Source organism: Anolis sagrei, chromosome 1 (assembly GCF_037176765.1).
Source record: "Anolis sagrei isolate rAnoSag1 chromosome 1, rAnoSag1.mat, whole genome shotgun sequence".
Taxonomy (NCBI): Eukaryota; Metazoa; Chordata; class Lepidosauria; order Squamata; family Dactyloidae; genus Anolis; species Anolis sagrei.
In genome coordinates, this window is record NC_090021.1 from 290,356,036 (window position 1) to 290,617,889 (window position 261,854).

At 39.9% G+C, this 261,854-nt stretch overlaps 3 protein-coding genes across 10 annotated transcripts; 1 reads left to right on the forward strand and 2 right to left on the reverse strand.

Moving 5' to 3' along the window:
* Positions 1 to 7,440: 7,440 nt before the first annotated feature.
* Positions 7,441 to 77,044, forward strand: PLCB2 (phospholipase C beta 2). The gene is made up of 32 exons (XM_060760285.2): positions 7,441 to 7,810; positions 13,048 to 13,125; positions 24,462 to 24,530; positions 26,139 to 26,279; positions 28,944 to 29,023; positions 31,842 to 31,895; positions 31,992 to 32,067; positions 33,148 to 33,248; positions 35,260 to 35,426; positions 35,710 to 35,856; positions 37,802 to 37,959; positions 41,888 to 41,970; positions 43,250 to 43,334; positions 43,502 to 43,673; positions 45,386 to 45,480; positions 46,929 to 47,025; positions 49,013 to 49,097; positions 50,681 to 50,805; positions 53,469 to 53,623; positions 55,240 to 55,404; positions 57,554 to 57,653; positions 59,557 to 59,661; positions 60,995 to 61,080; positions 64,585 to 64,687; positions 64,840 to 64,896; positions 66,265 to 66,478; positions 67,520 to 67,685; positions 70,899 to 70,975; positions 72,528 to 72,623; positions 73,852 to 73,909; positions 75,330 to 75,416; positions 76,766 to 77,044. Exons 1-32 carry the CDS (start codon positions 7,727 to 7,729, stop codon positions 77,042 to 77,044), a joined length of 3,645 nt encoding a protein of 1,214 aa, XP_060616268.2. The 5' UTR covers positions 7,441 to 7,726.
* Positions 77,045 to 88,566: 11,522 nt separating this feature from the next.
* On the reverse strand, positions 88,567 to 165,811 carry PAK6 (p21 (RAC1) activated kinase 6). 8 transcript variants are annotated; one of them, XM_060760221.2, is made up of 11 exons: positions 165,635 to 165,811; positions 161,899 to 162,050; positions 142,051 to 142,114; positions 121,961 to 122,169; positions 113,916 to 114,545; positions 101,699 to 102,184; positions 100,705 to 100,838; positions 98,255 to 98,381; positions 96,955 to 97,080; positions 94,036 to 94,170; positions 88,567 to 90,683 (listed from the first exon to the last, which is right to left on the reverse strand). In XM_060760221.2, exons 4-11 carry the CDS (start codon positions 122,162 to 122,164, stop codon positions 90,516 to 90,518), a joined length of 2,010 nt encoding a protein of 669 aa, XP_060616204.2. In that variant the 5' UTR covers positions 122,165 to 122,169; positions 142,051 to 142,114; positions 161,899 to 162,050; positions 165,635 to 165,811; the 3' UTR covers positions 88,567 to 90,515. The 8 variants fall into 8 exon arrangements, with proteins under 8 accessions (XP_060616204.2, XP_060616196.2, XP_060616249.2 ...); XM_060760213.2 differs by having other exon boundaries at positions 161,899 to 162,053; XM_060760266.2 differs by lacking the exon at positions 142,051 to 142,114 and having other exon boundaries at positions 161,899 to 162,053.
* Positions 165,812 to 185,359: 19,548 nt separating this feature from the next.
* BUB1B (BUB1 mitotic checkpoint serine/threonine kinase B) lies at positions 185,360 to 219,854 on the reverse strand. The gene is made up of 23 exons (XM_060760191.2): positions 219,759 to 219,854; positions 217,374 to 217,589; positions 216,586 to 216,645; positions 216,355 to 216,499; positions 213,480 to 213,676; positions 211,994 to 212,172; positions 211,711 to 211,910; positions 208,149 to 208,243; positions 205,839 to 206,065; positions 203,708 to 203,820; positions 201,519 to 201,661; positions 200,601 to 200,650; positions 200,055 to 200,136; positions 199,278 to 199,377; positions 197,583 to 197,857; positions 196,483 to 196,637; positions 195,435 to 195,569; positions 194,551 to 194,654; positions 193,684 to 193,845; positions 192,660 to 192,802; positions 191,061 to 191,232; positions 190,510 to 190,616; positions 185,360 to 185,925 (listed from the first exon to the last, which is right to left on the reverse strand). The coding sequence occupies exons 2-23, from the start codon at positions 217,511 to 217,513 to the stop codon at positions 185,736 to 185,738; spliced, it is 3,174 nt and encodes a 1,057-aa protein (XP_060616174.2). The 5' UTR covers positions 217,514 to 217,589; positions 219,759 to 219,854; the 3' UTR covers positions 185,360 to 185,735.
* Between the last annotated feature and the right edge of the window lie 42,000 nt (positions 219,855 to 261,854).

A 261,854-nucleotide genomic window follows, 5' to 3' on the forward strand; every position in this document is an offset into this window, starting at 1 on the left:
TCGGCCATCAGAGTGGTGTCATCTGCATATCTGAGGTTGTTAATGTTTCTTCCAGCAATTTTCACCCCAGCTTTGCATTCATCCAGCCCCGCACATTGCATGATGTATTCTGCATACAAGTTGGGTGAGAATATGCAGCCTTGCCGTACGCCTTTCCCAATCTTGAACCAGTCTGTTGTTCCGTGGTCAGTTCTGACTGTTGCTACTTGGTCCTTGTACAGATTCCTCAGGAGAGAGACAAGGTGGCTTGGGATGCCCATCCCACTAAGAACTTGCCACAATTTATTATGATCCACACAGTCAAGGGCTTTAGAATAGTCAACTATTCACAGGCTACTATTGTTATATTCAGATTTCAGAGCAGGGTGTACATTTTCAAAGGTTGGCCACTAGATGGCAATATTTCACACAGTTATGAATTGCAAATCAGAATTGAGAAGGGTCTTTTCAGTTTGCATATTATCCAAGTATCATCAACTAGGTTTAAACAGAAAGAAAGAGATAATTTCAGTATAAGGGTAAAAAATTGCAAAGATATTTTGAGACCCCTTTGCGGTGATAAAGCAGAGTAAAAATATAATAATGCAGTAATAATAATAATAATAATAATTCTCTTCCAAATTACCTCCTCCTCATGGAGCTTGGATACAGATACTTTATATTTTGGTCACCCTCCTTTGAGCATGCTCCAGCTTTTCAGTATCCTTCTTGAATTGTGGTGCCCAGAACTCGACATAGTACTCCAGATGAGATCTGACCAATGCAGAATAGAGTGGGACTATTATATCATCATCATCATCATCATTTATATCACAATTTTTCTCTGTAAAAAGAGACTTAGAATTGCATTGACTTTTTTAGCTGCCACATCACACTGTTGACTCATGTTCAGCTTGAGGTCTACTAAGAGTCCTAGATCCCTTTCACTTATACTGTTCTCATGTAAAGAGAGGGGAATGGAGAGGAGGGGGCATTATAGCCATAATGTGAGAGTGCAAGGAGAAAAAGAGGTAGGCATGATGAGAAACAACGTGCAGAAAGGGAGATGTATTACGAGCTGATAGGAGGGGCAAGGCGGTCCAAAACACAGCCATAGAGTGCAACGAATAAGAGAAGGGGCATAGCAGAAGCATAAGAAGAGTCCAAGGGAGGAGGGAGAAAGGATATGGGGTAAAATGAGGCTGATGGGTTCACTGATGATTTAGAGAGGATTGTGGGATTTCCTGAGGCACAAAGTGAAGAAGATTTAAGTCAAGGAAATTATGATGCTCTCTGGGAGAAACCTGACTTGGAAAATGCAGGGCTTCAAGGTCAGTCGGAGGAGCCAGAAACTGCAACATTAGATAAGGAGTCAGATGAAGAGCTACGGAAGGCCCCCCAGGGAAAACACATGGAGCTATGGAGATTTTTTTTAAAAAAGTCTTGTTTACAGATTAGAGCAGAAAATAGGCAGTGCTAGTCAGAGCAATTACATGGGAAAGCTGAGGAGAAAATTCATGGGAAAAGAAATGACTTAATGAATGCCTATTAAGTATCAAGTTGTTTATGTAAGGGTTGGTTCAGGCAACATAGCATTTGAGTGAGAATCTAGGTCTGAGTTCTCTGGTTTTTGTTTCAATTCAAGCCTTGGTTTAGGATTCAAGCATTCTGGAAGTTTTCTGTGTTCTTATTTTTGTACTCATGCTCAAATTTTACTAAGTATACCTTTTGCTTGTGGGCTTCTGCTGTAATTGTGATTTTTTTTATATATATATTCCTGGATTGTTACCTTGGAATCTGCATGAGACATTCGGATTACTGTTTGGTTATCACCTATTGCTAACCCTTTTTTTGGATGATATATCCTCTTTCTTAATTCCTGATTTTTCATATATTTTACGCGTTTTTACAATAAACTGTTTGCTTATACTCTGGACTCTTGTGTGGTGCTGTGGTCATAGGTGTTTCCAGGCCTGGGGTGCAACGTTAGGAGGCAATGCTACAGCAGCAGACATCATGGAGGAGAAGAAATAGTGCATTTCTAAGCTCCAGTGCTCTCCTTCCTGAGGCAGTGTGATACCACCTTCAGCAAAGAAGAAGCCAAGAAAGTGGAGAGATAGACAGACACTTTTTAAAGTAGACACTTCATGAGGTTATTCAGGGGGTTTTTGTGTGTGTGTGTGTGAAATGGATTCAAACAATAATAAAAAGCAAAGCTTTTTTTCTTTGGTCTAACTTCTCATTTATTTGTTGTGGGATCATGGTGTGGGCATTTGATCTGTTGTCATATATGTTCTGCTAATTGATATGTGCATAAGACAGAAATACATCTCTGTAATGTAAACTTTATCAAGAAAATAAAACATTGACTACAACAAGTGGAAAGGATTTTTGCTGAGGACAAGACCAAGGATAGTGCTAACAAGGAAGCATTTCTGCTATATTGTGTTGGCACTTATTTTTATAGTGTTTTTTTTTCTTATGCCGAAGGATACCTTTACATTTTGAAAGCAATAGCTGTGTTAATCTCTCGCAGTTAAATACAACATGCTCTAACATCTATCTTTGTTGTTGCTGCTGCTTTGTGCCTTCAAATTGTTTCCCTGGCAACTCAACTATCAACCCTATCATGAGATTTTTTTCCCCTGCAAGATTTGTTCCTGATTTGATGAGGATGCCACTAAAATGATGTGTGCATGGCAAACTGGTATTATTATTGTTTCTATCTATTTATTAGCACTGCTCCTGGAATGTAAACACCCACTTTACATTGTTTCCCTCTTTTTGCTAATCCACACTTCATAAAGTAGGTAATTTGAGAGGTTGTAATGTCTCATAGGACTCACCTGCCATATAATGCAGTTTGAAACTGTATTGTAGGGTCAGTGTATACACTCATAACGCAATTCAATGCAGTCAAACTGTATGATACAGCAGTATAGATGGGCCATGGTTTATTCCCTTGGCAAAGCAGAGATTTGAACTTGGCCTCTCCGTTCTGTATCCAACAATTTAAACATTATTTATTTATTTATTTCCCAGATTTATACCCCGCACTTCTCACCCTGATGACTTACAGATTGGCCACTTCAGTGCCACATTGCAATATAAAATATATGAAACACAACACATTAAACAGCAACAAAATAAACATACAAATACATAAATGGCTAAAACCTGTTAAAACCATATAGCTAAAACCATGGTCATCCTTCATGTAAGACCCTTTTCCACTTACAATTCCTGGCATGAGTGAGTGACAGAGAGAGAGAGAGAGAGAGAGAGAGATGCTACTCCAGATGGAAAAGGAGGCCAGGTAGGGGAGCAATGAACTAAGTTTTGCCTTGTTGGCTTCTCTGACACATCCTATTTGCTACTGCATTTTGGTTTCCATAGAAAAGAAAGTTCGTACTTTGTCAACTGATAAAAAAAATCCAAGGCACTCAAAGCATTCCTACCAATAACACACTGATCATCCAAAATCAGCGTAAGATGCAACTGAACATTCATGGTGGAAATTATAGCAGAGAAATGGGGGGTGGGGTGAGGTTGTTAACCATTTTTGTGTATGTGTTAATAAAAAGTAATTCTTTCCAAATGGTCTGCCATGGGTTAACACAGAAAGGGGGTGACATCATGTGATAAGCCTGAATTGAAGATGCTATTCTCATGATGTAAGTGTGATTTACCTCCTTCACCATCCTCCTAAAACTGTGACTGGTTAAAAAACAATCTCCAGGTAGAGAGAGGATGGAAAAAGCGGCATTCAATGGACATATAAAGATTTTGTGAGGTTCTGCTAACCACAGCATGCATATGTTATAGTATCATTTTGTTTACGCAGTACTTTGCTCAAATATATTCAAACTGGTTCAAAATGTTAAAATTATTTTAATGTCAAAAGAAAAACCTCAAGCACTAATCAGTCTGACTGGCCTCTTGCCTGTGTTGCTTTTACTCTATTTGAAGGGAAGCACCATGGCAATAATGTCAAATGTCCCACGTGTCAAGAAAATAAAGTGGATGAACTGGGTTGTTGTAGGTTTTCCGGGCTATATGGCCATGTTCTAGAGGCATTTTCTCCTGACGTTTCACCTGCATCTATGGCAAGCATCCTCAGAGGTAGTGAGGATGCTTGCCATAGATGCAGGCGAAACGTCAGGAGAAAATGCCTCTAGAACATGGCCATATAACCCGGAAAACCTACAACAACCCAGTGATTCCGGCCATGAAAGCCTTCGACAATACAAAGTGGATGAAGTAGGTCAATTCCACACTAAATGCACCTTTTCCCTCTTGCTCTTTTGGAGCATCTGGTGTTATGTTTTTGCAAATCAGAGATTAGAGGTAAAATAATACCTGCTTTTCATAGAGAGGAACTATTACTAAACCCTGGTTTATGTCTATAGAAATATTTTGTATAGCAAATTTGATTTATTCAAAGAAGGCCAATATGTTATTACAAACTGCATGTGAGTTCAGTTCATTCCTCTTATACAAATCATAGAGTTGGAAGGTATCTCAAAGGTCATAAAGCAGAACCCTCTCCTAATGCAGGATATCCATTATTACAGAATCCCTGACAAATCGCAACCCAGCTTCTGCTAAGAGACGTCATCGAAAAGAAAAGATATAATACCACCACTATTCAGTCACTTAAGACCCTTTCCTTGTGACACTGAAAATTTGCCTCCGAGAAAAAGGTAAAGGTTTTCCCCTTACGTTAAGTCCAGTTGTGTCCAACTCTGGGGGTTGGTGCTCATCTCTATTTCTAAGCCGAAGAGCCGGCGTTGTCCGTAGACAATTCCAAGGTCATGTGGCTGGCGACTGCATGGAGTGCCTTTACCTTCCCACTGGAGTGGTACCTATAGATCTACTCACATTTGCATGTTTTCGGACTAATAGGTTGGCAGAAGCTGGGGCTAACAGCAGGACCTGAGAAAGGCTTGCCTTAGTCCACTTCTTTACCCAGGCATTTAATTTGCACATTAATTATGCAAATCTGGCCCTTTAATTCTTTCTTCTTCTTCTTAGAATCATGGAATCAGAGTTGGAAGAGATCATAAAGTCCATCTGGGCTAATCCTCTGATATGCAGGAACACATAATCAAAGCACTGCCAACAAACATCCATCCAACCTGTTTCAAAACCTCCAGAGAAGGAGACTCATCCCTGTTCCACCACCCTTTACTATGTTTTGAATTTAATATCATTTTTAACAATTGCAGCTGACTTGAGAGGGTCATCACATGGATCTCTTGCTCTACCAGACCATGCCACAATACTGTAGCTAAATACCAGATAAATAGATGTTTGTAGCACATACAGCCCTGTCACTTGATTAAAAGCATTTTTGTAATTGGGAAATGATGACCGTTCTAATTGGAGAGCATGTGCACTAGAAGATTCCAAAAGTAAATCAAATTTACTGCAGCTAAGAGAGAAAAACTTATAGCTTTGCTTTGGTAGAAACAGGAAAGGTCTTTGTATTTTGCTTGCAAGACCTTTTACCTAGCAGCACTGCGGGACAGGGAGAATGCTTGTGCAAGAAAGTTAAAGCTATTGATTTGTTCTATCAAAGAACTGAAGTATAGCTATTGGTAACATTATGTTTTTGGTTCAAGGCATTTTAAAGTTAAAGTTGTATGTAATAAGGAACACCCAATCCTAGCTTTTGGATAACCATTGGAGACAAATGGACATATATGGCTTAAGTAACAAATAAGAACATAGGCTCATATTAGAAGCTATATGCCTTCAAGTTAGCATATTTCATGCAAACAAACACAGACACTTCTGTATTTATTCTAAGTGTTTTTAAATTACTTTCTTCTTATGGTAATCTGAATGTCTGGACTGTATCACAGAGAAGATTACTCTGAATCATTGGAACGAGAAAATGGACTCAATGTGGGATTTAAAAAAATGCCTCACTTGGTGACAAATCCCAGTATTTAAGAGACAAAGGGACTGCACTTGGATAGAAACAAAGTGCTGCATTTGGGAAAATGCAATATTTTGGAGAAATATTTTGGGGTTAAACCGTTGAGCTGCTGAACTTGCGGATCAGAAGGTTGGCAGTTTGATGCCGCGGGATGGGGTGAGCGCCCGCTGTCAGCTCTCGCTCCTGCCAACCTAACACTTCAAAAACATGCAAATGTGAGTATTTTATTTATTTATTTATTTTGTACACTTTTACCCTGCCCTTCTCCCCCAAAGAGGGGACTCAGGGTGGCCTCATATAAGCACCGAACAATGCTATCATCATATAAATAATAAACAATTACATTAAAACATTAAAAAATACATTAATCATGCCAGTTAAAACCAAATCCAAGTCTGGGGATTAAATCAATGTCGCAGTATCCGATTCTTCTTTCCAGTTTGCCGCTATCCATTAATCAAACGCCTGGTCCCAAAGCCAAGTCTTCAATTTTCTCCTAAAGGACAGGAGGAAGGTGGCCAACCTGATGTCCCTGGGGAGAGAGTTCCACAGACGGGGAGCCACTGCCGAGAAGGCCCTGTCTCTCATCCCCGCAAGTAGTTCAGTAGGTACCACCTCAGCAAGAAGGTAAAACAGCTTCCCATGAAGTCATGCTGGCTATGTAACCAGGAGGTGTTTATAGCCAATGCAGGCTCCTTGGTTTGAAAATTGAGATTAGCACCACCCCCAGAGCCAGAGATGAGCACCACTTCCAGAGCTGGAGATGAAAAGGGAAGTTTTGCCTTTGTCTGTGAATTTGTGTTTTATTGTGTTTCAAAGGCATTGAACGTTTTCCTGTGTCTTTATATATGCTGGAATCTGCTCTGAGTCCCCTCAGGGAAATAGGGCGGAATACAAATTAAGTGTTGTTGTTAATAAATACCACTTTGAGAAAACATGTTTAGATTCCTTGGTACAATAAATAATATACGCATTTGTTCTTCAAACCAATAAAACAATCTCAGGCTCCTTCTACACTGCCATATAAAATCCAGATTGAACAAAATCCAGATTATCTGCTTTGATAATCTGGATTATATGGCAGTGTAGAAAGGACCTCAGACTGAAAGCCCCAACAGAGCCATGTTTAATTAAACAGTACATTCTGGCTCATGCAGGCCTTTCATTTCACTTACACACATGGATGATTTGGTTACTATTCCTATTGTCGTGTTATTTTAAATTATTTGAAAGTTTTCAACACTATATAGAGATATATATGTTTGTAATGATAGAGGCATTTTCCATTTGTAGACTCATTTTTCTTGGAAAGGTGCCTGTGCATCTGAGTGATGTGTAAATAATATTTTTACTTGAATTGTGAGACAGGAGGTGATACTGAAATGGCAACTTCTGAATTTTGTAATTCCTTTTTCCCTTTTGAAACACTTTATGAATCAGCTGGTTGGAGAAGCAGAAGCACATATGAGGAAGTTGATAACAGGAAGCCTTCAGTTGTGAGTTTCTGCAGTGTTCAGGAGCAGGCTATCACCCAGCTCTTTGTTTGCTCACCCTACAATCTCTCTGGATTGCACGGATAGATTTCACCCGTTTGTTTTGGAAAGCTGATCATTTGCCATGCAGATCAAGGGCCCTGCCTCCGTCTTTTGGAGCCATTCCAGCATTTTCCTTGCTCTATAAAGTGCCATTGGTCCTTGAAGTGGCAGAGAACAGTATGTAAGAGGAAGAGGAAGGTCACAAGGAGGCAGCCAATAACAAGAGAAGCCCCCTCCCCCAATTGAGGGGAAAGACTTGGACGCCAAAATGTCGGTGCTCTCACCTATCCTGACTCGCCCAGAGGTGAAGGAGTACATGACCAAGGGTGAACGCTTCATCAAGTGGGATGATGTGAGTATCTAATTTTTGTTTTGCCTTAGTGTCTGCTCTTGACTTAGAACAGTGTTTCTCAACCTTCCTAATGCCATGACCCCTTAATACAGTTACTCGTGTTGTGGGGACCCCCAACCATAACATCATTTTTGTTGCTACTTCATAAGTGTAATTTTGCTACTGTTATGAATTGTAATGTAAATATCTGATATGCAGGGTGTGTTTTCATTCCCTGGACCAAATTTGGCAAAAATACCCGAAACGCCCACATGTGAATACTGCTGGGGTTAGGGGGAAGGAGAATTGATTTTGTCATTTGGGAGTTGTAGTTGCTGGTATTTATAGTTCACCTACATTCAAAGAACATTCTGAACTCCACAAACAATGGAATTGAACCAGACTTGGCACACGGAACTCCCATGATGAACAGAAAATACTGGAAGGGTTTAGTGGGCATTGATCTTGAGTTTGGGAGTTGTAGTTCACGTACATCCAGAGAGCACTGTGGACTCAAACAATGATGGATCTAGACCAAACTTGGTATGGATACTCAATACACCCAGGTGTGAACACTAGTGAGTTTGGAGGAAATAGACCTTGACATTTGGGAGTTGTAGTTGCTACAGTCAAAGAGCATTCTGAACCCCACCAACAATAGAATTTGGCCAAACTTCCCACACAGAACCCCCATGACCCAACAGAAAATACTGTGTTTTCTGATGGTCTTTGTCAACCCCCAGGGATCCCAACCCCCAGTTGAGAAAGGCTGACTTAAAAGCAGTGGTAATAATCTGACTTGGGTTTTTTGGGGGACGGGGTCTTGCCATAGATGGCTCTGGATATCCCACTGAAATGTGTACATAAAAGGGGGGGGGGGGATATTTGTTTGAGGACAACATGTACATGCTTCTTTGTGGGACCCATGGTGGAAAGCCAAAGGTGGAGACTAGGAGAGAGGAAACGCTACTCACTGATTATATAGTTGTGATTACCAGAGGGAATAGCTATGTTAAGGCATTTCTGCTAAAACAGAAAAGCTTATGGCATTTAAAAAAAGGATATATTTATCCATCTGTTAGTTTTTAAGACACTGAAGAACTTTTCATGCAAAGTTTTTCCTTGTTCATGCAAGGTTGTTTTTTTGTGTGAATATAAATTGTTCTTATTCCTTGAAAGGCATCCCAAGTGCTTTCTTTTTTAGTAAAACATTAGCTTTGCCTTTCCATTCGGTATAGAGATTGAAAAAAATACAGAATAACAGTGGAAAAATGACCTATAAAAACTTTTCTCAAAGTTAGCCATAGTCATGATTCACTGTGTATGATGATGATGGTAATGATAGTATTTCTTACCTGCTTCTCCCAATGCATAAAGGTGGTAAATAACAGATCAAAATACAACAAAATATATACCACCAATTAAAATACATATTCAGCAAAAGGTGCAATGAAAAAGCAATGAAAACACCCAATTCATACTCATCTGGATAAGCCTGCTGGAAGTGATTGGTCTTTAGTGCTGTTTCAAACCCAGCTGTCAAGTTTCTTCCAGTGGTTCATTTTAAAGTGTGTGTGCAGCGGAAGGAAAAAGTCCTCTGGGTGAGCATTGCCAACCTAGTCTTGACTGTCTGGAGTAAATGGCTGATAAACATGGCCTACAGCTATTAGTTTGATGCTTCTATTTATTGGAAGTGTTTGCAATTAAGTATGTTCATCTCATGACACACACTTATAAATTCAGCTGAAGTGCATAAACCTTGTCGAAGGCTTTCACGGCTGGACTCACTGGGTGTTGTGTGGTTTCGTGGCTGCATGGCCATGTTCTAGCAGCATTTTCTCCTGACTTTTTGCCTGCATCTATAGCCTGCATCACTGAAGATTTTAATTGATGTTTTTAATTATTCATGTTTTAACTGTTTGGTCTTAATTGTAATTGTTTATCTGATACATGTATGTATGGCATCAAATTGCTGCCTGTTGCAGGACCTCTTTGAGTCCCCTCTAGGGGGAGAAAGGTGGGATACAAATATTGTAGATAATTTTAAAAATGCCAGTCACAGATCAGGCGAAGCATCAGGAGAAAATGCTGCTTGAACACAGCCATACTCGGGAGGGAGTTCCATAGCTGTAGGGCCACCACCAAGAAGGCCCTGTCCCTAGTCCCCACCAGCTGCACCTGTGAGGCCGGTGGGGCTGAGAGCAGGACCTCCCTGGAAGATCTTAATCTACAAACTGGTTCATAGAGGGAGATATGTTCGGACAGGCAAGTTGGACCGGAGCCGTTTAAGGATTTATAGGCTAAGGCCAGCGCTTTGAATCGTGCTCGGTAGCTATTAGACAGCCAGTGGAGTTACCGCAACAGAGGGGTTGTATGCTCCTGTGCGACACCTCAGTTAATATCATGGCTGCAGCATGTTGGACTATTTGAAGCTTCTGAATAGTCTTCGAAGGCAACCCCAGATACAGCACATTGCAATAGTCTAAATGGGATGTAACAAGAATGTGAACTACCATGGCCAAGTCAGACTTCCCAAGGTATGGGTGTAGTTGGCACACAAGTCTTAGTTGTGCGAATGCCCCCCTGGTCACCGACGACACCTGGGGTTCAAGGTTCAGCGATGTGGTGGTCCAGACAGTGCTATTGCTATGTTGGGAATTGATTAACTGACTGAACCTACAATGGCTTCTCTATGTGCTGGAGAGAAGTGATCAGTGGGGTGTCACAGGGTTCTTTCCTGGGCCTAGTGCTATTCAACATCTTTATTAAAGTTGTGGACAATGAAATAGAAGGTATACTTATCAAATTAGCAGGTGACACCAAATTGAGAGGTATAGCTAATACCCCAGAGGACAATATCAAAATCCAAATTGACATTGTAAGTGCGGTTTGACAGTGGAATATGCCGCTTGGAGTGTGGTGGAATATCTGTCCCTGGAGGATTTTAAACAGAAATTGGATGGCCATCTGTCTGGAATGCTTTGATTATGGCAGCATGTAATTTGACTGGATGTCCCTTGTGCTTGTTAAGATTCTATAATCTTTGCCTTTCAGGTCTAGGCTAGTGTATTATATGGCTACATTGGGCTATACATGCTTTAAAACAAGCCACACTTTAGAACAGCGTTTCTCAACCTTCCTAATACCGTGACCCCTTAATACAGATCCTCATGTTGTAGTGACCCCCAACCATAAAATTATTTTTGTTGCTACTTCATAACTGTAATTTTGCTACTGTTATGAATCGTAATGTAACTGTCGGATATGCAGGATGTTTTTTCCTTCACTGGAGCACATTTGGCACAAATACCCAATACACCCAGATTTGAGTACTGGTGGGGTTGAGGGGGGATTGATTTTGTCATTTGAGAGTTGTAGTTGCTGGGATTTATAGTTCAATCAAAGAGCATTCTGAACTCCACCAATGATGGAACTGAACCAATCTTGACACACAGAACTCCCATGACCAACAGAAAATACTGGAAGGGTTTGGTGGGCATTGACCTTGAGTTACCTACATCCAGAGAACACTGTGGACTCCAACAATGGGATCTGGACCAAATTGGATCTGGACCAAACTTGGAACGAATACTCAATATGCCCAAATGTGAACACTGGCAGAGTTTGGGGAAAATAGACCTTGACATTTGGGAGCTGTATTTGCTGGGATTTATAATTCACTTACAATCAAAGAGCATTCTGAACCCCACCAACAATAGAATTGGACCTAACTTTCCACACAGAACCCAGATGACCAACAGAAAATACTGTGTTTTCTGATGGTCTTTGGTGACCCCTCTGACACCCTCTCGTGACCCCCTCTCCAGGGGTCCTGACCCCCAGGTTGAGAAACACTGCTTTAGAACATAATCCTGAATGGTGCTGGGCAGGTCAGTATTTCTGAATATCTATATTATAAAGTATCTGTTTGCCTATCTGCTGTAGCTAGTGGTAACATGACAAGCTTATCTTTACATCGCTACATTAGAGTTCTGATAACAAAGTTATTTTTCCTTTTACTGTAAATATTATTGGTTGCTTTAAGACTTCATGCAACATCCTTTTGTGCATAACTTCAACCCTTCAACTCTCGGTTGTTGGGCTCTTTTACAAAAGTCTTGAGGCCAAGTGTAGGTGGAGGGAAATACTTATTTGGAACTGAGGCACAGGGTGATTTCCATAACCTCTAACATTTTATCAATGAAAACCTGGATATACCTGTCCAAGCAACAGCAGAATATGAGCAAGATAGCAAAATGGGTGAGGGAAAATATATAAGGTAGGAAAAGATACAGCAGTTCACTTTGTTTATTCACTTAGGCAGTTTTACCAGAGAATTGGCTCAACCCTATCAAAATTCTTGCACTTTAGTTTGGTCTTTCCCCCACTAATCTCAACACCTTATAGCCATAGGTCCTCCTGCTAGACTGGCACACTTGAATTTTGCACTCTCCACGGCTCTATTTAGGAATTTCACTGCACTTACTTGAGCAGTGAATTAGGGCTGGACCCAGCCCTAATTCTGCTTTTCAGCCATGATATTGCTTTTATGTTGTCGTTGTTGTATTGTGTTATGCTTTTGACTAATTTTAATTGCTGTTGCTTTATTTGTGATTTGTTCTTGTCCCCATGTAAGCCGCCTGAGTCCCCTTGGGGAGATGGTGGCGGGGTATAAAAATAAAATAATTATTATATTATTCACTGGAAAGATACTGCCCTTCCAGTTCTCTTTGCCCTGATGTGGCTCAAGAGCAGTGGAAACTCCTTTTGCACTTTGAACTCCCTTTGTATTAGCTGAGGAAAAATGAGGACAAAGGAGAAAGTGGGCAGAAGAGAAAGTACACAGCTGAAGAAGTGGGACAACAAGAGGATGACTGTCTGGATAATTCGGGGATATAGTGATATTGGGATATTTGGGATAAAAAGTTTGTCACCCCAGTATATAAAAAAAGAAAGGACCTTCTGGTGATAACTGAATTAAGGCAGGATAAAGGTGAGAATAGGAATGGTATAAGATTCCCTTCACAAAACTATTACAGGAACGGTTGTATCTGTTTCACTGGAGGGGAAAAGCCTTCTTCCTGGTCTAAAAGTCAATGGACCTTAAAAATAAGATTTTATTGGTTCATAGACTAATACTTTGGAGCAAATGGATTGATGTAGCTCTCACCCACTCCATATCATGGACAGATTTTTTTTTCTTAATAAGAATCACATCAATTAACATTTCTGATCTAGTTACCTTTTCTTGTTCTTAGGATTCTACAAATGCCTCTCCTGTCATTCTCCGTGTAGATCCAAAAGGATTTTATCTTTATTGGACCTTTCAAAGTAAGGTAAGTCCTTTCCCTTGCTGTATTACTGATGACATTGACAACAATGATGCCTGAATTTGAGATGGCTGAACATACCTGTGAAGCTGCCTTATCCCAGATGAGGTTGTGGCTCTGTCCAATCTGGTGCCACTTGCTCTAGCCAGCAATGAGTGTGCAAGATCTTAGGGGAAACTTAACTATTTTACACCAATAAAAAGAAGGGCAAGCAGGAGCCTTTCAGGGGCTTACAAAGAGTTAGACTTTAGCCCCTAAACAGCACACTAAGCTGGCGCACAAGTCACTTTGATCCACTTATTGGTTGAAATTCTGTTGGTGACATTTATTTGTGTAATCTCTTGCAATGTGCTTTTTATTTCTGCGAAAGGAGGTATTTAATGCATCTTTGTGCAATGGCATCCCTGTCAGCACATGCAATCTCAGCTTGAGTTTCTGAGACATATTCTCATGGTCCTATGCACCATTTAGCTTCACTTTTATGACCTTTTCACACAGGCTGCCAGAATTGGCATGCATCATGATGAATCAGGTGACCATTGTCAGGGAACGTGTGGAACCCATCGCCCCACGTCCCGCATTGCCCAGCTTGCCAGAAAGCTGATCCCACAGGGGAAGCATCAACCATGTAGCTTCCCCCACTGCTTTCTGTGCAAAACGAGAAACCTCCAATGTTGCTGCAGTGGCAGCATACGTCAGTTCAGCCCTAGTTGACCCATGTAGCCCTGCCAGAAGTTCATCTGCATTGTGAGATGGGAACTGGTGGGCTCCATGTATCAACTAAAGCTGATGCCATCAAAGTAAGTCCCATCTGATGAGATTGTTAGAGATGGGGGAAAAGGAAAAGCTACCACTCTATTCTCCAGGACCGCCAGCTTCAAAACTGCAGTCAGATGTGCCCAAGATTTTTCTGTCTTTCCTAGCTAGTGTTTGTGCCACACTGAATGAAGATGAAGTTGCATGCAAGTGTGGAAGGGGAAGCCTATCCCAAATATATTCGAGTGGTACTTTATGCTCCACTAGCTCCAAACAGTATCTTGTCCAGAGCAAAATATACTGTATTTTATTTGAATTATAGAAAAGACATTCTATGTAAATAAGTATCTATCCATATAAACTAGCACATGCAAATTTTGTACAGATCCATGACTCTTTTTCTTTTCTGGTGTATATGTATGTGGGTGTGTGATGGAAGCCACTTCTGCAGTGGGACCACATGTTTTTCCAATATGAAATGCGAGCTTCAGACACAGATTATTTTCCTATCCCTGCTACCTGAGATCCTTGGAGTTGGAGGTATCCGTCAGGATTGGAATTTTAATAAAAATAGCATGTAAAATGTTGTCCCTAGCTGACTCCTGCAATCTACAATAACATCATTCACCTTTTGTGAATGAATGATATCTACATCTGAGGGTTTCAGGAGGAAACTAGTGAATCACATAGGAATGGAATTTCCCCTACAGTCTAGAGGTGATCAGCTTTCCAAAAGAGGGAGAGAGAGAGATTTGTTTCATACAGTTAAAATGGACATTCATTTTGTCTGGTGGTGCTGTAGGTTCAGTTGTACATTTTCTGATTGCAAAGTGTTTTGATGAGAGAAGAACTCCAGGAAGGCTGCAGTGCAAAGTTTGGAAGGTCATTAGCAGACCATGGAGTTAAAAATCAGCAGCCATTAAAGCAGAACATCTCCAGGATCAAACAAGTCCAGGGTCAAGCAAAGTCCTAGACTTCAGATCTGCAGAATCCTGAAGCAGTCCAGGGGTGCATCTACACTGTAGAATGAATGCAGTTTAACACCAATTGAACTGCCATGGGTTAGCAATATGGAATCATGGCAGTTTTAGCTTTACAGAGCCTTTAGCCTTCTCAGCCAATGAGTGCTGGTGCCTTACCAAGTTACAAATTCCAGGATTTCATAGCATTAAGCCACAGTAGTTAAAGTGGTCTGAAATTGCATTCATTCTACAGTGTAGGTGCACCCAGGAGTCAAGGAATCCAGTACTTATGTGAGTCAGTGTGTGTGTATGTACTTCAGGTTTCCTATTAATCTATGGTGATTCCATGAATTTCACAGAGTTTGGGGTGAACTGAAGTTTAATTCCACAACTTGGCTGGAGGAAGCTTTCTACTTATAAAGTGTCACTCGGACTTGTGTAACAAGTAACAGTATCTTTACTTCAGTTTAGAAGTCAAACAGGGCAACAATATATACAGCAGTCTCTCTGAGTTCACACAAAGAACAGAGGGAATTAACAGTCCTTTTAAACAGTCTTTAAACTACACTTTATGCCTTAAAAATGATTAGACTTTAGAGAGTTGGCAGCCATTTCCTTCTTGGCTGTTTCCAGTCAGTGCTCTCTTCACTCTCCAAAGTGAAAGTGACAGTTAAAACCGTTTGTCTCAGTAGCAAGCCAGAGACAGCAACCAATCAGAACTCTGGCCCCTGGCATGCTCAGCCAATCAGCTGCCGACACATGTATTTCCAGTTAACCCACCATATCATGACCTCTCTTTTCAAATCCTCACAATAAAGAATGACCTGAAGATTTGGGACACGGAGGCCATGAATGTTATGGGGATGCGGCAAAACAGGAAAAATGTGTTTTGGTGCTGTATTGCCAAAGGCTTTCATGGTCAGAATCACTGGTGTGTCATCATGCCTGGGGCCTATAACTCTTAGTGAAAGAGGCATGGACGTGACATCTTTCCCCAGGGGCTTGCTTCTTGCCCTCCTTTAGGAAAACCGGAGCTCCCAAGGACCCAAACACTGTTGATAACTCAAAATAGGTTTACTTGTTCACAAAGAGTTATCTCTTTAAGGCAATAAGCGGGAAGTTTCAAAGTGGTAAAGGAAAAAAATACATTACAGTCTCTGGTTGTCTTGGATCCAAGGAGTTTTGCAGCTGAGAAGCTTTTCCAGGTGCCTCTTTCTCAATGGCTGTGAATATCGGAATAATCACAACCCCAATTCCAATGGCCTATATTTTGAAGGCACAAAGCCTTCCTCTGGTGCCAAAGAACTGGTTTGAAGGTGTTCTGGCAGGATTTTCCCCCAACGTTTCACCTGCATCTGTGACTGGCATCCTTCAGAGGATCCGGTGAGGTATGCAGAGGTTTCAGCACTGGACAATCAATAATATACAGGAAAAAGAAAGAAAAAAGAATGCATTTTACCCCTTGGTGCCAAGAAAAGAAAAGGAGCCATTGGCATGTTTAGTTCTGCTTTCCAGTTAAGTCAGATTTTGTGGTTCATGGTTGCTTCCTCCTTAGTCTAAATAGTAACAGAAACTTGAGAGTAAGACTACATGGAAGACTACAGCAGTAGCTACAGCTTGTTAATTTTTAAAACTATAACCCTCAGTTTTCCCCACTTCCAAAATAAAATTGGGCCATGTTGTCTTGAGGATTCTGAGAGCTGTAATCCAAAAACTAATGCTTCCAGATGATGGGGAAACCATACATGTTTTAAAAGTGCACTAGCAGGATGTGAGGCAATGGATGCTATTTTTTTTCAACATGCTAGTTACATCAAGAGCTCTATCTACTCCTCAACATGAAATTTCCATCGAGCTGCCATGGTATCTACTTCTTTTTTCTTTTTCTTTTTTGTCGTGTCAGGAGCAACCTGAGAAACTGCAAGCGATGGTATCTACTGACAAATAATCTCAACCAAGATTGTGGGCCCTCTTATGATCCCCTCTTAAGATTCCAACCTTTGAATAAAGATTGAGAAATCTGTCTGTTTCTCCCACACTTGTGTTTTTTAATTCTCAAAAACTTCCAAATGCTGAATATAAAGAAATTTGCAGATTTCTGAAAAATAATAATAATACTAATAATCTTTATTTATACTCCGCCACCATCTTTCCAAAAGGTACTGAGGGTGGCTAACAAGAGGCCAAGCTCAAGAATTACAATCAAGCAAAATAAAATACAAACAAGCAAATAATAAAATCAATGCAAAACAATAACAAAATATACAATAAAACAATGCAAAATAAAATGGTAGAGAAATTAGAGCACGGTTGGCATGCAAATTTATAAAACCCTGGGTGAGATGACTAAACGGAGTAATGTGTCTGAGGGGAAACTCAGAAGGGGCGAACAATGGGGTTGACCCTCACTAAAACAAACAAACACACAAACAAAAAGAATGACATTTGAATACATTTTAATCTTGGAACCATGCTTTCAAATTATGATTGAAAAGACTAACACAGAAAACAGCTTTACAGCAAGTCCATGTTAGGTCTCCTGAGGACACTAAACGTTCATTTTAAGGAATGCCAGAATTTCAAAAGTACAGCACATCATCACACTAGAGAAAGTGTTGCAAACAGAAAATCCCAGTTTGCTAGTATCTCCAGATAATGCTTGGAAACCTCATTTTTTATAAAAACAAACTCAGAGGGGGTTTTTTTAAAGCAAGAGTACTACTTTCAGTTAGTCTAGACTATTCCAATGCTAATACAAATTGGTGTGGATTGTATTTCTATTTGTTTATTTATATTCAAATTAAGACTCTTAAAATCATACAATTTTTCACCACTCTTCCATATTTTTATCAATCACTAAAGTGGTGGATTGGAGAGAATCGTTATCAATTTTTTTGGATGCTACAAAATTGGATGGGGGGACAGATTTTATTTATTTATTTATTTGTCGTGTCAGAGCAACCAGTCCATTATATTACATTTCTAACAGAACAGAGCAAACAAATTGAAAAATACAAAACTTGTGAGTTTGGTAGTTGGTTAAATGTCCTTTGACCAGTATCTGGCCACTTGGAGTGCTTCTGGTGTTGCCGCAAGAAGGTCCTCCATTGTGCATGTAGCAGGGCTCAGGTTGCATTGCAGCAGGTGGTCAGTGGTTTGTTCTTCTCCACACTCGCATGTCGAGGATTCCACTTTGTAGCCCCATTTCTGGAGGTTGGCTCTGCATCTCGTGGTGCCAGAGCGCAGTCTGTTCAGTGCCTTCCAAGTCGCCCAGTCTTCTGTGTGCCCAGGAGGGAGTCTCTCATTTGGTATCAGCCATTGGTTGAGGTGCTGGGTTTGAGTCAGCCATTGGTTGAGGTGCTGGGTTTGAGGGGGGGGGGCAGATTGGAAGACAGATTGGGGACAGATTGGAAGATATGAAAAGACTGCAAAAGAAACTTGATAAACTAGAAAAATCAGCTGAAACTAGTAGAATGAAATTCAGCAAAGACAAATGTAAAATTCTACGTTTAGCCATTAATGTAGCCATTTATTTAGCCATTAATATTTAGAGGTATAGGAAGAAGAATATTTGGCTTGACAGTAACATATGTGAAAAGGACCTTGGGGTGATTGTTAATTATGTTGAATACGAGCCAACAATGTGACACTGCAGCCAAAAAGGTTAATAACTGGGGTGGCATACAGGGAGCACACAACTCCCATGTTGTGTCAGCTCCACTGGTTGCCAGTTTGCTACTGAGCACAATTCAAAGTGCTGGTTTTGGCCTATAAAGCCCTAAACGGCTCCAGCCCAATCTATCTGTCCAAACTCATCTCCCTCTACGAACCACCGTGGAGATTAAGATCTTTCGGGGAGGCCCTGCTCTCTGTCCCGCTATTGTCACAGGCACGATTGGTGGGAAAGAGAAAGGGGGCCTTCTCAGTGATTGCCCCCAGCTATGGAACTCCCTTCCTGGCGAGATCAGCTCCCTCCCTCCTGTCCTTCAGAAAGATTTTGAAAAACTTGTTGTCTCACCCCCATTCTTAACTATGAGTCATTTGTAACTCAGATGTTTGTAAGTCAAGGACTGTATCCCAAGAATGTTTCAGATGTGTTTTTATTAGGACTTACCTAGATTCACAGAACTTGAGATATTTATTAAAAGTTAATATGAAAGAAAGGGAAGCAAGTAGGTTTCATCTAATTTTAGGGACCACATACGACCAAAAAAAAAAAAAAGATAAATTGTGTTAGCACTTTCCTCACATTTACATTTGTTGGGGATGTGAGAGAGGCTCTTCTTGGTGATGGATTGCAAACTTTGGGACTTCCTTCTTGTAGAGGCTAATCTGACTTCTCCAACCACTTTATTCCAACAGACTTTTGGGAACTAATTATCTTACAAGAAGGGAGTGTGGGGGTATGTATGGGTGTTATACAGTGCTATTTTTAACCTTTGCTTATTAATGCATATGTTCTAAATGAGTTTTTATTCCAAAGCCAGTTTGCATATTAAGATAGCATAAATTTCAGTGTGTTTTAATCTCTGTGGGTTTATGCTTGTATTGTATTTTTTTTATCTTATAATCCACCTAAAATCCCAGCTGCAAGGAAACAAAGTGGTGTAAATAAACCAATACAATATAATAGAACAAAAGAGAACCAAAGAAAGGATTTTGCATAAGATTTGTAGATTTTAATGAAATATTTAAGGATACAAATGTGGGTGTCTAAGTACAAATCAAATTGATGACCTCAAGTTAGTGAGTTACAGTGGTGTACAGTGGACATTTACCATTGCAGTGTATCCAGCTATAGGAGAATAGCCTGGATACATCCCTGCTGCTTCAAAGGTGTTTTGGAGGAGTTAACCTCAAGAGATGTAGTTGCAGAGGCATAACTCTGGAAACACATCCTATCCAGGATCTTAGACAATATTGATTTTCTTCACAGTGGAGAAGACTATGCCCTGTATTAGAAATGACCTATGTACTTGCTTAGTCTTTTCTTCATATGCTGTGTGTTGGTGGGCAACTTCAAAGCTCCCTCTTGTCTAGAGCTTTAGTTATTCTTTTTCCATTGGACTTGGGCTGGAAAGCACAGGGAAGCACTATCACCACCATGGTGTTTGTTTTGCTCTCTGTGCCCCTGTTCAGAAGATTTCTCCTCACTTTCTGTCCCTGTGAGAATTGGATTTTGAAAAATTTGGCTTGTGGTGGAAACAAGGATTGGTGATAAAACTTCAGTGGAGACACGTTTTCCCCATTACAACTGTTTTAGATGTTATCATGAGGAAAGGGCAGATTTCTCTCACTTCCTCTCGTTTCATCCCCGTTCTTAACTGAGTCATTTGTAAGATGGATGTTTGTTACTCAGGGACTGCCTGAAAACAATCTGAGAGTAGGATGGTTGTTTTCCTAATTCTACTCTGGGAGATGCACAGGCTCTCATTCACAATAAGACTGTTTGACTTGGGAGGGATATAAACACTTTTGGGAACATTGTGGGAAATTCAGTTGTAAGATCTGTTTCCCATTAATGGCATAGCTTTTTGAAGTGCATTTACAGTTGTGTGCAAATATTTTGTTAGGATTGTTTGCTATGTGGCTCTTCTAGGGAGAACCATCAGAGAAGGATGTTTTTTCAGTCTGTATTATTGTTGGAACTGAATCTGGATTATGGCTGGAATCTTGTGGGTATTGGGACATTGGAAATGTGGGTATTGGGTCATTGTAGAAGTAGTTATTCAGTATGTCCTTATGTAATATTCCATCCCCTCACCCAAAGCAACTTTTCGGTGCTTATGTGCACCCCATGACTAGCTGCAGTTCTAGCTGCAGTCTCTCTGCTCTCCTCTCCCACTGACATCTCTGTCATGTGGTGCCCTGATGTCCTCCCTCCCCAGTCCTGCAAGGAATGTGCTGGCACTGAGAAGCTGCCTTGCGTCACAAGCAAAAGAGCATAATCTGTGAGTGTTATTTATGATTGTGGCCAATTTTTTCCTGGCTGTACCATATCTGTGTCAGAATCAGACACCGGAGTCATTGCTGTGAAACACTTTTGGGAGGGAGCTATTTTGAGTAGAGAAGTGATGGGGAGAGGTGATAATTAATCTATTCTTGTCCCCAGCCATTTCCTTAAATTAAAAATACAGTCATAGGATCATAGAATCATAGAGCTGTAAGAGACCAAATGAGCCATTCAGTCCAACCCCCTGCCATGCAGGAAGAGTACAATCAAAGCACCAGTCAGCCCTCTACATTTGTGGGTTTGACTCTACTGTGATTCTGTGGTCCCTTTCTCCAGAAGGTCACCCTACAGTCATGTGGGAAGACCTAAAGAAAACACCTCCATGTCATCAGTGGTGTGGGGAATCCGGCGCCCCACACTCTGCATCGCCCAGCTCCAGTAAAGGGTGATCCCATGGGGGAAACATTAACCATGTTGCTCCTATGCATCCCATGTTGCTGCAGGAGCAGCATGACCCGGCTCCACCCTACTTCACCCATGGAGTTCCGCCAGAGTCATTTGATGGGGGCCAGCGGGCTCCGTGGGTTACCTGGGCTGAACCAGCATATGCCACTGATTTTAGCTCTTTGTGATGAGGTCATAAGTCCTCCAGTGCAATTCTACAGCCAGTTCCTGTCAGAAATATTAAAAATTAGGTATTTTTAATTACAAAAATGTCAGTCAAGCACTGAAAGGGTTAAATGGATGCAATGACTCAGCAAAAGCTGCAGTTCAATATAAGCAGGTATGCATGTAGCTTAGTAGGCTTCAGTGTTAGTTCCCATTTATGTAAAAGAGGCATCAGTCTGAGGTAGCCCTCTGTGTGAGAGAGACCTTGGTGGAAGAAAGGCCACAGTATCAGAAGGCTTCATGTGTGAAGCTCCAGTGTGAAGGTTAAACCTTATTTGTGTTATGGAAACCTTGTTTTTGTAAATAGGGCAACCATATTATTTTGCTATATAGAAAGGTCTCCTATGGAAGAAATAAGATTGGTCTATGTGTTTTTCTTCTTTTTATCATTTCTGGCTACTGGTGCTGGGTTACGCTGCTACTAATAAGTTACTCTACTAATAAGTTACATTTATGAGGAGGGTTTTTTGTTAATAAGCCCACTCACCCAACAGTTCCCATGGAAGTTTGAGCATGTTGGGGGACCTAGAAATTCCCAGAGACATTTTTTTCTATTTGCATCTATTTAATTTATGGAGACACTATGCTTCTAACCGCAGCAAATGTATACACCCCTTGCTGTTTTGCTGCCCCCTCATAAAGTTTAAAGCACATGTGTGAAATAGAAAGTCATGAATTGAACAGTATTTTGGAGTGGAAAACTAACCAGCTGGGAATAGGTTAGGGATACACCCACAGTTCCTCTCCAGTTGAAGTGGTCAATATCCTACATTAGTTTATGTCCCAATGCCCTCCCCCAAAATGATTGAAACATAATTAATTCAAGCTCCAATTATTGGCAGAATGGACCTCTTTATATACATTTTCATGTCAATGATTGTTTTTTCTCTGAAATAGCTAAAGTCAGCAAGTTGTAGAATTGTGGTATTTTCACAAATATTCTCGTCAGCATTTCACATGGTTTAGGCTTCCCTCTCTTGACGCCCTTACTGTTACCATGGGTCAGAAAAGTGAAACCAAGAAAACAAGTTCATGCTGTTAATGCTGTTTAGGTCCTTGTCCCATGGGGCTAAAATCTATGGCATGTACCAATTTAGTCCCGGTCACACATGGAGCCAGTTGGCTCCCATCAGACAATGACATGCCGGCTCTGTGAGGAAGGAGGATGCTACCACCTGGGCAACACAGGAAGCTTCCCACATTGCTATTGACTTTAATGAGGGCAAGGCCACGCGCTTCACACTCACAGCACACTTCCCCTCATGGGATCAGCTGCCAAAGGAGCCTGGCTATGCAGGGAATGGGGCAACAGTTTCCCCTCATACTCCCAGTGAAGCAGAGTGACATGGGACATTTTCTGCAGCCGTGTAACTAATAATAATAATAATAATAATAATAATAATAATAATAATCTTTATTTATACTCCACGACCATCTCCTCAAGGGGACTCGGGGTGGCTAACATGAGGCCAAGCCCAATGATTACAACAAAACAAAAAGAATACAATATACAATAATACATCAAATAACATATCATAAAATATAACCAAGAAAAATACAAGATAAACACAGGATATGACATAAAATAACAAAAAAATTGAACAGAGTGGCCAGTTGCAAAGGATACAATTTTAAAAACCCTGAATGAGATAAATAGGGATGTTGAGATGGAACAAACAATGGGGTTTAATTTCACTGAGGGTGAGATAAAGTGCATCGAAGGGCATTTTGTGCAGAATTCATCAAGGAATGGGGATTTATTGTTCATTCCTCAAAAGCACACTGGAACAGCCAGGTTTTTAGGATCTTCCTGAAGGCTGCCAAGGTGAGCGCTTGCCTAATCTCTCCTGGAAGTGAGTTCCAGAGTTGAGGAGCCACCATAGAGAAGGCCCTCTCTCTTGTCCCCACAAGTCGTGCTTGCGACGAAGGTGGGAGCGAGAGGAGGGCCTCCTCGGAAGATCAAAGGGATTTGTAGGTTCTTGGAAGGAAATGCGGTCATGAAGGTAGGCGGGTCCCAAACCATTCAGGGCTTTGTAGGTGATAACCTGCACCTTGAATTGGGACTGGAAAATAAACGGCAGCCAGTGGAACTTCTTAAACAGGGGAGTAGACCACTCCTTGTAATTTGCTCCAGTTAGCAGTCTGGCTGCCGATCGTTGGACCAATGGACGTTTCCGGGCCTTCTTCAAGGGCAGCCCCACATAGTGTGCATTGCAATAGTCCACTCTAGAGGTAACTAAGGTGTGGACCAGTGTGGCAAAGCCAAACTTCACAAGGTACAGTCGCAGCTGGCACATTGGCTTTAGTTGTGCGAAAGCCCTCCCAGTCACCACCGACAGTAGTTAGACAGAAAATGGGAGAACTGGCAACTGATTTTCCCTACCAATTTTCAATTTTAATCTCTCAGTAAGGTCTGTTTTATCTGTATCTTTTTTTAAAAAAAATCTTCTACTACAGTATTTTCAGCAATGGAGTTGGGTATTTCTGTGAAAAGCTTGCTAGGGCAATTTGCACTATTCAACATATAACCACCAAAAGAGTTGTTTGAATTGAAGCAGAAATATTACAGAACTGTTTATATTTACCCTAATATTTGCATAATATCCATATGGAAACAGCTGCACTAGTTGAACTGAACAAGAACTCTGATTTCCCCATGTATACTTGGGGTGGTGGTGTACAAAGCAACGTACAAGTCTCCACCTAACATTTCAATGATTTTACAATTTTTATCCTATTCAGAGCTTGGGAAAAATGACTGCAAGATATTGGGAGCTGTAGTCTTTTAAAAAAAATCCAAGTTCTACCCCACTACACAGTATTTGATCCTATTTGTAAAAGGTCTGTTAGGTTTCATCAAATACATTCCCATCAAGCACAACTCTCTTTTTAGCCTTAGATGTGATTACGTTGTTTTATGTAATATGTTCAGTAATTCAGGTCTTCTGCTTTCCTTTCCAGTTACTGCCGTCTGGAATGCTAATTTTTGTTTTATTTCGCAGGAAACTGAATTTTTGGATATAACGAGTATTCGAGACACTAGAGTAGGGAAATTTGCCAAGATTCCTAAGGTAAGTTTGTAGATCAAACCAGTTCATTCATGCAGAGCTCCAACATAGCACCCATTCTGTATAAGTATCAGTGGTTAGTAGGTTCTGTCTCACTCACACATGCTTGAAAAAGTTTTTGGAACTTTTTCATTATCTGAGTAGAGGCCAAAAGAGGGTGCTAAACAGAGAAGAGTAGTCCATTTTATGGGGGGAGGGGGTTGAAGGAGTAAAACTATTTGCCCCTGTCCTCCTGTTATTCCCCCCCCACCCATATCACCATCGTAGAAACAACCCTTGTTTATGACATGGGGGGGGGGGATAACCAGCAAAAAAGGAGGAAATGTTTTTCCTCCTTCAGCTTCCCCCCCCCCCCGCCGTAAAATGTACTATCCTTCCCTGTCTAGCGCCCCCTTTTGGCCTCTGCACAGATAATGGAATGGTATAAATTTAAAATTAAATTACAACTTCCAGATTTTCTATAATTTCCTGTATGGCAGAGGATTCTGATACTATGAGGAAACTGGACTACCTTCCAACAATACAGTTCTTTTACTCTATGTGCTGTACTGATACTGGGAAGAAGGTAATGTTTCCAAGCTCTACAATACAATCTGTGCATGGCCCAAATAGATCATGCAAAGGCTACAAGAATGACGATGCATGGAGGCAGACCTGTGTTCTCTCTAGTATCGGATGCAGAAATGGGATTCATACACAAGAGTGGTTGCACTACAACTCTCAAGTACCCAAGTCAGTATTGTCAGTTGTGAGGAATTTTAGAAGGTGCAGTTCCTTAATGATACAGGAAAATGCTAGCAATACATGTTGGGTAAATAGGCCCTCCATCACACACATTGAAATTTTCTTCGGGGAAGGAAAGGAGGGAGGGATGGAATAATATCTAATGGGTATTATTATTATTATTATTATTATCAGCCCTTTTTCGGTTTTAACTTTTGTTTATTTGATTATTAAGCGAGCAGCCATTGACAATAGAGTCATGCTGGAAATTCCTTTATCTGTTGCCTCAGATAAAAAGTAAAGTAAAGGTAAAGGTTTCCCCTGACATTAAGTCTAGTTGTGTCTGACTGAGGGGTGGTGCTTATCTCCATTTCGAAGCCAAAGAGTGGGCATTGTCCATAGACACCTCCAAGGTCATGTGGCCAGTATGATTGAATGGAGTGCCATTGCCTTCCTGGAGAAACGGTACCTATTGATCTACTCACATTTGCATATTTTCAAACTGATAAGTTGGCAGAAGTTGGGCTGGGAGCTCACCCTACTCCCCAGATTCAAAATGCCAACCTTTTGATCAGCAAGTTCAACAGCTCAGCGGTTTAACCCACTGTGTCACCATGGGCCCCACCAGATAAAAAGTAGCATTTGTTTAATTTATGGTTGTTGTTCTTTTAACTTTCCTGAAGGTGCTTCACTCCTATTCCATGAAAAAGTAAGGTGCTAACTGTCATTATATTTTAAAAATATAATTTAAGATGTTTTATTCTTGAAGAAACAAACTTCCATGTTGAATTTTAAGTAAAATGCCTTGGTTATTGCTTTTTGAAAAGATAGTTTACCCTCACCTCTGCATTTAGTTTAAAGACACTAACATTTGCTTCCTTTTTGCAGAGCCAGAAGCTCCGAGAGGTTTTCAACTTGGATTTTCCAGAAAACAACTTCTTCCTCAAGACATTGACAGTCGTTTCTGGTCCTGATATGGTGGACCTTACCTTTCACAATTTTGTTTCCTATAAAGAAAATGTTGGAAAGGTATGAGATGGAAGTGAGTGGGGCACTGTGAAGATTCTGGGTTCTCTCCAGGAGTGGAAGGAAAGATGGGCATTTTTCTGTTGCTGGTTTATTTTGCTAAGTATGAGCAGCTAGTTTATTTTTGTTCTCTTCCTCAGCAATTCTACATGGGACCACAAGAGTAGATAAATGGAAGCAGTTGTGATATCTTGTTTCAAGTGCTTTATTAGGATATGGCCAACCTGAATTTTAATCTATGGTCTGCCATGATGGTTACTAGAGTTTTTTGAGACATCTCTTTTACTCTAACTTTATTTCACTGAGTGCTTGAAATGACCAAAACCTCATAACAATATAGCTGATTTAAGACATGCTCCTGTGGCGTGCTAATACAACTTGTCTCCGATTGATGCCCAAGCTTCATATGATTTCAGAGATCTTATAAGTGTGGCAGTAGTACATCTTAGCAGGCTTTTTTGCCCTAGTAATATCCAAGCACACCAGCTGTTTCACACAAGATTTTTTAAAAATGATCACTTTGAGAATTAGTTCAGTGGAAATAAGCACTCAGTTACTAATATTCAGGATGAATTTTAATAAGGAATTAATTAGCTCATAAATAACAGACAGCCCTAGGCCTATTAAACATATAAGACATAGGATCAAAAGAATTTGGTATAAATTAATGCACCAAGATTCAAATATAGATATGCTAGCTTCAAAGGCATGCTTGATGTTTAAATTGAGTGCAATTCTATTTGGCAAGGTAGAATTGCTTCACATGAGAATGGTACAGGGCCTGATTGGTTAGGTAATCATACTAAACAGATGGGATCGCTAGTTGCCTCAGATTAATTTGAGCCAATATAATCCCATAGCTGGAATATTCAAGTGGGTCTAAGGAGATTCAGGTTCAATTCCTCACTCAGCCATAAAGTGGGCTCATGAAAGCAAACCTACTTTTATACTCATGTATAGGTCTAGAACTGTTAGTCAAGAATTTATCCAAAAAGCCTAGGTCAACTTATCAATGAGTTAATGTAAGTACTGCACCTTAACCAGTGTCAAAAAAAAAAAAGGAACCATGGCTTTCTCAAAGTAGAGTGACAAACGCATTGTTCATCCCATGAGAATCTAAAAGAAACATGTATAATCTACTGTGATACAGCTTTTTGAATGCCTGGATGGGAAAATGGTGGCAGACAGGGCAGCTGGTCCCAAGATGGTGTGGCTGTTTTTCCACACCATAGAATCACTCTCAACTGAAGGAAAAGAGGTGGAAGAGGAGGAGGATTTTTTTTAACCTGCCTCTCCTCAAAACAGGGCACAACACAGTAAAAAACCCATAATAAGCACATTGTTGTAGCACTGCGGGTAAAACGAGAAAAAAACTTGCTGACCAGAAGGTTAGCAGTTCGAAGCCACAGGTTGGGGTGAGCTGTAAGCCCTAGCTTCTGCCAACCTAGCAGTGCAATAACATGCAATATGAGTAGATTAATAGGTACCACCTCTGCAGGAAGGTAAAAGGTGTCCATGCAGCCATGCCAACAACTCGACCAGAAGGGTCTGCAGACAACAATCTCCTTGGCATGGAAAATGGAACAAGAGCACCTCTCCATGGCCAGAGTTGAGCACTGCCTCCAGACGCCGAAGATGAAAAGGGAAACCTTTGCCTTTGTTTGCATGTTGTATGTCATTGTTGTTCGCTGTATAAAAGACATTGAATGTTTGCCTATATATGTGTATACTGTAATCCACTCTGAGTCCCATCAGGGAGATAGAGTGGAATATAAATAAAGTATATTATTAATAATAATAATTATACAACAGTATATAAAATACATATATTGAAACATATTTTATGAAAAACATATAGTAAAATAAACAGAACAAGGATTAAAATACAGTAAATTCAAGACATGAGTTTAAAATTCATAGTTTAAAATTGACTGGTAGGCCTGCCAGAAGAGATAGCTTTTCATTTGTCTCTTAATTTATCTGTGGGTCATATTGAAATGTATAATTTTTGCCCTTGACTTATACATGATGTTCGGTTATATAGAAGTACAGTATATTCTGGCGTATAAGACTACTTTTTAACCCAAGAAAATCTTCTCAAAAGTCAGGGGTCGTCTTATACGCGGGTGTAGTCTTATGCCTGGGAGTCGTCTTAACTCTATATTTTAACTGGAAAAGTTGGGGGTCGTCTTATACGCCCAGTCGTCTTATATGCCGGAATATACGGTATATATGGCATGTCATAGGGCCTTTATGAAAATAAAATTAAGAGGGGAGAATAATTTATGCTACCTTAGCTTTGTGAGAAAAATTAGCTTATGAATGTATAAATTAATTCAGCTTTATTTAAATAATCTGATTTTGAACACATTTACAGAGAAATAAATATAATTTATTTCAATAGTGGTATAGATAGGATTGTGGTTTTAAAAAAGGATAAGCAGGTCTAGGAATAATCATTGGTTCCACATTGAACTACTGTAGTTGTTCAATGGGGACTGAAAAATTAGACATTAAAAATTGTTTTGAACTCCACTTTCCAGAATCTGCTACTAGCATGACCACCAGTGAATAAGAGAGTATGAGATGAAGTACAAAAATTATTTCCCCAGCCTCCATGAAAAACAGGTTTCCATTCTTTGAATTTGTATTTTTCCCCTTCTTTAGGATTGGGCAGATGATATTATGGCCATTGTTAGGAACCCATTTACATACAATGCTTCCCGCTACACGTTCCTGGAGAAAATGTAAGTTACTAATTGACTAATTGTTTAATGTCCTAGCTCATTCTGGTATTGGATTCTGATTATGACAGAAATGGAGCCAAACAGCTATACGAGGGGAGTCACAGCATTTGCAAAATTGCTAGTTAGCCTTTCATTAATAAGCAGGCAGAAAGACAGCTCACTGAAGATAGGACATCTCAGTATCTATAAATAATCATGAAATGCTGCCAGTTGGCAAAGGAAAACAAGAGTTGCAGCATAAAATGCCCTCTTTGTTCTCTTAGATTTTGTAGCAGGGGATAAGGCTTGTGTGATGTTTCTGATGTTGTTGGACTGCAAATACCATCAGTCTGGCTGGCCAGTATAGTCAACATTGAGGGATATTGTGAACTGAAGTCCAACAACTAAAGGGGTGTGTCGTGTTTTAGTTAGAGACTGAAGATGAGGGGATTGTTCAGTCAGATGTTATGAGGACTGATGGGCTTTCCAGGGTGGGAAATGAGTGGATTATAGATCACGATTCTGTCTGGGAGAATGGGTCTATGTCTGGTGAGAAACAGCTTAAGAGCAGAGTGGAGATGGAGATGCTGTGGCATCAGAAGATAGGGAGAACCTTTCCCCTAGTCGTTCCTTGACAACAGAAGATAAGGAGCTAGAAGGGAGAGATCATTCCCCTGGGAAAACAGCTGAGGTCAGTAGGAGTTGGAGGCTCGATCTCTGGAGGGAGCCGGATTATGGAGGTCACAGAGACTAAGTGAGAAATCTTTGAAACAACAGAGCAGATGTCAAAGATGTGACCTCATGGCTTTGTGGTCCTTAAATTAAAGTGTTGTTTATTAAAAGGGTTAGAGCAGGCAACACTGTGTTACCGTTTACACCTTGGTCTTGTTCCTCTTTCAAGTCTATGTTTAAGTTCCTTGGGAAAGTTTTGTGCTCATGTTCATGGATTCATGTTTTGAAAGAAGTTCCTGTGAACCTGGTTATAGATTTATGCTTATGTTTTGATTCCTGATTTTCCATGTACTTTGTTACTTTTGAACAGAATTCTGATATATGGACTATTGCCTTTTATTTGCCTCTTTTCCTATTGCATTTTTGGAAATTACCTTTTGCCTTTTTATATTTGTTTGCTTCAATAAGCTGTTTAGTTAGTAATACTGGACTCTTGGGTGGTGCAAAGGTGAATCCAGGCCAGAATGCAACAGTATGTTCCAAAGCTTGGGAAAGTTGCTGTTCCAATCTACAGCTTCCCAAATATTCTAAGCAGGCACTTAATATATTCTGGGAGTTGTGGTTTTAAAGGAAAGTTTATGGAACACACCTTGCCCTCCTCTGACAATACAGCAACATATGTGAAGTGTAAAGCTTGAATCTTGAAGATGAGAATTACTATTAGAAAAGTTTTTACGTTGCATCTTTCTGTTGCAGACCAGTGATTTTTTTCTTTAAATCTATTTTATATTGACAATCTAAGGATAATAACAACAGGCAAAACCCTTGGTAATCAAAGGCTTTTAGAAGTGGGTGTGGTTCCCAGTGCCCAGTTCTGTTTAGACTGGGCATTGGGATTCAATTCCCAATCAAAGTTGGCTTATACATTTTCTCAGTCTTAATAAAGAAGGATTATAACAGGTCAAGACATTTCCTTGAGAAAATGATTGACTGATGTAAGATTTTTCCCATTCAGAGGATTTTGGGACCAGAAAACATGAGTTACAAGAGAAAGAGGTACAGGTTTTGCAGCAAGGATTTAGTCTTATAAAAAGTCTTGAAATGTGAACATTCATCAAAATTGGGGGAAACTGTCATAATTACATCAACCGGAGAGAGAAAACCTTTTGAAAATATCAATTCCAGTATGATAGAATGAAATTGGTTAAATTTTATATCCATACTTGGAATTAAAGTGAGCAGAGATGAGCATTATGGCAGTAAACAATTAAATTCAGAATCCTTGTTTATGAGAAAGATGTCTTCTTTGTTATAGTGCTAGCAGAAAAAAAGGCCTAAATGCTCCAAAAGTAACAGATCCTGTCTGGTCTTGGAAGCTAACTCGGGTAATCTGTGGTTAGTATTTGGAAGGGAGACCACCAATGAATACTAGGTGCTTTAAACTATGGCAGTTTCTACACTGCCCTATATCCCAGGAACTGATCCCAAATTGTCTGCTTATCTCAGATTATATGACAGTAATTACTCATATAATCCAATTCAAAGCAAATAATCTGATATCAGATCCTGGGATATGGGGCAGTGTAGATCCAGCCATAATCTTAGAGAAAGGAACTAGACAAACCACCTCTGACTATTCCTTGCCTAAGAAAACCCTATGAAATCAATGGGTCACTATTAGTCAACAGCCAACTCGAAGACACATACCATAAATAAATCCCTTCTCCCTCCCTCATACCTTGCCTGCTGTTGTAAGTACTACAACGAAAAGTACTCATCAGTAGTTTTGATTACTTTAGTAAGAGCAATCAGTAAACTGGCAATATGCTTGACTTTCATAAAGCAATTTCATTTCTGTTCATACACCAATGGTTCCAATTTCCATTCATGGTTTCCAATGATTGCAAATGCCATGACTCTGTGGAATTTGACAATTTCCTCAAGCAGCTTTTGAATTTAAATTCAGCTTGTAGTCTAACAACACTAATAATTCATTGATAGCTTTTCAAAAATAGCTCTCTCTGAGCTCTGAACAGTAACCAATAGATCTCAATAGCAATTTCGTAATTCCCACCTTCTGCCACTTTTCTCTCATTCCCTTCTTTCTTCTTACCTTTGTGAGTTGCAAGGCCAATGAAGGCTTTGTCTGTTCTGATATTTTCTGCAGACTAGTGAAGCTGAAGATGCAGCTGAACACTGAGGGGAAAATTCCTGTCAGAAAGTAAGTCTCACTTTTAATCCATATTTACAACAACAGTCTATTAAGAAGTGTTTCTAATAGTTCTGCCTATTACCAGTTGTCTTCTTTCTTTCCCAGTATTTTTCAAATGTTTCCTGCAGACCGAAAAAGAGTAGAGGAAGCATTAACTGCTTGTCACCTTCCAAAAGGAAAGGTAAGTAGCCTCTCAGCTATATAGTCCAGATTTCATCCTTGAACAAATTATTGTTGAAACTATAACATTTTCTAAACAATACCGGGCTTAGCACAGCAGCCTAAAACATTGTGCTGAAGAAAAAACCTGCCGATCAAAAGATTGGGGTGAGCACCTGCCGATAGCTCCAGCTAACCTGCCTACCTAGTAGGTCAAAAACAGAAATGTGAGTAGATAAAATGGGTACTGCTTTTAGTGGAGAAATAATAAAGATGCCCTTAAAGGATATCGATTGGAGGAAAACTCCTTAGCATGGAAGACTGAGTGACAGCACCCCCTGTGGTTTGAGTCGAGCACAGCCTCCAAAATGCCGGAAATAAGATGGGAAAAGCTACCTTGAGCTCTGTTTGTGTTCTCTGTCCTTGTTAATTATATAATGGGCATTGAATGTTTGCCGTATGTTTGTTCTGTAAACCGCTCTGAATCCCCGTTGGGGTGAGAAGGGTGGGGTATAAATACCGTAAATAAATAAATAAATTGCACGTTGATAAAAGCTGATCAACATTCCAGAGTGTGGCATGGACTATAATTCACAGAATTCACTAGCCAGCATGTGCACTAAGGAAGATAGTCCAAAAAAGTTGCTTTTCCAATTCAGCAATGTTTTTCCATATCACAGAACTCCACAATTACCCCATTACATTACAAGCAATAGCTCTTGAAATCTCCTCTTCCACTATTAAAGGTACACAACAGATAGGAGGCAGAATTTAATTATCCTTCAACAACATAGTACCAACACAGTTGATGGAAATCAAATTGATAGGCCCATAGCTCAACTAATCCCAGGATCCATCTACACTGTAGAATGAAGGCAGTTTGACACCACTTTCAAAACTATCATAACACGATGCAATGGAATCATGAGAGTGTAATTTGGTGAGGCTACTCTTTGGCAGAGAATGCTAAGGACCTTGTAAGACGCAACCACGGTGATTCCAAAATGTTAAGCCAGTGTAGTCAAAGTGGTTTCAAACTGCACTAATTCAAAGTCTATTATCCTTTTTCACATGCTCATCATAAATTGCCCTTTTTTCCCAGAATGAAGGCATCAATCCAGAAGACTTCCCCGAGGCAGTGTACAAAACATTCTTGATGAACTTGTGTCCTCGGCCAGAAATCGATGAAATATTTACTTCCCAGTAAGCTTCCTTTTTTCTTTTGGGAATGAGGGAGTCATTACATAGGCAAAAAGAGACTGTGAGATAAAAGGGGATTCTTGTAAAAAATTTATACCTTATTTTATTCTGGCACACCTTACGCTCACTGATACATTGGTTTCATAACAACTTCTTCGCTTTGGAATTGTGTAGTCACACACTGTAGAAATCCAGCATGAATCTGATTGCCCAGCAATACATATTAAGTGGCAATGTGTGGAAACATTCTCCCCATGCCTTGCCACCCATGCCTTAATTAATTAGCTTTGAACACAATCCAGCACAGAACACAGTGTAATGGTTTAAATGTTGGCCTATGACTGGAGACCTAGGTTTAAATCCCCTCTTGGCCATGAAAACCCACTGGGTGACCTTGGGAAAGTTACATTCTCTCAGCCTCAGATGAAGGCAAAGGCCAAGCCACTCTGAACATATCTTTCAAAGAAAGCCCTGTTAAAGGCTTGCTTTATGGTTACCATAATTTGGAAACAATGTGAACGAAAACAGCAGCAACTTCCCAATCCAGTATTAAGTGTACATGGGTTGAACTAGAACCTAGCTTTTACAATAAATATGGCATCTTCATCTTTACAACGGCAGCTTCAATCTAGAATTCTCCTTTTAGTAAAAGGTCTAGTTATAGAATGCAAAACCTTCGAAGGAAAAGCTCACATTATGTTTCTCATGTCACTATTATTTGACATCTGTCAGCAGTTGGAATCTGTGGGACAGGGTGAGCTTCTGTAGTTAGCCCCAGATTCTGCAAGCATAGCAGTTCAAAAACATGCAAAGGTGATTAGATCAATGGGTACCACTTCTGCAGGAAGATAATGGTGCTCCATGCAGTTATGCTGGTCACCTGACCTTGGAGGCATCTATGAACAACGCCAGCTCTTCAGCTTAGAAATGGAGATGAGCCCCACCCTCCAGAGTCAGACTCAACTAGACCTAATGTCAAGAGGAAACCTTTACCTTTACCTTTTAGCATGAACCTAAATGTGGAAAGTTCTCACATTTTAATTTTGTCCTTCCTTCAAGGAACTCAGGAAATGTATTGTCAGAAGCTTTCATGTCCCGAATCACTGGGGTTTTGGGTGGTTTCCAGGCTGTATTATGGTCGTCCTCTAGCAGAATTTTCTTTTGACATTTCACCTGCATCTGTGGCTGGCATTTTCAGAGGATCTTCAGAAGATGCCAGCTACAGATGGAGGCAAAAGTTAGGAGAAATGCTGCTAGAATATGGCCATACACCCCAGAAACCACAAAAGACCCCAATTCAGGAAGTGCATAATCTCATCTCCACTTTCAAACCCCATTTATGCTTATGGTCGTAATTTACCAATTTGTAAAGTCAATTATTTTTATTTATTTACTTATTTATTTTGCAGTATTTATATACTGCCCTTCTCAACCCCGAAGAGGACTCAGGGTGGTTCACAGTGTTGGCAACAATTCCATGCTATTGATAAAAAAAAACAGTAAAAAAAATTGATAGATGATAGATGATTAGACTGATATGAGATGACTGGCCCAGTGTCTGTACATGCACAGCATGGTTAAATTGAGATCTAATCTCTTAAATCACACATATTGAGGGTGTATCTATAATTAATACAGTTTGACACCACTCTGACTGCCTTGGCACAATGCTATGAAATCTTGGGATTTGTAATTGAGTGGAGCACCAGCTCTCTTTGGTAGAGAAAGCTAAAGCCTTCATAAAACTACAGCATTCATGATCTCATAGCACTATGCCATATCAGGTAAAATGGTGTCAAACTGCATTAATTATACCGTGCTGACCTTGAGCCTCAAAATATGCTTAATTTTCTGTTACAAATAATGACATATTAATTTTATGCTGATTTAACCTAATTTACATAAATAGGAATTTATAGGATATAGCCCTCCACTATCAAAACTTTGGTCATTCAGGAACTTTCCAAGAATTTTCATCTTTTCTATTCCTCCTCCTTCCATTGTATCTCCTCAGCCATTCAAAAGCCAAACCATACATGACGAAGGATCACTTGACCCAATTTATCAACAAAAAGCAACGTGATTCTCACCTAAATGATGTGCTTTTCCCGCCTGCAAAGCCAGAGCAAGTACAGCGTCTCATAGAGAAATATGAGCCCAGTGGGATGAATGTTCAGAGAGGTGAGTCCTTTCCCATCCAAATGAGTCTTTCCCATCATGCAGAGGAACATCACACTTTCCACTTGTTGCCTTGGCCTTCAATAGTGGAAGAATAATGGAAGGCCCAGAGAACAATTCTGCATTTCCTGCAGAACCTAACTACATTTAATTCTGTCTCTTGGATCTTTAAATGTAGCAACATCTGCAACATCTAGTTCCAGGAGTCAATAGCATACTATAAAAGAACATCCAAAGAAATTGTCTTCAGGCTCTTGTCCAGCAATAATATTGTTTTATTTTACAGGACAATTATCTCCTGAGGGAATGGTGTGGTTCCTGTGTGGTCCTGAAAACAGTATTATATCCCAGGATAAACTGTTGCTGTACCAGGATATGAATCAGCCACTCTCTCACTACTTTATCAACTCATCCCACAACACCTATCTGACAGGTGTGTCTCCCTACAAAAATATGCCCATATTTCACTATTGGGCCAATGTTCCTTTCCCATCAATGCTAACTTGAAAGAAAGATCAGTGGGGCTCCTTGTATTGGAACTGAACATGATACAGAAATAAGTATGGGACTGATTCCTTTGGCTGTTTGTTTGTGTTGTTGGTATTATTATATTTTATGATACATTTATATTATGTAATGGTAGGAATGTTAAGTTATCGTTTGAGAAATGTATTTTGACATAGGCCAAGGAAGGGCAAATTTTATTCTTCTGGATACTGCTGGGCACTTCTTAGCATTGTCTCTGCTGGGTCAGGGTGTTGGAGCTGAAATCCAGCCATTTGCCTATATCTGATGTAGGCTGAAGTCCTACTTACTATATGTACAGAAAGGTTGCCCAAGTTGCAGTGAGGAAGAGTTAGATATAAATCTAATAAACAGTTATAAATAGGAAAATAATGGGCAATTATTTCACTGGCAATCCATCTTGGGTTTTTCTGTTTATAACCCTACCAGTACCTGAGTCAGGAGACTTTTTGGTAGTGACCAAAAATGGTCAGGTGTGCTTGTTGTAGTTCAGAAAGCGTCAGAGGATTTTCTGAAGGTTCAGAGGATGAGGGGGATGAAGGGGTTCAAAATGAGGAGACTGTGAGAGATCGGAGAGAATTGCAGGCAGATGAGGCTGATGTTTTGGATTCCTGTGTTCATTTGTGGAAAGTGAAAGTTCCACTTCCCAGGGGAAACGCCTTGGGCAGATGGGGAGGTTTCTAGGGAGACTAGATTAGACATGAGAATGCAAGAAGTGGAAAACAGTCAAACTAGATATTCCCAGCAGATCCGAGATAAGACCCTGTAAGTCCAGATGTATCAGGCATGATCACATAGGTGTCTTAAAAGGCTTAAATTAAGTGTTTTGGTTTCAGGCCCCTCAGAGGAAACAATATTGCTATAGAAGTTTGTTCTTCTTGTCCAAGTATTCTCAAGTTTCCTGTGTTTGCCCGTGTTTCCTTGGAGAGTTTACCTGTTCTCATGTTCATAGATTTATGCTTAGAATACTGCTGTGGATTTTGGTTTCCTTGACTACATGCTCCTTGTCATTTTTGGATTATTGCTATTTTGTATTTTCCATTCTACTTATCCTTTTGGAATAGCCATTTTCCCCTTTTTATCTGCATTCTTTAATAAACATTTTTAGAATTACTGTACTTCGGTGCAGTGCTGGTGGAGTGTTTCAGTGCTAGAGTGCAACAATGCTATAGTAATTACCTCGGTACTCTAGTGAAATCATTTCTGTTATTATTTACTTCTTGCATTTATCTCACACCCTTCACCAAATAAATGAAGTGGATCACTTCTTCCCTAAATTACCCAGAAAACACTCCTGTCAGCGAGTGTTGTAGCTTGGAAGAGACTAGTTTCCAGATCTGTTGAGTCCCAACATTTTAACAACACCAATAATTAAATACTGTAGCATTTTGGGTTATGTTCCAATTGGCAATTGTTTTTGCATATTTTGTAGAGAATTGGGTTGAGATCTGAAACATCAATCTTCCTCTGTATGAAAGTAGTGTTTTCCTGTCTGTATGAAAGCAGTGTTAATAGGATCATGTATGAATGGAAAAGGAGAGAGGCAACCATTTTGTGGCAGAATGTGTACTTAGCATCCCAACAGTCTCTCCTGTTCTGCCCTAGTTAAAAATGCTCAAGTGACAAACTATGAGAAATACATCAGATTCCGAAGAGTCACTGCCAGTCAGAGTAGAAAACAATGGGTTAGTTGTACCAGTTGTCTCACCAGATTTAAAGTGATTTCCTATGTTCTTCTATATTTAAAATATTTTTGTACCCAGATGTCAGTTTCCATTCTCATGCCCAACAGGCATAGAGAAAATATGGATGCAGATACAACAGATTTTCTTTTTATTCTATTTTTGTTTAAGCTGGCCAGTTTTCGGGAATTTCATCTCCTGAAATGTATCGCCAGACTCTCTTGGCAGGTTGCCGCTGTGTGGAACTGGATTGCTGGAAGGGCCGCCCTCCAGACGAGGAGCCCATCATCACCCATGGATTCACCATGACAACTGAAATATTCTTCAAGGTACAGGACTTTCTCGGGAGGTTTTTTATTGTTTGTTAATTTGTTCATTTCCATTTTTGTTTTACTTTCTAATACCTTTTCAAGTGTGTCTTGTGAATTTCAGAACACAAATGGAAAGTCCTGTATCCAAATAGTAAATATGTAATATTACCCTAAAAATGAAGACTCGGTGGGAACAGCGTAAAATGCATAAGAGACATACACTTTTGAATGAAAAAGGCTGGAGGAAATTGAATAGTTTCCATCCAATTCAAATGGACCAGTGGCAAGAGATGGATTGATGGTATCCTTGAAGTGACTGGCTTGACTTTGAAGGAGCTGGGGTGGCTGTGGCCGAGGTCAACAGGGAGCTCTGGAAAGAGCTGGTCCATGATGTCATGAAGAGTCGGAAGCAACTGAACAAATAAACACCAACAATTCAGAAATGTCTCTGACAGAGGGCTCTTCTAAATGGCATCATTTTGATTGATTTGTGCCTCACCATTATCTAATATTGCTTAAATTTTTTCCCCATGCAAGTTCAGCTACATTCTTCTGACCAACTCATTTTGGTTGATTTGGAAGTATCTAATGATGTGGCAGTTAGTCATTTTAAAGTGTTATAATTTATGTAGCGTGAAAGACACCTAAGTTGCAAGAGTCTTCCACACTGGGTTGTTGTGAGTTTTCCGGGCTGTAAAGAAGCATTCTCTCTTGACATTTCCCCCACATGGATAGCAGGCATCCTCAGAGGTTGTGAGGTCTGTTGGAAACTAGGCAAGTGAGATTTATATATCTGTAGAATGTCCAGGGTGAAAGAAAGAACTCTTGTCTGTTTGAGGCATGTGTGAATGTTGCAATTGGCCACCTTGATTAGCATTGAATGGCTTAGCCTTCGCCAATCATTGAATGTCTCCCACACTTTTTAATATCTTTTTTTTTTTAAAAAATGTTCAGTTTCCAATGCCAGAGATGAACGACTGAGCAACTTTACCTATTCCACTTGGAGAGTCTTTGTGGTTTCCCAGAGAGCCCTGGGGCAAAATATTGATCTCCAGACCCACCATAGTTCCTCACAGAGATCTATACATGTGTTATTATCATGTGTAAATTAGTGCCCCCTTTGGCTGCTTTTTGGTTGATGTGATTCTTCATTTTCAGTAAGCTTGCAATCAGCATAATTTCAGCAGTGTGGTATGAATAAGAACAAACTACTCCTCCCACCCCAAGCTTTTCTTCTCTTTCATTATTTTAGTATTTAGCATTGTTTGTCATATTTAAACGTTTCTGGATCATGTGACATCACACCCTTATGCAGCACCATACAATTTGCAGAGCAGATAAAGGCTAGGGTACTGGAGTTCTGATTGCAGGGCAAGATTGCTGTGCACCACAACAGTGAACCTCACAAAAGAACTACGAGCCATTAGCACAGCATGCACTGTTCACTGGAGCTTATATAATGTATGGATCCTCCCCTCCTGCCAAAGGACCAGTGGGTGGAGGAGGAGGCAATTCTTTCCACGGTGGCTCTTTTGAAATGCAGATCAAGCACAGAGACACAGTAGGAGCCTCCTATGGTTATTATCTGCCTGCTCAATTAGAAAGAGATGTGGGAAATAATATGAAGGCCTAAACCATGTTAATCCCTGGTAAAGTTCCACTGGCTTCACCGGAACAGCATATCAAGACTCAGTTTTCGTGAGGAGAGACTTATGTGCTGTTGTACAAAACTAGGCTGCACACTTGCATGGTTCCATAGGATAAATGAAGCAAGAGAAAGAAAAGGATTATAACTGTAGAGAGAGGCAATGTAATCACCCTAGCCTGTCAATTACAAGTGCTGAGGGGAAAAAGAAAGAAAGTTACACGTGGCGGAATAGCAGGCTTGCAAAAGTATTATTTCAAAATAAATCTCTAAAGCAGTGGTTCCCAACCTTTTTTTGGCCAGGGACCACTCTCCCACAGTAGTACCAAAAAGGTTATGAATCAGTTTTTGGTCAACTTTAGATTCGATTTAATTGTTTGGGTTTCTGATTCAGAAAATTGCATTGGATAGACCACATCAGTTCTAGTTTCTGATACAGAACATATATCATCCAGTAGTCGCCATCTGCTTGCCCACAGAAAACCATATTTAATAAGCCTCAGCACTATAAGAGGGTTTGGTAAGACTATGTAGTAACAGTGAGGCCATGGACCATATTTTAGTTCTTACAGACCACAGGTTGGTCACCACTGCTCTAAAGCCACAAGAAAATATATTGTATTTGCTTCGTTAATATTAGAAATGTGATTTGCCTAAGGTCTACCAGTTTCCATGGCTGATATTCAAACCCTGGCCTCCAGAATCATAGTCCAACTTTCAGACCACGACACCATGCTGTCTCTTGCATAACCTGCCAACAGCTGAAAACAGTAATAGCCAAACAACATCAGAGTATGGTCAAGATGCAAACTAGAAGAGACTGCAGCAGATAGCTTTTGGCAGAGTCCAGAGGGAAGGGAAAGATTGTACCCTGCCTTTCCTCTTATGAGTGCTGAGTTGAGTACACTACAAACCATTTCTGCACATTGAACTCCGTTGATAACAGTAGAAGTCGATTAAGTACAAAGAGAGAAAGTGGGAGAAAGAGAAATTGATTGAAACTCAGCTTAAAAAGTGGGAGGAAAGAGGATTAATCTGGACTGTCCCTGCCAAATCAGGACAGTTGACACATGTATGTCCCAAAATGTTGCTCTTGGTATATTTATTTATTTAGAATTTTTATATACCGGTCTTCTCACTTCCAATGAAGGACTCAGGCTGGTTTACAACAAGGGGTTCATACACAATAATTTAAAAACACCACATCAATAATACATTAATATAAACACATTAAAGTACTATCATATAATTATATAAAGTACAGTTGTTAGCATAAAAGTCCCTATTCATCCCCATCCGCCCATGTGGTCAAAAGCCATTGACTCACTCATCAAATGCCAGATTCCAAAGCTAGGTTTTCACCAACCTTCTAAAGGTCAGGAGGGAAGGGGCAGTTCTAATCTCCAATGTTGGTCTTTATGGTTCACACTTGAAGCATTTAAATGTCAATATACCAAACATAAAGTATGAATTAATTGATATATGGTTGGGCTGTGATTGGTCACATTTTTCTGCAGAGCATATATTCAGTATATTGTTGAAGGCTTTCATAGACAGAATAACTGGGTTGCTGTGAGTTTTTCAGGCTGTGTGGCCATGTTCCACAGACTTTCTCGTTTGACATTTCGCCCATATCTATGGCAGACATCCTCAGAGGTGACGTCTGTTGGAAACTAGGGAAGTGGGGTTTATATGTCTGTGGAATGTCCAGGGTGGGAGAAAGAACTCTTGGCTGCTTGAAGCAGGTGTGAATGTTGCAATTGGCCACCTTGAAAGCCAGGCATTGAAGCTGCAAGGCCATTTAATGGTAATCAAGGTGCCCAATTGCAACGTTCACATGTGCCTCGAGTAGACAAGAGTTCTTTCTCCCACCTTGGACATTTCACAGATATATAAATCTCACTTACCTAGTTTCCAGCAAACCTCGCAACCTCTGAGGATGCCTGCTATAGATGTGGGTGAAATGTCAGGAGATAATGCTTCTGGAACATGGGCATACAGTCCAGAAAACTCACAGCAACCCATATATTCAGTGCTTTTAGGAGAATAAAAGATCCCTTCAGGTGTTAACAAAATGTAAATATGGAGAAACAGAAATCCCTCATATTAGTCATACTCAGACTTCTCTGGATAGTTGACACAGAAGATTGGAAGTGGACATGTTACATGTGAAAACCTATATCACAATGGATTTCCCACAGCAATGGGAAATACAGATTTTGAAATTAGTTTAACATCCAATAACAAGATGTTTCTTGGCACTGAATTTACCAAAGTGCTTTCTTTTCTCCCCACTTTCAGGATGCAATTGAGGCTATTGCAGAAAGTGCTTTCAAAACATCTCCCTATCCAGTGATCCTGTCATTTGAGAACCATGTGGATTCGTAAGCATTAAGTATTTTGACAGGGAACAGACTGAGTTTGAGTGTGCATCAGTAGACTTAGAAATGCATTCAGTCAAGATAGGGTCATGCCTTAATGGGGTCCTATTACCAGCCTTCTTGAGGCAGATATTTAAGATTTGCAATGGAGAAAGTGAACCCCAAAATTGAGAGTGACTGCAGTCAGCTTTTCCCATTCACTAGTATGAGAGGGGTACAAGATCTCTGCAATAGTGGAAAAACTGCTAAGAAATTTAACCAGAGAGTTACATTGGAGCACCTGGGAATTCCTAGAAAGAATAAACCACATAAATAATCGAATCAGCAAAAGTTAAACTCACAACTGTGGAAGGCCGGCAGTACTGCATGGATTCTGGCCAGTCTACAATTAATGCTGGCTAAACTATCCCATGGAACCCCCAGTGGCACAGCGGGCTAAAGCACTGAGCTGCTGAAATTGCTGACCAAAAGGTCAGCGGTTCAAATCCAGGGAGCGGGATGAACTCCCATTGTTAACCCCAGCTCCTGCCAGCCTAGCAGTTCAAAAACATGCAAATGTGAGTAGATCAATAGGAACCACTTCGGTAGGAAGGTAATGGCATGCCATGCAGTAATGCAGGCCCCATGACCTTGGAGGCATCTATGAACAATGCCTGCTCTTTGACTTAGAACTTGGGATGAGCATCACCCCTCAGAGTCGGACACAACTAGACTTAATGTCAAGGGGAAACCTTTACCCTTAAAGTATTCCATAGACAGTAAATGTAACCTAGGATTCAATACATATTACTTTGGAACTACAAAAGGTATTGGATCTCTATGCTGCCAATAGTTTCAGGTGTTTCAATAGTTTCTTTATAGTTCTGATGGGAGCTCAAAGCAGATTCTTCACTTTACTGACTGGAACCCACCAGCCATTCCTGCTTATCCCAATTCAATGCATTCCTACCAGTGAAATGAAATTATGCTTGCTGTGAGCCTGGTGAGAATATTTAGTTCAAATTAATGTTTTGAAATTAACTAGAAGAAACAGCACCTTGTTTTAACTCTAATAATTGAATGTATATTGTTAGATTGTTACACAAATGTATGGAGGCAGAATTATACCAACATTTTACCAAATTTTTATACCAAAATTTTAATTTGGATGTATACCAACTCTGTTAAGAAAGGGTTAAGAGACAGACAGGGACTTTGGAGTATGGAATAAAGATGTTGCCTGTCTTTTCTGCTAATATTCACGCTCCCCTTTTCTGCCACTTCTTCCTTTATTTCCCTAAAGGCCTAAACAGCAGGCTAAAATGGCTGAGTACTGCAGAAACATATTTGGAGACATGCTACTGACAGAACCGTTGGAAAAATTTCCTGTAAGTGAACAAGTCCCTTGAATTGCTGCACGGACAAAGTCACTGTGCAAACTAACAGTAGGTTGTAGGTGCTGTTGTCTTGGCGGTCTAAGATGTGTCTGATGTGAGGAGTTACATAAGAGCAGTAAAACTCTCCAACATCCATTTATTTTCTTTTTGGGGGACAGTTAAAACCAGGCATTCCCCTGCCAAGCCCCCAGGATCTAATGGGGAAAATCCTGATCAAGAACAAGAAGAACCAGTTTATACCTGGGGATAATCAGGACACATTGAAGAAAGGGAAGGATCCAGAGGATGAAGTGACAAATCAGCCTGCTCCAATAGAGCAAGATGGCACAGGTACCACATTGTGAAGCAGAAGGAAGGGGAGTTCCTGGCCCTCTACCTGTTATTCCTATCATGCTTCAACTTTGGCTGGGCTTGGTGGGGGTGATGGGAGTTGTAATTCCTTAAGCCCATGGCCTTTGCCTTTGATGAAAATTCCAATTAGCTTGCAATCAATTCTGAGAACTTTCTTTGACAGAAGTAAAAAATGAACTACTGTAGAATCGGGAGGATGTTTTATAGTTCTCGCCTAAGAAATCTATTGCCTATTCATCTTTTCGTTTGGATAATATTGCTGTAAGCATACTCGCCTCATCCATCCTCCTTATCGTGGTCTGATGGGATTCTAACATATTTATCTCTACTGAAACTGTACTGAGGCTGATGCTTATTTTCTGCTTCCTCTTTTATTTGAAAGTGGGGGAAACGAAAAGCAAAAGAGGGCTTTGGGGACTGAGAACCACCTCTAGATGGTGTTGGACTGCAACTTCCAGAAGTCCTTACCAGTCTACGCTGATGAGGAGCTGATGGGTGATGATGATGATGATGATGATGATGTTTATTTACACCCTGCTTTTTCTCTCCACAAGGAGACTCAAAGTGGCATCAACATCAATCCAACATCAAAAGATTCTCATCCCCAGGGAAACAATAATTTGAAGGAGATGGCATAAATAAGACCAAGGTCATCTGTGAATAACTTGCTGTGAGAGGCTTTGATGACGTATTAAGAATGTTCTTATGTCACTTGTGAAAGCAGCTTTTGGTCCTCCAAATTTTGAACATCCCTTACCATTGGTGCTGCTGGTTAGGACTGATGGGACTTGCAGTTTAACAGCATCTAGGGGGTTATGAGTTGCCTGCCTTCCCCTTAAACAATGGCAGAATAGCTACGGGATGCTACTGGCATTTAGAAGTGAGATCAATGCCTCCTAGTGACTAAATTATGTAAAGACACTGTCCACATACATCTTGAGGTGAGCTAAAAGAGCTAAAAAAGCACTCAGCATTCATTTCTATATCTGATGGCAAAAAAGCAAATACTGTATTCATAGCCTGAAAAAAGACTGAAATACATTTGTTTTTAGGTGTATTCACACATGCAAATGATAAATTGAGGCATGCACTTAGTGTTGGTTTGTTGTTTGTTTATATTCTACCTTTTCTGCAATCTTAGGACTCAATGTGTCATACAAAAACTTAGCCCCCTTCTACACTGCCATAGAAAATCTAGGTTATTTGCTTTGAACTAGATTATATGGCAGTGTAGACTCATATAATCCAGCTCAAAGCAGATAATCTGGATTATCTGATTTGATAATTTGTACTATAAGGGAGTGTAGAAGGCACCTAAAATAAAGATGCACTGTAATTAAGCTCTCAACAAAATTAAAAACAATTATATATCGCACACACCACAAGCTATATAGACGATGTAGGACTTTTTGAAACACCTTTCCCCTATGAGCAAATTATTCCCCAAAGGCCTGCAATAACAAGAGAATCTTGACTTGCCTAAGAAAAGATAAAAAGAAAAGTATAAGTGCTCTGGATATAATTCCAGAGCCTGGGAGCAGTCACTGAGAAGGCCCCCTTCAGTGTCCCATTGTAGATGGGAGAAGGTGGAATGTTCCATCCGAAGGAATTTCTGATCTCAAGAAAGTTGTTGCAGTAGATCTTCATAAGACCCTGCACGATCATACTGATTTCTGTTCCGGTTGGTTAAGCCAATTCAGGTGAGGTGACTGAAGAGATTCCTGAAGAAGAGGGAGACATGGAAAAGTTGGATGAAGAAGAAATTAAAAAACTGCAGTCTGATGAGGTATGATTGTTGCTCTTTTAAAATCACTGACCTGTTAGGAAAAAATGAAACCAGAATGTACATATGGGTCTAACTTGGGTGAGATTTGTAAGAGATGCTTCCCAATGAGATGGGAACTGTCCTCAGGTGGCCAAGGTTGATGCGTCATGGTCTCAATCACAAATCACAGCAAATCATTTGTGTCTAGCTATCTGTTAAGGGAAGTCTTCGTAAAGGACCATCTCCACAAATTCTGTGACTCAAAAGAGGGTTGTGTGCCAGAGTTTCCCCAAACATATTCTCCTATTCCTAGACATTGCGAGATTGTAGTAATCTCTTTCACCTATTAGGCATTTTTTAGGTGGTTGTTACTATATGCTTTCAAGTCATTTCCAACTTATCACAACCCTGAGGCAAATTTATCACTGTTTTCGGCAAGATTTGTTCAGAAGAGAGTGCCTTTACCATTCTCTGTGGTTGAGAGTGTGTGTCTTGTCCAAGATCACCTAGTCTTGGTTTCCAAAGTCATATTCCAATGCTCAGTTTCTTAAATCATGCTCGTTCCTCTTTAAGGTTGTACAGCATCAGTGCCAGTTCTTTCAATCTGTCCTATTGACTCTTATTCAGTATGGCAAACCAAACCCACATATTCCAAAGTAGGTGAAATTATTCCATTTCCCTTAGAGTTTGGGTGAAACCAGAGGCTCCTGGACTTCACTTTCTTTGCTCTGAAAGCCTATCTTCCAGTTCCCAAAATTCACCAATTTCATAATACTGAGCATGATTTTGGTGGTATTTTTGCTCCCAACCAAGACAGAGTGTGTGAAGAAAATGTAAAATTGATCTTCCATCTGCATAAGTCCCTCTCAAAATGGTGATAGGAAATGATGCAATGTTCACCCCATACTTCCTCTATTTTCCCCTATAAGTCCCTTTCATAATGGTGATAGGAAATGATGCTTCCTTATTTGTGGAGAGGTCCATGGTGACGTCTAGAAGTAGAAATGAGCTATTGGCCTTGGTCTTGGTTTTCCAGTTATTGCCAAGGAAAAGTCCACAACTCAATTCTGGTCCCAGAAGGCAGCAGCTCCACCAAAGACACAAAAGCAAAGGGAGAAGGAAAGGAGGAGTACAACAACAATCACTACCAATGCAGACAGATAGATAATGACGGAGATCGTGCATCATTCATCTACCAGTGCTATTATATGCCCTCCCTGTCCATCCCTTACACTCCAGCTAGCCATTGGGAGGCAAGGAAATAATGCAGAAAGCTATGCTCAGTAGCCGGCTGAAGGACAACATGACATCTTGAAAGTCTCAGTGGGTGGGGGAGGATATGAAGATATGTCCAGAGGACCCCATGCTATGCAGGGTCCCAGCTACTCTCTGTAAATGCATGTTTTTAACAATTTTTGTGTATCTTTCTCTGAGGTGCCTTTTCATCTGCCTCTCTTGATTTTGCTTAGGGTACTGCAGGACTGGAAGTGACAGCTTATGAAGAAATGTCCAGCTTGGTTAATTATATCCAGCCCATCAAATTTGAGTCTTTTGAAATTTCAACACGTAAGGGGATTTTTAAAATTTAAAAAACCCCATTAAATGAATTGTTTTGAAGTGAATAAAGTAAGCCTTAGAAATGCTGTGCCGCATTTTGAAGCACCGTTATCTTCTTGCTCCCTCTCCTAGGGACTGGATTTTACCGCATATGCTTTTGACAGTGGGTGTGGTGGAAAATGTAGCTTGCAAGCACAAAATAAAGCCAAGAAACATCAGCTGGGGAGTGGAACTAAATAATTTGCTGCATCTGTGATTTAGGGTCAGCCTTGTTATTAGTCAGAATGAGGCCACAAAACCTTGTTCTTCCAAGCTTTGGCCTCAAGTGGATCCACTGCAGACAGAATGTTAGAGGCTTTCATCATTCCACATTATTACTTAATATAATTTAGTCTGATCCAAGTAATACTCATGCAATAGACTGTAGATGGAACACAGCAAATTAGGATAAAAATGAGCCTTTATCAAATAAATTATTCTTCCAAGGATACTTGGCATGTGCAAAACCAGCTGATTCCATTCCACTCTTCTGTGGAAACCAAGTTTAGCACATCCAGAGCCTTCATTTTGTTGGCTTTTGAGGTTTCTGTCCCCTCCTTGAAACTAGTGGGATCAGTTCTACCTTCAGTTCATACCCATAAAGCTCCACCAGTTTCAGAAACAATGCAGATAAATAAATAGGAATATAGTGTCTAGCTCCAGGGAAGTCATGCTATCCCTCTATTCCGCCGTGGTTAGACCACACCTGGAATACTGTGACCAATTCTGGGCACCCCAATTGAAGGGAGATGTTGACAAACTGAAATGTATCCAGAGGAGGGTGACTAAAATGATCAAGGGTCTGGAGAACAAGCCCTATGAGGAGCGGCTTAAAGACCTGGACATGTTTAGCTTGCAGAAGAGAAGACTGAGAGGAGACATGCTAGCCATGTATATATATGTGAGGGGAAGTCATAGGGAGGAGGGAGCAAGCTTGTTTTCTGCTGCCTTGGAGACTAGAACATGAAGCAATGGCTTCAAACTACAGGAAAGGAGATTCCACCTGATCATTAGGAAGAACTTCCTGTGAGAGCTGTTCAGCAGTGGAACTCTCTACCCCAAAATGTGATGGAAGTCCCTTCTATGGAGGCTTTTAAACAGAGGTTGGATGGCCATTTTTGGGGGGTGCTTTGAATGCGATTTTCTTGCTTTTTGGCAGGGGGTTGGACTGGATGGCCCATGAGGTCTCTTCCAATTCTATGATTCTATGACTCTAGAAATCCTCTGGGAGTGGAAATTGGCTGCCACATTATTCCAGGTGTATTGCGCCTGTATGATTAGATCTGAGTACTACAAGCTTTCAAAAGGAGGACAGATAGATGATGAAGTGATAACTGTGTAGGCTCTGAAGAAGAAAGGAACAATGACATGACTGGGGCCAGGGCGTGCACTATGGAACATTTTGCAGACATGGTATGCAGTGTACCATCCACCAGATTCAAGCAATTGCAAATGTCTTGCTTTTATGAGGTTACAAAATATAGTATACTAGTTAACAGTGGTTAGCAATTGATTGATAGTGGTTTTCCCACAACAAAGATGTTTGCTCATTTGATGTTCTGTGAGTACCTCCGTGCTTCCTTATGCAGTGTTTGTGGGCTGACAGGAAAGCACGTGTTTTTGGTGAGTACAGGGTTACAGTGATGTGAATATGCACTTTTTTTTGGCCGGAACTGGGATAAAAGGGGAACATTTTATCCTGTGTTTTTCAGCCATTGCAGTAAATCAGCACGCATTTAGCACTAACACCATGTAGCCACCCCTCCCTTTTTTAAAGGAACTCCTGTGTTTTAGGTACTGTGTAGAGGGGCCCTCATGTTCTTCCCAGTATTTGGGCAGGTTCATATGAAGAAATACAGTTTGCAAGGCAGCCTATATCTGAGCTATATAAGGTTTTATTCATCACAACAAGCAGGTTGAATTGAATTATGAGTACTGAGAATGCTTCATTTTCCAGAGAAGAACAGAAGTTATGTTGTGTCCTCCTTCACGGAGATGAAAGCTTATGAACTGCTGACCAGGTCTCCCATCCAATTTGTGGAGTATCCTTTTTTTACAGTACTTGATAAATGCCTACTAATATGTGTAGAAGTTCACATCAACTATGTATGTACAATTCAAATGTGTACTTTTAGGGGGAAATACTGTGAACCCCTCCCCATTAAGTAAAATCTACATATAATAATAAATAATAATAAACTTTATTTCTATACCGTACTATCTCCCCGAGGGGACTCAGGGCGGTTTACAACAGAAAATTGGCAAACATCCAATGCTGGCATAACATAACAAACAAATCAAATCATAAACAATAAAATAAACAACATCAGGTGTACTTATAGAACAACTCAAAAATAACTTAGATATTTAAATATATAAATCAAACATTTAGAACATGTTTACTACTCAATCTAATGATAGCAAACACTCAAAAAATTAAAAGTAAAAGACATTTACAAGTCAACAGGGCTGAGGTGGTGTCCAAGTCAGAGTGATTAAGGTGCTGGCCGAAGAAAATTATTATATTGCACAATTCCACAAGTTAAAAAGGACCTATAAGGGTCTAGTTACCACCCCCCTCCCACACCCGCCTACACCCACAAAATCTCCTAGAAACCTACACAATACACATAACATTAAAACATTGAAAACTCCCTATTTACTTGCATTAAATACAAACTATTGTAGTCTAATATAACATATATCAAAAATAGAAATTCAAATTTAATAATTAAAAAGGGCAAAAGTATGATAGCTGGGACCCTATGCGGAACGTGGGTCAGAATTAATGGAGGGAAGACATGCGTGAGACAGCTGAGTGAGTGAGAGATGCAGGTGCGACAGAGTCGTGGCAAGATAGTTCACCAGAAAGGGGGGCAAGAAGGGGGGGGGACAAAAAACAGCCAAGCATAGTGCTTAAGGCAAGTGAAGTAATGTTAAAGTTATTTACTGTTAAATTATAAACAACAGTTTATGAAGATGATAAGCAGGATACAAATGTTTCCTCTTCCTCTTTCTAGTGAATAATGTTCCCACGACTCTGACATAGCTACATCTCTCACTTGCTGCAGTGTCTCACGCACATGTTTCCCTCATTAAGTCAGACCTGCATTGCGCAACCAGCATAGGGTCCCAGCTATCATACTTTTGCCTCAAAAAGCGATAGAATTAAAGACAGAAAAAAATAGTTAAAACAGCTGACTTCTAACTTTCTTAGTGATAGTATCTGTGAAATCCCGCATCCTCTAAAGGCATGTGTTTCTTCCCTCTTCTGTCTCTTATTTAAAAGGAAAAAAACTAATAGTTTTCTAAACCTGCAAAAATTTTGTTCAAAAGAAAGAAATGTGTGACCTTAATTGTGCCTTGCATGCCTTAAGAGCAGTTTAAAAATGGAATTTTCTTACGAATGTCTCATATACAGTGCACAAATTTTTGACTACATAACACAAGAGTTAAATAAATGGGAACAATACAGAAATATTGGCCATGTCACCTAATGTATGTAACTATCAGTCTCATCAAATGAAATTTCAGTAGAAACTATTTCCGCCCAAAACTGATCAGCTGCTCCCAGTGCATGTGCCCTATGATGACCCTTGGTTTCCTACTTAAAAAAATAATCCAGCTATAACAAAAGGCAGATGAGTCGGATTTATCCCAAGGGGACCCGGATGGACTCTTCTAACTACATGCCACAGATGTTCTGGAATGTTGGTTGCCAAATGGTGGCTTTAAACTTCCAGACAACAGGTGAGTTCTGAGTCTCATCCTGTATTTGTGCTCACATACGATAATTAATTTTCTGAGACATGCATCTTTTGCATAAATTTCCCAGTGCTGCTTTCCTGTCTGTCGCTGTTTGGCTTTTTCTTTCTCTTTCTTCTTTTATACTCCCCCCCCCCCCCCCACCAATATATATATTGGGTTGTTGTAGGTTTTTCCGGGCTATATGGCCATGTTCTGGAGGCAATTTTTCTCCTGACGTTTCGCCTGCATCTATGGCAAGCATCCTCAGAGGTAGTGAGGTCTGTTGGAAGTAGGAAAAATGGGTTTATATATCAGTGGAATGACCAGGGTGAGACAAAGGACTTTTGTCTGCTGGGGCTAGCTGTGAATGTTTCAGCTGATCACCTTGATTAGCATTCAATGGCTTGGAAGGGCTTTGTCTCACCCTGGTCATTCCACAGATATATAAACCCATTTTTCCTACTTCCAACAGACCTCACTACCTCTGAGGATGCTTGCCATAGATGCAGGCGAAACGTCAGGAGAAAAATTGCCTCCAGAACATGGCCATATAGCCTGGAAAAACCTTCAACAACCCAGTGATTCCGGCCATGAAAGCCTTCGACAATACAATATATATATTATAATGATGTTTCTCTATCAGTTGTTCCTCTATGACAGGTAGCCCATTGTTGCTCCTTGTTACAGTGTTTACTTAGGTTGCATACTACTTTTTTATTCCCTGTTGCTTAAAAAAAGAAGACTACTTAAGATCTATTAAGAGAATATTATGAACCTGAGAATCAGTCCTTCTTATGACTAGAATTACAGGGAAAATAGAAAAGCAGAAGGCAGCAGAATTAGGAATTTCAGAAAACCAATATGTTAAAAAGAATTATGAAGTGGAAAAGGAGAAAGACAAGAGAACTAGCATAAACAGGTTACAGAGTAAAGGGACAGAACATTTAGTACTTTGAGAAATAAATAGGGCCACAGTGTAATTTGGAGATGGTTACGCTCAAATCTCTCCTGTTATGGAATGGAGATTAGGCAGATGCAACAATCCGGGATTTCTATTCATCTGTATTTTTCTTATGGGGGACATGGGACTCTGCAATTATTAGTACTGAGGTGGCAATTCACCGTACCTACAGCAATTTCCTTTATTGTGTTGGTGCCCATGACACTGCCAGATAGTTATTACAATACTAATAAAGCCAAATGGAGCTCTCCCACTTCTGTGTCAGGCTCTATCTACACTGTCAGATAAAATCCAGATTATCTACTTTGCCTTGGATTATATGGCAGTGTAGACTCATATAATCCGGTACAAATTAATGTGGATAATCTGCTTTGATAATCTGAGTTAAACAGCAGTGTAGATGTCATCAATTGGGATCCCCTCCCCTCAACACCAACTGCTAATCTGGGACCAGAGTAAAGAGAAGGGCAAAGAAGAGATTGCATTTATTTTATTTATTGCATTGTATATTACTTGTAAGCCACTCTGAGTCCCCTTAGGGGTGAGAAGGGCGGCATACAAATGTCATAAATAAATAAATAAATAGATGGGGGCCACAGACTGTTGTGAAACTATACAGAAATGTGTATGTATTTTTTGCATTTCCTCCATTCCTCAAGGAATTAGTGTTCATTTGAAATTATTTTAATTTGGAGATTAAAAATGTCTGTGACATTTTCCAAATACAGGCTTAGTTGTGTACATTTCTGAAATGTACGGGTGCTTTTGTATTTGTTGCATCTGAGGCAAGGTGTACTTCAGTCTGCTGCCGGTCTTGAGGGAATGGAATTGATTTTTTCATATAGAAATGGAAGCAGTTTAATGCATAAATAGAATAAAAAAGGATGGAACAAGGAAATTCATAAAAAAAGAAGCATATTTTTAAAACCTGGCCAAAAAAATAGCAGAAGGGCGTAGTTTCCCTGTCATTTTTAGCTTTTCATTATCTTAATGTATGATCTCTATCCAGAAAGTTGTAAACATCTCAGGGATACTTGGCTAATGATGAATATGTTAATATTTCTATTTAGGAAAAGGCAAAATATGCCTTTTTCCTAAATGGTTCTTATCATTGTACAGTCCACACATCTTCTTTCCCTGAAATAGCCCTGCGTGCCATTATCATACACAATGGAACTTATCCTTTTTTCCTTTGCAAAAGTAGCATTTGTATAGGGAAGGCTTCTGGTGTGAGAGAATTGGCAGTCTGCAAAGATGTTGCCCAGGGGACACCTGGGTTTTTGATATATTTTTTTACCATCCTTGTGGGAGGCTTCTCTCATGTCCCCGCATAGGGAGCTGGAGCTCACAGAGGGAGCTCAACCCGCTCTCCCTGGATTTGAACCACTCACCTGTCGGGCAGCAGTCCTGCTGGCACAAGGATTTAACCCAATGTGCCACCCGGGGCTCCAGTACCACAATGATTCAGCTAGATTGAGCCTACATATTTTCCTGGAAGTAAATCCCATTGATTTCAGTGAGTTTTATTTCTAAATTTACTATTAAACAAAGCATTTGGAGCTGATAAAGTGGGATCCAGTGGTTAAATGGTGTGTATTGTTTAGGTGATAAAATGACCAGTTGCTTCCTGAAAGCAGATAGAAAGCAGATATATTTTCACCAACTTTGTGTACTTCTTCTCTTTGTTGGGCTGTTCTCTCCAAAGATGTCCCCATGCAGCAGAATATGGCTCTTTTTGAATACAATGGACAGAGTGGTTATCTCCTCAAACATGACTTCATGCGTCGACCTGATAAGCAATTTGATCCCTTCTCTGTGGACCGCATTGATGTGGTAGTGGCAAGCACTCTGTCAATAACGGTGAGTCACCATCACCAGGTTGCATTGGGACTTCAAGATCTTTCACCAGGACTGTCGTATAAATACAAACACCACCGCGTGTACAATTTATTGAGGCTTGATGTACCCAGGCTCTTCACAGCTGAACAAAACTTCAATGTCCTCTCCAGAGAATGATGAGAAATGTTATTTCTTTCAGTGTCTAAATGTAGTGCGTGAATCACATGAGAAACACAAAAATCAGAAAGCACTTTGCTAAATCAGTTGGTAGCAATAAAAAAAAAGGGGGAGATGGCACAAATATAACCTAAACAAGAAACAGATAGTTGATCTTATATACTTTCAGGCAAACCATCAAAAAGTTGTACAACATAAAAAACTATAAGATATTTGTGTGTACATTTTATGATAAATGTAACATTTTTCAATGAAACTGATACTGTCTGTTCTCTCTTTTTGTCACTTAGAAGATGACGTTCATCATGGAAATAGTGCCACTGTGACAAAGCCAATCAGCTCTGGCTTTGTAATGATGTAATTAAGGATAAGTTAGTTCACTTCAGAGTGTAGGTCTTGCATTGCATTATGTTCAATTGTTGAAGTCCTTTTAAGTCCTTTCCCTCTGCAAATTCAAGTGTGCACATATGTGGTTTTTCAGAGGGGAAAATTATTCATGAAAACTTTCTTTTTCTGACCTAATACTAGATAAATCTACTTGCACATAGTAGTTTAGGACATGAAGGAAAGCTAGAACACGTCTTTCTCACATTACAGCATGTCCCTAGCAGTATAAGCAATCACTCATGTTATTCTGTCAGTCGCATTTTGAAGGATGTGCTTTTTCTGAACTGCATTCCCTAAAGCAGGAATGGGAAATACGTGGCCCTCCAGAAGTAGAGGGGGCAGTGCTCTCATTATTCCTAGTCAACAAAGTTGCTGTGAGAAATGGCGAAAATTGCCATTCAGTACCAGGGAGAGCTCCCTGTTCCCCAGCCATGCCATAAAGTCATACAAAGGTTAAATGAAGCAAATATCCATGAACTAATTGGAAGTGTTTGCAAATAACATGTTGATCTAAAGGGAAGAGATTCAGCACTAAATCATGGGATTTAAACAGGGGCAAAAATCCCGCAACTTCAGAAGAGGTCCACATACAGACCTATTGGTCATGGGATTTCTGTCTCCATTGTTTAAACTTCATGCTTTGTTGTGAGATTTAGAGGCTCCCAAGTTAAGTTCTTTGTCCTGGTCAGAGAAAATGTGCCCTCCGCATGTTTCATGAAGTTTCTGCCTTTTACTCAAGTGTTGTCTTCTTTTTAGGAACTGACCAATCAGGAACAAATATCTAAAACCTGGGAACAAACCCTGATTTAAAAAGTCCCGTGATTTCAGAGTGCAGGGACATACAGACATGAGAAGATCCGCATATTCAGCTCAAAACTGTGATATTTCTCATGTTTTTTGCCTTTTGTAGCAATTGCTTCCTCATTTACAGGGAACGGCATCTGGCCACCTTCCTGTTTGCTGCGGAAGCTCCTGGGATAAAAGTACTGTCTGGACGGGCCCTCAGAGGCTAAATGGATATTACTGAAACAGGGCTTAAATCCTATGCTGTTCTTGTGTTTGTGTATTCTTAGATCATTTCTGGCCAGTTCCTCTCAGAACGTAGTGTGAGGTCATACGTGGAAGTGGAGTTATTTGGATTACCAGGTGACCCAAAACGGAAATACAGAACCAAGCTGACCCCAAATGCCAACTCAATCAACCCTGTATGGAAGGAGGAGGCTTTTGTATTTGAAAAGGTAGCTGCCCCTAACTTAACATCAGTCTGTTCCAGTATCAGCTTTCAGCAGCTGAGATTGGCTTCTTCTACCAACCATCATACATTACAAGTATCTATGCTTTTAAAATATTGTACAATGTATTAATTGAATGAGTGATAAGAATGTAAATGTATTTCATTACACTGTTAGTGCCCTTGCTGTGTGTAAGAATGTAAAAGTATTATCCATGACTAGTGTTTATACAGCAGTATTCATATTAGTAGACTGCCAATCAGATGCTGAAGGCTTTACTTCAAAGGAAGTAACTAGCAAAACCACTTCTGAGCATTGCTTGCCTAAGGAAACCCTAAAAATTCATGGGGTCATCATAAATTGACAGACGAGTTGAATGCACATACATACACACTCATCCATATACTAACCTCAGTTCAAAACAGAATGCATGGGAAGCTGCCTTCTATCAGAGAAGGTACTTGATGGATCTAAATCAATGTTTACAGTGACTGGTAGCATCTCTTCAGGATTAAGCCATTCCCAACTTCTGTCTCAGTTCTATAGTTCTGATTTGTATGTTTTGCTTTCAGCTAACTAACTGAACACTAACAATGTATTTCTGAAGGTTTTTAGATATAAAAATAGATCAAATATGCTAAATATCTACCCTGCTACATTACCAGTTCCCCAGGCTTGGGCAATTTCCAATATGAAAAACATAACCCCTTTCCCAACTCCAATCCGTGGCAGAGAGACACATTTTCTCCTTGTTTTAAGTCCACCCCCTTCCCACAGCACACTTCTAATATTATGGTTATTTTAAAATGTTGGTGATTCTAGAAAGCAACAGCAGCAATTCTACATGAGATTTCCTATGGGGAGGTTTATGGTTGCTGGCCTTTTGTATTAAAATGTCAAAGTTTTGTGGTCTGCTTGCACACCACACTGGGCACTCATTCAAAAACAACCGCCGCCACCCCAGCCCCACCAGTATTAAATGTTGGTCACGTAGGTAGTGTGCCAAGTTTGTTGCTGGTCCATTGTGGTCTGGGGTCAGTGTGCTCTTTGATTTTAGGTTAACTATAAATCCCATCAATTACAACTCCCAAATGTCAAGGTCTATTTTCCCCAGACAGTGATCACATTTGGGCATATTGAGTATTTGCGCCAAGTTTGGTCCAGATCCATCATTGTTTAAGTCCAGTGCTCTCTGGAGGTAGATGAACTGCAACTCCAAAACTCAAGGTCAATGCCCAACAAACCCTTCCAGTATTTTCTGTTGATCAAAGGAGCTCTGTGTTCCAAGTTTGGTTCAATTCCATCATTGATGGAGTTCAGAATGCTCTTTGACTATAGGTGAACTATAAATCCTAGCAACTACAACTCCCAAATGACAAAATCAATCCCCCTCCCAACTCCACCAGTATTCAAATGTGGGCTTATCAGGTATTTGGTCCAGTGAATGAAAATACATCTTGCATATCAGATATTTACATTATGATTCATAACAGTAGCAAAATTATAGTTACGAAGTAGCAACAAAAATGATTTTATGGTTGGGGTCACCACAAGATATGGAACTGTATTAAGGGATCGCAGCATTAGGAAGGTTGAGAACCACTGTTTTATTTGGTCCAAGAGACTTTCACTGCCAGGCAACATTGTAAATGTAAGACTGTATAAATGTAACTAATGGCCCTTTGAAGGAAACCATAAGGCTAATGTGGCCCTCAGTGAAAATGAATTTGACTTCCCTGTTGTAAAGAGACATTTAATTCTAATTTTGGTGACAGAAAAGTATGGGAAACTTCTCAAAGTTGAGATTGTTCTGTATGCTGTGATATGTATTTGGAATTAACCAGGTCCCTTCTACTATGCATATAAATCAGCATTATGGAACAAATGTAAGAACTAGTTTAGCCAGGTATAATCCATAATGCTGTATTAAAAGAAGATATTTATAAAAATAGGATCTGGAGAGCTGGTAAAATATCTGAAATGGAAATAGAGGTATAAATAATACAGGAACCTCAAAGTGAATAAAAGTTCAATGCCTAGAGAATTTGCTGACTCAAGGTAGCTGCTTAAAATGAAATCTGTAGAGTTGAATTTAGATATATTTTATTTAGTATTATCCCCCTTGAACTTTGCTTTATCTGATTGTGCCTTGCAGATTTTGATGCCAGAATTGGCTTCTCTCAGAATTGTAGCCTTGGAGGAGGGAGGAAAATTCATTGGTCACCGCATCATTCCTGTCACTGCTGTACACACTGGTGAGAAGCAGCCTTTTGTATGGCCACTGAAAAAAATGGATGAGGTTACTATATACACTCGAGTATAAGCCTAGTTTTTGAGCTTCTTTTTTTTTTAAGCTGAAAAAGTCCCTCTCAGCTTATACTTGAGTCAAGGTTATATATTATTTTACTACTACTACTACTACTACTACTACTATTATTATTATTATTACACTTATTATTTTACACTTATTATTTTACTCTGATATTATTTTACACTTATTATTTTACTCTGATATTATTATTTTACTCTATTATTGTTGTTGTTATTACATTTATTATTTTACTTTATTATTATTGGAAGGCTATGTAAGCACATTTACATTGAAGAAGGTTAGAATAGTGGTTTAATCAGAGTAGGACAGTCTTAAATTACAGTTTTATGTAAATATTCAAAAACATTTAACCTCCCGATGCCTCAATTAATATAATTTTATTGGTATCTATCTATGATATTTACCAGTAGCTGCTGCATTTCCCACCCTCAGCTTATACTCGGGTCAATATGGTATTTGGTTAAGTAGTATTTTCTTCACATGAATCCTTATGACTTCAATGTGATCATGATGGCTATATGAAAAAAACAATCTATAGTGTATAGAGCTTGAGATCTTACTTTAAGCAAATATGGTTTAGGAAGCATATACAAGATATGAAAAAAATGCCCACGCACAGTCAGCCCTCCACATTTGCAAGTTGGAACTTGATTGTCACATTAGACTGGAGGACCTAGAAATTCCTAGAAACAGCACTCTGTAAAGATTTGTATGTCCTCCGGTATGATTCTAAGGTCAATTTCTGGTGGAAGGTTGTATATTCCTAGAAAGCTGTTCTTTTAGGTAAAACTTAGTGGTTTTTTATTCATATTTTTCTACTTTCACTGAGTTCCTGAGCCCTGAACCTTTGCAAATGTGGAGGGCTGATTACACTCTCTGACACTCTTTGACTTTCAATTTTTGTGGAAGTCTCTTCATAGGTGATTTTCTCCAGTCTTCTGATATTAAAAAAACCCCTTCCAACAAAATCAACAAAAATAGGATACTGATAAACCTGCACTTTACCTGTCTTTCTGTACAAGTAGACAATGTCTCCAATTTTGTGATTAGGAACTAATAATTCTCCATGTAAACACTATAGACTGGCAGTGGAACAGGGAATAACATTTATTCATCTATTAATTTATGTCCCATCTTTTTCTAATATGGACACAAAATGGTTTAAAATAAGTTGAAAGAAAATATAACTAAAATAAAACATAATGCAAACATTTGTAAACTATTAAACAAACAAAATGATTAAACTGTAAAATCCACTGCTCACCTCACTTAAAAAAATAATTCTGCTCCAAACAGTTTAAAGCCTACAAGATGTTTAAATCAGAAGGTCTCTGGCTACTCATGAAAGAGAGCAAAGAGGGAGCCAGTCGAGTTCCTCTTGTGAGTGAATTCCATCATCTAGAAGCAGCCACTAATAAGAAGGCAATGTCTTGTCTTCCCAGTGGATAACCCTATAAGGATGGTTTTTCCCAAAGATAAGACTAAGGCAAACCCATAGAGAGAATTGGACTTTCAGATAGTCTCAGCCTAAGCTATAAAATTACATGGACTAAGGATTCCCAAAATCCTTAGTCCAAAAGCATTACAAAACTTATTAACAGAAGGAATAAACATCTTGCATTGGATATTAATGGTATCAGTAGCTACATGTTGGCCTTAGAGTGGGCCTTTATGGAGCAATGACTTACTACAGCTTGCATCATACTAATACTGCCAGAGCTATTTCTGATTGTCTTCACCATTTTCCAAAACATCTTCTTAAGAGCATTGTTTGCCACTTGTTTGTGTTTAATATTCCTACTGGGATAATGTGTTTTCTGTTCCAGGCTATCATCATGTTTGCCTTCGTAGTGAGAGCAACATGCCTCTTACGATGCCGTCCCTCTTTGTCTATGTGAACATGAAAGACTATGTTCCTGACTCTTGGGCAGGTACTGTTGTCCAGAGGTTTGAAAGAGTGTATTTGTACATATTTGCTGGATTTTCAATAAAGGAGGCGATGTAACTTACAAAGTACCCCTTTTTGTTCTATATGCAAAAAAAAAAAAAGATCAGAAAGACAGAGTTAGATAAAATTGCCATCAACTGCCAAGGAGACTCTTAGGGTTAACTGAACCCTCTCCTAAAATGTACTTTAGTTATTGTTAATTTGCATTGTTTTTGCTCTTTGTGAGAGCATGATTATGGTTTCTGTTTAGCATCTTTGGTGCCTGTTACTTTGAGGGTGCTATTGTGCACATGTGGTGCTTTTTGTCATGGCCTTGGGCCTGTACAATAAACTATTTTGATTGATATAAAGGAGGCAATTTTTTCATTACTGTTGGGGATGTCATCTGATAGATAGAATTAATATATAGAAGCAGCACCATTTTGTGTCATTTTGTGAGCACTATTTCCTTTCTTTGATTAGTCAATAACAATCCTTAACATCATTGATGATATATGGTTAAGCCTAGAAAATTATATTACAGTATAGTCCAAATTCTGTTAGAAGTCCTAATCAATCAAAATTTTAATGATGAGTTGACACATACAATGGGCCCTTGGTATACGTTGGGTTTTGGTTACAGAACCTCCCATAAATATCAAACACCATGGATGCACAAGTCCAATTGTGTAAAAAATGTGTCACTTACATAAAATGACAAAATCTTAGTATGCTTTTTTGTTTTTGAGCCATGGTTTGTTGAATCTGTGGATACAAAATCTGTGGATATGGGGAGCCAAGTATATATAAATCTCACTGATTCAATGAGTCTGTTCTAATTGGGGTTAACTGTATGAGCCAGACCTGTTTGTCTCACAAATGTGAGATATTAGAGATATGGCAATGTTGGGACAGCTGTAATTATAGGTGCTAGTATTGTTTTTGTATTAGTTATTTGCAAAGCTGGCATATGGATATCAGTGACAGTTTAATTTATGGCCCTTTACCTTACTCATACATACATATTAGCAGCACCCATCATTTGGGATATATACCATTCACTATCCAGGCAAGAGTTAATAGTTTTGTTGGTTATTTATTTTTTAAAGGGGCAACCTGCAACCAACAGTAGCAGATCTATCATGGGAGTAACTATGTTGTCAAAAAGGCAGCAGCTCACTCAGGCAATTTCCTGCCCATCTGCATTAATGTGGGCAAAAGAAAATTCAAAATTAATCATATATGAGTTGAACTATATTCCCTACTAATTGAAGCAGCAAGTAATAAGCAGGATGAAGTGCAAATTGTGTTTTTAATATCTTGGCTTATCTCTGTAGACCTTACCATGGCACTCTCCAACCCAATAAAATTTTTCAATGCACACGACAAAAAGTCAGCAAAGAGTCAAGAATCTAATCTTGAGGTGAGTTCTTCAGATGGTTTTACAGACTGAGTATCTCTTATCCAAAAGGCTTGGGATTGCAAGTATTTTGCATTTTGGATTTTTTCAGATCTTGGAATATCTGTATTTGTTTATACATAATGAGAGATCTTGGAGGTGAGATCCAAGGTTAAACACAAAATTCATTTCTGTTTCATATACACATAGCTTGAAGATAATTTTATACAATTAATTTTGTGAATGAAAACGAAGTTTGTCTGCATTGAACCCTCAGAAAGCAAATGTGTCCCTATCCCAGCCACCCTTTTGGAATATTTTGGATTTTTGTTCCAGATAAGGGATGCTCAGCCGGTGTACTTGTGGCTGACCTTTCCCTGCCACTCAGGGGAGCGGTAGAACATAAATAATAGAACAGACATGCACATTTAATTGAATATTTTTGTATATCTAGGTCAAAATGGTTTCAAGGAAAAAAGGGTATTCAGCATAGCTTTTTTTTTTTTTTTGGCTTCTTTGGGAGCGAGATTCAGAGGTAGAGATAACACAGAGAGTTCAAAGAGCAGGAAGGAAGATAAATTCTTGAAAGCAGGCTTCTTGGAGGGTTGAGAATTATCTCTAGCTCCAGAATCATATAGATAGTTCTTTTCCCCCTCATATGAATAAAGCTATAACTCTCAGACCTGATTAATCCTCTATTATTCCATATTTTCAGCTGCTTTTAAAATGCCTTTGTTTATCTGTCCCATTATTATTTTCCTCTTTTGTCCTCGGTTGCTGCAAACAGTTCAAGGTGCAAAAGTAGTTTGCTCTCAAATAACTCAACAGAAGGAGAAGACAGGGTAGAATTTACTATCTATAGTAAGCTTAAGTGATATTTGACTACCTGCAGGGGAATCAGGCAAAAGCAATGTCTTCTAGCTTGCGTTTTCTTCCACATTAATAACAGCGTTGACTGATGAATTTCATAACACAGTGATGAGGAACCTCTAGATTGCAACCTGGATATGGCCCAAATAGGAGAGAAGACCAAGCATCCTGTCAGTTTCTCCAGCTTCTCTTCCCTGAAAAAAATATACTACCAAGCAGGCCCGTAGCCAGGATTTCATTTCAGTGGGGGGGGGGGGGGGCTGAGTTTTGGGGGGGGGCTGAGTCTGAGTGAAAGAGGGTCTAGCCTAGCAAACCTTTTGTATCATTACCCCAATACCCCCATGCATATGGGATATATTGAGTATGGTGATCAGATCATGATATGAATAAACATAACAGTTTAAATAATGCACCAGTAAGTCCTTTTCATGAACCACCATGAGAATTTGGGGGGGGGGGGAGCTGAAGCCCCTCAAGCCCCCCCCCCCCCCCCGGCTACATGCCTGCTACCAAGTCTTCAATTTAGGCCTTTCAGACTTTTATGGCTGAAGGTCTCAATGGTTTTCATATCCCTGCAACTCCTTCCTTGTTGGCTTTTAGGAGACTCTGTTTTTGTGGGAGCTTGGAGAAGATCGGCTTTCAGAATACTGGGAATTTTCATACATACAATCTACAGAATAAAGATGAGCAGTTGACAAAGGGGGGAAAATGTCATATCTACGAATTTCCTGTACAACATTTTCTGTACAGAAAATATGCAGAAATACTGCTGTCTTCACAGACCATGCCATTTCCTGTGTAGAAAATGCTGTTTGCTGTACAAAATAACCACTTGTCCCATTCACATAGAATGAGTCTCAAATTCTGATTAAGTTTTTGGAAACTGATTTTTAAAAAAACAAAAACAAAAACTTCCTTGTAGTGGGGAGAAAAGCACTGAAATTACTCATTGCTTCCTTTGATAAGAAACTTAGTGAAGAATTACATCCCTACTCCAAGTTACAATAATAATACTCTAATTATATGTTAATAGTTATATGTTGTAGGTTTTTACACTGTATAGTTTTTAAGATGTTGGGCACTTTGGGCTTTAATCCAGAGGAAGAAATTGCAGCAGCAGAAGCCTCTTTTATTTCTTTTTCTAAGACAGAATGTGATTAGTTTATTATCTCATCATATAGGTGGAATAGTAAAGGGATTGTGGACTTCAGTAATAGCTTTATTTCTATCCGGTATATCACAATGCAGTCCGAACAATACATTTGATGGGGCTAGTGCAGTGTTTGGTATTGCTTGAATTTACTGAGAAAGAACACAACAGTTGTCAATAGTTTACTCAGGATGTTTAATCATCGTTGATAACAGGAGCAAAAAAACGATGTCATCAGATTGAGAAAAAAGATGAGTGAATTGAAAAGACTACTTCCCCACTAACCAGTGGGGAAGTTAAAGTCAGAAGTGGGAAGTCAGATTTGGCCATGGTGGTCCACACTCTTGTTGCATCCCAAATAGACTACTGCAACACGCTCTACATGGAGTTGCCTTTGAAAACTATTCAGAAGCTTCAAATGGTCCAATGGGCAACAACCAGATTCCTTATTGGAGTGGGGTAAAGGTAGCATACAACTCCCCTGCTACGTCAGCTCCACTGGCTGCCAGTCTGCTACCGAGCAGAATTCAAAGTACTGGCTTTAGCCTATAAAGCCCTAAATGGTTCCGACCCAATTTACCTGCCTGAATACATCTCCCTCTAGGAACCACCTAGGAGATTAAGATCTTCTGGGGAGGCCTTGCTCTCGGTCTCACCTCCTTCACAGGTGCGGTTGGTGGGGAGAAGAGACAGGGCCTTCTCAGTGGTGGCGCCTCGGCTTTGGAACTCCCACCCCAGTGAAATTAGGCCAGCACCCTCCCTCTTCAGAAAGAAAGACATGGCTGTGGACCAAGTCTTTGGTTAGTAAGCAGTTCAAGAAATGAACAGGGACTATGTGTAATTGGCATTTGGAATGTCCTCGAATTACAGTTCTTGAATTATGTGATTTTGATGTTTATATTAATATGTTTTTTAAAAACATAAAAATGTTTTAATGTCTAAATGCTGCTTATATTTTATGGTTTAATATGGTTTAATTCATAGTTATATGTTGCTGTTGATTTTATGCTTGATTTTTCACATGTATATTTGGCATTAAATTTTGCCGTGACCATGTTAGAAACCACTTTGAGTCCACCCAGGGGTGAGAAAAGCAGTATATAAATACAGTAAATAATAAATAATAATATTAGTGAGAAATTAATAAAGATTTTGGCGGGGGGGGGGGGTGTCCCCTACTACTGTATAGGTTTTTAATGCCTTGAACCTGTCTCATTACTATAACTTATGGCTCTTTATTATTTTCTTGTTGCTTCTGTGTGGTAGCCTAAGATGCCAAAATATACATTGGTACTGTTTGCTTTCAAATCACGACCCTAAAGCGAATTTATCATCTTTCTTGGCAAAATTTATTTTCTGAGTTGGGGGGGAGAGAGTTGCCATTATATTTCTCTGAGGCTGAGAGAATGTGACTCACCCAAGGTCATGCTCATCTAGACTAGAAAAGGAGCCAGTTGTTGCCATAAATCCATTTCTGCTGTGACACGGATGCATCATTTGTTTGACAGAGGCCAGATTTGCAAACAGGTCTTTCAACCAGTCAACTCACTACAAATGGCTTATCTAATGCCACAGGAACCTACAGTATTCCTCCTTCAAATGGACCTGCAGGTAATACTGCTGATATATGTAATCGGGTAGATAGTGTGGGGCATAGAAGGATGGGAAAGCAACTAACAACTCTTCATTTCTTTGAACTAACCATTCTGCTGTGGTCAATGACAAAAGCAGAGGAGACACAAAAAATTGTTTTTCTCCTCCAGGAATGCTTCCCTCAGGGAAAGATGAAAACTTGAAAGAAGCCACAAATGTAACTACAGGTAATTCTAATTCAAATTTCCATCCAGATAATAAACTTAGTTATGGAACTGATTGTTATATAAAGTGGGATGAGTCAACACTTTTTTCCACATTACTAAAACATAAGATGGGGAAAGTGCAGATCTATTGCCATCTGTAAGCCCAGGATTTTTCTTGTGGCCTCAGAACTTCCCAGGAGCCCAAATGTTTGCCTCCAAATATGTCCAGGGGATATGGAGGACATTTTTTTTCTACAGGTTTGTTTCTCATAAAGCCATTTTCAGTTCAGGGGAAGCCACTTTTCCATTAGGAAACGGCCTGCACATTGCCTTCCAAATCACTTCCTATGGGGAAAAAATCTCTCCTAGCCCAATATGAGTCAAACAAGACTGAAACATGAAGAAATTGCCATCATTCCTTCTTGTGGGCATGGGGAGCATATCCCCACAAGCTTTGCATTGTAGGATGTTCCCTCCATTGTCTCCTGGGTGGTCAAGGTATCTTGTGTGGCTCTTGAGCAATATCAGAGTCTGGAAGCTTCTCTCTAACTCTTTCTCATTTAGACACACACACATCCCCACCTAGAGCCCCTGGTGGCGAAGTGGGTTAAACCCCTGTGCCGGCAGGACTGAAGACCAACAGGTCGCAGGTTCGAATCCGGGGAGAGGTGGATGAGCTCCCTCTATCAGCTTCAGCTCCTCATGCAAGGACATGAGAGAAGCCTCCCACAAGGATGATAAAAACATCAAATCATCCGGGCATCCCCTTGGCAATGTCCTTGCAGATGGCCAATTCTCTCACACCAGAAGTGACTTGCAGATTCTCAAGTGTCTCCTGACACAACAAAAAAAACAAAAACCTTTGCACATAATTTAAAACATTTGAGATCCTTGTTGGTTATTAAGAACCATAGGCAGGAGTAAAATGTGGGCAAAGAGCTACTTCCATGTTTGTTTATTTATTTATTTACTACATTTGTATACTGCCCTTCTCAGCCCTTAAGTGACTCAGGGCGGTTTACAATGGCAATGATTCGATGCCCCAAAATACCATAAAACATTTTAAAACATTAACACACAATATAAAACCATAACAAGAATACTAAAAGCATACATCATTTGCGTCTCCTAATAAAAATATTGTCCCATCTTGTCATCCAGTCATTCCAATTCCTATGTCTTTATTATATTTTTCCCAGACATCAGATCCTGTTACTTCAGTGCTGGAAAAATATTGCAACCATGCAATAGCAGTAGTCATGTTAACCTTAGCAGAAGAAGTTCACATAATAAACCAGTTGTGTGGAAGTGTTTCCTAAGCAGATAAAGAATGTAAGAATCAATGTAGTATTTTGTTTGAACAAAGTTTATTTTCATACTATATTTTAGAGCCACAGACAGCAACTATTGAGGAGCTACAGCAGATAAAGGCTTTTGGGAAGCTACTAAAGAAGCAAGACAAGGAGCTAAAAGAGCTGGAGCGAAAGATGATCAAGCGCAGAGAAGAGCTGTTGCAGAAATATGCTGTCCTTTTTACAGAATTGGCTGCCCAGCCTGGCAAAAAGAAGGCTCCAGGCCCTCCAAGAAACCCCAAAAAGAAGAGGTAGGAAAAGCTAATCCAAAATCCATATTAGGCTAATAACTTGTTTATGTTCAGGCAAAATAGTAAGCAAGCCAGTTGGCAGACTGATGATGTTTCAGTAATATAAGAATGGCTGATATCATGCAAGGTGTAAGAAGATACCTGAAGGGTTTAAAAGATCACCATTTAAATGATGACTGGCATCCTGTTTAGTATTTATGGTTGTGTAAGCCTCCCTTAAGCCATCACAATTCACTTTTATTTTAGTTGCACATGCAATGACCCAAAGCCTCCCCCCAAAAACCATACATTTTCAGCAAGCAACATGCCCATTTCTGTGTTGCCAGAAAATAGGGGGGGGGGGGGGGTGAGCAGAGATGCATCCAGCTCTCTTCCTGTAGCTTGATATGCTTAGAAAAGTATCTGCTGACATCTCGGCAAGCATCTCTCCAGCTAGCGATTTGGGGATAATTTCCACCAGTATTTCAATTGGAAAGTATTATCCAACTCTGTTTTGCATTTTTAAACTTTTTCGATCTTTTTTTCTGAAATGTTATTTTATTAGGCCTTTGAATTGGCACAGTGAGATATACTAATATGGATTTTGGAGTTTTTCCAAAAAAACTTTCATTTAATTTTGGTGCTTGAAAAAGCAGCAATATGTGAAGCTGGTGTTGACAGATGATTGGAAATGCCTGGTTTACTCCCAGTGGTATGCCTATTTGTTTCTCAGGTGTGCAGTTAAATAGATGAAGAGCACACAAGTAAGAAAACAACAAAAAGCATTATTCATGGAAATAAGTGCATAGTGATTTTAATCGCAAATGCTTAGAAGTCTCAATGTGTTTTTGAGGAAATACCTCAGATCAGGGATGTAAATAAGCAACTATTGAATATATATATATATATATATATATATATATTGAATATATATATATAGGACACTCAGTTGCCTACCCCTGGCATAAAGGAGACATCACATAATAGCAATATAATATATTACTATACTCATACAATATGTTTCCTTGCTATATAGTAAGACTTATCCCTCTGTCTCTGAAGTTGCAGGAGGTTACCTTTGGATGAGAGCAGGGATTCTGTGGAAATAGCAGAAAGCCCTGACAACAGAGTCTTGGAGTTGAAAGATAAGCTGGAGGAAGAACTACTTCAGATGGGGGAAGAGCATTACGACGGGATTCGGAAGAAGAAAGAGCAGCATGCCACAGAGGTACAGCCCATGACTTCAATGCCATGATTATTAATTTTCAGGTTAAAAAAAACCTGGTTTACTCATGAATTTTAACTGGTCGACCAAATCCCCATTCTAAGTCTATGAGAAGCAAAAACTAAACGAGCTTCCAGAACTGCAAGCACTATCTCAAGCAAATTTTGACAATTTATTCACAGTCATTACTTGCAGCAATAGCTGATATAGTGGAAGCAACCAAGTTGGCCCACCCACAACTAGTAGGCAAAGACTAAGGCATGGGTGGGATTTGAGACCACTCATGAAGGAGACGAGAAAATTGATTTAATTAAGTCTATAGAATGAACCATACTATTTAAATTATTTTGTGTTATGGGACTACTATTCATGGTTCACTAAAACAAAATTCAACACCCCCCCCCCCCCCCATTTTTTCTCTCGCTACGGTCCTAATGGAACCGATATTAATTGAACAAGTTGGGGCCTTCAGTGTGTGCATCGCCATTCATGTATTTGCTTACTTGCTTACATTTAGAACAAACATCTTAGGGCAGCTCATAATATGAAAGAAAACAAAGGTTCAGTAATCACAAGGAAAGTATAATACAGAACTAAAGAATGACAAGAAAAGTATATTATAGCATGAAAACACAGACAGGTATCCAATGCTGCAGTTACAAATGTATAAGCTAGAGTTACAGGTCAGTAAATACTCTGTATTTTATTGTAAAACTACATCAGTATCACCCCAGCCCACTGCATTTCCCTGGCACCATATGACTCCAAAGGGCCTTTCACAACCAAGGAACTATTCCCCCAATGCTCCCTCTCCTGTATCTGCCTACTGCACCACTCTCGACAAGGGCACACAGTTAAGAGCTGCCAAAGATCTCAATTTTCTGATAGGCACAGAGAGAAAGCTTCTAATAGCGACTGCATGAGCCCAACTCACATTGTCACATTATAATTGGGTACAGTTTCAAAGAAGCCTAAGTGCTCACATTGTGAGGCAATGCAATTGCTGTACAATAAATAATCATTATTATTGACTGACAGGTTATTCACATGGCACAAGTAAAAACTTAGAAAAATTGGATGTGCAAGTCCCCCCCTCCCCTGCATTTCTGGTATAATATTTTTAAAAAAGACAAATGTACACATGGGAAGATTCAGTTTCTGAAACTGTGTGAGATGCATGTAGCTTGTGTATCTCTCTCTCTCTCTCTCTTGCATATTTTAGCACAAATACAGGAAACACTCAGGAAGAAATTGCATACTTGCTCTTTGCAGCATAGCTACCCTGATAGCTCGGCAAGAGAATAGATAATGGTTCAATTGACTTTAATCTCAGATATTTTGACCTTGGGTAAGTCATGCTCTCTCAGCCCAAGAAGAACAAATCTTACCAAGAAAACTCTGTAAACTCTTCTCAGTTCACCCTAGGGTTGCAATGTAAGAAAAGACTTGAAGGCACATACAAAAAGATGTTAGTGAACTGCAACTCCCTGCAGCCCTAGCCAACAGTGAGGCATGCTGAAAACTACAATTCAACAACACATTGAATGCTGTTAAGTCCTCAGTCCTGATTTAAATGCATTTAAACTAAAACACCGCTGAACAAAAATCTGAACAAAATCTCTGAAGATGCAGGCAAAACATCAGGAGAGAATGCTACTGGAACATGGCCATACAGCCTGAAATACTCACAACACAGTGATTCCAGCTATGAAACCAACATATACACACAACACCTTGCTTTCTAAAATGAGAAAGTATCTAAAGAGAAAGACATTTACACCAGGAGCTTAGTGATTCACTTATTTCTCAGTAGAAATAAATAAATAACCTGTGTTTCAGAAAATAGTTAGATTTGGAGTTGGTCCTGAGTAGCCATGCATAGAGTTAAGCTATGTTTTACATTCTTGATAAGAAAATACTCAAATTAGTAAGAATTACATCTGATTCTACCAACTTTGCTTTTACCCTGGCACAGTCTACTAAAGACACATCACACATCAAGATCTGAATTTGAATTTGGTTCCTAGACTAGAAATCCACATCACTTCAGAAGAAAGCTGACTAGACCATTCCATACATATCTATCATGATCAGTTCTTTTTTCCTAGTAGAGACCTAGTATAATTCATGATGACTTCATTATATATTATATACTTTAGCAATACCTAGACTGGACAGATGGGATCAAAACTCCAAACATCCACCAACATTCCTGTCTTCAGTTGTCCAGGATCCACAGATGGATCAAAGAGCATATGCTATTATTTTTGTCATATGTGAATTTGGCTCCCCCTTGTGATCAATTCCTTATTTTAACACTTTTTTTGTGTGAAAGTTAAATACAGAGGGTTCATGGTACGTATCTGCTGGGGCTTGGTTCTTCATAGAATCATAGAATCAAAGAGTTGGAAGAGACCTCATGGGCCATCCAGTCCAACCCCCTGCCAAGAAGCAGGAATATTGCATTCAAAACTACAATTTGACAGATGGCTATCCAGCCCCTGTTTAAAAGCTTCCAAAGAAGGAGCCTCCACCACACTCCAGGGCAGAGAGTTCCACTGCTGAACGGCTCTCACAGTCAGGAAGTTCTTCCTCATGTTCAGATGGAATCTCCTCTCTTGTAGTTTGAAGCCATTGTTTCGCGTCCTAGTCTCCAAGGAAGCAGAAAACAAGCTTGCTCCCTCCTCCCTGTGACTTCCTCTCACATATTTATACATGGCTATCATATCTCCTCTCAGCCTTCTCTTCTTCAGGCTAAACATGCCCAGCTCCTTAAGCCGCTCCTCATAGGGCTTGTTCTCCAGACCCTTGATCATTTTAGTTGCCCTCCTCTGGACACATTCCAGCTTGTCAATATCTCTCTTGAATTGTGGTGCCCAGAATTGGACACAATATTCCAGGTGTGGTCTAACCAGAGCAGAATAGAGGGGTAGCATGACTTCCTCCCTCCATACCATGCATATCAAAATCCGTGGATTCTCGCATCCTATTATCTATAATGGCATAGTAAAATGGTGTCCTCTATATAAAATGGCAAAATAATGGTTTCCTTTTTGGATTAAAAAAAAATCAAGCAGTAAATAGTTGGATCCATGGATGCAGAGGGCCGATTCCAGATAGTCCATACTGAACTATCTGGATCAAACTCTTAATTTGCAAAGTGACAGAAAACAAAAAGTTTAAACCTGACATTGTATCCTGTGTTTTTTTAAACAGCATATTGCTAAAACAATAGAACTTGCAAGAGATAAACAAACAGCTGAGCTGAAGGCACTAAAAGAATCCTGTGAAAGGTATATAATGAAATCACATGTAGCGGTTTTACAGCATTTAATGAATTAATTTTGAATGGCTTGATTTCCGATTGCTTCCCGCTCATTCCATTTTACCCTTGATGTTTTTTGTACTGCACGATTTCATATCTATATATTCTGTCATTTTTCTTTATTTGTCCTTTGTCACCACATTTAGAATATTTCACCTTTACAAAATATGTTTGGATCACAGCTGCTTGAGATAATATATAGCCTCCTGGGCACAGGGGGGAAATTAATTGATGTGCACAATTTGCTTCACGCAGAAGACCATACAAAATAATATATTAATAGTCTGAATTGATCAATGTTACTGACAGCATACAAGATCTATGTCAGAAACAAGGATCTTTGGATTGCACCTTAGTATTAATTAGATATCGCAGTGACACAGCGGTTTAAACCTGAGCTGAGGAACTTGCTGATCAAAAGGCTGGCAGTTTGAATCCTCCGAGTGGGGTGAGCTCCCATCGTTAGCCCTATCTCCTGCCAACCTTGCAGTTCTAAAACATGCAAATGTGAGTAGATCAACAGGTACCACTCTGGTGGGAAAGGAATGGTACTCAATGCAGTCATGCCGGCCACATGACCCAGAAGGTGTCTACGGACAACACTGTCTCTTCGGCATAGAAATTTTAATGACTGGTGAATAAGTGTACTCCTGTATTTAAGCTGCATTTAGCTGCAGGCACTTGGAAACTGAGTGTAATGCTTCCTCTGAACATCTGGGGACTGCAATGTTTAAAACAACAACACTGATCAACTCTTCAAGGAATCAGAAAGGGCCCCATGCATATAATTCTGGTCACTTCTTGCCTGGTCCTTTGAATCAGGACACAAATCTTAGGGATAGACTACACATTATATTGAAGGAGCAGTATCTAGGACTAAGATATGTTCTTTTTTCCACATATGCAAGCAAGACTGAGTTCAATTTACACCAGTCCCTCTCTGTACTGATAAGGGAAGGGCATATATTTCCTCCCTGGTTTGTTTTTCGAAATCAAATGTGGACACCCTTCACAGAAAATAAGAACTAGGGTAAAAAATGTACTGGCACAGATGCAAACCTTTTTACCTTTTTCTTCCTACCTTTGTTTCTTTTCAGTACATTTCGTTTTTTCATGTGCTGACGTGATCTAGAGCAGGCTCTATGTGATTAGTTATGTTTGGGTTTTTTTTAAAGTTTTTATTACCAGACAGTGCACATTTAATGTAATTTAGTCCTTAATCAGTCAAGTGTGTGGATAATCTATCGGTGTGATCTATCAGTGCCCAAAGGGATCCAAAAATATATAATTGACAGAAGGGATTCACATGATGTAACCTGCAAATAACATGTCCCAGTGGGATCTTTCGCCTCAGGCAAGGAACATTTTCAATCTAGTAAACACAAAGCTTTATGTTGTGCCTTGTTTGCCAATCTGTTTCCAGACCAAATGCTTCAAGACATTATTCCTTGTTTTTTATTTTAAAAAAATGTTATCAATGAGATTAATAAACTTTAACAGACCATATCAATCCTTTGCAGTGAGACTAAAGAAATGAAGAAGAAACTAGAGGCAAAGAGGCTGGATAAAGTCCAGAGCATGGCAAAGAACACCACTGATAAGAGTGCTCAGGAAAGGTAATTTGGGGGAAAGCCTGAACGTTTTGGAGTTTGCCAAAACTGAATGACACTTTTGCAGTGCTAGGTGTTAATTGGTCAAACATAATAGGGTCAATGTTCTTGTTAATGTTAACTATGAGTTAAAGTAGCTTTCCCGAGCCTGATGTCTTCCATGTTTTTAGGCCATGAGTCCTATGTCCCAGACAGCATCAAATGTATTGTTTCTAAGTTGTAACAACAGAAAAAAAAAAACCTATTAGAAGACAACATAAAAGACACTGATAGGTGACATCACAAAACAAAACTTAAGGTTTGTATGATTTCAGAAAGGCTATTTAGAAGTTGACTGTATTTGTTTTGACAGAACTCTCATCTTTGCCAAAGTAACAGCAAATAAAGCATTCTTACATTTTATGTTATTCTGTTTCCCACTGAGATGTCCAGGATTGTGACAGACAGATCTAAACAATATTCTAAATAATATTCTAAATAGTGATGATATCACTAATGCTTTGATGTCTGGTATCTTCCTTGTGAGTGGAATAGTTTTAAAGGAGCTATCCATAATACTGATAATTCTTGGTCTCAGTACCTTTGGTGCTTAACATTCAGATTAACGCAGAGAAGATTCCCCACTGCACTGACATTGAAAGCACTAGGTCGCACTGCAAGTTTAAGTTGGCAAACCAAGTCTTCAGTCAACCTGTCTTCTCACATGCAGTGCTTTTGTCCTAATTGTTTAGTGCCATTGTGATGAATGGAATGCTTTCAGTTGGTCCCAGACTTGTACTATCTAGCCTATAACTACCAGAAACCCTTCCATGTTGGCTGATGTTCTGGGCTCCGAAATCCATCCATGGACCATTATTTGGAAACTACTGACGTCTACATGGAAGAAAAGCTGGCTTTCTTGCAAGCACCAGCTGAATCCTTATTGGGGTTCAGGTGGCTCTTATAAGGCTAAGAGTACTTCACTCCTCCCATTGTTCCTCTCTTTGGGGCAAAAGTGGGAGACACAAAATCTAAAGTGCTACATTATTTCCACCCTTGATTTATGGCATTGTACTAGGCACAATGCCTTTTATAGACAGGTGTATACTTGTGATGTCCTATATGGAAATACTGTTATTTTAATGTATAAGTGGACAGCTATGAGATTAGGACAGCCCACCTTTAAACCCTTCTCCTTTTGATGAGGAATTTCTAAAATTTAATGACTGATATTGTATTGTTGTTTTGTCTAAAGATTGAAGAAAGAGATCAATAATGCCCACATTCAGGAAGTAGTACAAACAGTCAAGCAGGTAAGTGTCTTTCAGGAACCTGTCTGTAGTCTTTTAAACAAGAGCTTCTCTGAGGAAGTTGCGTAGCTAGAGAGCAAAGAATGAAACTCTCACCTAGTAAACATTTAGCAGACTGGAGTCCTTTCTTTCCACTCGTGGATGACCTCTGCAGTATAACATATCCCTCTCAATCGGGCAATGTAAGAATTTAGGATTGCACTCTTAGCTGTAAAGAGGTTCTCAGCAACCTCTCCTGCTATACTAGGAACAAGAGGGTTGGCATCCTGTTCGGGACATATGCACCCATGTTTCCTTGATGTGTTTATATGGCCTTTTGGGAGTGCTGTAGAAGCTGGCTTTCCCTTTCTCTCTCCACAATGCCCAAGCTCTCACCTCAACTTACTGAATAGCCTCTGAAGCCACCACAAAGCAGTTCCCCACTTTGTGAGGAGAGGATAAGATTATAGAAGTTTCTCCCTCTAGCTAGAACTCAAATGATACTTCTTGTCTAGCTATGGCAGTGGTTCCCAACCTCTGGTCTGTGGACCAACAGGGCTCCGTAAGAACTAAAATATGGCATGTAGCCTCACAATTAGTACACTGTTGCAAGGAGAACAACTGGTTTCACAAAACCCTCTTATAGTGCCAAGGCTGTGAGCAGATGGTGACTACTGAATGGCATATCTTCTGTATCAGAAGCCAAAGCTGATGCGATCTATCCATTGCAATTTTCTGAAATACCATCCCAAAGAACCAAACCAAATCCAAAGTTGACCCAAAACTGATTCGTAACCCCTTTGGTACTAATGTTTGAGAGTGGTCCCTGGTCAAAATAAGGTTAGGAATCACTGAGCTATGGAAATGGAGTAAAATACTTGTCCTGCCCACAAAGCAGAGAATGGCTGTGCATGGAGAGGGACGTCAGACTGTTCGGGAAGCCGGGTTATGCTATGCTTAGCCTAGCATAGTTCCACGTGATGCTCTACTACTTCTACAGCAAGACCTAAAAAATTGCAGCCACGCACTGTCTTGTTCCAGCATATAGCAAACCTTGTACGATATGGAACTGCCTGCATTCTCCAAATCTAATGACTTTCACATCCAATCATCTCCATAAAAGCTGTTTGCTGTGTATAATACTGGCAGTCCACTATAGCATCCATTTCTAATATCTCTCTATAGAAATATTGTTGTTTACCTATTGCTATATAACTCAACTTGGCAGAATGATGAAGATTTTACATTGATGTTAAGTTACCAATAGAGCAACAGGTTTGAGAGTGACTGGTGTACCATTGCTTTATGTGTCTGCTATAACAATTCTTAATCATACTGCTTTTAGCAGAGAAGGAAGGCTGGCTAGGTTGTGCAGTAATACTGCTGCATTTATATAGTTGTATTTAAGATTACTTCCAACATAAGTTGTTGCTTTCTCTTCAAGATGAATGAAAAACAGAATAGATATCAGCAAATACTGGAAGCAAAGCAGACAGCCTGTATAGAAAAGATCAAGGAAAAGGAAAATCAGGTATTTCAATACAAATGAATCCTAAATTGACAAGAATCACGACTTTTGAAGATGGGGCAGAAAATAATATGGACAAACAGAAATATTATCAGTTTTGAAAATGCTGCTTTCTGAACAAAAATGCATGCAAATGTTGCACTTAATCAAGCCCACCTATGAGTGGTCTACAAAAGCGGTTTTTGAAAACTTTCTCAGAGGGGAAATTAAATTGAAATCTTAATGGAAACGTAACTCCCACCCCTACCAAGCATCTTTGACACCCACCCACCCTGGTAACCATAAGGTATATGTTCTTGAATTTACTATAGTTAATAGGCAACCCTATTAAACAATTGCCTCTAGAAGATACCATAGAGCAGGCCTGCACAACCTGCAGCTCATCAGGTGTTTCGGACTCCAGCTTCCAACATTCCTGGCCGTTTGTATAGTTGGTTAAAATTTCTGGGATTTGGAGGCCCAAACACCTGGCAGGCCACAGATTGTGCAGGCCTGACATAGGGTCACACTGGAGAACTTAAATTTCCCTGTGCAACTCTATAGCAACTTCTAGAAGCAAACTATAGAATTGCCTGGAGGACTTACATTCCTAAAGATGACATCTTTTATTGGGAGGCGGGTATATGAGACATAGTACCAGTACCATGAATACAGGGACCATATTGTTCAGTGATAAATTTATGTCAATGTGACTGCAAGCTAGACAGCTCAGTTAACTGCAAGTCAAAACTTGGGGAAGCTGTTTTGGGGGAGCGTAGCTCACAAAATCCCAAAGATGATTTGAGGGATTGTGGGAGCCACAGCCCAAGAAAAGGAACTCTGTTGCAAACCACATTTTATTTATTTATTTATTTACAGTTCTTATATTCCACTCAGGGCGGATTACAGTAAACACATATATGGCAAACATTTAATGCCAGTTTGACAAACAACATTTAACAGACAAAGGCTATTTAACTTTTTTTCTGGCCGCCAGGGGAGCTGCTGCTTTTCATCGTCCATCAACGACACCGATGAAGTTCTTCCGCATTCCACATTCCCCGGAGTCTTCTTTCTTTATGGCCTCATAAATTAGTTAAATTTAGCCTCCCACACAAGGTGGTACCTTATTTTCCTACTTGACAGATGCAACTGTCTTTCGGGTTGCAAAGGTCGACAACGGGCTACACAATGGCTGGACACCCACTCCAGCCCGGGCTGGCTTCGAACTCATGACCTTTTGGTCAGAGTGATCTTAATGCAGCTGACACTCAGCCAGCTGCGCCACAATCCCGGTGCACAAACCCTGCCAGCAAGTAGCAGCCCAGTGAGGTTAGTTTTCTCATGTATAACTTCCCATATCTCTTGTTCAGCTGCAGGAGGAAGCCTTCATAGAATATGAAGGGAAAGTGAAAGGCCTCAGTGCAGAAGTGCAAGATTTGGTGAAGACCTGTGTGAAGGTCTGTTTCCCTCTGGAAGCTAATATGGCAAAGGAAGAGGCCCTCTGTGCAGTCCCTGAAGAAGACCAGGGCCCAAAGGAGCAGTTGCAAGGGAAAGATCTGACTGAAACCATAAAAAGTGAAGAGCAGGTGGCTGAGAATACCAAAGAGGAGGAAGAGGATTCCAGTGTAATTCAGGACAGCAGATTGTGAGATTTCACTTATTTTCAGGACTTCTCTGTTTCAGACTTCAGCTCCATGGAGCTCTTAATAACAGATTTTTATAAAATAATAGCTTTTAATAATTTTTCCTTGGTCTCTGTGAATATGTGGAAATTTTGATCTGCAGGGAACCTTCTACTCAAATGAGCTAACAGATACTTGCTGAAAGCAGAATAGACAAATCTCAGAAGACGTTTGAGTCAGAAGCACAATGGTTCAGCTAATCCAGCACCCGATCTCCTGTTGTGGCTAGTCGCTTGTGGCAGGATGTGAAGGCAACAGAGGAGGAAGCATTTTACCCATATGGAAGCAGACTTCCCCCACCCAAGAATATGTGCCCTAGGCTTTGTCACTATTTTAATGAAAGCATTTCTGGATCAGGGTAATTGTATGGTGTATATAAGATCTGAAATGCTTCAGATATCCCATTGATGCTTTAACACTTTGCTTTAACTGATCACGGCCCATCATTAATGCAAATTACTTTTTGGCATACTTTTAAAAAGCACATTTAATGTAAGGACTACTATGAAATAGATTGTCAGAATGAAACTGTTTCTTGTTGAGATTTCAATCAAATCCCCATGCCATTTGTCACCCCTTTTTGGGACCAAGAATGGTAGATATTGGAACCATGTATGTGGACAAGGACTTAAAGCAACATACTTGACTCCTGATCTTGCTCTAGATTCCTGCTCTCTTTTCTTTATTCCAAGGCAGGAGGGGGACCCTAATCCAGTCAATAAAGCACCCATAAACAGACCTAGAGAGTATGGAGGTATTTCCCTGCATGTAGCTCACAATCCTAGTTTGGGAGATAGGCTGCACCTGAAAAAATCCTAATTTTGTTGCAGGTTTGAGATTGGAGAAAGGTTTATCTCAAACCACTTGTGTTCCCAGTCCTCTAGGAAACTGTGGTTAGTCTTGGAAATATGATCAGTTTGAGCAATACTTCTGTCAAGGCAAAATCTCACTTTTTACATAAGCTGAAGACAAGTGCTCTAAGAGTGGATGGTCGTGTGTTTATCACGATATTTAGAAATAACTGCAGATGCCTTGAAACTTGTTTCTCAGGCAGCATTAAATCGCAAACTCCAGTCTGTTGGCAGAAAAACAGCCTATGTGCTGTTATTTATTTTCCCAAATATTAAAATATTACACACAGACACAGACACAGACACACACACACATATATATCCCTCTATCAGCTCCAGCTCCTCATGCGGGGATATGAGAGAAGCCTCCCACAAGGATTATAAAAACATCAAATCATTCGGGCGTCCCCTGGGCAACATCCTTGCAGATGGCCAATTCTCTCATACCAGGAGCAACTTGCAGTCCTGACACGACAAAAAAAAATAGTATTTGAGTTGCTTGTGTTTGAAACTGATTAATAATGTTTCCGAGTGGTTGGATGAAAGGAAATGCCAAAAAGGCCACCAGGCAGTCAGGGCCAACACAGGCTACCTGCCTGACCTCCTCCATTCTTGTTCTGAGGAAGAAGCAGAGAGAATGAAGATAAGGCAACTTTTCCTCCTGCTGCTGCTCTAGAAATTCTGTTTGGAATCCTGCTGGGAGCTTACATCTTTGTAAACAGACTTACATATGCAAGAATTAGAATTGGCTGCTGTTACTACATTGCAGAGTTAACAAAGGGTCCAATGCACACTGATGTCTCATTGGACCAATGTATAACGGGCACTCTTGTTGATATCATTACACAGTTTTGTAATTCAATAAAGGGATTTTCTAGTGCTTCTGCTAAAGCAGAGAAACATAAATAACAAATATAAACTTCTGGTGGATGCTGGCATGGGATGCTTGAAGCTCTGCTTGAAGTCAACGAGATGGTGTGGAGGACTATTTTGGATGCAGGAACAAAGGCATGGTGGGACAGAAGACTAAGAAAATGTGCAGTGTCGTAGGTGGTTTTCCCAGTCCCCCCTCCACACTCACACCGGTGTCTTTCATCCAGGGACATTGAAACCATTGCCATTGTCATCAGCATCTGAGTAGATTTCCTGGACCTGCCACTGCTTTTATCTTACATTCCTCCTCCATCCACACAGGAAGAGCATAGGAATGTGCACGTCTATGCATATTCAGACTGAAGGTAGGCCTTCCTGGGGCAACAAAACTAGAAAAAAAAGTTCCATAGGGGCATTTCTAATTCCTATCCTGCAGCCAGAGCCCCTAATGTCTGCCACAGAAGACCAGGTGGAACACATTGGGTATCTGCCAGTAAAATATAATTTCCACTTCTCTCATTTACATTCAGATCTCGGTACTCTGCACCACAAGGAATACACACTTTACAGTAGTAATAAAGATGCCCAGATGAGATACATTTGAAGATTAGCCCTGTTCCTTATCCTCATCAGCAATACCCTACTACTGGCTTGTATTCCTTCCAGATTGCCTTCTGAGAACAATTACAAAGAGGTTGTAGGGCATTTTAATACCCTTAGCAAGTCACACTAGTGCACCTGATGTGATTGGAAGTTACGTCATTTCAATTCCAGCTTTCTTTTTGAAATAACGGTTGAACAAAAATGGGCTGGGCAAAAATTCCCATCTGCTTATCTCATTGATGACTAAAACATGTTGTTTAGAGACTGCTGCAGCAACCGGCAAAAAGTGTCCTGTTTTCACCTGACGAATACTCAGTGCCTCCTGAGAATATCACCTGCTTTGAAAGGAGAAAGGATTTTAATTAATCGTAATCATCTCTCTCAGGATGGCTGAACCACAAGGAAAGTCAGCACAGGGAAACCAGCTTCACCCAGAGGGAACATGCAATAAGAATCACAACTAGAAGAACAATAATCTTGTGCCAAGGCAGGCAGGACTCAAGAGATTTGCTCCCCTACTGGGCTAACAAAGTGGGATTATATCCTTATAAGACAGTGGTTCCGAACCTTTGGTGCTCCAGTTGTTTTGGACTTCAACTCCCAGAAATCCCAGCCAGCTTATAAACCGTTAGGAATTGTAGGAGCTGAAGCCCAAAACACCTGACAGACCAAAGGTTGGGAACCACTGTAAATATAAGAACACCAGGACAAGTAAGCACCAGTTAATACCAAACGTTTTCCTTTTTTTTTCATATAGTATATAGATTCCTTAGCTGGAATTGTTAGGGATGTCTACATGTGTAAGATGTACCTTTTTCAGTGTCCTTTTTCAGACACTGCAGGGGTTGATATTCTCTCCAGACATGAAATGATAACATCTGTTATCTTCCTTGGCTGTGTCCATTTTGCATCTGGCTTTGGAGATGTAATGGCTTGCATGGATCAAATGGCTTTTCAGTATGTTAGCAGGCTGGTTTATGAATCAGCAGAGCATAGATCTGCACACAGGTATTTATACTATGAAGAAGCAACATAGGGGAGACATATGTGTTAGAAGACTAAGCTAATCTATTTAGGGATGCCATGTACACGCTATGGTTTATACCAGTGTTTCCCAAAGTATGGTCCCCTAAGTGTTTCTGACTTCAGTTCCCAGAAACCCTGCTCATTGGCCAAGACAGGAGTAGTAGTCCAAAAACACCTGGAGGATGAGTTTAAGAATCACTGGTTTGTACCTTTATGCCTGTTTATTTTGGATATTAATAGAGGCAAGGTATTTCTTTCATCCCTCCCCTAAGACTTACCATGCAACCTCTGAAATCCCAACCCACGCACCCTATAACATAAGTATTCTGTGCCTTAGGGAGAATATGAAGGATCAAAATAGCAAAATGTTTATAACAGTGCTGAGATCTCCAGATGATCCCAGCAAATTTTTAGTGCTGCTGAAATCATTTTGCAACTGGCTATAGTGGGCATGGCAAACTCCCCCCCCCCCCCCCCAAGCATTTTGAACTTCCACTTCCCACAATTCCTAACAACCTTCGATCCGGGGAAAGGAAGGGGCCTGAAGCTGTTAAGAATTGTGGGAATTGAAATCCAAAGCACCTGGAGGCTCAAAGTTTGCCCATGCCCAGACTACAGGGACATAGCCAGATGCCTTTCAGATCATTTTTTTTTTACTTTGCTCAAGGCATGGAATAGTCATGGTGGGCTATATGACGAAGTATATGGCTGAAGTTTGCCCATGCCTGGGCTACAGGGACATAGACAGATGCCTTTCAGATCCTTTTGGCTTTGCTCAAGGCACACAATAGTCGTGGTGGGGTATATGGCTAAATATATGGCCAAAGTTTGCCCATGCCTGGGCTACAGGAACATAACCTGATGCCTTGCGGATCCTTCTGGCTTTGCTCAAGGCACAGAATAGTTGTGGTGAGGTATATGGCTAAGTATATGGCTCAATTTTGTATATCCTGCATGTGATTTTGATTCCTTGAGTATTGATCAGGCACGGGAAAACGTGGGCCGTCCAGGTGTTTTGGACTTCCACTCCCACCATTCCTAACAGCCTCAGACCCCTTCCATAAGCGATGAGGGAGAAAAGGAACGGGCCTGAGGCTGTAAGGAATGGTAGGAGTTGAAGTCCAACGATTCCTATATAAATCAGGCATGGGCAAACTTAGGCCTTCTCTCCAGGTGTTTTGGACTTCCACTCCCACCATTCCTAACAGCCCCAGGCCCTTCCTTTCCCCCCTGAGCTGCTTAAGCTGAGGGGGGGAAGGAAAGGGCCTGAGGCTGTAAGGAATGGTGGGAGTCCAAAACACCTGGCGGGAGGGCCCAGGTTTGCCCATGCCTTTTTAAAGGGTCTCGAGCCTTCCCTGCCCTCAGCGCAGTGGGCGCGTGCTCTCGCTCAGCTCCAGCGAGAGAGAGAGCGCGCGCGCGAGCGAGCGCGAGGCCTTGGAGGCGAGGGGGGAAGGGTGCCGTCGCCATGGCAACCGTAGGCCACCGGGATAAAAGGCCCTCCTCGCCGGCGCCGGGGCCTCCTTCTCCTCCGCGGTGCCTTCGTGCTGGCCGGCCATGGCCACGCTCCGCCCGCGGGACCTGGGCCCGGGCGCCTCGACGCGGACCTTCCTGTCGGCCATGGCGTCGGGGCGGCTGCGCCTGGCGCGCTTCGTGCTGGACGCGCTGGAGGGCGCCTTCGTGGACTGCCGGGCGGAGCGGGGCCGGACGCCGCTGATGCTGGCCGTGCTGCTGCCGGAGCCCGGGGCGCGGCTGGCCTTCGCGCGGCTGCTGCTGGAGCGGGGCGCGGCCGCCGACCTGCGCGACGACACCGGGCGCAGCGCCCTCTCGCTGGCCTGCGAGCGCGGGGACTTGGAGGCCGCCCAGCTCCTCGTGCGCCACGGCGCAGACCCCGACGCGCCCGACGCCGAGGGGCGCAGCCCGCTCATGTACGCTGCCGGACGCGGGCACAGCGCCCTCCTCGAGTGGCTCCTGCGCGCCTTCCGACGCCTCGGACAGCTCGGCCTGGACCGCGCCGACCGGCGAGGACGCACCGCCCTCCAGTGGGCCCACGAGGCCGGCCACGCGCGCTGCGTCCGCGCCCTGCGCCAAGCCGGAGCCTCCCCCGCCGCCCAGGAAGACCAGGAGGACGAGAAGGCGCCCGCCACACGAGACGGGCGCCCCCTGGAGGCCGAGGACGTCGCGGCCCCGCGAGCCCGCCCCCTGCGCCGGAGGGCCACCGCCCCCGACGGCCTTGGCCTCACCGGACCCTGAGGGAGCCCCGCACAGCCTCTTCCGCCTTGGCCTGCCTCTGCTGCCGGGCGCCCTGCTCGCCCGCTCTTCCGCCCTCCTTCAAGCCTCGGCTACAAGGCAGTCCCCGAGTTACGAACAACACAGGTTCCGAGTTACGGACACAACCGCCTCTGTCGGCTTGTTCTTAAATTAATTTTGATTGTAAATCAGAACAGGTACTTTTTTCAAGTGTAACTCCAGCTATATATATATATATATATATATATATATATATGATGGTAAACCTTTTCCCTGACATGAAGTCTAGTCATGTCCAACTCTGGGGGGTGGTGCTCATCTCAATTTCTAAGCCGTAGAGCCGGTGTTGTCCGTACACATCTCCTAGGTCATGTCGCTGGCATTTTAAAAAATCGTTTTATTGGTTTTTTTCCCCACCCCCCTCCTTGTACATGCAATTTATACATCAAACTACAGAAGTTATATTTGAAATATCAGTCTCAGTTTTAATTTTAACACTGGTTAAGTCATGTAGCTGGGATGACTGCATGGAGCACCGTTACCTTCCTTCAGAAGCAGTACCTATTGATTTACTCACATTTGCATGTTTTCGAACTGCTAGGTTGGCAGAAGCTGGGGCTACCAGCGGGAGCACAACCTGCTCTCTGGATTCGAACCACCAACCGTTCGATCAGCAAGTTCAGCAGCTCAGCGGTTTAACCCACTATGCCACCAGGGGGTGCATACACACACACATATATATGTGTGTGTGTGTGTGAGAGAGAGAGAGAGGGTGGGTCAAAAAGTTTTGCCTCCTGTTTCATAACAATGTTATGGAAGGACATATGGGCATATAACAGCAAAAGTTGCTACAGATCACATCCTGAACTCTCCCCTACACCAAACTACTGTTCAACAAGATTCAAGTCATTTAATCTTTTACCTGTTTGGACCTCTGAAAGAAAACCTATGTTGTGTTCAGATTCAGTGACTTGAATGACGTTCAGACAGCTTTTAAAATCATGGGTGACAAAGCAAAACCCTGAATTTTTCCAAAATGGTTTTGATGCCTGGGTTAAACAATGTTGCAAATGTGTATAAAGTGATGGCGACTATGTTGAATGGTAGTTTTATGTAGAGGATAGTTCAGGCTATGATCTGTAGCAACTTCTGCTTTTATATGTTCGTTCATAGATCTCCTTGGACAGCATAGGGAAAGGTTAACACCCCTGTGGTGTTTGTTTTGCCATCTGTGCTCCTGTTCAGAAGATTTCACCTCACTTTTGATCCATGTTATAATTGGATTTTGAAAAAATGGCTTGTTGTGGAAACAAGGATTGGGGAGAAAGCTTCAGTGAAGACACTCCCCCCCCCCCCAATTATTAACTCCTCCAGGACTTAATTTCCCTTCCTAGTGGTCGATTTCTCTCACGTCCTGTTGTCTCACCCTTGTTCTTAACTCTTGAGTCATTTGTAAATCGGATGACTGTAACTCTGGGGCTGCCTGTAATCCAGTCTCTGAGTCCAAATGATGTGCTTTGAATTTTATTATATGGCATTATAGATCCACCTCAGTGCAAGAAGGGAGGCCGCACTTTGTTCCATTTTGGACGGCAGACTCTGGGCTGTTGAATTATGAGGAGAAGGAGGTGCTTTTTAGTCATATTCTTTGGATTATTCCTTGAAAAAAGATAAATGTGTGTGTCAAGATCGAAATTCAGATATATTTTCGAACTGTAGCAGAGAACGTTGACTTGCTGATCATATTCCTAGAGATGGGAACCTGATGCAGATCGGTATCACTTGTTCCAAATCCTTGGGATCGGATTTTGAGCGGCTCTCCCCACCAGATTTTTGGAATACTTGTCAACATCATCATAGATGATCACTCGTGGCTGAATAAGGTTGTCTTCCAAAGGTAGAATTTTGGCAGTGGTTCCGTAAGTGACTGTAGAGACCTATTCTGGACCCACATGGGGACATACATTTCCAGGTGGAAGGCGGTCATGAAAAGGGTTTGCTTGATGTGCCTTCCTCTTGGCACATTTCTCCCTTTTGCCCTCCATTTGTGCCTCTTCAAAGTTCATAATTGGGACCGCCAGTGAAAATGCTTGTATTTTCATGTACATACATAATGAGGTATCTTGGAGATGGGATCCAAGTCAGGACATTGCATATTTTTATACCATGCTTTCAAAACATTGTGTTGGAACAAGTTTGTGTACATTGAACCATCTGTACGCAAAAGTGTCACTCTCTAAACTACTACCCTCAGCTGCTCAATGTGGACAATTTTAGCGATTTTGGAATTCCAGATAAGGGATGCTCAGCCTGTATACTTGTTGCTGACCTTCCCTTGTACAGCTCACGGGAGAAGTGGCAACATAAATAATAGAACCCATACAGTACAATTGATTGAAACTTTTGCCATTTGTGTGAACAGGCTGAGCATCCCTTATCGTGACATCTGAACTATTCCAGACTTGTCCACATGGGAGGTTGAGATAGTGGCTGCTTTGCTTTCTGACGGTTAAGTGTACACTAACTTTGTTTTGTGTACAAAATTGTTAATAATATTATATTAAATTACTTTCAGGTTATGTGTCTAAGAGGTGTAGATTAACTTAAATGAATTTCATGTTTAGACTTGGGCCCTATCGCCAAGATATCTCATGTATGTAAATACAAATCCAAGTATTCTCAAATTCAAAAAAATCCCAAACCCTCCTGGACCCAGGCATTTTGGATAAGAGATATTCAACCTGTAAAATTACTGTTCACTATCCCACCAAATAATGTTATTTCAGGTTTCAGTCAGATGCAAATCATGGTCTTCCTTTGAAATCAGAGGATCTTCCAATGCATAGTTACTTGAATAATGCTCAGTGCAGTTTCCATCCTTGGGCAAATATTGCAGACTATGGAGATGAAAAGACATTATGATATTTTTGTCACTGTTGGTCTTGTATGTGCCTTTAAGTTGATGCTCACTCATGGCAACCCTATCCTAAAGTTTTCTTGCAAAGGTTTATTCAGAGGAGGCTTGCCATTGCTTTTGAGGCTGAAAGAGTGCAACTAGTTCAAGGTTTTCATAACTGGGAGAAGATTTGAACTCTGTCCTTCCAGAGTTCTGTTTAAACACACAATCCACTACATCACACTGGCTCTTTAGATAAATAGGGAAGGAGGTGATGCCAGAAAGGTCTTGTAAAATTAATCTCTTCTGATTATCATACCTTTTGCTGGCAAAATGCATTAGGAATTTGTAGTCATCTGGGTGAACAAAGAAGAACTGAAATAGAAGTTTTTTTTTTAAAGATCACAGACAGCTATGGCTGCTTGTCCAGATGGTGATGTGCTACTGCCAGGATCTTATGGGTCTCAGTTCCAATTGCTGGGGAACATGAGCAGGACACTGCTAAAGCCTTTATGTTCTACTTGTGTGGTTCCCATAAGGTACAAGGATGGCAATTGTGCACTCAGAATGCTAAAGCAAGCGCCCGCTCATATTGTATAATTATAGCACTGTACTTCCACTTTAGCAGCTAGTGCTGCATCCTACAGAATCCTGGGGATTTGTTGTTAACTGGGGCACTAGAGCTCCCTGGCTGAGACTCTAAATACCCCTCCTTAAACTGCAAATCCTAAGAATCGTGGTAATGTGTACTGTGAATGAGCCTTATATAACCCCATCAATCTTATCTAACATAGCCTCCTTCCCGTGTTTGTATGTGAATTCTGCACTTTATAACAAGTGACATCCCAGAAAAATTGGTTGGAGGCAAATAGCAGAATAATTTTTGGTGGTTTCTTAATGTAACTTTTATAATGAATGGAATAATAATAGTCCTGTATTTGACTGCATTTGTACCTGGTCGATTGAATTTGATGGAGCTTACTTTTGAGTAGGCATGTATATATTTCCCTATAATTAGCTATTAATTATATGTATATATTTCCCTATAATTAGCTATTAATTATTCCGGCAAAAGGCAAAAGAACTGTTTATTTATCTATCTATTTGTTTATTTTATGGCCTTTTTTTCTACAGGTGTGTGATCAAATGGCTAGATGGATATATTTTTATAATGCTAGTGACAGATTTACCCTGTTGCTTTTTGAAATGATTTTTTTTATTTTTTTTAAATTAATTTATATATAATAGGCCAAGGCAGGGTGCAATAAAACAGTGGAACTTCTCCTGAAATCCTCCAGAGAAATATAGAAGAAATACAAAATAGAAGTAATGCAGTAAAATTTGACAGCAGCAGCATTACAACTGAAGACTGATTAGATTCTGAGAAGATACTTCACTTTTCATTTTTACTTGTGCAGGGTTATTGACTGGGACAGACTTGTGTAATAAACAAGTATAAAAAGACATAAAGGGAGCCCCGCAGCACCCTTTTGGACTAACTGGGAAGAAGACATTTCTAGCATAAGCTTTCTGGACTTGGTCTGCCTCATCAGATGCCAGATAAATGAATGTCTTTGAATTAGAGATCCAAATCAATTTCATGAATGTACATGTAATATTCATATGCACTCAATTGACTTATTTACCTGACATTATTTCAGTGGACTGTTCTTTTTTTCCTGAGTAAATGTAGTAAATGCTACAGCATTTGTTTCTTTATTGAAGATTCTAAATATCTGACAATCAGGTTGCCAGTTAGACTCTTGGTGCACTGCATGTACCTACTGATGTCTTTGGATGTTTGTATTATTTCACTTGATATGGTATTTTCCACCTATATATCACTTTTTGTTTATTTATCAAATTATGTCAGGCATGAAATCAAAAACTGCCATACAATGTGTGAAGTGTCAGGTGCACAATAAAATTGTCCAAAAACTTTGTCTTTGATTAAAATCATTTGTGTGTGTGTGTGATGGGGGGGGGGGGGGGGGGAGAGAATATTTGGAGTTGGGCTACGATTCCTTGTCACCCTGCCTAACTTAAACCAGCCCTTTGAACCAAATATTTAGCATTAGCAAGGAAAAGAGTGGGACTAGAATATTAGGAGCTTATCTGGTCCCCATTTTATTAGGTAAATGGCAAATTCAAGGAAACTTTTTAATCCAGGGAAATGGCAAAGGGACATTTTATCCGCTGCTTCCTGATCTAAACGTGTCTCCCACCAAAGTGCTTTTAACAAAAGAAAAGAAAAAAGACATGGGGAATGGCTGTCTAATCAGAGGTCCCAAATTATACAAACCTACCTTATGAAACTATCTTGGCAAAATTGTATTTTGGGGGGCAGAGAACACAACTGCCTAAATCTAAGTTGTCTGGGAAATTAGAAATGGTAGCATTGATCATGATAGTGGTATTTATATCTTTTTTGTTAGCCTAGGAATCAAGATCCCTTTCTTGTTGGGTGCCTCTGAGAATAATTTCCAACTCTGAGATATCATAAGGGATTTCCTGGGGATGAGTTTGTAACTCACCCATATACAAAAATTTAAATCAAAATTATTCTAATCCTTCCCCACCCCAATTCCTTTTTCAAGCTTTCTTCAGATTTTCTGACCCTCTGTGTCTTCCCATGGCCAGCACAGAAACACATGTATTGCACCTCAGTCTAGGGCTCTATATACACTTAATACCCTTTAAGTTATGTGTTCTGTATTTCATTTTATCAAAATGAATGAGTTCTTGTGTGGGTGTCACTGCATCTGTGCTTTTTTGCTCCCACATCCATAAGTATTTCATTCTCAATACTATCTTTTTGGTCATTCCCAGTTGAAGAAATTCTGTTGAACCACCAGACTTCTTTCTTCATCTGTTCCTAGGTCTGAAATTGCCCGGAGGCAAGATGTGAACTCTGTAGTTAGCAGCTTCTTTCTGTATTGTCAGAAAATGACCATGAATGCAATTTTTTAAAAATCTGATCGTTGCAGTGTATATATGAATAATCAAAATTTCATTTTAATTTAAAACAGCAAACAATTCACAAAAAGAGGAAACATTTGTTTTAAGATAATTAGACTTAAAAAAACTTTTTTGCACAAAACCCAGAAACATACAGAAATATTTTACAACAAACATTTCCCCAACATTTTGACCTGTTGGTTTTTATACTTTTACTATCACCATTTCTCTGCAACTGGGTAGATAGGTAACTTAAGAGTAGAATCTGGTGTGTAAAAGTAACTGTTTTGGATTACAATTCTCTGAATCCTCTAGCTACCATGCTATTGGGAGTATTGTATGAGTTATGGTCCAAAACATTAACTTTTGTAAGTTCTGTTTATGAGGCAGTAAGAACTGAAGTTGATCCCTTTTAACCCTCCCTCCCTCCCTCCCTTTCTATAACCTTTGTAGTCCACAAATGCAAAACGTCTGTTTCACAAGACTGAACTCCAGATATGCCACAATTACGCCCCGTACAGTAATGCACATAATACAACCTAAGCTAAGCATTAAATTACCTTGACCTGATAACCTTGACACCAATAAGATCTGCCATACAAAATGTCTGCATCAACTTTAGAAAAGAATATTAAAAGTAGTCCACCTTCATCCAGGAATTTTTTGGACTCTTATTCCATGCACTCCCTCTGCTCTTAAAAAAAAAACATGGGAGACAGGGACTAAATATTCTTACCAGCAAAACGAATTTCTCAGTGGAATAAACAAAAGCACTCCAATGCTTTATTAACCTTGCTACATAATCCAAAGCTGGTATAAACAACACCCATCCAATTTAGCTGCCTCAGAGAAATGTCTGTTGGCACATTCAATGCTATTTTGAGGGGGTCGGGTATTGGCAAAGTTGAGAAGTCAGATTTAGACGACACCTGTGATGCCTTCTCATAAAGTCACTGCTTGGGAAGGCACAGGTTGTGGAGTCTCAAGCATAAGGTTAAGCTGTCTCTGAAGAAATGTATGCAGTGGAGAGCTCCTCTCCAGATGATGTTCAGTTGTGAAATGACTGACCACTCTTCGCTTTTCAAAAGTCGTTCTTGCAGAAAGACATGAAAGTTCTGGAAGGAAATAAGGTATCCAATCCTTTTACAATGCAGGTTAAATTCCTCTTAAGAAAGAAGTGATACAATTTAGGATTATAGGGTGAGAATGCCTACCTTGTAGTCAACATTACAGAACAAAGATGATTCTGCTAAAGGGGTATCTCTGTAATTCAGTCACTTGTTTATGTCTCTGGAGTTGTGCAGAAAAACATTCTAAGATGTAAGAGTAATCTTTCCAATGCTGTACATAAATAACATCCTTGTGAAACATGAACAATCTGGGCGCTTCACAATATATTACAGTTAGGATTTGCAGGAATCCAACTTTTGATTGTCTTCAGCGGAGGGGGAAAGGAGAGTAAACAGTAGAAAGAAGCCAAAGATGGTGAAAATTCCCTCTTATGTTCACATCTTGTGGGGGGGAGGGGAACACTGAAAAATTAGAAACAAATACCGGCAAATTCAAAACTGAGGGCTAAGATATCTGAAAGACTTTTTTCATCTGTATGAGCCTGCCCATAATTTGAGAATTTCATCAGAAGTCCTGACTGTTCCACCATTGTCAGCAGATAAATAAAGTGGATATTACTCTGTAGCAGAACTTTTGTTGTAGAACTCTTCCAAGGGAAGTCTGGAACTGACTTTTCAACCAGGAATAAAAATTCTTTTCATAGGCTTTTGAATGTATTTTGGCCTATTTTTAAAAGAGAATGTTTTGTTTTGAAATAAAAGTTTTGACTTTAATTGAGCATCATTTTGCGGGCTCTGACAAGCAGAAAAGTATATATAAATATTTGTAATCATAACCAGAGTAATCCAGTGAATGTTTCCAGGAGAACGTTTGCACCGCAATACTATGATGCTAGGGGTCCATGAGTTCAGGGTCAGCAGGTGGAGGTGCGTTTCCTGTAGCGTTGGATAAGGGGCACCAGGCACTCTGGGAGTCCAGTCTGAAGCAAGAAGGGATGATCCAAGAGTTCTTGTGCTGTTGCTCGCTCCAAGGGGTCTCGTGTTAACATCCGTTCCAAGAAGTCTCTTAAAACTGGTGATGTCTATCAAAAAAAAGAAAAAAAGAATCAAGTTAACGTATTTTTAGGATGAGGGATTAAATACTACTAGGCTTTTAGAAGTACATATTCTGAAAATAACTGCAGCAAGAGATTATTCTTCATACAGGAATCCAGACGAGAGCAACCAAAATGATTAGAGATATGGAAGCCAAATCCATAAGGAATGACTTAGGGAGCTGGGTATCACTAGCTTGGAGAAGAGCAGGTTCTGAGGGGACATGATAGCCTAGTATAACTATTTCAAAGGATGTCATACTAAGCAAGGGTCAAACTTGTTTTCTGCTGCTTTAGAAACTAGACAATTGAGGAATGGATTCAAAAGAGATTCCTGACAGTAAAATGTTAGGCAATGGAATATGCTAGCTTAGAGTGTGGTGAAGTTTCCCAACAGACGGTCATTCGGTCTTAGCTTAAAAGCCAAAAGAGAAAGAGTTCTTCCTAATGATTAGGTGGCATCTCTTTTCTTCCTAATGTTTAGGTGGAAACTCTAGAATGGTGCAGTGCATATTGAAATGAAAGGGAATGGAAATATGACTTGAAATCTCTCTTTGGTCACAAAGTTCACTGGAAAGCTTTTAGTTTGTCATTTCCTCAGAGGGTAATTTGTCTGATGGGTTATTATGAAATATAAATGAAATAAAGATGCATGCTTCCCCCTCAATCCTTGCTATAGGACACATTGCAGTATTTCATGATAAGAAATCATTCACACTCTACAGCTATACAAAATTAACAATACTATAATCAAGTTTTGCTGTAACATATAAAATGCAGATGCATCATTAAATGAGGGTTTCTTGCTTATGTGGAAATATTGCCTGATACTTTCTTTTTTCAAAACTAGTCTACTCTCCTACCATCAGTGCTGAAGTAATTTTCACACACTCTATGTAGGGCTGTGCTTGAAGATGGCCTGGAAACTTCAGTTAGTGCAAATATCGGCAGCCAGGTTGTTAACAAGGGCAAATTACTGGGAGCGGTGAACCCACCTATTCAAACAGCTCCACTGAGTGTTGATAAGTTTCCTGTCTCAATTCAAGGGGCAGGTTATCACCTACAAAGCCCTAAACGGTTCAGGTCTTGCCTATTTTCACGACCACATCTTCCCCTACAAACCTGTGCAATCTCTAAGATCTTCTGGGGAGGATCTCCTCTCCCACCTCCGTCACAGGTGTAGTTGGTAGGGACGAGAGCAAGGGCCTTCTTGGTGGTGGCCCCCTAGCTCTGGAACTCTCTCCCCAGGGAGATTAGACTTTTTGTAAAGACCTAAAACATGGATGTTCCACTGTGCTTTTGATTAAACAATACCCCAGATAATTTTGGTCCCCCAGCTATGACACAAGATCTAGCCCTTGCACTTTTCTACCATTCCCTGCCTACTCCTAGTCTGTCATCTGGCTTTTGCACTTTATCCATCAGCTTAGTCCTTGTAACCAATTTGTACCAGCCCGCCGCCTGAGCTCAGAAATTGTTTACTATGTCAGGCTATTGGTTGTTGTGTGATGGTTGTTTTATACTGTTTTGTAATATTGTTTTATGAATTTTATTGTGCTATATTTTAAACTATGTTGATTGGGCTTGTCCCCATGTAAGCTGCCCCGGGTCCCTTCATGGAGATGGTGGTGGAATACAAAAATAAATTTATTATTATTATTATTAGTAGTAGTAGTAGTAGTAGTAGTAGTAGTAGTATTGCCAGTCCATGAAACAATAGTGGCACCCTTAACCTTTGGTAGGTAGACAGATAGAAAATGACTTTAAGTAAAGAAGCAAATGAAATATTTGTCCACAGCTGCATGTCTACCGTATACCATGCAGCTGTGGACAAGTCTACATAGGGACCACGAAACGCAGCGCCCAAACAAGAATCCAGGAACATGAAAGGCACTGCAGACTACTCCAACCAGAGAAATCAGCCATAGCAGAGCACCTGATGAACCAACCTGGACACAGCATTTTATTTGAGAACACAAAAATGCTGGACCACTCTCACAACCACCATGTCAGACTACACAGAGAAGCCATTGAAATCCACAAACATGTGGACAATTTCAACCGAAAGGAAGAAACCATGAAAATGAACAAAATCTGGTTACCAGTATTAAAAAATTCTAAAATTGCAACAGCAAAAACAGCAGAGAGAAAATCAGGCAGGGACATGTAATCACCTTGCAAGAAGAGTTTGCTCCAGGCACAGTCAGCCCATTGTATGCTAATCAAGGTGGTCAGTTGAAAGATTCACACCTAGCCCAACTTACAAAATCCCTTTGTCTCACCCTGGTCATTCCACAGATATATAAACCCCTTTTTTCCCAGTTCCAGCAGACCTCACCTCTGAGAATGCTTGCCATAGATGCAGGCGAAACGTCAGGAGAGATGCCTCTAGAATATGGCCATATAGCCCAAAAAAACCCACACTGAGTATTTTAGCACATGTTTGTAAATTCTGCTACTGGAATAAGTGATTCCTTGCACTTGCCACTAGATGCCAGCAATCGCCTGCATAACCGACAAGTAAAACTGCCAACTTTAAATCATGAACAGCTAGGTAATTAACAAGGGGAATGAATAGCTAGCTGTAAAGGAAGCAGTTTTCATATCACATCTAGACATATTCAGGTCCTAGAGCCCAATTTCAGATTAACAGGAGGTCTTAATTGGCTCCCCGATATCCTCAAATATTACAAAAATCCAAAAGCAGAAATCAGTTGTGTTGAATTTTTAAAAAATATAAACCATGTGTGTGCACGTGTTTCTTCAAATCACCAGTCATTTATGGTGACCCAATTAAGGTTTTTTAGATAAGGAATACTCAGACATGTTTTGCCAATTCTTTTCAGAAACACAGCCTAAAGCACCTGACTTTGCATATATATTATTGTATATGGCAATGACCAGTGTGTTTGTTTCATTGGGTGGATGTGCAGTGTGCACACAATGGGAATTTGTCACCAGGAAGTATTTCTTAGTTGGATACACATACACTATAATTAATCATTCTGATTTCATTAGAAGTGACTGCCTATGGATGCTTTTCAACCTTTCGGATATATTTGTAACATTGTTCAGTGATGACACAATACAGTTGGCCCTTCGTATCCACACATTATGCATCCATGTATTCAACCTTCCACAGCTTGAAAAGGTTCCCAACAAATTCCACACACACCCCCAAACTTTGATTTGGGGATTAAATATAAGGGATAGCATATTACTATGCCATTGTACAGAATGGGACTTGCGCACCCATGGATTTTGGTAACCATTGAGGGTCAGGGAACCAAACCTTAGTAAGTACGAAGAACATGTGTGGGATTTTTGCACATATACTGACCTTATGACAATTCTTTATTTTGGGTGGAGGGCTGTCACGAAGCCGCTTCATTGCTTGTACTGGAGAATCACTGAAATAAGGAGGTTCTCCATCTACCATCTCTATCACCATGATGCCCAAAGACCAGATGTCTACCTGTAAAAGTAAAATAACTCCATCAGAGCACGTGATTCTCTCAAGCAAACAAAACTTTCCAAATGAGAAATAGGAACAAAGAGGTACTGTTTTATTGCTATTGTATGCCTCCAATTCATTTTTACCTTACAATGAGCCTAAGGTGAAATTATCACAGGATTTTCTTGGCAAAGTTTGTTCAAAGGAAATTTGCCATTACTTCCCTCTTAGAGTGACAGAGATAGCTCATAGTTATGCAGTGGAACTCCATGTCCAAGCAGTAATTTGAATCCTGGACCCTTGGATCCTAGTCCAGTCTTCAAACCAACACACTGCCTCTAAGTAGTATTGAATGAGATTATTTTCAGCAAAGAAGTTGAAAGGTCAATTGTGCAGACCTGCATACTAGAGAAAGGGAATCTTTGACCTCTGGCCATACTCCATCTGGCCTTCTTTTTAATCGCTAATTAGAGATGAGAGAGGGAAAGGTACTTTAAAAGCATTCACATTTTTAAGGCCATGATTCCAGTAGATCCAACGGTGCAATTAAGTAGCAATAAGAAAAAGTTGCTGCCCCGAACATCAAGGAAAAAACAAACAAACCACCAGCGGTGACAGAAGGAAAAGTTGACTGACAGATTCTGCTCCTTGAATATAGGATATGCGAGGTGGGGTTTCCATAGTGCGAAATCATTATAGTGACCTGGACAATTGTTTGTGCTGCTTAACAAGCAATTGCCGAGGATGCCCCTCCATATTGCTATGGTTAGCAGAAGGAAGCCAAGCACTCAGGCAATAGGCAGCACAGAGCCACCTCCTTCCATTGCTGTGCTGCCACCTGGATGGCCATCTGTCAGGGGTGCCTTGAATGCAATATTCCTGCTTCTTGGCAGGGGGTTGGACTGGATGGCCCATGAGGTCTCTTCCAACTCTTTGATTCTATGATTCTCCTTCTCTCTGTATACAAATCCCCATGGATCCATCATATGAGCAATTCACAAACAGCACCCTATGCAATATACCCCTATAGGATCCCAGCTTAATCCCCCCCCCCCCCGACTAAATTGGGCTCTGCAAGTATGAAGTGACATTAACCTGGGACACACTTTCAGGCATAAGTTTTATGCTGAAGTTTACTCCTGAGGAGTCAAGATTTCAGATGCATTTACACTGTTAATCGGTTTGATACCATGTTAACGAACATGGCTCAATACTATGGAATCTTAGGATTTGTAGTTTTGTGAGGCTTTGAAAAACTATTACTTCCAGGAATCTACAGCATTGATTTATGGCAGTTAAAGTAGTTTCAAACTGCATTAATCCTACCGTTTTGATGCATCCTGAGGTTTGCATGCAACGCGGGAATCATCTATTGATGATTACTTTTGACTGCTGTAGATTTATAAGATTGCTAGAATATGTATAAAGAAGGCATAGCCCAGTATCATGCATTCTGCAGCCTGAACTGTTAACTTGTGGCCCTCCAGCAGTTGTTGAAGCATCAATTCCATTTGTCCTGTCCACAGTGGTGTATGATGAAGGTTAATGAGAGATGCAATCCCAAAGCACCTGGAGGATCATAGTTACACCTTCCTTGGGTAATGTAAAGCATTCCTTCTGGCAAGGAAACTAGTCCAATGTGGGCTAGGCAAAACTACAGTGAGGTGGATCTGTAATTGGTTAAGTGGACGAACACAGAGAGTGCTCACTAATGCTTCCTCCTCATCTTGGAAAGAAGTGACAAGTGGAGTGCCGCAGGGTTCCGTCCTGGGCCCGGTCCTGTTCAACATCTTTATTAATGACTTAGATGAAGGGCTAGAAGGCATGATCATCAAGTTTGCAGACGACACCAAATTGGGAGGGATAGCCAATAGTCCAGAGGACAGGAGCAGAATTCAAAACGATCTTGACAGATTAGAGAGATGGGCCAAAACTAACAAAATGAAGTTCAACAGTGACAAATGCAAGATACTCCACTTTGGCAGAAAAAATGAAATGCAAAGATACAGAATGGGGGACACCTGGCTCGAGAGCAGTACATGTGAAAAAGATCTTGGAGTCCTCGTGGACAACAAGTTAAACATGAGCCAACAATGTGATGTGGCGGCAAAAAAAGCCAATGGGATTTTGGCCTGCATCAATAGGAGCATAGTGTCTAGATCTAAGGAAGTAATGCTACCCCTCTATTCTGCTTTAGTTAGACCACATCTGGAATATTGTGTCCAATTCTGGGCACCACAGTTCAAGAGAGATATTGACAAGCTGGAATGTGTCCAGAGGAGGGCAACTAAAATGATCAAGGGTCTGGAGAACAAGCCCTATGAGGAGCGGCTTGGGGAACTGGGCATGTTTAGCCTGAAGAAGAGAAGGCTGAGAGGAGATATGATAGCCATGTATAAATATGTGAGAGGAAGCCACAGGGAGGAGGGAGCAAGCTTGTTTTCTGCTTCCTTGGAGACTAGGACGCGGAACAATGGCTTCAAACTACAAGAGAGGAGATTCCATCTGAACATTAGGAAGAACTTCCTGACTGTGAGAGCCGTTCAGCAGTGGAACTCTCTGCCCCGGAGTGTGGTGGAGGCTCCTTCTTTGGAAGCTTTTAAACAGAGGCTGGATGGCCATCTGTCAGGGGTGATTTGAATGCAATATTCCTGCTTCTTGGCAGGGGGTTGGACTGGATGGCCCATGAGGTCTCTTCCAACTCTTTGATTCTATGATTCTATGATTCTATGATCTCAAACAGGACTTGAACAGACACATTCTATTAATTTGATGTCATTTCTGCAATCAATGAACTATAATCACCTCAGTGGTATACGGGGATCTTGAAATAACCTCTGGGGCCATCCAATAAGGTGTTCCTACTAATGACTTCCTTTTTGGCACATCTTTACTGATTTGAGCACAAAAGCCAAAATCAGAGAGTTTCACCTATTCAAAAGAGAAAAACAATAATCATTGCACATCCAGAGCAAAGGAGGAGGACTAGGACAAAGGGGTATATAGTGGGGAACAAAGAATTAAAGTCACCTTTCCCTACATCAAAACCCCAGCCTGGATCACCACCCCCACCACCTTATGAAACAATTTATTTTTTAATAAAAAATATTCAAAATTACTAATTACACGGATTTCCAAAAAGAATTTGAAATCCTAGTTATAACTTTTAATGTCCTTGGTGGCTCGCGTGATCCAGACTATTTGAAAGATCATATATCCATCAGGCATGTAGCTAGGGGGAGGGGGGCTTGGGGGGCTTCAGCCCCCCCCCCCTCCCCCAAAATTCTCATGGTGGTTCGCGAAAAGGCCTTACTGGTGTATTATTTAAACTGTTATGTTTATTCATATCATGATTTGATCACCATACTCAATGTATCCCATATGCATGGGGGTATGGGGGTAACGATACAAAAGGTTTGCTAGGGTAGACCCTCTTTCACTCAGACTCAGCTCCCCCCCCCCCAAACAAACTCAGCCCTCCCCTCCCCCCCCCCCAAATCGAAATCCTGGCTACGGGTCTGATATCCATATATGACCCTGGCAGACTTTTAGGTTTTTAGGAGAGGTCTTCCTATTGGTCACACTATCATCCAGACATCTTTGCTGAGGACATGAGAGAGAACCATCTTGAAGACTGCTCCCAAGTCATAGACATCCCTTCCATTGGTCCAGTCAGCCCCTTTCTTGCTGTCTTTCTGCACACAGGCAAAGACCTTTTCATACAGGCAGGTATTTGGTTGTTGATTTGTTACAACAGATAAAGTTTTTAATGAGGGGTGGGCTTTTTTGTATTTTTATTACATTCCAAGGATTTTTTAAAACTATTTTTAACTTTCAAGTTTTAAACAGAACAGTGTTTTAATTGTCTTTTAACTTCTGTATTCATGTCCTTTTAAATTGCAATTTTCATAATGATGATGAGCTGTCTTGAATCCCATGCAGATAGAAGAATAAAATACATACTGATTTGCTCTTTACCTAATTTAAATTTTACACTGGTCATTACAGGGATTGAACCTGGGACTCTTGCATGCAGCATGACATAGAAGGAAGTTCAGAAAGAATTACAAGAAGTGGGAAAGAAAGAAGTAATGAATAGACTTACCCTTCCATCAAGAGTAAGAAGAATAGAATCACTCTTAATATCTCTGTGAATCACACCTTGAGAATGCAGGTAGGCAAGTGCCTGCAAGACTGACTCACACACTGTCGCAATTTGCTCTTCATTCAGCCTGAAATACAGCAGCCAAAACAATGTGCCGTAGCAATTTTGTTTCATAAGCACAAATGCTTAAACATTCACTTAACATTGAAGCATGACATTTAAAGCAAGTTCCTGTTCCATTCAGAGAAATAGGAGTGACACCAGGCATTATTATAAATAGCTTTCGAAAGGGGTTGGACAAATTCATCCAAGATCAAGGATATAGGAATCAATCAATCAATGACCAGAATAGCTTAATGAAACTGTCTTATACAAGAGTATCATGTAGGTACAAAATAACCTTGCCCTCGTTGCTTAAATCAAAGCCAAATTAAATTTGTTAGCAAATTTGACACTGACCCAACTGGTCTCAACAAATCCTAGAAGTGGCTTGCTCACTCTAGAAAGTACCGTATATACTTGAGTATAAGCCGACCCGAATATAAGCCGAGGCACCTAATTTTACCACAAAAAAACCTGGGAAAATGTATTGACTCGAGTATAAGCCGAGGGTGAGAAATGCAGCAGCTACTGGTAAGTTTCAAAATAGAAATATATACCAATATAATTACATTAATTGGGGCATCAGTAGAGTAAATATTCAAAAATATTTAAATAAAATTGTAATTTAAGATAAAGCTGTCCAACTCTGATTAAACCATTATTCTAACCTTGTTTAATGTAAATGTGCTTACATATCCTTCCAATAATAATAAAGGGAGTAAAATAATAAATGTAATAAAAAGAATAATAGATTAAAATAATGGAAATGTAATAACAGTAATAAGAGAATAAAATAATAAATGTAATAATAATAATAAGTAGAGTGAAATAATAAATGTAATAACAATAAAGAGTAAAATAATAAATGTAATAATAATAATAAATAGAGTAAAATAATAAATGCAATAAAAATAATACTAATAACAAAGTAAAATAGTAAATAACATTGACTCGAATATAAGCCGAGGGGAGATTTTTCATCCTAAAAAGAGGGCTGAAAAACTAGGCTTATACTTGAGTATATACAGTAATTTCCCCTTTGTATGTTGCTCTTTACATTACAGACTTTATTGTGCCTGTGAACATCAGCGACTGATAGCTGGGAGTAGATTATATCCATACTAATGAGAGCCTTCATTCGTCTTTCTGGATTGTGGATTTATTTATGCTGTTTCCTCCACTGTTAGTTTATTGGTCTGTTTCTTTTTAATTATTTTTCCTCCTATATTCAGTACAAGGGCCAATATTTAAGTGAATCGGTTTCTTCAGCTGCAGAAAGGCATGATCAAGACATCTGAAGAAACAAGTATGTGCCATGTTCTGCCTCTGGACTCCCCTCTTCCACCCTAGGGAGCCTTGTGGCCTTAAATGTGGTCAAGGACACTGTCCCACTACCTGGATTGAAGAAATATTCAACTGCCAGTCAGCTGGCTTTTAGTAGATGGAATGGAAAGAGGACCATCTTACTTTTTACTTCAGGCTTTAAAAAATCTATTGTGTTAGGCCTGCTCATGTAATACATATGCACTCACGCTGATAACTTCACATATCTGGCAAAGTGAGCTTGTAAAAACTCATGTTACGATTAGCTTTACAATATTTTTAAATGACAGTCAGACTCAGATGTGTGAAATATATTTTTTCTTACAAGCCCCCAAAACATTATCCTAGAACCTACTGGAAACTCTAACTGGACACATAATTCAGGGGCCTATGAAAATTCCACAAGCAAGACATGAGAGCATTAACCTATCTTGCTATCATTCTTAATCATGCAGCAATCTGATGGATGTGCTTTTCATCTTTCAGGTAGCCAAGCTACAACTAATAACTGTCAGACTTATCCATCAATGAAGTTGTCTGAGTTCAACATACTTTTGAAGTCACCTAAGTTGGTGACCATCATCACATCTTTTGGCAGGGAAGCTTTTGATTGTGCACTAAAGTATTTTCACAGTGTTCTAACATTCAGTTCCACCGGGCATTGCTTATTGTTGAAGAACTAGCCTGAACATACACTTCTTCATTGCTATAACATGGCACAATAAAGGTCACACAAAGATTCTTTGCTCTGTTATTGAGAACTGAATAGGCAACGTCACCGCAACAAATCTACATGAGACTGATGCCACAAGCAGTTTGTTGCTTAATCCAAATTAAAGCATTTAACGCAGGCATTCTCAAACTGTGGCCCTCCAGCTATTTGGGCCTCCAACCCCCAGAAGCCCTAATGAGCTTATTCAATTGTCAGGAATTCTGGGAATTGAAGGCCCGAACAGCTGGGGGGGGGGGCACAGTTTGAGGATGCCTAACTTAAAGTGTCCATGCTGCTGTGTTCTTTTTCCTACCTGACTTGAGAAAGAATATCAGTGAGAGCTCCTCCCTGAAGGAATTCCATCAGCACCCAGAGTTCATCTCCCACAAGGTAACTTTTATACATCTCAACCACATTGTCATGTTGGTAATCTCGCATTATCACAACCTGAGAGGGATATAGAAAGAAAAATGACTGACAGTCTACACAAACATTTTTTACTGATCAAACACATCTGCAGTTCACAGTTCATTATATACTTGCCTAGTCAATCTGGAGACTCTGGAAGTCAAAGGAATATGTGACATCAAAATGCAAGCCATAAACAATGATATGACTCCACCTTAAGATCTGCAGACCAATGTCCCTAACCAAGAAGCACTATTCATTTGTCTCCCTTCCTTATGTAAAAGAAAGAATACCAGTTCTCACTACCACCTTTGTGTAAACTAGCCACAGCCTTCATTTTCTTCTACAGCTGTCTTCAAATCACCTCTAGAAATACAGGATCAGATTGAGTCATACTCTATTCCGACTGAAATCAATGGGACACATTAATTTATTGTTTCTGTGCGACTGAGGGCTCTTTCACACTACACAGACATAGTACTATGATTCCACTTTAACTGCCATGGTAAGATCCTATGGAATCTTGCAGTTGGCAGATACTAGAACTTTATGGCTGAAACTCTTGCTGAAACTGTAAATCTCAGGATGGAACCATAGTAGTTAAAGTAAAATCATAGTGCTATGATTGTGTGATAAAGAACTCTAAACCTTGCTTCACATGCTTGATTCAGCTCAATTTAATCCAGTTAAAGACCATCCCACTTAATGGCGATCTAACTTATTTGCTTTCTTGGTGATTGCTCTCAAACTGTGGAGCTCCTTTCTAAGGGAGGTTCAGTTGGCCTTCTCTGTTGTCTTTCCACCAATATGCAAATAACTTTTATTTAGGAAGGCCTTTGGTTTTAACTGGTTTTAGAAAATGAAGCTTCTGCAAATGCTCAATGTAACATGAATTTCACCTCATTAAAAAGGAGCTCCCGTCGTTGCTGCTTCCGTAGGTCCATCATCTTCACTGCCACCTGCCGCCCAGAGTGCTTTTCACGAGCAATGCAGACAATCCCAGTTGACCCCTCACCAATCTTAACATAGTTCTCCAGCATTGTCCTGGGATCTCCTTGGTCTACCACCATCCTCAGTGCAGCTTTGAACTGCTCATGGGTTACAACTGCTGGATCCTCACTGGTTAGCTGCACTTTAGAGTCCAAGGGAAGGTGAAGGTTGCTGGAACTGGTTTGGGTATGGCGGTTCCGAGGGGAACCTGCTGGTGATGGCCTGCCTTGAGGCAAAGCTGATGCGTGCTCATTGGTTGGCGATTTCTGAGGGGTACTCGCTTCTGAAATCCTGGCATAATCCGGAACTGGCTGGTCAGAAGGAAGTGACTGGGATTTGGTTGCAGGGCTGTGTGGCGAACCCCAATGTGGTGGTGGCCTGTAGAAAGGGTTGGGCTTGAAAAGAAGAGAGTGTTGTTAACAAAGCTGGAACTCAAGTAAAGAAGCCATGAATATGAAAAGAGTTACAGCACATTAATCTAGTAAGAACAATAGTGTTTGAATATTGTAATTATCAGTATTAGTGGGTTGTTGTGAGTTTTCTGGGCTGTATAGCCATGTTCCAGAAGCATTCTCTCCTGATGTTTCTACTGCATTTATTAGGAGGTCTCTTGGAAACGAGGAAATTGAAACATTCACACCTAACTCAAACAGATAAGAGCTCCTTCTCCTACCCTGGACATTCCACAGATATATAAACCTCATTTTTCTAGTTCCCAACAGACCTCACAACCTCTGAGGTGGCCTGCTATAGATGCAGGCGAAATGTCAGGAAAGAATGCTTCTGGAACATGGCCACACACCCTGTAAAACTCACAACAACCCAGTGGTTCCAACCATGAAAGTTGTCGGCAATACATCTCAGTATTAGACTCACATGGAAGGAAAGCAGCATGTTTGCTTTTATGACTCTAAAAGTGAGTATAGTTCAATGGTTTTAGGTGTGTGAGGTCTGAGTTTAGATGATTACTCGGGTATTTATGGACATTTGTATTGTCCATGACAACACTAGAATCCCCAAATCCCTGTATCACCAAAACTCTCCTTTATATACAGGACTACTTTAAGATGAACTGAATACAGTTTGTAAAACACAAAGAAGTTGACATAGGCTTTTTTGGTTCTTGCATGTTTAATGAGAGCATAAAACCATATTGGCTACAAATGTACACTTGGTTTAGAAGTAACTCTCTTCCAGTTCCTATCATGCGTTAACAAGATTCACATGTACTAAAAAGGCCCAAAGGAACATCATAGCTTAAAACACCATCATTTTGGAGAGTGGAAACTGCCCTTCCTACAGAAAGCACTTGTACTAAAACTAATCCTGCAACAGTAACTTAATTACAGCCTAAATAGTGGATTGCTGCAGCGATTATTGTTTTGTTTTCTGGATGGAAAAGGATACTTGTTCCTTTATTTTATATTTAAATAACAAATAACAAATAAATAAAATAATGATTTTTGAAATGGCAGGCCTGAGGCCATTGCTATGGGATTTACTTATTTGTTTGTTTGTTTGTTTATTGTATTTATTTGTCAATGTTTATATCCAACATTTCTTCCAGTAAAAGTTAACCTATATCAGTGATTCTCAAAGTGATGATCCCTGGACCAATTCTGGTCTCTGGTAAATTTCCAATAAAAATCCCCAGTATCAACAACAACAAGTTTAGTGCCAATCCCTGGCATACTGGGAAAACATAATTGCCAGTTTCACACATTAAGTAGCATAAGAAACATTGACTTTTCCATTGTGTTATAGTGCAAGACTATAACTGTATGACCCTGTCACACCATACAACTATGGTATTATGGTTCTTCTACATATTAAGGAATCCAGGCATGTCCAATTTAGCAAAAGGTATTTATAATTCTCTGCCAGGGAACTCCAATGCTTTAAAAGTAAAGATAAAGGTTTTCCCTGACATTAAGTCTAGTTGTATCTGACTCTGGGGGATGGTGCTCATCTCCATTTCTAAGCCAAAGAACTGGCATTGTCCGTAGACACCTCCAAGGTCATGTGGCCAGCATGACTGCATGGAGCACTGTTACCTTCCCGCAGAAGCAGTACTTATTGATCTACTCACATCTGCACATTTTCGAACTGCTAGGTTGGCAGAGACTGGGCCTAACAGTTGAAGATCACCCTGCTCCCTGGATTCGAACCACCAACCTTCCTGCCAGCAAGTTCACCAGTTCAGTGGTTTAACCTGCTGCACCACCAAGGAGCCCTTACCAAATTATAAATACTAGTATTCCATAGGATTTGTTATGGCAATCAATGCTGAATCCAAGTGCTATAACTGTGAAGTGCAAAGGGTCCCTTATCCTGTGAAATAGGTTAGAATGAAGAAATTGGATCATAGAATCATAGAGTTGGAAGAGACCTTGTGGGCCGTCCAGTCCTATCCCCTGCCAAGAAGAAGGAAAATCGCATTCAAATGATCAAGTTATCCTGGTAACTTTGTGGGGCGTATTTACACTGTAGGTGAATTGTCATGGCTGAACATTGTGGAAATACGGGAGTTGTGAGGCACAAAGTCATGTGGCAGAAAGGCAAAAGACTTTTTAAAACTCTCATGATTCCATAGCACTGAGCCAAGTCAGTTAAAGTGGTGTCAAACTGCATTAATTCTACAATTCAGATGCACTCTCAGTGAGTCCTGAATCTGGATCTCCTAAGTCTCAATTCAAGCACATGAGCCACAATGATCATAAATACATTGGAATACTCTGTGATGTGTACATTACTGTGTCTGTGCATGAATATAACAATTGAATTATGGATAGAGTGGGGAAGGTGGAAGTAGTATTGCCATCATTTGTAATGACATGCATACACTGCTTTACAGTGAATCACAGAAACATACACACTGATCTAAGCAAATGGTTAATCTGGTTTAGGCTGCACATTTAGCATGTAATTTGTAATGTATTAAAAAAATTGGTTCAGTGGTGGTGAAAATTTAATGGAGCTTTTTTTTAATTGAACACAAGCACTAAAGAATAGGAGAATTTTCCTTCTCTGAAAACAGTTGTCTATACAAACTATCAGTATTTATTGCAAGGACACCTTTAGTGCATAGCAAGTTTATTCCAAGTGTAGTTATTCAGTTTTATTTGTTACCAGCAGTTGCTTTCCAAAACAGGCTCACCATAAACTTCAACAAATTGATTCCATCCATAAAACAATTCACATATCCTGGATTTTCATGACAACGATTGATCAATCATATACCCTTTAATAAAGCCGTGCCTATGATTGAAGCTGGCATCCAGAAAAAGAGCAATTCTAAAGTTAAAAGCTGTAAAACAATAAAACATAGCACAATAAAAACCTCTATCGTCGCCAATTTCTTACAAAGAATGCCTTAATAAAACTAAGTAGCAAAATCTTCTATACTGCCACTACCATGAATACATTGTTTCCTTGGTTGTCAGTTTTCATAGAGCATGAAATAATATAATGCTACTAATAAGTAGTGGTAGTAAAGAAAAATGGGACAAGTCACAACAAAATGTTGCAATACGGTACAATTCCATTCAGAATTCCAGACACTCAGTTCCACTCCACTGTCTCCTCAGGTCTTTCATGTCTATGGTATAAATAAGTGGACTTGCAAGAAAATGGTGCAGTATAGGTATTATTTGGAGCCTAGCCATGTCCTAGCTTCACCCCTCCACTTTGGCTTTGCAAAGAGCTTTTGGACCAATAAGTTATGATTTTGGACCAATTACTCCCAGAATCCCCAAACCAATGTGGCTCCAATCTTATCTTTTGATGGAGCCACAGTCGCTTACACTCCCTGCCTATCTGTAAAATAAGGAATACATATTTTTTAACTACCATGCATATAGTTTCACATAGCTCTCAAAAATGCTATGTTGAGAGTCTGGCTGTAGTGAAAGGTTTACTTGGGAAAAAACAATTATCCCAATGGAGAACTAGCAATAATAGCAGTCCTGTCTTGGGAAAAATGCTCAGTATGTTTCAATAAATGTAAGTGCACCTCATGTCATAGGTTCAGTAAGTTTCTGTGGCCCAGAATCAGCTGGCATTTCTGAAGGATATTGAATTATTTCTTTAAAGCGCTTTAAAATCACCTAATACACATTTAAATAGAGCTTGCCCAAATTTGCAACAGAATACAATAAGACCTAACTGAAGAATTGACATGCCTACAGGAATATGCACTCTGTAAATGAATTCACAGATCTCTAAATCATTGCCTTTTGATAACACCATGGCCTTCAAGATTATTTCAAGATTATTGTCTACATCCACTTGTTAGCTGCAACTCTACAGACATACTGAATCAATGGAACTTACATAAACATTGATTTAGCAAGTCTGCTGTAGGTAGGAAAGGTAGTGTGGAGTAGTGTTTGAACAGGACTTTGGGAGAATAATATTCAAATCCCCATTAAAACCCATTGAATAAGTTTGGGCAAATCTTACTCTTTGAGGAATTATTATTATTATATTTATTTATACCCCGCTTTATCTCCCCCAAAGCGGACTCAAAGCAGCTTAACATAAAAGCATCAGCATAACTATTTTAAATATACAAAGATTAAAACAGGATTAAATATAAACAGTATTTAAAATATTGTAGTTAAAAGCCATTAAAACAAATTCAAAGTTAAAAACCACAGCACCCTATAAATTGATCTTAGATCGTTCATCTTTAAAGGCCTGCCTGAATAATGAAGGAAGGCAGTTATAAAAACCCCTGAATAAACATTGCCTGAAAAACCCTGTGTTATGGTCACCTGAGGGTCACTAAAATTCAGAAGCAACTTGAAGCCACACAATAACTCATGGCGGGATTAACAACTGTGTTTGCTATATGAGATAGATAAGTAATTGCCACTGCTGCTGTCAAGTCATAGGTGACCCTATGAATGAGACACTTTCATCAGATTCTGTTATTAACAAAACTTTCAAATGCAAATCTGTGACTTCTTTAATTTAGTGATCCCGCTTGTAAATGCAATCTTCTTCTCTTACCTATGCCTTTACCTTTCCCAAATATTGTCTTTTCCAATTCCAATAAATCATGATATGGCCAAAGCTCGCCATCTTCATTAGAATTCCAATCTTTGACTAACAACTAATGTGGTGCAGGTGTACATCATAACTTTTCACTTGTGGAGTATATCTGCAACTAACTCTAGATTGCCACCACAACCACCCTTGTGAGTTAGGTCAGAATAAGCCTGACCCCCAATAATAATAATAATAATAATAATAATAATAATAATAATAATAACTACAGTGCAATAATAACTACGAAATATGTCCAATTATGCTTGGAATGGTCCTGGATTACGATTGTGGATAGTATGATTTTAATAGTGATTATAATGTTTATATGTTTTAATGTGCATTTTAACTTTAATTTTAAAATTTAACTTAAATGTATTTAATGGTCTGTTGTCTAAAGGCATCAAATAGTTGCCAGATGTAAAGCCACCTTGAGTCCCCTTCGGGGTAGAGAAAGGCGGGATATAAATAAACAAATAATAAATAAACGAATAAAAACTTTATTTATATCCCGCCCTCTCTCTCTGAAGGGATTTGGGGTGGCTCACAAAAGAAAAAAATGCAATATACATAGTAATACTCAACCAACCAGGACAAACAACATTCATTCACTGACAAATCAGCAAATCATGATACATAAACAAAATAAAACATTAATAAACATATTGATAAAACAACAAAAATGTCAAAATAAATATAAACGATCTTCATAGCTGGAGCTGGAGAAAGCTATCATTCCCATTGTTGCATCACACTGGCTCTTCATAGCATATTCACAAGTATCACACCCTACCATAGTTGCAGTGAAACACAAACATATCAGAAACCAAATTTGGGCCAACAGAACTGGAAAGGTTTGTGTCAATGGTTTGTGACTTAAGAAAAAAGACAGCTACAACCCTGAAACTTGCTAAGCCTGCTATGCTCCTGTTATCTGTGACTTATTTGTAAAGAGGAGTGGCTCTGAAATCTAATAAAACAGGGAGAAGGGGAAGTTTTCTATTCTCCCAATATGTGTACTCCACCTAGACTACACACAGTACATTATCTTAACTAAACCTTGTTTTTTACCCCATTGACCCCAATGTACATGTAAAAGGTATTGCAAATTTACTTTCCATAGTACATTAAAGGTAGGACAAACACACACACACAGAACTGCAAGTGACTACATGCTGGATTTTATTTCCCCATCGTCTAGCTGTACCACCCCTCCATTCCTTTCCAGTTCAGACATGCTCCTGAAAGAATAATATTTTCAAACCTCAAACTTTGTTTTAAAGGTTTATTTTAGGTAACCTAGAGCCCCTAAAGAAAGCCCTCGTGGGTGTCTCTAGACCAGTGTTTCTCAACCTTTCTAATGACACAACCCCTCAGTATAGTTCCTCATGTTGTGGTGACCACTAACCAAAAATTATTTTCATTGCTACTTCATAACTGCACTTTTGCTACTGTTTAGAATCGTAATGTAAATATCTGATCTGCAGGATGTATTTCCATTCACTGGGCCAAATTTGGCACAAATACCCGATAGGCCCAAATCTGAATATTGGTGAGGTTGCCGAGGGGTGTTTACTTTGTCATTTGGGAGTTGCAGTTGCTGGGATATATAGTTAATCTACAATCAAAAAGCATTCTGATCTCCACCAAGGATGGAATTGAACCAAACTTGGCACACAGAACTCTCATGACCAACAGAAAATACTGAGTTGGTGGGCATGGACTTCAAGTTTTGGAGTTGTAGTTCACCTACATCCATAGAGCTGTGTGGACTCAAACAATGATGTATTGGACCAAACTTGGCACGAATACCCAATATGCCCAAATGTGAACACTGGTGGAATTTGGAGAAAATAGACCTTGAGTTGTAGTTGCTGGGATTTATAGTTCACCTACAATCAAAGAGCATTCAAAACTCAGCCCACAATGGATCTGCACCAAACTTGGCACACTACCAACATGGCCAACATTGCATACTGGTCAGGTTGAGGGGAGCTGTTTTTGAATTCTGGGAGTTGTAGTTACCAACACTCAGAGAGCACTCTGTGCCAAACTGGTGATGGAACTAGTAAATTTGCCACATAGAACTTGTCTCAGGAATAGCCTATCACAGCGGAGAAAGGCTTTTGGTGGGAGATAAGCAATCTGTTTTCCAAAAAGGAAGAGAAGGTCAGGTGGAGAGATCTTCAGCCTTCTCAGCCAAAAGGGCACCTAAGACCATTAGAAATATGTGTTTTCTGATGGACTTTGGTGACCCCTTTGAAGCCCCACCAGGGGTCCCGACCCCCAGGTTAAGAAATGCTGCTCTCGACACTTGTCCTTTTAAATATTAGCTCGTGTACCCAACACATCTCCTATGTACCAGGGTTTTTTTTAAAGGGGAGAAAAAAAACTAACAACCACACACTTGTCTAAATGGACATACATTTATCCACAACAACTCATTCCCAAGTCAATGTATCTGTAACCATCAATTTCCCTCCTTTGAAACTACTTTCCTTTTCTTTATTCTTTGGTGTACTATGCTTTGTTGACCTAAAAAGGGTCAAATCATTAAACAATTTAAATAGTTACACTCTTCTTGAAGCAAATACATTTGTGAGCCCTTTCTTCTTAAATGAAAGGATGAATATGGAATAAGCTACTGGTGAACCCTGCAAGTGCTTGGAGATGGCAGCGGGCCAGTTGGGCAGCATCAACAGAAACACTGATCAGGAAGCCATAGACTGCAGCCTATCTGGTGTACCACTTTTGTGCTCCAACAAAATGTCATTTGCAAACACATTTTGGGTCAGTTGGATATGATGGGCATCCAACTGGATTTCTTCCTCTTAGCTATCTTAGAATAAACTTTGTTAGTCATTAAGAAACTGGTTAACATTCTAAGAGTCTGGAAAGTATCCTTCCTAGTCCTTGACTGACACACCGGTTGTGCCCTTCCTAGAATCAGAAGACCTAAAGATACTAAGTTCAAGGTTGCACTACTGCAATGTGCTGTACATTGGGCTCTATTCTGTATCAAGCTCAGGAATTCCAATTAGTTCAAAACCAGATTGGTAACAGGTAAATCCAGGAGTCAGCATATCACACTTACTGTATATTAAAACCATTGGTTGCCAATTAGTTTCATTTTTAAAATAATTTTATTCTTTCATTATCGTTGCTTCTTAATACATTTCAACCAAATTATTTACACTTATTTCAGTTAGATATGGATATTCATAAATATTTTGTTTAAAGATTTGTAAAGCCTATTATTAGTGTTTACACTTATTTTTGTTTGGTACAAGAAATGAATACCAAGGAATACTGGATGTTCTTGCACCGTTCTTAAGCTAATTAGTTTCATTGCAAAGTACAAAATATTGGTTATTAGCTTTAAAGCCCCACATACTTTGGGCCCAGGTTGCCTATAGGATTGCCCCATAAACATAGGCCCTCTGGCAGATGTTTACCAGGCAGAACTCAACTGGCCACTGCCACTCAGAGGACCTTTTCATTAGCTGCCTTTTGACTGGGGCATGACATGTCGGAAGAGATTCAGCACCTAAACAGGGTGTCAGAATTTAAACAAAATTATATACCTCTCTCATCTAGCAGGGCTACACAGTCAATTTTAAATTATGAATTTTAAATCAACATTTAATTGATATGAATTATTTTAATGTATGTTTCAATCGTATGTCTGTTTTAATCCATGTGTTTTGAATAGCTTTATATTTTTGTCTGTGTATTTCAACTATGTTGTACTCTGTCCCGAGGCCTAGGGAGTGACATATAAGAAACAAATAATAATAATAATGAATCTGTAATATTAATAATTATTATTATGTTTATTTATATCCCGCTTTCTCTCTCCATACGAAGACTCAAGGTGGCTCACAACTAAAAGCATTTCAATACAACTTAAAATATACAAATATCAAAACTGTATTAAACAACATTTATATTAAATCAATCCAGGTTAAAACCATAAAAACATATAAAATCACATCACAAAATCACAGACTCCTTTTGTTTTAATGATAAGCCCCCCAAAAGCACAAGCATAAAATCATATTGAACCATAGATGTCCAGGGGAATGAGATATACTGAAATAGGTTTAGATGTTATGTCTGCCTCCTTTTCCCTACCTCATCTCATTTTTGCCTTGAGATCTAAAAGCAAATGATGACCATGCAGACATCTTGACCTAGTTGTTAATGCCAACTACAATTATGAATTATATTAATGAGGCTTACATAATTGTTGGCTTAGAGCAAATCTAAATGGGCAAGAAAATCTAGACATGCCTTAAATTCCCTGTTGAACTGTCAGCATGATGTTTGTTGACTTCTGGTAAGCATTGCAGATTTTTAAGTGTTAAGCCTACTTTACTTCACTTTTGGAAAAGATTGCCCTCTTCCTTCTTGCTGATCATACAGGTACCTCTGCAGATGTCAGAACAGGGTGGTCACAATAGCAAGGAGACCTGTGGCTAACGGAGCAGTAGTGGTGACACAGAGGGTACAGTGACAGTCCAGTGAGACTGATGCAATCTCAGCCCAGCTAGACTGTGTAGGTGCCAACAAAGTGCTGCCTCAGGTTCAGCTGGGTGCGTCTGGCACCTCCAGCCCTGTATTTAGCAGCCAGTGTTGACTCGCCCTTAATAAGTTGTCATTGACTCAATGAGATGCTACTTGGAACTAAGAACTAGATCTAAACGTGTGACCTCATCATCAAGTCAGACTTTTTTCCTCCTCTCCTTGTTCTGCTTCATCCATTTTAGTGTGTGTGTTATATCTTGCCTAATAAAAGGATTGTTTTTATAGTCAACAGGTTGAACCAATAAAAATATAGTGTCAGTATCAACTTGAAAAGATAATGCTACTTACTACATTTGCCTCTTGCCCTTCTTCCAAAGACTCAACCCCAATATGAGGATGTAACTCCTCTTTCTCTTATTGCAACAACTGTATCGGATAAGTTTAAGCTGAATAAGAATGTTTGAAGTTTGTGGCTTAGCTGGGATCTGAACTCAGGCCTTAGGATTTTAGATTTACTCTATAACTAAACATTTATCAGCTATGCCACATTGTTATCTTTAGCCCCACTATCCTTTAACACATTTTCCTTCACATAACTTTCCATCCTCATTGTTAGAGAATGCTCATTTAGAGGGGGAGATGGGGAAATGTGGCCCTTTTGTACTACACAGTTTAATAATAATAACAATAATTTATTTATATACTGCCCTATCTCCTCAGGGTGGTTTCCAACATAAGGCAAAACATTCAATTGCCAAACAAAAAAAATACAACAAAATTAAACCTTATAAAACATAAACAGAAATCCTATTAAAACAGTCACAAAAAAAAATTAAAAGTCAGTTTCAATGTTACTCCATCAGAAGGGATTCAAAATATGAATGGACAGAATTACGAATTGGACGTGGTCTGCTATGAAAGGGCGGGCAAGGGCTAGTGCAACAAAGTATCATAGGGCCAGGGATAGTGCAATGATTCCACGTTAACTACCATAATTGCATTCTATGGAATTCTGGTGAAGCACAAGAGCTCCCTGGAACAGAACGGTAAACACCTGTCAACTGTTCTTGGATGGGAAGGTTATATACGGAAGATCTATTTCAATATGACTTCAGGCCTGGTTATAGAACAGATATGGTTTCTTCACCTCACTGGATGGCCTATGCAGGGAACTTAACAGGGGGAATGTATCTGTTGGTCTTTCAGGACTTCTCAGTGGCTTTTAGTATTATTGACCATGGTAGCCTTCTAGGTCAGTGGTTCTCAACCTGTGGGTCCCTAGATGTTTTGGCCTTCAACTCCCAGAAATCCTAAGAGCTAGACAAATAGCTGGGATTTCTGGGAGTTGTAGGCCAAAACACCTGGGGACCCACAGATTGAGAACCACTGTTCTAGGTAGAGAGCTAGCATAGTATAGTGATTTTGGCGTTGGACTAGAACTCTGGAGTGGGCTCAAATCTCCATCTGCCATGAAAAGTCACAGATCACACTCTCAGCCTGAGGAAGGCAATGGCAATTACCCTCTGAACAAATCTTTTAAGGAAAATGTCAGCACATATTTGCCTTAGGATCCCCATAAATTAGAAATGACTTGAATGCACACAACAACAAAAGAATCCCTCTGGGCTGTTTCTCTGGGATGAAGACACTATTTAACAGTAATCTCAAGTCCTTCTTGAAGGGGCAAGTTAAAAAAGTGGAAATGGGAAAATCCTGTTTGACCTTTTCACCACGGGCCAGAGCCACCTGTCTTGTTTAATATCTAGATGAAACCACTGGGAGAGGTAATTTAGAATTTTCAGATCCAGCATGCTAATGTTCCCCTATTTTCCACTTAATTGCAAGACTTTTTATTTAGTACTAATTCTATGTCTAAACCCTAATCCAAACAAAACAGAAGTGCTCTTGGTTAGTGAGAAGGTAAGTTAGTGAGCAGGCAAGTGGGTTATGGCCCATGCTTCCTGCTTGTGTCTTTTTGGGTTTGTATTCCAAAAAAATCTAACTTTCTCAAGTGCTGGCATTGACCTTTTTCTATTTTGCAGTAAAAAAAACCATTTTGAAAGGAAAAAGGCATGTACTGTGAATTCCCACCTCTAAGCCTTGGTAAACCTGAAACTTTTGTTCACAAAGGACATGGGAGGAGGTTGCATTTCCAAATAATCACATTGGAAACATACATTTTCAGACAAAACCTGACAGGCTAGAAACAACAGACACTATGCATACTGATACTGACACAGATTACTGTGACTGTAGACATGTAATTTTTTGGTTTGTTTGCTTTGGCTCCCTTGTTGGTTACTTATGAGAAACAATATAGGTGTGGCAACAGGATATGCCCACACTTACTATGCGTGATGTGTTTGTGACTTAACACCAGTGCCAGTTTAGACTAATAGTTTCTTCATATTTTGCAATGCAAGCATAATCTCTTAATATTAGCCTTAATCTGTCAGAAGCTACAGTCATATTTGCCTTCAAAATGGCATTGGCCTTGGAAGTAAAATTCTAAAGCTTGAAAGCCCCCACTCGAGCACCAAGTAAACATACCTTTATCTGCTGGTTGATTCCGGCTTTGTTTGTGGTGCTGGATGAGGGGAACATACTTCGTAACAATCTTCTTTTTAAGCTGTTTTCCCTCGACTTGGAGCCAGGACTGCCTTCCCCAGGTGGCCTTGAATTAGCAGGGGCTCCCTGGTAAGGTGGAGGATGGCGCTCTTCTGAGTTCCTTCTCCCTCCAGCATTTTCTTGGTTTACTGTAGGAACTGGGATGTATTGCTGGTGATGAAAACTTGAAGGAAGTGGGACAAATCGGCTATTTGTGCTGTGGAACTCCGATGGACCAAGGGACTGAGCTTTCATTACAAGGCCATTGGAATGAGCCGGTCCATCCATGATGGGTTTATAATCTGGCCACAAGGTCTGCCTTCTAGATGACTTGGATCCACCATTGCAGTTGAGGTAGTTTCCATATTTGTCTGTCCAGTCTGGCTCAGGGCACTGTAGATACATGTCAGTAGGTTCATCTTCCCCAAGAAGTCCCAGTGATTGGGCTCTTCTTCTGTTAGTTGGGCTCTTCCCCCTCAGAGTATTAGAGCTGATGAGGGAAAGCTTTTGGATATCATTCAGTATCCCAGAGATATATCCTTCCACTTCAAATGTGCTGGCTCTCACAACCTTCTACCACAAAAGACAAGGAGAAAGAAGATCAGGGCAAAGGGAAGAAGAAAAGTTAGTATTGTAGCGCCTCAGGTTCAAACACTAGTTAAGATAGGGATTCTCTGTGCAAATGGGAACATGGGTTTACAACACAGAGTGAATCCAATTCCTAGTCCCAATCAGAATAGACCCACTGAATTAGTGAAACTTGCAAATTTGATAACTTACCAAATGCTCAATGAGTCAATGGTTCTACTAGTTGTTACAACTTTGAAAAGTACAAATTGAATATGAAATTGATGTGAAGTTAGGTACTTCTCAGGGTTTTTTTGTAGGTATGGTAGGGATTTAAAAACCTGCAGTTATTGTGATTTGTTAGGGACAGGTATGATTAATCATTTGCCAACCCAATCTTTCACCTGCCTTTAAAAGATCCTAGATTCTCTTCTCTCCTCACACTACCCCCCTTTTGTCCTCTTGCTGCAAACTGAACTCAAAACACAACAGCAGTTTCCTCTCAATCAAGTGGGGGGAGGGGGAAAGGAGAGAGAGAACAGGTGGAGGAATCTTGCTCTTCCCAACAGACGCAAGCAAAAGCAAACTCCTGTAGCATCTCTCAACTTGTGTCTTTCTGCTAGGTCATTAAATGCTAATCAAGGTGGCCAACTGAAACATTAACACTTTCTGGAACATGGCCATACAGCCCAGAAAACTCACAACAACCCAGTGATTCTGGCCATGAAAGCCTTAGACAATACCTTGTGTCATCCTCATTACTAACTGTCAACATCTTGATTAGACTCTGATGTTGCTTGGTTACATATCCCAGTTTTCATCTGTGAAATGTAGAGTATGCCTACAATACTGACACTCCTGAAGGCTTCCAGATGTGGAAAAATAACCAGGAGCAGAGTGTTTTGGGGATCATATAGGGTCCTCAGGCTATACCTTTCCCATCCTGGCCTATACTCATTACCACAATACTGAAATGCAAAATAATTGAATCTTAAATTACAGGTTTTAAAAAAGAATCACATTTTGCTTTATGTCTAATATCCTTAAACTCACCCAGCATGTTCTTCTGGATGATGGAAATTGTATTCTAACACAATTGGAAGCTTTAGATTTAGAAAAGCTTTCTGAATGTTTTGAAAAAGGTCTGGCCCTATCTGAAAACAGGATTATACAAAGTTGCTGCTAAATCTGTCTCACACGAAACATGAGAACAAAAAGCCATACACCTAATACATACACTTGTGACCTATGCCTTTACTTTTAACTAGATGCCGGATTCCGTCTACAGTCTTGTTCAGTCTCCTGCTGCCCCTTGCTGAGGGATACATTGAAATGCTGAGGTGAAAATAATGTGCAACACTAAGTCTGTGATAATAATAGCTTTAGGTTCTAACATGTTAGCTCAACAGACAAACTCACTCACAGTAGGAACCGGGCCCCATTCTGAGCCAAATCATATTTGGGCCATGTGAAGATTATGCTGATTATCATAGGCAATATCTACAAGTTGGCCAACCCAGACTGCTATCTCTGCTATACTTATCTGCCATGCAGCTTAGTCAGTTCATTTACTTAGGAAGTGGAAAACCGAAGAATCTATTAACTAACATCATCAATTTCTCCACAGGGAGGCCCAATACAATGCCTATGCATTCTCTTGGCACAGTTCCCAACCGGTATGAAAGAAATCTTTCCCTAGAGAGAAATAGAATTTCTTCTGTTTGCTAACAACTGAGCACTTCCATAAAAGACATACTGAAATAATTGCAGCAGTGAAAACAGACATGGATCCCGACATGTGTCACTTAAGGTAGAACAGCTAAAGTAATGCACTATCTGAGTCAATTCGCACATGTGTGTAAGCTAATTGATAAAATGGCAGGAAACTCTGGCACATTCAATTTGATAACTAGCATATTAGATGCTGCTCAGAATTCAGTACGAAACATAGTTCCGTATGGAAAACCGGAGACATAAAGAAAGATTCCATTCAATTGCAGACATTGCATTTATGTTGGTGCAATATGAAAGGCTTCTAGGTACATAGCTGAAATGGCTACAAGCACACCGGGGGCTATTATACACAAATGTTTTGCCATGTGTAACTGATCTCATCAAACTAGGTTTAAACTGGCCACCACATTGCTAACTGCAAATGTAAAAAGGACCGTGTTACAAAAGCAACGTATTAACCCCAGTCTCTGTAAGTATCCTTATGCCTGCCAAACACTCTCTTCCATAATAGTAACATGAGCAGAGTACTTAATCTTAAGTCATATGGGCAATACATATTTTTGCATAAAGTCCTTGATGCCACTACTGTCAAACTTGTGCAGCAGCAAAATAAAGTTAATTTCTGAGTGAAAATAAAGTGCACATGAGGCATGGAACACAATCAGAAAAAGCTTCCCCTGAATTATTGAACTTAGAGTTGGAAGAGGTCATTTAGTCCAACTCCCTGCCATGCAGGAATACACCACTAAAGGATTTTGAGAGGTGCTCATATATTCAATGTTTAAGACCTCTACAGAAATAGAGACCACTGTGCTCCAAGGCACTCCATTCCATGGTTGAACAGCTTTTACAACAAAGAAAGTTCTTCCTAATTTTAGGTGGAATCTTGGTCTATTATTTGGGGCAAGAGAAAACAAGTTTCCTCTGTATTCTACATGACATACCTTTAGATCAGGCATGGGCAAACTTCTGCCCTCCAGGTATTTTGAACTTCAACTCCCACTCTTCCTAACAGTCTACTGGCTGTTAGGAATTGTGGGAGTTGAAGTCAAAAACACCTGGAGGGCCAAAGTTTGCCTATGCTTGCTTTAGATGCTCAAAGATGGCTATCATCGGGCCTCTCAGTCTTCCCTTTTCCAAACTAAATATATAAAATTCCCAAAGTCATTTCTCAAACGTTTCCTGACCTTTGATCATCTTGTCTGACCTTTTCTGAATGCATCCAGCTTGTCAATACCCTACTAGAATGGGACACACTATTCCAGGGGAGGTCTGTCAAAAGCAGAAAAGAAACAAAATTTCTTTTGAAATACAATTCTCCTTGAAAACAAGGCATGCCTGCTTTGTTCTAACCCAGATATACTTTTGGTTTGCCACTGCTACATGACCAGGATAAATTTCGCAGAGGTAAGTCTGGTCCCTGTTCTTGCTGAAGTTGCCCATCCCTGATCAAAGTACACATCGGAGAAATTTAGCAGGCAGGTTAAAGCCATGTCTGTGGGGTAATAAAAGTGTTAAGCACTGTCAAATATATGAAAAGTCACAAGGTCCTATTTGATAAGATGTTTCCTTTCCACTCACTAAAACCTTCAGTCAGAACTCTGTCTTAGATATGAATTAGCTTGAGCAGGCCCTTTCTTTCTTGTATTGAGGACTGCTCCTTGCTTCAGCTTCAAAAGCAATCCTATCATTTCTACAGTACAACAATGCTGTCTTTGCTTTTAAGCAAGTGTTAAACTTATTTAGCAACTATATCCAAGTAAAGTCAGACACTGGTGAAACATCTCACTTTCCTTGCTCATTTATCTTGAATCATTTAATAAACCTTGCATTAGAAACCTGGAGCAGAACTGACTTAAGAGACTTTTCATTGCTGGCAAGAACCGTTTCACTAATATGCCTAAAGCTACTTCATTATTTTCTCCTCGATGGATTGTCACCTTGTTGTGATGAGGTGACTTGGGTGTTCCAATGAATGTGTGGGTGTAACAACCAGATTATTGCACTCGGGGGGGGGGGGGCACAGGGGAGGTCCAGAAAGAGCACAATCTGAAAACCTCAACATAGATCAGGTGGAAGATAACATGGTACATGGTACAATGGCTGTGAAGGTGGAAGAAGGCTGCAACGGATTGGGACCGTAACTCTGCGATTGGGACTGGTTGGGACCCTCACTCTGCGAAGACTGTGTGTTGATCGGATATAGGCATCTTCCAAGAACTTGGAAGGCCATCATACTCAGACAATGAGGGATCACCTAAGTAAGTAAGTACTTCATTATTTAGGAAGTGAAGTGAATCTGAAAAGTCCCTTCTAAAAATACTGCTACATGTTGGAATTTCCACATGTTAAGATTGAAATTTTAGAAATGACACAAGTGGTGTCAGCTTTTGATTAAAAGGAAGTGACTCTCAGTCTGTTTTACCTTGCAAGAAAGGCAGGAATGTGTGCATTTCATTCCTCATGGTGTAATTTCTCTTTATAAGCTTTGGCCTATAAAGCCCTAAACAGCCCTGGCCCATTTAACGTGGCCAAACGCATTTCCCTTTATGAACCACCGCAAAGACTAAGATCTTCTGGAGAGGTCTTGCTCTTGGTCCCACCACAGTCACAGGCACATTGGATGGGAGAGAGAGGGCCTTCTCAGTTATTGCCCACTGGCTATGGAACTTCCTTCCTGGCTAGATTAGATCAGTCCCCTCCCTCCGGACTTCAGAAAGATGGTTAAAAACCTGACTGTGGGACCAAGCCTTTGGGACCGTGTAACAAGGCAATAATAGGAAACCCACTCTGCAGACCAGAGCCAGCATGGTGTTTGAGAGGGTTTAAACAATTGATTTTAAAGTAGACACAATCTGATTTTATGTATATTTTTAGTTATTGTATGTTCCGGCATGGAATGTTTGTCATGTATATGTTGTGCTCTGCCCTGAATCCCCTTCATGGTGAGAAGGGCAGAATATAAATGCACTGTCTTGTCTAAAATATGTAGGATCTGAGGGAGCTTTCTGGTCATATGAAACATCCTTGTGGCACATCTCCTCTGTAATTGCTCTTTCATAAGTCCATGTCATTAACTGATACTGTAGCCATGAAGTGACACACATTTCTTTGCGAAGCCCAACAAAAGAAGGGAAGACACAACCTGACTCACAAACCTTATAAATATAAAAATTGATATCAGGGTAGGAGGCCATATAAAGAGAAACTTTGAGCTTCAGTGTTGGACTACACATGGGGAAGATGAAAGTCATTTCTATTCTTATTATGTGAGCAACTCTACACCAATGTGTTTGCTGAATATCGAACTGTGGCCGTTTAGGGACTTTGTGTATTTGAGTCTTATTACGCAGATGTTTTTTAAACTAATACTTTCAGCTCTGACTGGGAGGAAGAATTAGAAGATATAAAATACTGGATTTCAATATTTGCCACTGAGGAAACCAAGAGTGTTGAAATTGTGTCTGGTCTTTGTTATAACAGTTGGTTTGTTTACAACAAAAGTAATTAAATGTCCTCTAGTGGAAAGAGTCACACCCAACTTTCACATCTATTCAGGTCTACTGTGTCTTTAGAGCCTACAAAATTGTATGCCCCAAATAATTCCTTTATTAGAAATATTTATTTCTTGAAAATTACTGGAAATAGATTTTAGGCATATATAATATTACTTATTTATTTCTTGACTCCACCGATTTGTTACGAATTTTTTGGTGGACACATTTTTTGGTGGACTCATGTCAGGCATCTGAAACTCATGTGCTCCATCAAATTGAACACAATCTACCAACCATGTACAGCAGGGGTTAACAAGCATGTCTAAGATCAAAAAAGAAGGTCTTCCAAACATTTGACAAAATGAGGTCAATTCCTTGTGTTTTGATTTTATATTGCTGTGTTGTCTATAATATTGGTTTTTGCATTTTATGTTTTTGTGTAATACTGTTGTTTATTGTATTGATGGGCGTGGCCTTATGTAAGTCACCCTGAGTCCCCCTATGGGAGATGGAGCAGGCTACAAATAAATTATTATTATTATTATTATTATTATTATTATTATTATTATTGGCATGCAAGTGAACATGGTGGTCTAAAACCACACCAAGGAACCTGTTCAACAGGGATTCCATTTGCAGGTTAACCACTTGTCCAGGCTTGTCATCAAGAAGTGGTGATTTTAGATTCTTAACAGTGATCCTTAGCTCAGGCTCATTTTACTCATATGCCTAAAATCCCAACTATGATTCATCTATTGACCATCTAATAAATATATCTGAAACTAAACTTGAAAGGTTGCACACTATTTTGTGACTCTGGGTGGGTCTGATAAAGGCATACCATTGATATAATTTTTATTATTTTCCCTTACAGCTAACATGTCTCTGTTTGTTTTTTGTGTGGCTTAGCAAACACTTCATTTAGTTACTCAACAGTGTATCCTATACTAGAGAAAGATGCCTGAAGCTGGGTTTTTCCCGCTCTGAGAACACACCTTCCCTAAGTTCAAAGTTTCCCTGGTCATAAATCAGTCTACTTGTGTAGGCACACGTTTGTGCCATGCTCATTTGCTTTTTATTAGCATGCTGACTTGCTGTGTCAAAGATAGACTGGTTTGGGAAAGTGACAGCGGCAGATATATGTGGAGGGGGGAGGAAACAGATGAAAACCAGGACACATGTGGCCAGTAATGTCAAAATGAGGTCAATTTTTCAATATTTTGAGGAAGAACACAAAGAGAGGTTGCAGCAGTTTGCTTTTGCCTGATCCCTTGGAAAGGGCAAGATTTTGCCTCCCCTCTTCCCCTGCTGAGTTAAATACACTGATTGACTGCTTGATTAACTGAATTCATACCCCACTTTTCTCCTGGGATAGGATCAAAGATGGTTAATTTTGAACACAGTTTGAACCAACAGAACAACACTGAGGGCAAAGAGGGGAAAGGAAGCAAAACTGGGAACATTTGAAAAGCTAATGGGGAAAGTATGAGTTTTATGACAAGTGATTAATTAGGATTGTTCTTAACAAATTGGAACAGGTCAAGGGTACAGAACTAGCTGAAATAAACTCCCAGCCCAGTGAGATAGTCATAAGTGACAAGACTCAAAGCTAAGTTGCACCTCTTCCATTACCTCTTCCACCCACTCTGTTTCTATCTCAGTGCTCATGTCATTGGAGGAAGCGACCATCTGGAACTACTGTTTGATTCAACTGCAGTGACATAATGCTAGTACTGCCAGTCCTTTATTCAGCTATAATACTGAAAAAGAATGTTCCTGTTCCTAAAACACTATCCTTTCCTAAGAACTATTCTGCAACCTCAACTATTCCACCACAATTCGGGTCTACAAGAATGGATCATACACACTGCAGAAGAATTGATGATGCAAGTAGAATGCATACTTTGCTTCTGATGAAATGGACTCTAGCCCATAAAAACTCATGCCACAACTCCTATGTTTTAAGGAAGGTTCTTTGTCCCTAGAACAAATTAACATGGATACACTGGAAAGCCAAAATGCCCACAGCTTCATGGTTAATAATTACAACTGAAACACTTTTGATAGTTCTCCTCAGCAATGTTTTCCCAATACTCCACATTTCTTCATTTGTTTGCATATTCATCATTATCATAATAATGACAGTTACCAGTTACTGTTTTGAGAAATCTAAGTATATATTTTTTTCACCTTCATAGGCTGAAGCTGCACCCGAGTAATCCTTGAAGGGTCTACAACAGGTTTCGGCCGTTTCAGAGTATCCAGAATATTCTGCCATTGTGGAGGCAAGCCAATAAATTTCCCCTCCTTTGGATCAAATGAGGTGTGTACACGATGCTCAAAGTTCTGCGGGGCAGAGATTTCAGGGCGTTTCTTCTTCTTCTTGCGGAACATTGTGCCTAAAAGAGAGAGATGAAATGTCTTGGATTTATATGCGCTGCTATCTAGCTTGGGTAACAAGCAACTAGTCACATTCAGGATGTATTGGTCCCAGTGAGGATATGTACTCTCATGCCCTCCAAACAGATGCCCCCATGCAGAGGGAGATATAGATTCAGACTGTCTGCTCACAGTCTGTGAACAAGGAAGTTGCACGTGTGGCACATCTTTGCTGGATTAGGTGTGATTTTTAAGTCGTAATTTTAATACTGGGTAGGAGAATTGTACTGGATGAGACAAGAATTTTCTTATATTTTCTTATATTCTTATATTTACTGACAGTTTCTGAAACTGGTGAAACTGGTGGAACTCTGAAACTGGTGCAACCATGTCTACAATGCAGCCCAATGCAATCACATCCAAACTGCAGTAAAAAAAAAAAAAGTATCACCATTTCTTGACAGAAGATGTCTAGACATTTATATAACGTACAACCTTCAGCCAACGTGATGCTTTACCAACATTTTCTGATTTGCTCCATAGCTAGCCTCAGCTTTCCACTGAGATTTCGTTCATTCAGCAGATTTAAGACACCAGCACGCTTTTTCTCAGCTTCACATGGAGCTCTCTCAAGCCTATTCACTTATCATAGTTTGGATATTTTTGCTCTAACATTGGGTCAGAGTGTGAATTTAGCAGGATAATTTCCAGACTTTTCTGGAAATTAGCTTTTTCTGGCAATATTTGCATGCAATCAGCAACACTCTTCCAAAAGAGCTAGGATTTTATATTGTTCATGGGGTCACAGATGACTTACTACTGTAGCTTCAAGCAAAGCGTAATTTGTCATGTTGTCCTTTATTTCCTGTGGTTAGCACATCCCAGAAGAGCAGGACATTTACCCACTCATTAAAGAGGATTTAGATATTGCTTAGGACTCATTGAACATCTCTACTCTGAAGGAACAATAAGGGTAGAAATAATGCAGTTTGACACCACTTTAACTGCCAGGACTTGAAACTATGGAATCCTAGGATTTGTAGTTTAGTGAAGCACCAGTACTCTTTGACAGAGAAGGCTAAAGGCCTCATAGAACTACAACTAACACAATTCCCAAGCATTGTGTCACATCAATTAAAGTGGTGTCAAACTGAATTAATTCTACAGTGCAGATACACCCAAATTCACCAATCAGTGGCTGAAAGTAAACTAATGGTATCCAAAGAGTAAAGATTATGGAGGTCATTTTCAAAGGTTACTGCTAGCAAAAATAATCAGTTATGATTAGATTTCTTTAACAGTAAAATACTAAACTAGCCAACTGTATGTGAAGGATGGGTTAGCACTTGATTGGCGAAGTGGAAATTAAGCTGGATTACTCAAGTCAGACTTTCTCAACATATTGCTCTCTAGACCTTTCAGATGCAACAAGACTCTGACCAAACAATAGGAGATCTAGCCGAAACACTAGAAGGCTATGCCAATTAATCTGCCAATGTACTTAGTGACATCTAAAACCTATCTACACATGCACCTACCTATGTCTGCATCCATTTATAACTGAGATGTGAAGAAACAATGTTTGGTAGGAATGGATTGATCTGCCAATTTAGATTTTACATTTATTTTCCTTTTTCCAAATCATAGAGTCATACAGTTGGAGGAGATCTCGTGGGCCACCAGTCCAACCCCCTGCCAAGAAGCAGGAAAATTGCATTCAAAGCACCCCCAACAGATGGCCATCCAACCTTTGTTTAAAAGCATTCAAAGAAAGAGCCTCCATCATAGTCTGGGGGAAAATTCCACTGCTGAACAGCTCTCATAGTTAGGAATTTCCTCCTCACATTCATGTGCAATCTCCTTTCCTATAGTTTGAAGCCATTGTTCCACGTGCTAGTCTCCAGGGCAGCAGAAAACAAGTTTGTTCCCTCCTCCCTATGACTTCCCCTCACATATTTATACATGGCCATCATGTCTCCTCTCAGCCTTACATGGCCATCATGTCTCCTCTCAGCCTTCTCTTTTGAAGGCTAAACATGCCCAGATATTTAAACTGCTCCTCATAGGGTTTGTTCTCCACATCCTCGATCATTTCAGTTGCCCTCCTCTGGACACATTCCAGCTTGTCAACATCTCCCTTGAATTGCGGTGCCCAGAATTGGACACAGTATTCCATGTGTGGTCTGACCATGGCAGAATAGAAGGGTAGGCATTACTTCTATGGAACTAGACACTAGACTTCTATTTATGAAGGCTAAAAGCCTATTGGCTTTTTGCCACTGCATCACATTGTTGGCTCTTATTTAACTTGTCAATGAAGACTCCAATATCTTTTTCACACATACTGCTGTCGAGCCAGGTGTCCCCTATTCTGTATCTTTGCATTTCATTTTTCTGCCTAATAATAATAATCATCATCATCATCATCATCATCATCATCTTTATTTATAACCCGCCACCATCTCCCCAGAGGGGACTCGGGGCGGCTAACATGAGGCCAAGCCCAAAATAACACAACATAATTAAACACAAGATACACAAAAAATAAATCATAATAAAATATATAAAATAACAAATATAGGAAACAATGTAAAATAACATTAAAAAAACTGAAACACAGAAGGTGGGCCAGATGTATGAAGTAAAATGTTATAAGGTTAAAACCCTGGGCGAGATAGGGATAAAACTGCATTTATAAAAGAGGGTCCCGAAAGAGAGGAGCAATGGGATTTGGCCTTTATAGAGGGCTGGGGGAAGGTGCTTTATTCTGAGGGCAACTAAGTGGAGTAGCTTGCATTTGTCACTGTTGAACTTCATTTTGTTAGTTTTGGCCCATCTCTCTAATCTGTTAAAATTGTTTTGAATTCTGCTCCTGTCTTCTCGAGTAATAGCTATTCCTCCCAATTTGGTGTCATCTGCAAACTTGATGATCATGCCTTCAAACCCTTCATCTGAGTCATTAATAAAGATGTTGAACAGGATGGGGCCCGGGACGGAACCCTGCAGTACTCCATTCGTCACTTCTCTCCAGGATGAAGAGGAAGCAGAGGTGAGCAGATTGTGAATTTCCTTCAAAGTCTAACTGATATTAGTGGAACACATGGCAAACCCACATCAGAATATTATTTTTTTAACCAGCAAATTCTGTTAAGCTGTGGCTTCTCCTGAGATACCTCAAACACAATCACAGGTGTTGATACAGCTGATGGATTTTAACAATACAATTGATACCATACAAATCATAATGGGCTACTTTAATTGCTACAATTAACCAATCTTTGTAGGTTCAATAGGTATGCAATGCATTCATACATTTTAGAACTCATTAAGATTATTTTCACACACATCCCTAATAGTACACAATTGAGTCATGCTTACACTCCTTAAAAGTTAAGTGTGGCTTCTAAAAATCTTTGGAGTGAGCAAGGTGTAAAATGGTATTACTCAAAGAGTATTTTTACTATATTCAAGAGCTTATATTGCACGAAAGTTCTAAACAGATTTTCTGTCTGCATGGAAAAGACTACTAGACACCCCCAAATCCTAGACTGTGTGTGTGTATGTCTTCAAAATGTCTGACAACTTATAGAGACCCCCATGACTTTTTCAGGGTTTTCTTTGGCAGGGAATACTCTGTGGTGGTTTCACCCATTACGTCCTTTGAAATATATCGTAAAGCACCTGTTATTCATTGGCGGTGTCCCTTCCAAGCACAAAAAAGGGGTTATGCATTCAGGGTATTTAGACGAGTATGTGCAATTACACTAATTGTATCTGTAAGCAGAAGATGGCCATGGCTGAGAGCCTATGTGATGTTGGCAAAGCTGCAAGAGGGTGATCACTGCCAGGAGAATAACAACTGCCAACTGGTGCCAGGATGACAGAACACAACATCATAGAATTACAGAATTAGAAGAGACCACAAGGGCCATCCTGTCCAACCTCTTCACTAATCACAGGTGTTTTGGGTTAGGAAAGCAGAGCTGCCCTTAGTCATTGGGCAGCCTAACTAATTCACTGCATAAGGAGGCACTGGATACCTTCTTGTCCAATGTAAGTCACCAGGAATAGTCCAGTGTACAGCAGCATGTTGATGCCATCATTATGAATGAACTACTGCATTGAAATTACCCAGAATATATAAGACAAGATCAAAAGATCATGACACGATATTAAACAAGTGTGTCAGCTATTAAGAGACTACATAATTCCCATCATAATCTTGAGAAATTACATGCTCCAGAATGTACTGAAAAAACTGTCAGATACAGTCCACCTTTCCCCCCAGTAACTGTTAGTCGAGGTCCCCAAAGCTATTTTGAATATAGCCATAATTATCTGCAAGAACTCAGGCATGGAAAGTAGAACAGTAGGATGACCAGAAGTGATGTTAAACCACTGGGAAAAAGTTCCTCCCTAGCCTGGGAAAAGAATTACAGCCACTTTAACAACAGACTCAGTAATTTAGCTCCTTCAAACTTTGGTTTTCTTTCTTTAATGTTTGTGCCCTTGTGAGTCTGAACCACTCCCATGCTGAGAAGTCTCTTTGCACATAATGAAGCTTTCTACACAGACAGGGGAAATGGCAAGACCGACCTATGGTTAGTCATTCAAATGCAGATGTGTCTCTTTTGCCACCTAGGATTTCTCACAGGTTGGCAATGCATCTTGAATGACACATTCATCACTCAAAATCACAGCTCTACTCCAGGCAAATAGCATGTGCCTGTATGTGCCTTCATAGAATCATAGAATCAAAGAGTTGGAAGAGACCTCATGGGCCATCCAGTCCAACCCCCTGCCAAGAAGCAGGAATATTGCATTCAAATCACCCCTGACAGATGGCCATCCAGCCTTTGTTTAAAAGCTTCCAAAGAAGGAGCCTCCACCACACTCCGGGGCAGAGAGTTCCACTGCTGAAAGGCTCTCACAGTCAGGAAGTTCTTCCTCATGTTCAGATGGAATCTCCTCTCTTGTAGTTTGAAGCCATTGTTCCGCATCCGAGTCTCCAGGGAAGCAGAAAACAAACTTGCTCCCTCCTCCCTGTGGCTTCCTCTCACATATTTATACATGGCTATCATATCCCTTCTCAGCCTTCTCTTCTTCAGGCTAAACATGCCCAGCTCCTTAAGCCGCTCCTCATAGGGCTTGTTCTCCAGACCTTTTATCATTTTAGTCGCTCTCCTCTGGACACATTCCAACTTGTCAATATCTCTCTTGAATTGTGGTGCCCAGAATTGGACACAATATTCCAGGTGTGATCTAACCAAAGCAGAATAGAGGGGTAGCATTACTTCCCTAGATCTAGACACTATGCTCCTATTGATGCAGGCCAAAATCCCATTGGCTTTTTTTGCCGCCACATCACATTGTTGGCTCATGTTTAACTTGTTGTCCACGAGGACTCCAAGATCTTTTTCACACGGACTGCTCTCGAGCCAGGCATCCCCCATTCTGTATCTTTGCATTTCGTTTTTCCTGCCAAAGTGGAGTATCTTGCATTTGTCACTGTTGAACTTCATTTTGTTAATTTTGGCCCATCTCTCTAATCTGTCAAGATCGTTTTGAATCCTGCTCCTGTCCTCTGGAGTATTGGCTATCCCTCCCAATTTGGTGTCGTCTGCAAACTTGATGATCCTGCCTTCTAACCCTTCATCTAAGTCATTAATAAAGATGTTGAACAGGACCGGGCCCAGGACGGAACCCTGCGGCACTCCACTTGTCACTTCTTTCCAAGATGAAGAGGAAGCATTGGTGAGCACCCTCTGGGTTCGTCCATTTAACCAATTCACATTGCCTTTTGATATGTGGTGACTTCCGAATTAGTGGAGTGGATTTGCATAACCTATTTTGGAGATAGATAGCCTCTTTGAAGTTTGAACTAAAACTGAGAGTGGGTTCTCTAGCCCACTGACATGGAGGTACTAGACGTGAGTGCTAATGCCTATATAGCTAGGATTAAATTCCTTTAAACTCAACAGTTTTGGGTAAACAGACATTAAGATTGCATTCTTAAATTTATCGAGAGTGGTTGAATTGTCATGCCATAGTTAAAAAGTGGATTTGAAATTTCCTTCGGTTTCAAAAAGAGTTTGGCATGTGGCATAGTGATAGGACTGTGGATATGGTTTCTCTAATTTTAAAGCTTCCTTAGGTTCATGTAGATCAGTGGTTCTCAACCTGTAGGTCCCCGGGTGTTTTGGCCTACAACTCCCAGAAATCCCAGCCAGTTTACCAGCTGATTTCTGGAAGTTGAAGGCCAAAATGTCTGGGGTCCCACAGGTTGAGAAGCAGTAGGATGACTTTTGGTGTTCTACTTTCCATGCCTGAGTTCTTGCAGAACCAGGTGTGGAACCTGGTTCATTTCCTCCTCAGCTTCACCCCACCCCCACCCCCGGTCTTCAATGCAAAGAGTTCCTGTTTAACCTGGGAAGCTCTAAAACAAATCAATGAAACCACTATTACTATTAGGCATAGTAATTAAGAGCATTATTACCCTATAACTCAAAGTCTTGTTCAGTTATGGACCAAAGCTTTTTACAGTTCAATCATGAGCGACTGGTCCAGTATCAAGCAACCATCCACAAAGAATGCCAGAAAGAAACCACAAAATTTTGCAAAAAACCCCCAAAACACAATCATGCTTGCAGATATAGCAGCTACCTGTCTCACAGAGCCAAACATTCAGTTCACTTATGAATCCACAAATACAAACCCTCTAGTATCCTGTTCCAAGTCACATATGACCAATATTCGTTCACACACAATAAACCTGTTATACATGCATCCAATTTTGCACTGATGATGCTTCAACATTTTCAAGTGGCATTTATTGTGGATTCCCATAAGCCATCTTAGACTATCATACTGGTGGCAGCAGTTTAAAGAGACAGAACAGTCAGCTCAGAAAAAATCATGCAGAAAATAGAGATTTTTAAAAATCCTGTTTCAGTTTTAATAACCAGCTTGGCTTTTGCATTCCACTGAAGCTTGGGCAAAAGCATTAAGCCAACCAATTGTACTTGCAATTCTTATGCATTAAGTATCAGGTTCCAGCACTGCTGGAGAATATTTGCATTTCCACTCCCACTCCCCACCCCCACACCACTCTGCTTACAAAAAGCCTATATAAAATATGGATTGATCTATTAGAAAAAGAAATAAATGAGAAAAAATAATTCATAATTGGATTTGGACCTGGTAAGTAAATGTAAAATGCATACCTGAGGCTCAAGCAATTAGAGAACGTCCCTTTTTGACATATAGTCTGTACCCCAAGACACTGAAATTTCAGCAACCTACTAGTCTTTTCAGTTCAGTGCTCACATCTGCACTGAGAGAAATGCCACAAGCATAAATAATCAGTCACTGCCATAAAGGAAAAGCCGCTGGAGACTGAAATTCTCTTCACCATCAGTCCCTGCTGCCCGGAGAGCCACGTCAGATATTTCAACTCCAGATATAGGTTTTTCATTGCTAATATAATTCCAAAGCCTGTCACATCTCCCAGTGACTATGAAAAAACCCACAGCCGGCAGATTCAGAGCAAGGGGAGGGATCAGCTGAGAAGGAGGGGCAACACAAGAAAAAAGGGTCAGGCATGGATGAGGAGGTAAAAATGAGATCTGATTGTTCACAAGAGCAAGAGAAGAGGATACAGGCAAAGTGGGAAGAAGTCAGGTGCAGTGGGAGTGGGGCTTAGCACTCTTTATGCGACCCAAGTGAAGCATAGGCACCAAAACAATGGGCTTCCTAGTCAAAGAAAAGTGGTGTGCAGAAGGTAACAAAGAACTCATTTTTAAAGAAGACTCTTTCATGCTGTGCTCCCAATATTGTCAAATCTGTATTGTCTAAGGCTTTCATGGCTGGAATCACTGCGTTGTTGTAGGTTTCTCAGGCTGTATGGCCATGTTCTAGAAGTATTCTCTCCTGACGTTTCGCCTGCATCTATGGCAGGCATCCTCAGAGGTTGTGAGGTCACCTCACAACCTCTAAGGATGGCTGCCATAGATGCAAGCGAAATGTCAGGAGAGAATGCTTCTAGAACGTGGCCATACAGCCTGAAAAACCTACAACAACCCATTGTCAAATCTGCTGCTACAAAATGAACTGTTTCAAAACAGGGAGATTTGCAAGAGTTAAGATTTTCTCTAGATCAAAAGCCTAAAGAGATCACTGTAAGCCCAAACTGATAGGCAAACATACCATGAGGAAACAGCAATGACATGTATTACTGCTGTTGTCGCTGTTTTTATTGTATTACTACCAGAGTCAGGGAAGATGAAGATGATGAAGATGAAAAAGAAGCAGCAGTTGTAAATGGACACATACAAAAATTGGAAAGGAGCAGAGGTATCAAAAAGGAATGTGTAGAGAGAAAGTTGGAAAATCTAAAGTGCAGAATTAGCTCAATCTTGTAGAGAGGTTAAAAATAATAAGGCTTTTTGGTTATGTCTGCAGCAAAAGAAAGAGCAAGACAGTGGTCAGGCCACTCAGTGAAAAAGATGGCAAAATGGTAATGGGAGAGTGAAAAGGCAGAACTACTGAATATCTTCTTTGCCTCATTCATCCCCCAAAAGGAAAACAGTATAACAGGTGAAGCAGTTGGGGAAATACAGCTCAGAATAGGTAAAGAAGTAGTATTGGAATATCTGGGTACTCTAAATTCATTTTATAGGGCCAAGGGTATTTAAAAAACTGGCAAAAGTAATCTCAGAACAACTAGTCATTATCCTTGAGAATTACTGGAGAACAGGAAAAGTCAGACTGGAGGAGGGCAAACAAATGGAGGTGGATAGGGGGATGGGGGGGGGGACGACAAATGGGACGGGGAGACTCAAACAATTGCTGCCCAGTCAGCCTAACAACAATTCCAGGAAAGATACTATAGCAGATCATTAAACAGAGTCTGTAAACACGAAGAAAGGAATGTTGTGATCACTAAAAGTCAACATGTGTTTCCCAAAAAGTCACGCCAATCTAACATTATCTCCTCTTTTTTTGATAGAGTTACAAGCTTTAGCATACCTTGATATCAGTAAATCCTTTGATAAGGTCCCCCATTATATTCTTGTAAGCAAGGTAGTAAAATGTGGGCTAGATAATGCTATTGTTAGGAGGATTTGTTATTACCTAACTGAATAAACACAAAGGGTGCTCCTCTTCTCCCTGGAGGTAATTGGCAAGTGGGCGACCACAGGGGTCTGTCCTCGGCCCAGTGCTAGTTAATATCTTTATTGATAACTTAGATGATGGAATGGAGGGAAAGAATAAGAGAATCCTAAGGAATAGGAATAATTAGGGTCAAACAATAAAGCTATAGCTGCTCCCAAAAGATGTCACAGTCTATACTGAAAGCTGACAAGAGGTCTAGGATATTCAACAAAGTGGCCTTTCCACTGCCTTTTTTCATCAGCAGATTGAGATTATCTCATAAGGTGAGCAGACTACTTTAGCTTGTAACTATGGACCTTGTAACTATGGACCTTTCCAGAATAATAGTCCTGTGATTTCACTTTAACTGCAAGACAGCATCTATGGAATCCAGGATTCTATAGTTAGGGATTGGTATCTCGAATTCCCAACCAGGGAGCTTTCTGTGTGTGCATGCACCTTTACATCTTCTATCAGCTTATATTGTTTTTCACAGGGTTTTTTAAGGCAAAGAATGCTCAGAGGTGGTTTTGCCAATTCCTTCCTCTGAAATATAGGTTAAAGCACCTGGTGTTTGCTGGCTCTCTCTCATCCAAATACTAATCAACCCTGCTTAGTTTCCAAGATTAAATAGAATCTAGTACCCTTAGCATATTTAGGCCTTGTGCCTTGTAAAAATTATGAATACAGGATCCAGCCATGATACAAAGTGTTGGTTTTGACCTTTAAAGCCCTACTTGGTTTGCTCCTGTAAAATCGTTTGCTCCTCTAAAATCCATCCTGCCAGAACTTGACTGGCAACTGTCACCCAGGGGAGGATTTTTATCAGCTGCTCCAAGACTGTAGAATGACTACCGGAAGAGATTCAACAGCTAAATCAGCTGTCAGAGTTCAAGATGCAACTGAAGACCTATCTTTTTTGGCAGGTCTACACAATCAATTTTAACCTGTGAATTTTAACCTACAAGTTATGGTGTGGCCTTGTGTTATATATATTTTGATAATATTGTGTTTTATTGTTCTACTTTAATGTTGTACCCAGCCCCAAGTTGCAAGGAGAGATAGAATAATAATAATAATAATAATAATATAAATTAATAATAATAACTGACAGAGTTTTGGAGCATAATACTCCTGACCTCATGATCATGTTAAAAAACAAAGTATGGATTGTTGATGTTGCAATCCCAGGTGACGGCAGGATTGAAGAGAAACAACTGGAAAAGCTGACACGATATGAGGATTTAAAGATCGAACTACAAAGACTGGCACAAGCCAGTAAAGGTGGTCCCAATGGTGATCGGCACACTGTGTGCAAGTGCTTAAAGGCTGACAAAATTACCATCTGCCAGCTGCAGAAAGCCACCTTACTGGGATCTGCACACATTATTCGCCGATACATCACACAGTCCTAGACACTTGGGAAGTGTCCAACATGTGATCCAATACAACAGCCAGCAGAGTGATCTTGTCTGCTGTGGACTCATCTTATTGCGTTTCAAATAATAATAATAATAATTATTATTATTATTATTATTATTATTATTATTACATCACACAGTCCTAGACGCTTAGGAAGTGTTTGACTTGTGATTTTTTGATACAAAATCCAGCATATAGATCTTGTTTGCTGTGACATACTGTGCTTTTGTGTCAGATAATAATAATAATAATAATAATAATAATAATAATAATAATGGCACTCACAGTTACATTTGTATATTACGGAAGAATCACTCAGAACCAGTCTCTCTCAAAAGCGCAGAGTTTCCACAGGCTTGAGCATCATTTATCTTTTGGGGTGAGGGGACTTGCTTCTTTGTTACAAAACAAAAATTCAATGGATATAACTGCTTGATAGACTCAATAATGAGCTCTTACTGCATTTTGTTCTATCCACTTAAGATTTCCCCATCACTTTGTTTCTAAAAATCTGCCAACTTCTTTCATTGCCCTGATCTCCGGTGCATACCAAGGGGCTGCTATGAATGCTCTAGTCACCTGGGAATAATCACACCAACTACCTGCTTCCTTGAATACCTATACTGGGAGAAAGGCGGGATGAAAATTAAGTAAATAAAATCCTTGCCTACCAACAAAATAATACCTTCCTATTCAGGAGCCGCAATGGCACAATGGTTTAAATCCTACTGCCAACTGAACTGCTGACCTGAATGTTGGCAGCTTGAATCTGTGAGAAGGGATAAGTTCCCATCTGTCAACTCCAGCTTTCCATGTGGGGACATGAGAGAAGCCTCCCATAGGATGGGAGAACATCTTTGTTGCTTATGTAGACTCCCAGATTTCTAAAAACGAAACCTTAGTTTAGACAAAAGAGAACATTTTCTCATTACAATTCACCTTTGCAACTTTACTTGCACATTAATACAGCGGGCCTTGGTATCTGCTGGGGATCCTTCCAAGATCCCACGTGCATACCAAAATCCATGGATGCTGAAGTCCTAATACATACAGTGGTGTACTAAAATGCCACCACTTTTATAAAATGACAAAATCAAAATTTGCTTTTCATGGACAGGGAGGGGGCCCCTGTATATCCAATATTGTATGTCATAGTTAAGGAATTTACATCCCCTCAAATGTTTTGGACTCCCATTTCTGCTATTGTTGCAGATGAGGGAGTTGCTACCTTTCCCAGTACACTTTACCAAGCCCTTTAGAAAAGCCCACTTTTTATTTAGCATGTTCATTGTTTCTGCTCTAAAGATAGGGGTTCATATTACTTTTCAAACAAACAAAAAGTTTCTTTTCCAGAGGAACTAATAACTTAAATTACAATTTACCTAATGTGGTCTAGCCTGCTAATAAGTCATAGGCTGGAAGGATTGGAGTCATAGCATGATATTAGGAGGAAACTTCACAAAGACTGTTGCGATAATTCCATTCCTTACAATGATAGGGCTCACAGATGGTTCAGGGTTTATACCATCAAAGAGCCTGGGAATTATCAGAGCTGTTTTGCATCCTTACTTTAGGGGAAAGTCCCCCTGCCCTATTCTGCAGTCACTTTTAGTATGTCAGATTCTTGTTGTCTCCCTGATAATAAAACTATGCTACTGGCAAGATGAGTGTTTCAACAACACTAACAGCACTGCCGACTGATGCGAAGCTTTAAATCCTTTCCTGAACACAGATTATCATTCCATTAGAAACAAGCTTGAGAGAAAAAGACAGACAGAGAGAGAAGCACTATTTATTATATTACTGGGTGTACTTGGGGACAGATGAGAAAGAAGCTGCAAGATCCAAATAATGTGTGCAAAGCTATTGCAAGGGATGCAGGAGATGAGAGAAAGAAAGAAAGAAAGAAAGAAAGAAAGAAAGAAAGAAAGAAAGAAAGAAAGAAAGCTCTTTGGACTTCTTTCATTTTTAATTGGTCAATACATGTCCATAACAAACATGTGGATTTTTATCTCCATCAGTATAACACTAACATGCAATAATGGTGGAAAGAATACTCAATGTTATTTATTTACTGTCAGAAAAATAGATTTCCTGATACTTGAGAAACCATGTGTGAAAACCTTGGTTTTTTTCTGAAAAAACACTGAGTTGTTTGATTTTATTATGAACAATTACTTCAGCCCCTAAAAACATGTTATTTTCAGATAGTAATGGATGTTTCGCACAATGAAACACCAAACTTGAATTCAAAAGAGTCAGTTTCTGGAAATTGGATTATTTACACACACACACACACACACACATTTATACAAAAAGATGTTTTGCTGAAATCTACACAATGGGTGCAAAATTAGTGAGTTCTGTATTAAAAAAGATACACATATGATACTTGGATCAAAAACTGAGTTTCTAAAAAAACAATTTCGGGTCATACAAATATGGGTTTTATGGAAAAACAATTTCTAAGTAGCAACAGAGCAATAGAGTTGAATGCAAATGATGCTCAACTCTACTACTTCTTTTCATCTGTTGCTAGGGAGGCTGTTCAGGTCCTGAACTGGTGCTTGGCAGCTGTGATTGGATGAGGGTGAACAAATTGAAACTAAATCCAGACAAGACACAGGTCCTCCTGGTCAGTCATAAGGCTGAACGGGGCATAGGGTTATAGCCTTTGCTGGATGAGGTTGCATTCCCCCTGAAGACACAGCTTGGGAGTGATTCTGGACCCATCGTTAAGCCTGGAACCCCAGGTTTCAGTGGTGGCCAGGGAAGCTTTTGCACAATTAAAACCTATGTGCCAGTTGTGCCCGTACCCTGGGAAGTCTGACTTGGCCATGGTAGTCCATGCTCTTGTTACATCCCAAATAACTACTGCAATGTGCTCTACGTGGGGTTGCCTTTGAAGACAGTTCAGAAGCTACAAGAGGTCCAACGGGCGGCAACCAGACTTCTTACTGGAGCAGCATACAGGGAGCATATAACCCCCTTGTGGTGTCAGCACCACTGACTGTCAGTCTGCTACCAAGCACAATTCAAAGTGCTGGCTTTAGTCTATAAATCCCTAAATGGTTCCAGTCCAGCTTACCTATCTGAATGCATATATTCTTATGAGCCAGTTAGAGCATTAAGATTTGCTGGGGAGGTTCTACTCTTGGTCCTGCTGCAGTCACAAGTGCAATTGGTGGGGAGAATCAAGGCCTTCTTGGTGGTGACCCCTCGGCTATGGAACTCCCTTCTCAGTGGGTATAGATCAACCCCCTCCCTCCTGGCATTTAGAAAACAACTAAAAACTTGTTGTTTTTACCTCACCTCTGAGGATGCTTGCCATAGATGCAGGCGAAACGTCAGGAGAAATGCCTCTAGAACATGGCCATATAGCCCGAAAAAACCCACAAGAACTGAACTAAAAACTTGGTTATGTAAACAAGCATTCGTTGAATGACAACAACAGCATCGCAAATGGATGATAACCTCGGGATCAGTGCAATGTCAAAATGCTTCATGTTCGTGTTTGATGTTTTTATAGGTTTAATGGTTTAATTTATAGTTATATGTTATTGTTTTAGATGTGTGATGCAATGTTTTTATTATATGTGAGGAATGAGTGTTTGCCATTTATTTGATGTGAACCACTTTGAGTCCCCCCAGGGGTGGGGAAAGTGGTATATAAATGCAATAAATAAATAAATAAGAAGTTTGCTAGATTTTGTCCCCAGATCCAATACAAAAAACTCCAAAAAATGAGCCTATATAAAAACTACAGCTGGCATGAAAAACAATTTATATTCAATCTCCTCACAAGTATTTCTGTGCATAGTAATATTCCAAAACATTTCTTGATATGCAAATATTAGGTGGGAACTGCACAAGAATATTCTCCCACAGCAGGGAGAAAACTCTGCAAGTTTTTCATCCTTGCATACAAGGGTGATACTTTCAAAGGTGTATTTTCTTACAATGCAATGTACCAGGGTTTTCCTGTGGACAGATCCTGGGATATGAGCAAAGGTAATGTTAACTGAATTATGGGCTCACTGTCACTAAGAATTCACTGTGGTCTGGAAATTGTAGAGATCATCTCAGATTAACTTGGAACACAGCTTGGCTCGAACGGTCAAAACAGTAATAATATTTTTGTTTCAATAATAGCTGTTTTCATTGGGGAAAGAGGAAGTAAAAGAGAGACAAAGGAAAAATGGAGGATTTTTTTTCCAGCTACAGGGCTTAAGACAGCAGGCGCATTTTTAACCCTAATTGTTGCATACAGAGCTTCAACTGGTAGCCTGGCAAATGCTACAGTTGAAGGATGCACAATTTCCAAAGATATGAACCTTGGAAAAACCCACCCCCCTCCCCACACACACACACACACCTGTCCCAACATCCTGCAAGTTTATTCCAAAAGGCCCCTTGTACACCCTGTTGGATACAATTTCACTGTATCTGCCCCCTTCCATGTTGTTATAGGTTTGGAGAGACCCCCCCCCCCCCCTCACCAATCAGAAGTGACCATAGATTTATAAGAGTTCACAGTGTGGGAGGTAACTATAATGAAATTGCTGCTATACTTCTAGAAGGCACAAGAGGCTTCTCGGTTAAAAATAATATAAGGGAGTTTCATGGCCAAGGAATAGTACACAGGTGTTAACAGTCTCCCCACAAAATGCTTGGACTTACATGTTGTCCATAGGCTGCACTTTGTCTCCTGTCTTAGGCTCCATCTACACAGACATATAATGCAGTTTGAATCTGCATTATATGGTCAGGATAGAATTGGCAGTGCAGATGGGGCCAAAGACTGAACAATCCTGTATTGTGCCTGTTCCAAAGGGTGTGTGGGGGGAAGGGCTAGCCAGGGAGATTTTCCATCTTTTTATTTTTTAACAATGCACCTTGAATGATGCCTCAGCAATGCAATTACACTGTATATTTCCAACTAAGGCACTGTAAGAAAACATGGTGGATACCAAATGCAGTTCTGTCATTGTTGCAGAAGTAAAGCAGCTATTGTGACTTGTTTCAGTAAAGCCCTGAATGTTTTTCCCCTGCTCTTCACCCCTCCCCAAATTGAAATGCAGCTTTAATGTCTGTTGTGAATGGAAGTGAATTGGTACTAAGCAATTACCTGAGATCTAGTCAAACAAATCAAAACATCAGATCATTGTTCAAAGTCCATTAGAGGGCTCATAAATACCTTCCTTAAGCTGCATCACTCTCAGCTCCCACTTTCAGTCCATTTAAACAACCCACTTTTCTCCAGAGTCGAGTTCATGAATAACTAGTTTCATGAGCAGAAGTCAACTGTGCTCAGCACTAATGGGCTTACATCGATAACATCACTCTATTATTATTATTATTATTATTATTATTATTATTAATTAAGGTAAAGGTTTCCCATGATATTAAGTCTACTCGTGTCTGACTCTGGGGGTGGTGCTCATCTCCATTTCTAAGCCCAAGAGCCAACTTTGTCCATAGACATCTCTAAGGTCATGTGGCCACCATGACTGCATGCAGTGCCATTACCTTCCCACAGAAGCGGCACCTATTGATCTACACAAATTTGCATGTTTTCGAACTGCTAGGTTGGCAGAAGCTGGGCCTAACAGTGGGAGCTCGCACTGCTCCCCAGATTCAAACCACCAACCTTTCAATCAGCAAGTTCAGCAGCTCAGCAGTTTAACCCACCTCTGCCTGCAGCTCAATAAAAGAGAGAGAGAAATCTGAGACCACTTCTATTTTTATGGAAGATACTGTCAATAAAGTCCTTTCATACTGAGCAACAGTGTCATTAAAAGAACCACAAGTAATGGTAAGGAATTGAACTAATACATGGTCCTCATGCACTTTCTTTTTATGGGACATAGCCCATCAGGAGTATCTCTACCAATCTTATGGCATGTTTGATAGAAAAGCTCAGCCACCATTAAGGATGTAGGAAAAGCACAAACACCTATGTGATGAAGAACTATGTCAGCAACTATGGGGAGAGATGGGAGAAGGGCTAGAAGAATATGCAACAGATTCAGAAGCAGAGTATTTGAAGAACTTCTTCCATCTGGATGATCCTGCTTGACTACTGCATGCAATGGTAGAGACTGTGTTATTTGTTTCACCAAATTCAGAAGAACATTATTGCCAAGGGAGACACAGACTTTTAAAATCTTATTTTGGAGGAAAGTTGAAATATACATTCAATAAACAAAGAGGCTGTTACACTAAATTTTCACCTTTAAAAAGTTTGAATAGCACTCTTTTACATTCAAGGTGAGCAGTTAAGATCTTGTGGTTTTGCTGAATTTCAAATCTCCCTATCTTTATATTACAGAGCTCTATCCTGGTTTCTGGTTTCAATGTATGAAATTTGTCTGAACTGTTTCTACTGAAACTTGAATTAGTATATTCTGTGTATATGTTTCATGAACTTTTGTAAGTTTTGTTTTTATTGTGTCAGAAGCGACTTGAGAAATTGCAAGTCACTTCTGGTGTGAGAGAACTGGTCGTTTGCTGAGACGTTGCCCGGGGAATGCCCAGATGTGCTGTCATCCTGTGGGAGGCTTCTCTCATGTCCCTGCTTGGGAAGATGGAGCTGACAGACTGGAGCTCACCCTGTCTCACATATTGAAACTGCCGATCTTCAGGTCAGCAGTTCAGCAGTTCAGCCAGCACAAGGTTTTAACCCATTGTGCCACCACGGCTTATCTTGGTTGGTTTAATTTAAAAAGCAGAAAAAAATTAAGATAAAGTAATGAAGTTGAATTATTTCTATTAGAAAAACACAATATTCAAAATATTGCCTGGAAAAATTATATTGTTACTGTTTTATGAACTATAGCTCTCAGAATCCTTCAGCCAGTGTTCACCCACACTCTTTTGTAAGTCTAAATCTCTCTTATGAATTTGCTATTTGGTGATAATTCTTCAAAGTTTCTCTGCCTGTCTTATAAGAAATTCACATAGCTATTTTTTTAAAAATGTGGGATATCTAATCATGGATCTTGTACATAATGTGTAGCTAATTAGATGAAAGAACAAACAGTAGAGAAACTCAGATATATACTAAACCAACAAATAAGGTCTAATTCTATAACTATTTATCAATATGTGTTACTATATAACAAACCAGCTAATGTTTACCACAATGAAACAGCACCTGACAACTTCCATGTTAGCCATTATGGATGAAACATTGCACACTGAATGTTCAAACTATTTTATTTCACCATTAAATGAAGGCACTCAACAGCAAGCTTTTGAGAGCTACTGTGCTCTTTTGAGCTTTCCATTATTTGCATAAATAAGACTTATGGAAAGGTGTATATGTTTGTAAATATACATATTGACTATATGTATATTGTATTGTATGCACCCCTTACTAAATGGAGGATAACAAAACTGCTGAAGGGAGATGAAATTTCCTTCTCTATAGAAACATGCCTGCTACAATAATTTACTTAACTATTTTTAGGGGACTGTTGCTAAAAGTAATCTAAACTATTGGGCAGGGGGCGGGAATGATAGTAGGATATAACTTCCTAACCATGGAATAACTTGTGCAGTCCATGTTCAGAGACAGTTTTCCGCTTCCAAACTGGGTCCACACCTTTCACAATTTTCAGAAGAGAAAATTCACATTTTTATAATCAGAAAGAGAACAGCCTGACAAGTTTGGAGGATTCAAGAGTCACAAAAATAATCCTAGGGACACAGAACTTCACTTTGCTCATCCCTGATTTATTGTGACATCTGTGCTGTTGGATGCTTGGCACTCAATAAATCCATAAGCAAACAGCTATGGGATGGCCTCACTATAAACTCATGGCCACAACCATGTAATGAAAACAATCATATCACAAGAGTCAGTTCTCCACAGACTTCACCACATACAAGTGATTAAACACCATTCACAACTGGGGGAGTGCTACAGTGCTATAAATTAACCCTCATTGTCCTTTCTGGCATTTGCCTATTGCTAAGGTAGGTTCACAGACTGCCTGTACTACTAAATAAATTAGCTTTCTAGCTTGAACAAACCTTAGAAATATAAAATATGTAAAAGAAAAAGCTGTCACTTTATAGATAGCATAAAATAAAATAAGGATGCAAACTGATCATAAAACACTATTTGCACCAAAGAAAGTTGAGAACTACAGTTTTGTGAATTGATCCTATGTTTGCATAATATTAGTCTGCAGAAAGATTGGTTAGAATTCAGGCAGGTTTTGACACTTTTAGACTGTCCTTTTATAACTGACTATAATCAAAATGTCTTTAAAGTTCACACTAACTAAAGTAATATTTCTGAAACTGTTTCCTTAGCAGACTGGATAGCCTCAGAAACTGTTCAGGATGCCTTGGTTACATATTGGAAACCACCCAACCCAGAAAAGTGCTTATTATCACCATCTTCTTTAATAAAGTGCAGCCGCTTCTGCTGCTCATGTGGAACCAGTTCTAGCACACACTTTAGTTGCGAGCAAAGACAATTAAGGCAAACCTGGATTAGCCCACTGCATAAACACATCCCAGAATTCTCTGCAAAAAGTAAGAATTTGACAACTGATAGAGGGAGTCCCTCCACAAACAGACTAATGTAAATAAAGAAATTGGTGGTAGGGAATCTTAACTTTTCTGGGCTAAGAGATGGTCTGCATTAAGCATGGCAGGAGTGCAGTATATTAAATGGTATGTCTTAAACTGTAAATTGGGCTAGGACTTTCCTTTTTACAGTGCTTTCCCTCCAAACACAGGAGGATGCATCTGGTGTACAAGTACACCCTTGTGTGTAGAATCACAGAATTTTAGGCTTGGAAGGCACTTTAGACCAACTTGGACCAATTTCTTGTCATTCTGAGAATTTTGGAGATGCAGAAGCCCGAAGAGCTGATCAACAGTTTTCAATATCTACAGCAAAAGAGAGATCACCACCTACTGAGGCAGTTGTCTTATTGTGAAGCAGCCCTTAGAACATTTCTCATGATGTTTAGGAGGAATTAGCTTCATTGTCATTCATTAGCTCTAGCCTTAAGCTCTAGAAAAAGAGTACAAATCTAGACTTGTACATTCTGATGTTTAACTGTATGCATACCGAAGTGAGTGTGGGTGTGTATGTATGTGTGTGTGTGTGGCATATATATGTATACCTTAGAAGGCAAATCATGACAATATTTGACCCTTTGAACTGGACCTTACTATCTGTGCACGGTAGTAAAAGGCACAAACCACATTTATCCACAGAAATTGGAAGCATGCCCCCAATACAGTCTTTTAGGTATCTGTCCCATTAGCAAGTCTCTCAGTCACACTTTGAAGTTATCACTTACCAGTTGTATAGTTTGTTGTTTCGTCACTTTTTGGTCTCAGAGCACACTAAATCCTTAACAAAGCCTGTTTAAAAAAAACATGCAACCATCAGCAAATCTTAGTGGACAGTTCCCACATGGGACAAGTATGTACACACACAAAGAGAAACCATAGAATTTCACAATAATAATTTGATTATAGTATATACGGATTAGCCTTGCCTGTGAAATCATACCAAAGAATTTAAACAGCATTTTTCAATTGCTTGGCAGTTTACAAATAAAACCAGGTTGCTCACAATTCTGGCAGACAAGAGCATCTCAGGAGGATAAGCAACTACTTTTGTTAGTAAATCTGAAATTGGTGTGCATAGCAGTTGCCCTTCAGGCAGAGAGACCTGCCTACATGGATGGGTATTTTCTTGTATATATACAGACAGTAGGCAGACATATTTCTTACGCACTGACTGCTTTTATGAAGCATCAGTTGGGCCATCTTTAACTCCTTCCTTGCTGCCATGTTAGCTACAACCATGCAATTTTCATTCAACACTCTGCATTGTCTGACAGTTTACAGAGCCAGCCACTCCCCACCTCAAAAATACAGTTACCACATCACCACATAACATATATACTTGCAGGTTCATCTCCTACAGGACTTGGAAGATGACAGGGTGAGAAAGGAGATTAGCCTTCTGGTAATGATGTCGGGGAGGACAGTTGCAAGGGAGAAGGAAGAGAGGACTGCAAGCAAACTCTAGTTCAGCCATTGAGCAAAGCTGATTGGTGGATGGTTGTTGCTGGGTTACAGGAGTGAAGATGGAGTAAAGGCCTTCCCAAAGGAGTTCAGCTTTCAGTTTCCTTTCTTTTTCCAGAATAATCCCTGAAGGGGAGAAAGCTGCACAATCCTCCCAAACGGCTCCCCCTCACTGTGCAAACCCACCGGTGCCCAGCATCTTCATCCTTGGCATTAGCCGATGCTTTTGTTTTGTCTCAAATGCAGATCCGCAGAGAAAGAGTTAATCCTCAGCAGCAAAGCAACTGGAAAGCTAAGATGTTAGTTGAAACTGACAAATCCAGTCCTCCGTAAGCAGCAAACAAATGGCATGTGAAAGCAGCAATCAGAAGTTGGTCTCAAAAAAGAAGCAAATCTAGCTGCACTCCCAAGCCTCTGGTCTTCTTAGGTTTGCTTAGCACCCACAATTGCCTCTCTGGAGTAAAGTGGGAATGAACAGGTTCACGCAAAGCGTCTCAAGGGAAATTTAAGAGAAAACAACAGGAAGGGAATGCAAGGAAAGGGGCGGGGGCCAACTTTGCATGTTTGTACAGTGCTCCGTTCACCTATCTGTGAGTTTGAGTTTAGGGCGTGGTGCCATAGTCACATAGAAACACGAGGAAGGCAAACGTTTGAATTTCAACCCACAGACTAATGCTGATGCTACAGCTTTGTGCTCATCTTCTCCACTCCTGTTGTCCCCAACAGTGGTTTCTAGAAAGGGAGAAGCTTGGCATTTGACTAAGATTTGTAGGGTGCCAGCTATGTCGTGGTTGCCCAACCCTTCCTTCTTGGTTGACTGACCTACTAAAACTTTGCTGAGATCATTATCTCTTCTCTCCCAATCTCCAGAGTCTGAGTGCCTGGAGCCATTGCTATTCCTAATGAATCTTGACATCTCTTCACCGTGTCAACCGGCTTGCAAATTTCTGGACCAACCCTGGATTTCTCATTATGCCTGGCAGAAGATCATTGATATAAATATATATTAGGTAGATAGTTTTCAGTAATGAATGTGTTTGCCTTGCAGATGCAGTGCTCATGATCTATTTCTTTCTTTATAATGTATTTGTGAGTGAAGATCAACATAATCCAAATGCTGCAACTGTGCTGAAGCTCAAGGCATACCACTCCAAGAAATATATGTATTTCTCTCCTACTAGACAATTGGTGAAGTATGGACTCACAATGAAAATAATGGAATTAGTAACATGTCTCAGGTAAGAATAAGCTCAGACTTCATTTCTTCCAAAGCCATCAACAAATAAATGGGTGGTTGGCTTATTTACGAGAGTCTGGTGTGAACAATGGACACTTAAACACTAAAGTATTTAGGTCCAAAGAGCTAAGATTAAGAATAGGAGTGCACATTTTGTACCTTGTTTATCTACCATAAGTTATTACAAAAACAACACATTTACTCAATTCAATTGACATTCTCTGCTTTTTGAGAAAATATAAGCCTTAGTTTTAAAAATCAGGGAATTGCTTCTCCTAAATACTGTTCTTTGCCAAATAATTTTGTAGAAGCCTCTGTACACTGTAGCCCCATCTACAGTGATCACTTACACTTAGGTCAGTGTAGAGTTGAATTGGCCCCAAGGCCGGCAAATGATGCATGGAACTAATCCAAGGTAATGTGAAACAAAGCCACGTTAATAAGGTCTTGCTTCACATTACCCTAAGTTGGAGAAAAAGTCTGAAAATCTGCCACAGAATTTGAACTTTCCCTCAACCTAGGGTCTGTGGAACAGTCAGGCTTTTCTGATAAGGAACCAAATGCAACTATCCCCACTACCATCTTGCGTTTCCTGGGCTTGAATACCCGAAGGACATGGGATGGCATTCCCCTTTCCTTCCTCTGTTCTTAATGTTGCAGCAATCTCCAGCTGTGACACGGGTCCTACCTCTCCATCATTGCATGCAGAGCTCTTGGCTGGGACAACAGAGCAATCTCGAAGGCTGGAGAGGAGGGAGTTTCTCTTCTCCTTGCTCCATTGGCACCCTGTCTTTTTAGCTGACACCACAGCATGTGATGGCAGACAGGTAGGACTTGTACTGTGGCCAGAGACCGTCATGACAGATATGTGTGGGACAGTCAAGGTGGCCACTGAACAGTGCCAGACCATGTTTGGCACCAGTGGACAGTGATGATTCCCTCCCACCCCCACAGCAACTGGGGGAGTCCCTATCTGGACCATACTGAGGGCCAAGCTGGCATTCGGCATGCCAGATCAGCCTTTGGTGATGGATCTGTGAAGATCTACCTCATCTGATGCACATAAAGCAGAAGTTGCTCATGGTACTGTAATTAAGAAATGACAATTTCCCAAAACACAAAAGAAGGCCATACAAGAAAGGAAATAGCAGCATGCAAGGGCATATTTCTGTAACATCTTTTAGCCCACTTGCTCTCCTGCAACAAAGATATGATTTGACAATTAAGCCTTTCTATGTTGTCTATGTTCTATTTATGCATCTATTACAAAATAAAAATTTGCATTCGTTTATTTTTGCTTTGCACTAGAAAGCCACATGGAAATGGATACAAAAAAGAGGTAAAAACTACTCTTTTTTAAAAAACCAGAATTGCTGGACTGGTATTGATCCAAGCTTGTATTTGTGTACTGTATGAACAATGAACTGCAAAAAAATCATCACATGGTAGAAATCAAAGAACAGTTGTGTGGGCCCATAAAGGGTCAGCTATGGTGCAGACTTCAGTTTTATTACCCTTCCAGAACAATTTTCCATGTTTAATATCTATACAGGAATAACTGCGGATATGACTATCCAGATAATCGCTGCCTATCTTGTCATCACTCTGAATGACTGTCTCAGTTTTGTTTTCATTTTTAAAGTTAAATCAATCATTGGCTACCACCCTCTCCCCTGTTTTATTTACATAAAATATTCTCAAAAACCAATGAGAAGTACTGAAGTATGAGACTGGAACTGGAAGGATGTGAAATGTGCAGAACAACAAAATACTTGAGGCAAAATCACTTGAGTTGCTGACTATGCTAGAAAATCTTGCAGAAACAAAGGTTAATGTTTTAACTTTGATAAGGCAATGATACAGATGTGATTCCTTGGTTTGCAGTGAAAACAATCCAAACATTTAGCAGTGTTCTCCATGGGTAACTCTGGTTAAAAGCCAACTATGTGCTGTCTTTCAATGCATTGATAAAATAAATCCGCCATTCAAATTGTTGAATTAGCACAGAAACAACAATCCAGACAGAAAACTGTTCCAACTTGTGTAATTAATTTCCCAGTAGCATTGGTATTAACATTTTTTTTTCAAATAAGAACTGGCTTCAAACTTTTGGAGGCAGGGACAATGAGGAACATTTTCTGATTATTATTTGTAATCTGTTGTTCTATGCTTATTTACCAACTGCAATGATATACAGATGGCAATGGGAAGGCTGCACATTTTTCCTCTGACAGCATACTTTTGCTCCTGCTTTTACAAAAATATATCCAGGGAGAGATATGTGCACTTGCCTTAATGGCACCTAGGCTCCCTTTCCCTTCGTCAAAATGAATCTTGTGTGATGGCTTTGGACTTTTCAGTAAATGCCTAAATGAAGGCTATTGTCTATAAAGGCAAATTAATGCTGACCTCAGGCCACTAAAATCCCACAGCAGTCATACCTTAAAGCAGTTTCTGCTTGCTGTTCATCAAATAGCGGTGGATCTACACTGACCCATAACCAAGGGCTGATTTGGCATTTGTATTACCATATATACTCATGAGTAAGTTGGCCTCATATAGAAGTCAAAAACAGGTTTGGAGTTCAAAATTATGGATTTTTATATGATCCATGCATAATTAAAGGGTCATTTCAGAGAGAGAGGGGTGTGCCTCAAGGAGCCAGTTTGCACCTGCCTGCTGCTGCTACCATTTTTCTGCTCAGGCATTCAAAAAGGCATGGTGTACTGTGAAATATATATTACTAGTGCTTCAGTTTTAGTTATGCCCTTTGCTGCTGTCTTCCTCCAGGGACTGATGAAGCTCCTTCCCAACTGGGCCACCCTCACTGGGGAGAATGAGGTTTACTTGTGAGAAAAGAAGTGGGAAATGTCTTCACTGGCTCTTTTCTGCCCAGGCATTCACAAAGGCTAAAAGTGATGCCACGGGGAAAAGAGGTGCTCAGACTGATATGGGTATAAAGTCGACCCAGTTTTTTGTCAATTTTGTTTTACTTATATACAAGTATGCATGGTAATTTCCTTCAGGACTTTATTAGAGATGCTTCGAAATCTGGAAATTGTGTTACTAATCCATATAGTAAATTACCTTGCAAAAATCAACTTTTCTTGTTCTGCTGGGATCCAAGACTGAAAGAGGTTGGATCAGGACAGCTGTTTAAAATATAGTCTGTACAGATGTGCTGTGATCGTGACCCTGCATAACTGTGGATGCACTGTAAAAAAAAGAGGCTACAGAGCACTGCTTCCTCTGGTTAACTGTGTAGAGTTCACATTAATAATCCATTTAAAATGCTCTTATGAACTGGTCATAAATGTGTCCCAAATCCCACAGGCCTGAGACCAAAATTAGGTATTAAGAGCAAATTCGACTGAAGCTGATAATGTGCAAGCTGATCTGATAAAACTGCATGGCTGAGAAGGATCAACCACCTGCACAGAGGCATGATTCTTCATACTGAGCAATTGTTTACATCTTAGCCCAGAAAATCTCTACTCTAGATTCTGCACAAAGGTTCAGACCATGAAGGCTGAAGTTTTCAAGAGTATCCAGAGCATCTTTTTAGTAAAAAAAAAAAAAACAAAATCTAGGGGACAAGTCATTGTACTTACTCGAGACAAGCTCAAATTTACATTCATACCTCATTCAAGTTGCCATTCAAGTAAGAACTCCATGGTCCTTCATATATAGACTGAATCTTCCTAGACAGCATGGGTAATTCTGTGAAATGCAGGTTAACAACTTGGGAGGGATACATAATCTCCACTTCTGTACTCCACTGAGCATTGACCAGAAGTATCCTCTGAAGTGTAATCTTAATAGTTTACATTCAGGGTGGAATTCAGTGCTGCAATTCCATTATAGGAATTAATTTAAAATAGCTGGAGGACTCTCCAGAACAGCATGGAAGATGATTGATTAACAGAAAGGAGACTACAGAAAGGGAAATATGCGAAACCAGAAAATACACAAAATATAGCAAATACACAAAATTCAGCAAGCATAACTTGATTTCATCCTATGAAAAGTTGTCTCAACTCATGTAGGCTCCTAAAAGACCAAAGTTTAGCATGATAGGTTTTAGGCATATATTTTCCACTAACCCTTTTTGAAACAGTTTAAAACACAGTTCTGGAAAGTAAGTCTAATTGTGTTTACTGTTCTTTATTTCCAAGAAATATATGTTTTGGTATTTAATTTCATTTGAATTTTTTTTTAAAAAAACTTGGCTTTATATTATATATTGTTCTTGAAATCTTTTGTTTCTTTTATGAAAATTATATTTGGGCAAACACAGTTTTAACCTTCTTTTAAGATAGTATATCTGTAAATACATGAAACTGTGAAGTCAGATTTAGGCCATGGATGAACAATTTGGTGCAGTGGCCTCAGTAGCAGCGCTGCGGTTGGTGCTGCCCTGTGTCACCCCCACAGACCTCACCCAGTACCAGGCCAGGCTACAATATTCCTGCTAAAATAACACAAAGTTTGACAAAAGCAGCTACCATAAAAAAAAAACCTCAGCTGCACCAAAAGTAGAAGCACACACTTGCAGATGAAATCGTGCCATTTGAAGCATCGTTGCAATCAGGTAATAATGATACCTCTGACCAGAGCACATACACACTAGAACAGTATTTCTCAACCTGTAGATCCCCAGATGTTTTGGCCTACAACTCCCAGAAATCCCAGCCAGTTTTCCCGCTGTTAGGATTTCTGGGAGTTGATGGACAAAACATCTGGGGACTCACAGGTTGAGAATCAGTACACTAGAAAGTTTAAAAAATCCAGTTATCCTTCTAAATTTGTGGTTTTGACTTTCGCAGATTTGATTATTCACAGATTTGACTTTAAATGTTTTCTTTAGGAATCCTCCAATGTGACACGGTGGTCAACTTTCTCTAGTTATGCTGGAGGACCTAGTGATGTCTAGAGAGAATCCTTTTCTAGGAATCTCTAAGTCCTCCAATGTGATCCTATGGGAAGCTTATAGCAGAATTTAACTGTAAAGTTATGCTGGAAGATCTAGAAATTCCTAAAGAGGTGTTCTCTTCAGTAAAAGAAAAAGCCAAATTCTTTTTTTCATGGTTTTTCACAGGGAACCTGTGCTCCTAACACCTGCAAATATGACTATAGTATAAAGCAAACTTTGGCTGTCCCGGTGTTTTGGACTTCAACTCCCACAATTCCCAACAGCCTCAGGCCCTTTCCTTTTCCCCCTCAGCCACTTAAGTCCAAAACACCTGTAGGGCCAAAGTTTGTCCATCCCTGGTATAAAGGATGGGGGATTAACAAATAATCAAGGGTGATATACTACGTATATTTCAGAAGAAATCATAGAGTCGTAAGAGATCATAAGGGCCATCTAGTCCAATTTCATTCTGCCATGCAGGAACACACCATCAAAGCACTCTAGATAGATGGCTATTCCTAACAGATGGCCATCCTTCTATTGCAGAGAAGGGAACTCCATCAGGCTCCCGGGTAGCATATTTCACGATTTAAGAGCTCTAACTGTCAGAAAATTCTTCCTATTGTTTGGGTGGAACTGGCAATACTACATCTGACCATTCCTTGCCTAAGAAAACCTTGAAAAATGCATTGGATCTCCAGAAATCACCAGAAAGAGTTCGTACAGAGATAATGGGATGAGCCACCTGCAATGAATCCTAGGTGCTGTAGATTACATTTTAGAGCAGGCATGGGCAAACTTAAGTTGCTGAGGGGGTGGGGGAAGGAAAGGGCCTGAGGCTGTTAGGAATTGTGGGAGCTGTGGGAGTTGAAGTCCAAAACATCTAGAGGGCCTAAGTTTGCCCATGCCTGGTATAAAATGTCAGCCTTGCAGGTATACTGACACAGTACATGTAATCTTGCCTTGCAAAAAAAAAAGGCTTTGTGGTTATATGTACTTTCCCTTCCTTCCTTTCTATACATGATCTTGTAGATGTAAATTACGTATTAGAATAATCTTTAATCTCTGTATTTCTAACTCTGCTCTCTGTAATTCATCGTATAGAATACATTGGATAGGTGTTTTATTTTCAGAATAAATAGGAAACAGCAAACAAAACAAAAACCTGGCTCTTACAGAGTATTCATGGGAAACAATGAATGCTATAAGACTGTCAATAAGACAACGCAGATGCTACTTAATGAGCCAGAATCTCCGGGGAAAACCTATTTTAGCTTACAGTAATCAAAGCTGTCATTATTAACTTATAAAAACACAGAGGTCTTTCCCTCCAATTCCACATTTTTTTAAAAAAATGTGAAAAGCCTATCAGCCTGGAGGAATAAAATCTCAAAATATTCACTTCATAATATAAACCACCCATTTCCAAAGGCAGACAACAAAATTGGAAAACAGATTTTAAAATCCTATTAAAATTACAATTAAATCCAAAATGTAAAAGCTGGGAAAATGTAAATGCTTATCATCTCGGTACAGCATGACGATTAAATTCTGCAAAGCTTCTGAAAGATGCTTACTTAGACTTGGGGCGTGACTCAGTTCATCTCTAGTTGACATGAATGTATAATCAGAAGCGGGGACATCCAAAACTTTCTCATCTGCTAATATCAACTCAAAAACAAACCACAGACACTTAAAGGAATATCATTCATACCTGCAGGTGAGAATAATCATATGCCACATTAGTAAGTAAGCCAGTGCAAAATAACCTCTTACACTTTGCCAGCATTCCAAGGGGAGAAAATATTTCCACATTAGCAAACAGCCACTGGGAATTTCCTTCTGCATGCCTCTGCTATGCAAACATTATAATTTTGATCCCAGGGGACTGTTTTGCATATTACTGAATATTAAATCTCACTTTACCACCTAAGGTACACTCAGCAAAAAAAAAAATCACAATTAGGCAAATGCTCAGACATAGATGATGGATGCATTTTAAAATATCTGTCCATCACATTCTGACCTGTTCTATATTTTAGTCATACAGTTTACAGTTGGATGTTTAAACAAGCCTTTGAGAATGTCTAGCTCCAATGGCCTGCAATTAATGACAAGGCACTGCACTTTCATCCCATGCCCTTGTTCCTTTGCTACAATTTGCACTATCCCATTCCCTTATTTTGTTTACAGTTGGCCATGTCTTACGGCAGTTGTCACTATATGTTATTGGATGTTGTTCCGAGTTTTAAATTGCTGTTTTATGTGCTATTGTACTTTTTTGTATTGTACTGTGTGTTTATTTTATGTGTTGTTTTTAGGCACCTTGTGTCGTATGTAAGCCGCCCCGAGTCCCTTTGGGGAGATGGAGGTGGGGTACAAAATTAAAGTAGTAGTAGTAGTAGTAGTAGTAGTTGTTGTTGTTGTTTGAAACACAACAAGATGAGTCCACAGCAGACAAGATCACTCTGCTGGCTGTTGTATTGGATCACATGTCGGACACTTCCCAAGTGTCTAGGACTGTGATGTATCGGCAAATAATGTGTGCAGATTGCAGTAAGGTGGCCTTTTGCAGATGGTAATTTTGTCAGTGCCAATTGTGTTTAAGTGCAGGCCAAGGTCTTTAGGCACTGCACCCAGTGTGTTGATCACCACTGGAACCACCTTTACTGGCTTGTGCCAGAGTCTTTGCTATTCCATCTTTAAATCCTCATATCATGTCAGCTTTTCCAGTTGCTTCTCTTCAATCCTGCTGGCACCTGGGATTGCAACATCGACAATCCATACTTTGTTTTTTAACACGATCGTGAGGTCAGGAGTATTGTGCTCCAAAACTGTTAGTCTGAATTCAGAAGTCCGAGAGTAGCTTGACATGTTCATTCTCTTTAACTTTTTCCGGCTTGTGATCCCACCAGTTCTTTGTCGCAGGCAGATGGTATTTGTGGCACAAGTTCCAATGAACCATCTGAGCAACAGTGTTGTTGTTGTTGTTGTTGTTGTTGTTGTTGTTGTTATACAGTTGGAAACACAAAGGCAATGAGGCCCCCAAATGTTAGGAGGCACAATAGAGACAGTCTCTATTTAATTTGCAAGTCAAATTAGGACATTATTTAGAAACATTACTTTGGACTACATATTATTTGAAGTACAGTTCTAAGATGACCAATAGCCCAAATTAATGACTTTTGAAAGATTTGAGCTCAGAGATGTACACATGTCCACTTTTAAAGATGTGACTAAAGATCAGACAATGGTTCAGGAGAAAGGAAAAAACATAACGATAATATAATGATTTCTGGGGACAAACCAAATCCATTTTGTGCTTTCATTACTCCCAGTATGTACAGTTTATTTTATGTTCACAGAGACATAGCTAAAAATATTGTATAATAAAGACAGTAGTGATCAACATTTGATCTGATCTGAGGACTCCAGTGGCAAAGTTGACAGTGGAGGACTCTCCTTCACTTTGTAAAAAAGAGTTTTGCAGGAGAGATTCCTGGTAAGTATACAAAAGATGGGCATTTGTTGAGTCTTGGACATAAGATACCTCTTGGAAATTAATTTAGTGATAATGCAAGTGCAAAATTAGACTTGTGTAGGAGAAGAACAAAAAAAGTTTTAAAATAAGCAACTCCTTGGGATTAAATGCTGAAGAGAATCTGAAATAATATGCTTCACTTGCTGAACAAAAACATGTGTTTGTTAAAATATACATTACTTTCTACTGAGATCGTATTGAGTAATTGAGGTTCAGAATATCCACTAGCAGTCAGTTGTGTACCTGGATTGCATAGATATCACATGAGAGGGTCAACTGGGTAAGATAAGGGTCAACTATCTTCTAGCAGAGTTATGAAGTGGACTAATAAATCAGAAGGAAATATATGAACATGTGGAAAAGAGATATTTTAATAATATTCTCTATCACATTGTATTAATAGGATGTCATGAGTATCTTTGTGCAAGTTGTCAAGCCCAACAGCCACCAGACAACACATACTACTTCATCACAGTAGAGAATGAATCCACTTTAAATCTGGTTTCTCCCTCCTGCAGAATTCTGGGGTTGTAGTTTAGTGAGGCTGTTAAAGGCTACAAACCTAAACTACAAACCTCATAATTCTGCAGGAGGGAGCAACCAGATTTAAAGTGGATTCATTCTCTAATGTGATGAGGTCCATAGAAGACATATGACAGGAACTAGTTGGCCAAGCATCTTCTCATTAAATATACTGTTATCAGTTCAACTGGGGAGCTGAAAAATAGCTGGCCCCCTTAAAAGTCAATTTAGATATGTTAAGAAACAAGCCAAAAAAGAGAAGCAGAGTTCATTTGAGCAGAAGTCACAATTATGCTAAGGACACTCAGGTTTATAGCTTCTTGTCACCTGATACAAAGTAAACAGTCAATACGTCTGAATTTTTTCTAGATTTGATAATAGTCTGGGTGAAGTTGAACACTCTGAAATTAAAATCTGACAAAATGGAAGGGCTGCTGATGAGCAGAAGGTTTGTCTCAGAGTCATCTTGAATATTGCAATAAACTCTACATGTTACTCTACTATGTTAAATCACCTTATTTATCTCCTGCCTTTTCCCCAAAGCTCGGACACTGCCCCAAGAGGAGGGGAGGCTAACAGATAAATTAATTGTTATTGTTATGTGAAAATAAAAACTTATGTAGACAAACCTATACAAAGAATTCTAAATGGCATTCTGCTCTGTGTATAATTAAAACAATTTAAAACATATTGTTGTAAAACAAAGGAGGCTGCGGTAGCATAGCAGGTTAAACCACTAAGCTGCAGAACCTGCTGACCAGAAGGTCTGTGGTTCAAATCCGTGGGACAGGGCAAGCTCCCATTACTAACCCCAGCTTCTGCCAACAAGCAGTTAAAAAACATACAAATGTGAGTAGATCAATAGGTACCATTTTGATGGGAAGGTAATGGTGCTCCATGCAATCATGCCGGCCACATAATCTAGAAGACGTCTATGGACAATGCCAGCTCTTCTGCTTAGAAATGGGGATGAGCACCACCCCCTAAAGTTGGACTCGATTACATTCAATGTCAAGGGGAAACCTTTACCTTTACTTTTATGTAAAACAAAAGGATAAAAGTGCACCCTTTTTGCTAAACAGTTAATTCCCAAAACTCTGTTGAAATGTTTAAAGTATTTGGCTGCTGACCAAAGGAAAACAAGAAGGAAGGAAGCCTCCCTAAGAAGGGAATTCCAGAGTCTTGAAATGGCCACCAAGAATACCTTTTCCGGTGTTCCCTCCAAATGTGACTACAAGAGTGGGAGAAGTGAGAGAAGCACTTCCTCCAAAAGAGCTCAAAGTTTGGAAGGATCATATCATCCTTCAGATAAGCTGGACCATGGCCATAGAGGGCTTTAAATCAGCTGTCAGAATTTAAGAGACAATTGGAGACCTATCTCTTCCAGCATTTTTAAACTATGAATTTTAAACCCATGTCTTGCGTTTACTGTATTTTAATTTTTGTTCTGTGTATTTTAATCCATGTTTTTTACAAGTTGTTTTATGCTTATGTGTTTTTAATTGTGTCGTAGCCTGCCTCAAACATCGAGGAGAGGCGGGTAATAAATAAATAAATAAATAAATAAATAAATAAATCCTAAACATTATATCAGATTGGGAACGAGAGGAACTTTTGCTATAAGTTTCCCCCAGTGTCAGTTAAGATCTGGCTGTGCCTCTACAAAGCAGCTGAAGTTTTGAAGAACTGCTTTCTGAATTCAATTTAAGATGTTGTCAACTGCATTCTGGACTCAGTTCAATTTAGTCCATAATGCTTTGGGGCCTGGCTATCCAAGTCTGTTTCTTTTTTCTTTTTTTGTTATGAACCTATCCACATATGAAGAACTTCTAGTGGTTCCCAACATTTGTTCCTTCCAGTGTTTGGGACTATAAATCCCAGAAGCCCCAGTGAGCTTTGCCAACTGTCAGGAATTCTAAGAGATGGAGTACAAAAAATCTGGAGGACCAATGGATAGGAGCCCATTTTAGAGAATATCATCACCTGCAGCATCTCACTTGAGCAGCACGCAGGAAAGGGCTGTCTTCTGTACTGCTCTCTGAAACTGCCCCAGATACTGATTTCTCTTCTGATTTCTCAGCTGTTTTTTAAAATCCCGTTTCTCTCCCTTCCCACACCCCATTTCCTCCACCATAGAAAACTTGTTTCAGTTGCTGTAAATGAGTTGCACTAAATTAACTAATCAGGAAGCAGTCTGCACCCTGGAAAGGAATAACTTTGCTCTTCCTGTTGGGATCAGAGTGGGGATATGAGTTGCTGATACTGCAGCCATTTTAGAGATTAGAATGGAAAGCCCCAGCTTTGTGATCACAAATCCCCTTTTGGCTTAGGAAAATGGAATAAATGTAACTTTTTAAAGGCTAGAGAAGTGGTAGTTTCTTAAGAAGATGTGCTTTGAATTATATAGCACCCTTAGAACTCTACACAAAATTCTCTTTCAACCTCTCTCCCAGATACATTGATTTGATGATAACGTATACCTAAACAACAGTAACCTCCCCTGAGGAATTATAGTTCACCAAGAGACAACAAATAAATATAAGGGTTTGTTTTTTTACTAAAAACCTTTCCCGGACATCCAGAGTTGCACAAGTTCAAGGTTTTAGAGCAGTGGTTCCCAACCCGTGGTCCGTGGACCACCAGTGGTCCGCAAGAATTAAAATATGGTCTGCGGCCTCACCATTGCGATACCTTTGCCTCGAAACCACGCAGCAATGAGAATGGCTGGTCTTGTGAAAGCCTCTTATAGTGCCAAGGCAACGGGGATGTCAGGAGGGGAGAGGCTGACAGCTATAGATTGTTTAATATTGTTTTCTGTGGGCGAGCAGATGGTGACTACTGGATGGCATACATTCTGTATCAGAAACTAGAGCTGATGTGGTCTGTCCAAGGCAATTTTCTGAATCAGCACCCCAAATAATCAAACCAAATCTAAACTGATTTGTAACACTTTTGGTACTAATGTTGGAGAATGGTCCCTGGTCAAGTGGTCCCTGGTCAAAAAAAAAGGTTGGGAACCACTGCTTTAGAAGGTCAGGAATGAACCCAGCAGCATTTGTAGTCCCATGAACTATATTGTGCCTAACCCTTCAATAAATTGTATCAATTTTATGATTTTATGTAACTTGTTTCTTTCAAACTGTATACTGTAGACATTTCTTACATGAAATGTATATAAATGGCTTCTTAGAAATGTATCAAAATGTAGCTGAGAGACAGCTATCTGTCTTTGACCCTGTTAAAATAATCTCCTGTCACTTCTTCATGGAAATAGAAGCACAGAGTATATGGATTCGTTAAGTCTTTTATTGACAGCCAAGCTCTTGATTACGCAAGATCTGCACCTTTGTTTGGCATGGAACTGGACATATCAGCTAATTAAAATCTCATCAGCACATCTGTGCCATTGTTTTCTCTGAACTGCACACTACCAGGGGGCATCTCTACAGCTGATTGGTCCTCTGGTCTGACCAATCCCTGGCTGCCATTCTCCCTGTCAAGAGAATCCCCGCCTGGAGGCAGTGACATCAATGGAGCTCTCAGCCAATCCGAGCGCAAGATCCTGACCAACCTCCTTTCCAAACAATCAGGGGAGAGAGCAGGAGGTTTGAATGGCAGTCAGAAATATATAGGATGTCTTGCATTTCTCTATATCTTTATGCTTGTACATTTTGAAGCAAATTGCTATACTTGCATCCTTTTTGGTCAAATTGTATTAAATCCTACTGAAATTTTAATATGATTTGAGGCTTGTCTTCAGCCTAGTGAGTTGGTTTCTCTGTCCTGGCCTTTATGGTTTAGCATACGCTTGCCAGGCTTGGACTTTCTATCCACAGCCCTAGCTAAATCACTTCATATGGACATGTATCCATATGTGCACATGCACACATACATACATGCAGAGAATATTAGTTTTCTTTCCTCCCCTGGCTTTCCTCAACAAACTATATACATTTCAAAATCCCTCTGTTTAAAATAGTGCAGTAGTTTCGCGTGCTCTTCCTAATTCATAACTTTACCATCTTGTTCCATGGCCTTTTGCTTATTCTCCAGTGTTGCACAGCCACAGGTGTCCCAGTGAACTGCTGAAGGGTATGAAAGTTCCCTCAATCAGTTCCCACTGTCTAGGCTTTTTGGAACAGTGTGAAGACATATCTTTCCAATTTGTTTTTACATTTATTGCTTATTGCGGTGATTGCAATGGCTTTATTGTTTAATTTGTTTTTTGTGATGTTTCTTAGCCAATTTACTGAGAAACAAAGATTACAGTGAAATAAATAAAACATGAGAGCAGAAGTACATTAGCGTAAAACTGATTTCTATTGTGTCTAAACTGGCTTTCAACAATTCAAAAAATGGGTTCATATCTACTGTCCTTCAACATGAAACATTCTTCAGCTAGAAAGATTATTCCTGTAACATTAAAGATCCTAGGTATGTTTCCCAAGAGACAGTTGCCATTGCACTTTTAAAATAATTTCTTTGAAAAGTACATCCCTAATCACTCATGAGATGAAAGAGGAATGAACAAAGATGTTGGCAGAGGAATGGTGCAGAGCAGGAAAAGGAGGAAAATTTTCAATATTCTGATGGCATTTTAATTTTACCAAAATAAAATTGGTAACAAAATAGTAATACATTAAACCAAATCAAGTCATTTCCAAGAACATTGTTTAGGAGTAGGAGTAGGAGGAGGAAGTCCTCTAGGTGAAGTCCTACTTATAGTCTGAGATGTTTGAATCCAGTTATTGGCCAGGCACCAATTCGTCAGTGTCATGCCAGCCGCAAGACCAGAATTGGGAAGTGCACAAAATTATACCCTTAATCTGGCACAATATCAGGTGCAGAAATGCAAGAATGTGACTGCAATAATGCAGATGAGTTGTTTCAGGAATGGAATTATCCTAATGGCTACCTGGACACCATATTACCTCATTATTTCTGAAATGTTATATTGACAGTCCTAGAAGTGTAGTCTCTGTGACAGGTCATCCATAATGCAACTGAAATATCGTAGCCAAATTTGATTACTTTCACTCCACACTGCATTTGAATTCAGCACCATGAGAGTTTATTATCCAGCCCAACTCCATAATATCTTTACATTGTGTTTTGTCAGTTTCATAGGGATGTCACACATCTCCTCATGAGTTGTTGTTCATGAAGAATGACTAACAATGGCTCAATGATAGAAAAGGTTATGAATAGTTTCTATTTAAATTCCTGGGATTTCACTTGTATCTTAAACAAAGAACAACAATCACTATTAATTAAGGAACATCTAGCTTTTGCTTGTCACAGGTTCTTGTGCCCAAGGAATATTGCGGTTGCTTCTGTACTCACCCAGCTTTCCCCGATAACAAAGACTGCCGTAATATTAGCAAAATAAATAAACACAGGAAAAGCCATATGTGTGTGTGGAGTAGGCACCAAACGTTTGCAAGAGGTAATTTCTAGAATTTGCAGCAAAAACGCCTTATTGCTCCTTTAATGGTTTGCTATAGTCTCTTTCATTTCCTCACCCACTCAGCACTCTTCATGGCAATGCAACCAGCAGCACAAGTAAAGACAAATGCCCCCTGAATTATTAAGATTTATGCTTAAAGTGGGAATTTGGGGAGATAAAGCTTTTCTTTTCCTAAAATGACAAATTAACCTATCAAAGTTTCCTCTCATAAACAGCCATAAAGAGAACAAGCAGTTAGCCACCTAAATTTATGGTTCTCATGTCTGCTGCTGTTGCTTCTGTGCAATCATGGGCCAGTTTGCCCAAATTGGTTACTGTCCAGTTCTATTTGATAACAAGTCCATGATAAATACATAAGTAAACTTGTATAGAAATAAGAGAGAGCATTTTAGTAGATTTTTGTTGACAAAAAAACAGTATGGTTGTGTCCCATTTGGGAGAAATGCATGATAGAAATCATATGACACACACACACATATTGAATGAGCAACCTAAGAAGTAGGTTTATACCAAGCATGGGCAAACTTTGACCATCCAGGTGTTTTGGACTTCAACTCCCACAATTCCTAATAGCCTACCAGCTGTTAGGAATTGTGGGAGTTGGAGTCCAAAACATCTGGATGGCTGAGGTTTGCCCATGCCTGGTTTATACCCATAAAAGCTCATGTGGAAATAACAATCAATTCATATTATGGTGATACACATTTCTTTTTTTATTTTTCTCCCCCTTCCCTCTTTTTATGCTGCAAGAGACTAACACGGCTACTTAGGTACAAACTGTGCTCACAACAGACTAAACTTGGAGCATGTGGCATGAGTAATTTGGTCTCAGATACAAATCCATCTGTTCCATGTGTAAGTGGTGCCCGTTCCTCCTACTCTCAGTTATGCATGCGCCTGAGGGAGATTCACAGGAGGCACAATCTGAGAATGCCTCTGCCTTGCTGTTCGGGAGGAGGAGGAAGAGCAGCGTCATGCCAGCTGCAATCCCAGCAGATGGACCCACAGCATTTGGCACAAAGGGCATTTTGATGCAAACCAAATGCTCAGGTGTTGGTCTATTGTTCCTGCTCTCAACAAACCAAGAAATTTAGGATCGGCAATTTCCCCTATGCCTTCAACACATGAGGCTTGTAATCCATGAGGGAAACTTCAAGTCACCAAATATAATATAATAATAACTTAATTTTTATACCCTGCATCCATCTCCTCTAAGGGACTCGGAGCGGCTTACAAAGTGACAAGCCCAGAGAGCACAAAGTTAAAAACAGCACAATAAAATGGCATCAAAACAAACCCAAATAAAACATATCACAATAAAAATAACATCATAAAAACAGTAACATACAGAATGATAAAAGTGCTGCATTCAGAAGGCTCTGGGTTTGTGCAAATTCCTAGATAGAACTAAGGGAATGTGCAAAATTCAGAAAGACAGGGCTGGGAGGATAATGCTCATGGGCATTAAAATGTCAGGATGGTAGAGCGGAGGGCTAGGTAACATTGGGCCAATTCTTTGGAACTGCCTAGTCAAAGGCACAGCAGAACATCCATGTTTTTAGGTTCTTGCAGAAGGTGGACAATATAATATAATAATTATATTATTATATTAATTTATACCCCGCTTTATCTCCCCCCGAATAAGCCTCCTGGTGGCACAGTGGGTTAAACCTCTGAGCTGCTGAATTTGCTGACTGAACGTTTGGCAGTTCGAATCTGGGGAATAGGGTGAACTCCTGCTGTTAGGCCCAGCTTCTGCCAACCTTCGAAAACATGCAAATGTGAGTAGATCAATAGGAACCACTTCTGCGGGAAAGTAACAGCATTCCATGCAGTCATGCTGGCCACATGACCTTGGAGGTGTCTGCAGATAATGCCGGCTCTTCAGCTTAGAAATGGAGATCAGCCCCACTCCCCAGACTTAAGATCAGGGAAAACCTTTACCTTACCTTATCTCCGGGAAAGGGGACTCAAAGTAGCTTAACATAAAAGCATCATCATAACCATTTAAAATATACAAAAATACGAACATTAAATTGGATTAAATATCAAAAGTGTTTAAAAATTCCCAGTTAAAAGCCATTAAAATAAATTCAAAGTTCAAACAAATATAAAATATTGTTTTGAAAATGGAAAATCTGTGCATGTACCAGCCAATCCTGAGCTGGCCCAGCACCAGCAAGGACTATTTCATATTGCTGTTTGAAAATGTTGCAACTGTAATTTTGAGAGCTTAATTTTATTCCAGCAGTATTTCAGCAATATTCCTTCTCATAGTCACTTATTACTCTTTGAAACACTCAAACACAGGGGAGCTCCAGACAAGAAACAATCAGGGACAGCCAATCACTTCTCAACAAAGGACTCCCCCAGGCAGTAACAAGCCACACCTAAAAACTGACAGGCCATCAAATGCTAATCAAGGTGGCCAATTGAAACATTCACACGTAGCTCCAACAGACAAGAGTTCCTAATCTCACCCTGGACTTTCCACAGATACATAAACCCAATTTTCCTAGTTTCCAACAGACCTCACAACCTCTGAGGATGGCTGCCATAGATGCAGGTGAAATGTCAGGAGATAATGCTTCTAGAACATGGCCATACAGCCCGAAAAACCTACAACAACCCAGTGATTCCAGCCATGAAAGCCTTTGCCAATACACTCATCTACTTGGTTCAATGAGGATCTACGTTCTATTAGCCAGAATATGTATTAGCAGAAATCTGTTCTATTTTAAACAAATTATACAAAGCATAGGAATCTGGAACTTAATCTCAGTAGTCATTTTATTCTTAATCCATTTAACCAGTTTGAGGCATTTCCAGTAACCACCTCCCAAGGAAATAGTACATTTACAAATGAAGCTCCCATTTAAAAAATGCAATTTTCTGTATCCTTATACTCCAGAATAATATGGATTACATAGGAAATCTGTTCAGGTGACTTAAATGAGTTTCCCATTCTCTTGATACTATTGCATTTTAAATCAGACCTCGGAGCAAGTAAAAATCCATTCACAAACACTACAGAAACTATCTTTATTTCACATCCTTTGCACACCCCATACTGTTTAAATATAGATGAAGATTCCCCACTCTAATTTTATTAAATTCATAGACTAGTTGAGCAACAGCTCCTATAGTACTTATTGGTCCAATTATTTGGGCTAAAGTCTCGACAGTTAGATCAGTGCTATTCAAAGTGGTGGGTTCATGGATTGGTGCCAGTCCACAAACCAACAGCTGCCCATCCCTGGAAAGTTTCCAGGAAAGAAAGAAACCATTATAGACACTGAAACAAATAAAACAACAGGTCCTGGCTCATTGGGGGCAAAACTGCCAGTCCCTTACATCTGATAGATAAACTTAAATAATGCTTATTACGGTCTGGTAAAGCTAAAAACGGGCATTATAGGGTTAAAACACTTACCTTTTGCCTCCACCTACTGATGATTTTAGGTCTGGAAAATGGTTCCCATTGGTTGATTCAAATTCTTAACCAGAGAAAAGTATGTAAAGCAACAGCACAGATTGTGTTGGCACTCATCTTTCCCAGGACACACGCAACCCTCTTTAGATATCCTGCTAAAAAGAAGGAAAAGTTTGCATCAGACCTACATCCAAGAAACAGAAGTGAAATCACAAGTGTCCTCAAATCAAATCCTTGTGAGGAAAATCCATGTCCCCTTCTTCGGGAAAGTCACTTTTTGGAGTACAACTCCCTAAATACCAGGAGAGGATCTGGGAACTGTAATGTTCCCAATACCCCAAAGACAGCAGAGCCTCTCTGATGTACTGAAGCTAACCTGAATCAGCTGTGGTTAGCATTTGGATGGGAGACCTCCAACAAATCCTTGTAATATAGCTGTTTCTGAAATGTAGCTGTAGACTATAATTCAAAAAAAGACACAGAGTCCTAGAGTTAGAAGGGACCCCAAGGGCCATCCAGTCCAACCCCATTCTGTCATTTATTTATTTATTTGCCCTCTTTATACCCTGCCTTTCTTAACCCCATAGGGGACTCAAGGCGGCTTATATAGATAGCCAATGATTCGATGCCACGTAAACATACATACATAGTAAAATAAACACACACACACATATGCCATGCAGGAACACTAAGACAAAGCACTTCTGACAGATGGCCATCCAGCCTCTGCTTTAAAACTTCCAAAGAAGGAGACTCCACCACTCCCTGAGGTGGCATATTCCACCACCGAATAGCTCTTACCATCAGGAAGTTCTTCCTAATGTTTAGGTGGAACTGGCAAAAACCACCTCTGAGTATTCCTTGCCTAATAAAACCCTATGATAGACACGGTTTTTCAGAAAATGTCAGAAGACTGTGAGCTGTGAGCATAGAGATAGCTGTGTCTTGGATGGGAGACCTCCAACGAATCCAAGGTTCTGTAGGTTACATTTCAGAGGAAGTCATGCAGTCAGAGTTGGAAGCGACCCCAGGGGCCAACCCATTCCAATCCCCTGCCAGGCAGGGACACACAGTGAAAGCACTCCAGACAGATGGCCATCTAACCTTTGCTTAAAAATCTCCATAGAAGGGGACTCCACCACACTCCCAGACAGTATATTCCAATATTCAACAGCTCTAACCATCAGGACATTGTGTTGACAAAGGCTTTCATGGCTGGAATCACTGGGATGGCTGCCATATATATGGGTGAAATGTCAGGAAAGAATGCTTCTGGAACATGGCCATACAGCTCACAAAACTCACCGCAACCCAACATCAGGACATTCTTCCAAACGTTTAGGTGGCACTGGCAAAACCATCTCTGACCATTCCTTGCCTAAGAAAACCCTATAAATCCATGGGGAAAACATCAATGGACTTGAAGCTGTGTGCACAGAAATAGCTAGTACTAGGATTAGAGATTAAAAATAATCCAAGGTGATCTATACTATGTATAGTTCACAAAAATCATAGAAACCTAGAGTCAGAAGAGATCACAAGGATCATCTAGTCCAGTGTTTCTCAACCTGGGGGTTGGGACCCTGGGGGGGGGGTCACAAGAGGGGTGTTAGAGGGTCACCAAAGACCATCAGAAAAATGTTGGTCATGGGAGCTCTGTGTGGGAAGTTTGGTCCAATGCTATCCTTGGTAGAGTTCAGAATGCTCTTTGATTGTAGGTGAACTAAAAATCCCAGCAACTACAACTCTCAAATGACAAAATCAATCCCTCCCTCAACCTCACCAGTATTCATATCAGGTATTTGTGCCAAATTTGGTCCAGTGAATGAAAATGCATCCTGCATATCAGATATTTACATTACAATTCATAACAGCAGCAAAAATGAATTATGAAGTAGCAACAAAAAAAATTTTATGCTTGGGGGTCACCACATGATGAGAAACTGTATTAAGGGGTCATGGCATTTGGAAGGTTGAGAATCACTGATCTAGTCCAACCTCATACTGCCATGCACGAACACTTTATCAAAGCACTCCAAACAGATGGCCACTCCTAACAGATGGCCATCCTCCTTCCAGAGAGGGCAAGTCCATCAGGCTTCTGGGCAGCATAATTCACGATTGAACAGCTCTAACTGTCAGGAAGTGCTTCCTATTGTTTAGGTGGAACTGGCAATACTACATCTGACCATTCCTTGTCTAGAGAAAACCTTGCAAAATGCATTGGATCTCCAAAAATTGCCAGAGGGCTTGAAGGAGTGAACAGAGAGATAGTTGGATGAACAACCTCCAATGAATCGTTCATCCAACTGTAGGTTATATTGTAGGTTATATTGTAGGTGCTGTAGGTTATATTGTAGAGCAGGCATGGGCAAACTTGAGCCTTCCAGGTGTTTTGGACTCCCATAATTCCTAACAGCCTCAGGCCCCTTCCTTTTCTGCCTCAGCCACTTAAGCTGAGGGTTTTCTTATCAGTCCATTCTTCTAAAACAGATATGAGCAAACTTGAGCCTTCCAGGTGTTTTGGACTTCAACTCCCATCATTCCTAACAGCCTCGGGGCCCCTTCCTTTTCCCCTAAGCTGTTTAAGCAGAGGGTTTTCTTATAAGCAGAGGGTTTTCTTATCAGTCCATTCTTCTAAAACAGATATGAGCAAACTTGGGCCTTCCAGGTGTTTTGGACTTCAACTCCCATCATTCCTAACAGCCTCAGGCCCCTTCCTTTTCCCCCTCAGCCGCTTAAGCTGAGGGTTTTCTTATAAGCGGAGGGTTTTCTTATCAGTCCATTCCTCTAAAACAGATATGAGCAAACTTGAGCCTTCCAGGTGTTTTGGACTTCAATTTCCATCATTCCTAACAGCCTCGGGCCCCTTCCTTTCCCTCCTCAGCCGCTTAAGCTGAGGGTTTTCTAACCAGTCAATTCCTCTAAAACAGATATGAGCAAACTTGAGCCTTCCAGGTGTTTTGGACTTCAACTCCCATCATTCCTAACAGCCTCAGGCCCCTTCCTTTTCCCCCTCAGCCGCTTAAGCTGAGGGTTTTCTTATAAGCGGAGGGTCTTCTTATCAGTCCATTCCTCTAAAACAGATATGAGCAAACTTGAGCCTTCCAGGTGTTTTGGACTTCAATTTCCATCATTCCTAACAGCCTCGGGGCCCCTTCCTTTCCCTCCTCAGCCGCTTAAGCTGAGGGTTTTCTAACCAGTCAATTCCTCTAAAACAAGTATGAGCAAACTTGAGCCTTCCAGGTGTTTTGGCCTTCAACTCCCATCATTCCTAACAGTCTCAGGCCCCTTCCTTTTACGTGGCTGAGGGGGAAAAGAAAAGGGCCTGAGGCTGTTAGGAATGGTGGGAGTTGAAGTCCAAAACACCTGGAAGGCCCAAGTTTGCTCATACCTGATTTAGAGGAAAGGCCTGATAAGAAAACCCTACGGAATTCAGAGGAAGGCAGTGGCAAAACCCTCTCTGTTTATTCCTTGCCAAGAAAGCCCTGAAGAAATCCATGGGGTCTCTATTAAGAGTCGCCAGGGGACCTGAAGGTAGAGAGAGGGGGAGAGAGGGAGTCCCATGAGGAACTTTTCCCAAGCTCTGCAAAAGAGGGAAGGCGGCACCTCAACATTTCCTCATTTGCCGAGGGTCCGAACACGTCGCAAATCTCCATCCGCAGAAGCGAAGGCCACCACCAAGCAGCCAGCCCAAGCCTCCCTTCCCTGCCGCGAATGCCCAGGAGCCTCTCACCTCCAAGTCTCTCCTGCTTTTCCTCGGGGAGCTCCTTCCCTCCAAGTCTTGCCTGCCTCTCGCGGGCTGCAGGCTGCTGCTTGTCTGGGGAGGAGGGAAAGCAACATCCCTCGCTGGAGGCGAACATCACATTCCCCACAACCCTCCTCCCTTGAGCTTCGGGTGGAGAAGGAAACACGCGCAAGAAAGGCGGGGAAAGAGAGGGACACACACAGGTCGGCGCGCGCCTTGGGACGCCTCCACGCTTTGGCACCGCTTCAATGGGAATGGAGTCACTGGAGGGGGTGGGGGGGGGGTGCTTCTACAAGGTCTTGAGCCCTGGGTTGTTGTAGGTTTTTCGGGCTATATGTCCTAGAAGCATTCTCTCCTGACGTTTCGCCTGCATCTACGGCAGGTATCCTCAGAGGTTGTGAGGTTTGTTGGAAACTAGGAAAATAGGGTTTTTATATCTGTGGAAAGTCCAGAGTGGGAGAAAGAACTCTTGATCCTTCTCTGGGGAAGACTGCCAGAGCTTCTCCAAACAACTCCCACTATTCTATAGCATGAAGCCCATCTATTAAAGTGGGGTCGAACTGCATTAATTCTACAATTTAGATGCCCCCAAGGTTGCTGGCTGGTAACCTTGTTGTTGTTCAATGTATTGTTGAAGGCTTTCATGGCCGGAATCAGTGGGTTGATGTAGGTTTTTCGGGCTGTAGGACCATGTTCCAGAAGCATTCTCTCCTGACATTTCACCCACATCTATGGCAGGCATCCTCAGGGGTTGAGGAGTCTGTTGGAAACTAGACAAGTGGGGTTTATTTATTTTTTTACGACATTTATATGCCACCCTTCTCACCCCGAAGGGGACTCAGAGCAGCTTACAAGATATATATACATACAATATATTAAATTATTAGCATAGTACAATATCAGTATTATATATTACTATATTGTACTACTACGAGAAGATCCAACCAGTTCATACTTCAGAAAATAAAGCCCAACTGCTCATTAGAGGGAAGGATAGTAGAGGCAAAGATGAAGTATTTTGGCCACATCATAAGAGGACAGTAAAGCTTAGACAAGATAATTATGCTGGGGAAAATGGTAGGAAAGGGGAAGAGGGGACAACCAAGGGCAAGATGGATGGGTGGTATCCGTGAAGTGACTGCCTTGACCTTGAAGGAGCTGGAGGTGGTGACGGACAACAGGGAGCTCTGGTGTGGGCTGGTCCATGAGGTCACGAAGAGTCTGAAGCGACTGAATGAATGAACAACAACATATTGTAATATTATTAGTAATGTTACATGTAATATTATATATATATATATATATATATATATATATATAAAACATTGTATTATTATTAGTAGTATTATATATCTGTGGAATGTTCAGGGTGGGAGAAAAAAACCTCTTTGTCTGTTTGAGGTAGGTGTGAAGGTTTCAATTGACTACTTTGATTAGCATTTAACGGCCTAGCAGTTTCTTACTGCCTGGGGGAATCCTTTGTTGGGAGGTGATTAGCTGGCCCTGATTGTTTCTTGTCTGGAATTCTCCTGTTTGGAATACCCCTATATTAATTCTACAATACAGATGCCCCCAAGGTTGCTGGCCAATAACATCATCATCATCATCATCATCATCGAATCATAGAACAGCTCTCACAGTTAGCAAGTTCTTCCTAATGTTCAGGCAGAATCTCCTTTCCTGTATTTTGAAGCCACTGGGACCACCTTGACTGGCTTGTGTCAGAGTCTTTGCCATTCGATCTTTAAATCATTGTATCATGTAAGCTTTTCCAGTTGCTTCTCATAAATTCTGCCATTGCCTGTGATTGCAATATCAGAGATCCATACTTTCTTTTTTCCATGGATCTTGAGGTCGGTAGTATTGTGCTCCAAAACTCTGTCAGTCTGAATTCGGAAGTCCCAGAATAGATTATAATGAGGCAGAAAAAATGAAATGCAAAGATACAGAATGGGGGACGCCTGGGTCAACAGCAGTACGTGTGAAAAAGATCTTGGAGTCCTTGTGGACAAGTTAAGCATGAGCCAACACTGGGATGTGGCAGCCAAAAAAGCCAATAGAATGCTGGCCTGCATAAATAGGAGTCTAGTGTCTAGACCCAGGGAAATCGTGCTACCCCTCTATTCTTCCTTGGTCAGAACACATCTGAAATACTGTGTCCAGTTCTGGGCACCACAATTGAAGGGAGATGTTGACAAACTGGAATGTGTCCAGTGGAGGGCGACTAAAATGATCAATGATCTGGAGAACAAGCCCTATGAGGAGCGGCTTAAAGAGCTGGGAAGAGGAGGCTGAGAGGAGACATGATAGTCATGTATAAATACGTGAGGGTGAGTCATAGGGAGGAGGCAGCAAGCTTGTTTTCTGCTGCCCTGGAGACTAGGACGTGGAACAATGGCTTCAAACTACAGGAAAGGAGATTCCATTGAAACATTAGGAAGAACTTCCTGACTGTGAGAACTGTTCAGCAGTGGAACTCTCTGCCCCGGGGTGTGGTAGAGGCTTCTTCTTTGGAAGCTTTTAAACAGAGGCTCAATGACTATCTGTCAGGGTTTCTTTGAATGCAATTTTCCTGCTTCTTGGTAGGGGGTTGGACTGGATGGCCCATTAGGTCTCTTCCAACACTATGATTCTATGATTCTACATATAAGGTAAAGGCTTCCCCTGACATTAAATCTAGTCACGTATGACTCTGGGGGGTGGTGCTCTTCTCCATTTCTAAGCCAAAGAGCCGGCATTGTGTGTAGACACCTCCAAGATCATGTGGCCAGCATGACTGCATGGAGTGCTGTTACCTTCCCGCAGAAGTGATGTCTTTTGATCTACTCACATTTGTATGTTTTCAAAAGTTGGCAGAAGCTGGGACTAACAGCAGGAGCTCACCCCATTCCTCAGATTGGAACCGCCGAACTTTCGGTCAGCAAGTTCAGCAGTTCATCAGTTTAACCTGCTGCACCACCAGCGGGCCCATATACTATACATACATATACATATATGGTTTTCCTCCAGAATTGCATCCACTCAATTTAGTTAAAATTGAGATAACCACTTAAAAATGGATCCCCGTGCCCAAAAATGCAATGCTTTTCTCCCAGTTGTCAATATACTTTGTACATCCCTGGAAGAAATTTAGAAGTGGCTCAAATACTAGAGTTGGACTCTGAAAGGCCAAGGTCCAAATCACCACAAGGACAGCTTTCCCAGAAATCAGAGCTGTCTTGAAAACACATAACAACAAGCTGTATCGGGAGGGAATCAGTTCAAAGAGAATTCTTCATTTTAATTTTAGCACATGTGTTATATCCAAGTACAAACTATTTTTATGAATGGTGAAAAAAGAATAAACTTGGCAGCTTGGTACAGTCTGAATTTGTTTGGTAATGGAGAGGAATTAAATCCCAGATTGACAAATTGGAAAAGAAAAAGGGAAGGAAAGCGGGAGGGAGAAATAAGTCAGAAGTGAGTCATTCTTGAGCCTTCTGCTTAGTCACCTGTACATCTTCTCTCCAGGCACACAAAAGTGAGAGCTGATGCCCACCCACTTCCTCACTTTGACAAGGATAGTTATTAAAAATGGGGAGGGAGGGAGAGTGGAAAATATTGCTTTAAAACTGTAAAAATAGAAGCAACCTTTCCAGTTCTGACAGCGGGCCCACTGCCTTTGCTCCTCCCACAGATCCTGTCCCGTCCTCCTCTGTTTTATTTCTCAATTACATCAAGAATCAACTTGTTCGTTGTAGAGCATTACATTTCCCAAATGTTGCCTGGTAATTTTGACCTGGTAGGAAGTTGCCATGGGGAAGAGGATGATGTCATGAGCACAGAAAGCCCTGGATTTACACATAAAACAGGAACAGATCTATTTATAAGAATCTACTCCCCCTGCATCCCCACCTCCTTCGGTGTTGGCATAGGGCGAAGGGCAGGGAGGCAGTGGTTCTTGTCAGCTTCATCTCAGAGATGAACTTTTCTAACATGTCAAGAACATTACTTGGAGTTCCTAAAATGCTTCCAGGTTCCAGTCCTTGACATGGTGGTCAGCTTTAGCTTCTGTGCTCATGGTTGATTACTAGAGAATCCCCAAACAGAAAGGGTATTTGTGGACATTAGAGAAGCCCACAACAATGATACATGATGGCCATATATAAATATGTGAGGGGAAGTCATAGGGAGGAGGGAGCAAGCTTGTCTTCTGCTGCCCTGGAGACTAGGACATGGAACATGGGCTTCAAACTACAGGAAAGGAGATTCCACCTGAACATTAGGAAGAACTTCCTAACTGTGAGAGCCGTTCAGCAGTGGAACACTCTACCCCAGAGTGTGGTGGCGGCCCCTTCTTTAATGGCTTTTAAACAGAGGCTGGATGGCCATCTGTCAGGGGTGCTCTGAATGTAATTTTCCTGCTTGGCAGGGGGGTGGACTGGAGGGCTCTAGAGGTCTCTTCCAGCTTGATGAGTCTATGATTCTATGCATATCTGTTTAATGCTGTTTTTTGTGTTTGACAATTCATCTTACTCCCTAAGGAAGGTGGGATGAGAATCTTTTATATTCATTGGAGACAAAGAGGTGAGCCCTCAAGATGACATGGCTTTAGAAAGGTGAGAGATCAACAGCTAAACAGGTATTTCCAAAATAAGGAGGTCTTTTTGTACAATTAACAAAAAGACCCTCTAACAGCGCTCCATGCCAGCCACATGACCTTGGAGGTGTCTACGGACAACGCCGGCTCTTCGGTTTAGAAATGGAGATGAGCACCAAACCCCAGAGTCAGATATAACTGGACTTAAAGTCAGTGGAAAACCTTTACCTTTTGTACAATTATGGTGGCACAAGGGCACATCTGGGGCACATCCATCATAATGCAAGAGGAATTTAGTTGATGCACCCTTCTGTAGTCCTCTCCTCAAATTTCTCTAGGTAGTTTGTCTTTTCCCTTTCTTCCAGTAATATCTATTTTGAAAATCCACTGTTGAAAGAAGTACAGTGATATTTAAGCTGGTTCTACACTGATCATATAATGCAGTTTGAATGACAGGGAACTGCATTATATCATCACTGTAGAATCACATAATGCAGTTTAAACTGCATTATTTGGCAATATAGAACCAACTTTCACTCAGGTACACTGGGTGACTGTTGTGCACAAATGAATTTATTTATTTATTTATTTATTTGCTGCATTTGTTAACCGCCGCTCTCAGCCCTAGGGCGACAAATGAAGCATAGAATATCTGAGGATCGGGACATCCGTAGGGATACCAAGATGCTTGTTTATGAAGCTTCCTTCCAACAATATTGCACATCTTTGAAACATGGACCATCTACAAACATCATTCTTAACTTCTGCAAACATTCCATCAGTGTTGCCTTTGAAAAATCCTGCAAATTTCTTGGGAAGACAGGTGGACAAATGTCAGCATTCTGGAGGAAACAAAATCCATCAGCATTGAAATGACTGAAATGATTTCCATCAACTTTGCTGGATTGGCCACGTTGTCCGAATGTTCAATCATCATTTCCCAAAATCGTTACTTTATTCTCAACTTAAGAACAGAAAATGAAATTTCAGTGGACAAAAAAGAGATTTAAAGATGGGCTTAAAGCTAATCTAAAAATGTAGTATAAACACCAAGAACTGGGAAGCGCTGGCAACTCAGCTGTTACCAACAGTGCTATGGATTTTGAAGAGGCATATGTACAGAGTAAAAAAGAAGAAAAGTGCCAAGAGGAAGGAGTGTCAAGTAATCCTTGCTGGGACTGTCTTCCGCCTGGAAATGACCTCTTTGTGAAAGACCACGTGGATCCAGAATAGGTCTTCACAGTCATTTATAGGTCCACTGCCAAGACTCTTCCTTCTGGAAGACAATCATACTCAGCCTTGAGTGATTGCCTATAGGAGGAGGAAATGGTAGTGATTTTTTTTGTATCTATGGTAGGTCCAGCAGCTGAACCCACATAGATACAGTGGTCTCCATGTACCAACACATTTGTAATAATTCTGTATTTCTGTGTGAAAATCCTAAGGAAGTGCCTTCAAAATGAGAACTGAAGCCATGAGAACATCTGGCACAAAGTGGCAATAATTTAAGGAAGGATGAGAATCAGCTTTTATTTTAATTGTAGAGGCCCTGGCACAAATAAAATATTCTGAAAGACTTCTGTGTTAAAATTCTGAGAACTTGTCCTACTCACAGTATACAATATTGAACTAAACAAACTATCGATTTAGTTCTATATAAATTAGCATTTTGGTGCCCCTGGTGGCGCAGTGGGTTAAGCTGCTGAGCTGCTGAACTTGTTGACCAAAAGGTTGGCGGTTTGAATCCAGGGAGTGAGGTGAGCTCCTGCTGTTAGCCCTAGCTTCTGCCCATCTAGCAGTTCAAAAACATGCCAATGTGAGTAGATCAATAGGTACTGCTTCAGTGAGAAGGTAATGCTGGCGACATGACCTTGGAAATGGAGATGAGCACCACCCCCCATGACTGGACTTAATGTCAAGGAAAAATCTTTACCTTTACCTAGCATTTTAAAAATTACTTTTACTTATCGGTGGAGGCATAGGTATTATAAACTTCCTTTGAATTGCATTATGCCAAATTTAGCCAAATACATTAAATTGCAAAAACAGACTGTCAAAATATTGCTGACTTAAATAAGGTAGTTTTATAATGTTTTTGAACAAATCTTATCTACCTATGGGAAAGGGATCTTCTGTGGATATATTTTAATAAGAGAGCAGCCACTTAACTGAACACCAAAACAGAAGATAGGAGTGGGCGATTATTTGCATTAATATTGCATATGCTATTTGTTTGTTTGCTCATTTCGAAATAAGTACTGCAAATTAAATAGGCATTCTGTTCATTTTAATGTGGCAGAATAGGCTGAAAACAGGTGACCTATGCATCTTCTTAGTTTGCTGTACAGATGTTAATGACAATTATCAAGTTCAAGGCCCTTGCACTCCCTTCTTCTTATTAGCTCTTTATCTTTAAACCAAATGCTAATTGGACTATCGTTTGAATGGCAATTTCATTCCAGTAAAGCAGGGGTGGAAAAAGTGTGGGGGGGTGGGTGGGTGGGTGGGATTTCATTGAGTTCCAGACCTTTTGTGGGGCACCTGAGAACTCCAGGTTTTCCCTCTATTAAAAAATAGGATCAAAGGTTTCCTTTGAATGATCCCAAATGGTGCCAAGAGGAGGTTTCAACATAAATATCTACTTAGTTACTTTGGCGATCCCTCGTTGTCTGAGTATGATGGCCTTCCAAGCCTAGGGCCTTGGTGGTGGGTACGTAGGTGATGTGGAGCCTTATTCTGGATATGCATGTTCTTCTACAGTGAGGACATCGGTTTCCAGGTGGAAGACGGTCCCGGTTAAGGTTGGCTTGAAGTGCCATCCTCTTGGCACATTTGGCTCTTCAAATTCTACAGCACTGCTGATCACAGCTGACCTCCAGTTAGAGCACTCAAGGGCCAGGGCTTCCCAGTTCTTGGTGTCTATGCACAGTTTTAAAAGTTGGATTTAAGCCAATCTTTAAATCTCTTTTCCAACTTGGTTTTTGAGTTGGTAGTGTAGTAACTGCTTTCGGAGATGGTGAACGGGCATTTGGAAACGTGGCCAGCCCAGTGGAGTTGATGGCATAGGAGCATCACTTCAATGCTGGTGGTCTTTGCTTCTTCCAACATGCTGACATTTGTCCACCTGTCTTCCTAAGAGATTTGCAGGACTTTTTGGAGACAACACTGATGGAATTGTTCCAGGAGTTGAGTCTGACATCTGCCGACAGTCCATGTTTCAAAAGTGTATAACAGGGTTGGGAGGACAATAGCATTATAAAAAAGCACCTTGGTATCACTACGGATGTCCCGATCCTCAAACACTCTCTGCTTCATTCAGAAAAATTCTGCACTAGCAGAGCTCAAGTGGTTTCAGTATTTCAGTATCGATGTTGACTTTTGTGGAAAGGTGGCTGCCAAGACAGCAGAAATGGTAAACATTTTCTAATGTTACACTAGTAAGTTGTATTTCTGGCATTGCAGAGAGATTGGCTGGCGCCTGCTGAAAAAGCACATTGGTTTTCTCAGTATTCAATGAGGAGCCAAGCTTCTAGTATGCTTCTGCAAAGATGTTTAGAGTGGCTTGTAGGTCTTCTTCTGAATGCGTTATCATCGACATATTGGAGTTCTATAACAGATGTTGTTGTGACCTTGGTTTTGGCTTTCAGTCTGCTGAGGTTAAATAATTTGCAATCTGTCCAATAGATGATTTCCACCCCGGTGGGAAGCTTCCCATCAACAAGATGAAGTATTATAGTGATGAAGATGGAAAATAAGGTTGGGGCAATCACACATCACTGTTTGACACCTGATTCCACCTTAAATGGGTCACTTTGGGAGCCATTGCTGTCCAAGATTGTTGCCATCATGTCATCATGGAGGAGCCTCAGGATGTTCACAAATTTGTCAGGGTAACCAAGTGTGAAGGGTGCAGTTAGTAAGCCTGATCTACAAGTGTTTGAGTGGAATCCATCCACTAGCATATGAGTAGCTGAGAAGATTGCATAGTCAATAGTGAGAGCATCTGCCTGGAAGTAGCCAAGCCTTCATTCCCTTGGAGTGGTTGTTGTTGTTAAGAACAAACCTACAGAACCTATCTTGTTCATAACTTGGGTACTGTAATATTAGTGGGATTAGTGTAATCCCACTAATATTACTAATATCATAACAATAGATTATTATATTATTGGCCTACTTATTGTTTAAAAAGCCCAAATAAATGGCATCAATTTTTCCCCAGGATGCTCCAGAGAGTGCTGCAATTCACTGTGTTGAATGCCTTTGCAAGGTCAAGGAATGCCATGTTCAGAGGTTGATTTTGTTCCCTGAATTTTTCTTGAAGCTCTCATACAGCAAAGATGATGTCCACTGTTCCTCTGGAAGGGTGGAAGCTGTTCTGAAATTCTGGGAGAGTGTTTTCTACTACCACCCCTTTCTCAAATTGACTGATAAATCCAAAGCTGATGCTGAAATTGGAAGTAAAATGGATTATTTTTAGGACTGATAATTGGGATAGACCCAATGGTTTAGACTGCTGCAGGGGTGGGAATTGCCTCCCACTCCATTCCTGCAGTTTCCTGTCCCCACATAATCATTTGGAGTAGAAATGTGTTAAGGATTTTTTCATAAGAGATGTGACTTTACTTTGCTGGGTATATCCAATGGTGACATATTTTAAATCACTGTCTTGATATAAGGCTTGCTGTGCTTGTAAATACATGCTACATTTATTTAGCAAATTTGATACTCCTACCTTCTGAAGAATTCCCAATGGAGTTTACAACAAAACAAGCAAAATGGCATTAAGAAAACAAGGAGGCAGTACAGTAAGATTTAAAGTAGAAAAGCTATCACAACATTAAAAACAGAGCGAAGCAATCTGGAAGATGTGGATGAAGAGAAAGATCTTTACCTTCACAATAAGAAAAATGCAGAACTGGAGGGTTGGAGAAAAAACATTTCATTTAAAGTTGTGTAAAGATTGTGGCCATATACTTTTTTTTAAGTGTATAAATTGGATTTGAAATTACCAATAGAAGAAGAACCTGTATGAAAAGTACATAATAAGGTACTCCCAACATTTTGGGCACCATGTTCATTTAATTGTATGAGAAGGAGTGTGGTCCAAAGATATTCAATTTACTTTGTTTGGTAGTTTAAAACAAAGCTTCCATAAGATGATGTTCAGATGGTATATAATCTCCAATAAAGTGTCAAAATGTCCCAAAATGTTCCAAAACAATATTGAGGGTGTTGAGATAAGGACTCATTTTTCAATATTTGATGGACTTGTAAGAATCTTAAAATTTAGTAGTCTAAGATTAATATGTTCATCCAAAAAATTAAATGTAGATCTTGTAATGTTCCTAGAAATGTTTCTGTTGAGCATTGTGAGGATACCAACCACAGATGCAAGCAAAACATCAGGAAAAAATACCGTGAGAACATGGCCATACAGCCCGGAAACCACACAGCACCCCAGTGGTTCTGGCCGTGAAAGTCTTTGACAATACATTAAAATTTATAGTAGTTAAGGGATTTTTGGTATCGCCCAGTAGGGCAGACTACTAATCCTAAACTGGGAAAGGTAAGCAATTATTGAAAGTAAACATGAAGGGGGAGAATTGACCTCACAGGGCCCTTGCCAATAGCAAGTATTCCTGGAAACCTCACTGTATCCTGGAAAAGGTTTGGATCCAGCCTACAAGCCAATCTGATCCTCTTAGTTTGCTCCTCTTCATCGATATGTACATGAAAAGGGAAGAGCAAGATGGCAATCTCTTAAGTGTCACATCCAGAAGCTCCTGAAAGAGCTAGTTAGCTAAGATCATTTTACAGTATAACTGTAACTGCAGCATATGCAATTCGATGTATTCATGCTATCACTTACTTGTTTATGGCCTCTTGGACAAGCTATACCTTCTCCTTGGCACCTCCATAGCTTTACATATCCAGCAGATATGTACTTCTCTGTCTCCATCCTCATGTAGGGAAGGGAGAACAGAAAGAACAGCATACCTTGGCACCAGCTAAAGCCTCACTTTAGGGTTGGGAACCTAAGGGCATCCAGAGTTGATAGCAAGCAATCAGCACCTCCCATGAAATGGTTCATCCATCTGGCATAAATAATTGAAAGGGGCAAGAAAAGAGAAATGGCATTGTAAAATGTTTCCTGTGAACCATTTCTACCCATTAATTTTCGTAGAGCTTTATCATGGAATCACAACATGTAGTTATCAATGGCTGGTATCCTGGAACCACAGCATGTAGTTATTAATGGTTTCCTGGACTAGTCAACCAAGAGCAGAGGCTGCAGTATCAGTTCCAAAAACAAGTACTATCTTCTGAGATGGAGGCACTGTAGGTATCCAGAGAGAAGTAAATGTCCCGATTGATTGCTGCATTTGTTGCTGTTCTTCTCAATTTGTTTAAAAAATAAATTACATTTCTGCTGTCCCAGATCATTCATCAGCAATTCTCTGTACCAGCAGCAATATTTTATTCCCAAACAGAGGGTACCCCTGTTGGAAATTACCCCCTTTTTCAAGCCTCCTCTAGTAATTTGTTAATCTATTATTCTGTTTGCTTACTTTTTTGTATGTATGTTCTGATAGCCAGCTTTCTTCTGTTGCTCTATGTTTCCCGAAAGGTTGTGAGAGGGGCTGCAGACCACATGATCTGATCTGAGACTGCTCAGACCTCAGACTCCATTTTTAGATTCTTCTTAGATTTTGAACCGCTAAGATCAACACTTGTCTGCTGTTGATTGTAAGAAAGATGCCCTGTGCCATCTGCACACATAAACTATCTCAAACATATCTGAAACTCAACTCATAAGCTATGTATCTGTGTTATGATGGGCACATGAAGTTGTGAGTAAACTCAAGAGACTTCATTTTTGTCTCTTGAGTGCATGATATAGAACAAGTTGTTTTTATGAAAGAGTAGTTATATTTTTGGGCACTGTAAAACACTTCTGAAACTCTGCTGTTTTTATGCACTGGCATATTCTCTGTTCCTAACAGATCAGAGACAATAGGTTCAGTCTAACAACTGAAGACATTGCCTTGCATATTACATTTGGTTGTATACCATATCAGAAGCTCCTACTCAAATGGGTTTTTGGCTCTTTTCTGAAAGCTCAAACTTTTCCAGAAGGTCATGATCTCCAAATGTTTATGAATTCCATTTTCCAACCTCATCCCCAAATTGCAGGTTAAATCACAACAAAACAAAATGAGTTGTATGTTTCAATACTTGCAATTCATACTGAGTATCCTTGGCCTTTCTTCCTCCTTGTTGGTTGGGAGGAGGGAGCTGAGATTTTCCATTACCGTACATGAAACATTTGAAAACATCTAAAAAAAAAGATGGCATGCCTGTATAGGCTTTGCAAGATCCAGAGCTAGTAATGAGCAAAGACACTGGAGAGATCTGAATGTTGCTTGGCAATTTGCCTACATCATCATGAGTTCTGAATGTTAATTGGCCAGATTGCCTTCCCAGCTTCCTTCATCTTTCCTCCTCACCTTCCCAACTCCTACAGAGACTGCAGCAACATCAGGAGACTTCAGGTTGTAATAGACAAGGGTTTGTGTTGCAAGAATTTCTGGTTATTTGCAGTCGTCTGGAATAGCCCACTATTAGCACTGTTGGGAGTGTGACAAACTCTCTATGTTTGGCTATCTCTCCAAGCTGCTGAATATATTCATGCACTTCACCCTTTCCATGAGGAAGGCAATAATAATGGAGTTCTCAAAATGTTATCTTACTATTTCAAAACTGGGACATTGTATTCAATATGAGGAGTGTTGGTAACTGTATTAGATAAAGCTGCTTTTGACCATTTGTTACAAAATAGAGTGTGATGTTTCTAATCCTTAGAATTATAGAGGTCTTCTCCTAAAAAGTGGCCTGATGTACCTTATCCTGCAGGATTAGGCAGATGTAAAATCACAGAAACAGGATCTATCAGAAACTGAAGGCCCTTTTTCATTTGTATAGCAATTTCCCTCCTCAGGTTCTTTACAGGACTGAGGAGCAAGCCACACAGACTTAGTGCTACCTTCTGTGTTAGCAAGAACAGAGAAAGGTGATCTATATGAAGATGGCAGTGAGAAATGCAAAGAGAGCCAGTGTGGAAAGCCAAGGCCTCACTTTAGCTGAATATTTCATCCCACTGTATTAAAATAGATGGTGCTCAGTTCTTCTTCTGGGTGGTTAAGTGCTATATTTAGTCCTTTCTTCTTCTTTTTCTCCTCCATTTCTTGGGCTGTTTTAAATTATTTGCAAAGATTCATTCAGCTTCAAGTGATGAGCAGAAATGGTCCTTCTGCTCACCAAGTTCTGTCAATTTCAAGCTATTTGCCACCTCAAGTAACAAGATATCTTGTGTCTGCTGTGACATGAAGACTGCTTTTTATAGACACTGCTGTTGTGTGAGTCTTTGAAATTATGGGTGAATCTCCCACAAATGAGAGTTCTGATAAGTATTGATTTGGTTTAATGTATTGTTGAAGGCTTTTGTGGCCAGAATCACTGACAAGAAACAATCAGGGACAGCTAATCATCTCTCAACAAAGGATTCCCCCAGACAGTAACAAGCACCTAAAAACTGTCAGGCCATCAAATGCTAATCGAGGTGGACAATTGAAACATTTACAGTTCACACCTATCTCCAAAGACTAGAGTTCCACAGATATATAGACCCAATTTTCCTAGTTTCCAACAGACCTCACAACCTCTGAGGATGCCTGCCATAGATGCAGGAGAAACATCAGGAGAGAATGCTTCTAGAACATGGCCATATAACCTAAAAAACCTACAACAACTCAGTGATTTGGTTTACTTTATTATATTTCATGGCACCCTGGCCATCTTTCCATTTTGCTTAACATGGCAAATAAACTTGCCATGTCACATTTGCATATTGAATGCACCTCAAGAGGTATTACAGGTATTTTACTAAGTGCAGAGGTTAAGGTGAGAGGTTGAACTGAAGAAGCAGAAAACCCTGATACATCTTGTTGCTATGTGCTTTCAAGTCATTTCCAACCCATGGTGACCCAAAGGGCCCTTCCACACAGCCATATAACCCAGAATATCAAGGCAGAAAATCCCATAATACCTACTTTGAACTGGGTTATCTGAGTCCACACTGCCATATATTCCAGTTCAAAGCAGAAAATGTGGGATTTTGCTCAACTGTATGGAAGGGGCCTTAGGTGAACCTATCACGGGGTTTTATTTCCAATATTTGTTCAGAAGACGTTTGCCATCACCTTCCTGAGGCTGAGGAACTATGCCCAAGGTGATCCAGTGGATTTCATGGGAAAATAGATTTGAACCCTGTTCTCCAAAATTATAGTCCAACTCTCATACCATTATAACCTGCTGTCTCCCTGACACCACCACTGAAAAAAACAAAGAGTTGTAATAAAGTATTGCCCCATTAAAGTTTCTGTTGGCGATTGCATAGTTCCTTGTACATAGAACAGTGTGTGATATTTTCTTTGTTGTGATTTCATAATTTGCTTATTAAGCTTGCTGTGTTTTTCTTACACCACACTAGCAAACACCTAGGTATGCTGGAAATCACTTCAGTACATTTTCACCATCAGGCTGGTTGAAGGCTAAAGCACAGGTGGTATAGATCATGGAGTTAAGTATGGCCAAAGATTTGCTAAGACTCTTCATTTTGCCTATTTGTAGGAAATAGCAACATTTCAAGCCTATTAGTTAGTTAATGTATATATCTGCTAACCTGTATTGTATGTATGTATTGATTTGCCAGTTTGACTGACCTCTTTGGTGTGTGAGTGGCTACAGACATGTGATTATACTGAGCATGACTCCATTTTGTTATCAGTATGATTTTGGACTTCAATGTTAGCAGTTTGCTTTAGACCTCAGTGGAGGTGGATGCAATATGCATTTGGACTTATGCAGGAACAGTTTACTATATGTTTGCTTTGAGAAGAAGTGAGTACAATTATACAACTTTCATAAGATGAATAATTAGATACTTTGATTTTTTGTCTCTGAATGCATATTTTCAAGAGGTTTCAAGGGAGAGTATATGTTTTTGGGCAACCGCAATTTCAACTTCAGCTTCAAAGAATCATTTTAAAACTCTGTTAGCTGAATATGTGTTTCTTTGTGCAATGGCGTGTCGTTGTCCCTGGCAGTTCAAAGACATGGTTTATCAGTTTAATGGCTGAGTTACCTGTGTGCTATTACATGAATGCTTGTGAACATCACTTTTTCAAAGGGTTGACTTCTAAGAGGTCATGCCTTTCTTTGACTAGTGGTTTTCAAAAGGTGGTCTCCAGATGTTCATGGAGATTCACATTTGCCAAAAAGGATATGACATCATTTTTCCTTTTCAAAAAGTTATGAATGCAATTTTTCCACAACTATTGGGCAGTTTATGAGGTTGCCCCCTACCCCCCCCCCCCCAAAAAAAGAAAGTAAAAAAAAAAAGAATTGCTTCCACTATTCCATCATCAACGTGAAAATCAGCAGAGCTATTCTAAGTGGTGAAGAACTTCAGCTACACTGCCATGATCTGATCTCAGATTATCTGCTTTGAACTGGATTATATGAGTCTGCACTGATAGATAATCTGGGATCCGCTCCTGGGATGCAGGGCAGTGTAGATCCAGCTGGAGTTCTCAGTTGCCTCCTGTGACAGCTTTGCAAGGTACTTCAAAGAGGAATTGCTTTATTTGCTAAAAACTGGACACCACAGTCTATGAAAGAGTCCAGTGCTCCACCTCATCAGGTTTCTTGGTATCAGTTTTGGTTATTAGCCCCTGATGATGAGGACAAAAGATTTGCATTAGTTCCTCTTATCACATATAAGCATGACACTTGCCAATCCTGGTCGTTGAATTCCAGCAGGACTGGGTGAATGGGGTGGTAGCAGGACATGGCAAGTCTTTCACTATGTCAGAGGAAGATACTTTCGACCTTGAAAGACATGATGATGCATTCTTTCTTGAAGAGAATCTTCCTGGCTATAGATTCATGTGGCAACAACCACTCATTGCTAATGTAGGTACCTCTTTTGAAATAAGTTGCTTGAGCCTATGGTGGTTGGGCAACTTCAGATAGTCTTAGAAGAGATTGTCTGAGCCCATTTAAGTGTTTTAATGTCTGGCTTCAGACTGGAACAGCTTTAGTTACTGTTTATGCCAACTAGAAAAGACTCACTCAGCCAATGGCAACTTTATAACTTGGCAATTATGTAAGTCCCATTTACATTACTTTCATAGGGTTCACAGGAGAACATATGAAACAACACCTTCTGCTAGAAAGTGTTATACTCTGTTATTTTTATTAGAACAGAGTGTATTTCCAACTCCCTGGGGGGAAAAACAATTACAGTACAACACCCATATCTATTAAGTTATATGTTCCTGAATTTATTATGACTTTACTTACTTACTTATTTACTTACTTAGGCGATCCCTTGTAGCTCAAGGATGATAGTCTTCTAGATGTGGTGTCTTGTGCAAGAGAGAAATGGGAATCTTCCAAGAGCCTCTTGCACATGACAACATTTGCTAAGTACACTCTGCTGTGAGACTGTATGTACTCAGTGCTGTACAATATTCCAGTAATTACTGCCTAAGGGGAAATTATATTTCAGGCTTCAAAAATATTGGACAAACCTAACTGGTTTTTTAAAAAACCCACAGAAAGGGTTAGTTCATGCAAGCACCATTGGGGATTTTCCCCAGCACTGTAGCATGCAGCACTGCACACCAAATGCTAGAATTTAGCCAAAGGCTATTCTGGAATATTTATTATTAGGGAAATCAGATACATGACTAGAGACAGATATAGAAATGTTAGACTTTTTAAACAGGCAAGGGCAGAGTAGCTTTGTAGGAAGGTGGCACAAAAAAACTCCCATAAAAATTAACAATTCATGGATTTAACTAATTTTTGCCTGTTGTCTATCTGCCTATGAACATGAAGTCAGTTTCACTTAAAAATTAAGACTACATAACTGTTAATGGAAGGAGCAGAGTTTTTTTAATGCATGGCTTGTCTTTTCACTTCTTAGATGTGATCTAAAGAAAATTGGCAACAAGGTTACACATGAAAGCCATACAGTCTCAAATGGGTCATTAATATTTTGTGGAATGGTAGGGAAATGTAAGCAGGTACGTTTATGGACGATATATCATGCAATATATTGATCATTCTTCATTTTTTAGACAAAAGATATAAGCCTTCGGTAGCTGCATATATTAATCAGGATACAGTATATGAACTTGTATCACATACAAGTTCATCCAGAGTTACTGCTCATGGCTGTAATCTAATAATGAACTGAAGAAATACATATATTTGCTGTCTTGTGGTCTACCGACATTATGATTAGCTCCCTTGTGAATTTAATGGATTTTCCCCTCTTCTGCTACTGTGAATGCAACAAAGACTTATTTGGTAATGCATGAATTTTAGGTACAATCAGCAGAGAACTGGCTGCATCATCCTCAAAAGTGTATGTATTCTAATGTGGTGATACTGAATTTGATATATAAAGAAAAGAACACTAAGAGGCAAGTGAATCAAAGAGAAAGCCATCATGCAAGATGGAGGGTTGTGGTAACACCAAGAGTTGTAGCCAATAATTTGTCAGCAGAGTATGCCGCTTGATAAGGTAATTAGCTACAGTCAGGCCTCTGTATCCACAGGTTCAACCATACATGGCTTGAAAATATTTTTCAAAAAACAGAGAAGCAAACGTTGATGTTGCTATGTTATATAATAGATACCATTTTACTTCGCCACTGTAAATTATGGGACTTAAGCATTCATGGATTTTGGTATCCACAGAGGGTCTTGGAATCAAACCCCAGGGGAAACCAAAGGCCCACTGAAGTTTTAATTGCAGGCCCCAAATGATAGTTAATTGCTGCTGCAATTTGAAAAGTAACTATTTACTTTTGTTTCTCAAAATGCCATAACAAAGCATGGGTCATACATGAGCCTTTCTCCACCATCTTGCATGACCACATCTACGTATATGCTATATAAAAGTACCCCAAATTCACAATAACACTTCAAAAGGTATATCTCCTTATTAAGTTTTAATCATATATTTTTGTTATTAGGGAAAGGAATTAATTATAAGCAGCCTGTTAGTTATACCTGTTTACTGGCACACTCAGTATGTTACAGAAGGTACAGATTTTTGCATGAATATGAACTAAGTAGGAACCCCGGGTGGTGCAGGAGATTAAACTGCTGAGCCACTGAACTTGCTGACCAAGGAACAGCCTCTGAAATCCCTTACAGGAAAAAGAAATCCATTACCTTGCTTTAGTAAATACTTCAGCATGGTTTTTAAAAACATAAGGCTTGTGTTTCTGCATGGCAGAGGGTTGGACTGGATGGTACTTGTGATCTCTTCTAACTTTATGATTTTATGTTTGGCCACCGAAATGGAAATCGTCAAAGAAAAGGCTGGTGAAAGAAATAATCTGGGTACATTTTGAGAGAAGTTTTCAAGTGGGCACAAAATGCTTTGGCTTGCTTATGGGAGGCTTACCTGACCTGGCTGTTTCATTTCCGATGTGTGCACTGTTAGATTTGAGTAAAACACTTTATAATTCAGTATCAGCTCAAATTAGAGAACATGTCAAAAAGTATCCATATATTATCCACTCAAGTTTCACAGGACCAATAATGCACTGTCAAAACTATGTTGGAGAGTGCTAGGAGATGAATTAATCCATGATTTCACTGGCTTATACCAAAGCCTTTACTATGAAGAGTCTGGTAAATTAATTGTGGACACTCACATTTCACTAGGGGAGATCACACATGGTGTTGAGATTACAGGAATCTGGCTAAAACTGATAGGTCAGACCTGAACTGTATCCAACAGCTCCAACACAGTTTAAGATGCAATGGTGTTCATGTAAGACCTAGGACATGTAAGCAAAAATGCAACAGCATGCCCAACAGGCTGTACATATTGCTGGGGCACTCCAGGTTACATGTGTTTAAATGTTTGAGTGTATGTTGTTTAATGCTTGAGGCTTCTGATTTGGAATTCTCTTATCAAATTCAAATGCAAAAATATTCTACAATCCATTTTTCCTGGACTTTACATCTCTAATTGCTTCAGAATATGTTTGTGGAAGTGCCTACTTGTGCTCTGATTTAGTCCTTCACTAACTCAGATATAAGTGGTATAGATAGTAAAGAGTGTTGTTTTATTACAAAAGTGGTGCATGCAACTCCTGCTTTGTGGAGAATTGGACCCATCCCACAACCAGCTTTGCTCAGTATTAAGAAGTCCAATGATACCACAAATCAGTTTCAGTGAATCCAAGAAACGTTTTAAGATCAAATCACTGCAGAGCAGCTTAAGGAGGGAGGGGGTATGGTAACATGAAATTTACTTAATTATAAATATTGAGCTAGAGCTGTACATGTTAGACACACTCTCCACAAGTAAACTAAAGATACTTTAGTTATATACGCCTCTTTCAGATTGTTTTATAGCCACATGTTATTCTCATAAAATGCAGATTTAGGCAGTTAAGATTGCCAAATAAAACAAGAACTAATCACATTCCTGAAATAGTCATAACCAACTAAATTACAGATACAGAACTGTGTGATGATGATGGAGTGATGCACTTCAGTGTGCACTTGCCCATTAATCCAAGTCAGCTGAATCAGCTGACACATCTGCCATCTTAGGGCCAAATAATGACACATTATACACATAATTAGCAATAATATGGTGCTTCTTTGGGTGTTTTGGACTTCAGCTCCCAGAAATCCCAGCCAGCTTACCAGCAACTAAGAATTATGGGAATTGAAGTCCAAAATATCTGGAGGAGCACAGTTTGAGAAACTCTGGCATAGGGGATTGTTGTAAAGTAACTCAGTGAAGTGGTGGAAAGGGTCCAGACTGCCATGCCACTGCTGTTATTTGTACTGTGTGCCGGTGGGAGCTTCATCTGAGGCTGAGAGAGTATGTAATTTAACCAAGGTCACCCTGGTCACCCTGGTGGATTTCAATGGCTATGAAAACGGCTTTAAAAAAACTATCAGCAGCACCTGAAACCTTTCAATCATCTAAGTTCAACATTGTCAATAACTTCAGAAAGAAGACTGCAAACTGGGAAAACCATACATGAGTATAGTGTGGTCGCAAAAGTTTTATTAAACTAAGATTATAAGAGAATAGGTGATAAATTTACAAACAGAATGAAGAGCTCGTGTTGTCACAAAATGATTGATGTTGAACACATAATAACTATACACAAGTAGGCATTAAAGGTACAGGGAGGCTTGTCAAAGGACAGAAACAGTACATATAGTTAAGGCATCAACTAGAATTCCTTGAATAAATCATGAACAAATTATTGTGAACATTGTTCCATTTTTATACACCTGAAAAAGAAGGAAGCATGTATCTTTGCTCACCAAAGGGTGACAAAGGGTGGCCAGGCAACTAGAAATTCCAGGATATAATATAAATATATTTTCTGTAATTCAGAAGGTGTTTTCAACATGAGGAATGCCTTCCAGATTTGTCAAATAATCACTGAGGCATTCTGAGAAAGAACTGTCAAATTCACCGCTCAATTCCTCCCTCAGCTCTTTCAGAAGAGGCACAGTAAACTCATTATTTCCATTCAGAATTTTCCCAAAGAATTTACTCCACAAATCGCTGTCAACAAACCTAAAAGCAGATTGAAAAGAGTTTATTTTGTAAGTCACATAATGGATGTTTCAGAATACTTGGTAAAGTTGTAATTTCAGTGGCCTCTGAAAACAGTATTTGGATTCCTAGCAAAGTCATTTAGTTATCATTAAATTTCTATCTCATAATATTTAGTACAAATGCTTTTAGGGAACTTATCAATAACAAATACATAACAAATGTTGGATCAATAAAGGGGAGTCAAAGGTATATTCCAGTTGCTAAAATATCTGCTGTGGTCAGAGCTATTACCTAGTTCTCTTAAGGCTTTTATGCCTTTACTTGGAGAAATCTTCAAGTTGCACTCAGTAGAGTCTCTCATGCTTATTTGTAAGGATAAAATTGTCTTGGATTTAAAGAAAAAATAGAATTGTCAACAGCGACTAAATACACATTTGGGAATTATGGTTCCCAAACAAAGGGTAGGCAGCTAAAAAAAGTAGAATAAGAGCAGTGCAAATAAATACTATTTCAAAACCCAAGGTAAAATTCTGAAGATTATCTAATACTAAAAACAAGCTATAGACAACTACAAAGCTAGACTTTGAAGAACTGGTAGATTACTAATTTTCACCATATATATGTGGGATTTGCTTGTTTAAATCACCCCATGGTTGACAGATAGATAGATAGATAGATAGATAGATAGATAGATAGATAGATAGATAGATATCTCAACCATGAGGTGATTTAAACAAGCAAACCTGATACACAAGTCACACAATCACCCCCCCCCCCCCCCCATATACATACACACACATATGGAGCTTGTGTATCAGGTTTGCTTGTTTAAATCACCCCACTAGTTGAAATTCACATTGGTATCTATGATCGAAGAGCCTCAACTGATACGTATATCCTCTTTTTGGTTGATTACCCTTTGGGTAAACTAATCGAACATGATATTTGAAGCAAACAATGAAGAACTAGCAAGATATTGCTGGACTACAACAATACATTCTGGCCTGCCTAGTCAAAGTTTGGAGTGGTAGTCTTGACAAGATAGGCAGGATCACATGATTCCTACTCTGCTTTATTTTTAATTTTCCTGATGTAAAATTATTTTTTAGTGGGAAAAGATACCACATATATTTGGAATGTTACATCAAATACTGCAACAAATTTCACATTTGCTTAAGGAAATATAAGCATACTAAGAATTTTTTTACTCTAGTTATTTGTATTCTAGAATGTATAAGAAACATGACAAACAAGTGAGGACTAAAAACCATTAAGTTTAATTTACACCTTAATGCAATATATATGATAGTTAAAGTAAGAATTTTCCTTTCTAGTTTCAAGAGTTGACTGTACCATATCTGAATTACCTCATTTTAAAATGGGAAATAGTTTTGTGTGCTTCATCTAACACACTAAGTTTTGTTATGCAATAATGCCTTAAATTGGTAAGACTGAGGTATTACTCACTGTCAGCTTGTTCAGCCTGCAGCGTTTCTATGTAAAGAAACTGCTCCACCTCCATGACAGTAGAGTATAAAGTTTATATGAGCAACACCGGAAATCTTAAAGGACAACCTTGTCTTACAATTTGGGAAATGAGTTTACAGAAGATTCCAGCCTGTAGTTTGGTTACCAGCCTATGGCCTGAGGAGGTGCTGGCTCCCTCCCCCATAGTCAGCAAAACAAATACAGAATACGAACCTCAACTATTCCTGCCCCTCTCCCCTTTAAATGCCAATAGAGCCCTAGGTGACCAAGGTAGATGTTTCCCTTCAACTACAGTCAAGCATGGAAATCAAACTGGTGAGGAAGGGTCTATTCTTTCTCCATAAGCCCATCCACTTGCCCTTGTAATATTCTTTGTCATCTTTAGCTACCGTGAAAAATGAAAAATACAGAGGGAGTGTTAGCTTGCATCAGAAAATGCCATATAGAAAATCTATTTTATAATTTTGACAGGTTTGCGTGTCTTTTCTTTTGGACACCTGGAGCACTCAGCTATCAGAGAAATCTCATAATGAAATTGAAAGGAATGAAATAAATGGAAATAGCATTATAATTTTAATTTGCATTAAGCAAATAGGTTTAGTACTTCGATTTCTGCAAGCCAGATTCAGCTAGGCAGAAACAATGTCAACGAAAACATCTTAATAAAATGTGTCTGTCCAGCTGGAAATCTTCCACCTGTGTAACTTATCCATCTGCTTAAAGGCTGGAACAAGGAGTTCCTGCACACGCAACTGTTTTGGCAAAAGTATTTTTTTGCAGTATTCTGAACATTCTAGTCACCATAAGCATACTGGCTCCTTGCAAACTCATCACACCCACACTATGAGTCATCTCCATGAAATATAACTGCTCATGCAAAATAATATATTTTAAGCCCTTCTGTGATACCAAATAGCTACTTCATCCTTGAGCTTTCCTCTTTATAGATACACACATACTCAATACCTCTTTTTTTTTGGGGGGGGGGGGGAATAGATCTGTTCTCCTAACTCTGAAGTTTCTGCACTGGAATAGGCATAACTTGTTCAAACATACAGTAATTTGTCAGAACAGCTGACAAGAAAAGGGGTCAATCTGCATCAAATAAATGTCTATACACCATTTTGACTCCACCACTACAGTTGAAAAAACTGTGACTCTTATTATTTATCCTTACTAACACCCTTGCCTTATAAGTTTCTCAGAGAAGGGCAAACATGACCAGTTGGTTAGGCAGAATAAAAAAAAACTGTTGGAAGAGGGAGCAGGGGCTTAATGGCTCAACTGAAGAAGAATTTTGGATTCTTCCATTTCAGTTAAAACGTAGGGGTAAAACCCAATTGTAATAGATTGCTCCTTCTTGCCACCCCAAGAATAGGAGACTACAAAGTAGATCGTACTTTACAGAGTTTCAAGCAAAACATGAGAAAAGTATGGTATATTGCTGATTTGAAACAATTCAGCAAAATAGTTCAATGTAATACAAGTATGAACAGAAAAAGTATATTAAACTCAAGCTTCATGTGGGTATCCTGAAAACCAGTCTTATGCTGATTGTTTTTAAGAAACCAATTGGCTTGGGCTTTGAATGGTGTCCATGGACCTGGTCACAGGCAGGTCAACTCTCAGGCTTCCCTTCCAACCTGTACTCCGCCTTATAGGCTAGGCATCCTCAAACTCCAGTCCTCCAGCTGTTTAGGCCTTCAACTCCCAGAAGCCAGCTTGTTCAATGGTCAGGAATTTGGGGATTTGGTAGCCTAAACAGCTGGAGGGCTGGAGTTTCAAGATGTCTATTATAGGCAGTCAAGTATATTGCCTGAGATTCTAAAACATTTTCAATAAGCACCAGTGGTGTCATGGCTTATAGTGTCTTGCCTCCAACAGCTTAGTTGGAGAAATTTCAATCCCTCAGGTCAGAGTATTCAGTCATTTCATTTCTTGAACGTATCTGTTCATTGATTTGATAGCCCATGGAAACACAGTGTGCAGCAATTTAACAAAACAAAACATTAAAATGTGCTGAAATGTAGTTATACAATCACACTAGTATTCATTCCCTTTTTAAAAAACCTGTCACTGTCGCTTTTTACCACTTTGTAACTCAGAATAAGAAGGCAGGAACTATAAATATGTTCCTGACACCAATGCTTCCTCCCACTTGCCAATAATTTGTCCCAGATGTCTTTAAAAATGGACTGTCAAATTTAGAGGGTTATATTTTGAGATAAAACATGAAGAGGAGGTGAAAAAATGATAATGCTATTGGTAAATTAGGCAGCATATTAGGGTTTGGTAATTTCTTCCAGAAATAAATTGGGTAAAAGGGCTTTTTGGCAAGTATTGAGGGGAGATACCTAGGTAAGAGAAGAATTTATATTATGCATGTTTTCTTTTATTCTGGTGTCTTTTGAGATAAAGATGTTTTTGTCAATCATGTCCCTTTTAACAAATGCATACATTAAAGGAAATCAAATGTTGAAATAATCTTCTCAACTGTATCACAAAAATACATCTAGAATTATAGGTTAAAACTGACCCTTAATGTGTTTAAGGCTGACTTTTAACATTTATGCCACTTTTATTAAATAAAGTTATTATATCTGTAGATATGAACACAAAGAGTACAACAAGTAGGTATAGTGTTTCCTCGCTACTTCGCAGTTCGCTTTTAGCGGACCCGCTGTTTCGCGGTTTTTTGAAAATATTAATATAAAATATTTTCATCCCGTGGAGGCTAGGGACCCCTGAAGTGTGCCTGAGGCGCAGTGGGGAAATCCTGCCTCCCTTGCCCCCACAGACCCCGGAAGAGTGGCGGCCTGAGGTGCAGCAGGGAAGACCTGCCTCCCTGGCCTGCTGCTGCCTGCATGGCTCCGGAGGCTCTGCAGGAGTTTGCAGAGGCCAGGGAGGCAGGCAGGTGCCCTTGGGATGGGCTGGGAGGCGGGTAAGGAAGCATGGGTAAGAAAATAATATATAAAATATTGTATAAATATTAAAATTAATATGGTGTCCCTACTTCATGGATTTTCACGTATTGCGGGTGGTCCTGGAACAGAACCCCAACAATAAGTGAGGAAACACTGTACAGCATTATTCACTAGTTTGTGTAATACTCACTGGGATAAGTCTCTGTTAGTTTTCCAGTAGCCTTCTTCCTGATGCACTTGCAAACTTTCCCCAAACAATATCATATGGACTGTGTTTGCAATACCAAGTAAGTCAATCTGAAAAGACAGCAGCACTCATCAGGCCTTGAAATCTGACATGGCTTATCACCTAAATCACACTACACTGTATATTTTTTCAATTTTTTTAATAAACGTTATTCACTCCAAAAATACTACACCATCTGATACTTCTGTGGCATCTTCTAGGCAGTGATGTAAAAACAGGTTAAGAAGTACTTCTTAGAGTCATAGCAGTTAGGTACATATGGGAATAAAACATTCAGAATTGTACGCTGCCAATTTTTTTTTCAGATAACAGAAAACACAGATTAAGGTGAAGGGGTGTCCCTACACCACAAAAAGGACTGCTTAATTTGCACCAGCAACTTCACAAATCCAAACGCCATGATTTGCTGCAGAAATGGTCAGCACAGTAATGTTTACATGAAAGAAGGCTGTCTAAGGCCCTCCTATAGTATATTTCCTATGACATGTATTCACCTGGTAAGGAAGAGATTTTTCATCAAGCATCTGTTTCCCATACTGGGTCTGAGCTATTGGAAAGTGTATTATTGAACTGACTCCTGGTTGCAGCCTCAAGTCTAGGCTGTGTGAGAAATCCACTAATTTCAGAGCACTGGTAGCATTTTCCATGAGAAACGGATTGCAGATTCTGAGGAAAGATTTGCAAACACACAATTGTGATGACTGCTATATTACCGTATATTTGGCTGTAGCCATGTTACTGTCTCCCTCTTGTGCTTGCCTTAAGAAGTGGTACAAAATGAAGCCTTTTTCAAAAACCATCATTAGGGAGATGAACAACCTTACCTGCAGCCTCCCAAACATATTTGTTAGTCTCGAATATGCCACAGGAATCATTACAAATTTTGCAGCAGAAAGAGGAGATGACTTGGGACAGAAGCATTGAGGATTACATGACAGAACAATTATTTATACACCATTGTGCATTTACTTGTCAATGACACTAAGCGTATTTTTCTAACAAACTCTAAATTATGGTGACAAAGTACTGTAGATTTGAAAAAACTGCAAAAATGTGGGCTCTTAAGTTTTTAAACACTGCTCTCAGATTAAATTCCCAGCTCTTTTCACAGTTGAAAAGATGTATGATCTTTACATTTACAATACATTGTCAGCCCACTAGGGCCAGAAAAATTAGCTCACTATATATAGGTCAATACAAATTTATTTTAGGCTCTTCAGTGCAAAAGCCTTAAACAATGAGATCCCATGAATTAGCTTTGTGGTCTCTTGCTCTGAATCTTCAGCACTAATTGGACTAGCTTTCAGAGATGTTAGATTATATCTGCTTTGATTCTCAGCCAGAAGACATGGACAGTCTAGGAAGAAATGAAAAGTCAGGCTTGAATTTATTATCCAATACTTGCTACATTCTGTTTATTCCAAAACTAAAAGAGAATTAGCTATGAAGAAATATTTTAAAGAATATCTTTTAAGAGATTCCTGCCAAATATATTAAAAATTAACTGGGTATTTTTGATTACAAGACTGTGAGTCAAGCACTGAAAGGCTGAAGCCTGTTAGAGTCAGTGAACCAAAGCTAGTGTCACCCTGAGGAGTGTGAGGTAAACTCAGTGTGAGGTAAACCTCTGTCTGAGAGAAGCCTCGTGTGAGAAAGCTCCAGTGTAAAGGCTGCTGTGTGTAAAGCTACTGTGTATTTGTTTATTTGTGTTATGGAAACCTTGTTGTTGTAAATAATGCAATCATATTATTTTGCTACAAAGAAAAGCTTCCTGTGGAAGATATAGCATTAGTCTCTATGTTTTTGTTCTTTTTATCACTTTGGGCTACTGATGCTCAGTCACGCTGCTGCTGCTAAGTTATCCTGCTGTGCATTTATGAGGAGGGTCTTTTACTAATAGGCCCACTCGCCCAACAATTCCCCTGTCAGTCTTCTGCTATATTCTATTCCTTTATCTAAACCACACCTTTTCTAAAAAGCTGGGACTCAGGACAGCTTCTAAAAATATCATCTGTACCAACTCAAGACAGTATTCATGAAAAGTGTAAATGCAAGGGCAAAAGAGTTCAGACTACTGGAAAAGGACACCTAACCTGTCTCCTAAGAACAAAGATTCTGGATGCAGATTTCCATGAATAATCTCCACTGTATGCAATTTTTCAACAATCTCTAGGAGATTGTCAGCAATCAGCATGGCCACTTCGTGTGGGATAACTTTGCAGCGCTGGATCATATCCTGAAAAAAAGAAGGGTAGCATAAGCAACAGTAGTAATTTACCACTTAGTAGAACTAGTCATACCAAGGGCTATATGGAATTTAAACAAATATAAACAACTAGATAGATTCCTCTAATCTATGTAGAATTGCCATGCATGGAGTGCACTTTAGATCTTACTCTCCTTAATCAGTTAATTGATTAAAACATGAATGAATCTCTTGTATTTTTTATCATTTATATGACTAGTGGACTGAACAATTTTGTGGGTAGAAAAACACTCACTATATTTTACATAACTTTTCAAAAGCTGTGTAGAAACTTATGATGCTTCCAGAATTAGTAGATTACTAAAAGCAGTCTTGTTCTATATACGGTAGTTCTAACTGTTTTTCCAGTGGATATTTCAGGTTACAGTAAAAATGATCCAGTGAAATATTTTCTTTGGAGAGAGTGGAGTGTTAAAAAAGTCTAAAGCACTGTACAATGATTTCAATGTAGTATGCTATATTCTAAAGAATTAGGTGCACAAAGAAGTGGAGAATCAACTGGCTACCATCATCCAATGCATTGAGAAAGCAGATTTCTTGCAATAGGTTTCTATTCCAAGGAAAACAAAAGACGAAAAGGAAAATGGAAGCAACAATAAATAGAAGAGTGTATTACTGCTGCCATTTATTTCACAGTAAATATAGAAGGATAAGAAGGATACGAAGTCCTCCAATTGCACAGCAGGGAAAAAGGCTTAAAATAATTTCTAGCTATGCCTATGCACTGTCCTTGTTCTTTCACATAATGGCATAAATACATTTATGGCCATATAGTGTAGGTAAGTGGAACGAAAATGCTTTCCAATATGCATCTCAGTTGTACCTTCAATTTTAAGATTGTTCACACCAACCTGGACTGTAGTGCAGTTTCTCTCTCTTTGTAGAGTCACACATCCATTGTGGTATAAGAAACAAGTGCAGTTGTCACTAAAGTTCTGATCAAACCCAGCACCTAACCGTTCACGTAATTGCAGCAAGATGTAAAAGTCCCATGGCACCGGCTCAAAGTTCACCTGCAAAAGAGAGAGGAAGTTATGACTTTCCCTTTGCCCAAACCTAAAATGTTAATTCACACTTATTTGAATTTTTCCTCCAATGCTGGGTAGCAGCTTTTCTGTAGCAAGATTTAGCTGACATGGAACACCTTTAGACATGGGTTCAAAGGCTATTCTTAGATTGACAAACTACCAAGGTAGCATTCGCATTCACACTGTACTCTTTGTAAAGGTTTGGGTCTATCAAGACATTACATGTGAGATGTGGGCATGCCTCAGCATCTTAGAGGGAAGTTTCACATGGACTGGATGAGAAAGAATGTCCCTCTTGAATAAGAAGATAGAAAATTAAAGAGGAGGAACAACTGGAGCATGCTTATAAAGAAAATCCTGAGCGTTCTACTACAGACCATACTTGACATGCAGCTTTCATCAAGAAGGCTGCCTACACGTAAGTTCAATGGCCCTGTAATAGTTAAAATCAATTAAAGCTTTCTTTCTGCTTTTAGTATTCTAGTATTTCAAAATTTTAGTGTTTTAAAATCACATACTTTTCATTTTTATTTAAATACCACTTTGTGATCACTATAAATTGTTAATATCCAGACAAACAGCAAAAAGCCCCCATGAAATGACAAATGGAACATTTCAAAGAAGATGAAATTAAGACTTTGTGGAGAAGAGTAAACTAAAGGATGGACCATAGAGACAACACTGATATACCTTCATTAAAAATGCTGCCGAGACCTGATGAGCAAAATTGGCAGAAAACATCTTGTCATCCCCACTGATCAAATATTCCCGAATGATACAGTAAATGTCATTCCCTATTGAAACAAGATTAAATTGAATAAGATTACTACATAGCCAAAATAGTCTCCATAAATAGTGATACTTTAGCTATAATCTTAAAAAGGCTAGTTTACTAAATCATAGGCTTCAAGACAGACACAGAACAGTGTTTATATATCATTTACAAAATTCAAGTTACTGGACTACATCCAATGTTGCATGGAAGCTGCACATCATTTCCTTTTTCTCTGCACCTCTCAATATCTGTCCCAGTAGTTCTACCCAGAGTAGACTTGATCAAGCATGGGGCATTTCTTCCATTAATGGATGCAGTTCTGGAGAACAGGGATGCAACTCTGTGTTCTAAAATTAAAATGTTAAACCTCATGTGTTCCCCACTACATGAAAGCCTTGGCAGTATTTCTTTAGAGTAACTAACAGGGATAAATGTGCTTTTATATTTTGGCTGGGCCAACTGCTGGCATTCAGGGTCTATCCTGATTATAATATTCATCTACTCCATTTAAAACACTTTTACCAATTTTAGATAGCATCAGCAATGTTGCAAAAAGCACTCATCCAAAGGAAAAAGAAGTGTTCAACACTCAGGGAGTATCAGGTAGATTCAGACTTGCTAACGACCACTCTATCCTCCATACAGCAGCCATAACAAACTTAAGCATGACAGCCCGGAGAAAAGAAATAATTGTGCCTCAACAAAAGTCTTCATATCTAAAAGAAACATCAATGCAAATCAACCCACAAACATGTTTCAAAAGATCTTAGCAGAACTGAAGACTGCTAATCACACTTACCCAAATGAACTTCTTTTTCCAATTCTATCCAAGGCATTGGCTGTGCCTCTAATATTAAGTCAGGGCATTTTGTCAATCTCTCCAAGAGAGGTTGCAATAGCAATTTGCGCTGTTCGGAACAAACTGGAGAGTAATCTGGAAAAAAAGGTAAGAAGTCTGCCAGATCAAATTTTAACTGATGTTAGGTACAATCCGTTTTCTGTCCCAGACACAGTTCAATTTAATAATTAAAAATACTTATTCCAGAATTTTGTCAGATACATGTTACCATGGAATACCTTGCTGCCTTAATGGATCATTGGTCTATTAACTTCTCTTTTTGCATCAATAGCTACTTGATACCATTTGTGATGCTATCTACGCCATCTAGTACAACAACTTTTAAGACAACCCAAACTTCTATTCACGGAGAAAATGTAATAAGTCAAGAGTTAGAAAGGAAATCCTGAATGTGCTTTACATTGGGTTACCTCTGTACCATGTTCAAAAACTTTGCTCATAATACAGCAGCCAGACTAGTTACAAGAAAATCTAAACGTGAGCATATAATCCCTATACTAAAGTTACTTCACTAGCTGCCAGTTAGTTTCTGGGCAAAGTACAAAGCATCGGTTTTGACCTTTGAAGTCCTACATAGTTTGGGTCTAGGTTACCTACAGGAACACCTTCTCCTATACAACCTTCCCAGAAAATTAGGTCCTCCGGGAGACGGCTACTCCAACCAGCCAGAACCCGACTGTCAACCATCACTCAGAGGACCTTTTCACTGGCTGCCCCAAGACTATAGAATGGCCTGCCAGAAGAGATTCAACAAGTAAATCAGCTGTCAGGGTTCAAGACACAACTCTTCTAGCATGCCTACCCAGTCTGTTTTAACTTGTGAATTTTAATCTACATTTAATTGGTGGATATTAATTTGTATTTTAACCATGTGTGCCTTGTGGTATGTGTTTTAATAGTGTTTAACTCTTGTTTTAATGATGTTGTACCACACCTCAAGCCTCAGAGAGAGGTGGGTTAATTATTATTATACGAATTGAATACTCACTAGAACCATTTTCAGCATCACTGGCAATGTCATCACTGGAAATATGAGCCAACTCCAGTGTCTCTGGGATTTTTTGAAATTTAATGGATATTTGCGATGAGGAAGTTGAAGATGCAGAAGACCTTGTATCTTCTTGACTTGCCTCCATAATTGGACTATAGATAATTGCAGAAGACAAATTAGGTTTGCACCTGAGTGACTCCATGAGCATCTATCAACCTTGCATACATAAATGAATTTAAATCAGATTCTTTTAGTGAGCAGAATTTTTGTTGTTGTTTCTACAAGGAAAACAAATTATAGCCATCTCTCCATTTTTGCTATTTTGACTACAATCTCTGGGCATCTCTAGGTCCTCTAGTGCAACTCTATCGTCATCTTCCTCCAGTCATGCTAGAGGACCTAGAGATTTCTAGAGAAAATACCTCTCTGGGAATTCCTGGATCCTCCAATGCAATGCTATGGTCAGATCAAAAGAAAAAGAAGCAAAGAAGCAATATCTGTATCTGCAGTTTTTCACTTTAATGAGGGTCCTGTGTCTCTAACCCAGAGGGGTCAAACTCATTTTCACTGAGGGCCACATATTCCTTATATGAATACAGAGGGCTAACTATATATTTTTTACATAGCGGTTGGTGTTCTTTACCCCGCCCCCAAAGTTACTGAATGACAACCTCATTGCTTTTGATTATTTGCCATATGGAGTGGAGATAATGGGAGTTGCAACCCAACAGCACTTGTGGCTGTTAGACTGACAAGACAATGAGAGATCCTGGTCATATAACAAGCTTCATAGAATTTAGATATGAACATGAATCTTCTCTGATCTTGTTTCACTTTCTAATCCCTGTAATGCATTGGATTTTAGAAACTGTAGATATCAGCAGGTCAGATCGTCACCCTGCTTAATTTGAATAAGTAGAAAGATTGGTCTAAATTAACATGGAAGCATTCTAACATATTATTGCTCCTAGTCTCAGGAAACTTTGGCAATTTCATATACTGGATCCAAACTGTGATGTCAATAGGTAGAGCCGATTAAGGACACCGTGGAAACACTGAACCATCAGAAGAATGCATGTAAAGTGCTCAGCTCTGACCTCAGCTTTTTCACAAAGAGGGCTTCAGCATACGGATCATCATTCTCAACCATTTTCTGCATAAGCAATGTAGTCTTGGATCCTTGACATTCACCCTTTTCTTTGTCACCAAGCTGACTTCTCTGTTCTATGATCCCATGGAAAGGGGTTGATGCCAAGTGAGCAGCCCTAACAAAGTCACAGGTATCTTCAGGATTTGGGCAGAGGGTTTTATTTTTGTATGAACCTGTGAGTATTGCATCTTCAACCAAGCGTTCTGCTTCAGGAGGCTCATGCTAAAGAGAGAGAAAAAAGAGAGGGGGGATGGATATCAGCACAGCCAACACTGCATTTCTGCATTGAAGTTTTTTTTACAAAATTCAACCTGCTTAGAATTCTTTAGAATATATTTGCTTTCCTCATTTTATCTCAGGATCCATAGTTTAACCAGAAATATCAAGCTTAAAGTCAGAAAATGCAAGTTATGGTTATATTTACCACAGTGAATAGTTGTATACTCACAGCATAGTTTGTTTTTATAACATTATCTTGAAGGTCAAACTGGATTTTGTTGTTCAGAATAATATTGGAATGAAAATTCCAAATTCCCATATTCCTTTATTTATTCTCAGACTCTTTTCTTCCAGGTGCCAGACAAGAGTCAGAAGTGTAATGCAGCAAATCAACCAGCCAATTTAAAAATGGCTAGACTATATTTATTGAGTGACCAGAAAGAATGCCATTTTTAAATTATGGAACTTTCTCCCTCTCCTCCAACCCTACGAACCATTATGTTATCCCACTTACCATAATATATTTAAGTTTCATCTATCTTCTAATTTCATTCATTTTTATAAATCTTCAAATCCCACAAGTAACTTTACATTCTGTTTCTTTTTTATATAAAATACACAAAGTTTCCATTTAAACATATATCTATTTGATTTCTCTTTTATCAAACAAAATTGTTTATTCATTTCTGGTATCCTAGCATTTTATAATCAGGTTTTCCCTGGAAGGTAAGTCTGTATATGCTTATATCTTCATTGAAAAGGTTCATGGGTAGGCTGTACAGTCAGTCTTCCACGTTCACAGACTCTGTATCCAACAATTAAACAATCAATGGCTTGAAAATACTTTTTTAAAAGTCCAAAAAGCAAATTTTTATTTTGTCATTTTGTATATGGGATATTATTTTACTGTGCCATTTTATATAATGGAATTTGAGCACCTATACCCATTGGAAGGTCCTGGAACAAAATGCCAGTAGACATCAAGGGCCCACTATACACAGATCTTAACACACTTGGAAGAATATTGGTGAAATATAGTCTGATCCATTCTGATTAAAAGGAAAACTTGAGGGATACATTGAGACAAAACTGAAATTACAAGGATTGAATTACATTTGAAATACTAACAATGGTGGATAGGTGGGATAACCTGTTGTATATGGAAAATACTGGAAAAGGAATACATAAATTGAATATTTGGAAGAAATTAAAATAAATAGATTTTTAAATGTGGGATGGAAGAAATAAAAACATATACGAAAGGGAAGATAAGATAGTATATCAAGGAAAATTGTTGAAATACAGTAAGATCAATCTAGATAGAACGGAAAAAATGGGGAGATACTGAAATGGAAAATAAAAAATGAAATTATAAAAATTGAAGAATATAATATATTTTAAAAAAATACTTGGAAGAACTTACAGAATTTTCAGGAGGTACATTTTCCTTTGCGATAGTACTTTCTGAAGGTTTACGAACAGCAAGAGGACATCTGGCATGAACCAAAGCGCCAGCAGAAAGACTAAATAAAAATAACATCCATGCTGTTAGACTTATAATGATAAAACAAGTTTATTCCGTTCAAATATTTCATAGCTTGGACCTATGTCTCTTACTGAAGACAAAGGCAGATCCTCCTGAAGAAATACTATTCAACCACTACTTTCATAAAGTAAGGATAATATAAGCATGGGGAAACAATTTGAGGTATATAAAACAAAGCTGTAAGAAATGGGACTGTCAAGCATTAGCCCTCAATCTTGAAACCGATCTAAACATAAAATACCTTCAGTGAGGTGTTTTGAAATAAAACAGGGAATATACACTCTTATACCCTCTAAGTCAGGGGTCCTCAAACTATGGCCCGGGGGCCGGATACAGCCCTCCAAGGTCATTTACCCGGCCCTCACTCAGGGTCAACCTAAGTCTGAAACAACATAAAAGCACACAGCAACAACAACAACAGTTCTGTCTCATCAGCCAAAAGCAGGCCCATACTTCCCATTGAAATACTAATAAGTTTATATTTGAGAACATTGTACTTCATTTAAGTGGGTTTTTTTTTTTGCACTACAAATAAGATATGTGCAATGTGCATAGGAATTCATTCATGCTTTTTTCAAATTATAATCCGGCCCTCCAACAGTTTGAGGAACCATGACCTGGCCCTCCATTTAGATCCCTGCTCTAAGTACTTACCTGGCTCCCTCATTTTCTAAAACAGACTCATCAAAAATAGAGAAAGGTAATGGAGCAGTCACTGCAGGGGGGATATCGGAATCTGGAAGAGAAAACAAGCACATTTTATTATCTTGGAAAAAACTGAAAGAGTATTTTATACTGCATATATTAAAAAGATGAGACCTGAAAAGCCTGCTTTGAAATTTCGTTCTCATATCCATTGACCACTCGGTACAGATTCTTTTAAAAGGAGCAGTGGCCAACAGGAAAGTTAAATTATTAGTGCACACATGAAAGCAGATAAGGGACGTAGTATGGTGGTGACCTTTTCAGTGTCACGCTCCTAGAGAGCTACTGGCTTCTTCCAGCGCAGGACAGCAATACGGTGCAATGGTTTGCTTACCAAAACACAATAAATGTTTGCTTTTATTATGCTTAAATCTGACTTGGGTGAGATTATTAAGAGTATTATGTTGGATGACATCAGTAAAGCTAACATCATTTGGCTCTACTTCTTCTTATCAGAGACAGAAAAAAATTATGCAACCCACAAATGTAACTCACCGCTTGAGGTTGACTTCTTGTGTTGAACATTTTCATCCCGTTCCAGATTGCTATTTTTAAAAAGTACAAGGATTATGTCATTATGTGTTTTCAAAAACAACATTTGCTAAAGTGGAGGGGAAAACATAACTATTTATTCATTTATTTATTTATTTATTTGTGTCACTTTTATCCCGCCCATATCAGCCCGAAGGCGACTCAGGGCAGCGTACAAATTGGCAATAATCAGATGCCACATATAAATACATACATTGGTTAAAAGCACAAAATCACATCATAATACTTTTAAAAACCATAAAAGCAATAAACAATAAAAATTATAAAAACTATGTCTTCTTGTTCAGTTCCTCAACCATTCCATTGTCTTAGCCGTTCCTACTTCATATTCCAATTTGGGTTTATCTGGTCATGCTGAAATTCCAAACGCTTGGTCAAAGAACCAAGTTTTCACTCTTTTTTGAAAGATCAGGAGGGAGGGGGTCGATCTAACACCCCTAGGCAGGAAGTTCCACAGCTGAGGGGCCACCACTGAAAAGCCCCTGTCTCTCGTCCCTGCCAGACGTGCCTGTGAGGCAGGCGGGATCGAGAGCAGGGCCTCCTCAGACGATCTCAACTTCCTGGAAGGTTCATAGGGAGAGATGCGTTCGGATAGATAAGCTGGGCCAGAACCATTTAGGGCTTTATATACTAAAGCCAGCACTTTGAATTGTGCCCGGTAGCAAACTGGCAGCCAGTTAAGCTGGCGCAACAGTGGAGTTGTATGCTCCCTGAGCGCAGCTCCCGTTAATACAACCCACCTCTCTGTCACTGAAAGTTTTCTCAACAAATCCATTTTTCTCCCAAATAGCCTAGCCTGTGTCAAAAAGAAGCACATTGTTTTAAAAAGTATATTTTCCTTAAAACTAATTCTCACACTACCTTTTCAAGAAAAAACAATCCGAAGGAGATCCTTCAACAAATACTTTGGAATCCATCGGAGCACATTGTTCTTCTCTTATAGATGGCTTCAGAATCTCTGCCAAGTTAGAAGAAATGACTTCAGGTTCCTGCTTCTCTGCATGCTGTGAACATTGAAGAAACAAGTAGATCAATTAGTCAGTAACCATCTCCAAATTTTAGTCTAGAGCAGGCATGGGGAACCTTCGGCCCTCGAGGTGTGGTGGACTTCAACTCCCACAATTCCTTGAGGCTCGGCATTTGCCCCAAAGGCTTACCTTGGCCCAAGGAATTGTGGGAGTTGAAGTCCACCACACCTGGAGGGCTGAAGGTTCCTGACCCCTGGTCTAGAGGTATGTGTGTAGAAGTCATTGATACTATGTATGTGTTTAACTGTTAGAGTATATATTTGTGTTTGTAGCAGTAGCTAAAACTAGAGTTATCTGGTTTGAATCCACAGTGAGCGTTGCCAAGGAGACCAGGCAGGCTAGCTCAGGAGAGTGAGATGTGGGCGGAGCCAAGCAGGAAAAATTATAGGCGTCTTTAAAAAAGGGCCAGTGTGTGTGGGAGAGTGTGGAGGCTTGAAAAGCCTGGGAGAGAGGTGTGTGTGAGCAGCTGGAGGTTTTTCAGTCTAGAAGGGCTGAAGAGAGAAACCTGGCCAGTTTCTTTAGTCAAGAAAAACTAAAGGAAGCCTGTTATGATCCCTAGTCAAGGAAGGACTAGAGATCAGAGATTTGATCAAGGAAAGATCAAACTGGAAGGCTAGTTATAGTGGGAAACATTGTTCACTAAAGAGCTTCACCTCAGTAAAAGTTGGCCACGAGCTGTGTTATTTGAAAGAGTGGACTATATTACAAACCAAGTGATATTCAAAGTTCTATAAGTTATTTTAACAGCCTGCAACCATATGCTTTGTACACAATAAACTTGTTATCTTTTGTTAAAAACCGTCTCATCTCATCTAACCTGCGTCTGTAGAGCCAGATCTCATCGGTGATACCTCAAATACCTCACGTTGGTGGCAGTTACCTTAATTTACAACTAATAATTGGCCTCCTCTACAATATATTCTTATACACAATTGAGGCCTGAGATTAATTCCCTCCATAATCATCCACATCTGCACAATTGGTTTGCGCATCTTCTCAGTATGAAACAGAATTTGGTTTAGAAACCAAAGTAAGGATCAGAACGAAGGTAACAGTGCATTTCCTGAATATACAAAGATATTACGTCTAACAGAAGGTTCCCAGTAAAGATATACTTCTAGCCGAGTGGACTTCAACTAAAGAAAACACTAAACCACAACAATTTGAGTAGAAGATTGCTAGGGAGTTCAATTGGAGCTGAAGTCTGTGCCTTAAGAAATATAAGTTGCTTACCTGTAAACATAGTTTATTAAGTCAGGAGGTGCTGGTGAGGCTTCTGTGGCCTGTAAACTAGCCTGATCTTGAGGGTAGAGATCGGTGGGCAATTGAGGGGTCGCCCTCTGGCCCGTAGCTGCTATTTCCTCTCCTGAGGCGGCTACATTCGCTGATATTTCTTTAAATATTGGTTGTTGTGAAGCCGCTTTGCATTCTTGCAGGGGGGAATATGTGGCTTGAGTTTTTTGGTTTTATTTTTATTTTTCTTAATGGCGGATGACTGTTGTCTTGTCAGGTAAGTCTTTATTCTTGGTTTTATTCACAGAGGCATCGATGGTTTCCCCGCGCTCTGCCAGAGGGAGAAGGGCTTGCTCATAAAGAGCAGCTTTTAGCCTTAATTCTCTATTTTTTCTTGTTTGGGGCGTAAAAGCCCTGCAGATGGTACACGTATGAGTAAGATGTGCTTCTCCCAAGCATGTTAGGCAATTAATATGAGCGTCATTGTCCGGAAACTTATTAGGACATGACACGCATTTTTTAAAAGAAGTAGAGGACATTGCTCTTATTGTTTTCGGGTTTCTAGTTTATATTAAATTGAGGGCAGTTCATTGAGTCTCATTGAGGGCAGTTTGTTGAGGGAGGAGGAGGAAGATCCAGAGATGAAGTGAGCCATAATTAATCTTTAACTGAGGTAGCTCTGCCTGGGCAGCATTGGGACCAACATCATTGTTGCATGGCTTTCTCTTTACAGTCTGATGATTAATATTTCCTACAAACAAATAGCCTACCCAAAGTCAAAGATATTACCTGTGCATCTGATTTTTCCTTATGTTTTTCTCGCTGCTCTCTCACCACCTTCTCAATTTCCTCAATCTCCCTCTGTAATTCAGTTTTTTTCTGTGCTAAGGCCTGTAGTTCTTCTATAGAAAAAGGAAGGTAACACATGTTCTTCATAGCACAAAACACATCTAAAATCATACCTAATTCTAACCCATTTTTTTGTTAAGAAGGAAAGAGCATGGTATAAACCAGTGTTTCTCAACCTGGGGGTTGCTAGATGGTTTTAGACCATCAGAAACATATATTTCTGATGGTCTTAGGAGCCCCTTTGGCAGAGAAGGCTGAAGATCTCTCTGCCTGTCTTTCTCTTCCTTTCTGGAAACAAGACAGTGAATCCTCCTGCCAAAAGCCCTTCTCCACTGTGACTGGCCAGCCTCTCAGCCAAGGGGAGGGCTACTTCTGAGACTCCAAGCAGGAAGGGGAGATCAGGCATGCTTGGCGCAGGGCAGTGGTGTGCATATGCAGGTGTGGGAGAGCGTGTGACGTTGGAAGAAGGCCTGCGCCAGTGAGCCCCTTCAAGTTATGAGGGTTCTGTGTGGAAAGTTTAGCCCAATTCTATCGTTGGCGGGGTTCAAGGGGCTCTTTGATTGGGTGTGAACTATAAATCTCAGCAACTACAACTTCCAAATGTCGAGGACTATTTTCCCCAAACTCTACCAGTGTTCACATTTGGGCATATTGAGTATTTGTGCCAAGTTTGGTCCAGATATATCATCGTTTGAGTCCACAGTGCTCTACTTGGATGTAGGTAAATTACAACTCCAAAACTCAAGGTCAATCCCCCCCCCCCCCCAAAAAAAAAAACTTCCAGTATTTTCTGTTGATCATGGGACTTCTGTTTGCCAAGTTTGGTTCCATTCCATGTTTGGTGGAGTTCAGAATGCTCTTTGAATGTAGGTGAACTATTTAATCAACTGGTTGTAGGTTAATTGTTTAACCCACTGCTGGTGGCAAAGTTGGTTAAAGTGCTGAGCTGCTGAACTTGCTGACCAAAAGGTCGCAGGTTAGAATCCAGGAAGCAGAGTAAGCTCCTCCTGTTAGCCCCAGTTTCTGCCAACCTAGCAGTTCGAAAACATGCAAATGTGAGATCAATAGGTACCTCTGGCGGGAAGGTAATGGCATTCCATGCTGTCATGCTGGCCCCATGACCATGGATTTGTCTATGGTTCTTTGGCTTAGAAATGGAGATGAGCACCAACCCCCTGAATCGGACATGACTGGACTTAATGTTAGGGAAAAACGTTTACTAAACTAAAAATCCCAGCAACTACAACTCCCAAATGACAAAAATCAACCTCCCCACAACCCCAGTATTAATATTTGGGCATATTGGGTATTTGTGCCAAATTTGGTCCAGTGAATAAAATACATCCTGCATATCAGATAATTACATTACAATTCACAACAGTAGCAAAATCACAGTTATGAAGTAGCAACTAAAATCATTTTATGGTTGGGGGTCGTGGCATTAGGAAGGTTGAGAAACACTGATATAAACAAAGGCTACGATTTTTTTTTTAAAGGACAGCTTCATTCCACTCTGGAACAGAACTGAAGCAACTGAAAGTGTATTACTATTTTTACACATGCATTGCAACTGCATTGAATACAAAATTATACAGAACCTTCAAAGAAATTCGGGATTAGTGAGCAAGAATACACACACACACAAACACACACACACACACCATTCCATGTTCTTTTTCAACTATTGAGTATGTTCACTTTCTATCTCTGATCACTGTTCAAAATAAAACAACCCCATGGTAAACCATTACACTTATTCAGAACTAGACTAACAAAAGTCAACAAAAGTTGCTTTATGCTTCACCCAGCTTTTTATTTTATTTTTAAAGTCCTCATTGGGAGAGAATTCTTTAAAGATATGCCATTTTATGATGAAAGCATGGAATCTGCTTGACTTTCAGCATAATCCATAAGTGCTTTGAATAGATTTCTTTTTAAACCCACATGAAACTGACTATGGCAACCTTTGTAAGATATGAATACACTCTTGCCTAAAACATTTCTAATGCTGACTGACATTAAGCAGCACTGGAGGATTTTACTATTTATGCCTATATGTCTTAATAGATACCTTCTCTTCTCTTCTTTGCTTTCTTTTTGTAGATTTCGGCTCTGATCTCCTCTAAGGAGAATTCTTCCACTCCAGCATACACTTTCTCTTTACAATACATTGGCTGTTCTTTCTTTTCCTGACCATCTTGCTGGTGGCTTTGCACACGATGTAGCGGATCATCTTCTTTCTTAGGCTTTCTGACACTTAAGACACAGTTCATGCTAGGCTCTATTTTACAAGGAGTCCTGAGGGGAAAACAGATGTACAAGTGAAGATGGAATCAAATATATGATTTAATTATTAGGAAAATCACCTATTGTAAGAAAAAAGGCACATCACTTTTTAAAAATACATACAGCAAAAAAGTAAATACTCTTGGGAAATAAGGAGGGAACAAAGATGCAGAATACGTTTACTACTTCCAACAAAGCACTGCCAGCATACAGTAGCTAGGGTAGCGAAATGTAACTTCGTTGTAGTTACTGTCAGGTTTGTTTCTCAAAATGCCCAGGACATTGTAAGGAAGTGGCTAAATCCTGGAGTGGCACAAAGGCAACAGAAGGAACTTGGACCCAAGACTATCTCTACTCTAGCAATGAAACTCCCAGAATACCAAGGGCCTTTGCAGAAAGATGCACCTCAGCTCAACCAAACTGAAGGGCATGTGATTCAAGACACCAGCCATGTTTTTCATCAGTTGTTTATTTTACAAGACTCAGGGCCCATCCCAACTGCCATATATTGCAATTTTAGAATGCAATTTAACTGCATTTAAGTGTATTTAAGTGTATTATCTGTATAAGGACCAAGTAGCAACAGTAAGAACTGACCATGGAACAACAGACTTGTTCAAGATTGGGAAAGGCAGGGTTGTATCCTCTCACCCAACCTATACAACTTGTATGCAGAAAATATCATGCGATGTGTGGGGCTTGAGGAATGCAAGGCTGGGGTGAAAATTGCTGGAAGAAACATTAACAACCTCAGATATGCAGATGACACCACTTTGATGGCTGAAAGCGAAGAGGAGCTGAGGAGCCTTCTAATCAAGGTGAAAGAAGAAAGCGCAAAAGCTGGGTTGCAGTTAAATGTCAAAAAAACCAAGATTATGGCAACAAGAATGATTGACAACTGGGAAATAGAGGGAGAAAACATAGAGGTAGTGACAGACTTTGTATTTCTAGGTGCAAAGATTACTGCAGACGCAGACTGCAGCCAGGAAATCAGGAGATGCTTACTTCTTGGGAGGAGAGCAATGTCTAATCTCGATAAAAAGGAGAAGAATAGAGACATCACATTGGCAACAAAGATCCGCATAGTCAAAGCAATGGTCTTCCCCATAGTCACCTACAGATGTGAGAGCTGGACCATAGGGAAGGCTGAGCAAAGGAAGATAGATGCTTTTGAACTGTGGTGTTGGACGAAGGTTCTGAGAGTGCCTTGGAATCGAGAAGATCCAACCAGTCCATACTTTAAGAACTAAAGCCTGACTGTTCATTGGAGGGAAGAATAGTAGAGGCCAAGATGAAGTACTTTGGCCACATAATGAGAAGACAGGAAAGCTTAGAGAAGAGTATGATGCTGGGAAAAATGGAAGGAAAAAGGAAGAGGGGCCGACCAAGGGCAAGATGGATGGATGGTATCCTTGAAGTGACTGGCTTGACCTTGAAGGAGCCAGGGGTAGTGACAACCGACAGGGAGCTCTGGCGTGGACTGGTCCATGAAGTCACGAAGAGTCGGAAACGACTGAACAAATGAACAACAACAAATGTATTATATGGTAGTGTAGACTCATATAATCCAATTCAGTGCAGTTAATTCTGAAACTGCATTATATGGCAGTGTAAGTGGGCAGTCAGTCTGCTTCATATTGACATTACAGCTTCAGATAATGTGTCTGATCTGGTCAAGATTTTGTTTTTGAAACTTTTAATTGATAGTATTTTCTATTCTAAATTAGAATTACTTCTCAAACAGATTTGCTACAAGATTGAAGCAGAACTACTGAAAAATATGAAAAAATGGCCATATCTACTCCAGCAAAAAAGTAAGCATATAATTCTCAAACTCAAAATTTACTATATCAGTCAGTAATTGAAGCAAAACGTATGTTTTTTTCCTTACTATTTTAGGTCATAATGATGTTCACAGACTGTTTATCAAGCTTAAAAAAATGTAGGAAACTCAAGCTCTTCTTTGTCTAGGAGCTGTTACAGCATCTTCATCTCTTTAGGTTTCAAGTCAATGTAGAACCTGTTGCCATGGCAGATTTTGGAGGTTCTCTTTGCTTCATAATTAAAGAAACAGAGGTCAAGGCATAATGCTTACATGGCTTGTTGCTGAGGGGATTCATCAACATACGGTGTAAAGCTGGGCACCATAACAGCAGTTGCAATAGTAGAATCCATGTTGCTTCGAGGACGCTAAAAAAAATAAAAGAAAGAAAGAAAGGAAAAAAGAACCTATATCAGATTTTCAATGAATTTGTTTGGCTTTGGGTTCTTCTATCAAACAGGCCCTTATGTCAAAGATGGTGACTTCCGGCCCCTTCAATGATTTTGAACTTGAGGTCTCATCAGTTTAATCACTGGATAGGGTTGATAGGAGATATGGAAAACTACATGCAAAGAGCTATAATTGTCTGCATTCCCTAATTTACAAATTGGTTTACCACAACCTCACTAGTGCATTTGTTCTTACAGTAGCTAGATGCAAACCATAGTTTCCAACTATATTGAAGGATAATGAAATGCCGTCCTTGGTTAGTTATAGAAAATTAAAGTTAAAAATATACATAGAAGATTGAGTATTTTCAGAAGCAATTTAAGATCAGTAACTCTGAGATTAACAGTATGATCTCTACCATTCTGTTTTAAAATTAGAGTATATTTAATACTGGTGTTTCTTACAATATCTGGTTGGGGAACAGCATTTCTTCCGCAATTTGCCAGGGAGAAGTACTATGATTGTGCCCATTGGCAATTATTACTTCTTTCTTTTCTGTAAGTTTTCCAAGACTGGCAGTGGGTGTATAGGGACTGATACCAATTTATGTAGCACCACTTTGATTAGTGTTGCCTTACAACATATTTTGTCATGCAAAACAAGGTAAAGAATATCCATCTTGATCACAAGCTTTGGAAATAACTAGATATGCCATATCCAAGGCTTAAAGAGTGGAAAGTCATAAACTATTTAGCCATGAGAAATTGGACCCATCCCTAGAAAAAGAACCATGCTTGAGAGAGAACAACTACCAAGATCTTTCGCCCGCCCTGGATATTCCAGATATATAAACCTCACTTGCCTGGTTTCCAACAGACCTCACAACCTCTGAGGGTGCCTGCCATAGATGTGGGCAAAATGTCAGGAGAGAATGCTTCTGGAACATGCCCATACAGCCTGGAAAACTCACAGCAACCCAGTGATTCCAGCCACGAAAGCCTTCAACAACACATTGAACCGCAAGGTTGTATATACTATCAGCATACTATAATTACACACTAGTGTAGCCATGCTAGATCCCATAGTTGTTCAATGCACACTTTCTGTGTGTTGCACTTTCTGCGCAACACACAGAAAGTGCCCCCTGTGTGTTTGTGAAATAATTCAGTTGCCCCAGGGACTGCACCCAATTGCAGCTAGCATAGTGTTCTAATACACTTCCAGCTGTTTTTTCACCAGTTCAGTATGGGACCCTTGAAGAAGAGGAATTGGAGTATAGGATCTCTCTCAGTCACTACAACCTCATTCCTTGAAGATGTTTCTGCCTTAATATTTACCGTTGAAAGCCTACCTGTTGCATCCCAGATCAAGAAACGAGACCATAAGATTAAATCCACCATACTGGACTGTAGGAAAAACAATCCTTGTTTATTAATGAAAAATTGGTTACAAAAGAAAGGTCAAAAAGTCAAAAAGCCACAATAGAAACACAGCAGAATCAGTAGAATCTCTGAACTTGAGCAAAATTCCAAAAGCCACAATACAAGAACCAGGAACCTGTTAGCCTCTCGCTAACCATGAACTTGAAAACTAGAAGCCTCTGGGATTACCGGCCATGGAACACAGGAATTCTGCCAAGGCACAGCCACAGTCCCAAACGTTGCTTGATCTAAAGAGACACCCGGCAGGAGGCCCCTTAAACCAAAGAAGATATTCTTTGAAACGCCCCTTGACTTTGAAGCCTGGGCCTGTCTCTCCTGTAAATGATTTGACCTTCGTAGAAACTGTGAAACATTTCTGTCTCTAACTATCTGTTCTCTTCGGTCCTCATTAAAAAACCCAGGTGGAGAGATATCACGGCTAGCTTTCAAAACATTTTCCTCCAGCTGTTCAGTTTCACTTTCTTCGCCGCTGACCTCATCAACAACAGATTCCACACTGTCAGGGAGAGTTTGCTCAGTTGGAAAAACTATAAGAGAATCCGGTTCACACAGATCAGGATCAGGCTGAACCCCAACACTACCATCACATATGGGGTAGGATATACTCATGTTTTTTAAAAAAACCAACTTGTCTGGGAGTTTTAAATTTTCCTAAATATTCACATTTCCTCCCCCCATAGATCCCTTCACTGGTTACCAGTTCAGGCCAAAGATCATTTCAAACCTTTGTCTTCGTATTTATAGCTCTATGTTCCCCGTGCAACTGGCATAATATGCATAATCTCTAGGAAATTCTAAATCAGGCCTCTTCGACCTATGGCCTTCCAGGTGTTTTGGATTTCTGCTCCCAGGATTCCTGACAACTGAAAAAGTTGGCTAGTGCTTCTGGGGGTTGAAGGGCCAAACACCAGTAGAGCTGCAGGCCTTTTCTAAGGGCCCTTCCACACAGCCCTATATCCTAGAATATCAAGACAGGAAATCCCACAATATCTACTTTGAACTGGGTTATCTGAGTCCAAACTCAGATAATGTGGGATTTTCTGCCTTGATATTCTGGGATATAGGGGTTTGAAAGGGCCCTAAAAGAATACAATTATTGTCTGTTCCACCAATGTGCAGAGTTCTGTCAATGCTGCACGTTACAATCTGGTTCCACATCTTTGGCCCTCTAGCTGTAGAACTTCCCCTATTTTTGTAAGAGGTTGTATTTTTTCCTCTTTTATTCACTTGATTAGGTTTCCAAGTTGTGCCTGAAGTTGCTAGTAAGAGTGATGGCTGGTAGGTTGTTTGGGGTTTTAAATATGGTTATAGTGTTAGGTTTACCTGCTTTTGTATCTGATGTCTATGTTTGATATTCTGCCTTTGGTAGAAATAGCATTATAAAAAAAAGAAATATTAAAATGTCAGTTCTGAACAATACTGCTACTTAATACAGACTTCGTAGTTATTTTTATAAAAACATATGGGCCAAAGCTTGGGTCCAGATCAGTTACAACTCTTTAGCCTATTTCAGTAAGGTTTACAAAACAGAATCATGGCCGAAAAGAGAGCTATCCTCTATCCAAATTCCTTTGTTGTAATTTGGCTTTTTCAACAATTGTAAAATGGGTCAGAATGCAAGAAGAGAACGTAGCAATTTTACTTTGCTAATCATCAGTTATTTCATCCCATAATTGCACGCAACAGTGCTATTTACATAATCCCTAAGGAAATGAAAAGCAGATTCCTGTTAATCTGAAGATTAAACATGTTAGGCAGTTGATGCTTGCAAAAGTACTGCAAAAGCAATTTGAATGTCAGGTCATTAACCAGAAAATGTTTAAAGCCTCTGAAAGTTTGCAGTCTAAAAATAGTCAAGAGAAAAGGAGATTTTGTTTATATTCCACTGAATACCAGTAAGAATAATTTTAATTCCTTATAGGAAAGTTTTAAAAAATTAAAACACTCCTACATGAGCACTCTATGTTTCAACTGCACTGAACAGATGTGTCATTTGTCCTTACCCTGCCCATGTTCCAAGCTCCTGGTTGCAGTTCATTCTCTTTGGCCTTTACTGGTGGAGGTGCAACCCATGGCTGTGGCACAAGTGCTGGAAGTTCAGGCCCAGAAGTTACAACTCTGTTTTCATCAAATACTGCAAAAGTTGGGCGATTCGACGCTTGCTGAGATGAAGGAGTTTGGAGTCTCTGCCCTTGGCCCGGCACTTGAAAAACATCATTAAAAAGGTTAAAACATTACCACATGCACTCAAAACTAATTCCAGCTTCATAGAAAGTGCCAACTTACACTTTACAGCATTCCCTATGCGGCTGATTGGAGCTTTTGCTGTTTTCTTTCCTCTTCCTTTCAATTCTGCCAATGTGGTTCTTTGGGGTTCAGCTGAAAGAGCACCCATTAGCTCTTCTGCATCACAGTCTTCCTCTAGACCTTCCAAAGTCTGCCGAGACACACGAGCCTGAAATTGCCTAAACATTAAAACAATAAGGTTTCCATTTTATACTGTGCCTTATTGCTTTTTCAAGATCCCACAAATCCTCTGGCTTAGACCCGGAGACATTTTAATTTAAGTGGGAAAGCATTTCTACTTGTATGAGAAAGGTCCGTGGAATTCCATCCCACTTCAGAGGTCCTACTGTGAATGGGTGGGTGCAGAAGGTACAGGGCATGAGAAAAGCTTTACTGGTGGCCAGAAGGAAGATTTTAGTTTACTCATCACACAGAGAGCAAATCTTGAAAGGAATATGTTACGAGAACATTATCCACAAAAACATGTTACGTGTAATGAGGTTATGATGTTACTGTACCAAATACATAACACAATTTTTAAAATAAATTGTAGCATTATTGCTTTTTAATGTAATGAGTAAAATTTGTTTCATACATCTAAAACACTGTTTTGCATGGGACATTTCAAGGCACTAATTTTTGTTCTATTTTGGTAAAGTGATTATAAAAAGCAACATTATATTTTGTAAATTAAAAAAAGAGTCAAGGACCAGCCAAAAGGAGAGGTAGGTAATAAATAGAAATCCGTTGTTGTTGTTGTTATAAAAAGCTACATTCCGAACTCTGACAGAAGAGAGATACAAATATAATGAAAAAATATGAGAACATCTCCAGTTGATTTGAAGTTCAGCAAAGATAAAGTCTCAATTGTTGAACAACAGTGCCCACAAATTGATTCAAAACATAAGATTTCATTCAATTTTTCATCTATTTAAAATGTTCACATGTTTAGCATTAAATAATTTTTGGGGGGTGAAGATTTAGTCAAACTGTTCTCTCTCTCCCTCCTTCTGGCTGCTACTCAATCGTTTTTATGGGGTTCTGCACATAGTTCCCAAAGAAAGCATGTCTCTTACTCAGCTTTCAATTTAATTTTTGAAACATAGTATATACATTTAGTTTTATCTAGTATGTATAGAAATAAATTATGAGGAAAACTATTCACAAAACTAATATTGATCTTAATATAATTTATATGAGGTTTTTAAAAAATAAAACATCAAGTTTAACTTTTTAAAAACCTATGCACATCCCTAGTCCATTTTAGGCATTTTGTATGAATAAAGTAATTCTTGTTTAACTGGAAGAAATGTTGAGTTTGTGCAAGGACAGGCTGAATGATGGGACTGAAACTGGTTTACGCATTCAACATAACTTGCTAAGCTCTAAAATAGATAAATTAATAATTCTGCACCAGGCTCCACTTAATGGATCTTAGGATTACAGTTCAAAAATGGAATAAATCAAATTGCATGCTCTAGGATACCTGTGATGGCATAGAAGTTTATCCACAGGCTCGGCTTTGCAGCGGATCCCTTCCTGGAAAATCAAGTCAGCTTTCTTGTAATTTCCTCTTGCCTCAAGTTCCTCTGCCCAAGTGATATAGAGCTGAGCTAGTGATGTGCCTATCCCCTGGCTGCTGAGATAGCTGTATAAATCCAGAGGTTCACTGCAGCAGTTCCCCTGTGTAAGAATCAAGAAAGAATCCAGCCTCTGTAATGTCCAAATACCTCCTTAAGGTGCAACTCAAAAATTCAGTAATTATGATTCAACTTTAAAAAACGAGAGAAAAGTCTCAAGAATCTCACAACATCCCCTCAAAGGCATTTGTAATCCTCTTGATGTATCATTCTTCACCCCAAACATATTTCTAATCCTCTTGATTTTTGTTTTGAATGATAGGCTACTGATGCACTGGTTCCCTCCTATTCAGTGATAACCATATTCCAAAACATATGAAACATATCAAGTTTGGAGTCAACCTTAGTTTATCTTATATACAGCTCCCAGAAATGGGAGCAGTGTCATCCAAAAGTAATTTTGCAGGTTCAGTTCAATGCAGATATTGTGGGATTTTCTGCCTTGATATTCCAAGACACAGTATAGGGCTGTGTGTAGGCGCCCTGAGTCCAAACTGCCACATATTCCAGTTCAAAGCAGAAAATGTGGGATTTTATCCAGCTGTGTGGAAGGGGGCTTGGATGATGGAATATAGGGCCTGCTTATCAAATTTGCAGGTGACACCAAATTGGGAGGGATACCCCAGGAGACAAGATCAGAAGCCAAAACAATCTGAACTAATTAGAGACCTGGGCCAAACATAAGAAAATGAATTTCAACAGGGAGAAATGAACTATGCTAAGGTGAAAAAAATGAAATACACAAATATAGTATGGGTGACAGTTGGCTTGAAAACAGTACATATGAAAGGAATTTAGTAGTCTTAGACAAGAAGCTGAACATGACCCAACAGTGTGATGCACCAGCTAAAAAGGGCAATGACTAGGCTACATCAATAAGAACATGGTGTCTAGATCAGGCATGGGCAAACTTCAACCTTCCAGGTATTTTGGACGTCAACTCCCAGAAATCCCAACCAGCTTATCAACTGTTAGGGATTGTGGGAGTTGAAGTTTCGTGATGCCTGGTCTAGATCATGGGAAGTAATTGTTCTACTCTATTCTGTTTTGGTTAGATCTTACCTGGAAAACTGCTTAACTTGAAGAGAAGGTTAAGAGGTGATATGATAGCTATGTTTAAATATTTGAAAGTGTGACATATTGAGGAAGGTAAAAACTTATGTTCTTCTGTTCCTGACCGATGGCTGGATGGCCATCAGTCAAGAGTACTTTCATTGAGTGTTCCTGCATAACAGGACATTGACCTTTCTCCTTTAAGAAAGAAACAGCAAGAAACTAAAGAAAACATAATTTCAGACTCAGTATCAGAGCCAGGTTTTGAGATACGACTTTTAGAAAACTGTGAACAACTCTGCAAGAATTGTAAACAAAGGACAGTTATGAAAACAATTAGGGCAACCAGAGTGAAGAGAAGGAGAGGACCGGCAGAATTGCAATTTACAATAGAATCATCAAGATTGGTGGAGGAATTGCAGATTTGGAAAGTGATGAGACAAGATTTATTAGACTTGTTGAAATCAAAATTTCGAGAAGACTGGGCCGAGGTGAAGTAAACTTTGAAACAAGCAACAATAGATCCAAAACTGACTTGATTGTGTGTGGATAAACTGGAAAAGAAATATGATTATTTAGATGATCAAAAAGCAATAGATGAGAGAAAGCAATGATAGGACTTGAAAGAAAGGAAATACTGCATAAATATTCTTTACAGGGAGGTTGCTTTCTCTACAACAAGAAGCATTACTGGAGCTTCACGCCTCAACAAGTAAAATACTATTACCACAAGTTTAAGAGAACAACAAGAGGCAAGTGGCATGATACAAGATTTGAGTAGTGGGGGAAAAGAGGGAAATCATTCAGGCAGTGACAAGGAGGAACTTGACCAAAGACAAAATGGGAGAAAGAGAAAAAACAGGTCAACGGGGGAACTTATTTAAAGAAAGCTCAGAAATATTGCCCACTAATAACTTTTATTATAAAAGACCAGGAGCAGTGAAAAGAAGAACACAGATGAAACAAACAGTACTGAGTAGAATTAATAGATTGATATCTTTTTTCTGCCTTTTGACTGTGAGATTAGGAAATTTGATGGCGTCACAACTTATAATTGGTTAACCTGTGGCAGAGTGTGGAAGCAGTTAAATGAATTTTGTCGGATATAAGATGATACTACCGCAGAATAAATGTTTGTGCAGATTTTTTGGTAAATATTTTATTTTATATGAGAACCAATTTATGTATCTGTGGTTAAGAAAACTATGAGTAGACAATGAAGATCATGGGAAGTGAGTAGACTACGCTGAAGGCATATAAAAATATAGTAGTTTTAGTGTGCTTTATGTCTTTATATTGATAGTGTATGGAGTGTTTATTTTTTATTTTTTTGTATAATTAAATAATTTTTTAAAAAAAAAAAACCTTAACAAGTACAATAATCATTGTGCTAGTATCACATTGATTTTCATGGCAAGATGTTATATAGCTCACCTAAGCAAAGCTTAATATATGTATGTTATGGCAACAATTTTTATGCATATTTTGTTTTCTTAATCTTATGTTTATGTTGTTTTTACTTGGTATGTTCTGTGATTTTTTACCTGGGAACCGCTCTGAGTTCCCTTGGGGAGATACAGCGGTATATAAATAAAGTTTCATTATTATTATTTATTTTAAAGAGTAGACAGATGGAATACAGCACACTTGAAAAAAAGGAAAACTTACAAATTTTAGCCAGAGGTTGAGATAGCGGGGGTCTTCATAATATCTCTGCTGCTCATTCAGTGCTTTAACAGCTCTCTCCAACACAGCTGAAAGATTGCTGTCTTTACCACCTTGGGGAAAGGTTTGCTCTGTCCATTTGATATATCTAGAGATATAAAAATAATTATGATTTCAAGAAAAAGCCACATAGATTTAGGAATGTGATATAACCATTCAAAAAGTAAAGCTTACCTGTCCCAAACATCCAAGGGATCATCTCCAGAATAAAATCGAATTTCTGATTCAAATTCCCTGAAATTAAAGGCAATTTATTTAAGCAAAATACCTAAATGCACCTACAAAAATGAACAATTCTGTTTTTTTTCTAGACATAATTTGAAGCATAACATTATATATTTCCCAGTTTAGGAAGCAGAATTTATACACAGTATATCACTGACCAAGTATTGTTTGCAATAAATGATAGGATATCATATAGATAATATAGCCTACTGATTGTCCTATGCTATAAAACAAAGGAAATCAGTGCTCCTCCAGATGTCAGGACCCATAGAAATTTAAGTGTGTATATAGATAATTCATGCTAGAATACTCTAGAGCATCATAATCCCTCTGATGCTGGAAGTTAAAGAGGATCAGCCTTGGTTAATACTTGGATAGTAGACCAACAAATACCAGCACCGGTAGGCTATATTTTCGAGGAAGGAACTGGTAAACTGCTTTTGAGTATTCCTCATCTAAGAAAACCCTATGAAATGCACTGGGTCTGCATAAGTTGTCTGGTGACTTGAAGGCACACACAAAGTAAAACCATTCAAAAAACAAGCCCACAGTAGTTATATTTATGTAACACATGAAACACTCTCTGTATCTGGAAAGCAACCTGGGGCTGTCTAGATATCATGGTTTACAGCTCCCATAAACTCTAATCATTAGATACAGCTGCTATACTATGTGTAGCTCACAAGTCATATTCCAAAATATCTAGCAGGTGCCAGAATGAACCACTGCATACTCACCGTTTTTGCTGCTGGATGGTGGGGTGGACAGAAACATCTTGCTGAGCCAGAGCTTCCTCCAAAGTAGCCATCACTCGCCCCTGCCTCAGAGGCTGCACGTTCTCCTTGCTGAGTTCCCACTCATTCCCTTCCAGAGACATGGCACCCTATGATTTATACTTCCCCACAACACATAGATATCAAATCTCGTGTTCAACTTCTGGACTTTAACGTGCACTGTAGAAGAAGAAAAAATTAAATGTAACAAATCAAGGAAGGCATTTGGGGTATAAGTGTACGAGATAACAGAGGCTGGGAAACTGTAGTCTGTGGGCAGCATATACCACCAAACCACTACTGTGCAGGTTCCAAGCCCCAAATTCACAAAAACAAAACCCAGAAACTCAAAAGCCTGGGGGCGGGGGCGGGGGGCATAGTAACCAAATCTGGTACCAAATCCAGAAGTCGCAACTCATTGAAGCTCCCAGTGGTACAAAGGCTTAAATCCTTGTGCCAGCAGGACTGTTGACCAACAGGTTCAAATCTGGGGAGAGCGGGTTGAGTTCCTTCTGTCAGCTCCAGCTCCCACAGGGATGGTAAAACATCAAACATCTGGGCGCCCCCTGGGTGACATCTTTGCAGACAGCCAATTTTCTCACATCAAAAGAGACTTGCAATTTCTCAAGTCGCTACTGACATGAAAAAACAAACAAACCTGAAAGTGACTTCCAACTTATTTATGACACTGGCCCCATCTACACTGATCATGTAATGAAGATGTCCCAAAGAAGCATGCCAAAGCAATCCCTTAATGGACACCAATGCTATGTGGTTTGTGTAATCACCATCCAGGCCTCAAACTGGTTCCAGGATTTCCTATCTGCACAGCAAAATCACTGTTGTCAATATCAGTTTGAAACTGCACTAAATGGTCAGTGTAGTTGGGATCTAAAAAACAGGTTGTGTGATCTACTCTAAGGGCAAGAATTGGTCCTCAGCATCCACCCAGATCAATAAGCAAGTGAAAACAACACAGTAAAATTATGGCTAGACCTCTCTATCTCTCATTCAACACTTGAACTATGTCGCAGGACTGTGGCAGCCAGTTTGGGTGCTAGATCAGGACTCTTGGGCCAGAGTTAAAATCTGAGCATGAAAAGCCACTAGGTGACCTTGGACAGTTTCAAATGAAGCCAAGAAAATCCATGATGCTTTCTCCTTAAGGCTGCTGTAAGTCAGAAACACACCACAACAGCTGGTCTGCTGGGAGAACTAAAAGGAGAAGAACTGTTTGCTAGTGTGTACACACTGAAGGAAGAGTGGGACATAAACGTAATTAGCCTATATAGCTTTTTTTCTAAGAAGTACATAAATGAGAAGGGCAGAATATAAATAAAGTATTATTATTATTATTATTATTATTATTAGCCCGTGTAGCTTTTAGACAAGCCACACTCTCTCAGCCTTAGAGAAAAGCACTGGCAAGCTCCCTTCTGAACCAAACTTAGTAATAATAATAATAAACCTTTATTTGTACCCCGCTACCATCTCCCGAAGGACTCCGTGCGGCTTACAAGAGGCTGAGCCCAAATACAACAATAAAAACAACAACAACAACAATGCAATAACTCAAAAAACAAAGCAATAACATTAACAACACCCAATGACGCAATTAAAAACAATGGCCGGGCCAAATGTAATGATTTAAAATTAAAAGTGCTGGGCATGGCAAGGTGGGGAGTTTGGAGGGGGGTGGGCATGCAGATATCCTAAATCTCTGATAAAGTGCGTTGGGACATAATGCTAAAAATTTCCCTATTCTGGAAAGGCACACTGGAACAACCTTCTCAAGAAAACCCAGTGATAGTGGATTATTGTAGATTTTTTCAGGCTATATGGCCATGTTCTACAAGCATTCTCTCCTGACATTTCACCTGCATCAATGTCAGGCATCCTCAGAGGCATAGCTAATCACCAGAAACAATCAGGGACAGCTAACCACCTCTCAACAAAGGATTCCCCTAGGCAGTAACACATCTAAAAACAGTCAGGCCATCAAATGCTTACTAAGGTGGCCAATTGAAACATTTACACCCAGCTACAACAGACCAGAGTTCTTTCTTCCACCCTGGACACTCCACAGATACATAAATCCAATTTTCCTGGTTTCCAACAGACCTCACAACCTCTGAGGATGCCTGCCATAGATGCAGGAGAAACGTCAGGAGAGAATGCTTCTAGAACATGGCCATGGTATTTGAGTCTCCTTTTTAATGGAGGCCTATTACACCAAGAGGCTCGGGGCTCCAAAAGCCACCCCTCGCTGGCGTATGACACTTGGGACCGGAGGAAAGCAAAGGAAGGCCTTCCCAACCTTGGAAACCAGCCTTCCTCACGTTCACTCACCCAGAGAGCGAGTTTAGGGCCCAAACACGCTTCTTACTCCTTCCACGGACCGCGTTCAAATTGCAACCGCCAACAGCCAGCCAGTGAGAGCTCGCGTTGCCTTATTGGCCCACGCCTCGCTCCGCCGCCGCTGATTGGATAAGAAGAAAGGCGGAAGCCCTGGCGCACCCCGTTGCATGACGGGAGTGGTAGTTTCTCCAGCATTTAGAGCTGCTTGTGAACAGTGGCTACAAGACATGAAAGGGCAAGCCTGGGCAACAGCTTGGGACATCTGCCTGCATCTCAAAAGCCAATGGGATTTTGGCCTGCACAAATAGGAAAATAGTGTCTAGATCCAGGGAAGTCATGCTACCCCTCTATTCTGCCTTGTGTCACACCACAATTGAAGGGAGATGTTGACAAGCTGGAATGTGTCCAGAGAAGGATGATTAAAATGGTCAAGGGACTGAAGAACAAGTCATATGAGGAGCGGCTTAAAGAGCTGGGCATGTTTAGCCTGCAGAAGAGAAGGCTGAGAGGAGACATGATGGCCATGTATAAATATTTATTTATTTACGACATTTATATGCCGCCCTTCTCACCCCGCCGGAGACTCAGAGCTGCTTACAAGATGTTGTTGTTGTTCATTCGTTCAGTCGTCTCCGACTCTTCGTGACCTCATGGACCAGCCTACGCCAGATCTCCCTGTCGGCCGTTACCACCCCCAGCTCCCTCAAGGTCAGTCCAGTCACTTCAAGGATGCCATCCATCCATCTTGCCCTTGGTCGGCCCCTCTTCCTTTTGCCTTCCACTTTCCCCAGCATCATTGTCTTCTCTAGGCTTTCCTGTCTCCTCATGATGTGGCCGAAGTACTTCAACTTTGTCTCTAGTATCTTTCCCTCCAGTGAGCAGTCGGGCTTGATTTCCTGGAGGATGGACTGGTTGGATCTTCTCGCAGTCCAAGGGACTCTCAGCACTTTCCTCCAACACCACAGCTCAAAAGCATCGATCTTCCTTTGCTCAGCCTTCCCTAAGGTCCAGCTCTCACATCCGTAGGTTACTACAGGGAATACCATGGCTTTGACTAGGCGGATCTTTGTTGCCAGTCTGATGTCTCTACTCTTCACTATTTTATCGAGACTGAACATTGCTCTCCTCCCAAGAAGTAAGCGTCTTCTGATTTCCTGGCTACAGTCTGCATCTGCAGTAATCTTTGCACCTAGAAATACAAAGTCTGTCACGGCCTCCACGGTTTCTCCCTCTATTTTCCAGTTGTCAATCATTCTTGTTGCCATAATCTTGGTTTTTTTGACGTTTAGCTGCAACCCGGCTTTTGCGCTTTCTTCTTTCACCTTGATTAGAAGGCTCCTCAGCTCCTCCTCGCTTTCGGCCATCAGAGTGGTGTCATCTGCATATCTGAGGTTGTTAATGTTTCTTCCAGCAATTTTCACCCCAGCTTTGCATTCATCCAGCCCCGCACATCGCATGATGTGTTCTGCATACAAGTTAAAAAGGTTGGGTGAGAGGATGCAGCCTTGCCGTACGCCTTTCCCAATCTTGAACCAGTCTGTTGTTCCGTGGTCAGTTCTGACTGTTGCTACTTGGTCCTTGTACAGATTCCTCAGGAGAGAGACAAGGTGGCTTGGTATGCCCATCCCACTAAGAACTTGCCACAATTTATTATGATCCACACAGTCAAAGGCTTTAGAATAGTCAATGAAGCAGAAGTAGATGTTTTTCTGAAACTCCCTGCCTTTCTCCATTATCCAGCGGATATTGGCAATCTGGTCTCTGGTTCCTCTGCCTTTTCTAAACCCAGCTTGAACATCTGGCAACTCTCGCTCCATGTATTGCTGGAGTCTTCCTTGCAGGATCTTGAGCATTACCTTACTGGCATGAGAAATAAGGGCCACTGTACGGAAGTTTGAGCAGTCTTTCGCATTTCCCTTTTTTGGTATGGGGATATAAGTTGATTTTTTCCAGTCTGATGGCCATTCTTGTGTTTTCCATATTTGCTGGCAAATGGCATGCATCACCTTGACAGCATCATCTTTTAAGATTTTAAACAGTTCAGCTGGGATCCCATCATCTCCTGCTGCCTTGTTGTTAGCAATGCTTCTTAAGGCCCATTCAACCTCACTCCTCAGGATGTCTGGTTCTAATTCATTCACCACACCGTCAAAGCTATCCTCGATATTGTTATCCTTCCTATACAGATCTTCTGTATAGTCTCGCCACCTTCTCTTGATCTCTTCAGCTTCTGTTAGGTCCCTGCCATCTTTGTTTCTTATCATACCAATTTTTGCCTGAAATTTACCTCCAATGTTTCTAATTTTCTGGAAGAGGTCTCTTGTCCTTCCTATTCTGTTGTCTTCTTCCACTTCCATGCATTGCTTATTTAAAAATAGTTCCTTATCTCTTCTGGCTAACCTCTGGAATTGCGCATTTAACTGGGCATATCTCCCCTTTTCACTGTTTCCTTTTGCTTTCCTCCTTTCTTGGGCTACTTCCAGTGTCTCAGCAGACAACCATTTTGCCTTCTTGGTTTTCTTTTTCTTTGGAACGTACTTTGTTGCCGCCTCCTGAACAATGTTGCGGACTTCTGTCCATAGTTCTTCTGGGACTCTGTTTACTAAATCTAGTCCTTCAAATCTGTTCTTCACTTCCACTGTATATTCGCTAGGAATGTTAGTGAGATCATATCTAACTGGTCTGTGTATTTTCCCTGAACTCTTTAGTTTTATTCTAAATTGGGCAATAAGAAGTTCGTGATCTGAGCTACAGTCAGCCCCAGGTCTTGTTTTCACCGACTGGATGGATGTCCGCCACCTTTGACTGCAAAGGATGTAGTCAATCTGATTTCGGTGTTGACCATCTGGTGAGGTCCATGTATAAAGCCGTCTTTTAGGTTGTTGGAAGAGAGTATTTGTTATACACAGCGAGTTTTCCTGGCAAAATTCTATCAACCTGCGTCCCGCTTCATTTTGTTCTCCCAGACCATGCTTGCCTGTGATCCCTGTTGTCATTTGACTTCCCACCTTGGCATTCCAGTCTCCTGTAATGAAAATAATGTCTCTTTTTGGTGTATTATCCAGTAGTTCCTGCAGATCCTCATAGAACTGATCTACTTCTGCTTCTTCAGCAGCTGTGGTTGGGGCGTATATTTGGATCACTGTGATGTTGAAAGGCTTTCCTTGCACTCGAATTGAGATCATTCTGTCATTTTTTGGGTTGTATCCAAGCACCGCTTTAGCGAATTTCTTATTAATTATGAAGGCTACTCCATTTCTTCGATGTTCCTCTTGTCCGCAGTAGTAGATCTGGTGGTCATCTGATGTGAAGTGGCCCATTCCAGTCCATTTCAGTTCGCTGACCCCCAGAATGTCTATCTTTAGTCTTGACATCTCACCAATAACAACATCCAATTTGCCCTGGCTCATAGATCTTACATTCCAGGTTCCTATGGTGTGTTGATCTTTAGAGCATCGGATTCGTCGTTCACCTCCAGTACCGTCGGCCGCTAGCCTTCCTTTCGGCTTTGAGCTAGCTGCGTCATCACATCTGGGGCTACTTGAACTTATCCTCTGCTCCTCCCCAGTAGCATTTTGGCCATCTTCCGACCTGGGAGTCCCATCTTCCAATGGCATACCGACATATCTCTGGTTGTACTGGTCCATTTAGTTTTCTTGGCAAGGATACTGGGGTGGTTTGCCGTTGCCTTCCCCAGGGATCACGCTTGGTCTGACCTCTCTGCCACGACCGTCCCGTCTTGGGTGGCCCTTCACGGTTTCACTCATGACATCATTGAGGTGCTCAAGCTCCAGCGCCCCGACAAGGCGGTGATCCTTTGCTGGAGGCTTACAAGATATATATGCATAAAATATATTATATTATTGTACTATAGTACAATATCACTATTAAATATTACTATATTGTGCTATACCATTATTTAGTAATGTTACATGTAATATAAGTATTTATTTATTAATTATTTATTTACTGTATTTGTATACTGCCTTTCTCAGCCTGTCGGCGACTCAAGGCGGTTTCCAACAAAACAGTATATACAGTATCATGAAACAATTTAAAAACATTACAATTACATAAACCACAACAGCAATAAAAACAACATCACTGGCGTCTCCTTATTGTCAAGCATTGTCCAGTTCCATCGTCAATCGTCAATTTTCTATATCATTTATCCATATCCGTTACTCTGTGTTTGTAAACGCTTGCTCAAACAGCCACGTTTTGACTTGCTTCCGAAACATTAGAAGGGAGGGAGCAGATCTAATCTCTCTAGGGAGGGTGTTACATAGCCGGGGGGCCACCGCTGAGAAGGCCCTGTCTCTCGTCCCCGCCAAACGTACCTGAGACGAAGGCGGAACCGAGAGCAAAGCCTCTCTGGACGATGTCAAGGTTCTAGATGGTTCATAAGGGGAATATAATATAATTATAATATCATATTACTACTATTATATTGCATTACATTATAATATTATAAATATTATATGTATATATAATATTATTATATTACATTACATTATTAGAATAGCACAGGAGACAAGATGGAACTGTCTTCTGCCCCCCCCCCCCCCACTCTCTTCACTCTGGCCCAGAGCAGCAGTTGGTGCTGGGGGAGGGGTCCCCAACTGATGACGTATGCAGGAAACAAGATGGAACTGTCCCTTGTACCCCTCTCTCTTCACTCTGTGAGGGGAAGTCATAGGGAGGAGGGAGCCAGTTTGTTTTCTGGTGCCCTGGAGACTAGGACACAGAACAATGGCTTCAAACTACAGGAAAGGAGATTCCACCTGAACATTAGGAAGAACTTCCTGACTGAGAGCTGTTCAGCAGTGGAACTCTCTGTCCCAGAGTGTGGTGGAGGCTCCTTCTTTAGAGGCTTTTTAATAGTGGCTTGGATGGCCATCTGTTAGGGGTGCTTTGAATGCGATTTTCCTGCTTCTTGGCAGGGGGTTGGATTGGGTGGCCCAACAGCTCTTTTTCAATTCTATGATTCTATGATCAAGCCCTGGTTAGTTTACTCGCCTGTTACTTTACAAACTTTATCCATGACTTGAATAAGGGTACATGTATTACTAAATTTGCAGATGATACCAAATTAGGGGAGGGAGAGCTAATGTTCCAGAAGACAGGATCAGATTCCAAAGTGATCTTAACAGATTGGAGCAATCGTAACAGATTCTTCCAAATGTTCAGATAGAATGTATTTTCTGGCAATCTGAATCTATTGGATCATGCTCTAGTCTCTAAAGCAGCCACAAATACTTTATCCATCTTCTATATTAGAGTCCAACATACATTTAAAGGTGACTATAATAGCAACTATCAGTCTTCTTTTCTCCAAGCTAAAAATACCCGGCTCCCTAACTCCTCTCCATAAGGCTTGGTTGTGAGATCTTCGATAACTATTCCTTCAAAGTGCTCCAGCTTGATCCTATTCTTCTAGAGCATTGATGCTCAAAATTGCATACAGTAATCCAGATGGGGTCTAAGCAAATCAGAATTTTATCCCTCAATCTGGACACTACTATAATGTTGATTGGTTTGTTTGTTTTTGCATAGGTTGCAAAATGATCCATTACAGGCTATATAAAGTTATTCCATCAGGACAGGTTGGTCTTCACAAAGATGTGTGGGTGATAGAAAGCTAGATCTAGGAGCTTTCTACCAAAGTGTTCATACACACATTTCTCACTTAGTTCATTCTCGGTCACTGCATGGTCTTAACTGCTGTAATGATTTGTGAGGCTTTCTGTCTTCTGGAAGAACTACTGTAGATGGAAAGCACGAGAGCATCCTAGTTAATTTATTTTAGGTAGAATTTCCCCCTTGTCCTACATCTTGGGGAAGAAGAGGGTGGGAGGAGTGCCCTCCCATTTTAATATGATTGTGAAAATAGAACATTGTGTATACATTGTATTATTTTATATACCACCCTTGATACTATGTAGTCCAGCCTTATTTATAATACAAATGGGTGTGGGGTGGTAGCGGAAATCTCTGAAACTCATGTGGGAATGACCACAAAATAGCATCCTGCCTAATCACAAATGAATCATAGAGTTGGAAGAGACCACATGGGCCATCTAGTCCAACCCCCTGCCATGCAGGAAAAGCACGATCCAAGTACCCCTGACAGGTGGCCATTTAGTCTCTGTTTAAAAGCCTCCAAGGAAGGAGCTTCCATCACATGCCGAGGCAGTGAGTTCTTACAGTCAGGAAGTTCTTCCTAATGTTCAGGTGGAATGTAACCCATTGCTCTATGTTCGAGTTTCCAGGACAGCCTTTCGAACATTTAAACATGGCTCTCATGTCCCCTCTCAACCTTCTCTTCTACAAGTTAAATAGACACAGCTCTTCAAACTGGTCCTGGTAGGGCATGATCATGTTCCTTTGCTTTTTGCAAATGTGCCACTAGGTGTTGCTGTTAGAAAACAGGCTTTTTGTAGCTGGGAGGAAGAAGAAATTTCTCTCACCATCTTCTAGATGCATCAGATTTATTTTCCTCAAGATGATGATTTAATGCTCCTTTCAAAACTGTATAGCATTCCAAGGCCACTTCTCCCATTAAGCAGAGTGAAGTGACCACTTCTGAAAGATGATCTGGGGTGTCAAATTGTTGGTTGTTTAACATATTCTTGTGTTTTTATTTTCTTGTAGTGGGGATGGGCAGGTTGCCATTTGACCCTGTTGTGGCAGAAACAACAAAGAATTGTATGAGATTCTATAGGCTGACATAGAACTTTCATGACATTTCATGTTGGTGACATCCTTTTTAGACATTCATCATTTTGCACCACAGTAATTCAGTTTTATTAGCAAAACGGTAGTTAAACCAATGCCTTATAAGAGATTTGGACACATACGGAAATTGTAGCTACAACCTTATGGGGACACAATAAGTAATTTACAATTTTTAAAATATATGATTTATTGCTTATTTTAAATAGACTGAGAGGTTTCTCGTTATGTGTGTGCAACACACTGTAGATTACACACTAATCCAGAGCCTTCCAAACTGTGTGTCACAACACATTAGTGTGTTCCCTGTTGTGTGTAGGTGAGCCACACAAACATAAAGAGAAATAACAAAAATTCTGGAAATGAAATTTATCTTAAAAACATGTATTTTCAAAAATACTGTATAAATGAATTTTTATGAAATATTTTTTGTTCCCCTATATTTTGTTATTACAGTTTCTGTATGTGTCCGTATATCTTATAAGGGGTTGGTTTAACACCTCTGGTTCCCTAGTAATAATGAAATACTGTGTTGCAAAAATACGAGTGCCTAAAAAGTGTCACCAACATCAAATGTTTGCAAAGCTCTGTGTTAACATGTTGTGCCATACAGTTTGGAGAGTTATAGGCTAATGAATTTGGCTTCTCATACCGGAAAGCAGGCTACAGTCAATAATAGTTGTTGTTCATTCGTTCAGTCGTCTCCGACTCTTTGTGACCTCATGGACCAGCCCACGCCAGAGCTCCCTGTCGGCCATCACCACCCCCAGCTCCTTCAAGGTCAGTCCAGTCACTTCAAGGATGCCATCCATCCATCTTGCCCTTGGTCGGCCCCTCTTCCTTTTACCTTCCACTTTCCCCAGCATAATTGTCTTCTCCAGGCTTTCCTGTCTCCTCATGATGTGGCCAAAGTACTTCAACTTTGTCTCTAGTATCCTTCCCTCCAATGAGCAGTCAGGCTTTATTTCCTGGAGGATGGACTGGTTGGATCTTCTCGCAGTCCAAGGCACTCTCAGAACTTTCCTCCAACACCACAGTTCAAAAGTTCAATAGTAGGGAGGGGACATAAATTATTTGTCTGTGCCACTTGGGGGTGGGTGCTGCCATTTGCTTCTCAGCTTCAGGCAAGAAAATTTCTCACGCTAGACTTTCAGCAGTCACCTTCCTCAGTACAGGTTGAGCTCCCCTGTCTAGATATTAAAAATCTGAAATACTTCCAACACCCCAAGCTTTTCCCCATCAGTTGCCTATTCCTCCCTTTCTCTGTGTTTTTCCTTAAGAAGCTCTAAGGAGCACGATGCCGTGGATGTTGTGGATGGGATTTGGAAGGAGGAAATTTAATTTTAAATATAATTTTAATAGTAATTTTGTTGTATCTTAACTGTATTTTAACTTTGTTGTCATCACACAAATATTTAATTGTTCTTTAATTTTTGTATTTGCTTTGTTTTAAAATTTTATTGGGTTGTGTTATGTTATTGTAAGCCTTTATGGGGGGAAAGCAGGATAGAAATAAAGAGGAGGAGGAGGAGAAAGAGGAAGAGGAAAACAACAACAACAGGGAGAAGAGAAAAAGAGAAGGAGAAAGATTCCATTTATACAAGATCTTTGCAAAAAGCAGACGTCCCAAGCACTCAACTTCGGCAAGGCAAATCAAAGTGACCCTTTTCACTACTACATGTATGCAGCTGGGAGATACTGAAACCTACTCATAGTAGGTGGGGTCTGGAGTAGGAAGATTTCCCTCTCCCTTCCCAGCTGCTTTGCTAAAAGGTCCAAAATTGTGCTGACAAGCAGCATTTTAACCCTAAAATGTTAATACACACTTTTAGTCTCTAAGTAATTAAACAGAATAAGTGTTGTGGGGTGATTATTTTTCTTCAAGCAGCCTTTCAAATGACTCAGGCCTTTATTATTTCCCTTCTTCCAAATATGTGGCTATTTGGTGATGCAAGCATGGAATGATATTGGCCCAGACATTAACTTTTACTTAAAGTATAAATCAGTAATTGGAGATTTTGGAGGAACACCAAGCATCACACTTCACTGCCTTTGCAGCATTTTACTCTTCTCATACTTGTTCCTTATCTCAGTTCGCCCTGAGAACTAGTTTGAATTTCATGTTGGTGCAACTCAAGAAGTGGCAACAGTGTGATATCAACAGATTAAAGCAGCTGTCATATCTGTTAATTAACTCATTAGTTAAAGGTTTGAAATCTCATCTGATCTGAATGTCCACATAGTACAAACGATAGAAGCTTATCACATGTATTAAATAATCCTAGCTAGGTGAAATTAGGGGAAAGAAGTTGTAATACTGGCGCAGAATTAAGATCAGGATATCCCATTTCAGAAATGTATAACAATGTGCACATATTAATTGGTACAGAAATCAAACATTATTGCAGTAATTCTTAACTTTTTGGGAGAAGTCATAGATAAGTCATAACGAAAGCTATGGTGCCTCAATCCAGCAAAATGCACATAAACACGCAAGATTTTCCTTTTCCTTTATTGCAATTTATTTTATTGCATAGAATGGAAAAGCATTCTTACAAAAAATATGTCTTGGGTGGTTTCTTTTACAAAAATGCATAGCTACTGCCTGGAAAAAATAAATTCAAATTATGCAAATATAACAATAGTAAATTTAATTGTGCCAAAAGTTATATTGTAATGAAAAGGGTGTTATTTTATTATGTTATGTCATCAATGAGAAGAGTGCATGAATAAATTGTACAGTGGTCTTTGATACAGTAACAGATGCCTTCTTTGCCATTCAATTTCAAGTTTTTGTTTTAATGGCAACAGGTGCTGAAAATTCCAATTCACAACATAATTTACAGTCAGCCCCCAACATTTGTGGGTTTTAATTTTTGCGGATTTGATTATTCACAGGTTTGATTAATATGTTACTCTTGCAATGTCCAGGTCTTCCAGCACAGTTCTTAAGGTCAACTTCTGGCAGGCTGAACGATCTAGAGATTCCTAGAGAGATGGTATCTCAGATTAAAAAACTATTACGACATAGCCATTTGCTTGTATCATCCTTACCCCAGCTTTCTTCTGGGTATATAATGACTATGCAAACATACACATGTACAGCAAGTACCACTTACTATAGTAAAATAGGAATTTGGTGTGCATCATGATGGAGACATGTCTGTTATGGCTTTATGCCTAGCTCACTCTCCATTTTCTCTTTCCATGAGTGGTCTTAGTTAAGTGATACAGCTCTGGGATGCTTTTCCATGTGCTGATAGTTACTCTGCTCCTTCTCTTACTATGCATTTGTTTAATTAATTGCTCATTTTGTTCCCTGGCTGTTGTATTGGCCCAGTGTGCTTCAGGTATGCATGAGTGCCTAAAAGGTGACGAGCTTCTGAAAGATGACTCTGTCCCTTTCATTTATTTATATGAGTTGTGCACATGATCCCCTTTTAATTGCAGGCGTTGTTAGCTTAGTGTGACTTGAGATAATGTAGTGTTGGCCACAGGCTTTTTACACTAGCATATTAATTCACACATGCCAGGAACCAGTACCAAAAAGGGACAGTACTGCTGGCACTGGGCTTGGAGTGTGATTAGGCCTCTTTCTTAAATTTAGCAACAGAAATTGTAGCCATTGTGTGGTTTGTTCACAGAGGATTACTGTTCAAATAACAGAGGATACTAATATTTGTGTTATAGTCTTTTACTTTATTACTTTGCTGAATATCCCCAACTGTCAAGATTTGGCAAAGATGGTCCCAGTTTCTCTTCTTATCATCCCACTTTTTCAGCTGCTTTTAAAATTTCCCAGTTTCTCTTATCTCCTCCTTCTTTGTCCTCAGCTAACTTCAGTTGCAGCAGACTGAGTTCAAAGTGCAGAAGTAATTTGTACTTGGTTTAACAAAGGGTTGGGGGGGGGGGTTAGAATGTTGCCTTCCCCAGTGGGCTCTGAAAAAAGCAAACTGCTGCAGCCTCTCTTAGCTTGTGTATTCTTCCTTGTTCATTTCCCCCATTTTGGCCACATTCCAATCTTGTTTGGCCACATATGATCCACTTTTCATCTTTGAAACCTTGGAGACCATCTGTGCATCTGTTCCTTCTATGAATATAGGAATCATCCATCCAGCTATCCAGACTCTTTGTCTGCTCTGTATTGTCCATTCCCGGTGTGGTGCTGGTTTTCAGGTACCTCAAAGTATATCTGTGCTGTAGAATTGGCATTGATTCCAGAGCACTGAGCCATGGCAAAATTAATGCAGTGTCAAACTGCACTAATTTTGCAGTGTAGATGCACCCTTAATCTATAAACACATATGCTAGCAATTTCATTCTGTCAATTAGTATATAAGAATTACAAGATCCCATTGCATATAGCTGGCAAGTGCATGCGAGAGACAGAGATTTTTAAGTCAACAGTCAAAATAGACTTACACAATAATAAGTCCCACTGAACTTAACAGAATGTACTTCTACATAGATATGTATAGGATACCTAGATTCAAAGCTGTTTAGGACATTAAAGGTTGAATCTGGAATTTTGGATTGAATCCAAAACCAGAGGTTTAAGCTCCAGGCTATTTATTTATCGTGTCAGGGCAACCAGACCATTGTATTACATTTCTAACAGAACAAAACAAACAAATAGATTAAAAAAAACAAAGTTTGCAAATTTGGTAGTTGATTAAATGTCCTTTGACCAGTATCTGGCCACTTGGAGTGCCTCTGGTGTTGCCGCAAGGAGGTCCTTCACTGTGCATGTGGCGGGGCTCAGGTTGCATTGCAGCAGGTGGTGAGTGGTTTGCTCTTCTCTGCACTCGCATGTCGTAGATTCCACTTCGTAGCCCCATTTCTTGAGGTTGGCTCTGCATCTCATGGTGCCAGAGCGCAGTCTGTTCAGTGCCTTCCAAGTCACCCAGTCTTCTGTGTGCCCGGGGGGAGTCTCTCATTTGGTATCAGCCATTGGTTGAGGTTCTGGGTTTGAGCCTGCCACTTTTGGACTCTCGCTTGCTGAGGTGTTCCAGCGAGTGTCTCTGTAGATCTTAGAGAACTATTTCTTGATTTAAGTCGTTGATGTGCTGGCTGATACCCAAACAAGGGATGAGCTGGAGATGTCACTGCCTTGGTCCTTTCACTATTCAGTGCTACTTCCCGGCGGATGTCAGGTGGTGCAATACTGGTTAAACAGTGTAATTTCTCCAGTGGTGTACCGGCTAAACAGTGTAATTTCTCCCGTGATAATGCAGCATGTCTTATTAAGAGCCACATCCACTGTTTTAGTGTGGTGAGATGTGTTCCACACTGGACATGCATGCTCAGCAGCAGAGTAGCATAGCGCAAGGGCAGATGTCTTCACTGTGTCTGGTTGTGATCCCCAGGTTGTGACAGTCAGCTTTCGTATGATATTGTTTCTAGCACCCACTTTTTGCTTGATGTTCAGGCAGTGCTTCTTGTAGGTCAGAGCACGGTCCAGAGAGACTCCCAGGTATTTGGGTGTGCTGCAATGCTCCAGTGGGATTCCTTCCCAGGTAATTCTCAGAGCTCGGGATGCTTGTCTGTTCTTAACGTGAAAGGCACATGTCTGTGTTTTAGATGGGTTAGGGATCAGCTGGTTTTCCCTGTAATAGGCAGTAAGGGCACCTAAAGCTTCGGAGAGCTTCTGTTCAACCATCTCCAAGCTCCCTGCTTGAGCGGTAATGGCACGATCATCAGCATAGATGAAACTCTCTGTCCCTTCTGGCAGTGGCTGGTCATTTTGTGTAAATGTTGTAAATGTTGAACATTGTGTTCAACATATTGTGTAAATGTTGAACATGGATGGAGCGAGCATGCCCCCTAAGGCAGGCCGTTCTTCTGTTTCCGCCATCTGCTTCTCTGGCCCTGGAACTCAACAAAAAATCTCCTGTTTTGTAGCAGGTTTCCTATGAGGCGAGTGAGATGGTAGTCCTTAGTGATATTATTCATTTTTCTCAGGAGGAGGCGGTGGTTTACAGTATCATAAGCTGCTGACAGGTCTATGAAGACAGCCCCTGTGATCTGCTACCTTTCAAAGTCATCTTCGATGTGCTGAGTCAGGTTCAGCACTTGCGATGTGCAGCTTTTGCCTTTCCTGAAGCCAGCTTGCTGTGGAATCAGACAGTGGTCTATTTGTTTCATCATTCTATGCAAAATTAGTCTCTCCAGAACTTTGTAAAGATGGCATAACAGGGAGATTAGTCTATAGCTTTTTGGGTCATTACGGTCTTTGCCTGGCTTCAAGATGGCAATGACTCTTGCTTTCCTCCAGATTTTGGGGATCTGACAGGATGCAGTGCAGTTGTTCATCAGTTCCAGCAGCCAGCACCTTGCTTTTGGGCCAAAGTTCTTGATTTGTTCCATCCGTAGATCATCCAAGCCAGCTGCTTTGCTCCAGGCTACACTGCAACTTCATGCAGCCTGCAAGTGAAGTCCAACTGCCCCAACCAGCACTTTGAGTTTACTGAAGGGGCATCCTCAGACTTCTCAGAATCTTTTATGAGTCAGACATCTTCTTCTGTAGGAGTTGTTTGATAGCTTATGTAAGATAACTTGATGTTGGAGGAGTTGTCTCAAAAATGGGAAATATTTGGTTCTCCAGATGTTTGTCCTAGAGCTCCCACAATCACTACTGGACATATTAGGTAGCACTGATGGCAACTGTACACTGATGTGTTGTTGTTGTTGTTGTTGTTGTTGTTGTGTGCCTTCAAGTCATCCCCAATTTATGGCAACCTTAACATGAACCTATCGTGGGGTCTTTTGAAGCTAAGAGTATGTGGCTTGCCCAAGATCATCCAGTGGGTTTTCATGGCCCAACAAGGATTCAGAATGCAATTCTCAAAGACGACAATAGTTCCTAGTTGAAAGCATAGGGAAATTTAAAAAGCTCCCCACTCCAGGTACAAGATTTGGAAAACTTTACCACTGGAATGTGGCAAAAAGAGCAGTTCTGGCACTACAAGGTGAACTCATTTCTTTGCTGTTTTGATACAGGAAAAGTGCAGCCATTGACCACTTGTTAGATATCCGCTACTGCTGCCTTGTTTTGGATTCTCTCTTTGCATATGTTCCAGATATAGAGGTAAAGTGGGCTAATGTTTAACATTCCCAAGGGGGAAATGCAAGCCTGGTTCTTTGCTTTCCATTCAACATGAAGATGAGATGCATATCTGTAATCAATGAGGAGTTAATTACATTGATGGTATGCCTGGCAGTGTAAATAACACCTGCTGCCTCAGCTAGTGAATACTATCGATAATAACCACAACAATATGTTTATACAGTCACATATTCCAAGTAGCATGGGCACAATATGGGTTCAACACACCTGAACCCCTCTCTCAGTCTGCATCTCCCCTCTGCTTACATTGTGTCCTGTACTACTTACTTGCACTGCATATGGATACCCAACAGAATCTCCTTTTCTTTCAATGAAAGAGACAGACAGCTATTCTAATTCTAATTAGACCGACATTATTTACTGGAGTAAATAATACTTTAACACACAAAGGCTCTTCCCAGAAGGTTGTTGACTTTGTGTAATTTCTGTTAAAGTGGTCAGGTACCACTCAGAGGAGCAGGCGATAGACAGATAAGATTAGATTTTTAAAAGCCAAGATCAAGTGGCCGTCTTCTGTTACTGGCTTCCAGACAGCTGAGATACAGCACAGATACAATGATGATGTGGACCCCGGAAAGGTTTACAACTGACATTTGTCATTGAGAAGCCACTGAATAAACCATCTTCTCCTTACACGATAGTGTACTGCAGATGCTGAAATATCAGCTATCATCTTTTGACTGAGTTTCTTGCTACAAGTGATCCCCATCTCTCAAGATCTGGTGACTTCCCACTATCCATTATCATCTTCATATATCTTGAGAAGAGTAAACAGATGTACATAGTAATAGGAGTAAAAAAAAATCCTAGTTCTTTACCCATAAAAATAAATTTCTATTCTCCTTCAGGAGTAAAGATATACTTTCATACACAATCTGTTATATGTACTCTCCTTAAATGGGTTTAAACATTGAGGTACGCAGAAGTATGGTGGACTGCCCTGTTGAATAGCTCAAAATGTATTTGTGGAAACTTCCATGATGGAAGTACTTTCGTATCACTATTTTTACATCTGCAATGAAAAAATAGCATGTTGAGGAGGAATGACATTGAGAAACAGATGCCATATGAATGTCTGAATGATCATGGGTGATCACTTGTGGCTGAGTATGATTGTTTTCCAGAGGTGAGTTAGCCTAATCTTCGTCTCCTAAAGCAGTTTATTCACAATTTAAGAATGGAAAACAGAATGTCAGCGGACAGCAAATGAGATTTAAAGACAGCCTTCAAGCTAACCTAAAAGTGTGGTATAAACACCAAGAACTGGGAAACCCTGGCCCTGGAGATCAGCTGTTACCAACAGTGCCATGGACTTTGAGGAGGCACAAATGCAGGTCCTTGTAACAACCCAGGAGTCAGATTGAAAGAGTTTATCACCATGTAGTGATTTAGGCACAGGTCTCCTTTGACTGTCTAAGGTTAACTTCTATCCCAACTGTTTCGTCACACTGTTTTTACATCTAGATGCATTCTAGAATCTCAGTCCACACAGGACCAGTATTTGAACCATATGAAACCACTATACACAGAATGCTTTGGCTTCATGGCAGAAATACCAAGTTTCCTTTGTTGATATCAATGGTTACGAAAAGTAAGGAAACTACTGCGATACATCAGTCTGTATAAATACAGCTGGCCCTTACATTTGTGGGTTTAACTATTGCAGATTTGTTTGCTGATTTGATTAATATGTTCTTGCTAGCAATCTCTAGATCCTTCATAGCAACTTTATAGTAAACTTCTGCTGGAGGACTCAGGAATCTCCTTGTCCTCCAGGGTGATTCTATGGTAAACTTAGAGGACCTAGGACCTTTTCACATGGGACTTTTTGCCCGGTTCTTCCATTTGTTGACAAGGCCTGCCAAGCATCATACAACAACACAGGCTTGGCCTCGCCCACATTCCTCTCGAAGTGGAGGAGAATCATTGCAAGACACTTCCTCCTCCACAACAGAGAGAAAAGTGTGTTTTGGGTAGTTCCAACGGAGCTACCTGCACTTTCCTTGCCATTTCTCCATGTGATGGGGGAAAGGGCAGTGGGGCAATGCGTGTTGCCACTCTTTATCTCATATGATGGGGAAAGGGCACCAACACGCCTTGTGGGCACCACAAGCCACCCTACATGCCCTTGTTTTCACTGGCGAAATGGCACATCCCCAGTGGCTGTGTAAAGAGGTCCCTAGAAATCCTTAGAGATGTGTTCTCCCAGTTTTTTTAAAGCATTTTTTTACTTGTAGTTTTTTTTCTTTTGTGGAGATCCTGAACCCCCTTTACCTGTTGATGTTGAGGCTCAGCGTCTCGGCAGTGAATCTACTACCAGTTGCAGGAGAAGGAGGAGTGATGCTGAGTCAGAGCTGGATCAGCGTCAGCTGAAGCGCATTCGTGAAATCATTTTGGCCCCGAGCTTTGCAGGGTTCGGCCCTGAGGAGCTAGTAGAGTCAGATTACCGGGGAGTAAAGCGTGTTGCCAGTGAGTCTGACAGTGATGAAGACACTCTGAGTAAAAGGCTTAAAGATACAGCTGACAATTCCAGTTCAGGTGAATTGGAAGCCAGTGAGGGAGAAACGGAGGAGGAACTGGATTGGACTCTTGTTAAGAACATTAGGGACATATGCATCCAAGCCACGTCCAGTGATGAGTTCGAGGGGTTCCAAGATACATGGAAGGAAGGTTCATCTTGGCAGGATCAAGAATTGGATCAACGATGGCAGCGTTGGTGTGGTGGAGAGTCAGCAGTTGAGGGAAATGATCCAGATGCTAGTGATGAAAGCCAATCAAGTGATAGTGACTGCCAATAAATTGGGAGTGCTGGGATGTGTAGCTTTGCAGAAGACAAAGTGTTGTTTATATGCTTTGTGTTGCCTAACCTCTGTTTGGGTCCCTGGTATCCAGCTATCCTGCCTTGTGTGTCTTGACTTCGGAACCGTTCTACGTGAGTGACTTCATCCTGCCCCTGACCTTGGAATCGTCTTTGGACTACGCAACTGTTTATCGGACTTTGTTATTGCTCTGAACTCTGCTTGATTAAGAAGCTGTTTTGATTTTGTGTTTGCCACACGCTCATGTTAACTCCTGCTTTCCTTTTTGCTGAGCTTGAGTCCTGGAAGATCCGGCTTATCTCCTTTTTTGTTTACTTGCCTGAAGGCTCTTTTGTTTTGGTAATTAGCACTGCTGTTAAGTGCTCTCACTGATAGAGACTCATTAAAGACTTTTGTTAACCCTTTAACTGCTGTGTGAGACAATCCCTGGTACCTGAGTCACAACAGTTGAGGTGGACCTCCTATGATAGAGTAAAATAACTAAACAGTTATGCACTACTTATAAAATATATGAATTGTTATATGCCAGACATCAGATCCTGAAGTTAAGTGACACTGGGTATTAAACTAAAAGTTCTGTATCTTTGTAAGTAAAAACGTACTTCAACAACAGGTTTGAACAGAACCTAAATTACATGTGCTTGCTTTGTGAAGGTCCAGCAATACCAGCAGGCCAAATTGTGGTTGAATAAGTTGGAGGTGTCTAAGCAGTCTGTTCAGAACACTCTGTTTTGAAAAGTTGTTCAATAGCAAAAGTGGGTGAAGACTGATCACTTGAGTATCACATTGACTCTGGCATCTCTGCTGTTGAAATCCTGGCATCCTTTCCAGGAGGCTAGCTCTTGGCATCACAAACAATTGACCTATGAGGTTGTATTTAGACTTTGGACCGGTGCCTGGTTTTCAAATCCAGTGTTCTTTGTACACAGCGTGAAAGTTCCTCTGCCTTCAAGGATTTCCTTCTTCACCCCCCTCTCTCCCCAGCCTTACATCCCTGGTGTCACTGTTCAACAGTGAGCTGAGACTACAAAGCTTTGGGCCAAGAGCATCTCCATTACCTCTCAGGTAACAGTCAGTTCTTCCGATCAGATGCAGTCTCTACAAGTTCCTGATAATGTGGTGTGGATTCCAGATTCCACTTCAATTATTCACACTGGGATTGTACTCCGGTATCTTTCACTCTGATAGTCTCTATCTCACTTTTCTTTCTTGCTTTGCTATTAAATAAGACATGCTCTCTGCTAAACACAGAGAGAAATCCTTCTTCTAAGTAGGCTTTGTTTTCTAGTTCCCCCACTCCCGTTTTAAAACAAATCAGTTTGAGACATTTTCCATTCCTGTCTGAGAAAACAGTTTTGGCTATAGATGCTCATAAAATAATTAACTTTTGATTTCTTAGGTTAGATTACCCTCCCTTCCACCCTCCTGTTGTTCAAAAGTGTGCTACAAAATGAGGGACAGGTAAACTGGTTAGTCGATAAACAAAAGCTGCATTGTTAGTTTTTTTTTTTTACTTACAGCTTTGGAGAATTGTGCTGACTAAGAAAGATTCCAAACAAAAAACCACTCACTAACATATCTAAAGCTCTAAATCTGCTTGGGTTTCCACTTTGACACTCTGGAACAGTTCTGGCTTTGGTTAGAGTTAGGGTTCAGCAGGCTCTCTGGTACTTTGCAGCCCTAAACCTCACTTTGGAGACTCTTTCATATGTCTCTCTTTTTATTATAACAGGGGAAAGGTCTACAGCATTTTCCCTTTTCAATTGCATTAAATGACAATTGCATCATATTAATGATTTTCTCAATTGATGATTTTCTAAAAGATGAAACCTGCCAAAGTTCGGATAAACTTTGGGACTTTTGTGGAAGTGGAACTTTAAAGTCTGCTTGCTGCTGTTGTTTTATTTGGTTTTTTTAAAATTTAAAATGAAACTTTTACAATTTCTCTTCTTTTATGTTTTGTGGAGGAAATTTAGTATGTCATAGAGATTTTCCTAAGTACAAAATTTGTAGAAATTTCGACGGATAGTTGCTAACATTAGGTAGTTATGATAAATGAAATATATATCTGTCTTTTACTTCTTGCTCTTTTTTGGCTCAGTTGACAACACCTAAATGGCACTGCTTCGTCCTAATTTAAATTGATAAAATAGTAAATCTATGTAAGTATTTGAAATGCCTAATGGATATATATAAGAAATTGTGCACAAATATAAATTTTATGTTGTGTAAAAAAAGAAAACAACAACAAAAACAAAACAAAAAAAACACCAAACCCAGTAATGTTGGGGTGTTTAATAGGGATTCCCCTGCCTACTTTTTTGTGGCAGTTTGCTGTATTTTTATTGCAGGACTGTTTTTACAATGTTCACTTGTTTCACTGTCTCCTACATTAAATGTATTATGTTAGGGTTGCCAAGTGAGATATAAACAATAGGCCTGGGCGGTTTCGTTTTGTTAATTCGTAATTCGTTAATAATTCGTTAATTTTTCCAATTACAAAACGATAACAAACCATTCTGGAGCAATCATTAAAAAAAACGAATTTTTAAACACGTTTTGTAAATGCTTCGTATTTCGTTATTGTATTCGTTTCGTAAACCATAAACCAGTTTTATGGTTTAATTAGTGAAAAAAAATTATAATATCACACCAACAGTCAAGAACAGAGGGAGAGGGAAGCTTCAGAAGTTTTTGGAGGTTTTTTAGCGTATTTCGCGGTCGCGTCCGCCATTAACGAATCGATTCGTTATTGTTTCGGAAATCGATTCGTTAATTTTTTACCATTTACGAAATTTCGTAAATATCGAACTTTTTAAAAGGAAAATTTTGTAATTATTTTAAATATCAAAACAAAAAAAAACCCCAAATACAAATCGATTTTAGAAACAAATTTTTGCGTTGTTACCCAGGCCTAATAAACAAGACTCTTGTCCTGTTAATGGTTGGGGTGATCAATTACTCAATCATTAAAAGGACAGGAGCTGAATCCCTTACAATGGATCCTTGGTTCCCCTGAAGTTTGCTTCCAAAACCACCACCCTCTTGATACCAAATCCATGAATGCTCAAGGGCCATTATATACCATAGCATAGTAAAATGGTGTCCCTTGTACAAAGGGGCAAAATGAAGATTTGCTTTTTGAATTTTTAAAATTATTTGAAAGCCATGGAAGGTTAAATTCATGGATGCAAAATCCATCATTCTGACCGAATTTCACTTGGCAACCTTAGTGGTTGAGGCCACAAAAACATGATCCAGCAAACATGATCCAGACCTTCAACTGCACTGTACTCAGACTTGTTTTCATGTTCCCTATCTTGGCACAAACCCTTAATTCAAGTCATAATAATGTTGTCTGTTATTCACTGCAGATGCCTCAAGCCTAAACTCTGATTAATACAGATTGCAGACAGATGTTTTGGTTTTGTGATTGATAATTCTATGTGAAGCTTTCATTAAAGCACAAGGAACTAACAAAGGGGAAGGGGTTCCTGAAAGTTTCAGTACAGTTCACAAACAAGAACTGTAGTTTTTACAGTTCGGTTGTACAGGGTGGGCCAAAAGTCACAATGGGTTTTCAATATTTAATAACGCCATTATTTTTTGTTTTTAATTTACAGCACCATAGCATCATATACAATATATATAGGAAATAAAAGTACATTATGTGAAAAATCTTTTCAGTTTTTTTCACAGTATTATAAAACCATAAGATCTCTTCGTGAATTTTGGCAACACTGTAGAACTATTCAGACAATTTCTTTCAGAGAAGAAAATTAATATGGCTTTTTATATCTATGTGCAAACACACACACATACACACACATACACATATATAGACATAATGTGCATATGTACAAGATGTCCCATGAATTGTTTACATTCACTTGTTTACATACTTCCATGTTTTCTATTAATAGATTATTTTATGTTTAATAGTATCTAATTTACGTTTAATAGTATCTGCACTAATTATGAAGTGTTAATAATTCAATGTCAGGTAATAGAAATAATGTGTTTGTACAATCTGAAGCAACAGAATTTTTTAAAAAAAACATTTATTTATATTTTGGTAATACAATGTTTAGCTCACCCCTTCCCTCTGGCTCCAAAGGAAATAAAGGTCTGACCCCTTGAGGTCTCCCATGGTCTGGCAACATTGGCTGGATATAATCCATATAATCCTGTTTCTGAATCCAGATTATCTACTTTGAACTGGATTATATGAGTCTGCCCTATAATCCAGTTCAAAGAAGATAATCTGGATTCAGTAACTAGATTAAATGGCAATGTAAATTGAGACCCATTTGTTGCATTACTCCAATTGTGGACATCCTGGTGTGCTAATGTACCATGGGGATAGAGAGGCATAAGTGTGATCACAGTCACTGCATATAGCACAAGTTGTGCTTTCTCACAACCCATAGGATTTACAATCACTGTACTCATTCCCTTGTCTACATATACAGAAGTATACAGAAGTCAGAGGTCTAAATCAAGGATCATCAAACTAAAGCCCAAGGGCTGGATACTGCCCTCTAAAGTCATTTACCTGGCCCTTGCTCAAGGTCAACCTAAGTCTGAAACGTCTTGAAAGCACACAACAACAACAATCAGCCAAAAACAGACACACACTTCCCATTGAAATACTAATAAGTTTATATTTGTTAAAATTGTTCTTCATTTTAATTATTGCATTGTTTTAAGTGTTTTTTGCACTACAAATAAGATATGTGCAGTGTGCATAGAAATCCATTCATGGTTTTTTTTCAAATTATAATCCGGCCCTCCAACAGTTTGAGGGACTGTGACCTGGCCCTCTGTTTAAAAAGTTTGTGGATCTCTGGTCTAAATCTTGGCTCTACATTGAAACCACTTACTCTTATATAATTTTACAAAAACTCCCTGAGCATGTGGATACAGGAACTATGAGCTTAGGAGCCTAACTATTGCTCACTTCTCTTTTTCTTGTTTCCCTTGCTGTCTTTCTCAATACAACAAATGGTAGGACCATTATGTGTCTTTTCTGCTTCTGTCCTGGCATGCTGGCAATAAAGTGACATCAGCGGGCAGGATTCTTCTCCTCTCCCCTTGCTATCCTTAAGTGACTGTTTTCCTTTTGTTTTATATTTTATTTTTGTATATTCCCTTTTTTGTTTCTGAATTCTGGAATTGTGTAATTGTAATAAAAATAAAGGAATTGCAGTAGTGCAGAAAAGTGGGGTCACAAGAGTGCATGGAAGTAGAATTGCAGAGGGTGAAGAGAGGGGTGATATTGAAGGTGGCCAAACCAGTATATATCTACTATCTACACTAATGTGACTTTGGCAGACAAGCGAGTTATCATGATAAAGTTTGTTGATGAATTGTAGGTCAACACTGAATGAATAACTGCCATAGCCAGGCATGTAGCCGGGGGGGGGGGGGGGGCTTGGGGGGCTTCAGCCCCCCCCCCCAAATTCTCAGGGTGGTCCGCGAAAAGGCCTTACTGGAACATTATTTAAACTGTTATGTTTATTCATTTCATTATCTGATCACCATGCTCAATATATCTCATATGCATGGGGGTATTGGGGTAACGATACAAAATTTTTGCTAGGGTAGACCTTCTTTCACTCAGACTCAGCCCCCCCCCCACGAACTCAGCCCCCCCCCCAATCAAAATCCTGGCTACGGGCCTGGCCATAGCTCAATACTATATGTTTTAAAAAGTTGACTGTTGTTGTTTCCCATGCTTCCTTTTGTGAATTGTGGATAATAGTGTGCTGTAGGCACTGGATATTCCTTTCCCCCATTTATTCAATTCCCTGATCTCACCGTTCCCTCCAAAAAAGAGTGTTGATGAGAGGCAAGTTGTGGACATATAGACAGGTGGGACATATAGACACCCCCTCTTTAGAATGAGCTCTTGGAACTGGCCCCTCTTGCAGTAGCAGATTACACTTTGACTGACAGCTCATTAGATATTTGAAGACGGGCGAAACCCAACCACAGCCCATTTCTCCTTTTCTGATGAGCCTTGGAGTCGCTTTGGTCAGTAATGGCTTGAGGAAAACAAAAGACCAAGGAGACATTTGAGGAACACATCATGCAAATTTAATGGTGTGCTAAGAAGGCCAAGCATAACAAATGAGAGCCAAGATCTCCCCATCCTCTCTGTGCCTTCGTGATTGCCATTACTACCAGTACTCAGAAGAACAAAGAGTAGGGCTTCTTATTAATATATATGTAGAAATGCATAAATGCTTATGAGAGATCCCAGAACATAATGTCAAAATGCATTAAAACTACATTGTTGATGTAGATAGCTATACAATTCCACTAAGCTACACAATTCCACTAAGGACTTTATCACACCTACCTGCTATTCCACTATAGTTATGTTAGTATACATAGTAGATTGACCTGTATATAAACCAAGGTGCTTTATTGACAGAGAACGGATGTGAAATAAAACGATTGTCAACCTTATCAAAAGGAAGAAAGTATTATAAGTGCTGCTAGACCAATAATGCCCATTGTGTCTAAGGATAGGAACACTTGATAGGATAGAAATGTGTAGTAGCTATTTTTCATGTAAGAGCCCCTGGTGGCGCAATGGGTTAAACCCTTGTGCCAGCAGGATTGCAGACCAAAAGGTCAGCAGTTCGATTCTGGGGAGAAAGGTGAGCTCCCATCTGTCAGCTCCAGCTTCTCATCCTGTGGGAGAGAAAAACTTGGCTCTTTCAGCAAGCGTTTGGAAATGCAGTGGAATAAATAATTATAAAATAGGAAGCTAAGCTGCCTGACAATACAGAAATCCACAGCTAAAACAATCCTCAGACTTGGCTGTCCAAGCTCTGTATGAAAACCATCATAAAAGATATAAATAAAAGATTACATAAAATATTACTATGAAACCCCATGAAATTAATGGGGCTGCCATAAGTCAACAGATGACTTGAAAGCACATACATCACATCATTATCACCTCTCAGTATGCTTTTATCGTGTAATTATCCTGCCTCTTTTATAGAATTATATGAGGTTGGAGAGTCCGTTGTTGTGTTCCACTTTTAACCCTTCCATGTTTCCCAACCATGTCTTTTTTGTTATTCCCATAACAGATATAAAGAAAAACAATTTGAAAAATAAAAATAGTTGGGAAATCTATCTCAGGAAACACCAGAGAAACCACAATGACAATACATATGCCACCTGAACAAAGTACTACATTTGCCTAGGCACAAAATGCTACATTTTTAGTATTTGAGATAGATAATATCCCTTCAGCAAAGTACTGCCATGAGGCAATATAATGCAAGGGCTTTGTAAAGGATCAGCAAATGTATACTTACTGAGCAGGAAAGAGGTCTCTATCGCATGTATTATAAGAATGGCTAGAATCAAGGCAAAATTTATCAGTGCTTGAGCATATTTAGGAAGCTCTTCTAACATCAGTGTATCTCATCTTAATATTTTAACAAGCCCAGTCTGTGGCTCATTTTAAGTCCACCACTTTGATAAGGGATAGCCCTACCACTAGGCAAAATAAGGCATTCACCACCACTGATTTGACTACCCATTCCTCAAAGGCAACAAATTGTTGACTATTTTATTTTTTGTTAAAAATGAAAACAGATGCTTGTCTTGTCTGAACCAACAGATAAAATATCTTAAGGATGTCTGAGTACTGGATACTTCTGTGACGTGTGTGCGCATCCTTGTGCATTTGCACTCATTTGCTGCATTGATTCATGTTGCAAAATGTTTTGAGCCAGAGAAATCTCCTATTCCTTAGAAAAACAATACTGGAGATACATAACCACAGAAATAAAGCATATGTTATACTATCAAAGCCAAAGCTCTAGGCCCAGTTCTTATTCCAGTTTACATGCATGACAGTAATTGAAATATAGGAAGCCTATTGGATTGGCGGGCAGAAAGCAGAGACAGCAAAATTTTCTCTGTGAGAGAAACACAAACCCTGTCACAAAACCCTGTCTTCAGAGAAGCTCTCCTTTTCTTATTACTGTTTTAGATTATGCCTTCAAGTTGTATCTAACTTATGGTAATCTTAATGTAGTCTATTATGGGATTTTCTTGGTAAAATTTGTGAAGAGGAACTTTGTCTTTGCCTTCATCTAATGGTAAGATAGAGTGACATGCCCAAGGTCACCCAGTATGTTTTCATGGCTGAACAGGGATTTGAACCCTATTCTCCAGAGTCAGTGTACTATGATCAAACAACTATACCATATTGGCTCTGAGTTGCTTGGAACTCAGAGCCAATATGGTATAGTTTGAGCAAGCTGAAAGCAAAATGCAACAGATTTAGGGTATGCATGATCCCCTGCTAGTTGGAACAATTTACATTTGCTGACTTGGGGTAACAAAAGAATCTGCACATTTTTCAGGCCAATCTATCATTGCTGCTTTACAGGATAAGGTGAAGACACAGGGTTCTTCCAGACAGTATCAAAATGCGGGTTTAAAAAGTGGAGCAAAAAATCCCAGGACCTGACAGCAAGTCCATACCAGAACTGTCAGTCCTGGGAAATGCTCCCCCAGTGTACTCACTCTGTCTTTTAAAACGGATTTTACAAATCCACAAGATCCAGTCAAATTTTTAAAAAAAAAAAAAAAAATTCTGAGATGCATTGGACCTCATATACATTCATATGGAGATCCTAATGTACACACACGCAGATTTCTTATTTCTATCTTCACCCAATTATAAATTCAAGCTCTGTTTAATATTATAAACATTATAATGTAAAGCTCTGGGCCAGAGTGAAGAGAGAGTGGGCCAGAGGACAGTTCCATCTTGTCTCCTGTGCTATGCTAATAATAGAATAGAATAGAATATATTGTATATACATATAATATTTATAATGTTATAATGTAATACAATATAATACTAATCATTATTATATGAGATTATAATTATATATTTTATATTACATGTAATATTACTAATAATATTACGATATAATGGTATAGTACAAGACAGTAATATATAATACTGATATTGTACTATGCTAATAATATAACATATTGTATGTATATATATCTTGTAAGCCACTCTGAGTCCCCTTCGGGGTGAGAACGGTGGCATATAAATGTTGTAAATAAATAAATAAATAAACATTAGAACAAAGGAATGATTGCAGAGAGTTCTAATTGTAACTCTGCTTCCATTTAGCATCTGTGTGTCCGTGGCTCCATTTTTTGACAACCCAGACAGCTGTTTCAGGCTTTTAAAATGTGCATGTACACTGGAGTAGTCCACATGGGGCTCAGAAGAAAAGTCACGTCTTTTCCATGACTGTTACATGGATGTAACATAATTCTTTTATTCTCTTTTATTTTCTCTTAACACCCATGAAGGCATTTTTAAAATCTAGTCAGAGGTTTAGATCTTATCTATTTGTTCAGTACATTAGAGTTTTGTGCCCACCTCACTTTTTAGAGTATACCCTGCTACTTATTGCCAGGTTATCTCTAATGTACTAACTTGCAGAATGACTATTAGTCGTTCTTTGCTGCCTTTGTTTGCATTCTTTTAAAGAACATTTGGCATTTCCACCAGATATAAAATCTAAACAAGCTTTTTCTTTCTTTTATTTTAAGACAGAAAATGAGCAGACATTGTCATGAATATTAGTCTCTATAGTCTACAATTATAGTTCTTACCAGGTTATAGGCCCTTATTTAATGATATATAAACATTTTAATGGTATATGCACAGGCTGAGGAGCTGCCAACTAATGTTCATTGGGCCTGTAAAAGCTAATCCATTTATGTTTTGCTAAACTGAAACATATTGGCTAAGGAAGAAGCCTCATTCACTTTAACAGTACTTTTGAATAACTTGTATTCTATTTGTTATTAATGGCTTAAACCAAAATATTGCAGTGCAACTCATCGGTGGAGTATGAGAACATATGAAAAAGATGGGAGATGAGGCTAAATGAGGCCCCATCTAGTCTAGCATTATGCTTGAAACACTAATGAGACAATTACCATTAGGATATGCATTTTCTGGTGGTGTTCTCTAGCATTGTAATTACCGACCTCCTATTTCTGGTACAGGAAATCATGTCAGCTAGTGCTATTATTTATTTAGAAGATTTATATACCGGCCTTCTCCACCTCGATGAGGGACTCAGGTCGGTTTACAGAGCATAACAAATACAATCATATAAAACAACAATTACAGATCAATACATATTAAAATAGTACAACTTAGTACAATAAAAACATCATCATTACATGCTAGTAACCATCTTATAGCTTCTTTATTATTAAGGAACTGATTTCGGTTTCTTTTCTCTACAATTCTCAATAAAACGTATGTGATTCTAAGGCTGCTTCCACACAGCCATATAATCTGGAGCAGAATGAGGGTTATAGTAGAATAAATCCCAACTAAGCCACAAAAACCCACTGGATGACCTTAAGTGAGTCACACACTCTTAGCCACAGAGGAAGGCAATTGCAAATCTCCTCTGAATAAATCTTGTATAATTTTTATGTGTCGTGTCAGAAGCTAATTGAGAATACAGTTATCATGTAAAGAAAAACCACAGACAAAGTTAAAGACTTGGCATTATATTCAGTTTCCTTTGACCAGAAGCTGGCCACTTGGAGTGCCTCTGATGTTGCTGTGTCTTCCATTGTGCATGTGGTGGGGCTAAGACTGCATTGTAGTCAGTAGCCTGTGGTTTGCTCTTCTCCACACTCGAATGTCGTGCCAGAGCACAGTCTGTTCAGTGTCTTCCAAGTCGCCCAACCTTCTGTGTCCAGGAGGGAGTTTCTCATCCCGTCTCAGCCACGGATTGAGTGTCCAGTTTTAACCTGCCACTTTTGGACTCTCGTTTGCTGAGGTGTTCTTGCAAGTATCTCTGCAGATCTTAGGAAGCTATTTCTTGATATAAGACGTTGACATGTTGGCTGATATCCAAACAGAGGATGGGCTGGAGATGTCAATGCCTTGGTCCTTTCATTACAGGCTGCTACTTCCCGATGGATGTCAGGTTGTGCTAAACTAGCTAAACAGTGTAATTTTTTCAGCAGTGTAGAGCGTAGACAACCTGTGATAATTTGGTATGTCTCATTAAGAGCCACATCCACTGTTTTAACGTGGTGAGATGTATTCCACACTGGGCTTCTGGGGAACATGAGAGAAGCCTCCTTGCAGGATAGTAACACATCCAGGCGTCCACTAGTCAGCATCTTTGTAGATGGCTGATTCTCTTACACCAGAAGCAGCTTGCAGCATGCAACCAAATAAACATCTTGTACCATGAAGTCGTCATCAGTTAGAAGAGACATAATATTCCCCTTTTAGGACCAGACTTTGCATTCTCAAAACTCCTAGAGAATATGAAGCTGCCTTTTCAGATTTTTTAAAATTGGGAAGGCATGGAAGAGAGGTGTGGCCCTCCTAGGCGTAGCTAGCTGTCAGCAAAAACAGTTTTCCAAATTTAGGAAATAATTTATTCTTGATTTATGTCCTATCTACACAGGCAGCAAAATATCCAGCTTGAAACCATCTCGAGGCTGTAGTGTCCAGAAAATGCTCCGGCTCCCCCAGTGCTAGCTCAAACTTGCATCCAGCCAGAAACAGCTGGATTAAAAATGACCAGAAATCCAGATTACAGCTAGAATATCTGCTGAATTGCTCCTATATATAAACAGGCACAGGTAGGAGCCGCATGCCAAATACAGAATGGTCATGTAAAGAGCAGTCAGAATAAGAAAGCAGCTGCATAGCGTAGCCAGAAGGTAAACAAACTTCCCCCTGAAAGCCCAGTGTTCCCATGGGAATGCTCAAATTTATTATCTTATTTTGTGGAGTTGTAAAGCAAATATTGGGGAAGCTGTTTGTGAGGAGGTAAGGTGGGGTGGTGGTGGTAAAATCCTGCATTTTTTCAGAGGCAATTAATCTGGATTAGAATGTGATCTGATGAAGTTTTGTGGACTCTCTTTGATCTTTTATGCAGTTCATGTAGTGCCTGTGTAGGCATTCCAGAGTGAAGTGGATCTCTACACTGGATCTAAAATTTCACACGAGATGCAAGATCAGATTCAGAAGAAGATTGTGATTCAGCATAAAAATTGGGTGAAGGAACATCAATAACTTAAGATATAGAGATGGCCCCATATTACTTGCAGAAAATTGCAAAGACTTTGAATGGCTTTTGATTGAAGCAAACAGAGGACACGTGGCTGGTGAGTTGAAGTTGAAGAGAGAAACTTTTCAAAAGCACTTTAAAAAGTAGGACGATACAGAATTAATTTTCTGCCAAAGTGGAAAATATGGTATCGCTTTTTCATCATCCTGTAAAAATCACTTTTTTGATAACAATACACAGTAGTACATGAATTGTCTAGCCATGCTGGCAGTGGTATTCTGTGCATTATCCAAAAAGATGATGGTTTCTGAGAGTTGTAGTCCAGAAAGTTACTTTTCAAACTCTATTTCTAAACTTCTTCTGGTCTTCATTACAAACCCTAATAATTCTGTTGTTATCAGGACAGGAATTGTAATTACTCAGACAACAAGTGAGCCTTTAGGCCTCATGATCAGGTTACTTGGGTTTTTAAAAGACCATATGATATGGTTTTGTACTGTGTGCCAGGGCTTGATGCCATGCCTCTGATGGGAATGTGAGCTGCACCATTGTCATAGCTGGAGCCAGAATTCAACTCCAGAAAAAGAAATGGGAGGGGTAGCCAAAATTGTGACTGCCTCTTGTTTTTCTCCCCCAAATGTTTTGTGTGACCTGTTAGGGCTTTTCCCAGAGAAGTCTCCTGAGAATATTTTGCCCCTTTACTCACCCTCTTTGTTCCTACAGATTGTGAATATTTTTTTTCATATTCGGCACATAGACATAAAAACATAAATACACATTTGAGAGTTTTTCATTGTTTTCTTTACCCTAGCAGTGGAGTGCTCAGACTTCAAAAGCCTCTGGGAGTCCCCAAAGCCCAAACAAACAATTGTTCGGGTTGAAAATACACTGGCTGCTGCAGATGAAGTTCGAAATCAGTTGCAGACTTCGCCAGGAGCTGCCAGGGCATCTGCTGTAATGGCTTTGCATTCGTTATTGGAACCAGGGCCATCCAAGGTGGCAGGGATCCAAAGCCCTAAGATCTTTGATTAGCAAGATAAAAGGCAACATTATCATTTTAATAGTACAACCTTTAATGCAGTGACTTGCATTCCATTCTTCTCTTTACCGTGTCCTTTAAAAAAAGGACAACACTCAGAATCTTCACAAGAAATAGATAATAACAAATCTGAGTAAACTACTGCAGGCTGACTATTCTCAATAGGTTAAGACAGTTTCTCAAACTGTGCTCCTCCAAGTTTTTTGGACTTAAACTCCCAGAAATTCCATCCAGTTTAACAGCTGTTAGGAATTGTGGGAGCTAAAGTCCAAAACAACTGGAGGAGCACAGTTTGAGAAACACTGGGTTAAGGGGTTGGAGGATGCCTTCTGCATACAGTACCCTTGGAGAAAGCTTGAGAAAGTTACTTGTTTGAAACTACCAATAACCCATTTAATCAGTGAGATATAATAATAATAATAATAATAATAATAATAATTATTATTATTATTATTATTTATAACCCGCCACCACCTCCCCAAAGTGGACCTGGGGCAGCTAGCATGAGGCCAGGCCCAAAATAATACAACATAATAAACACACAATAACAAAATACATCATAACAAAATATGAAATAACAAATAAAACAGCATAATAAAATCAGACACAGAGGGCGGGTCAAATGTATGAGGCAAAATGTTAAAAAGTTAAAACCCTGGGTGAGATAGGGATGAAAGTGCATTTGTAAGAGAGGCGCCCGACAGGGAGGAGCAGTGGAATTTAGCCATTTTTGGGGGGCAGGGAAGGTGCTTTATTCTGAGGGCAGCTATAAGCTAAAACAACCAGATGGGTTGAGCGGTCATTCTCTGAAGGCACATCAGAAGAGCCAGGTTTTTAGATCTTTCTTAAAAGCAGCTAGGGTGGGGGCTGGCCTGATCTTCCTAGGCAGTGAGTTCCAAAAGCGGGGGTGGGGGGGGCACAGTGGAAAAGGCGCTCTCCCTCGTGCCCATAAGATGAGTCTATAATAAACATATGTGTTGATTGAACAATAGGTTTACTCTTCTTGGGGCTACCAATAGGATCAAGGCTATAGAATCCTCCAACTGATGTATCCATCCTGTTTGGGTATTTATTTGTTTAATTTATATGCATTCTTTTTTCCAGTGTGTGATAGAAGACAGCTTCAAAAAGAATAAATTAAAAACATTTACCATACAATTTGAAATGACAGTTAAAATACTTTCATAATACACTGTAAAATTAATTTAAACTTACAACAGTTAAAGGGTTAAGTAAAACACTCAATGAAAAGCCATCTGATCATACATGAAAAGCTTTCTAAATAAAATAAAATTCTGGCAGTGGTTCAAAAAGTAACATTTTAAACCCTATCCTTGGGCAGGTGTCCATGTAACAAGAACCACTGAATTAGCATTTCTTAATTACTGTTAGACTACTATTCTCATAATTTCCAGGCAGTCTGAACAGGTGTTAGTGATGCTGGGAGGTGGAGTCCAACAGAATTGGGAGGATCCAGGGTTGGGGAATGGCTGTGCTAAATGCAGCCTACGATTGTGATGTGTCCAAAGAAGAGGTAAGGATAAGTTAGGAGCAAGAAGACTGGCTGCCATTTGCCACAGTTCTATCAGCTGCTACTCTGTTGCCCATTACAGTTATGACCTACAGAGCCCTATACCACTTGGATTCGGCTTGTCAGAAGAGGCTATTCTCCCATATGATTCTGTTCAATGGAGATTTTTTGGAAGCCTCTTTGTCCCTCTCTAACCCTCTCTGCCCCACCTTCCCTGCTACCATTTATAGGACTTTTTCATTTCAGCAGGACTTTAATGTCCAATGGCTCAAGGGGAAAGGGTCTTTCAGAATTACCGTAGTTGAATTGTCAATTTTAAATGGTCTTTTTCTTAATTGCTTTTATCACTGCATCAGATGGCCAGCAGCAGAAAGGTGGTTTGCTTTTACCGTGAAATGTGGGGAATCCGATGCCCCATGCCTCGCATTGCCTGCCTCGCTAGGGGGGCAATCACATGGGGGGGGGGAGCGTGGAGTGTGTGGTGCATGCAGCTTCCCCCCATATATTGGGCAACACAGGAAGCCTCCCAGGGTGCTGGTGGCATGCTAGTTTCACCCCTCTGCACCCAGAGTTGCCATGACATTGTTTGATGGGAGCTGGTTGGCTCTGTGGGTGACCGGGGCTAGATCAGCATTTGCCACCAAATCTGGCCCCATATGATGAGGTCATTAGTGACCTTGTTATTTTGGTATGGTATGAATTTTACAGTGAATCTGTTTGATCTTTTATAATTTTGTGTTATCCTTTGAAGATGGGGCCACTTTTTGCTGTTTCAAAGACCATGACATGAAGCAATGGATTCAAACAAAAGGAAAGGAGACTCTGCCTAAACATTGGGGAGAACTTCCTGATAATAAGAGTTGTTTGGCAGTGAAATATACTACCTTGGAGTTTGGAAGAGCCTTTTTCTTCAAATGCTTATTTACTATTCATTTGTTGGATTACTTTTTATCCTGCCTTCTCCCAATATGATAGAAGCTCCTTCACTGGAAGCTTTTAAACAGAGGCTGGATGGCCATCTGTCAGGGGTACTTTGGTTCTGCTTTCCCTGCATGGTAGGGGGTTGGAAGAGATGGCCTACACAGTTTCTTCCAACTCTATTATTCTATGACTATGATATAGGGACTTGAGGTGACCATTTAGGGACTCAAGGTTTTTAAACAAAGGCTGGACGGCCTTTTGTTGAGAGTGCTTAGGTTATGTATTCTTGTATGGCAGGAGGCTGGACTAGATGGCCCTTGTGGCTTTTTCCAACACTATGATTCAAAGCTGCTAAATTCTGGACTAGGGAAAAGGCAAGATATAAAGGGGAAAAAGTAATAACAACAGCAGTGCAGCAACACCAACACTCATTTATTCTGACCTGAAGAGAGGCCAGTAAAAACTGCATGAATTAGATAATTTTTCTTCCACACCCTGTGCCCCAGTAAGAGCACTCAGACATGGCATATCACCTGGAGGAAACAGTATCTTGTAATACAGAGTTTTCCAGACTCTTTATGTTGATGACACATTTTTAGACATGCATCATTTTGTGACGCAGTGATTCTGGTTTAATAGCAAACTACAGGATAAACTTATCCCTTATAAGAGATACAGACAGGCACAACATATCTCATGAAAATCTTTCATTTATATATTTTAAAATATATGATTTATTGCTTATTTCACATAGACTAAGGGCCCTTCAACACCTCCATATAACTTTGAATATCAAGGCATATATTCCAGTTCAAAGCAGATATTGTGGGATTTCCTGCCTTGATATTCTGGATTATATGGCTGTGTGGAAGGGCCCTCAGAGGTTTCTTGTTACATTTGTGCACAACACACCTGCACACTGTAGCTGACATACTAACATGTTGTGACACAGTTTGGAAAGCTCTGTTGTGATGTTTGGTGTGAGAAGAGCTGTGCTTTCTGATCTTAAACATTGCACCCAGTAGTATTTGTCCCCAAGTACAGCAACCTTGCCAGCCAATTGCCATATTACTGTTCTATGATGTAGACTAGAATTGGGAAATCTCTGACTCATAGGTGAGTTGTGGGCCATTAGGTTGCCGTACAGCCCACAAGCAATCTGGATTATTAAGATAAACTTCCAAGTGGCATTTAGATTATTTTCAGGTAATAGAAATTGTAGAAGTTGTTTTGTTGGTGTCAATTAATTTTCTTGCTTACTGGTACACACATATTCAGCCTTTGAACCAAAACTAGGACTCAAGGTAGATTTAGACACAAATCTGCTGATTACAAGTGGTACAATATAAATCAATATAAATTTTATTGCTAAAGTGCTAATAAACTAGCTTTAAAATTAGGTGCTATAATTATTTGTCATCAAGTTAACTTGTAATGATCTTATGAATGAAAGACCCCTAGTCATCAGTAGCCATTTTCAAGTTCTGCAAATTCCTTGACTAAATTAATTTGTAATATAGCATTTCTCTTCTCTTAGTGTCTTCCACATCACTAGTTGTTATCATTTTTTCCAGTGAGTTTGATTTGTCTTTAAATGGTCTATGGTATCTGCTTAACTTTCCTCCAGCACCACATTCAAAATGAGTTGATTCTCTTTAAAACGCATCCATTAAAAGATAATAAATGCATAGTTCTTTAGTTTGCCTACCCACTATCCTTGATTTTAAGTCTAGCACCATTCTTATTTGCAAAATAAGCAAAATGAAAATTTGAGGAGCCTGAAAGTCTTGCATTAAGAATCAGGTTGTCATTTCTCATTAGGATTTAACTGTGCCCACATAATTTTCTGTTTTCAAATTCTTTGCTAACTTACTTTAAGTGCAAAGTGAAATTCTTGACAGAATAACAGGAGTGAAAAATCGTCTGTCTCTTTGGAGCTATGTTTTTGGGCAACAACTCAAACTAAAAAACATGCTTAGAAAGCAGAAATTCTGTTTATGTGGCCAGACTCATTAAAACACATTATTAAAGAGGGAATTAAAATAGATTTAAATTGTTGCTCAATTAGATGAAAATGCAGCAGTGATCCTAGAAACATAAATAACATCCTCTGTGAAGCAGTCTTGCTTTCATTAATCAGGATCTTAAATCTTTATGGTAAGCACTATCCATTCAATCGTTGCTTTCTGTTGATGATGTTGCCCTCTACTGATCAGTTCAGTGCATAATAGCACATTTCAAAAGGCTCTTTTCCAGCAATTACTGTAGCTTCTGTACAATGAATTTGTTGCTGTTACCTGTTTGTTGCACGCCTCTGCTACCTAGGTTACCGAGGCATCAGTTGCAGAGATACTACGTCTTGCTTGTTTATTGGTTGTGTTCATATTTAATCAGGTAACATGCAATTGTCTTCTATCTCTGTTCCTCTCCCTGAATTTTAGTTCTATAAAAATAATTGCATAACCATGGTTGAGTTTTTTTAAAAAGATACTAGTTTGCAAAAGCGAAGAATTCCTGAGTGTGGCCACTATATCCTGAGGAACTAGGCCTTTTACCAAGATACTAGTTAATTATAGGTTAATTATAAATAGACTCTCCCTACCTCCTTTGTGTGTTTGATTTAAGAAAACACACTCCAAGAGACACTAATTGGAAGCTCTGATTTTATCTCAGATGTATAACACCCTTTGTAAGAATATAAATCCTTGATTATTTCTTTCTTTCATGTGAGGTTGAATAATTCATAACTATGTACACTCATGTATAAGTCTAGAAATTTTAGTCAAAAGATCAACCTCCAAAACCTAGTTTTATCTATCCAAGAGTCAATATAAATTCTGTAATTTTATTATTTTCAACAACAACAAATAGAAACCACCCCCTTCTCTAAGGCCCCACCTAATCAAGACATGCCTTTTGGAAGCGTTTTTTAAATTTTTGTTTTGGTTATTTTCAAGCAGATGATGACTGAATCCATGGATTTCAAGATCTTATTGTATTTTGCATTCCAAAACTGATGAGTATTTCTCCACAATGTAGTTCCTAAGCAACACTTCAGGATGTTTCAATATGGACAAAATATGGTGGAACAATACTTGGTTTCTTCTGCAGGAGGGAGAAAACCACCTCTCGTATACACTCTTGTATAAGTCAACCTCATGTATAAGTTCAAGGGCAGGCTTTGGGGGGCACAATTATGGATTTTTATATGATGTGGATGAGTTGAGGGTAATTTCCCTCCCAGGCATTCAAAAAGGTCCGAGGTGGCACCACAGCAGAGAGCAGAGGGGGCAATTGTTTCTTTTAGTTTCCCCTTGCTTGGACCAAGGCCCCGTCTACACTGCCACATAATGCAGTTTCACAATGCAGTTCAATTGCATTGAACTGCATTATATGGCAAGGTGGACTTATAAATGGAGCCTTAGACCCCCCCCCCCCACCCGATGTGTGATGGGAAATTGCTGCCAACTGCAAGTGAAATAAGGTTGAACATTTTGAAATCCACCCACTATATGGCTATCAGCCTCCTCCCAGTAGACTTAAATCAAGGAAAAGTTTCATGAGAACCACTACTTTTCTAAATGTTTCTCCAGCAACAGCAAGAATATCCCTTTGGGCAGCAAAATCAGGCAATTCCAACTGCATGGCCCCCATGAGGGTCTGCCTCCAGGGGCAAACCTAGAATGGGCAACTTGGAAGTCCCTGAACAGACTCAGAAGCAGAGTTGACAGATGAAAAGACAACCTAGTGAAATGTCACTACCTAGACGAATCCTCCACCTTGTGCAACTGTTGAGCAGAACAAACAACTCAATATCTGTATTCTTGTCCACAATGCCCTGCCTCATGCACAGAGGAATAACTGTTTAAAGCTACAGACAATGCAGTTGCAGATGCCCATTTTCTGGTCTAAAACTATCTAGCAGCTTGTGGTTCCTTTATTTTATCAGTTTTAGATAAATTATTTTATGCAATGCTTTTGACATGAAATAAATAAATAAATAAATAAATATCCACAGGTTTTTGTATTCATAGGACATCCTGGAATCAAACTCCACCAGATATCAAGTTCCCATTGTATCTGTATTGTGTGCAAGAAACCCAATGGGATTTTCAAAGTGCTTGAGCACAGTTTTAGCATTGTGATTCTATTTTAGCAGCTGCAGTTGCATCCTATGGAATCCTGGAATTTGTAGTTTTGTGAGGCACTACAGCTCTCTGGCATACCAAACTGCAGATTAATACAATGGAACAATGGCAGTTAAATGGGATCATAGTGCTATAATTATGTAGTATGAAGGGTCCCAAGAGAAAATTGCACAAAATCCTCACTGCTCCCAACAGGGCTTCCTGGCTGTCATTTCTGAACTGGGAATACCTAATTGAAATTATTCTTTTCATTCTTTATAGAATTTCAGATGCTGACTGATTCTCTTTTGCCAGAAGAGAAATGTTTCTTTGGCTGTAATCAGATCTGTTGTTCTTTCTCATATATGCAGGTTCAAGGAGAACATTATTATCGTGTATTCTCCTGTGCTATTCTGATTAAATTTCAGAAGATATAGCAGTGCAATTACTGCAATTAATCACCCTTATATGACTTACCTCATTGCATTATTCGCTTCTGTAGCTCCAAGGGAATTACACATTTATTTTACTAGACATTTTCACTGCTAATTTGAAAGCACTCTTACATCTATCTGATGAACAGACAGCTTGTTACACTTCTAAAATGCTCAAAAATAGACCTTAATTTATATTACCATGGATTGTTTTCATTACAATATCAATCACATTTTAAATACAATAAAGACTAGCAAGATAACTGCAAGAGGGTTCCTTGTAATGCTGAAGAAGAAATGATACACATCTCCTATCCTCATACCAAACCCTTTTGGCTTAGGTTATTTTTATAACTTTTGGGAAAGGAATGGCTCTAATAATTTAACACTTTGAAATACAGACACTCACCTGCTAAGCAGGTATGGACAAACTTTGACCCTCCAGGTGCTTTGGCCTTCAACTCCCACAATTCCTAACAGCCTACTGGCAGTGAGTATGTAGGTGACTGTGGAGCCCTATTCTTCACCTGCATGTTCTCTCACAGTGAGGGCATAGGTTTCCAGGTGGAGGGCGGTCCCAATTGGGGTTGGCTTGATGCGCCTTCCGCTTGGCATGTTCTTCCCTTTTGCCCTCCATTCATGCCTCTTCAAATTCTACAGCACTGCTGGTCACAGCTGACCTCCAGCTAGAGCGCTCAAGGGCCAGGGCTTCCCAGTTCTCAGTGTCTATCTCTTCCAGAATTTCATAAGCTAAGACTGCAACACCTTTTTTTTTTTTTTTGGTCGTGTTAAGAGCGACGCTCCTGTTGTGAGAGAATTGGCCGTCTGCAAGGACATTGCCCAGGGGACGCCTGATCCCAAGGAGCATCGAAACCTAGTGTTGGGAGTAGGGACAATATTATGGAAGAGAGAGACATGGTAAAGGCAGCAAACAATAGGGCAATGAATTACAGTAATACCTTGGGTTAAGGGATTAATTTGTTCCGTGACTGAGATCTTAACTCAAATTGCTCTTATCTCAAAGAGAATTTTTGCATTGAAATGCTTTGAAATGCTATGAATCCTTCACACTCACCCCATAACCCCTCTGTTTTTTGTTACATGTTTTTAAATAAGAAATTGCACTTTATAAATAACAAATAACACATTTGAGGCAACAGAATGTGTGTTGACCAGTGTAACAGCAAGGCAAAACCTGCACATTCTCATGCAACAATAAACAAGGAATGATCATCTTTAAAATGGCTGAAGGATGAAATTGTGGCAAGGAAGCACATTTGAGACACAAAGTGAAGAAGCAGAAGCATCATTTTTTTCATATTGTACTCATTCCAGCCTCCCCCCCCCTCTTGCTCTCTGTCCCTCTCTCTCTTCATGAAGCCAAACATACCAGGAATAAAAAGCACACAAAATCAACTAAGCGGATAATAATAATAACTTTATTTTTGAACCCTGCCTCCATCTCCCTGAAGGAACTTGGGGCGGCTTACATATGACACAAAGTGCCTAAAAACAATGCATAAAATAAACACACAGTACAATTCAAAATGTAAAACCAATAGCACATAAAACAACAATTTAAAAATCAGAACAATGCCCAATAACCTATAGTGACAACTGCTGTAAGACATGGCCAAATTATAATCAAGAAAAGGGAATAGGATAGTGCAAACTGTAGCTAAGGTACAAGGGCATGGTATGAAAGTGCAGTGCAAGAGCAAGGCAGGCCACAATCTCCCAAAAGGGACAACAGCATGAGGCACCAAGGCGGACATTCTGGCAATAGTTTGCATATCAAAACCTTGCTCGTATGTAATAATGAAACCCAGGACAAGCAAAAGCTCGTAAGTTGAAAAGTAAGTAGAGATGCTCGTAAATCGAGGTTCCCATGTACTGGAATTCCTAAATCCACCATTGGGATACTTTATAAACAAAATACCACATAAGTTAATAGCTGATTGATCTCTCCACAATTCTTTATTGGATTTTATTGGATTACTAACTGGAGCTAGCTATAGAGAATATATTATGCCCCTACTCAAGCAGCTCTGCTGGCTTCCAACAATTTTCTGGGCTGAATTCAAGGTGCAGGTTTTTACCTACAAAGCCCTATATCAATGGTTTTCAACCTGTGGGCCCCCAGATGTTTTGGCCTTCAACTCCTAGAAATCCCAACAGCTGGTAAACTGGCTGGGATTTCTGGGAATTGTAGGCTGAAACACCTGGGGACCCACAGGTTAAGAACCACTGCCCTATATACTTCAGGTCCAACCTATCTGTGAGAACGCATTTCTATGAACCGACGCAGCCTTCCACCACCATCTCAAGAGCAGTTGGTGTGGACGAGAGAGACTGCCTTCTCTGTAATAGCTCCCCAGCTCTGGAATACCCTCCCAAAGAGATTAGGTTAGCCCCCACCCTTGACTCCTTCTGCTCCAGCCTAAAAACACAGATTTTAAGCAGGCTTTTGACATCAAGTAAGCTGAAATGGGCCCATATGAGGTTGACACTATGAATTGAAGGCAGCTAGTTTTAACTACAGATGGTCCATGTTTTAAACTGTGTTTTTATTTTATTTTATTTTATGTGTTGATAGTGGTTGTTTTTATAACTTTTATGTGATATTGTTTTCATGTACCGTTTATGTTATATACTACACTTGTAGTGCCTTGTAAGCCTCCCTTTGAGAGATGGTGGTGGGATATAAATAAAGATTATTATTATTGTTATTATTATTATTATTATTATTATTATTATTATGCTAAGGAACAGGGAGAAAGAGGTTAGCTTTATGGTAAAATCATAAAGTCTGTGTTTAGTCAAAGCTTTAGGAGCAAAGATAAGAGGAGATAGTGGAATCTAATCCCATCAGGCCTCTTAGGTGCTATTCAAGTCTCAGGTTGCACCTAGGATGGCGCGAACGAAGAAGGAAATAACAGCTGTGTTTCAGTTTTGGAGAATTTTATTTAGATCTGTAGCCAGCTTCAGTCAAAATATCCTGGTCTCGAACTGGAAAGGAGAAAAAAAAGCAAAAATAAGGGACTGTCTTACCATCTGTATTGAGGTAAAGAATTCATAGTTATGTTTTTGTCTATATTCTTGCACTGTCAGGAGTTGTAACATAAACTGGTATCTTTCATGGAGCTATGACTGGTTGAATAACAGGAAGCAAGGACATGAATCAATGGTCAGTTTTCACAATGGAGGGAAGTAAGCAGTAGAGTCCCAGAATGATCTCTGCTGGGAATTCTGAAAGGCATTTAAAAAGCACAAGCAGCAGCTGCAAACAGTGAAGACATCTGCCCTTGCGCTTTGCTACTCTGCTCATGAATACACATGCCAGTGTGGAACACATCTCATCACGCTAAAACAGTGGATGTGGCTCTCAATGAGACATGCCACATTATCACAGCCTGTCTGCGCCCTACACCACTGGAGAAATTACACTGTTTAGCCGGTATTGCACCACTTGATATCCGCTGGCAGGTAGCAGCCAATAGTGAAAGGACCACGGCAGTGACATCTCTGGCCCATCCTCTGCTCAGATATCAGGCAGCACATCAATGCCTTAAATCAAGAAACAGTTTTCTAAGATCTACAGAGACACTTGAAGGAACACCTCAGCAAGAAAAAATCCAAAAGTGGCAGACTAAAATATGGAACCTCAATCTAAGGTTTTCCCCTGATATTAAGTCCAGCCGTGTCCGACTCTGGGTGTTGGTGCTCATCTCCATTTCTAAGCCAAAGAGCTGCTGTTGTCTGTAGACACCTCCAAGGTCATGTGGCCAGCATGACTGCATGGAGCCCCATTACCTTTCCACCGGAGCGGTACCTATTGATCTACTCACAATTGCATGTTTTCAAACTGCTAGGTTGGCACAAGCTGGGGCTAACAGTGGGAGCTCATGCCGCTCCTCAGATTCGAACCTGCAACCTTTCGGTCAGCAAGTTCTGCAGTTTGGCGCATTAACCCACTGCACCACCAGGGGCTCCAATCAACCTCAAGCCATGGCTGATACCAAATGAGAGACTCCCTCCTGGGCACACAGAGACTGGGTGATTTAGAAGGTGCTGAACAGACTGCGCTCTGGCACCATGAAATGCAGAGCCAACCTTGAGAAATGGGGCTACAAAGTGGAGTCCACGACATGCGAGTGTGGAAAAGAACAAACCACAGACCACCTACAATACAGCTTGAGCCCTGCCACATGCACAATGGAGGACCTTCTTATAGCAACACCAGAGGCACTTCATGGTCAAAGGACATTTAGTGTACAGTGTTCCCTCACTTACTGTGGGTGTTACATTCCAGGACCACCCGCAAAAAGTGAAAATCTGCAAAGTAGGGACGCTATATATGTATATCGAGTTCCGAGGGTGAGGCGGAAGCGAGGAGAGATTTAAAGGCACCATGCACCTTTTATTTTTGCCAGCTATCTCTGCTTTGCTTTGCAATCTCTCTTGATTGGCTGCCTCTCTCCTCAGGGAGAGGGTGAAACCCCCTTCCACACTCCATTGTTGCCAGGATGTGGGATTAAATAATAATAATAATAATAATAATAATAATAATAAATAAATAAATAAACTATATTTATATACCGCTCTATCTCCCCGGGGGGACTCAGGGCGGTTTCCAAGCACAACATCAAAACATACAGAGTCACAACATGAACAAAAAATAACAATAACAGCAACATAAGCATGCAATTATCCAACAACACATAATATTAAAAGGAAAAATTCTTCCTGCTCTTCGTGTCTATTTGTCAGGGCATGGAAAAGGAATGGGTCAGAACAATTAAAAGGCTGGGTCAAGACTGATACAAATTGAAATAAGATGGGACCGGCATTTGTGTACAGTACTGTAGTAGGTAAACGACAAAAGCGGGGATGGGCTATTTCCAAGGGCCTGTTAGGAGAATGACTAGGGTAATATATAGGGGACTAGGTCGTGTCCGGACAGTGTCTGGCTTATCGAATATTTGTGGAAACCACCAAGTCTTCAAACTCGTACGAAAAGAGGGGAGGTATTACAATGGATAATTATATAATTAATTAACTCCTAGAATTGGCTAACCTATAATGCTGTAGAGACATACAGAAGACACCTCTTTCCCTCATGACTAAGCATATCATGTGCATACTACACTGTCTTTGCTCAGCCAGGACAAAGTCTATGAATTTAGTACTGTGAATCCCAAGATATTGCCACTTGCTTGCCATCTTTCTGGTT

Coding starts and splice junctions, on each gene's coding strand:
- BUB1B (XM_060760191.2), bottom strand. CDS start 217,513: ATGTCTCTGGAAGGGAATGAGTGGGAACTCAGCAAGGAGAACGTGCAG. Junction 212,173..213,479: donor AAACTTCTATGCCATCACAG/GTATCCTAGAGC, acceptor TTTAATGTTTAG/GCAATTTCAGGCTCGTGTGT. Junction 211,911..211,993: donor CATAGGGAATGCTGTAAAGT/GTAAGTTGGCAC, acceptor ATGTTTTTCAAG/TGCCGGGCCAAGGGCAGAGA.
- PLCB2 (XM_060760285.2), top strand. CDS start 7,727: ATGTCGGTGCTCTCACCTATCCTGACTCGCCCAGAGGTGAAGGAGTAC. Junction 49,098..50,680: donor TCTCCCATCCAATTTGTGGA/GTATCCTTTTTT, acceptor AAAATAATCCAG/CTATAACAAAAGGCAGATGA. Junction 64,688..64,839: donor TCCTTCAAATGGACCTGCAG/GTAATACTGCTG, acceptor TTTCTCCTCCAG/GAATGCTTCCCTCAGGGAAA.
- PAK6 (XM_060760221.2), bottom strand. CDS start 122,164: ATGTTCCGCAAGAAGAAGAAGAAACGCCCTGAAATCTCTGCCCCGCAG. Junction 114,546..121,960: donor TGCAGCTTCAGCCTATGAAG/GTGAAAAAAATA, acceptor CTTTTGTGGTAG/AAGGTTGTGAGAGCCAGCAC. Junction 97,081..98,254: donor TTCTTACTCTTGATGGAAGG/GTAAGTCTATTC, acceptor TCTTTTGAATAG/GTGAAACTCTCTGATTTTGG.